Source organism: Felis catus, chromosome B4 (assembly GCF_018350175.1).
Source record: "Felis catus isolate Fca126 chromosome B4, F.catus_Fca126_mat1.0, whole genome shotgun sequence".
Taxonomy (NCBI): domain Eukaryota; kingdom Metazoa; phylum Chordata; class Mammalia; order Carnivora; family Felidae; genus Felis; species Felis catus.
Window position 1 is genome coordinate 74,427,463 of NC_058374.1, and position 224,078 is coordinate 74,651,540.

The 224,078-nt window shown below is 49.4% G+C and overlaps 5 protein-coding genes and 4 long non-coding RNA genes across 19 annotated transcripts; 5 read left to right on the forward strand and 4 right to left on the reverse strand.

Annotated features, from left to right (window-relative positions):
* Nucleotides 1–16,147: 16,147 nt before the first annotated feature.
* On the forward strand, nt 16,148–20,854 carry LOC109501559. The gene is made up of 3 exons (XR_002159695.2): nt 16,148–16,403; nt 16,831–16,980; nt 19,844–20,854. It is a non-coding gene; the product is annotated as an uncharacterized LOC109501559 (long non-coding RNA).
* A 690-nt stretch (nt 20,855–21,544) lies between these two features.
* Nucleotides 21,545–26,751, forward strand: LOC111561357. Its single transcript, XR_002743869.2, has 2 exons — nt 21,545–21,663; nt 26,399–26,751. It is a non-coding gene; the product is annotated as an uncharacterized LOC111561357 (long non-coding RNA).
* A 17,448-nt stretch (nt 26,752–44,199) lies between these two features.
* Nucleotides 44,200–84,917, reverse strand: RPAP3 (RNA polymerase II associated protein 3). 3 transcript variants are annotated; one of them, XM_011283884.4, is made up of 17 exons: nt 84,793–84,917; nt 81,737–81,920; nt 80,566–80,706; nt 76,924–77,046; nt 75,967–76,094; nt 66,547–66,668; nt 65,759–65,829; nt 64,495–64,620; nt 63,437–63,564; nt 59,418–59,539; nt 57,649–57,719; nt 57,430–57,531; nt 50,528–50,748; nt 49,074–49,260; nt 48,147–48,244; nt 47,325–47,425; nt 44,200–44,512 (listed from the first exon to the last, which is right to left on the reverse strand). In XM_011283884.4, exons 2-17 carry the CDS (start codon nt 81,887–81,889, stop codon nt 44,427–44,429), a joined length of 1,980 nt encoding a protein of 659 aa, XP_011282186.1. In that variant the 5' UTR covers nt 81,890–81,920; nt 84,793–84,917; the 3' UTR covers nt 44,200–44,426. The 3 variants fall into 3 exon arrangements, with proteins under 3 accessions (XP_011282186.1, XP_044917612.1, XP_044917610.1); XM_045061677.1 differs by lacking the exon at nt 84,793–84,917 and adding an exon at nt 84,357–84,520; XM_045061675.1 differs by lacking the exon at nt 84,793–84,917 and adding an exon at nt 84,318–84,339.
* LOC123386586 lies at nt 84,717–122,906 on the forward strand. Of its 3 annotated transcripts, XR_006600686.1 has the most exons (4): nt 84,717–85,182; nt 88,476–88,595; nt 96,937–97,004; nt 97,427–97,587. It is a non-coding gene; the product is annotated as an uncharacterized LOC123386586 (long non-coding RNA). The 3 variants fall into 3 exon arrangements; XR_006600685.1 differs by lacking the exons at nt 96,937–97,004; nt 97,427–97,587 and adding an exon at nt 117,070–122,906 and having other exon boundaries at nt 84,731–85,182; XR_006600687.1 differs by lacking the exons at nt 96,937–97,004; nt 97,427–97,587 and adding an exon at nt 117,073–122,906 and having other exon boundaries at nt 84,731–85,182.
* On the reverse strand, nt 93,725–110,489 carry ENDOU (endonuclease, poly(U) specific). Its single transcript, XM_003988593.5, has 10 exons — nt 110,080–110,489; nt 104,996–105,118; nt 102,632–102,700; nt 101,919–102,053; nt 101,273–101,444; nt 100,673–100,872; nt 97,587–97,700; nt 96,879–96,985; nt 96,003–96,145; nt 93,725–94,855 (listed from the first exon to the last, which is right to left on the reverse strand). The coding sequence occupies exons 1-10, from the start codon at nt 110,132–110,134 to the stop codon at nt 94,735–94,737; spliced, it is 1,239 nt and encodes a 412-aa protein (XP_003988642.2). The 5' UTR covers nt 110,135–110,489; the 3' UTR covers nt 93,725–94,734.
* RAPGEF3 (Rap guanine nucleotide exchange factor 3) lies at nt 121,887–143,912 on the reverse strand. Of its 2 annotated transcripts, XM_003988595.6 has the most exons (28): nt 143,539–143,911; nt 142,851–143,063; nt 137,119–137,172; nt 136,928–137,034; nt 136,447–136,568; nt 136,134–136,302; nt 135,494–135,578; nt 135,126–135,186; nt 134,941–135,017; nt 134,604–134,750; nt 133,966–134,078; nt 133,571–133,659; nt 133,188–133,266; nt 132,831–132,981; nt 132,664–132,746; nt 131,804–131,843; nt 129,274–129,355; nt 128,803–128,949; nt 126,786–126,883; nt 126,189–126,314; nt 125,917–126,098; nt 125,612–125,702; nt 125,446–125,496; nt 124,430–124,517; nt 124,007–124,071; nt 123,316–123,370; nt 123,136–123,207; nt 121,887–122,313 (listed from the first exon to the last, which is right to left on the reverse strand). In XM_003988595.6, exons 1-28 carry the CDS (start codon nt 143,542–143,544, stop codon nt 122,195–122,197), a joined length of 2,772 nt encoding a protein of 923 aa, XP_003988644.2. In that variant the 5' UTR covers nt 143,545–143,911; the 3' UTR covers nt 121,887–122,194. The 2 variants fall into 2 exon arrangements, with proteins under 2 accessions (XP_003988644.2, XP_023112756.2); XM_023256988.2 differs by lacking the exons at nt 134,941–135,017; nt 135,126–135,186 and having other exon boundaries at nt 143,539–143,912.
* LOC123386587 lies at nt 142,504–147,902 on the forward strand. The gene is made up of 3 exons (XR_006600688.1): nt 142,504–142,901; nt 147,048–147,774; nt 147,847–147,902. It is a non-coding gene; the product is annotated as an uncharacterized LOC123386587 (long non-coding RNA).
* Nucleotides 147,903–158,058: 10,156 nt separating this feature from the next.
* On the forward strand, nt 158,059–165,698 carry SLC48A1 (solute carrier family 48 member 1). Its single transcript, XM_023256992.2, has 3 exons — nt 158,059–158,279; nt 163,668–163,835; nt 164,461–165,698. Exons 1-3 carry the CDS (start codon nt 158,144–158,146, stop codon nt 164,595–164,597), a joined length of 441 nt encoding a protein of 146 aa, XP_023112760.1. The 5' UTR covers nt 158,059–158,143; the 3' UTR covers nt 164,598–165,698.
* Nucleotides 163,305–203,399, reverse strand: HDAC7 (histone deacetylase 7). 6 transcript variants are annotated; one of them, XM_019834849.2, is made up of 27 exons: nt 203,158–203,399; nt 186,705–186,754; nt 183,028–183,215; nt 182,800–182,863; nt 182,476–182,587; nt 181,723–181,838; nt 181,380–181,505; nt 180,954–181,045; nt 180,641–180,751; nt 180,319–180,499; nt 179,913–180,109; nt 179,493–179,666; nt 178,116–178,335; nt 176,652–176,785; nt 176,327–176,447; nt 176,017–176,066; nt 174,684–174,791; nt 173,610–173,665; nt 173,344–173,431; nt 172,147–172,266; nt 171,833–171,930; nt 170,540–170,658; nt 169,924–170,057; nt 169,529–169,613; nt 168,112–168,250; nt 164,015–167,939; nt 163,305–163,817 (listed from the first exon to the last, which is right to left on the reverse strand). In XM_019834849.2, exons 1-26 carry the CDS (start codon nt 203,388–203,390, stop codon nt 167,894–167,896), a joined length of 3,162 nt encoding a protein of 1,053 aa, XP_019690408.2. In that variant the 5' UTR covers nt 203,391–203,399; the 3' UTR covers nt 163,305–163,817; nt 164,015–167,893. The 6 variants fall into 6 exon arrangements, with proteins under 6 accessions (XP_019690408.2, XP_011282187.2, XP_023112757.2 ...); XM_011283885.3 differs by having other exon boundaries at nt 182,800–182,890; XM_023256989.2 differs by lacking the exon at nt 203,158–203,399 and adding an exon at nt 202,697–202,873 and having other exon boundaries at nt 182,800–182,890.
* Between the last annotated feature and the right edge of the window lie 20,679 nt (nt 203,400–224,078).

The following is a 224,078-nucleotide window of genomic DNA, read 5'->3' on the forward strand; positions in this document are numbered from 1 at the left end:
GGTTACCAGGAACTGGAGGTAAGGGAATAGGAGAGATGCTGTTTAATGGCACAAACTTGCAACTAATAGATAAATAAGCCCTGGAGATTTAATGCACAGTGTGGTAATTATAGACAACAGTACCGCGTTATGAACATCAAACTCACTAAGAGACCAGATCTTAATTTTTCCCACCACAAAAAAAGAAATGATAACTACGTGATATGATAGAAGTGCGAACAGTCACTACAATGGTAAACATGACTTAAATGAGTATCAATAACTTTGAATCCACATGGAACACATTCACCCTGAGCCAAAGCTAGCTATTGTCTTATAGTCGCATGAGGAAAGGTTAGTAAAATCTTGAAGGATGCACAATGGCCATGAATGGACAAGCCAAGGTGAAGCTCATTTGCTCCTCACACAAAATGTTGGCTGGAAACCCAGAACTACGGGATAGAGAGAAGATAGCTGTAACAATGAGGTGAAATGCCTCCAGTCCATTAAATGGTTGTCGTTTAAAAAATGGGGTCCCATGTTCTTTGACTCTAACCAGATAGGACTGTGTCTATTGCTATGAATGTTTGTGCCCCTAAAACTCATATGTTGAATCCTTACCCCCAAAGGGGGTAAGCGTTAGGAGATGGGGTCTTTGGGGTGATTAAGTCATTAACCAACCAGGAGCCCCTCTTTCTTCCCTTTTTTAAAAATTAGCAAAGCAGCCAATATCTACCAAAGAACACAATGTCTTTTTAAGCGTCAGAGTCTGGAGCACCTCAGGGTGGAAGCCATGTGTGATGTGCGTTGAAGCCTCGGTCTAATACAGAATCTGCCATAGAGTACACACTCCATAAATGGCTGTTGAATTATGAATGACATAAGGGCTAATATGTAGAATTTTTTAAGTTTGTTAATTTCAGACACTAACTTCCTTTACTCTTGTATTTAAAAAAGGAAAGTAAACAAAGAATTAGCAGCAGCATTTTTCAGATGTGCAGTTCCTGATGACTGACTCTGACATTTTTCAGTCTGAGCTTCTAATAACCAGCCCTGCCTGGCTTCTACAGAATAATGGCTGTTCTATTCTTAATAATGAGCCTACAGCTCTGCAAAACTCTGAATCACTACAGGAACACAAATTATCTCCAGTAGAATCTTAGAGCCGCACGTTGCATTGTACCCAGCATATACTGGCAGTGATTGTAACGCCTCACTGGAAATATCGAACCAAAGACTGAATGATGATTATAGGTGGGTAGAAGGGACTCTTACAATTATAAGGGGAAGGGAAAGGCAGGCTGTATGGTGTTGTGATCTGCAAACAGCATATGCCATGGTCATGATGTATAATTTTTAAAAATTGGCAATAGAATACAGCAAGGTTTATATCAATAGGACACTGGTTAAATATATTCTGTTCTACCTACTGGAAAACCACACAAGGAAGAAGATAGGGTTGTATATACTGACATGGAAAGAAGCCCATGATCTATTTTCTTGAAATATATTATGAAATCGATCATGATAACTTTTTTAAAAATTTGTTATGAAAAAGCAAATAACAGGGGTGCCTGGGTGGCTCAGTCAGTTAAGCGTCCGACTCTTGATTTTGGCTCAGGGTTTGTGAGATCGAGCCCCTGTGCTGACAGTGCAGAGCCTATTTGGGATTCTCTGTCTCTCCCTACCTCTCTCTCTCTGCCCCTCCTCCATTTGCACGCTCTCTCAAAATAAATAAATGAACATTAAAAAAAGAAAAAAACAACAACAGAAGATTAGGTATATATAAACAATTTAATTTTCACTTAAAAAGTAAATTTTGTGTGTTTTGGGGAACAGAGAAGAGTTTTAAATGTGCATGGAAAAATCTGGATGGCTATAGACCAAGCTATTGGTGATGAGTTCTGGGAAGTGAGACCAGAAGGGACCAGGAAGAGGTGGGCTTTCATTCTTAGATACTTAATACGTATTCAGATTGTTTGAAATTTTTACAACTATGTAGCATTATAAAAATATATATAACCAGTCACCCACGTGTGGGTAACCTACCACTCATGCGTGGCAACTTTCCATTAATCAGTATGTGAAGATCCTGTTTCTTACACAGGCGAGCTCACCACATTTGGAACAGAAACAATAGCCCTGTCAGAGTCAGGAGACCATATCTATTCTGCCTCTGCCCCAACCAGCTGTGTGTCCTTAGACAAGTCACTTCACCTTTTCGACCTCTATCAAGAGGATGGAACCATATTTCTTCACTTCTCCCTAAGCTCAAAATTCTTAAAGAGGAAAGAAACTTTACATAAGGGCCCACTTCAAAACTCGATTCAGTGGCAACCACCTAAATATAGTTTCTTCGCGAATCAAATAGTTCAAAACTTTGAAGAAAAAGGATGTGGTGGCAAGTTAGAAAAAAAAATAATCTGTTGGACTTTTACCCCGAGTGCTGATTCTCCAATAAATAACCATACTCATTTGCCCACAAGACAACTCTTCCCCATTCTCTGATGCTGTGCATGGTTGCCCCAAAGTTACCAAGAGCTGCGAATTGCTTTTTCCCACAGCCTCCTGCTCCATGCATATTTATAACTTCTATCTTCTTTTGGAGAAAAAAAATATATGGAGTTATAAAAGAGTTTGCTATGGGGATATCTAACCAAGCCATTAAGCCAAACAAACTTTACGCTGAAGAGTTACAAAGACAAAATGATTTATTTTGAGCCTAACTAAACATTCGCATATTAGAGTGGATAATATATCAACACCATGAGATTTCATGTAAACCCAAGAAACCAGGAAATTGGTTATATTTCAGCAATGTTTTAATAATAAATACATTTTGGTACAAGCCAGTCTAACAGATTGTGTTTATCAGTCAGACAGAGCGTAACTAATAAATAGGCCTAAATAAATGTCTTTTTAAATGATTTGACAACTGCATGAAGAAATATGGCCTGGAACGTAAATACATTAAATTGTCAACAGTAACGTTAACACAGGATTGCCATGAGTATCCATAAAGATGGTGGGTACAGTTCATCACAGAACGTTTGTGGATATTGGGACAGCTGGGCTGGGCTTGCACACAGCCGTGCCCAGCCAAGACCACCTTGCTTGAGGGAAGCCCAGGTTTTTTTTTTTTGTTTTTTTTTGTTTGTTTGTTTTGTTTTTTAAATTTTTTTTTTTAACGTTTATTTATTTTTGAGACAGAGACAGAGCATGAATGGGGGAGGGACAGAGAGAGAGGGAGACACATCGGAAGCAGGCTCCAGGCTCTGAGCCATCAGCCCAGAGCCCGACGTGGGGCTCGAACTCACAGACTGCGAGATCGTGACCTGGGCTGAAGTCGGACGCTTAACCGACTGAGCCACCCAGGCGCCCCAAGGGGGAAGCCCAGTTTTGATGGCCCCACTAGAAAAGTCTAGTCAGGAGTTGTGTTCCACAATCCCTGGCAGTTCTGAGCTTCGGAGTAAGAGAAGACGGGTTTAACTTTTTTTTTTTTTATGTTTATTTATTTTTGAGAGACAGAGAGAGAAATAGAGCATGAACAGGGGAGGAGCAGAGAGAGGAAGACAGAATCCGAAGCAGGCTCCAGTCTCCCAGCTGTCAGCACAGAGCCCGACATGGGGCTTGAACTCACACACCACGAGATCATGGCCCAAGCCAAAGTCAGATGCTTAACCAACTGAGCCAACCAGGCGCCCCGAGAAGACTGGCTTAAATCCACCTCCACCTCTTAGCCACATAACCTTCCTGAGAGCAGGGATAATTCATACATAAAAACAAAGGAAGGTGGTCACCCACCATGAAAGACTACAGGTCAAATGGCTGATCACTGGTGCCCTGGTGGCTCAATAAATACTACTTTCCTTCCATCCAAGCAAAGATTCTCTTTCTAAAACCACTAGACCCCAGAGTGAACTCAGGACCTACTTTATACTCTTGGTCTGATGATTTTGCTGAGCCCAAACTGACCACTATGTGTCAAGTGAGCTGCGTAAGCCTCCAATCTATTTTCTCACCTGTAAGATTGGAGCAACGTCTCTTGGCCAGCCTGCTGCGTAGGGATGCCATGAAGCCACGAGACCATTCTATTTCTATAAGCAACGAAGTGTTCGTGCAAGTGTAAGCGGTAACATCTTCATCACCATCCCTTTAGATGAAATTGCAGGTACCGCTTAAAACTCTCAAGTGAGAAAGAACGTTATAGAATGTGTAACCTCTCCCCTGGATTTTGCCATTGGAACAGAACACTTCCGGGTAGCCCCTCAACAGCGGGACTTCTGGGGATAATGGCCAGTGACAGAAGTTTAGGCCAGCAGGCAAAGAAGATATTCAGGAGAGATGACGGTCCCCAGAGCACACATCCCGCATTCAAAGGAGCACCGGGAAGAGATATAAAATGTAGGCAATAAACAACTTGAGAATATAGCCCAATGGCAAGGGCCTGGTACAGCAGGCCCTTTAAGACTTTCATCCTCCTTCTGTGAGAAGCCGCACTTCCCAGGGCCAGGAAGCTCACTCTTTGACACCTCAGAGCCTATTGCTGGCATTTTGTTCCAATCTGGCTGTTTTTATTTAATGTCCAGCCCAAGACTGACAACATGATACACTTTTGTTTTTGTTTCCAGAAAGCAAACAAATATAAGGCTTTGCACAAGGGGGGAAAAAAGGAGCCTAATGTGGCTATTATTCCTCATTAAAACTTAAAGTGTCAAGCTCTAAACCCCAAGGAAGTTGCTGAGAGGCACTAGCTGGGAGACATTTATTGACTAGAGAGAGGCAGTGATAGATGGAAAGAGAAAGGTAATAGGATTGTGTCTTCCCCATCTCTCTCCGATGTGTTCCAGGTCTTGCTGTGGGAAGCCTGGCCCCGAGCAGGAGTTCCTGTCGCATACCGCAAGCCGCATCCGTCACCCTGTGGCCCCAGCTGCCGCTTCCACGACCAGGGTTTAGGCTTCATATCAAGAGGGGTGACATGGGGGTCCTCTCCCCACACGGGCAGCTGGGCCCCGGGCTCAAGGCTTTGTGAAATGTTCCTGACTCATCACTCATAAAAACAAAAACCCATTCTCTCATCTAATCCTCACTGCAGCCCAGGGGGAGGTACTCTTCTTATCTTCATTTTATACGTGAGGAAATTAAGGTTTCAAGAGAGTAAGTAATTTGAAAGAGATTAAAACTCTCTTAAATGAGGACTCAGGGTGCAATTGAGATGCCTCCTCTCCGAGAGGGTAGCAGTCGATATGGCAAATGCCACCTTTTAAAAATAAAGGGGCGCCTGGGTGGCTCGGTCGGTTAAGTGTCCGACTTCAGCTCAGGTCATGATCTCGCGGTCCGTGAGTTCGAGCCCCGCGTCGGGCTCTGGGCTGATGGTTCAGAGCCTGGAGCCTGCTTCCGATTCTGTGTCCCTCTCTCCCTGCCCTTCCCCCGTTCATGCTCTCTCTCTCTGTCTCAAAAATAAATAAACGTTAAAAAATTAAAAAAAAAAATACATAGCTTCCTACGTTTTCTAGTGACTCGTGAGTAGCACGGGGAGGGTAGAAACATGGAGAAAAATACATGAGGCAGCAGGTGTGAGGGGGCACAGTGGGCCACAGTAAGCACTAAGTCATGGTAGGTGTCCCCCTTAAAACTCACAGCATCCCAAACTGGTGCAGCCACTCTGGAAAACAGTATGGAGGGTCCTCAAACAAATTAAAAATAGAACTACCCTACAACCTAGCAATTGCACTACTAGGTATTTATCCAAGGGATACAAGTGTGCTGTTTTGGAGGGACGCATGCACCCCCATGTTTATAGCACATTATCAACTATAGCCAAAGTATGGAAAGAGCCCAAATGTCCATCGATGGATGAATGGATAAAGAAGATGTGGTATACACACACACACACACACACACACACACACACACACACACACACAATGAAGTATTACTCAGCAATCAAAAAGAATGAAATCTTGCCATTTGCAACTACGTGGATGGAACCGGAGGGTATTATGCTAAGTGAAATTGGTGAGTCAGAGAAAGCCAAATATCCTATGAATTCACTCATCTAAAAGACTTTAAGACACAGAACAGATGAACACAAGGGAAGGGAAGCAAAAAATAATATAAAAACAGGGAGGGGGACAAAACAGAAGAGACTCTTAAATACGGAGAACAAACAGTATTACCGGAGGGGTTGTGGGAGGGGGATGGGCTAAATGGGTCAATCATTGTTGCACTATATGCCAACTCAGATGTAAATTTTAAAAAATAATAAAATAAGATAAAATAATTAAAAACATAAAAAAAAAAAAAAAAACCTCAGCATCCCTGTGAGAAATCTGCCCCCACTTACCCATTGACGAGACTGAGGCTTCACCATGGATAGATGGGCCCACAGCCATGCTGGTAGGAAATGGAGTTGCTGGAAGGGGAACCCAGCTCCCACCCAGTCTGAAACCCTTCCTCTCCACCTCAGCTGCCCCCCAAATTCTTCCTGGACTCCTGGGGGGTACCCCGAGCTGCACCACGTGCTTATTTTATCCAGTGCACACAACAGCCTGGTGAAGATGGTACGTTATCGTGCATTTAAAATTACCTAGTATGGGGCACCTGGGTGGCTCAGTGGGTTAAGCATCTGACTCTTGATTTTGGTTCCGGTGAGTTCGAACTCCTCGCCCCCCACCCCACACCCCATACTGTCAGCACAGAGCCTGCTTGGGATTCTCTCCCTTGCTCTTTGCCCCTCCCTCACCAAAATAAATAAATAAGCTTTTAAAAAAATGAAAAAATAAAACCTCCTAGTATGAGAGCTTTGAAACTTCCAAATGAAAGGCACATATCTTTCCTTTTCAATCCTCGTGTTGTTACCAAGATTCGGGCATTCCGAGAACAGTCGGGCAGGGAACACATCACCCATCTTTATGATATTTCAGGTCTGAAACTGAAAGACTTAAATTAGAAAAGGAAAAAAAAAACTCAAATAAAATGTGGAGAAGATTAAAGTTCTCTGAATTTTTTTTTTTTTAAAGAGAAAACCTTATTTCTCATTTGATTCAGCCAGCCCAGGTAACGAGCAATGCCTCAGGTCACCTTCTAACATCACTACAACATAATAACACTGCAGACAGTCTCTTGAGACCATAACTTCATTCATTTGAAGCTGGCGCTGAGGTTATTTGAAATAACATTTTAATTTCTTCATCCCACCGTGATAGAATTATGCTTTGCATCTGAAGATCCCTCATGACATTATGTTCTCAGAATTAGCTGTGACTCAGGAGTGAGTCTGCCCCAGAGCTGCTCCATTTACTTGATAAGATAAAGTGAAAATCACCTGTCTAATAATGCATGTCTGAATTTTACTGTTTGCTAAAACTTTGAGATTAACATCTTTTGAACCAAAGGAAAAAATGCAAACCTCACTTTGGAGGAGTAGAGGATATTCAGAAGAATTCTAAGGGCAAGGTTCTGAACTTTGCCTTTAATCCTTATAATCTAACTTGCCTTTAATCCTTATAATCGCCTTCTAAAACCTACCCTTCTGAGAAGGAAGAGGGTTGTGACTTGGGGGTTGGGGGCGTGAAAGAGTCTGGGTGACTGGCAGGGTCCTGCATGGGCAGGGGTGGTACTCTCCAACAAGTCATCAAGCTGCCCGTCTGTTTTCTGTGTTTGTGTTGTATTTAACAACTTTTAAAAGATTGTTTGTTTTAAAGAGTTCCACTATGGAGAAGGCAAGACACTAAGCTCCATGGGTTTAAGATCCCTTGTTTCTGTTTTGCTCACTGCGGAATCTTTAGGACCTATAAAAGTACGTGGCCTTCAGTAGGGACCTGATCAGTATTTGTTGAAGATTACACAAGTGAAAAGGACATTTGTTCATCCATTCCCTCACTGAGATAGCATATTTCATCAAATAAGATGCCAACTAGGGTTTAGCCTCATTCAGTAGGTCTGGATTGGAAACTAGGAATCAGAATTATTTTTAACTTTTTATTATGGATATTTTCAAGCATATAGAAAAATAGAGTATAATGACTCCCATATAGCTATTATTTAGACTCAGAGTTGTTCACATTGTTATATTTGACTCACCAATTTTTACTAAAGGATTTTAAATAAATGATAACATTTTTCTTGTCAAAGTCAACACCATTATATAGCTTTTAAAAACCATGATAATTCTTTGTTATTATCATCTAATATCTAATCCCTATTCAAATTTTATTAATTGCTCCAAAAATGTATGTTACACCCAGCTTAGAACTACAAAGATCCAATCTATGCTATATTCGGTTTTTATATCCCTTACGTCATTTGTAACTGAAAACAATGCTCCCCTTCCCCCTTTCTTCGGCATGACATTAACTTGGTAGAGAGACCAGGCCAGATGTCCCTCAGAATGGCCCACTTTCTGGATCTGTAGTGTCATGTAACTTATTCCTCTCATGCATGCATTCCCTGTAAACTAGAGTTTGGATCCGGAGGCTGGATTACATTCAGGTTAAACATTTTAGGAGAGATATCATTATTTATGCTGTTTGATATTGCAACACATCGTGAGGTATATCATATCTAATTGAACCATTATTGGTAAGCCAGAGATAGCTTCATTCCTCCATTGTGAAGTTCCATTTTCTTTTTAAACCATCAGATCATCTGTAGGGTAATACTTCAGCTGCACTAAAGTATCCAATTCTCCATCAATATATCGCCTAATGACTTGATCACTCACTGATGATTCTTACCCTAATCAATTCCTTCATTAGGGGTTGAAAACATGTGATTTTTTTTCTGTTTCTATCATTCATTCTATATTTATCAGCTGGCTATCTTTATGAGAGAGAGAGAGAGAGAAGAGAAAGAGATTTATTTCATCACCTGCTCCTCCTGGAAACACAAGGTAAATAATTATTTATCTTGAATTATCACTTTTCAGAGTAAGGAGTAGGTAACAAATGGTGTTTTGTTTGTTTCATTCTGTCTTTGATTTTCTCTTTTCTGAGTATCATTTTATAGACTTACAGATTCATATGGTCAGCATGTTTCATTCCATTGTAGTCACTCTTTTTGAAGCTCAAATTATTCCATTTTTGTCCTGTAAGCCCCCTCTTCAAATTGGCTCCTTTTCTAGCAAGCAAGGTATTCCAGGCTCCCTTGCTCACCCAGGCCCAGAATCAACCATTTCTCTAAAGATTCCTGGTTCCTTTCAGTGGGAATGGATAGTTAGAAACCAAAATCTGGGTGTTAGGGGTACCCACTGCCATTGGATCATCAATGCTTTCAGGCCCTTCTATGGATAAAGGCAGGGGGAAATATACATAGGTATATTTTTAAATCATATGTTCATATGGAAATTTCCAATTCAAAGTTAACAATACAGAGCTTTTACTTTAAGCAGATAGGAGATGGAAGATTGGTCACGTACAGGTGGATTGGGCAAATAAATGACTCTATTAAGGAAAATGGCAACCAAAGTTTCTCAGTGTCAGAGAAGGGAGTAACAAACAATAGAAAGGGAGAAAAGTGGAATGAATCCTGTGATATTAACTAGAAACTGGAGCTATCAAGCTGACCTCAGTTTTCAAAATATATTCATAGACATAGAAATAAATATAGATGTAAATTTATACATACAAACATATATATATACACATATACATACATGTATATATATGTATATATATACACATATACATACATGTATATATGTATATATATACATATATATACATATATATATGTACATATACATATATATGTACATATATATATATATGTATATATATATATATATATATTCATTTGTCCACTGATTTGTCCTGAGAGCAGACACCCCAATAATAACAAGTACAGCTAGCACATAAATCTTAGTTTGTAAGTCTCCGTCATTCTCCAGTAAAATGAACCAGGTATCCCTGGAGAAGTGGCTGATTCCAGGGCTGGGCAGGAAAAATCCAACATCAGAATGCCATGTGCCAAAAAGCAAAGAAGTACTCCAAGAATAATGAAACCATCTCAAAAGGACCCAGAAGCCATCTTAAAGAGGCTCCTACTCATCAAATTTGGCACAGTTTGAGCCTCAAAATAATGATAGTAACAAATGATAATCCATGAATAAAATAGGAAACCATGATACAAATTAATTAATCAAAAGTTTGTTGAGGAACAGGATATTTACACACTTTCAAAGTCCCTGCCTACCCACTACACATTAATCACAAAGGGAAAAAGAGTAACTATAGTGGACCCCCTCAATCAAATGATCAAAGTTGACATCATCAGTCATGAGACAGCTCAAATTTATGTAACAAGAACACACATCATTTTTGTGATGAATGCACACCCTTGAACCTAATCATGAGGAAACATCAGACAACCCAAATCAAGGGATATTCTTCGACATAATGAGTATGCAATATTCAAAATCTTCAGAGGGTCTTGAAGTAAAGACTGAGGAACTGTTCCAGACTTTAAGAGACTAACGAACCTGACACTAAACATAGCATGTGATTCTCAGCAGGGATTCTTTGCTCTAAAGGACACTCAGAGACTGAATGGGGTCTAGGGATCCACACGTACATGTTTCTGTTTTAATGTCCTGATTTAATGATTGTACTATATTTCAGGGAAATGCACACTAAATTTTGGAGGGTGAAGGAAGCACTATTTCAGCAATGTACTCTAAATGATTATGAAAAAAAACTTATTTGCACCAGACTTGCAACTTTACTTTAACTTTGAGATTATTTTTGAAATAAAGAAGACTTTTCAAAAGTTTTAGATAGGTTACCATTGTTATTAGTTTCTGATTTAAACTTCCAATGGTTTGTGGAAAGAAAAATTAAGAAAAAAACCACGTAGGGGCGCCTGGGTGGCTCAGTCTGTTAGGCATCCGACTTTGACTCAAGTCATGATCTCGTGGTTTGTGGGTTCGAGCTCCACGTCAGGCTCTGTGCTGACAGCTCGGAGCCTGGAGCCTGCTTCCGATTCTGTGTCTCCCTCTCTCTCTGCCCCTCCCCTGCTCATGCTCTGTCTCAAAAATAAATAAAACATTTTAAAAAAAGAAAAAAATACATAAATTCTTATATCCTCCCTTCTTGAGCAAAAGTAGCATGGCACACAACGGGTCCTCATTCTGCTTTTTGTTTTTGACACTTAAAGTATTCTGGGTGGCACTTCACATCAGTAACATGGAGATCTTCCTCATTCTTTTCATGGCTGCATAGTGATCCACTGAGTAGCCATATTATGACCTATCCTCCAGCCCTCTATTGATGCTCATTTGAGTTATCTCCAATACTTTTAAATTATAGGAAGGAAGGAAGGAAGGAAGGAAGGAAGGAAGGAAGGAAGGTAGGAAGGAAGGAGAAAGAAGAAAGAGAAAGAAAGAAAGAAAGAAAGAAAGAAAGAAAGAAAGAAAGAAGAGAAAGAAAGAAGAAAGAGAAAGAAAGAAAGAAAGAAAGAAAGAAAGAAAGAAAGAAAGAAAGAAAATCATGATGAATACCTTTTGCACATGTGTTATTTTGTACTTATGCAGGCATATGTTTAGGATACATTTTTAGGAGTGAAATTTCTGGACCAAAGAATAAATTCTTCTTTAATTTATTATTCTATAATGTATTGTCATCTTCCTCTGCTAAGTACCAGATTGCATTCCCACCACCAACACATGAAAGGATCTGTTTCCCCCATAAGTCTCACAAGCAAAATGGGTCTTATAGATTTTTACCAATCTGACAAATAATTTGCATTTATTTTATGGTGAGGGTGGTTGAAAGTCTTTTCATATGATTAAATATCACAGAAATTTGGTTAAACTCCACAGGTGAATCTGATGGGTGCCAGGTTTGGAAACCACTTTCTTGTCCTTTTGTGATTTGGGTAGCTAAGAAGAAGCACTGAATTAGTAAATCTGTTCATGTTTATTGACTTTCACTGGAGTTTAGACAGACACGGGAAGATAAGTTTTATCTACTCAAATATCGTAGCCTCTATGAAAACTTCCCCAACTTTACTGAGCTGGTCTTAGCACTGTTTCCCCTGACGTTTTATACACCTCTATTAGCACTTATCTTACCAAATTAAACGTATATGTTTAAATGACTTCCCGCTGGGCTTTTGAGCCTCAGAAGGTAAAACACTATACCTTATTCGTCTTTAGATCCTTAGGATCAAATCTACTTTCTGGCACCTGGTAGACACTCAATAAGTGTGGTTTTGAATAAATAAATAAGCAACCAATAACACTGGTGTTAAATTCATAATCATATCTAGCACATAGTTTCTCAGTAAAAACACACAACAGAAAGGAAATGAGTTTTCTTTCTTGGACACCTTGAACTTTGAAGGACTGTTTATTTCAAGCTTCTGATCTCTGCCTAGCTTTGGTAGGCTTCACTAAGAAAACAAGTCAGTCTCCAAAGTTCCTGCTTCCTTTCCTTTGCCAACACGCAGGTGTAGGAGCCCAACTCCTTTCACAGTGACATCTTCTGGTGCTGCCCAGAGGGAATGCTCCACAACCTGAACCCCTGCCTTAGCAGCAATATCTGTCATATTTCCAGAACATTTGGCATGAGTACAGTTGTCATGGGATGCCCTTCTGATGCCTTTTCTCCCTCTCTCCATGCTCCAAGGAGTTGCACTTCTGGCAACTCATTTCATCTGTGAAACTTCACTACACTAAGGTTAGAGCCCAATCATTTGAATCCAGAAGATGACAAGCATAATGTTCTGCCTTGACTACTGTGGTTCCATTTTTCTACCTAAGGTGGGGGGGGGGGGGAAGTCTTAAACATAAAACAACTGCTACTAATGATATACCTTAGGAGATGGAACTCTCTTTCTAACAGTCTTATTCCTAGTTAACGCTCATATTTATTCTGAGAAATATTTTAAATCTCCTTTAGAAGACAGCCATGTTCCTATTGCAAAGCATTACTGTAACATTGCATGCGAAAAATGCCAGGACCCACGGCCGCACACAACGTTGTAATCAGAGAATAGGCACATTTAATCACCTCATTTGTAAGTTAATTTAAAAACATATGAAGATTGAAGCTCTGGTCTTTAGGAAAGCTGTTCTGTGTAATCATAATTGCATTTGTTACTTCAATACTCTTTTTCTTTCCTAGCCCCCCAATATATCTGTACACTTCTATTAGAATGGCAAATCAGTTCTAAACCACCCATTGATATTTATTTATTTTCTTAATTTTAGTTCAAAACCAAAGATGTTAGCTGGGATTCCGTGTTGGCCATGAAGAATGTTGGACCATATCATTTGAAGGATGAAAGAAAGTGAAATGTGAAGAGGCGAAGAGAAAGGAACACCCCAGGAGGGTGTTTCTGGCTCCAGCCTGGCTCAGAGATGCTGGGGAAGAAGGCTTTCCCTCTGCTGTTCTGTGCTAGTTCCCTGGTCAGGTGACTTTAAAGGCCACCTCCATCCAGGACAGGTGGAAGAAATGGAAATAGTTAAGCCAACTAACTGAAATGTATACATCAAATAACATCAAGTTAATAATGTGTCCCCACAACTATCTAATAAAAGAAAACAGGCAGGGTAGAAATTTTATTTTATTTTTTTTGGCTTTTTTTTTCTGTGATGTTGTATAAATACATTTAAAAAAAAATAAAAGTGTGCACAAACTAGAATGACTGGACCGAACTGTTTTCTGCCTGAGACCTGGGAGGGAGGGGAGAGGAGTCGAGGGGTCGTCCTGGAACCCTCCCTCTCCTTAGTCCCCATGATGTGACAACCTGGTCCTATCCCTGTACCTCTGGCACGGCTTTCATTTCCATCCTCCCCACCTCGGCCTCATCACCTCACACTTACATCATGCCAGCCGCCTCACGATCAGCCTCGCTGCAGCCACACCTGAAGTCCATCCGCAGGCAGGTGGACTCTCCACAATTCAAAGCTGAGCCCAGCTCCTCTTCCTGATGCTCCTTCGTGCATGAAAGGCCCTTTTCTGGCTGGCCTTTCCTATCTCCTCCGGTCTCATCATTTCTCACGTCCTGCACCACCACCTTCAACATGCACCGTTAGCTCTAGTCCTACTTAAGAACGTGCAGTTCTCCCCCAAGTAACATGCTACTTGAGTTTTTGAGTTGTGGACTTTTTGCTGGTTTGCTGATGGCTTGTCTCCCTTCACTAGAGTATAGGGTAATGAGGGGGAAAAACTTATCTATCTTATGTATGCATTCCCAGCATTTGGAAGGATTCCAGGCACCTTAAAGGCACTTTTATAAAGATTTGTTGGCTAGATGAATGAATACCCCAGTGCCTTTGCACATGCTGCATCTACTATTTAAACTGTCCCTTCCCCCCGCCCTTCTGACTTAAATCTTATTTCTCTCTAAAACTTAGCTTAAATATCAATTCTTCTGGAAAGCCATCCATTGCTATAATTTCCCTTCCCTCTCCGACCACACACATGGACAGACACACATACACACACACACACAGTTGGCTTTATTTCTCTTCTGAGCTCCCGTTACACACTCATCCTCAGTGTGTAAGTCCCAAAAACAGTTCACTGTTTGCCAAAGACAAATACTCCCCTTCCCCTTCCATCATGTAGAATTGTTTCCAGAAAGTGGCTGTCCAGCCATGGCATTATGTGAAGGCAATGTGACGAAGCTCTGACAAATGGCCTGTGGTCACCACTTTCAAGCCTAGCCCAAAAATATCTTCCTGTGCAACACTCCAGTTTTCTGTTCCTTCCATCTGTTGACTGGATGCTGAGGACCCAGAAGAGAAACTCCAAGGCCATGGAGACTGTTGGAGCCATATGATGACTGCTTTTCAACCACTTGCATGACTCCATAATACAAGAGGGAAATAAACACCTACCGAGCTGAGTCATGGGCTGGGGGCTGTTTGTTGCAGCAGCTAGCCCATCATAACCTTCCCAGCATGCCAGTACCATAGTGCAGAGTCCTGCCATTGCCCATGTGTCTGTCTCCCTCTCTGTAGTCTGCACACTTTGTGCCACATTACCATGTTACCAGGGTCTAGTGCAGGGTCTGGCACCTGCATGAGGTTAATACTTCTGGCAGCTAGTTCACGATTCTAGAAAAAAAAACAAACTGCGCCAACCCTTGGTTTTCTCCCTAACAAACTTCCCATGAATCCCTCCGCCATTTCCACTATAGAGAATTCCTCATATATATGTTTTGCCTTAAGCAGTACTGGCCCCTCCTCTCTGCTAAGACACCTCACCCATCTAGAAGACCTCTGACCTCTGGGCTTTGTTACCAAAGTGTTCAGCTCTTGCCTCTACCCAAAGAGTTCAGCGAGGAGAATTTCTTTTGAAAAAGCGATCTATGCCTGTGATTAATTCCACCCTTCTGGGAACGTTCATTTGTTTTGTTTTTGTTTTAAATAGAACTTTTTTTCCTTTTAAAAAATGAAATAAAATGTGCCTAATTTCTCTTCTCCTTTCCAATCCAAGCTGATCATTACCGCTTCTGACTTTGGTGAACTCATTCTTGTGAATCCTACATTTAATTGAGGTCCTAAAACACCACGGTGGGAGTTAATTCCATTTCTAAGACGAAACACAAAATCTAAATGGATTCCAGAGTGTGAAACAGACTTTTCTGTTCCAAGTTCATGTATGGACTTACCACATCAAGTAAATCACTTAGAGTAGGTGGGAGCATCATTTCAAATCATCGTTAATAACGACAAAAGGTACCATCTCGAGGCTCTATGCACCAGACACCATAGTAGACGCTTAAAATGCCGTCCTTACCACAACAACAGGAAGGAAGAATTACTCCCTTCTGTAGGGTCACCATAGAATCTACTCAGGACGCTTGAGATGTTGAATGGAGACGCTATGCATAAGTGTGCCAGGACACAAAGCATAAGCCAAGATTGGCCCTGGCAAAGCGGGGCATATGGCACCCTCCTCGTGTTTCAGCTAAAGAAACCCTGACCCGGAGTGCCAAGTGCCTTACCAGGTCCCACAGCTTACGAGGTGACAGGACGCAAAGGCAGGTCTGTGTGACTCCAAAATCCATGCTCTTTCTAGTGCCTTTGTCTTAAGTACCGGGCACAGTGGGAGGAGGTGGGAGGGCAGAGGGTAGAAGCGGAGGGCGTGAGGGTGTGACTGATCTGGTTACATCCACCTGCTTAACCAGGTCAGCCTCACTTCCACAGGCTGCCACCGTCACTGCTTATTCTGCAACTCCCCAAACTCCAGACCACACAGAGCCCATGATGGGACACAGTCAACCTGTGCTCTCTAATGATGGACCTTTCATGTAAGCTTTCTGGGGGGAAAGAAAGAGAAAATAAGAAAAGAGCAAACTGAAAGACGCTTGGGGATAACAAGGGAATCTAAAGAGAGTCACCAGAGAAACCAGACTAATGAACGCAGGAGGCTTCCCAGAGGACCCTGGGTTTTGCTGTCCAGGAACCACAAGTAAGAAAGGGGGGAAATGCATACTTTTAGCAGAAAGCATGATGTATTTTTCAACCTATGAGACGACTTCATAACCCAACCAACGGTTTCAAGGAATTATTCACCACTGCATATGCAGATGAATTTACATAATAAGGCTTCTCCATAGGCAAGTATTTACCATAAGATACGAAAATACATCTGACTTCCACAGGCTATGTTGTCTGAAAGCAGTTGTTTTTTTAAAGAAATGTTTGACTCATGCATTTTCACTAACATGCCTTGATTGCATCTAAAGAAATATGAAATGAAATGACAAGTACTTCAACTGAAAAAAAAAAAAAAAAAAACAAGCAAAAAAGCAGTCACTCCCAAGGGGCATCTTATATGTCAGCTCAGACTATGCAGCTTGTGATTGATGGAAATGTGTTCTTCACCCCATAAACAGATATTCACTTCACTCGACTCCATGGCCCAGCACCTCCATTCCGTGAGAGACATGATTATTTCAGCAATGAAACCTACCAAATGTTAAAAATGACTCACAAGGCAGCGAGCGGCACGGAGATTGGATTGTGAGAGCTTCGGGATGGAAAAGGTCGGTAAAGAAAACACTAGAAAGATTGGGAGAAAGGAGAGCGGCTGCAGAAACCTGCAGGTGGAGTCCGGGTGGGCTCGGGGCTTCGGAAAAGGGACTGGGGAGGAAGTGGTTTTCTGTTTGTCTGCCGGCTGCAGGTTCTGACGGTTAGGCACCTGCTTATCTGTCCCCTTCTCCAGTAAGTCTCTGAGGTCCCTGAAAAGCCAACACTGAGAGTGGAGAGGCAGCTACACAAATACTCCCAGTTTTTAAACAAGCTCAAAACTAAAACCTGATGCTTCTGTTGCCACTACTCCCTAGCTTTTATTTCTCCCTTTTCGTGTGGTTACATCTTCATGTTTTCTTCTTTTGAAAGGTATCCGAGCCTCTCTCGAAACTGCTCTGATGAGCTCTGTTTGATGCATTTCTCTTCTCCCTCTGTGCTCAGGGAGGTAGAGCACCAGGCAAGGCTGGCTCGCCATTCGCTAATGCTGTGACCCAGATTGCGTCTGTTTGGTTTAATAAACAGGGAGAGTTTTAGCCTCGGGGTGGTGATACATCTAAGGCTGCATTGAACCCCCAGTTTGTTTATGAGGGATGTTTTTGCCTGCGGTAAAATGTAGGCATCAGCTTTTGATTTCTTTGGAGTTTATTGAATGGACCAAGATTCAGGAAAATTTTTTAGACTCTTCAAAAATATTCACAAAGGTGTTATCTCTGTCTCTTAACATACTTAGCAAGAGGTGTAAATTGCTTCCCCTTTTAAACTTGCCAATTTCTGTCCCCTTCTGATTACTAACTGGAAGGAAAAGATAGTGCCCAGCAGCACTTAGTGCAGAGAGAGCACTCAGCAAGCCTTCCTGATTTAGCCTGATAATGTTGCAGCATATTCATGCACCTGCAATAGTAACTAAGTATTATTTATTGAGCACTTACAACGTACCACGCTCAGAGCTGAGCACTTCACATTCATTAACTCATTTAAACTTCATAAGTACACTATGAGATAGGTATCACTATCTATGATGGATAGCCAAGAACACACATCTATTAAGTAGAATGAAAACTTGCATCTGCCCTACTCCACACAGACCAGAGTTATTCTAGGAGTGCATAAGACTATAGATTCTAGATCACTTTAACTATTGGAATGATGGGGTTCCAGACATGCTACCCTAAAATGTGGCACCTTGGCATATCCAACATTTTAAGCTGAAGGAGTTTGAGCAGGAAGGCCACCATGATCTTCCTTCCATCCTTCTGGAAACAGGTCATAAAACCCTCTTGTGGGAGGTGCCCTCCCCTGTCACTGGAGGCAAGGAGCACCCTTATCTCTGAAGAAGGGACCTGGAGAGAAATCCTAACAAGCAAGCCTCCCTAGGTTTTCCCAGCTTCCTACACTTACCTCCTACACCTCACTCTAACATAGTCCTCCATGGCTGTTCACTCTTCATCACATCTAATGTAAAAATACTCAGATCTAGCCGATTCTTTGGGCCTTCCTCTCCTTACGAAGTCTCCCATGTCACGTGAGAGTTATCTTCAATAAATTTGTATGATTTTCCCCTTGTCAGTTCAAGTTTTGGACCCAGCCAGGGACCCTAAGAAGGCAGAGAAAAACCTCCCCCCTGCTGCAGGGATCAGCACAGCACCGTGAAGCAAAGCACTCTCTATCTTTCAGACAAAGAAACTGAAGCTCCAAGAGTTTAAATGACTTGCCCTAAGTAAGGGGGCCAGACATAAGGGGAGAAAAACACGGGATACCTAGTTCAATTTATTCCAGGTAATAACAAATAATCTTTTAGTATAAGTATGTCCCCAACATTATTCATTATCTGAAATTCATTTTTAAATATTGTTTTAATGTGTATTTATTTTTGAGAGAGAGACAGAGACAGAGACAGAATGTGAGCAGGGGAAGAGCAGAGAGAGAGGGAGACACAGAATCCAAAGCAGCTCCAGGCTCTGAGCTGAGAGCAGAGCCCGACATGGGGCTCGAACCCACAAGCCATGAGATCATGACCTGAGCCGAAGTCAGACGCTTAACTGACTGAGCCACTCAGGTGCCCCTGAAATTCACATTTAATGGAGTGTCATGTATTTTTGTGGCAAACTTAGCCTACAGATGTGGTACTGATGTGAGGCAGTGTTGGACCGTAAGAACCCCTAAGCCCAGGGCTCTTTCCATCACCCTGAGGAAAAGGGCCTAAAATCCCTACCAGATTTGCAAATCATCCTAGCAAACTGCCTCTATCAGCTACTCAAACAGCCATGTAAACTACTATCTGTCACAATAGCTAAATTGACCTTGTATTAGGTATGAACCTCAACCTATATACCCTGGTGTCAAAAATTATAACTTTATTTTTTATAACTCAACTTAGTTTCTATTTTATTTATTTTTTATTTTGTTTAATGTTTATTTATTTTGGGGAGAGAGAGACAGAGCGTGAGCAGGGGAGGGGCAGAGAGAGTGAGACACAGACTCTGAAGCAGGCCCCAGGCTCTGAGCCGTCAGCACAGAATCTGACCGGGGCTCAAACCCACGAACCATGAGATCCTGACCTGAGCTGAATTCGGACGCTCAACTGGCTAAGCCACCCAGGAGCCCCACTTGATTTCTGTTTTAAATCCTCCTTCTCCTGGGAAAGTGGAAGCACTCCTTCTTGATGCTTTCCCTGGGGTGTGCCGCTGTGAGATAATAGAAAATAGAAAATATTGGCCTCTGCCCCTGTTCTTGGCACCGAGCTCCTAAAACCCTCGTGGATACATGAGTGATAAAAGCACTTTTGTTCTAATCGTTGGTCTTTGACCCCAGTTCCTAACACAGATGTCCTAAATTCCATGAAATTTTCTGAGTAATAGTATCTTTTGTTCTAAACAGGCGACTTTTGGTGGACTCCTCGATGGCTCCTGGATGGGTCCAGTCCCCAGAAAGACCAAGCCATGATGAGAAGCTCGGAATTTTCAGCCCTCTCCCACCACCACCGCCCCCCCCCCATTTTCCAGAAAGGGGAGAGGGGCTGGATACGCAGTTAATAATTGATCGTGCCTACGCCCCAAGGTATGGAGTTAGGAGAGCTTCTAGGTGGGTGAACACATCCACGTCACATACTAGGAGGGTGACACAGCCCAATCCACAGGAACAGAAGTTTCTGCGCTCAGGATTCTCCCAGACCTCACCCTAGGTGCCTCTTCAACTGGCTGTTCATCTGTGTCCTTCAGCACATCCATTATTATATAGTAAACAGGTAAACATAAGTAAGTGTTTTCTGGAGTGCTGTGAGCTGTTCTAGGAAACAATCAAATCCAAGGCGGAGGACGTCATGGGAACCTCTGATGTGTAGCCAAGTCAGACAGAAGATGTGGGTCACCCGGAGACCTACTACGTGCAGTGCCGTCTGAAGTAGGGGCAGTCTCAGGCAACTGAGCCCTCAGCCCGTGAGATAGGGTGCTACCTGGAGGTAGATGGTGTCGGAGAATTGCTTGGTGCAGAAACCTGGCCGCACCTGGTGTCAGAAGTACTGTGAGTGTGACAGTCGCGTGAGAGAGGAGGAGACACGCGGGAGGACAAATGCAGGCTTCCTGCTCGGCCACAGCTCTGGAATCTCACAGTGCCAGGCTGCCGCGGGACAGGGTTTCCTCTGGTGACCAAGTTGTCCGCTCGCAACGGGGTGCTGCCTACAAGACCCTTCGAGTCCCGTGGCCCTGGTGCTGCAGTGACATGGGGCGCAGGCCTTTGGGACCAACTAATTGCCTAAATGTGGAAGAGTCAGAAGTGAATTCCAGGAGAAAAAACACACATATATCCATTAGCATCTTACGATATTCTCCCGCCTTACATTACAACATAATGTCCGAGCTATGCTTTTGCAAATAAACTATTTACACGTTATGAATTCCTCACTCGATACACTGCTGTCTACAACTCTGTCATTAAAATTAATATAATCGGCTTAACACATTGCAGCCAGACCGATTTCCTGAAGGCGGATTCATCAGATTAGTTCAGAGCTCAGATCCCTCCAAAGACTCCCCTTTGTCTCTGGAACGTAGTAGTCCAGGCTCCTGGGTTTGGCTCCAGAGAACGTTCACAACCTATTCCCTTCTGTTTCCATCTCTGGCTTCCACAACCTGACACGGCCAGTCACATCTGATGGGCCTGTGCCCATCAGAGCACCACCCCCTGAAGTGTTGCCCTGCCCCCCTGCTGCCTCTTCACACCTGTCAAGCATAACTCTTGGGTTCATACCCTGAAAGGGCGGACATACGCCGGCCGACTCCATCTTGTTCTGTGTCCTCCACCTTGAGTGACTATGTCCCTGACATGCCCTCTTTCCGGGAAAATGGCAGAAACCTCAGACCACGCCTCCTCCCCTTGAGTAACCTCCCGCTCACCCATTCAAACTTCCTGATCAAAACACACCGGGAGACCTGCGGACCAGGACTCCAACCCTTCCCCAGCCAATCGGCTGAGGCCACGACCCTTCCCCAGCCAATCGGCTGAGGCCACGACCCTTCCCCAGCCAATCAGCTGAGGCCACAGCCATTACCTCACCAACTGCCCCTAGACCCCTATAAAACCTTTGTGCTTTTGAAACTCGCTCTCTGGGGCGCCTGGGTGGCTCAGTCGGTTAAGCGTCCGACTTCAGCTCAGGTCAACTCGCTCTCTCTCCCCGGCATATCACCACTGCGTCAGTGCAGGTAGGAGATTGAGCTCGAGCTAGCTCGAACAAAGGTTCTTTTTGCTTTTGCATCGGACTCGGCTCCCTGGTGGTCTTTGGGGATCACGAATTCTGGGCATAACAACCCCACTACCCACAATGACGCCAGCCTGTGCCGACTCATTGTGGCCCACATCAACCAGCTCTCCCTTCAGCCACCTCACTTGGTGTCCCCTTTAAAACCTCTGAGAAGGTCACCTTGGCGGAAGGGGGCCAAGGATCACATGTGCGGGCACACAGAGTTGTCAACTAACACATCCAAGTTTCCTTGCTTTGCACTGGAACTGCACCACCTCAAGATAGTAAGGTGATGTCATAAATGTGAATGGCTGACCAAGTCCTGGATCAAGAAAAAGTGAGACCATATGTTTTCACTCATATGTGGATCCTGAGAAACTTAACAGAAGACCAGGGGGGAGGGAAAGGGGCGGGGGAAGTTACAGAGAGGGAAGGAGGCAAACCATAAGAGACTCTTAAATACTGAGAACAAACTGAGAGTTGATGGGGGATGGGAGGGAGGGGAAAGTGGGTGATGGGCATGGAGGAGGGCACCTGTTGGGATGACCACTGGGTGTTGTATGGAAACCAATTTGACAATAAATTATATAAAAAATAACAAAAATTAAAAAGACTATCTTTTCTTCATTGCAAAAAACAAAAAAAGAAAAGAAAAAGAAAAAGTGAGAAAGCAAGGTTTGGTAGAAAAGGCTAGGAAAAGAAGAGATTCACTGAGATATAACAGGCACTGGGAAGACCGTCCCACCCGTCCAACACACCCTTCATCTCACAGTTGAGGAAATACCTTCTGCCAGCCCCTGCCCCCCAGAGACAAGGTTCTTCCTGCCCCATGAAAGGTGGAAAACCCACCTGCTGAGCAGCTTACCAAAACTCATGGGCATAATTGGTGACAATCCGGAAACGTACTAAATGTGTGAATGGAGGACCCCAAAACAGACACTCTGGGAAAGGCATTGAGGAAGAGAGAGAGTCTGCCCAACTCTGGAAGGAAGTTTGTCCTTCCAGGCCTTCACTCTTCAGATCTCCCAGCGGAGCACCGTTTATCAGTGACTTCCTCTACAAAGCTGTAAGTGGGTAGTTCTTGAACGAACACTTTTAGTTATTGTTTCCTCCTTTGGATACGTCAAGAACAAAACTGCTTTTTCTAAGCAGAGGTTTCACCTGAAATGCACCATCTTCCCAGGTGGCTGGAGAAAGACCCATCTTTGGACGAGAACCCAAAACTCAGTGGGAAGTCCCTACTGGACAGGCAGCATTAGCATTTTCCCTTGGCCTTGAACTTGAAGAACTGAAAGTGGCAAGGAGGCTAGGTAGTTACATCTGGGAAAGTAGATTGTGGCATCAGAGAAGAAGGCAGGTGCCCTCTGCATGGAGGCAGTCGGCTGCTGGGACTAGGGGACTCCAGAAGGGACAGCAGGCTACCCAGCAGGGACAGCAGGGACTCTAGAGTGCTGCAGGCTACCCAGATGTCACGACCCCCGGATTGTGCAAGCTGAACTTTGCCTCCAATATCTGCTTCATTTGTGTTCTGTGTTTGCTCTTAGAATTTGGTAAAGTCAGGGGCGCCTGGGTGGCTCAGTCCGTTAAGCGGCCGACTTCGGCTCAGGTCATGATCTTGCGGTCCATGAGTTCAAGCCCCGCGTCGGGTTCTGCGCTGACAGCTCAGAGCCTGGAGTCTGTTTCAGATTCTATGTCTCCCTCTCTCTGACCCTCCCCCATTCATGCTCTGTCTCTGTCTCAAAAATAAATAAACGCTAAAAAAAAAAAAAAAAAAAAGAATTTGGTAAAGTCCTCTTGAAAATGTCAGTATGCCCGAGATCTGCTGAGGGGAACCGAAGAAAGAAGTTTCTATCTGTTTGTGGACCTGAATTTTCAAGCGTAATCGCCCAACCCTGGGAGCCAGGCCCGGGGTGGCCGTGGCCATCTAGGACAAGTACTCCAAGGGAAAACCAAGTCACAGGCCTTTGGTCCTGCCACACACCCCCATCTGGCAGGTCCCTTCAGCCCTGTGAGGGAGACCTCCGCACACCTGGCCTACAGGAGCATCGCCCAGCCCCTAGCTCTACCCACAGGGGTTACTGAAAATAGCAACAGAGCTCAGCACTGTTAACAGCTGGCCTTTGGCAAGATTCTCAATCCAGTATGTAAATCTTTCAACACCCATTTCTTCCCCCTTACCCCTACAGATCTCTCGCTTGCTATTTATTACATGTCACTCTTTGTTGAGAGTCTATCTACTCATGCAAAAAAGAAAAAAAAAAAAAAAGAGCCAGACGAGCATGAAAGGCAGAACTTCAGGGCTGTTCGTGGGACTCTGGCTTCAGAGCCTGTTGGGGACAGGGCCTGGAATTACTGGTGGACCAGGGCTTAGTTTCAAGACACCACTGGTGTCACCAGCTGAACAATAAATATCCCCGTGGCAAGAAAATGAGAAACACTAACCCTCAGACATGCAGAGCCTGGGGGAGACCAGACCACAGCAGGAGCCCGAGAGCCTCCTTTTCTGGAGGAGTCTTCACTACTATTCCAAAAATAGGAGCCAGAAGCCAGAGGGCTCCCTAGCGGAGTGGAGATTTAATTTAGATAGCACATGCAGAAGGAAGCATGAAATCGGAATTGACGGTAGATAAAGGGCTAGTATGTTTCTTCCTATACGTGACCCAGACTCTAAATGAGAGAAGGTGATCTCAGCCACATCAGATTTTTAAAGCCACTCACTGGCATCGCTAACCACCGTGAGCTTGCTGCTAGAGGGCTGCTGCCTCCCCTCTAAGAAGGAACAGGATTCCCGAGCTGCGGGGAAGTTAGACAAGAGGCTACTGGGGGCAAGGTAAACCCGAGTAAGGTCGTTCTGTTACCATGATGCCCGTGAGGACCGTCATCACGGATGCTTCTCCTTCCAATTGGTCTGCTGATTTGGGTCAGGGGCATAATCGGCCGGATAGAGCTCCCCTGTCTGAAACGGGTCCCACACTAGACGTCATTGAGGCAGCCTGCCCTCCACCTCCGCCTCAGCCCGCACGTTTTATTACCTTCTCATTAGATTCACTCCCGGTAATAATAAAATACAACACTTGTCGTCACTAAGTTGCAAACCCAATGCCGAGCACTTCAGATGACCCCCAAGATGAGGCGGGAAGAGAGTTCCAGGCAAGGGCCTCAGGCATGTCTGAGCAACAGAAAGGAGGCTCAAGCGGCTGGAGTGAAACGAACAAGGAGATCCTACCCGATGCTGAAGGTGAGAGTTTATCGTCAGTGTAAGGAGCCAACAACATCTCCTTGGCCACGTAGTCTACAGCACTGATGTGTTTCAAGGTACATGTCACTGGAACTGAATAAAATGCTCGCTCCTTGAAGTAGTGAAAAGGGGAACGGGACCTAGCTTCCCGTTCTTAGGAAGACGTCACAACACGGTGTATCCAGAAGTGGACTGATGGCTGACACTGACGCAAGGTGCAGAGTCCTCTACCTCCCAGCCCCGCTGCATGCTGAGAGAGCCCAGCTGGGTGGGGCGGGCTAGACTCCCCAGAGGCACTGCAGCATCACAGCTCACTCGCGTGTATACAAGAAGGGGGAGATGGGCATGCACCCTGGAGGTGTGTGTGTGCGGGCACATGTGTGTGCATGTGTGCGCGCGCATGTGCGTGTGGCGCCCCTACCCACAAGCTGCACAATGGCTTCTTCGTGTGGCGGCGCGGCACAATCTCCTTTAATCTCCGGACGACGAACGTGCGTAACACCCCCAGGAGGCCATTTCCCTGTGGACTAGAGTCCTCGTCTCCAGGTGACAGATCCTGAAGAGTCCTGCTTCATGCTTTCAAGGGATGAGCAAGTTCAAGGGAACTTGGCAGAGAATCACACCGGCCTTCCCAAGGACGAGGGACAACGGGTTTAAGCCCGCCTGTACCTAACACTGTTTGCCTGATTCACACGTTGCCTTCCTTCACACTGTTCTTCTCATCTGTGATATGACATCTGATGGAAAAGGTTTTCTGATTATCTCCAAGCCGCAGATTCACTGTAGGAAGCAAGCACGCGGGCCGCTTTCAAGAGTTATCTGGTACAGTTTTATTTTGCCAAGAATTTTATCGGCTTATCCAGATAACGGCTCTGTCCCTCCAACTTCTCTAGACAGGTGGCACATCAGTGAGGTCAAAGAGACAACTCCTGGACTGGAGAGACAGTGCTATCCTTCCTCAGGGTCAGCCCAAAGTGTGACTGTGAACTGAGTGACCTTTGGCCTCCCGCTCTATGTCTTGGCCATTTTTTTTCCCACCATGCTCACTGTCACCAGCCCCCCCCCCCCCCGCCCCGTGTGACCACACGCTACCTACTATAGAAGGCAGGTGCCGAGTGGCAATCCAGCTTTGGAAACAGACCTGGTTTTGAATTCCAGTTTTGTTACTGTTAGAAGTATGACCTCAGTTGAGCTACTCAACTTCCACGTGCCCCAGTGACCCAATCTGTAAAATTAGAACAGCGTTGAGGAACTTAAAATGCCAAAAGCACCAGAGCACCCAGCTCTGTGTATTTCTGGCATCTATTTGGCATATTCTCCTTCTCGTCTTCCCTCTACAACCAAGTGCCCATTCCCTCGCTTCCCGAAGGACACTGGCTAGCACGGAAGGAAGAGGCTCACGGTTCACTCTCAGGACGATGTTAATGTTCATAACGGTTTTCTGTATTTCTCTTCCCAGTGATATTTGCGTTCCGCCCAGCAAGACTGAATCCGCAGCCAAGAGTTCCTAGTTCGGGGATTTCATGCTATGTGGTCATATCAGCAGAGGGTAAGAAAGCCTTCCCTAACTACGGTCCACCACACCATGCCAAGCCTGTGGAAGAAGCAAGCGAGGGCGTTTGTGAATTTACCATGATCCTATCCCCGCTTCCACGTGGTGCAACGACAGTTCATTCAAACAGAAGAGGCTGATTGAGGGAAAACCACAGACAACTTTGGAAGCAAAATCTTAGACAAAGCAAACGTTCATTGACTCTTGGAGACGGATCAAATATTTATTAACTCAGAAAAGAATTAAAGTCTATTCATGCAGTTCTTGGGCCAGATTCACTTTAATGCTGACTTTAAGAAGCGTTGTGAAAGTCCAGCCTGCTCTCACACAGCTCACTGGCCCCTCTGCTTTCACATCTCCTCTCCTCTTCTGTCTGGAGAGCTCTTATCACCCCTTCTGCACCTGGCAAAATCCTATTCATCTTTGAAGGCCTAGCTCAAATGGCGTGTTCTCTGTCAAGCGTTTCAAAATCTTCATCCAACCGTCCAGCAAAATTAGTCACACAATTTCTTTATCTCTTAGTGTTTTGTTCCTACCTTGAGAATAAGGTTTACCACAGTTTATTCACACATCGCATTGTAGTATTGTTAGTGCTTTCTGCTCTGTCTCCCGCACCAGACTGTGAGAAATTAGAGGGTAAGAGCCCTGCTTTGTTCATGTTTGTGTTCCTGGAGCCACGTATGTGTCTCGCATATAGTGGGCCCTCGGTAAATGACGGTAGAACTGAATTCACTAAGGTTGGGAAAAGTGCTGAGTCTCCTCAAGCCTCAGTTTCCAGCTTTATAAAAGATGACCAAGATATCTACAACAAAAGGCCAGTGGTCAGATTCTATGTGTCCAATATGAAAAATTATCTTATACCCAACATAGACCTCTGTACATAACTAGCTCGCTAGGAGTTGATTGAATTCATCCAATTAGTAAAAATTATTTAGAGACTGTGTCTCCAGTGCATCTCAGAAAACAAGATAGGCAATAACCCTGATCTCATGGAGTTTATATCTCATAGGGAGAAGAGAACTGATGGCTAGTAAACAAATATACCAGAAAACATTAGGGATAGATAGATAGGGAAATTAAATAGGGCGTTGATATAGAAAGTTACTTAGGTAAGAGAGGCGGTAAGGAAAGCTTCTCCCAGAAGATGATGTTTTAGACAGAATCCACATACGCAAAAGAACCCTGTGAAGATCTGGGAAAAGAGCATTCTGGGCTCTGTAATAGCCCTGAGGCAAAGGCCCTGAGGCAAGTCCTAGAGAGAAGTACCGGGCAGGAAAAATGAGGTAAGTAAGATGGGATCATTTTGACTTAAAGGAATAGAAGAGATACAGATAGAGAGGTAGGCAAGGGGTAGATCAGTTGGAGACTTAACAAGGTAGGATAAGGAGTTCGCATGCTATTCAAAATGCAATAAAAAACCATTTAGAGGTACTGAATCAGGGTAGTGACATGAAGTGGTTTATACTTTTTAAAGTTTACTGTAATAATTGTAAGAGAATAGGTTTAGGGGCAAGAATGGAAGCAGGGAAACCAGACTACTACTATCCGTAGTGGTCTAGGAAGGAGATCCTGACTTGACCTTGGCTAATGGAAGTGAACATGGAGAGAAGAGGATCGGAATATGTTTCAGAGATACAGCCAAGAGGACTTACCAATGGAAAATGAGGGAAAGTGAGGAACCAAACATGATTCAGAGATTCTGACTTAAGCTTCTGGAGGAGATTAAGTCTAAAAGTACAAAAAATATTTTAAAACTATTAGTAATAGGTGTACCTTTCCCTAGTTCTCCTGCTAAATACAAATAAAATCCCTGGACATTACTTATAAATCAAATATACGAAGATTGAAAAGTAGAATGAGACAGATCAACTAGGGACTTTGGGACCCAAAGAAAACAGTAGTGAATACCCTGAATTTTCTTTTTGCCTCACACATCCCAAACATGTTGCTGAAAAGATCAGCAATCCAGAAACACCAATGGGCACGGATCAAAATAAGGCCCCCAAAAGTTTGCCAAGGACCAGGAAAGGAGCAGCCGAACAAAGCACTGACTTTTAGATAACAGAGCTCTGCTCCAGACAAACACCACAGAAAAATCTGTGGCTCCACTCTCATCCATACCAGAAAAAGCCAAGTAGGGAGCCTAGGCTCACACCCTCACCAGACTCTAATGAGGAGCTCCAACACCCAAGAGGGCTAGTAGGAGAGAAGGACAAGTAGGGGGCCAGGAATTTTATCCCCACTGGCCAGTAACAAGCATGCCAACCCCTCGTGGTATCAAATGGAGACCACTGGGCAACTGGACTTCAACCCCCACCCAGCAATAAGGAGGTGCCCACTCCCCTTTCCAGATGGGATGGTGTCAGAGGAGGCCTAATGGAGTATCAGGACTTTGACCACCACTCAGCAATCAGGAGACTGCCCCATCACAGTGTCAGTGGAGACCACATGAGGAAATGACACTGCCATATCCACCCATCAGTATGAAGAATCCCCATCCTCATACAGAGGCTGAATGGGGAACCCAGAATTCTACTTCCACCTGATAGTAACAGGGTGGTGGTGCCCCCACCCATATCTCTGCCAGAGAAGTGTCAAATTAAATCAGTTTAAAAAAGAAGGTTTAAGTAAGATCCAGATTCTCATACATGATATGAATATGCCCAGGTTTCAATTAAAAATCACTGGTTAAACATGGGGCGCCTGGGTGGCGCAGTCGGTTAGGCGTCCGACTTCAACCAGGTCACGATTTCGCGGTCCGGGAGTTCGAGCCCCGCGTCAGGCTCTGGGCTGATGGCTCAGAGCCTGGAGCCTGTTTCCGATTCTGTGTCTCCCTCTCTCTCTGCCCCTCCCCCGTTCATGCTCTGTCTCTCTCTGTCCCAAAAATAAATAAACGTTGAAAAAAAAAATTTTTTTTTAAAAATCACTGGTTATACAAAGAAATAGGAAGTGTTCAAACTGAAAAGGACAACAAACTTCAACAAACAATTACAAACATGTTTAAAACAAATAAAAAATGGGAAACAGAAGATGTAAAGAACCAAGTGGAAATTTGAGAACTGAAAAATACAATGACTGGAATAAAAATCTCAGTGGACAGGCTCAACAGCAGGAGGAAACATAGGAGAGAAACAATGAACTGAAAGATAGAACATTAGAAATTACAGAATAAATGAATTAATAGATTAGAAATATTGAAAGCAGCAGAGAATAATGACAACTTAACTATAGGAAAATTACAATGACATTGGATTTCTCATCATGAACCACAGAGACCAAAAAGAACAGGCACAGTACTTTTCAGTGCTGAAAGAAGAGAACTATCAACCAAGAAGCTAATAGGTTCACCAGATTCCAGTGAAGACATCTTTCAAGAATGATGTGGATATCAAAAAATTCTCACATGAAGGAAAACTAAGGTCTTATCAGGAGACCTGTCCAAAAAGATTGATTAAAGAAAATTCTCTAAACAGAAAGAAAACAATAAAAGAAGAAACCCTGGAATATTAAAAACTAAATAAATACAACAGGCTTTCCTACATTATTTTCTTACATTTTTCCTATATAACATTATTTCCTACAATAGGCTTTCTGAATTATATTTGAGGGTTGAAGCAGGAATTATAACATTGTCTGCTATGGTTCTAAATATATGTAGAGAAAATATACAAGACTGTTATGCTATATATAGAGGAGTATGAAGAGACATAAAGACAGGTAAGATTTCTGTACTTCACTCAAATTGGTAACATGACAATACAAGTAGACTACAATAAGTTATGTGTATATATAATGCAGTACCTAAAGCAACCAATAAAATGCTTTATTAAAACATAAACTTTAAAAATGTACAGAAATAATCAAAACGGAATTTTAGAATATGTTCCAATAACACACAAGAAGGCAAGAAAAAGAGAACAGAAATGAAAAACAATAAGAATAAATGGAAAACAAAAAATAAAATGCCAAACTTATATCCTAATGTATCCATAATTACATTAAATATAAATGATCTAAACAGACAAATTTGAAGATAGGGATCAACAGATTAGATTACAAAACATGACCTAACCAAATTCTGATCACAAGAAACTCACTTCATAATGATATAAGAAATTTGAAAGTAAAAGGACAGAAGAAGGTATATCATGTAAACATTAATCAAAAGAAAGCAATCAAAGGAGTGCCTATATTAAGTAAAGAAGACTTCAGAACAAAGAAAACCACTAGAAACAAGGAATGAGATTACTTAATGACAAAAGGATCAATCCACAAAGAAGACATAGCCATCTGAAATGTGTATGTACCAAACAGGACAGCTGCAAAGTATGTGAAGCAAGAACTAATAGAATTGAAATAAGAAATAGACAAATCCACCATTATAGTTGGAGATTTCAACACTCCTCTCTCAACAGTTGTTGAGGACTAGATAAAAAATCAGCAAGATATGGAAGAACTCAACACCGTCTACCAACAGGTTGGGAATTTATAAAATACTCCACCCAACAACAGCAGAATCCATAGCTTTTTCAAGTGCCCACAAATCATATACTATATCCTGGGCCATAAAACAAACCTTAAGAAATTTAACATAATCGAAATTACTTCAAGGATAATAAGAGAATACTATAAACAACTCTATACATACAAATCTGACAACTGACAAGAAATGAATCAAAACACAAACCACCGTTATCATTCAATATGAAATACTTTAGACTTATAGTATTAAGGAAATTTAATTTGTCATTTAAAAATCCCCCAAAACAAATTTCCAGGCCCAGATTGTTTCACTGGAGAATCTGATCTAATGTTTGAGGAAGAATTAGCACCAATTCTACATAATCCCTTCCTAAAAATAGAAGAGGAGAAAACATTTCTCTATTTGTTTTATAAAACTACTATTACCTTAGTTCCAAAACCAGACAAAGACAGTACAAAGACAGAAACCAATAACCCTCATGAATATGAATGTAAAAAAAAAAAATCCTTAACACAATACTAGCAAATGGAATTCAACATGATACAAAAAGAATTCTATACCATGAATGGGCTTTATTCCAGGGATGCAAGACCAGTTCAATATTCAAAAAATAATCAATGTAATCCACTATATAAAAAGGCTAATGTAAAAAAAACTGAACGATCTTATCAATCAATAGAGAAAAAGCATTCAAAAAAATTTAACACCCCTTGTTGATTTTTTAAAAAACTTACAGAAATACAAATAGAAGATAGAGGGGACTTTCCTCAGCTTAATAGAGTATTTACATTAAAAAAAAAACTGCATCTAGCATTATACTTAATGATGAAAGGCTGAATGCTTCCCCTCTAAAATCAGGATCAAGGCAGAATGTTCCCTCTTACCAGTCTTATACAGCATAATGCTGGAAGATCTGGTCTGTCATTAACCAGTGAAATTTTCACAAAAACTTACCCGAAGATGGATCATAGACCTAAATGTACAACACAAAACTTCTAAAACTGAAATGCAAAGAGAAAAAAGAGTGAAAAAGACAAAATAGAATATTTAAGAAACATGGGACAATTACAAAAGGTGTAAAATACACATAACAGGAATACCAGAAAGACAAGAAAGAAGCAGAAGAAATATTTGAAGCAATGGTGACTAAGAATTTCCCAAATTTAATGAAAGACACCTACCCTACCCTTTCCCTGTTTCAGAGTCTCTCAAGCATTCTGGAATGTATTCCGATTAGTTTGCTAGGGCTGCCGTAACAAAGTACCACAGATAACGTGGCTCAAACAACAGAAATTCATTTTCTCACAATTCCGGAGGCTAGAGGTCCAAGGTCAAGGTGTCAGTAGGGTTGGTTTCTTCCGAAGGACTCTCTCCTTGGCTTGTAGAGAGCTGTTTCTTCCATGTGTCTCCACGTGGTTGTCCTCCTTCCCTCTGTGTGCCTTAATCTTTTCTTTATAAGGACAACAATCACACGGGATTAAAATGACCACATTTTAACTTAGTTGCCTCTTTAAAGACCCTATCTCCAAAGACAGTCACATTGGGAGGTACTGGGGGCTAGGACTTCATCATATTCAGCCACAACACCTTCCATATGCTCCTTCATGCAAATTCTTTCTCTAACACCCTCCGCCTTCATCTTTCCAAAATTTGTTGATATCTCATTTCCTAACCCCCAATTGCTTTTCTTTTTGCTGTTTATGATTTATTCATTTGTAATTATTTACTACTATTTTTGTAAGATCTGAGGAGAGAGAGGAAGAAAACTAAATGTGCTTAAGACACCATCTTTATCCAAAAGTCCCGACCCATCCCCTTAATTACCACCTCTGAAAAGTCTTGCTGAGGTCAGGCCACAGCAATCTCTCCTTCCTCTTAACTCCTAATTCATTTAATACATAACTATCTTCTGTTTTACTATTATTAGCCTGTGACTCCACATCTAAGTTTTAAGCCTCTTAGTGCAATGATAGCTTTTGATATTTCTACTCTACCTGCTGAAAATCCGGCACAGGATTAAGCATGGACTATTTGCTTGATAACAAAACAAAACAAAACAAAACAAAACAAAACAAAACAAAACAAAACCCCAAAAACCCACCACATTTATTTTATGAATTTAAAATATAATCCCAGTCCTATAACTCAGACTCAATGTTGTGTTATTGTTTTAATGTAGTGAACCAATGAACACATTACATCGTGGATTTCACAATGCCCCGCCCTATTATCCATTTCAGTTCATGGGGAAAAAGGAGGTAGAAGATTTCACATCCAAGTCGCAACACAAAAAGCACACTGCCATCTCCTGGATCAAAGTTAATAATGCAGTCCTTTAAAAAATGATAATCATACAGCTCCAGCTAAGAAAAGCAGATCTACAAAAAGTAATTATACGTGCAAATGAGACTCTGCTTTCCTTCTAACAAATGTTAAGGACAATGTCATTAACATCAATATTGATCACAATAGTAATGAAAATCTTAATCCTGAATTCAGGTCATTTACAAGCCAGTCAATTTGGCCTATTAACATGAGCTTCCAAGTTCATTTAAGGACCCTCATTCCCCTAGATGCTTTATTCTTTTTCTGAATCTCTACCAGGTCTGGATTCACAGTTCTCTGGCGGTTAATGATGTTGTGCGTTCAGTTAGTGACAGCTTTGTTCTGCTTTGCTCTACCGAAAGCAATGACAAAATCAAGTGTGGCGCTGCAGCCTGACTTAGAAACATTTCAGACGGCAAAGGCTAAAGTTTGACAGACTATACACTCAGTTTGAACATTCTGACTGACTCTGATGACCCAAATCAGGCTTTCTTGGGTGGAAAAGAAGATGAAAAGGATGAGTAAAAAGGGCTAAGTCAAATCCCAGGTACCCAATGTAAGACACAAGGCTAAAATAAATAAATAAATTAATTAATTAATTAAAGCCAACATTTGGGGAATCACAAGCATTCTCTGCGCATTCTGTATTAACTGGACTTTGTTTTTCTCTTGGGAAGTTTTTCCTATTGCTCTGAGAAAGACAAGTTGCGTTTTGGTCAAGCAGATCTAAGGCTAAGTGCCTACCGACTCATCTTTCTGAGAAGTCCTGAAGATGGGAGTAATCCAGGGCCGGGAGCAGAGGCTACAGACTGAGAGGCCGAGCCTTCAAATGTAAAAGCTACCTTCACAAAATAACCCTCTGCACAGACTGTTAGAGGAGGGCACCTGGGTTTTGCTTTATCTGGCTTGGGCCAGCTGGGAGAGGAGAATTCTGGACTTGAGGAGGGGCACCATGCAAGGAAGCAGTGGACTCCAAGAGCGGGGATGCCTGGTTTCAAGTTCTCTTTCTGGCCTGTAATGTTCTGATGGCATCCTCAAATGTTGGATGAAGTCTTGTTAAGCTTCGCCTTCTAGTATCCCCTGTGTTTGGGAGGCTAACAGAGAGGTCTGTGCCCACGCTTTGGGTTGAGCAGGCTTTGGGAGGTGCAGAAGCCAGAAGTCGTCACAGGGTGGCCATGGCCAGAAAGCCTGCCTCAGCTGTCCATAGAAGCTGCTGACAAGGAGCAGTCAGGAGGGATTTGTGCACATGTAAACACTCCAGGGTGGGTGTTTCTGGGACCCAACAGAAGATGATGTCTTCCAGGGACACAAGTAGGAGGCTCAGGCTATGTCTGGGGAAAATCAAAGAAATGGATGACCCACTAGAGCTGGAGCCCTTGAAGTTCTCCTGGTGAGTTACAGAAATCTATTTGAATCTGGATTCTGCCATGTGAGGGCTTCAGATGGCCTTGCTATTTGGTTTGCAATAGGGCTGAAGGTAGGTGGGAGCCACTTACAGCATCCTACTGAAACTTCCCTCCCACCACCTTGCTCTAGTGTTTGCTGGGGTAACAATAACCAGAGTACCTAACACTGAACTGACCCAGGAGAACACTCACCCTGGAGACCCATGGATACTTACATCAAGGCTGTGAGCCTAGGACCTCAGTGTCTCCAGGCCCCACTCAGGCAAAACTTTGAGCCTGTGGGAGGTAGACAGGGTCCATTTGCCTTCCTGTTCTCCTTCTCCAGTTGCCCTAGCTAGGTCACTCCCTACACTTCTGGATTACTTGGAATCTCACCCTGGCTTTGGCCTCCCAAGTCTGCCTTTGGATTCTTTTAGCATCATCCTCTCCAAGGCCTGAGGGTGGTATGGATTTTATGAGAAAAAATCATCTCTGTTAATGGGCGAATTAGCTCTTTCAAATTATAATGCCCGGGCCAAGGTAAAATTGTTTGTCTCCAAGAGGTCTAGAATAGGTTTTCCAGGCACTGCAGCAAGCCAGTGGGGAGATGTACTTGGCAAGGGGCCCTCTGGCACTTCTCGGTGGCCACCTAATCCAGGCCCAGGGCTGAGGACACGATTGAGTCTATAACTGAGCAGAGTTTCTACCACTGTTAGACTCTAGAGATAATACTGCCCTGGGCCTCAAATTACAGGCTTTTAGGGCTAAAATCAGGTCAGTAGCAACTTCAGCTGGAGAAACAGCCTGGCACATCACTTTATTGCTAGGCAATAAATGGATGAGTCCTTCCCTTTGGTCCTTTTGCCATCCTAATAAGCTAATTTCTGCCCAATGAGCAGTAACCAATCACAGAGAATTCAAGGATGTTTAGCACTCACAAAAGGCTTGGTTCAAAGAGTAGAAAAGAGGATTGAACATGGCATAATCTTCAGGATATCGAACCAATGACCACAAAACTAGGACAACATCTTGTTCCCAACTTGGCTTTTTGCGATGACAAATGCACCAGTTTACCGTAATCCTGGATCTGCCTTGACTTCATAGTTATCATAGTTTTTGCTCTGATGTTATGGAACATGCACATTGAAATTATCCCAGTGAGAAATACCCAAATCACCATATTTTATTACTTAAATGGACTCCATAAAACAAAAATCAAAACAATTTCTTGATGATGGAAAATGGGAAGCAAAGAAAGTAGAAGAGAAACAGATGGCCAGTAGCTAAAACAGACCTGAATATCATATGCAGACCCTTAGCCATTTCCCACCGCACATACACACGCACACACACGCTCCTCTCTCCTCTGTCCCAAAGAAGGACAGACCATTTCTACACACTCATTTCTAACTGCATTTTGTGACCTCTTCAAAGTCCAGTCTATTTTTATTTTAGATCCCGGTCCCAGGTACTAAAGTACTGAAGGGAGGAAGAATACCCCCACGCACACCCTCCTAGTCCCTAGAAAGATCTTGTGACGCTGTAGAAAAAGGGATTCTGCTTGCCGTGGAAAGATGGAGCCTCTGATGTAGCCACAGCTGGGCACTGACTTTGATGTGTGCTTCCTGGCTGGACATTTGCCCAGTGACCTCACAGCCTCCCTGTGTGAACACATCCAGGGACGTCAGATGACTTTGGCCAAGACAGAGTGAATCCAATGGCTCATAACGGGGCTCAAACAAACACTAACAATACCCTTTCCTGTGTGCCAGCTCCCGAAGCCAACCACCCTGATGCCCGGCACAGAGGAGGTCTGCAGGACCTGTTAGTCAACAAGATGAACTGAAGAACTCACGCAGGACCAGACTTAACAAACTCTTGGCCACACTCTGTCCCTTCCCCATATCCTCCTCCCAGGTTTCAATACGGAACAACACCATCAAAGGTTAGACCTTCGCGTTTGCTAAAAGTGCGAGGAGATTTCTACAGACGCTGAAGAGCCAACATCTTGCTGAGAAATTAAAATTCACTCTCATTTGGATTCCTATCAGCATGCTGTCTGTCATGCATGCGCTATTTTCTGAAGATGCAGTGGGTGGCAGTGATACCAAAGAAATGCCAGCTGCCAGCCTGTGTCTCCAGTCACCCTACTTCTGTGTTATTGGGGAGAGAGCTTGGCAGTGACTAAAGTGTGGAAGGAAGAGTATGAGTGTCTTAAGTCAGACTAACCTCTGTTCAACTCCCAGCTTCCCAGAACAACTTCTTTCTCAGCCTGTTCCTAGGACGGAGATAGTATGTGCAAAGCCCCGGGTACAGTGCTACCGCACACACAACAGAATGCATATAAATGGCAGGTAACATTATCACTAAGCCTTTTGAATTGTTACGACCAATAAGAGAGTTCCACATGAGAAACAAAATTCCTATTCCCTCTCCGCATTCATTTAAAATTCAAAGAACATTGGGGGAGGGGTGAAGTTCTCTGAAAACAATCCTGCGGAACAGAATTAAAATAAGCCTCATTGATGATGAAAGGTCTTTAATGTTCTGGCAAGTGCTTTGAGCCAATTAAAAGGCTATTCGCCTGGAGGCTTCATCTTATTCCATAGCGCTTCATTCATTCATTCAGTTATTCAGCAAATATTAACTTCATTTTATGTGCCAAGTAAGGTGCTTTGGAAACCATCCCTTGAAAGAAATCACATTGCATGTCTATAATCCCACTGATATGCAGACTAACTCTAGTTCCCACTGAGCCACCACTCAATGGTTTGTGGTGCTATGAGTTGAGTCATAAGACCATTACTGGATTCCATGAGTGGGGACCTGATTGAAGTTTCTAGAACCACCACAGAGTTTTGAGTTATGTCGCAATTCACACGACTTTGGGCAAGCAATTTAACCTAACAGCTGCCCTATATATCTCACTGGATAGTTTCAAGGGTCACAAAGGAGCAACTGAATGCCATGCAGCACCAGAGCACGTATGATACAAACTCTACCTTCAGGGCGCCTGGGTGGCTCAGTTAAGCGTCCGACTTCAGCTCATCATGATCTCACAGGGCATGAGTTCGAGCCCCACTATGTTGACAGCGCAGAGCCTGGAGCCAGCTTTGGATTCTGTGTCTCCCTCTCTCTGCCTCTCCCTTGCTCGCACTCTAACATACATTAAAAAAACAAATAAATAAAATAAATAAATAACCCACTTTCTACTATGGCCCTGATTCTTTGAGACAGAGTTCCAGATGTATTCTGAATGGTACAGCAAATTCCATTCTGGTACCTGATCAATAGAATGACTGAGTCATCTACCCTTGTGTGTTTCCACTACTCTGGCTATAGAATGGCTGCTTTAAAAATTCTCCTTTTGTAAGATCAAATTAATTTACAATCGCTTCCGCCTGGTGTTGGTGGACAGGACTCAGCAACAACTGTCTTGAGCTTTACTCACCTTTCAATCAGTGAAGTGCTAATCGAGTGCCTACTCTGCTCTGCTCTATGCAAGTCAGTCTCCATGCTGAGGGAGGAAGCAAGCTTGTGTGGTGAGAGACTCATTACTAAAAGAGAGGCAGACCAGGTCAGAAAAGCATTTGACAGATTTCAGTAACTTACTAGCAGCTGAGAATCTTCTATTATTGATGACATCTTTACATATTTTTCAATATTTCTTCCTGTCTCTACCCAATCTCTATTAATCTCATTTTATCCTGTTCTTTGGTCCCACATCTCCCAAAGGATGCCCTAGTTTTATGAAACTACTGTGCTCCCGACTCTCAGCCTCAGCGTCATCTTCAATGTGTTCATTGGCTTTGGTGATTTTAAATGTCAGTCGGCAAGGCAAGCAGTAAAGTAGTTTGAAACAGAACCCAGACAGGACTTCCTCATTTATGCTATTCCCTGAAGAGATGATAAACCAAAAGAAGGATCCTAATGAGGCCTAAATTTGTAGTTCCATCCGCGCAGATTGTATGACTGTTTCCTTTGATTTTTTTTCTCTGACCCCTCTGGCTGGTATTTGAAAAGTGTGAAGTTTAAATGCTACAATGTCATCATGTAAAAATACAAGAGCCTCCAGGAGACGCACCAGAGGACAACTCTACTACTCACAGTTCTCCCCAAGGGATCTCCTGAGGGAACAGGACTGGGCTTTGCTGCCCCATTCAGAAACTGTCACAGCGGTTTCCATGCTGCCACTTTGTTGTCCATCCGTAACCCCTGGCAGCTAGGGTCACCTCTCTTCTAGCGAACCAGATCCTCTATGCCCTTCCAGGCCGCTCGGACCTCCTCACGCAGCCTTCCCTGCCTATCCCCGTTATCTCCAGCTCCAGAATCACCAGTCAAGTCCCTCCACTGCTGGGTCTTTCATGACACACAGTCCTGCTTGCTTTGCCGCCATCAACACGGCACCAGTCGCTGTAAAGGCACAGTACTGATTCCATAAATCGACGGTGTCCTACCTCCCACGTTGGACTGGCTGGTTGCAGTCAGACAGATCAACAAAAACTCAAAAGAGTATCTTCTTAGATCTGCTACCCACAGCCCCGTGTCCCGGGACAGGGAGGGCCCAGAGGCACCCAGACCAAGCCCACCCCACCCCCCAACACCACCACCACCCCGCACTGCTACCCGTGGTCCCCTCCAGAGTGCAAGTTCAGTGTGGCACCAGGGAAGGGCTGTGTACACACACAAGCTGTGTTTCTGTTGATGGCAGGGTGTGTGTGTACGTCTTGTCTTTCTGTTATTAGATATGGATATTCTAAGAGAAATATAGATGAACATTTATTGGATAAAATTACCCAGAGGTCTTTTTTACTTAATTTCAAATGCCATTGTAAGCATCAGCCAATGAAGGATTATTTCCAGATACTTGAGGTGCTCCGACTTCAGGAGCAGCTGTTTTCAGAAGAGAGATGTAGAATTCGGCTCCTCTCGAACAGGTTAGAATCAGCAGTGCACATGGCCTGCTACATAAAACAAATGATCCATCTCGTTAGAAAGGCTGCTCTTAGGGCTAATGTAGACGGAGAGTTTCCATCCTCACTTGAGAGGGAAATAACTGAATTTTCAAAGCTTTATAGAATTCAAAACAATCATGTTAAAAAGAATTGCTAATCAAGTCCTATTGTTGCCCCAAATTATTTGACAAAACATAATCAAAGTGATTTTGAAATAACCTGTACCATGTATAGCTTCACTCTTCTCCCTTTCAAGTAACTATTCTGGAAAAAGTTGTGAATAGTGTGATTCTCCAGTGAATTAGAAATTTTGCTTTATTTTTTAATTTTCTTTTTAACATTTATTTTTGAGAGACAGAGCGTGAGCAAGGGAGGGGCAGAGAGAGGGAGATACAGAATCCAAAGCAGGCTCCAGGCTCTGAGCTGTCAGCACAGAGCCCATGCAGGTCTCTAACTCACAAACCATGAGATCATGACCTGAGCCGAAGTCAGATGCTTAACCAACAGCCACCCGGGTGCCCCAAAATTTTGCTTTACTTTTTAATGTGACCTGCTTCATAACTCACTTCAGAAGAAACTGAATCTCTCACACTTTTTCCAAAAGCAGACGCTCCTGAAAGTCTACTTTCCATACCATTTTGGATTTTTAAAAGCATGAAAACAAGATTTAACTACCTCTGTAAAAACGAGCCGTCACAAAATACCTGCCATCCGCGCCACATCAAGTCACAGCCCCAGAAGAAAGGAGACGTAGCACCGTACTGTTAACTGCCAGTTTTTTGGACTCCCTAGCTACACTGAGAGTCACCTGAGGGTAGAAGCTGTGTCTGGTTTTCCCAGTGCTTAGTCCCCTACATTCCTGTGTCCCCCTCTGTGGTCTCTATTTCTGCGAATGAAACCACCACTCTCTGGGGGGAAAACTGGGCATGGTCCTCAGTGCTTCCTTCTGCTTCTCGACCTCTCACCCCAATACTCGTTCCACAACAGGATCAGAAGGCTGCACCGATAGGAAGCATTCAGAGTACGTCCAGGGGTGCCATTCCCTAGGCAGTCGGTGCGAACGGGCGCTCGCTGGAGTGACGCGCTTCATGTGGAGGCCCTGCATCCAGAGCCAGGTCTCATCTATTCTACTTCCTAAATATTTCTCCATTCTTTCCACTTCTCTCTCTCCTTATGGCTAGTACTCACCATAATCTCTTACCTCAATCACCCAAAAAGTCTGCCAACAAGTTGCCCTGACTCCAGAGTTCCCATGCAACTGTGCTTCCCACAGCAGCCAAAGGAAACTTTGTAAGATACAAACCTGACGGCCACTCCTCTACATGAATCCTCCCTAGTTTCCCAGTTCGCTCACGGGAAAGTCCACGTCTCTTATGATCTTGGCCCGGCTTTCTTCTCCCGCTTCATTTCTTACCGCTGTCTAGTTCCCACTCCATGCTCCAAATTGAAGTTTGTCAAACAGGGCTTGTATTTTGCATCCGTTCCTGCTGTTTCCCATGACCCCCTCGTATTACCTGTCATAACAGCTGTCATACTGTTTATTTTATCCCCCACACCCTTTTAAGCTTTGTGAAGGCAAAACCCATTTTTAGTTTGTTCATTTTGTATTTCCAGTGCCTACTAGCGCCTGGCATTAGATGTGTACTCAATAAATACTTGTTGAATGAATGAATGAATGAATGAATGAATGAATCAGTCAAACAATAGTTTAATTAACATTAAATGTTTTAATGTTAAACAGAATTCTGACAAATATCAAACATTAAGAAATTATAAAAAGGTAAACTGAGCTTTGGTACTGTGTTCAGAAATGCTTTCTCTTGACACAAATAATAGATTTGTAGGTTGGAAGTAAAATCTTTCTCAAACGCATTAACATAAATTACTGAAATGGTAGGGACTTGGGTACACTGTACCCATTTGTTGAAATTAATGCAAATAAAAAGACTGGGAGGAAGTCAATAAATGGTAGGCATGGTATTTCTGTCAATAATGCAAGATTATGATTTAAATGTTGTTATCAAGTAAGGAGATATTATTAACAGTGAAGAACTAGATTTTTAGAAAGAAATCACTTGGGAAGTTCTGCTTTTGTGTTTTTATGTCAATTAGTGATATTACTATTATTAACAAAAATAACTAAGCACTATATGACAGGCACTGTATTAAATGCTTATATGTATCAGCACATTTATCTTTCCAAGAATCTTTGAAGGAGGCACTTACTATTTTTCTAATTTTACGTAAGGAGAAACTGAGGCTTAGGAAGGTTGAGCAATGTGTCTGAAGTCACAAGCAATTTAAGTGCAAATAGGATGTACACTCGGAATACAAAATGACTCTCTTTACCACTGTGCTATTTTGCAGTAAGGCAACAATAAGACATTCCCTAAAGACTATACTTTATTCCAACAACTTTCAGGAAATGAGGGTAACTATAATAATAATAACAACAGTAACTTAAAGTGCTTGCTATATATCTGGACTCTGTTCCAAACACAAATGTGTCCACTCCTTTAATCCTCACGGTCACCCAATGAGGTAGAAACTACTAGTATGTCCATTCCACAGCTCAGGAAACCAAAGCAAAGCAAAGTGATTGGTCCAAGGCCCTAAAGCCAGAAGAATGAAGCCAGAATACAAATATGAGAAGTCTGATTCCAAACCTTTGTCTTAACCACTACATGAAATCTTCTCTGGGGGAAAACAAGCTAACATTAAAACTAATACAAACTCTAAAGTAAATTTTGGGATCCATACTTCAGTCAGTCCACAGTCTGTACGGAAGTAATGCAAAATAAATATTCCAGGTTGGACTAGTTCAAATAGCTGTAGGTTACAAATAGAAGACACTATATTCTGAACCTGTTCTGTTATTTTTTAGCTCTGAAATCATGGAACCATTTACCCTGTAAATCTCCTTTTCTTGTGTTAAAAATGGCAATCACCTATCGATAGATGAATGGATAGAGAAGATGTGGTGTATATATAAAATAGAGTATTATTCAGCCATAAAAAAAGAATGAAATCTTGCCATTTGCAACAACATGGATGGAGGTAGGGAGTATAATGCTAAGTGAAGTCAGTCAGAGAAAGGTAAGTACCATATAATCTCACTCATATGTGGAACTTAAACTAAATGAGCAAAGGAAAATGAGAGAGACAAACCAAGAAACAGACTCTTAACTATAGAGAACAAATTGATGATTATCAGAGGAAAAGTGGATGGAGGGATGGGTCAAATAGGGAATGGGGATTAAGGATGACACTTGTGATAAGTACAGGGTGATGTATGGAAGTGCTGAATCACTGTTCTATACCTGAAACTAATAGAACACTATACTATGTTATACAGTATGTTAAACAGTATGTTAACTACACTGGAATTAAAATTAAAAACCTAAAAAAAAGGCAATCACACTACCTGCCCTAACTAGTTTGTAAGCCTTTTCTAAGGATCACTCAAGAAAATAAAGAACATTTTTGCCTTTGGAATGCACTTCTGTACATCAAAATCATTAAAGTCATTCAAAATTCAATACTTGTAGCTTATGTGTAAGCTATACATAAAAGGCTCAATTTCATTGCCTTTCCATAGGCCAAAATAGAATACACTTAGCAATGCGTAACACTAACGAGCTCTATCCTAAGTGTATTGTAAAATACGGAAACTACACAAATTATGATCATTTTAATAATTGCATACCATGAACTGGGAAATTATCTTTGTAAACACAGTACGATTATTACTCAAGCAATTTTAAGCATATGTACGATGTAACAAAATAACCAACAGTATAAAATAAAAGTCCTAAATTTGTCTTACTGATGCTGATAACAGCTACAGAATGGTGACCTAATATTTTAACAACCTGATGGCCTCTAAAATTAACTTAGTTTTAACATTTACAGTATGCCCAAAAATTTGCTAGGGTGCTATTTTAAACATTTACTAAAGTTGATTCCTATGGTAAAACTGAATTAAATTGTGTAAATACCAATTGAGTGCTTTATTATGTGCAAAGGACTGTGCCAGGTAGTATGTAACACAAGGATGAGTAGAATACCAGCCTTGCTTTCAGAAGCTTTACAGACACCACACTTACACGCAAACACACACGCAAGCTCCATGCTAATTACAACTTTAAACATTCTTAGTTTTTAAAATTCTTACCCTTTACTTTAGATAATTGTCTGCCTTCAGAAGACATAAATGTGGATATCAGGAGGAAAAAAACCTGCAGCACGAAAACTGAAGGATGCTGTGACTCTTTGATTAACCTGTTCAAAGAGTCTAGTTCACAGTGTCCTTTCAACATAAATACTAAAATTATACACCCTGCAATTAAATAATTTTATATTACTTAACTAGCATAATGATATTAAAACTATAGAAACTATTTATCTACTTAACCCCTATACCAATATAACTTTATCCATATGCTAACGAAGCAACCTTGTCACATGGCTACAAAAACATGAAAATATAAAAATACTGTTATAATTACGGGGTACTGAAGAATGTAGATTTAAAATTTTAAATGACGTAAAATATTGATCTTCATAAGTATACATTATATTTTTATTTCTGGAAAATGACTTATGAATAGATCACTTGAGGACATTTCTCATTACTTAAGTCACAGTTCACTGTATAATTAACTTACGTCTACAGATAGTCCTTTCCTGTATGATTTCATTTTCTTCAAAAGCAAAATACTTTATTTTCAGTAAAAAAAAATTTACATATGAAAGTCAAAGACAATAATTTCAGTAAACAATGGAAATCAGCCACCATATCTTTTCTTAAGTTCTTCAACAGACTTATCCTTCAATCCTGATTTGTCTATGTGATTGAACAACACACGTGCAACTGAAAAAAAGAGAAAAGAATCATTTTAATCTCCATTTTTTAAAAACTAAGTGAAACAAAAACTAAAGGCAATAACCTGATTTGCCAAGTAAAACTCTTCATATTTTAAAGCAATAATCATTAGGATTATTTATAAATTCTAATTCAGATATTTAAAAAGGTTATCTGAGAAAAAAACACAGGAAACTAATGACATTTCTTACCAGAATATTCTGTAAAAAAATTCCCCTACTTTCTCAATAACATTAAACTTGCAGATTAAACTTAACTGATTCTGTACTACCTTAAACACTTTTGCCTGTGTAACAAGTATACTTTTAGTTTCTTAATATTTCAATTAACTGTTTTTCAAACTGAAACCATTTTATTTTAAAAGAAAATTCTGTATCACTACTGTAAATTAAAACTTCCTAATAACATCACAAAATCATGTTAGTGATACATTTTTATAATATCTAATAAAATATGTAACCCTTAAAAGTTAAAACAGGGCGATTGGGTGGCTCAGTCTGTTAAGCGTCTAACTCTTGATCTCAGCTCAGGCCATGATCTCATGGTTTGTGGGTTCTAGCCCCAAGTCAGGCTCTGTGCTGACACTATGGAGACTGCTTGGGATTCTCTTTCCCTCTCTCTCTCTCTGCCCCTCCCCTGCTTGTGTGCTCTCTCGCTCTCAAAATAAAAAAATAAACTTAAAAAAATAAAGCAGAATTTGCCTATAAATCATATAAAATCACCTTTCATACCACTGAATGGCCCACATTCAACACTGGAAAACTCCGTTATAGTTCATATATTTCTCAACATTAAAACCAGCTACTGGTTGTTAATGATACAACAGATAACAACAGCTAAATATTAATTAAATGCTTAGTTACATGCCAGGAGCCCTTCCAGGTGCTCCCCTGTTTAACTTGGCTGGCAATGGTGACCCAACCAAGACAGTACTGTTGGTAGGCCAGTCTAAGGAACCAACTCCCACTCTTTTTTTTTTTTTTTTAATTTTTTTTTAACGTTTATTTATTTTTGAGACAGAGAGAGACAGAGCATGAACAGGGGAGGGGCAGAGAGAGAGGGAGACAGAATCTGAAACGGGCTCCAGGCTCTGAGCTGTCAGCACAGAGCCCGACGCGGGGCTTGAACTCACGGACCGCGAGATCATGACCTGAGCCGAAGTCGGACGCTTCACCGACTGAGCCACCCAGGCGCCCCCAACTCCCATTCTTTGAATACACTTGAACTTCCCACATGACAGTAGCAAGAAGCTCCTTTATTCAATGCATCTATACTGACAGGCTGTTATGCACTAAGCACGGTTCTACGCCCTGAGGCCTAGAGAACAAGGTACACAAAGATCCTGTTCTCAGGGAGCTTTCATTCTAACAGGGAGAGAAAAATAATAAACAAATACAGGAAATATTTTCAGCTAGGTACATACTATGAAGAAAAGTGAAGCAGGGTTAAGAAGCCAGAGGTGATGAGGGAAGGCAGGGGAGCAGTTATTCTGAGTAGGTCTATTGAGGAAAGGTGCTTCTGAGGTGGCAACTCTCAGGTGAAAACTGAATGAAGTGAAGAAGTAGGCAAGGGGAAGACATTCTAGGCTGAAGCAACGGCCAAACGCAGAGCGCCGAAGGCCAAAATAAGTTTACTAGCTTGATATATCTAAAGATATAAAGTCAGTATAGTGGAGCAGGAAAAAAAGTAGTACCAAAGATTAGAACAGTAATTAAGAGAAGCCAATATTTTTTAGGGAATTTCAGGGGCTATTTTTGACTTAAAACAGAAACGTCTTTTACTTTTTAAACTCTACCCAAAAAGTTCATGTAAAATTACATGTCCACTTCTCTAAGTACAATGTAAAATGTATTTTTCTTAGTGATTCAGACTCAATGTTGCTGCGAGAAACATAAACAAGAAAAGGAGCCCAAAGTACGTTTAGTCCAGGAGGTATATGAAAATGGTACACAGTTTTTGCTATTTTTAAAACTAAACTACCGGTACTCTTGTATTCCAATACCTTTCTCTTTTTCCTAAAACTTAAGTAAAGTCCCAAACTCTAAGTAATTGAAGTTCCCGCACAGTTCGATTTTAGTCAGGTTTCCCTAAGCTGACACCTCATGGTAAAGACCAAGATGTAGAAATAAATAAGGAATACAATTCTGCAGGCTCATCACCTGCCAATTTCCTCCCCATAATCCAGCTGCACTGTACTGTTTTAGTTTCTGAATTCAGTCTGCTCTCTCCTGCCTCAGAACTTCTGCATACGTCACTCCCTGGGTCAAAACTCTACCCCACCCTCTTCATTAATCAACTCCTGTGCTTCTTTGAGGATTCAGCTGAAATCAAACACAAGAAAATTACTCTCATTGTATGAGTCCCACCTCCTTGCACTCATGCCCAGTTACTTGCTCCTGTGGTAGGTACCCTTTACGGGGTCCACGACAGCAGGCTCTCCACCATTATGCTCTGACGCATTTTCAAGAAGAGTCCAGACTATAAAGCCAGACTGCCTAACGTTGAATCCTGGGTCTGACTTCCTACCTAGGTGACTTTGGTCAAGCTCCTTACCTCTCTATGCCTCAGTTTCCACCTTTGTAAAAGGGAACCGATAATCACACCTACAACTCATAATGCTGCTGTCAGGATTAAAAGATTTTATTTCACTTAATTCAATTTAACTTAATTGTGATTAAATTTAAATGTATGTGCCTTATACATAGTAAATATTCAATACATGTTCCCTATTGTTTGTTAAAAACATAAAGGAACATGTCAGAATAAAGAGATCTGGAAAAGCTTTCTTCACAGAACTTACTTTTTTTCTCAGGTTCTGACATAAACATCACTGCCATATCAAACCTTTTTAGTTCAGAAAGTCTCTGTAAGATTTCAAAGATGAGTGATGGCTCTTCTTTCCTGAAATAATCCAAATATAAAACAAATGATTAAAAGTAGCTCATTTAATTCTGTTTTTTTCTAACACAGTATTTCTAATTATATAGAAATAAGACTTCCATTTATCTTTCTCCCTGGATACAGTCTATATTTTAAGTGCCCAAAGGAAGAGATTTATCATCAACTGAAGAAATTACAATATTCCTAAATGTGAAGCTTAGCACAGACTTTATTAACCTGCTATCACATCTGTCACTTCTACACCTTCCTTTCTTTAAAAAAAGTTTTTTTAAGGGGCGCCTGGGTGGCTCAGGCAGTTAAGCGTCCGACTTCGACTCAGGTCATGATCTCACGGTTTGTGAGTTCGAGCCCCAAATCAGGCTCTGTGCTGACAGCTCAGAGCCTGGAGCATGCTTCATGCTTCAGATTCTGTCTCCTCCTCTCTCTGCCCCTCCCGTGCTCATGCTCTGTCTCTCTCTGTCTCTCAAAAACAAATAAACGCTAAAAAAAAAAATTAAAAAAAAAATGTTTAAGTCCTTTTTCCTCCTACCTAGTCATTTCTCTTTTTATTGCTTGCATTTGTCACCTTTTTACAACTTCTGTAATGCTGAAATTTACTAGAAAGCTGATTTAGTTATACAGAAGGTAGTAATAATGAAATCCAAGAGAATGACTTTCCCAAATCACTAGAAACAGCGTAACATTACAATACGCAGGTATAAGGGAAAAAAATTCAACTTACTCAATGTAAAAGTCATGCAGAATTTTAATGATTTGGTTGAATACATCTGGATCTAGATTCTTCTGAAACAACTTAGGATACATGGATGGTTCAATTTTCTTGGAAGAGATATAAAGAGTTAGAAAACTACATTATGGCAACATTCACATATCACAAATTATGTATATAACAATTGCTTAGGTGAATATGGTAAAGAATAACTATTATGCATTAGTCCTTACTGAGTAATAATGAGGTCACAGTGAAATGTAACTGTGATAGAACAAAAGTTAGAGGAACTGTAAGATAATCACTCTGCTCAAGGCAGAGAAAAATCTCATGAACAGAGAGATGGAGATGTACACCCCCTTAGGAGAGACAGGAAACTTGAGAGTGCTCTCAAGGAGCAATAAAAATAACCAGACAGTTTAAAAAATAGAATTACATGAGACAATGCATTTAGAAGTAATTGCGTTCTGGAAAATTGCAAGGGATTATTACTGTAATCACACTTGAGAAAGACAATGCTAAAATCCATTGTTTGGTCAATTTCATAAGATTTGTTCTTTTTCTAGGAGCAAATAAGAGCTCATTTTCAGGAGAATGACTGCCTAAATATTGCAAGCAGTTGCTTGGGGCACATGGAAGGCACTCAATGTATTTTAACTTCTTAAAGAAGTTAAAGAAGAATGAAGAATTAAGTTTAGGTTATGGTTTTTCAAATTAGATTAAGTTATTTTAGACCACAGAATTTAACACAGAACCTATTTCCAAAGGCTTCCTGGTTGCAAATATTTAAAATAGTCTGGCCAGCGTAATATATGCATTCAGCAAGTGCTCTACAACCCTCTTGTATATACAAGAGCAAATACAGTACTCTTATTATATAGTGACAAAAGCAGCTCTGACCTTTCACTTAACTAGAACTGCTAGTTTCCTCTTTCTTACCTTCACATACCGATACAACAGATCTGGGGAATTTTTAAGTTGTCTGAAATCAGATTCAAGCTGAAACGAGTTTGCAGGAACAGGAGGAAGAACAGTAGTGATAAACTGAGCAGGTGCTCTGTCTATCTGTATAGAAGTCTTCTCACTCAAAGACTGACATACATCCTGTTTCAGGTTGACTTGGGGTCTGAAATATTTCAGAGGCATCAAACAATTAGAAAAGAACCACAAATCGTCAAAGCTTATATAAGGAGACATCAACAGAGATTTTTTAATTTCTGACTTTACTAATGTATTATTGTAACTATTTATAGTCTGCACATAGCAAATTCTTTTAGCTGTCAATATCAGTATTTTTGGTAAGACAGATTATACTTTTGCAAATTTTCACATACTGGCTATATAACAACTATTCTCATCTACAGGGCTAATATAACCTGGTCACCTTTTAAAGCACACCATTTCTATATACGACATTACTACATCACATACACTCACAACTCAGCCTTTCCGAAATCTGAATTAGCACGTGTCAAGAAAGATACTCCAAGACACTAAGTGCTTCCTCCTTTAAAAAAAATATCTGCCTACTTTGTGTTTTCCTCAAATCACTTATCACTATCACTTTAAATAAAACCACTGAAATTCAACATTAAAAAAAAACTTTTAATAGGATTGCTGAGTGGCAATACAAGAATGGATGAATAAAGCTTCAACATCCCAAAATAAACCTAATTAATCTATATCTTTTATGTTCTTACCATTAAGCATACATATGACTATTTTAAAATTCCAAGCATAATTTAAGGAGCCCACAAATAATCTTATGTATTAATGACTAGAATAACGATGACTAAATTCTACACTTTTTATGAAGCTTCCTTTTAAAAAATTAAAGATTTTTAGGAGTGCCCAGGTGGCTCAGTCAGTTAAGTGTCCGACTTCGGCTGAGGTCATGATCTCACAGTTCGTGAATTCGAGCCTCACATCGGGCTCTGTGCTGACAGCTCAGAGCCTGGAACCTGCTTCATACTCTGTGTCTCCCTCTCTCTCTGCCCCACCCCCACTTGTGTGCACTCTCAGTCTCTCTCTCTCTCAAAAATAAACATTAAAAATTTTCATAAAAAAGAAACTAAAGATTTTTCTAAATTAAAAAGTGAAATACATACACTGAGGTTCTAGAACAAAAATGCACAGAATCAATTTGCTCAAGATACTTTCTTATTTCTAACTCTCCCGCTATGGTATAGGAATAGTGATCACACCTTAAACGAGCCCTCTCTTACAGTTAAGTACAAATGAAAAAGAAAAACTAGAATGTGAAGTTGGGCAGTTCAAAGAATTTTGGTGATGAGCACAAACCAGAAGTCTCATCAGTAATATCAACTTTCTAGTGAATTATAACCATTCCAGATGAGTATAAAATAAGAGTATAAAATATTTCTTCTACTCACGGCCGGGCTGAAGTATCACTGATTTCTTCTATTTTCAGTACTTTTGCTTTTGGAATATCACTTGTGGGCAAAAGGTCATCTTGGCTTGAGTTTTTCTTACTTGTAGCGCCTGCACTTGCTATCCCATTTGCCAGAGTAATGTTATTAGCAGCAGTATCTGGCACATCAATAGTCTGTATCAAATTACCAGTTTCTTCAATAATAACCTTCTTGAGTGGTTTCTAAAACAATTAAAATCAATTCTTTAAATCAACATATTAGGGTTTTCTATTTTAGGATCATAAATTAAAAGGTTGCAGTGTTCTTACAGCTGATATTGGCTATGTATTTTGAGAATGTACTTGGATTTTAATTTCCCAGACTAACAGTTGTAAGTAAATTCAATTTGATGGTTAGACACACAGGAGTCATACTCTCAGAATATAAAGAATAAAAAGATGCACAGTCCCTACCATATGGAAGCCTAATGGGAGAAAGAAGAGATGCTCCTATACATAATTACAAGACAATGGGATGCATGTTATAAAAGGTGAAGTACAAAATGCTAAGAGAACAAGGGAGGCTTCACAGAAAAAGGACACATGAACGGCAATGTGGAAGGGCACTGCATGGTCAGTGGAAATATGAGAAGTCCAATGGGGCTGGTGCAAGGGGAGGAGTGGTGGTATGGACAAAGCCTGAAAGGCTCCTTAAAGGCAGTTTATAAAGGAATTATGCGTCATGTCAAGGAGTTTGGACTTCATCCTACAGGCAACAAAGCCAAGAAAAATGATAGCCGAACCTACAGTGGGCTAACTGAAGACACGCAGAAAAAGGTCAGGCAGTTAATTAGTATTCTGTATGAAACAGACTAACATTAAAATCGAAGTCGATTTTCTAATATGTAGCAGCTGGATAAAACCAGCGAAGGATTAAAGATCTGCCAAATATATTCACGAAGTTGTCAGACTTGACCATATGGTTTTTAATTTAATAAAATAAATAGGGTTCACTCTTTCAGTCACTGTGTCAAACACGTTCAATTTCTTCTTAAGTTTACATATAATACTCTGTTAGTAATAAAAAATTTTTCTTCAATATAATCTAAGTGTTCATTCCAACTGTATGGCTGAACTTTTTAAATCAAAACGTTGTAGATATAAAAACTTTTGGGGGCGCCCGGGTGGCTCAGTCGGTTGGTTGAGCATCCAAGTTCGGCTCAGGTCATGATCTCATGGTTTGTGAGTTCAAGCCCTGCGTCAGGCTCTGTGCTGACAGCTCAGAGCCTGGAGCCTGCTTTGGATTCGGTGTCTCCCTCTCTCTCTGCCCCTCCCCTGCTCATGCTCTGTCTCTCTGTCAAAAATAAACAAAGATTAAAAAAAAAAAAAACTTTTTTGACACATATACTGAACTCAATGACATACAAACTCAATGTTAAATGCAGACATTCTATTAACACAGCTAAGACTAACAGTTAACAACCAAATGTTACTGGATGAATATAACTTTTAAAAGCCATTAGCAAATTTGTTAACAGAATCACGGTAGCAGTTCTATTTAAAGTGCAATTACGTTAAGCTAAGGCCTTCGCTTTGCTGAGAAAAATCAACAGCAACAGTTTTCTATGAAGATATTAACCAAGAATGGGCATGTGTTAGTGCTGCAAAATAAACTGTCATTTCTGACAGGCAATAATCATTGAACTAAATCAATATAGTCCCATTTAAAGCCAAATCCTTTCACGGACAACAGATGTGTCAACATGATCCCAATTTTAAAATTTCCTAATCGGTGGTCTCTATTAAGTGTAGGCAGCTCCCACTGGGAGCTGCTGAGGGCTACTGATGGTTAGGGGGGCAGGGGGAATGACAGTATGCTGGTTAACAGGAGTCAAACACAAAAGATATCACTACAGAAAGATGTATGAATATATGAAAGCTTCAATTAACTATTTTTTTAAATTCAATTTAGATGCATGACATTTTACTTAGCTCTATATGAATATGGCCATTTCAAGAAAAGGAAGAGAAAACTAATAAACAGAAAGGGAGAAAGAGATGGGAAGTACCAGGTAGAAAGGTGAAGTTTTGCTACAGGAAAACAGAGAAATGAAAATAAAGTATTTCAGCAGAGGCTATGAGATCAGGAAACGCTTCATTGACTACCACCCATTAGGGAGCCCCAGGTCCCAGATAATCTACATCACTGCTCTTCTACATTCTCTCCGGAGATTCGCCAAAAGTGCTCTCAGGCTGTCAGCCCTTGAAACAGAGACTTCCCTGGCCTAGGCTCTCGCTTGACTAAAATCATCCTAGGACTCTCTCCACGTCCTGGGCTTTCCTCTCTTTCCTGACCACTTTTCCCGTGATCGGGTTCCTGAAAAGGAAATTAATATTCATCTCACCTAAAACTGCCTTAGCGTTAATCGGTATTATTTCCTTTGATCTAAACTAACCTGGGAGTTATTCTCAAGGAGAAAAAGTAAGGATCACACAGGGATTTGGTAACTGGCCCAAGACTTCAAAGTTTATGAAGGGGGACTAAAACCAACTCTTAAAAACATTACATCAAACTGCATCTTTGATTTTTTAAATAACACCCACTTTTTTACTATAGAGACCTATTATAAAAATAAACAGCAATTTTCCCTTCCCCACTAGGATACTGATTTTGTTTGGGATCATTTACAGAATGGTTCACCTCAGATGTCTCATTTCATAGAGGTGTTTTGTTTTGTTTTGAGGTCTTCCCACAAAAGATTTAAATACATGTTGCGTTTTCAAACTATTAACATAAACTGATTTTTAAAGTGAGGGAGAAGAGAACCTAACAAATATATAAAAGCTCCTCAGGGCACACTGGCCATGGTACATCACATACACAGATATTTGGTTTACTACATGTCAATGTTTTTATAATTATGGACAACGAAGTCTGACAGAAGTTTTTAAACCTTGTAAATTAATTTCTGTGAAAACATCTTACAAAGATGTAAAAGTTTAAACCACTTTTAATTAAACATCTGATCACCTTTACTGAAAAGAACAGAATAGCAGCACATTAACATAATGTATGAAAATGAATACAATGTATAAAAGCTACTAGGTTTATGCCTGGCATATGAACAAGTACAGTCTCAGAATAAAGTCACAGTAAGAACACTAGGGGGCGCCTGGCTGTCTCAGTCAGTTCGGCATCCAACTCTTGATCTCAGGGTCCTGAGTTCAAGTCCCATGTTGGGTGTGGAATTAAAAACAACACTGGAAAAGCATTAAACTAAGAAATTCTGTTACTAACCTGAAATATGAACTTGACAAACTTTCTTTGCCTTTATTCCTTTGTAAAAGGAAGACAAAGTATCTGTTTTGACTTCCTTACAAAATTATTTCTCTCAAAGTATCTGCCATGCGTAACAGTTACTTCCAGGAGGCAGGGAGAGAATCACGAGCAGTGAGGGGCACACGGGGAGATTTTGGGGGCTCACACCTTTCAAGTTTTGACCTAGCTGATTTCATGGGTGTTCACTTTATAATTATTTTTTAAATCTTAATTTGTCTTGTGTACTCTTCTGTATATGTGAATGTTAGAAATTACCATAGAGTCATATCATATATATATATATATATATATAAAGTTATTAATTTAGGGCAAATATATATATATATATATATAGAATGGATAAATATATATATATATATGTATGTGTGTATATATATATATATATTTGCCCTAAATGAATAACTTTAAAGATCAAGCACAGAACAAATTGCTAAATTCACACCAGCTATTCCTTCTAATATTGCAGGGGGAAAAAACTGGCTTTGTTGGACTTAATGAAAAATACTACAGTATACCAAAAACAATGTGCAATGGTATATTTTTAAGGACGATTTGCATATACTACAGTTTTGCCGTAGGTGATTTTTTTTTTTTTTTTAAGGTGTAGATATAGTACTGAGGGCTTTGCAATGTTAGGGTAATAAACCTGACTGAGGACATTTTAACGATCCTCAGGTTTCTCAGGACATACATGCGATGGGCTGTGTCATTTCCCCACACAGAGCTGGGAGCAGGTGTCTCTCAGAGAGAATGAGGCTGTTTACAGCAAGGTGGACATACCACTTGTGCAAATGTGCATTGTGCAAAGACCATGTGCTGGATTCTTCGAGCCACGAGGCACACCTCTCTCTAACTTTATTTCCAGCTGACTGAGCCCCAGGCTGTCCACAGTTGTTTGATGAGTTATGAAAACACCCGAACCAGGGCCCTGTGGTGTCTTCACTAAGTAAAAGGGACAGGTCTCCCCCTTATCCTTGGGGGTCACCTGAACATGTGAAAAACTCTCTGCTTCTGATCAGGGACCTGAGAGTAGAGAGTTTAAGATGGTGAAGGAATAAATGGGGGTTCGTTTTAATTCTGCACAATCTATGCAAATCACAATAGGCCTCCAGTCCCCCTAGGGCCTTTATCAGATCCAGAAGCTGGTGCTGCTCCCGTGAGGAACAGCAGCTCTGTCTCTACCAAGGGTACAGAGGACAAGGGAAACGCTGCGGTCATTTTCGGTTGTGACTCTTCCGGGAAACCTTCATCTTTTTGGACAGCACCCTCTCCTGGCCTTACCTCTGTTTTGTGTGTTGTGTGGTGTGTCTGCTGTGTTACTTATTTTCAAAGTCCAAACTCTTAGCTCAGGAGCCTCCAGGCTTCTCTGTTTTCAGCTTGTTGTCTTGGTTGTGCCTCCAGAAGCCAAAAGCACTTAAAGGCTGAGGACCTTAGGGCTTTTACCGCACATTTCTGGGAATAACAACGAGGATGGCACCACACTCCATACTGAAGTCTCACGGCCTGGCTGACTCCCAAGAACTCCTCTATGTGGGATCGTTGTTGTTTCCTCCTTTCCTGTCTCCAGTGAGACAATTAACCTGTTCAGAATGTCTGCGGTAATCCTCACAACTGGAAAATGTGAAACCTCATCCCTCCAACTTTACATTGTGTGCTTTGTGCCATTTTGAATGGACTTAGGTAAATCATCACTAACTCATCACTGCTCCTTCTCTGGTGGCAGATGCGCTACACGGAATCCCTCCAGTTGTACCCTGGGTAAAAATATGCTTAATTATCAGAAGTCACGCATTTGTGCTAGAAAACGTCCACTGGAAATGGAAGTTATGAAGAAAGAAAATCAGTTAAAACTGCCAGGGCCAGTTCCCCACAAAGTCCTTCAGTTGCGTTCACATGACCACGTTCTGTTGTGTCCTGAGTCACTGTTAGAATGGATACCACCCCTCGTGATACATCATGGGAGTTTTATACTAGAAGCTGAAACACATCTGTGCTGATCCTATCATTTAGAATTTTTGTCTTTTTCCATAGAATATAATCACTGTGTCTCACAGTGTACTTAAAAATCAGAATTAACAAATTAACATAAACATAGCTGAGCTTAGTTGACATTTATAAGTAACACGCTCCTCTCAGAAAACACGTTCTCAGTTTCCCTGCAAGACTCCAGACATCCCTATCCAACCAGAGGTCTGAGGCCATTGACAGAACTTCCAGAGAAGACTTCTTTGTCTGGGAGGGACACAGAGGGAGGTCAGGGCTGACAGGCAGAACTTTTCCATGGGAGTGGCTATGATTCCACGTGCAGAGTATGGGCTTTTTATTCCCATTCGTTCTCTTCTCAATATACAAATAACAACCTTCTGTGGCCACGGAGAGGGGGGGATGCAAATGCCTGTCTGAAATGCTACTTTATTAGTCTGTAATTACTTGTGTTCATCCTCTAGGATGCGACCCCTTGCTGTTCTACATTCGCAAACATGGGCAGTGACGGGTGGTGACAGTCGTTTAACCTCCTGGCATCTATTCCCCCAAGCTGTAGGTGACACCCAGTGGGAAGGGTAGCGTTTTCTGGCACTGATGCTGCTCTCTTGCAACCTGGTGGTTGGAAAGGTGGCAGGTGCTGACACCTGCTTTTTTGGGTTTCAGCTGCTGTTGGTATTGGTTCTTCTGTCACATCAACATAGCTTTCACTTCTGTTCTGCAGGTCAATATGGATGCAACAGAACTTCCTCCCTTACCAGGACCATCCTGCACGTCCTACTCCATGCCCCCCCCCCATCACCATTCATGCGCTACAAGCCACCTCTACCTCCCACATCTTGGTGGCCCCGGGGAGTGCACCTACCACCTCCACCTGCAGAGGATGTGAACAGTAGGAGTTGACATGCAAAGCACATTCACCTTATTTCTGTTGTGGTTGAACTCAGGTGCTGATTTTAGATCAAACCCCACACAAGATGCAAAGCTCTTATAATAAAATCATAATCTCGAACAAGAATGGTACTAGCAACTGGGGCGCCTGGGTGGCGCAGTCAGTTAAGCGTCCGACTTCAGCCAGGTCACGATCTCGCGGTCCGGGAGTTCGAGCCCCGTATCAGGCTCTGGGCTGATGGCTCAGAGCCTGGAGCCTGTTTCCGATTCTGTGTCTCCCTCTCTCTCTGCCCCTCCCCCGTTCATGCTCTGTCTCTCTCTGTCCCAAAAATAAAAATAAACGTTGAAAAAAAAAATTTTTTTTAAAAAAAAAAGAATGGTACTAGCAACTAAAAATACTTAATTATTATAAAATGTAAAACGACTTCAAATATCTTTAATATCAGAAAACATATGGAAATATTTAAATATATACTGCTAAATTAAGTCACTGAAAAAGTTATACCAGAATTCTAAATAGCTGAATTTTCTCCAGTTTTATTATGTCAATAATCCTAAGAAGTGTTTTTTAAAGATTCTAAAAATGGTCCTAAGAACTTTCAACATTTCTTTTCAGAGTTTATTAATTCAACAGTTTGTTTCCAACCGTTATTAATACAACACTGATACTTAAAATGGAAAAAACCGAAAGAAAAGTGCTTTTCACTTACAGTTGACCCAAGATGAGATGGATTATCAACAGGTTTTATCACATTTTGCCTTTGTGCAGAATCGAGAAAAACATCATCCCAGTGTCCTTTCTCAATTAAGTCCTTGAAAATAAATTTGTAAGCATGACTATCAAAATATCCTCAAGTTATTTATGTTAACAGATAATGTGTTTCTGTTTCAGAAAATAAGACCATATTTTGGTGAAAAGAACACATTACCTTTTTAATTTTGGAAAGTTCAGTTACTGCTTGCTTATTCCCAGGTTCCAGAAGTAAAACAGTTTCAAAATCTAAAGTGAATTTTTAAGAACTACAATAAATTAGTGAAAATACTTTATGGAGTTCAAGACATGATACATTTAGTTAATAACCCATGTATATCTCAAGAAGTTTTACTCAGGATGCTAGAAACAGGGGAGCAACAGTAAGAGCTAAGCATTTACTAAGTGCTATTCTAGTTACTTTATGTGAATTCTCATGTAACCCTCATCACAACGCCACTTTACAGATGATACAAATAAGACCTAGAGGTCATCTAACTCACCAAAGCTCACACACACTATTAAAGAATGACAGGGTCACTCAGGAAATGTAAGATAGAATCTAAGAGACCATATAATGGAATATTGTTCAGCCTTAAACCTTGAAGACATTATGCTAAGTGAAATAAGCCAGACACACTCCCTCTCTCACTGACCCTCCCCCGTTTATGCTGTCTCTCTCTGTCTCAAAAATAAATAAACGTTAAAAAAATAAATAAGCCAGACACAAAATGGCAAATATTGCATGATTCGACTTATATAACGTATGTAGAATGGCCAAATTCATAGATAGAAAGTAGAATGGTGGTTACTAAGGGCTGGAAGGGGGGGAGGGGGGCCAAGAAGTTCTTATTTAATGGGGAGATTTTCAGGATTAGATGATGCAAAAGTTCTCAAGATGTCTGGTAGTGATGCTTTGCACAACAGTGTGAACGTACTTAATGCTACTGAACTGTACACTTAAAAAGGGTTAAGATGGTAAATTTTGTTCACGTTATGTATATTTTACTACCATTTTTTAAATGCATGAGCTACAGCTAAAGTCAGGCTTAGAGAGAAACTGTCATATTTAAATGCACATATGAGAAAAGGTGGCTGAAAATCTAAGTACTTATGTCAAAATATTAGAAAACACGCAAATTAAACCTAAACAAAGCTGAAGAAAGAGCAGAAATAAAATGAAACAGAAAACACACACAATAAAACCAAGTTGGTTCACGGGGCGCCTGGGTGGCGCAGTCGGTTAAGCGCCCGACTTCAGCCAGGTCACAATCTCGCGGTCCGGGAGTTCGAGCCCTGCGTCAGGCTCTGGGCTGATGGCTCAGAGCCTGGAGCCTGTTTCTGATTCGGTGTCTCCCTCTCTCTCTGCCCCTCCCCCGTTCATGCTATGTCTCTCTCTGTCCCAAAAATAAATAAACGTTGAAAAAAAAAATTAAAAACAAAAACAAAAACAAAACCAAGTTGGTTCTTTAAAGAAACAGAATGAATACTTAAAATCTGACAGATCCTGGAAAAATAAAATAATTAGTACCAAGAATAAAAAAGTACCAATTACTAATAAAAAATAATTAGTACCAAGAATAAATTTTAGGGAAAAAAGCTAAAATCACTCCAGATTCCACATTATCCTCTAACCCTGAACAGCTGATCCCCTTCCCTTTTCTTTCTGCCTTTTCCTTTTCACTGATAATTCAAATTATTCATTAATTTCCACTGGCAGTTAGCCAGATTAGACTATACGCTATTAAAGTAAAAGATAATCAGGTCCACTACGGAAGCCATATTCCTCCAAATATGCAAACTATGAATGATCTAAACTGTGAAAGAAAATGTACTTCTCTAACTTCTGTATTCTTGAACCCTGGAAAAGCTACATGAATCTCTGCTTCTGTAACTTGGCAGTCTCATCAGGACAAGTGAGTGACAGTTGTCATAAAACAGTCGTACCTTGTTTGGCATCATTTAACTTTCCCAAAAATGTTCTTGCCGTTCCTCTCCTGGCAAAAGCTTTAGAGTATGAGCCATCTAATAAAATAGCTTGTGTGCAGTCTTTTTCAGCTTCTTCATATCTATTAAACACAACAAAATTACCAACTGGAAAATGCAGCTTACAGAAAAACTTCACATAAACTGGAGTTTCTAATGTAAAAAGCAGGCATATTATTTCAACTAAAAACTCCCAAATCTGTCTTTGAAGGAAGACCATTTCTTTTTTATTCTTCATTCTCACCAAAACTTGGGATCATCTGGTAAGGAAGGAAAAGGTACCAGATTAAAAGAGAGCCAGAAAAAAGTGTGCTGGAAGGATGCAATAGAATGATGGTAAAGCACAAGCAGAGCAGACGAAAGAATCCCACTGCCGGCAGCCTACCTCCCCTCTAACTTTACGCGCAGTACACATTAAGTACTACACTAACAATTAGAACTGGCACTAATTTTCAAATACAACTTCATGAATATTTGCCCACAATAGACACCACCTAAGGAAAACAAGACCATGGGACTTAGGACTCCTTATATCATCTAACGCTTTTCATAAATTCTACTCAACCATGCAACCAGCTATCAATTCAGTCAGACTGGGTAGTGCTCTATAAAAACAAAAAGCTAAGGAGACCTTAAAAAAAACCCCAAAAACTTAAGACCCTCCTATATTTCAAAATGACATTAATGAATTACTGTAAATTTATTTGGCATGATAATGGTATTGTGGTTATGTACAAAAAATCCTTTAGGGATTAGATGTCATAATACCTATGATTTGCTTTACAATAATTCAGAGGGAAAAAAGCTAAATGTAACGAAAAAAAGTACGGCTTGTTAAAACTAGATGATTTGGTACATGAAGTTTATTACATTACTTTCATGAAAGCTGCAAAAATTTCATAATAAAAATATTCTAAAACAGGAGAATCTCCTGTGATTACATTCTCCCCAAGGCCTACATGACTGCTATCCTACCCTTGCAACAAGACCTCCTAAGAACAAAACAAAATTTCTAATGAACTTAAACATCCCTTAATCCTTTAATTCACTTTTCAATGAAAGAAGGAGTATGTCTGTATATGTGCAAACGTGTGTGCCCTATGCCTCTACCAATATATTTTCTACTTTGCTGATTAGGTCCTTCTCCCATTCAAGACATGAGCATGGCCCCCTCACTTTTCAGGGTACAGTACTTTAAAGAGCACAAAGCCAAGGGCTTGTCTGGCTCTCCAGCCTTATCTCTATCACTGGACCCTGCATAACAGTCATAATATGAACCACTTGCCCTTTCAGAAGTTACATGAACTTTTCCACTCTTGTACCTTTATACCTGAACTGGGACACTCAACCTATTTTTCACCTCTCAATCTATTATTCACTCTCACTGATCAAAATAATGTATCTCTAATTGTGTCTATTTTTTTAATTTTTAATATCTATTCATTCTTGAGAGAGAGAGAGAGAGAGAGAGAGAGGGAGGGAGAGCGGGCAAGGGGCAGAGAGAGAGGGACACACAGAATCCGAAGCAGGCTCCAGGCTCCGAGCTGTCAGCACAGAGCCCAACACAGGACTCGAACCCACAAACCACGAGATCATGACCTGAACCAAAGTCAGATGCTTAATCGACTGAGCCACCTAGGCACCCCATGTTTGTCTGTTAGTTTAAGTCAGGATACATATAAACAAAATTTACTTATATGACAGGAGTTCCTAACCTGAGGTCCTTTGAGAGATGTGAAAAGCTGAATGGAAAAAATACTACATACTTATTTTCAGTTACTTACTTTAAATGGGATTTAGCTTTTCTTTCCATTATAACTGCAGACAATAAACCACGGTAGCAAAAGCAGTAGGTGATTTTACACTAATAAGTATCACTGATATTTTCATATCACATTACAACTGTTACAAACATCTCAAAATACTATTTATGCTCACCACTATTTCAGAATTACAGTAGTAATTTAACCTGCTGTTTGTTTGTATGTGATCACAGAATCCCTGTTTATAAATGCTCCTATGACCTAACTGGCCAACTATCAGGCAACTCTGTCCCTAGCAGTCATTCAGATGCCAAAGAGCAAGGTCATGTGTTATCACACTGGGAACACAATCATCTGTGCACCTTTTTGGGTATTTCCTATCCACACTTATCAGTTCATCAATATGTGGAAGAAGATGTCACAGATCACCCGAAACCTAAAGTTTCACATTATGTCTTTAAAAAAAATTTTTTAGCTTTAAATTTACCTGTATTTTTTTTTTAAGTAGGCTCTATGCCCAGCATAGAACCTGAACTCACAGACCTGAGATCAAGACCTGAGCTGAGATCAAGAAGTCAGACGCTTCACCAACTGAGCCACCCCAGCACCCTGAATTCGCCTATGTTTTAAATGTAGTTTCTCATTTTGTTGTGGTATGTATATCACTGTATCACAAATTTTTAAAAACTGCTTCAATAAAATTGATTTCCTTTGTACTCTCAAATGTATAATTATACATGGAAAAATACTATTCTGAAGAAGGTTCCCCATGCAGCCAAAGGGGTCCATGGCACCAAGGTAACTACGAATCCCTATTTTAAGTATTTACATGGTTTTTTCTTAAATTCTGTCACTAGTGTATAAAATATTATTACAACAGATATAAAGAACCATGAGACACAGTTTCTGCCGTCAGATATTATCCTGATTGTCCAACTTGGAACCCCTGAGTACATCCCGAACAGTTGTTTAGTACCATAGGACCAAGTTTTAGCTGTATATATATAATCAATCAGCTTATCTCAATGGCAACAATTCTCTTTTGTGATGTATGGATATGCATATATAAAACACTTCCAGATAAAAATGTGCCCCAAAGGTTCTGAGGTTAAAATAATTTTTAGGGACACCTGGGTGGCTCAAGTCAGTTAAGCGTCCGACTTCGGCTCAGGTCACGATCTCACAGCTTATGAGTTTGAGCCCTACATCGGGCTCTGTTACTGACAGCTCAGAACCTGAAGCCTGTGTCTCCCTCTCTCCCTGCCCCTCCCCACTCAAGCTGTCTCTCTCTCAATAAACATTAAAAAGATTTTTTTTAATAATTTTTAAATCATTAATTCAGAATAACACGCATGAAATAATTAATGTTAAATTGTGTAATGGCAGACTATTAAAAGTGGGAAAATAGGGGCGCCTGGGTGGCTCAGTCCGTTGAGCATCCGACTTTGGCTCAGGTCATGATCTCACAGCTCATGAGTTCGAGCCCCGCGTCAGGCTCTGTGCTGACAGCTCAGAGCCTGAAGCCTGCTTGGGATTCTGTGTCTCCCTCTCTCTCTGCCCCTAACCCACTCGCATTCTGTCTCTGTTTCTCTCAAAAATAAACAAACATTAAAAAAAACAAAAATAGTGGGAAAATAATAACAAGAGCTAATATTTACTGAATACATACTGATATTCAGTCTTTCTCTCTCTCATTTAAATTGAATGCTCATGGGGCGCCTGGGTGGCGCAGTCGGTTAAGCGTCCGACTTCAGCCAGGTCACGATCTCGCGGTCCGTGAGTTCGAGCCCCGCGTCAGGCTCTGGGCTGATGGCTCAGAGCCTGGAGCCTGTTTCCGATTCTGTGTCTCCCTCTCTCTCTGCCCCTCCCCTGTTCATGCTCTGTCTCTCTCTGTCCCAAAAATAAATAAACGTTGAAAAAAAAAATAAAAATTAAAAAAAAAAAATAAAAAATAAAAAAAGTAAAAAAATAAATTGAATGCTCAGCTGCTTCTGATTCTGTGTCTCCCTCTCTCTCTGCCCCTCCCTCACTCATGCTCTCTCTATCTCTCTCTCTCTCTGTGAAAAATAAACATCAAAAAAAATTTTTTTTAATAAAAAATAAATTTAATGCTCAGGAGTAAATAAATTATATTTTATTTAATTGTCTATCTAATAAGCCAATTTATGGTAAATTTCATTTTCACCCTGAAAAGCATTAAGTACATCCAACACTTACTTCTGAATCTTCAGATAGGCCATTGCTCTGTTAGCCGGAAGAAGAGCATTAGTGCCATCTGCTGCTATTCCCCGAGTGTAGCATTCAATTGCCCTTTCGTATTTCCCCTCTTTGAAAAATCCATTCCCCTATCATTTTGGAGAGAAATATAAAGAAGAACGAAAAAAAATGCCAAAAAGTTAGTTGAATTCAAATCTTAAGTAAACACTATGAGAATACTCAACAATATTATACCAGTAATTAAAGAATATTTTAATGTTAAAAATCTAGTCCATGACATATACTTTAGAATGTTAGTTTAGGTGGTTTTTTGTAATGGCATTCTTCTCTCTTCAGAACTAAAAAGAAACATACACTACTATACTACTTTGCAGCATTAACCATTATTCTACTAATTAAATGTTAAAGCTTAAATTTAAAACCATTGTAATATAGGCTCAAATATTATACTCTAGTTATACCAAAGGTTGCACAATAGAATTTCATAACCCAAGTAATTTTTGTGAACGGACAGAGTACCAAAATTGTACAGTTCATTCTTTGGTAACATTAACATGTCTAAACACAGGATAAATTAAACCATATTAGAATGTGCACACCAGATTACCCTGTAACATTCATTTATAGGCTTATCACAATCAATAATCATTCCATAAGTATTTATTAAAATCTTCTGTGGATCCATGAAAAACTACAGATATATTAAATTAAATCTCAACTCACGATTTCTAAACGAATTTATCAGAAACAGTCTAGTGTGAATTAGTGGAAAAATAATTATATATAAGAATGAACTGTAACTTATTTCTATGCTAAATTTACATCTATATGTAAATATGTTAAAATAATCAGAGTAATTTGCTCCCTATGTTTTTTTTTTTTAATTATGTACCAAGTCATCAATTACTCAAGTTTTGAATTATAAGCTCCAGAGGTTTTTAGTGTAATTTGCAACTCCTACTGAAGAATTTAAATATTAGAGAAGACAGAAACAGATGAACAAGAAACAAAGAGCAAATTCAACAAAACATATGTATGTTGAAATCCCTCTGGATTACCAGATCTTTCTGTGAAATGGCCTGCTGCTTATTCTGTTGCTGTTCAATTTGCTTTTTCTCTTCTTCAGTTGTCTTAATCATCGTATCAGCTCCCTTTGGGCATGAATTTTCTTTGGATGCTAAAGCCTAGGAGACACAGTAGTCCACTAAAATAAAACAAGTAATACAAGATGCATACATATTTCACTGTGAAATACTAAATTACTCAAATATATTAGAATTTCTACCACATTTCAAATTAATACTGAAATAATATCTTTTACTCTAATTCAAAATCTAATTCAAATTACAAAACAAAACAAATACATAATAAATTTAATACACATCTTATTCCAATTAAAATCACTAATGGTAGTTGTTCATTTATTTATCCAACAAATATTTACTGAAATTCTACACAGGCCAGGCACCATCCTAGAAACTATTTTCAAAAATAAACGGATAATCAAGACATCACCAAATTTCTCAAACTTCATATTCATAGTCATTACTTGACCTCAGACAAAATACAAAAATATATAACACAGTTCACAATTATAAGACAGTTGATATATTTATCAACAGATTTTATGTGCTATACAAGTAATGGCAATATTTAAAAGCAGATTTTCCCCAATCATTGTCACTTTTTTCTCAAAGTTTCAATGCATGGCACAATAATTATAACTCTGATTCAACAGCAAAGTGAAAGGAATATGTAACTGTACAGTATAATTTGACAAAAAACTTTTTAGTATTTTCTTACTGTTAAAAAATTAGTATTGTTTTTGCTAAGATATAAACTATAAAGACAGAACAACTTAAAACTAACAAAATCGAAGAAATATGCAAAAACTTAGTACAGAAATAAAAGCACAAGCCAAAAAGAAAAATTATGGGGATAAAGAAAAATAATTGTCATCTGGGAAAAAATAAAGCAGCAGGAGTTGAAAAACCTCCAGTGATTTTTTTTGAAGATTTTAAGTAATCTCTACACCAACAGTGAGGCTCAAACTCACAACCCCAAAATCAAGAGTCTTATACTCTATACCAAGTGGGCCAGTCAGGTGTCTCTCAGATGACTTTTTTAAATGATGATTCCTAGGGATCCTGAAATACTATTCTACTTCCTCTAGCTTGCAAATTTGTTTAGTAAAACTGTACAGTACAAAGAATTAAAATTAGAAAAAGTCTATATTAAGTAATCTATGGTACAAAGACTATGCAAAAACCTTTACTTCATCAAATAAACGTTAAGTAATGCACTTAAATAACTATGTTTTACCTGATTAATTTTCCTGAGTTCATTCGTTGCTTCAAAGTTATTTGGTTCTAGTTCTAATACTTTTTCATAATCTAAGTAAATTTGAAGATAAAGAATATGTGAAAGACAAGATATTAAAAAATTCCATTGAACAGTCATTTGCTACATGTGACAAACAGGCATGCATCCTACAGCAAAATTACGAGGAACCAAGAAATACTAACCAACAGGAGGTTACTGGACTATCTCCATTCTCCACCAAGACAAACAAAAGCCTAACAGAATCCCTTGACAAATCACCCTCTTCCACCAGCCCCAGGAAGGACACTTACTATCATTAAGTTGTACATCTTAAAACCAGAAACAGCAGAATCCCATTAGATTATCAACTTTATTCAGATTTTATGATTTATAGTACACAAACTTATTTTATGGAGTAACAAAAGGCTTAGACTTTACAAATGAAGAAAAACATGTCAAGGACTCTATGTGCCGTGCCTCTCTGCCTCACAATATCCAACAAGATGCTTTAATCCCTATCTTACGGCTGAAAACCTGAAAATCATAGGGGACCCACAACCTTCCCCTTGGTCACATAGCTAATACACAGTGGAGTAAGAATTTGAACCAAAGTCTGATTGGTGGCAAATAATGCATTCCTTCCCAAAGTAGCAAAAATTAGATTTCTTCAAATACAGAAAGCTCTCTGAGGGTAGTAACTGTGATTACCTAGTATTCTTTGTATAGCATCTGTTAAATTAAACTATTAAAGAGTGTTTTAGATAATAATAAGATGAAAATATTAATACCTTTTTTGGCATCCTCTAACTTTTGCAAAGCAAATCGAGCAGCACCTCGTCTTGTATAAGCCTTGGTGTAACTTCTATTCAAGGCAATTGCTAAATTACAATCAGACTCAGCAACAGCAAATCTGCAATTTAAAAAAGTTGAAGTTAATAATATTCATTTGTCAAACCAAAACTTCAAAATTTGTTTCTGAAATCCCATCTTCTTTTATTTACTTAAGGCTACTGAAAAGCATTAATTCATGATGGTGAGATGTAAGTAACATTCCCTCTAAAGGAAAAAGAATGCCCACTACCACTGCTTTCTGTCAGTATTATATTAGAGGTCCTGGCTAATGCAGTTTCACAAGAAAGAAATATACAGCTAAAAGACTGGAGAGGAACAAAACTCAGATGATGTGATGGTCTACCTAAAAAACTCAAAACAATCTGGAGACACTGTTAGTAATAATGAAAGTTTGCAAGGTGACTGCTTTACTAAAGATAAGCAACAACAACAAAAAAAACCAGAAATAAATCTAACAAAAGATATGTAAGACCCATATGCAGAACATTTGAAGACTGTCTTCAAAAACATTAAAGACTTAAGTGAAGATGTATCATATTCATGATTTATACTAAGTCACAAAACCATAGCAATATAATTCTCTCCAAACTGATCTATAAATCCAAAGCAATTAGAATCAAAATACCTACAGAATTTTTCAAGGAGTTTAACAAGATGATTCCTGTATTTACACTGATAAGCGAAAGTCCAAGAATACCCAAGACATTCCCAAAAAATAATAAGGTAAGAATACATGTCCTATGCCAAATATGGAGACTTATTATAATGCTATAGCAATTAAAGGTAGTAGGAATGAGTTATACGGATAGGCAACAGATCAACTGGAGAACAGAATGATGAAAAAGAGACCCATGTGGGACACCTAGGTGGCTCAGTGGGTTGAGCTCAGTGGATTTCGGTTCATGGTCTCATGGTTTATGAGACTGAACTCCACATCAGGCTCTGTGCTGACAGTGCGGAGTCTGCTTGGCATTCTCTCTCTCCCTGCCCGTCCCTGGCCCTCTCTCGCTATCAAAATAAGTAAATAAACATAAAAAAAAAAAAAAGAAAGAAAGAAAGAAAAAGAGATCCATGCAAACTAAGCATACGACAAGGTGGCATTGCAGATCCATGGGGAAAGTGTGGATGTTCAATAAATAAGACTGACATGACTGAAATAGTCATATGAAAAGATATGAAATTAGACTTCTACCTTCAGCATACATAAATACTTAAACATGAAAATTAAAACTTAAAAACTCTTAGAAGAAAATATAGAAGACTATTATGAGCTCAGCATGGGAAACTATTGTTGTAACAAATTATATTTTTTAAAGTGCTAACCTCTAAAAAAAAAATCAATAAATTGAAATATATTAAAATCAAGAATTTCTGCTCATTGAGACTTCACAGAGAAAGAAAAAAAGCAAAGCTGCAGATTGGGGGAAAATAATTATTATGAACACTGAAGGATTAGTATCCTGAAAGAATTCTTAAAAATCAATAGAAAAACAGACTTACAGAAAAATGCCCAAAAGACAAAACAGGCATTTCACAGGGAAACAAAGGAATACAGGTGGCAAATAAATATATAAGATGTTCAACCTCATTAGCAGTTGTGGAAATGCAAATTAAGACCAAGGTGAATTACCATTTTGCACCCACTTGACTGAAAACAATTAAGAAGCCGGATTCTACCAGTGTTGGTAAAGACACAGAGCAAGCATCCACACACACTCCTAATGAGAACATAAACTTATACAACTACCTTTGCATTACTTGTACAACTGGTCATCACCATATAAGTAGAACATATATATACATCCTGTGACCCAACCCCAAGAAACCTACAAAACTGTCAACATTATCACTGCTTTAAGGAAGGGAGAAAAGGGTGGTAGGGAGGGAGAGAAGGGAAAGAGGGAGAAGAAAAGGAAAGAGTGAAAGAAAGGAGGCAACCAACAATCCAGCACCAGGAAAATGGATACAGGGAGGAAGCCCTGGTGGTGAAGAAAGATAAGAGAGAGGAGAGCACACCGGGAAACGCACGGGGAGAACACTTCCCCAAAGCCACTGGTTTGGAAAACAAGGGACTAATTTTCTAGTTTCTGCAACCAGCAGGGCTCAAAGCCAGGAGTTTTAGAGGTCATAGGGCAGGGCTGGGATAGAGCCCTGAAGGGCACTGCCCTACTCCTGGAGGGCAGGCAGGCAAACAACCCTGGGGCAGACAGTACAGTGATCTGAGGATCCCCTAAAATTGTTCCCTCTTCTTGGAGCACATCTATGAGAGGTGGCTTTCAAAAAGGGGCCTCTCCGGGGATGAAAGAACCATTTCCATCCCCCCACACCTCTCAGCGTAGGCACAGAGACACTGACTGAGGGCAGCTAACCCAGACACTGGCTATTTAACCTGCTTTGCTCCAAATCCCATGACCCTGAGCTACAGCGATTGCCCTTCTTGGTCAAAACTGCATCCATCCCAGCACAGTGAGACCCTCCTCCAGAAGACCAGCGAGGGTCCCCACCAGACTAGGTCCCTAAAGTCTGGAGTTTTAAAAGTCAGCAGCCTTGGCTACAACAGAGCCCAAAGTGCACTGCACTGTTCCAGGCAGGCAACATGGAAAGAGCATGAAACCAGCAATCTGAAAACCACCTGGGATGCACAAGGGAAAATTATTTGCTCTTCTGGAATGCTTCCCTGAGAGCACAGAGACCCCTCTCCGAGGACAAAGAGGCTGGCTGACACCAGTTCCCTCCCCTACCACCCAGCATAAACCAACTTCAGTAAACAACATGGTGCCAACACTGGCTGCCCTACCTGCTCACACCAAGTCACACCCACCTGTGCTCCACTGGCACTGCTTTTCTCAGGCCAGAGTGCCTAAGTCGCAGAGCAGCGGGCCCCTTCCTCAGAAAGCCAGCAGAAACCTCTGCATGCACCACATCTACTGGCCATAGAGTTCTGCAAAGCTTTGGTTCTAGTGGAAGTAGACTTAGGTCTCATTTAATAAGTGGACCAAAGCACACCTAGTTAAAACTCCCCATACTCTGGCTAATGCAAACACTGCCCACTGCAGGCAAGGAGAGCCTCTGCAGGTGACTGACCTGAAAGACAGAGCAGCCAAAACCCAGCAGCAGAATGCATGCAGCACACACCAGAGACACTTCCCGAAGCTCCAGGCCTTGGACACTTATATGACCTCTTCTTCACAAAGCCATCACTCTCAGGAGCAGGAAACATAACAGGCTTTTCTAACACAGAGAAGAAGACAGAGACTCAGACAAAATGCCAACATGGAGGAATTCATCCCAAAAGAAAGAACAAGAAAAGATCCTGAACAGAGATCTAATGGAAAAAAAGCATAAGTAATATGCCTGATGGAAAATTTAAAGCAACACTTAAAAGGATACTTGGTGGTCTTGAGAAAAGCATGAAAGACATCAGGGACAGCCGTACCACAGAGAAAAAAGAGCTAAAAAACAATCAGAAATGAGAAATGCAAGAACTGAGATTTGAAACAGACTGCATGTAATGACCACAACGATGGAAGCAGTAGAGGAACAAATAAGTGATACAGAAGATAGAATAATGGAAAATAATAAAGCTGAACAAAAGAGAAGAATTATGGATCACGAGAATACTAGGGAACTCAGTGATTCCATCAAATGTAGTAATATTTGTATCATAGGAGTCCCAGAAAGAAAGACAGAAAAGGGTGCAGAAGGTTTATTTGAGGAAATAATAATTGAAAACTTCCCTAATCTGGGAAAGGAAATAAACATCCAAATCCAGGAGGCACAGAGAACTCCAATCAAAATCAACAGAAGCAGGTCAACACCAGACATATTGTAATTAAACTTGCAAAATACTGTGATAAAAAAAAAAAATCCTAAAAGCAGCAAGACAAAAGAAGTCCCTAACTTACAAAGGAAGACCCATAAGGCCAAGCTGCAGATCTCTCCACAAAAACTTGGCAAGCCGAAGGGAGTAGCATGATACATTCAACACACTAAATGGGAAAAATATGCAGCCAAGAATACTCTATCCAGCAAGGCTGTCATTCAGAATAGGAGAGATAAAGAGTTTCCCAGACAAACAAAAACTAAAGGAGTTCGTGACCACTAAACCAGCCCCGCAAGAAATATTAAGGGGGACTCTCTGAGTGGGAAAAGACCAAAAGCAACAAAGACTAGAAATGGATAGAGAAAATCTCAGGAAACAACAATAAAATAACACTAAATTCTTATCTGTCAAGAAATACTCTAAATGTAAGTGGACCAAATGCTCCAATCAAAAGACGGTGTCAGAATGGATTAAAAAAATAAGACCCATGTATATGCTCTCTATAAGAGACTCAGTTGCAGACTGAAAATGAGGGGATGGAAAACCATCTATCATGCAAATGGAAGTCAAAAGAAAGCCAGAGTAGCAATATCAGACAAACTAGATTTTGCTTATTTTTTTTAAGTTTATTTATTCAAAAGAGAAAGTGCACGCATGTGTGCAACCGGGCAAGGGACAGAGACAGAGAGGATTCCCAGGATCCCAAGCAGGCTTTGTGTAGCCAGAACTCACAAACCATGAGATCATAACCTGAGCCCAAATCAAGAATTGGGACACTTAACTGACAGAGCCACACAGGCGCCCCCAGACAAACTAGATTTTAAACCAAAGACAAGAGAGGAAGAAGGGCACCATATCATTAATTAGGGGACTATCCAACAAGATGATCTTAACAATTATAAATATTTATGCCCCCATATGAGAGCACCAGATATGTAAAACAATTAATATCAAACCTAAAGAAACTCACTGATAATAATACAATAACAGTAGGGGACTTTAACACCCCACTTACAGCAATGGAAAGATTAAGCAGAAAACCAGTAAGGAAACAATAGCTTTGAATGACACACTGGACCAGACAGACTTAACAAGTATATTCAGAATATTTCATTGCAAAGCAGAATACACATCGTTTTCAAATGCACATGAGACATTCTCCAGAAGAGATCACATACCAGGTCACAAGTAAGGCCTCAACAAACACAAAAAGAGAGACATCATACCATGCATATTCTCTGACCACAATGCTATGAAACTTGAAGTCGACCACAAAAAAAAATTTGGAAAGACCACAAATACATGGAGTTAAACAACATGCTACTAAAGAATGAATGGGTCAACCAGGAAATCAGAGAAGAAATAAAAGAATACATGGAAACAAATGAAAATGAAAACACAATGGTCCAAAACCTTTGGGATGGAGCAAAAGCAGTCATAAGAGGGAAGTATACAGCAATACAGGCCTATCTCAAGAAACAAGAAAAAACTCAAATAAACAACCGACCTTACACCTAAAGGAACAAGAAAAAGAACAAATGAAGCCCAAAGCCAGCAGAAAAAGGGAAATAATAAAGATTATAGCAGAAATAAAGGATACAGAAACTAAAAAACCACCAGAACAGGTCAATGAAACCAGAAGCTGATTCTGTGAAAAAATTAGTAAAATTGATAAACTCCTAGCCAGACTTATCAAACAGAAAAGAGAAAGAACCAAAATAAATGAAATCACAAATGAGAGAGGAGAAATAACTAATACCACAGAAATGCAAACAATTACAAGAAAAAAACTATGAAAAATTATATGCCAACAAACTGAAAGACTGGAAGAAATCGAAAAATGTCTGGAAACATATAAACTACCAAAACTGAAACAGGAAGAAATAGAAAACTTGAACACACCAATAACCAGCAAAGAATCAGTAATCAAAAATCTCCCATAAACAAAAGTTCAGGGCCAGATCAACTTCCCAGGGGAATTCTACCAAACACTGAAAGAAGAATTAATACCTATTATTCTCAAACTATTGCAAAAAAATAAAAATGGAATGAAAACTTCCAAATTCATTTTATGAGGCCAGCATTCCCAATTCCAAAACCAGACAAAGACTCTGCTAAAAAAGAGAACTAAGCTCCAATATCCCTCATGAACATGGATGCAAAAATTCTCAACAGAATACTAGCAAATCAAATCCAACAATACATTAAAAAAATCATTCACCACGATCGAGTGGGATTTACTCCTGGGCTGCAAAGGTGGTTGCAAATCAATTAACGTGATACACCACATGAATACAAGAAAGCATAAGAACCATATGATCCTTTCAATAAATGCAGAAAAAGCATTTGACAAAGTACGACATCCATCCATGCTAAAAAAATCCTCAAAAAAGCAGGGATAGAGGGAACATATCTCTACATCACAAAGGACATATACAAAAAAACCCACAGCTAATACCATCCTCAATGGGGAAAACTGAGAGCTTGTCCTCTTCCAGTCAGGAACAAGTCAGGGATGTCCACTCTTACCACTGTCATTTAACACAGCACTCGAAGCCCTAGCCTCAGCAATCGGACAACAAAAAGAAATAAAAGTCATCCAAATTGGCAGAGATCAAACTTTCATTATTTGTAGATAACATGATACTCCATACAGAAAACCCAAAAGATTCCACCAAAAAATTGCTAGAACTGATATACAATTCAGTAAGTCGCAGGATACACAATCAACACAGAGAAATCTGTTGCATGTCTATACACCAATAATGAAGCAGCAGAAAAGAGAAATCAAGGAATCCTTTTTACATCTGCACCAAAAATTGTAACATACCTAGAAATAAACCTAACCAAAGATATAAAAGATCTGTACTCTGAAAACTATAAAACATTGGTGAAAGAAATTGAAGACAACAAAAGTGGAAAAACATTCAATGCTCCTGGATTAGAAGAGCAAATACTGTTAAAATGTCTATACTACTCAAAGCAATCTACACATTTAATGCAATCCCTATCAAAATACTACCGGCATTTTTCACAGAGCTAGAACAAACAAGACTAGTATTTATATGGAACCAGAAAAGACCCCAAATAACCAAAGCAATCTTGAAAAAGAAAGCAACACTGAAAGCATCAGAATTCCAGACTTCAAGTTATATTACAAAGCTGTGGTCATCAAGACAGTATGGTACTGGCACAAAAACAGACACATAGATAACCCAGAAATGGACCCACAAATATATGGCCAACTAATCTTTGACAAAGCAGGAAAGAATATCCAATGGAAAAAAGACAGCCTCTTCTGGGCACCTGGGTGGCTCAGTTGGTTAAGCATCTGACTTCGGCTCAAGTCACGATCTTATGTATCGTGGGTTCGAGCCCCAACTGTGCTCCGTGCTGACAGCTCAGAGCCTGGAGTCTGCTTCAGATTCTGTGTCCGCTCTCTCTCCCACACTCATACTCCCAAGCTCATCCTCTGTCTCTCTCCCATGTCTCAAAAATAAATAAACATTAAAAAAAATTTTTTTTTAAGCCTCTTTAACAAATGGTGTTGGGAAAACTGGATAGCAACATGCGGAATGAAACTGGACTACTTTCTTAAACTATACACAAAAATAAATAAATTCAAAATGGATGAAAGACCTAAATGTGAGACAGGAAACCATTAAAATTCTAGAAGAGAACACAGGTAGCAACCTCTCTGACCTAAACCATAGCAACTTCTTACTACACATGTCTCCTGAGGCAAGAGAAGCAAAAGCAAAAATGAACTACTGAGACTTCATCAATATAAAGTTTCTGGGGGCGCCTAGGTAGCTCAGTTAGTTAAGCATCTGGCTATTGATTTTGGCTCAGGTCGTGATCTGGTGGTCATGGGATTGAGCCCTGTGATGAGCTCTGCACTGATAGGGCAGAGTCTGCTTGGGATTCTCTCTCTCCTTCTCTCTCTGCCCCTCCTCCACTTGTGCTCTCTCTCAAAATAAATATATAAACATTTAAAAAAATAGCTTCTTCACAGCAAAGGAAATAATAAAACTAAAAGGCAATCTTCAGAATGGGAGAAGATATCTGTAAATGGCATATCTGATAAAGGTTTAGTTACCAAAATCTATACAGAACTCATCAAACTTAACACCCAAAACAACAAATAATCCAGTGAAGAAGTGGGCACAAGACATGCATAGTGATTTCTCCAAAGACGTACAGACAGCTAACAGACACATGAAAAGATGCTCAACATCACTCATCATCAGGTAAATACAAATCAAAACTGCAATGAGGTATCACCTCACACCTGTCAGAATGGCTACAATTAACAACGCAGGAAACAACAGATGTTGGTAAGGATGTGGAGAACAGGGAACCCTTTTACCCTGTTGATGGGAAGGCAAACTGGTGTACAGCCACTGTGGAAAACAGTATGGAGGTTCTTCAAAAAGTTAAAAAGAGGACTACCCTAAATTCCAGCAATTACACTACTAGAAATTTACCCAAAGCATTAAAAAATACTAAATACATGCACCCTGATGTTTATATCAACATTATCAATAGCCAAATTATGGAAAGAGCCCAAATGTCCATCAACTGATAAATGCATAAAGAAGATACGGTATCTATACACAACGGAATATTACTTAGCCATCAAAAAGAATGAAAGCTTGCCACTTGCGTCAACACAGATGCAGCCAGAGAGTATTATGCTAAATGAAGTCAGTCAGAGAAAGACAAATACCATATAATTTCACTCATATGTGGAATTTAGAAAACAAATCAAATGAACTGGGGTGGGAGGGAGAGAGACAAAGCAAGAAACAGACTCTTAACTTTCGTGAACAAACTGAGGGTTGCTGGACGGGAGGTGGGTTAGGCTGGGGTGGGGGGATAGGTTAAGCAGATGATGGGTATTAAGGAGTGCACTTGTAATGGGCATCAGGTGTTGTATGTAAGTGACAAATCACTACATTCTATACCTGAAACTAACATTACACTGTATGTTAACTGGAATTTCAATAAAAACTTGGAAGAAAAAAAAAAAAAAATGAAGACCCCATCCCCATTTTCAAGGGAAGATGCCAGTTATCTTTTTATGACGTATGGTTCCCAAATACTATTCTGCATGCAAATGCCAAAATTTGGGACAAGTTTTTACCACTTTATGTTGAAAATCTGGAAAAGAAAGGCCATGTGGGAAATTTTTATAAAGCCAAATTGATTTCATTTAAAAGACTGCTCTAAGATTATGTCCTTAATACTGCCAAATGCTCTTTTGTTCAAGAAATTATAATGAAAGCAAATGATTGTAGGTTTGTTTTACTATGCTTAGTAATGAGAATAAAAAGTCAGTAACACTATTTAAAAAAAAAAAAAGAAGAATAAGTATGTGTTTGGAATTTCTCTACGACTTTTCAAGGCTTAGTAACTCATGCCTTTTTATCTCTGAATATTATGTCATTGCCTGGGTGTATGAAAGATTCTTTTCTTCAATCAGTGTTGATACACACATAAAATATTCACACACATTATGGAAATCCCTTACTTTTTCAACCTAAAGTACGCTGACGCTCTGTTTGTTGGCAACACAGGATTATACGGATCAGCATCCATGCCTTTGGTGTAGCATTCAATTGCTTCATCATATTTTCCTTGTTTGAAGTATTTATTGCCCTGAAAAAGCATATGAGTCAGATACATACTGGCACAGAATTCCAGAGACATTTGCTTTCAATATTATGCATAGCTTTCTAACTCATTAGCTCTGTAATCAAGGTTAACAGTAAAGAAAAGAGAATTAAGCAAAACGGTCTTTCAACAAACGCTGATAATTCACTATATAGTCATTGCATGGGCACAATCCAAAAGCCCTGGTAGAAAAATGAGTAACACACCTAGCATTATATACCTTTTACTGACAATAACCCACAGAAATGTAACAAAAGAAAGGCATCAAGATGAAGTTTAATCTGAAAAGAGTTCCATCTTTTTGAAAAGCAAAAGGCTTTTTGAAAAGCCTAGTTTTATAACAAGGCTTTTCCAAAGAGGGATGTTTAACATTCCAAAAAGTAACCAAAGATGGCCTGTGATACGGAGGAGTGGAATTTAATACTCATGTCACGCTGATTTTAAGTTACTTTTGTCTACTACAAAAAATCTTAAAACGACTCTCTGTACAGTCCATGCACTTTACATACAGAATTCCCTTAATATTCATAATAACCCATTGAAATTTACTAATAATATTAATCTGATATTTACAGTTAAGAAAACTGAGTTACAAGCAATTTAAAGAACTTGTCACAGGATCTGAACCCATGTAATCTGGTTTCAGAGCATACATTCCTAATCAACAAGCTCTACTCTCTCTTGATATGGGTACAGCCAATAAAAACTTAAAATTTGAATACCCCCCAAACTATGTTGAAGAAATACTGGGAGCCATGTGATTTTCTACATATCCTGCTTACATGAAGGAAACTAATGCTAACCTAAAGAATACCTTTTCTTTTAGAGTAAGAGCCTTTTGTGAATCTACATGAATCCCATCTTCTTCTGACTCTGATTCTTGAGACACAGAATCATGGGTACTCTCTTCTTTATCAAGCTCATCAAGGATGCTGTCCTGAAATTGTAAGTAGGAAAACTTAGTGTTCATAACTACATGACCATTAAAATAAAGAAGACATAAAAAAAGAAAAAAAAAAAAAAAAGACACTCAATAGAACTTAGGTTGTTATCACCTAAAGACCTAAAGGTCTAAGGTTGCTTTCAACCCAAATAACCCCTCCTGGTTAGGATTATATCCAGAGAAAAATGTACCCTAGAAAACCAAGATCCAAACCACTTAAAGAATCTACCTTTGAACACATAAAGTAAGCTAAGTCAATAGGGTCCACAAAACACCCCTAAGTCACAAACTATTAGTAGTGAGGTATTAGCTTGACATAACCAAAGTTTGCAAATAACCCCAAATTAATATAATAAACAACCAATAGCCAAGAGAGTGTTTTTTACTAAAACGCTTTTTCCTTCCTTAATCTTAAAACATTAAAAACTGCTGGCAGAACACAATTAACTCCTAATCGTCAAAAAAACCTATGAGGTAAGTATAGTTACCCATTTTCCACTGCAAGGAACCAAAACACAGAAGTTTGTTAACTCAAAATCACTCAGCTAATAAGTGGTCAAGTCAGGATTTGAACCCAGGCAAATCTGACTCCTCTGTCCGCGGCTGTTACATTGTTTCTCAGCGAATTCCAAAAATATAGCAGACTATGAAAGAAAATATGTATTATGCTAGTCCTGCAATTCCCAATCTCTTTGGGATCACACTTTCCTTTCATGGTAATAAATCATCTCATGAACCCCATCAATATATTTTAAATATATATGATAAAAGAATGATTTTTACAAAGAGATTTTAAACTAGTAAGCATTAAAGAGTTCGCTAAAGCTCATTTAAATATTTTTTAAAGTTTTTATTTATTTTGGGGAGAGAGAGGCAGAGTGTGAGTGGGGGAGGGCAGAAAGAGAGAGAGGGAGAATCCAAAGCAGGCTCCAGCCTCTGAGCTGTCAGCGCAGAGCCCGACGCAGGGCTCCAACTCATGAATGGTGAGATCATGACCTGAGCCGAAGTCAGATGCTTAACCGACACTAAGCCACCCAAGCACCCCCACTAAAGCTCATTTAAACAAAAACTTCAATTATGTAAACAAAATCGTTTTTGCATTTAACAAACAGCATACTATTTTATGTAAAAAAAAAAAAAAAAGTATTGACAAATTAAAAAATAAAATCTATGCTTAGTTACACTGAATGAACATTAAGAGTTAGACTGAAGCTTAGCTGTGTGTTAGCATGAAGATTCCACAAATACCACCACCCTACCAACATTAACGAGACAAGATTATCCATTCCTGCTATGTTTATATGTGTATAACACCACCAGCAGCAGGACACTAAAGCAGGATGCTCAGATCTGAACTGGAGCGGATGGTAAGTAAACACCTATTATCTTGCATAGATACACTAAAATGACATCAAGCAATGCAGTACATCATGACAGCATTGACCACACAAAGCAGGAGTTCAATCAGTATCTGTTGAATGAACAAACGTTTGTGTAGAAAGCACCTCTCTAGGTAATGATCTGAGATGATGCCTTTCAAGAAAAACCATTATAAGATACCACCTTATGAAAAGGAAAAGGCTACATAATGAGGGGTAAGGTCACGAAAAATGCAAAGTGGACTATATAATACTCAGCAGAGTAAAAGTCATGTTCAGAAAGTATCAGTTCCCACAGTAATAAATCCAAGACCTAAAACCATACTTCTCTTACAGCAGGACAATACTGAAACAGATAGCAAACTATTTAATTAATAGTGCCAGCTCCATCTTGAGTCAATTAGCCTTGGTTTCATTAAGAAAAATACAACTAATTTGGAAAACCACTAAGCAGTATCTTCTAAAACTAAATGTGTATATAAAGTATGACCTGGCAAATTCCCCCCGGGTGCTTATATCCATCAAAAGACACATACCAGAATGTTCATAACAGGTTCATAATAGCAACCCAAATGTATGTCAACAGAAGAATGGATACACAAATTGTGATATACTCTCACAATGGAATTCTGATCAGCAATGAAAAAAACAAATTACTGCTACTGACAATACGGATCAGTGTCAGATAATGCTAGCAACCAAAGCTAAACAAAAAGAGTGTATACTATATGATACATTTATATGAAATTCTATAACCGGCAAAACTCATCTAAAATATTAGAGATCACAACAGCAGCTACCTTTGGGGGGCAATCAACTGAAAAGGGAGGTTTCTGAGATGCTGGAAATGTCTTATATCTTGATGTGGATGGTGGTTTCTCAAGTATATATATGAGCAAAAATTCAGATTTTTGCACTTTACTGTACGTATAACCTCAAACAAAAATGTTAAACAGTAAAGTGCAAATAAAATAACAAACACAAAAATCACAAGAATGGTTATCTATGGAAGTAGAGGGGGAGAAAAGAAGATGGGGTAGGAAAGGAGCACACTGGTAGCTTCAACAGGACTGAAAACTTCTCTGGAAGTTACATGGTGGGCTCACATATTCATTTTATTATTATGCTTTAGACCATATATCTTCACTTACTCTTTTGTATAAATCGACTATTACATTAACGCTTTCAGAAAGACTAAAAAGGAATATATATTTCAGATCAATCAAACCAAATCAACCCTTAAGTTGAGTGAGAGTCTAGAATAAGGCTGACCAACAGATTGCCTTTCACAGGCTGACCTAATGATGGCTGCTTGAAGCACTACGTAGAGGGTTCGGAGGCAGAGTACTGGTGGTAATTTTCCAGTTATACCACGTGTTACGTGTGGGAGATGGGAGGCAAACAGATTTACCCTCATCTAGAAGGGTGAAGCCCATCCTCTGGGGATCAAGATAGGCTTACTTTTATTGTCCCATAGCCACAGCCCCAAGACTAGACACTAAGACATTCCCTTTCAGCCAGTATTAGGTCCTTCAGTCTATAAAAACATATAGCAGAGTCCTTCTTTTCTGGGAGTTATTACTATCTTAGAATTCTGGCTGTCTAGGGGTTAGAGACGGCGGGGAGGAGGGATGTGGGTGCAAGTATTAACGGACAGCACAAGAGAGATCTTTGTGGCGATGCAATATTTTTGAGTTCTAAATGCCATGGTGGTTACCGAAGTGTTCATGGGATAAAATGGCACGGAACTATACATACATTGTAGCATATCGATTTCCTGGTTTTGATACTGCACTGTAGTTAAGGAAGATATAACCACTGGGGTAAACTGGAAGAAGAGTACACTGGACCTCTACATATTATTTTTGCAAAAAGAGAAAAAAGGAAGAAAAAAATAGGAAAAAAAGAAAAGAACACTGGCTGTTTTAGCCACTATACACTGAAAGAGGGCTGCAGGAGAAAAAAATAATGTAGCAAATTGAAGAGCACTATGAATGAATTTGTATCCACATAAAACAATCCAAATGACAAAAACAGGCATAAGAACTTTATTTTTCATTTAACCCATGACTCTTAGCTAACTCTAAGATAATTTTATTCAAATACTAAGAAGCACAAGAGTAGATTAACTTACCACATCAAGTTTTGCCCATGCTTCATAATCATAAGATTTTATCCTGTTTTTTGTGTTTTCATCTTTGGTTTTTTTAGAAGACTCTTTAGGTTTGCCCTTCTTCTTTTTCCTAAAATTCCCATTTCGAATAGGAGGTAAATTCTAGGGACAGGGGAAAAAAACACACACAACGTTTTAAGCCCTGCTCTATTAATTACATTTTTGTGTAACTAGCAATGTTTAAAATTCTCACTAAATTGTACCTTCAAGTAGGAAGTACTTTTTATTTTTTAAGTATGTAAAAATATCAATTTACCATCTTCACTTATAATAATTCATGCCTGAAATGTTAAATTCATTCTCTGACAAATGTTGAACATTGTTTAGTCACAAGTTAGTATCTAGAAAGTTTCATTATACATTTAATTTGCAATCCTAAATGCACACTTCCAAACCTGCCTGCTCTTCAGCCTTACTATAATGAATTAGCAGTAGTACAACAGCAAACTGAACTGCCTCCACATCATTAGTATGAAAAAGCTATCCATATTTAAATGCACACTCTTAAGAAAAACGTTTGGCTGTACCATCTACATTATATGCTAATACTGTATGTTAATATATCATGAAATATATAATTACATATGATCTGTATAACATATATACACACTAAATATTGTATGATGTTACTCATTTACCTTAAGAATTTTCACATGGCCTTCCTTTTAGGAACTATTCGCTAAGTCTTAAAATGTCTTCATGTAGTTAATATAAATAATTACAAAGACTTTAAAAAGCAGAATTTTTCAGAATGCCGACAGGCAGCAAATCACTTCAAATTCAGTATTTTCACAAAACATTTTAAAAGGCTGTGCTTTGGGGCACCTAGGTGGCTCAGTCAGTTCAGTGTCACACTTCATCTCAGGTCATGATCTCATGCTTCATGGGTTCAAGCCTCGTGTCAGGCTCTGTGCTGACAGCTCAGAGCCTGGAGCCTGCTTTGGATTCTGTGTCTCCCGCTCTATCTGTCCCTCCTCTGCTTGTGCTCTGTCTGTCTCTCTCTCTCTCTCTCTCTCTCTCTCTCTCTCTCTCTCAAGAATAAACAAACACTAAAAAAAATTTTTTAATGGTTCTGCTTCACTTTAAATTAGTTATGCTGGATGCTAAACTAGGATTTAATTAAGAAATTTACCTCTTCAGGAACACCATTCTGTCTTCTTAGTTCCATATCCTTCTGCTTAATATCCTTTTCCCAGTTTTCTAAATCTCTCATAAAGTCTTGTAATTCTTCTGCATTTTGTTTCACTTGTAGTTGTAATTCAATTGCTTTATTTGTCGAAGTCATTATGGCCTGCAGAGTTTTGACCAACCAATCTCTAACAAGAATTAAACAAAAATATTTGGTTTATTTTTTTTGAAGCTTAGCTAATTACTTTTTACCACGTCATAAATGGTCAAAAAACATAGAGGAGAGCCTAAAGTGATGCTGAAGAAAGAAAACATCGGTGTATCATTTTTTAGATGAATCAATGTTTGCTGAATGAACAAATGAAAAACAGACAAGTCTGGGAGTCGCTGCAATCAATGTAAATGAAAGGCAATGAGGCAATCACTAAAATTAGCAAGTAGCCCATGGTAGCAGACTGTCTGCCCATCTCTAGCTTATAAATTAATCCTAGGGGCGCCTGGGTGGCTCAGTCGGTTAAGCGGCTGACTTCGGCTCAGGTCACAATCTCGCGGTCCGTGAGTTCCAGCCCCGCGTCATGCTCTGGGCTGACGGCTCAGAGCCTGGAGCCTGTTTCAGATTCTGTGTCTCCCTCTCTCTGACCCTCCCCTGTTCATGCTCTGTCTCTTCCTGCCTCAAAAATAAATAAAACATTAAAAAAAATTTTTAAAAATTAATCCTAATTATCTCCTTTACTCCTTTTCAAAATTTATTGAACTTGTGCTATGTGACAGGCCCTGTAAAAACAAGACAAGGTCTTATGTCTAGTGGAGAAGGAAGCAAAATAATCAAGTACTGAGCAACGAAATATTAGGCTAGGCAGGGTTTCTTAACCTTAGGGCTATCAATATTTTGGGACAGATTATTCTTTGTGGTAGGAGATGTCCTAAGCATTGGAAGATGGTTGGCAACATCTCTGGCCTCTTCCAACTAGGTAGCGGTATTCCCCCTCCCCTCCAGACTGTGACAAAGTGCTCCAGACATTGTTAAATGTCACCTGGGAGGCATAATTAACTCCTGGTTGAGAGCAACTGTGCTAAATAGAGGTACACAGAGATGCTGTGGGACTGACAACAAAGGACAGGCATAAATCAGATGGTGGGTAGGGTGGTGGGTTCAAGGAAAGAGTCCCCAAAGGTGCTGTAACTAGCCAAGCTTCAAATAGGCCAGCCAAGTGATTAACCATGGAGAAGTGGGCAGGCAGACTGAAGGACTAAGAGAATGATGAGAGAGAAGGCCCAGGTGGCTATGGGACAGGTCTTGAAATGCCATGCCATGAGGTCTGAAAGCTATGTGAAAAATATTATAGTGGGAAAATAAAAGATACTTGATGACTGATTCACATAAGGAGTGGGGGAGCAGAGGACTTAACCAGTGTCTTAGATTTCTGGTTTGGGAGCCTGGTTAAATGAGTAGTGCCATTTTGAGTCTGGATCACAATTTTAAAAGGAAAAAAAGGGGGCACCTGGCTGGCTCAGTTGGTGGAGCATGTGACTCTTGATTTTGGGGTTATGAGTTCAAGCCCCACATTGGGTGTAGAGATTACTTAAAATTTTTTTCTTTAGACCTTTAAAAAAAAAGAAAGAAAGAAAAGGAAAAAGCTTCACGATTGGAGGACAAGAGGGAAGGCAAATATCTCAGTTTGAGATATGCTGAACTGGGTGCTTATGGAAAATCAGGATATAACCAGTAGGTACTTATAGGTAGTCACACAGGGCTAGAGATACAAATTTGAGTGTCGCTAGCATAAAGGTGGAAATTGCAATCATGGATTTGGACATGCTTAATCACTGTAACTACAGGTTTAGGTGGGGAAGGACTGGAACCTGGAAAACACTATCATTAGGGGAACAAGCAGAGGAAGAGATGCCAACATACATAGGAAAAACTAGGCAGCAACAACTAGAGAGGTGGTAGGAAAACTTGGGCGAGTAATTTCACCGAATAGAATTCTTAAGAGTTCAAGGTGAGAGAGGTTAGCAGTGCCAAATGACACAAAGATCATCTAAGAGTAATGAAAGTGCATTATATTTGGTCATGTAAAGATTTATTAAGGATTTTATTGAGATTTAAAGAAAAAGTGGAAATAAAATGAGATGCTGAGTAAATGAGATTATATTGGGATTAGCGTGATTCTGTAATAATCTAAGATTGCTCAGGAGTATAGTCTGGCGAAGAGAAACAAGATAAGATCTAGGAAAAAGGGTGAGTGATGGGACAAAGTTCCCAAAAAGGTGGGAGGGAACTAAAGCTTAAGAGGAGTGGGGGAGTAGAAAGGGAGAGAGAGAAATTAGAAAAATTAGTTTTCTAACGGTTGCAAATGCAGATAGGTCTTCTGACCCCTAGCCTGGCCCTAGAACCTAAACTAAGTTTAAGATTCTTTTCAGGCAGTGCCCAGTTTGATCCCATATGTAGATCTCATTTGAAAAAGTAAAATAAAGCGAAACCAGTATAGTGCTTTGCTGGGGGCTCAAAAATAGGAATAAAGCCGCAGCAAGCCACTGTGATGCTGCAAAGCGTCGAAACCCTTTTCCATTTCATTCATCACCTCTGCTGCTCCCGCAGGCGCCATGGCTGCCAACGGTACCTGCGACGAGGCTCGAGTCCGAGCAAGCACCCAGAAACTTCCAGCGCGGGGCGTATCGCTTTCACACTCAATATCCGAGCGAACACTGCACACCGACGCCGACAGGGGGCGTGCCCCACCGCAGTTCTCTCGGGAGAGTGGATCTGCGGTCCGACCACCGCAAACCCGCCCAGTACCCCGGGCAGCCGGGGTGGAGGGACGGTCAGCAGAGCAGGCCGTCCAGACCCGGGCGCGCGGAGCAAGCCCCTGCCGGAACGCTCACCCGGGACGCCGCTACCCTGGACACCGCCGCGCCCTCGCCGCCCACCCTCACGCCCTCACGCCCTCACGCCCTCCGCCTCACCCGGGACCCACGGCCGCGCGCCCCCTTCGAGCCACGCGACCCCAAAAGCCCCGTCGGCTGCCAAAGCCGGCGATAACGACAAGGCCGACTCACCTCACTAGGCCGTTACTGCCCGCAAGGCCGACGTCCCAGGCTCGCAGCAACTCACGCCGAGCCCCGCCTTCCTGAGCTTTCCCACAAGTCCCCGCGCGCCGTCGCCCCGCCCCCTGGCGTCCAGGCGGAGCATGCGCAGAAGGTCAGATACAGTGCGCGGTTCTTCTCAGGGTACAATTAGAGAATTGACAGGTGCGTTAAATCCGAATCAGACGCCTTGCCTGCTTCCACTATAACTAAACTTCACGGGAGATAACCCCCAAACTGCAGAGTCACCCTGACTTGTTCCGATTGCCAAAATAATAACTCCTTGACTATTTCCTTGGACTCCCCTCAAGATGATTTCATCCTGAATATTTGCCCTGCGGGTGTCTATAGGTCACGACCTTTGTAAGTACGATAATCATCTGAGAAAGTTACTGTTTCTCTATCTGAACAAACTGTGTAATCTTGTAACTCTGACAAATGTGCAAGGTTGTTTTGTTTTGCTTCCTGTAAGTACTTGTATTTGACAAACCAATTCTTCGGTCTGCCTCTCTTCACCTTTGCGAGTAAACTCTGCTTTTCTAAGTGTATCTGACTCTGAGTCTTTCTTGGTCGTGTGTCAGTACTAAGGTTTCTCTTTAGAGTGCCCTGGCTTACAAGGAAGAAAGAATGTGAACCTTTTAACATTTCTTGCGTCTGCTTCCTGTATGAGTGAGCTTTCTTTAATTTTTCAGGACAACTCTAAAATTGTAAAACAAAAATGATTTCAAAAGTCCATGAAAACAAACGGAAGCAAAGAAACCTGTCAGTTCGAAACAACTCAGTGATCTCAGACATTAGCCTCAAAATCCAGTTCAGTGGCTCTTAGGCTTGACTGAACTTTGAAATCATCTATGGAGCATTTAAAAAAAAAAAATCTTATTTCTAGATTTTGTCCCCAGAGATTCCGATTTAATTCCCAGTGCAGCCTGGGAATCCTGATTTTTTAAAGCACAGGATACAATTGTTCATTTAAGACTGGGAGCCACTAATCCAGATAATCATCAGTGAAAACCCACCCTGGGGTCCTCTCTTACAAGGGCAGATCATTAGCTCATCTTTCCCACTGTATATTTATATAGTATCTTTGTATTTTCACATCGTAATAGTCAAATCATCGAGTGTACCATCAACATATTTACTAATGAAATGATCCTTTTGGTTTTGTGTTTCCAATTATAATAAATCATTTTAAAACAGATATTGATTTATGGATGTTCTTAACAAAAGCAATCTATTTTTTTAAATGAATTCTACCAGAGTCAATTGAGATGAGAGGGATGGGGGCTGCTGGCTCCTTTAGTAAAACCTCATAGACCCTTGGGTGAATCCTCCCTCCTATTTTTCTTCCTCTCAAGTCACATAATAGACAATTTCTTAGTGAGTACAGAAGCAAAGTGAAAGGAGTTAAATCAAATGGTCTTGATGGCCTTTGTTACCTAATTCTGAGGCTCACATTGTTCTACCAAAAACAGCTATGCCTGTAATGACCGCCTTCTCTCTTGTGAGCCCAGACATGGGCCATTGTAAGTTCTTTTCTAGAGTGCAGACTTCCCCACTTCTGTTGACATGTCTTCGAATAGTTTTCAACAAGGTTGGTAAATTATGCTTTTATGTCTCATTAATTAATTTCTTTTTAGGGAAAACAAACCCCAGTCATCTCAGTTGCACTTATTGTTAATATCTGAATAGTCACTTTCAAAAAGGTGTCTCTATGTGTTCTATATGTTGAATTTCTAATAGTGGAAGTATATATAAATGTTTATTATTGCAAGAGTAAAATGCTGCAATTAATGATTATGAATGGTGTTAATTTTGTCAATGGTGTTAATGTCTAAAAAAATTACTGACATCTTCAAAATAGCTAAATAAGGAAACACTCTGAAAGTTAATACGAATCTTAAGAAAAGGAATACTAGAGGCTCCTGGGTGGCTCAGTTGGTTAAGCGTCCAACTCTTGATTTCAGCTCAGGTCATGATCTCACAGTTCATGAAGTAGAACCCCACATCGGGCTCTGAGCTGACAGTGTGGAGCCTGCTTGAGATTCTCTCCCTTGCTCTGTCCCTTGTGTGCTCTCTCTCTCTCTCTCTAAAAAATATATAAAACAATTTATGTATGGGGTTTAATTGCATGTGAGATAAAGCCCAGTATAAGAGTAGCTTAAACATGAGAGAATATTTCTCTCTCAAATAAAAGAAGACTGAATATGAGCAATCCAGGGTTGGTATTTGTCACAGACTTTGAGTCTGGAGTTCTCTCTTGTCCAGCAAGAGAGTGGATGCAGAATTGAATATGAAAGAGGCTAATGTCTGGGAGGAGACAAGAGCCCCCCACAGAGGTTTCATCTCCATATTTATTGAGCTCTCAAGATCTTACATACATGGTGAATGTGAAGAAAACTATCAGATAGTAATCATTAACTCGTATAAGAAGCAAAGGGCCTGGGGGCAAGTGGAGTTTGTGATCAGGTACATTGGTGTCAGATGGAAAGGAATTTTACTCATGATCCCATTATAGTATCTCACTACCTAGCCTCGGGTGCTTTCGCCCCATTGTGGTGGCTTTCTGCCCTAAGCTTTTTCCTAACCCATTTATGTAAGTAGAACCTATTTCTCCATAGGTATGATAATTTCAGTGTCAGACCCAGGCACCTTCAACCTTATGGCTCCATCATCTTCAGCATATGGCTTCCCTGGTGGCTCAAGATGGATGCTTAAGCTCCAGCCATCGTATCTGCAATCCAGACAGCAGGAAGGGGCAGAGTGGGAATAGTGGCCTTTAAGAACACTCCTTTTCCACGCCACTGGCCAGGACTTAGACACGTGGCCACTCCTGGCTGCAAGAGAAGTTTTTACTCTTGGAAGTTATGTTGCTCATCTAAAAACAATTCAGGAAAAACAAGAGGAGAGCAGATATTGAAGGGAAATTAGTAACCTCTCTCATAGGCCTTCGTAAGTATTCTTTGAAAGAATGACAAACACATAAATGAGTCAATACTGCTAGAAATCCAAGCTCACTCTAGCCAGGGGAAAGGGGTTAAATTTTGTAACCCTGTTTGCTACTTACTGAGAATGTGGCTTAACCTAAGCCTTAGTTGCCTAGGTAAAATTAAAATGGTAAAGATAGAAATAACTAATAGACTGAGCAAAATGTATGTAAAAACCCAACCTAGCACAGTCTGGGACAGCTTGAGATCTTAAATATTAATTCCTGCCCCTCCCTCCTTAGCAAAGCTAAGATCCAGACCCTGGGATATGATCACTCCTACATTTCTGACTCTGTCTCCCACTTGACTGCCTGGAATACCTCTGAAGAGGTCTGTAAGGAGGATGAGTACTAGGCACCAGTAGATGAATGTTAAGGTTAATCACAGGGAACACGAGCTACCTCTCTTCATGAAAAATGAAATCTGTGTAATAAGCGAGACAGGTAAGCATTATCGTAAGTAATAAGCGTATTATACTTTTTACCTCGCAACGTGATGGTAATATTATCCCCATCATACCAGTGAGGAAACTGATCTGAATAATTAAGAAATTTGCCTAGACAGCCAGCAAATGACAGGGTTTGGTGAGGTACCTGGCCATTCTGACTTCAGAGCCAGCACCTATGGCCACCGTGTTCTACTGACTCACTGTCTTGTTCATTTGACTGTTAGCTCCCCTGAGGAAGGACAAGATGAGGCCCTGTTTCATCCATCTGAATTTTAACTTGCCTGAGGTATTCCTTCATATCTGGCATTTTCCTAGCATCTGTGACCTACATCATCTGTTTACAGGTAAGAACTCTCTTTTTATCTCTCTTTATCTCCTCCTCCTCCCTCACTTCGGTCAACTCCCACAACCACAGAAGCTACATCCAGAAGCGTCCTTACGTTCCTTGTGGATGTGGTCAAGGGGGCTGGTTACAAGAGCTAGGGATCACCAGTCACCATTTACCGGACCCCATAATCTATGTGCAATGCTCCTTCCAATCTTTGTTTTTAGACTTTATTTTTTTATAGAAGCTTTAGGGTTCCAATAAGCTGAGAGGAAGGTATCGAAATTTTGCACCTATTAATATGATCATGTGATTTCTCTTTTTTAGACTGTTGATGTGCTAGATTATATTAATTGATTTTTGAATGTTGAACCAGCCTTGCATACCTGGAATAAATTCTACTTGGTCACAAGTATAAATCACAAGATTTATATAATTCTTTTTATACTTTTTTTTGGATTCTATTTACTGATTTTTTTTGAGGATTTTTACATCTATGTTCATGAGATATATTGGTCTGTAGTTTTCTTTTCTTGTAATGTCTTTGTCTGGTTTTAGTATCAGCATAATGCTGACCTCATAGAATTACTTAGGAAGCATTCCCTCTTTTTCTATCCTCTGAAAGAGATTGTAGAAAATTGGTTAAATTTCTTCCTTACCTATTTGACAAAATTCACCAGGAAACCCATCTGGGCCTGGTTCTTTCTCTTTTGGAAGGCTATTAATATTATTACTTCTTTAATAGATATAGGCCTATTCACATCATCTGTTATTTCTTGCATCTTTCAAGGAAGTCATTCATTTCATCTAGGATCGAATTTATGAGCATAGAATTGTTCATAGTATTCCTTTATTATCCTTTTAATTTCCATAGAATCTGTGGTGTTGTTCTTCTTTCATTTTGATATTAATAATTTGTGTCCTCTCCTTTTTTCTTGGTTAGCCCAGCTAGAGGCGTATCAACTTTTTTGATCTTTTCAAAGAACTTTTAGTTTCATTGATTTTCTCTATTGGTTTCCTGTTTTCAATTTAATTGATTTCTGCTCTAATTCTTATTATTTATTTTCTTCTACTTATGTTTTACTTAATTTTCTCTTCTTTTTCTAGTTTCCTAAGGTGGAAACTTAGATGATTTATTTTAGATCTCTCTCCTTTTCTAATATATGCATTAAATGCTATAATTTTTTCCTCTAAGCACTGCATCTCACAAATTCTGGTAAGTTGTATTGTCATTTTCATTTAGTTCAAAATATTTTAAATTTTGTCTTGAGATTTTTTTTCCCTTGACTCGTGTTATTTAGCAGTGTGTTATTTAATGTCCGTGTATTTTAGGGTTTTCCAGTTATCTTTTGTTATCTTTTGAGAGCAGACATTGTAGGATTCTATTCTTCAGAATTTGTTAAAGAGTATTTTGTGGGCCAGAATGTGGTCTATCTTGGTGAATGACCCATATGAATATGAATATTGGATGAAATAGTTTATGGATGTCAATGATATTCAATGTTGATTGATGGACAGTTTAACTGTCCTTAGTGATTTTCTGCCTACCAGGTCTGTCTGCTTCTGAGAACAAGATATTCGCATCTCCAACTATGATACTGGACTCATCTGTTTCTTCTATTTTATCAGATTTTGCCTCTTGGAATTTCATGCTCTGTTGTTATATGCATACACATTAAGAATTGTTACATCTTCCAGGTACCTAGGTGGCTCAGTAGGTTAAGTGCCTTGACTCTTGATTTCAGTTCAGGTCATGATCTCATGGTTTGTGGGTTTGAGCCCCACTGCCCAGGATTCTCTCTCTCTCCCTCTCTCTCTGCCCTTCCCCCACTCGTGCATGCTCTTTCTCTCTCTCTCTCTCTCTCTCTCTTTCTCTCTCTCTCTCTCTTTCTCTCAAAATAAATAAACATTTTAAAAAATACAAAGAATTGTTATATCTCCTTGGAGAGTCAACTCCTTTATCGTTATGTAATGCCCTTTTTTTTCCCCTGATAACTTTCCTTACTTGAAGTCTAGTCTGTCTGAAATTAACATAGTGATGCCTGCTTTCTTTTGATTAGTGCTAGCATGGTATTTTTTTCTCTATCCATTTACTTTCTATCTATGTGTGTCTTTATATTTGAAGTTGGTTTCTTGTAGACAACATATAATTGATTCTTGTGGGGGTTTTTTAACGTTTTATTTATTTTTGAGGGTGGGAGGGGCAGAGAGAAAGGGACAGAGGATCCAAAGAGGGCTCCATGCTGCCAGTGCAGAACCAGATGCAAGGATCAAACTCACTAAGCATGAGATCATGACCTGAGCTGAAGTCAGAAGCTTAACCGACTGAGCCACCCCCCTTTGATCCACTATGACAATCTCTTTTATATGTTGCACTTAGACCACTGACATTCAAAGTGACTATTGATATAGTTGAATTAATATGTACCATATTCAATACTGTTTTCTATTTGTTGTCCTAGGTCTTTGTTCCAATTTTTGTTTCCCATTCTTTTTCTGGCTTTTATACTCTTTTTTAAAAAAAAATTTTTTTACATTTATTTATTTTTGAGAGACAGAGTGCCAGCAGGGGAGAGGCAGAGAGAGAAGGAGACATAGAATCTGAAGCAGGCTCCAGGCTCTGAGCCTGGCTGTTATATTCTTAATTGAGCTTTTCATGTGATTCCATTTTTTTCTCCTTTCTTAGTAGATCCATTATATTTCTTTTTTTTTTTTTTTTTACTTTTTAAAATCATTATCCTAGATTTTGCAATATACATTTACAATATTAATCCATATCCACTTTCAAATAACACTATGCCACATCATGGGCAATTGGAGTACCTTATACTAACAAAATAACTCTAATCCCTTCCTCTCATCCCTTGTACCTGTTAGGAATTTCATTTATATGTAAGGATAAATATATACATATATATCCATAATACATATATGTATACAAGTATACATAAGTATGTGTGTGTATATGTATATATATGCATAATATATGTGATAGAACACATTATTGCTGTCGTTACTTTATATATGTGCAGCCGAAGTGAGCACTTGCTACTGTTATTCTGAACAAATTATTGTCTTTTAGAGAAATTAATAATAAGAGAAATAAAAGTTTTTGCTTTATCTTCACGTTTCACTTCTTCTTTTCCTTCTCTCCAAAGAACTTCTTTTAAAAAAAATTGTTTAATTAAGAAAGTCTTTGGGGCACCTGTCTGGCTCAGTCAGAAGAGCATGTGACTCTGATCTCAGGGTTGTAAGTTCGAGCCCTACATTGGGTACAGATGTTACTTAAAAATAAAGTCTTCAAAAAAAAAAAAAAAAAAAAGACAGTCTTTATCTCTCCTTCCATTTTGAAGAATAAGTTTTCAGGGTCCAGAACTCTAGGCTGGTGGGTTTTTTCCTGTCAACATTTTAAACATTTCACATCATTCTCTTCTGGATTGCATGGTTTCTGAGGGGAAATCAGATGTAATTCTTATCTTTGTTCCTCTGTAGGTAAGATTCCCCCCACCCCCGGCTTCTTTCACAATTTTTCTTTATGTTTGATTTTCTATAATTTGAATATGATATGTCAAAGTAGAGTTGGGTTTTTTTGACATTTATTCTGCTTGGTGTTTTCTGAAATTTCTGGATCTCTGGTGATGTCTGTCATTAATTGGGGGAAACTCTCAGTCATTACTGTTTCAAATATTTCTTTTGTTCCTTTCTCCCTTTCTTCTCCTTCTGGTATTCTCATTATGTGTATGTTACACCTTTTGTAGTTGTCCTACGGGCCTTGGATATTTGTCTTGGATGTTTTTCAGCCTTTGTTCTCTTGCATTTTGGTTTGGGGGATTCTTTTGAGCTATCCTCAAGCTCAGAGATTCTCTCCTCAAATGTGTCCAGTCTGCTAATAAGCCCATCAAAGGTTTTCTTCGTTTCCGTTAAAGTGTTTTCATCTCCAGAATTTCTTTTTGGTTCTTTCTTAGGCTTTCCATTTCTCTGCTTACGTTTTGCCCATCAGTTCTTGCATGCTGTCTACTTTATTTATTATAGCCCTTAACATATTAATCAGTTGCTTTAAATTCCTTATCTGATGATTCCAACATCCCTGCCATGTCTGTTTCTGATGTTTGCCCTATAGCCTCAAATTATGTTACTTTGCCTTTTGGTATGCTTTGCTGATTGCCAGGCTTGGTAAATAGGCCTTTAGTAACGTGGTGGTGAGGTGTGGGGAGAGGGGAAACGTCCTACAATGATTGTGGCTGAGTCTTTTAGTGAGCCTGTGCGTCTGGATTGAGAATTTCACGAGTGTTTCTCAGAAGCTTTTTTTCTCCCCCTTTGTGTGTGAGAGGATGGCTAAAGTGGGTTGATTTGGGTATTTCCCTTCCCCAGATCAGTTAGGCTCTAATAATATTTCAGCAGGTTAGCCTCTGGCTAACAAGTTTCCCCCAAAGGCAGGCTTTGTTAAGGACAGAGTGCTCTAGTTATTTCAAAATGATTCCACCTCTCCTCCCTATGCCAGGAGCCCAAGGGGGTTTCTCTCTGATACACTCTATGGGACCTGGCGGAACTCCAAGAGGTAAATCTCACAATACTGTGGCATCCCCCTGTGACTGGGTTCCTGGAGTTTTTGACTCTCAGAGTAGTCTGTACCGCCTCTCCATCAGGCAATTCATCAGTTGCAGTTCAGAGTTTCCTGTCTTGTCACTGCCTTCTGCAATGGTTTCTGCCTGAGAGTCTCCGCCCCAGTAAGCTGTCTTTCCAAACTTGTTCCAATCTTTATTTGCCTGACTTGCCAATCCTAAGGACATCTGTTTGCCTGTGTCCTCTCCTCTCTTCCAGATCCAAGAAGAGTTGTTGCTATTTCAGTCTGTTCAGCTTTGTATTTGTTGGTAGGATGGAGTAGTAACTTCCAGGCTCCTTATATGTGGAACCAGAAGCCATAAGTACACTCCTTCCACTCTTCCCGTTACAAATCCACCAGGAAGAACTCCCTTCCCCTGTTGGCTAGAGAGACTTGGTGAGTCCTCAAGGACTTCGAGATACCGCATTCCCACACCATCCTGAAGAGACACTGAAGCCAGCAGCATCGCTCCCAGCCCTGCTCCAGGGAAAAGGCAGGGAGGGAGACAGACACTTGGGTGGGGTCACATACAAAGAAGGGACAGATTTCAGGTTTTCTTAATGACTTTAATTGGAGACTCGAACGCTGTAAACCATCATTCAAACCTAGTTCCGTGAGACAGTATCTGGTTCTCCCTGAGGTCAGGGAGAAATGCATAACTGAGGTTGGAAGAGGGAGTCCCATTCTCCCTGGTCTTTAATTCCAGAGTAAAATGATGGCTGCTGGATAAGCCCTTAAAATAACTGTTAATGCCACCAAGCTGTAAATTCCTTTCTTCTGATGCAAAATCTTCTTCCCATTTGGGGGACTCTTTCACAAAATATGTGGGGTCAAAATACACCTCTGCACCTGCACTAAACAAGTAGAATGCTTCTTGATGCAGGCACTGAGCTGGCTGCAAAAACACCCAGGCCCGGAGAAGTTCACTCCCTCCCAGGTTCACTCACAGTGCCAACCCATTATCCTCTCCATCAGGCATCAGCGTTCTCCCAGACCCTGTTCTGAGAGGATATAACCCTAGAAAAGACCAAACGGCCACTGCTTAATTTCCATGACCAGAGTCCTTTGAGGCCCCGACATAGGGCTGAACTTCAGTTTGCAAAGCTGTGTACGATAACAGCCGTTACAGTGACCTTAAATTTTTATCTGCTGTTCTTCTTAAGAACAATTGAAAACACCTTCACGGTAACGATACCGTCAGGTTTGCCCTCTCACCAACCTACCCAAAAAGGAAAGGGGGAAAACTCCTTCCCTTTACATTCAAAGGAAACATGAGGCCTAGAGACATCAAGGACTTGTATCTATCAGGGCAAAGGGCTGTGGAGGGCTCCCATCTTCTCTGTCTGGACTCTATTTCCAAAATGCTATAGCACAAAGATTTGACAGTTTCTCTGCATTTTTCTTACTTGTTTCTTTTCCCTCTTTCCCGTAAGGGCATTTTTAGACTTGGGAATCCCCCCTCCAGTCTTCCCCATCCTCCTCCAGCCCAGAGCAGATAGCACCTGAGTCTTGCAAGAGCTCCCACTGTCCTCATGCCCCTGTCTGGCTCCAAGCTCTATTGGGTGGAAGATACCACATAGGCTGTGGCGATGTATTTCTTGCCATTTCCATAGGTGGACTTGTCCCACGTATAGGTCTGGATGGCCAAGGGGTATCCACCCAGGCTTAACTGGCACCTGTGGGGAAAGACGGCCAAGTCAGAGGGGCCCATCACATCTCTCCGCACCCATCCCCTGCCTAGGAAGATCAAGCCCGACCCATGCAGAAGGGCTCCACCCGGACTTGCACAGCCTTTAAGAGACCTGCCACAGCTTTATTTCAGCCACTACCTCCAGCACAAGCAGCCCTTCAAAATCTGTGCCTTATTTTCTATCTTCTTAAAGAACACTGCTCCTCATCTCCTCCAGAACAGTATTATTCTAAAATCTCAGACTCTAGGGCTGAACCCCCCAGAAATGAAATGTCTCGTTAGGGTTTTAGAAGTAGTAGGACCCAAAGTCCTCAAATGTTGGAATGCATGGGGCCCCGTGGTTTCTAGCTATACTCTCTGGGATGTCAGGTTCCCACTAGGAGCCTTGGGGGCCAAAGAGAGAGACTCGGGGTCCCAGGGCAGCTGCATTTTCTCACTGTTTTATTTTTTTTAATGTTTATTTTTGAGAGAGAGAGAGAGAGAGAGAGAGAGAGAGAGCGAGCAGGGGATGGGGCAGAGAGAGGGAGACAACGAATCCAAAACAGGCTCCAGGCTTCAAGCTGTCAGCACAGAGCCCGACACAGGGCCCTAATCGACAAGCCTTGAGATCCTGACCTGAGCCAAAGTCAGACACTTAACTGACTGAGCCACCCAGGTGCCCCTCACTGTTTTATATAGGAAGGTTCTGCATAAGATTTCACATGGTGGTTCTGCTGCTAAGGTAAAGTTTGGCAACCACTAGTCTTTTTTTTTTTTTAATGTTGATTTATTTATTTTGAGAGAGAGCACGCATGTGCATTAGCAGGTAGGGTCAGAGAGAGAGAGAGAGAGAATCCTAAGCAGGCTGCTCACTGTCGGTGCAGAGCCTAATGTGGGGCTCAATCCCACGAATCGTGAGATCATGACCTGAGCTGAAATCAGAAATCAGACGCTTAACCGACTGAGCCACTCAGGTGTCCCTGGCAACCACCAGTCTTATCTAACAACTCCATTTCACAAGTGAGAAAACCGAGGTCCAGAAGGGTAATTTGTCCGAGCCACGGAGTCACAGAACCCAGCTCTCCCGACGGTCCTGGCTGAGGATGACGTGTGGCCCCAGCCTGCTCCCCGGGCCTGGCCGGCCCAGTACTTACACTTTGCCGGGCCTGGCAATGAAGCACAGGGAGTAGAGCGCCAACTCAAACTCAGGGCTGCTGCCGATGAAGGCTGAGCCCACTTCCTTGTAGTAGCCGTCCCAGTTGAACTGCATGGCTAACACGTCGGGGTAAGAATCCCACTGTGGAGAGTAGCAGAGAGGGCCTGGTGAATACCGCAGAGTGGGGTCTGACAGAGACGTGGCAAACGATAGCAGCCGGCCAAGATTTGGCGATGGCCCGTCTGAGTTTTCTGGGGAGGCTGGCTTCTTCACGTCGACCAAGGAGACAGCCTGGCCCGCTAAGGTGTCGGCACCCTCCGTCTGGAGCTGCCAGTGTGCATCTCCCAGGGAGGCCAGAGCCAACATTCCTGTGACTGACAGCCGGAGCTCTGTTTCTTGTGGCCATTACGTGTGGAGGAGGAGGACAATGTATTGCCCCCAAATTATTTCCTGGCACAGGGCAGCAAAGATTTCTTTTTTATAAAATGTAAGGGGTTGAACTCAGACTAGCCAGGCTGAAACTTCCAGCCAAGGCCACCTTCTAAGGAAATTCAGGCAGGGGGTAATGGTACATCTTTGTCTTCCCCGCCCTGAGAATCCTCCCCTCCCCTCAGCCTCGCATCCAGAGACGGCGCTGTCTGCCTCCTGCCCTCTGCAGTCTGGAGCCTTCAGTGTTTAGAAGGGGATCTCGGGGTCCCAGCTGCCTAAACGTGCTCTCCAGCAGATGAGGAAGTCATATTCACAATCCCCACTAGGTGGCCAATGAGAGTCATGGTGAGAGGCAAGTCTGGCTATTTGGAGTGCAGAGTGAGGGCAGGAAGTCTGACTACTCATAAGGCTTCTTCAGCTCTTGGGGTCATCACTCAGTACTCACGGGGCCGTCATAGATGTGACTGTAATAGTCAACCAGGCCCTCCTTCTCTTGCATGTAGAAGCGGATCCAGTTATGGAAGCCAGTGACTTTGCCTTTTTTGACTTCACCTATAATAAAGAGTTCAAGGTGGGTGATCTGGGCCTTCCCTCCAACCCCTACTCCCATGCCGAGGCTGTCCCCCTTCTTCAGGCTTTGGCTTGTAGCATGCACACCTGCTCAGTCCCTTGCCCTGACTTCCCAGCATCCCACACATCCCTAACTCTCACCTAGGAAAGCCTCCCCCCCAACCCTTTCAGCTCAAGCTCTTGGGAGGGTTCCTCCTCCTGGCTGGCCCTGGTGATCAATCTGGATACCCCTCTCAGCCATTTCCCCAGGAGCAAGCCAAACCTGGTGGGAGCTTCATGGGGTAGGACAGTGGGGAGAAAGCCCATGGCCCTCTTGGAAAGCAGAGGACCACCCAGAGGTAGACGGTCATACCCCCCAAACACATCTCCCTTCCTATGTGTGCCCTTGGGGAGCCCCAGTATCTGGTCTCCTTTCCTCCCCAGATACTCCAGAAGAGACCGTTCTTCAAAAACGGCTCCTCAGACGTGTCCCTCCCCGTTAGCTGGCTTGGCTGCCGATTCATCAGTGCCCAATGCCGTCCTACTCCTGAGGGAAGCTCTCTTCATTCCTCCAACTCTTTCTTTCCAAGCAGAATAATCTCACCTGAGAAGACATGTTCAAAGCCACTTGAGTCTTCCTCTCCATTGCCTCTTGAATAGAGCCCAAACCACATGTTCTTCAAGTCACTGACAAACTCTTGTTCCGAGCTGTAGCGGTCTGCGGAGAGGAACACGGAGGACTTAGGAGAGGAGAAGGTGGGACCAGGTCCTGGGAAGCAGGGAAGGGTCGCCTGCTCCAGCACATCAAGAGACACACGGGTTCAACCATCCAATATGTATTCAGTTGTGTATTCAATAACTATGCACAGTGCTTCTGTTCTGTGCCAAGCCAGATAAAGGCTGAGGATCCAGCAGGGAAAGGCAAGGACAAGATCCTTGCCTTCATGGTTTCCGTTCCAGTGAAGAGACAAATATTAAACAATATGATTGAAAATAAGTGCCATAGGGGCGCCTGGGTGGCTCAGTCGGTTAAGCAGTCGACTTCGGCTCAGGTCATGATCTCGTGGTTTGTGAGTTCGAGCCCCGCGTCGGGCTCTGTGCTGACAGCTCAGAGCCTGGAGCCTGCTTCGGATTCTGTGTCTCCCTCTCTCTCTGACCCTCCCCCGTTCATGCTCTCTCTGTCTCAAAAAAAAATAAACATTTTAAAAAAATTTTTTTAAAAAGTGTCATAAAGAAAATAAAGCAGAGCATCCCATGATGACTCGAGGTGGGGTGGGGGTAGGGGGCTCTTCTAGAAAAGAAGATCAGAAAGGCTTCTCAGAGAAGGTAGCACTAGTCAGAGACCTGAAGGAGTCAGCCATGTGAAACCAGGGGGAAAGATTCTTCCACGTAGAGGGAGCAGCAGGTACAAGGCTCTAAGATGACTTGGGCTTCACGTTCAGAGCGAAGAAAAAGTCAGTGTGGCCAGAGCATAGTGGGCTGCAGGGGAGAGTGGTAGGAGAGGCGGTCTGAGAGGTAGGCAGCGGCCCCCCCCCCACAAGCCATGGCAAGAAAGCTGGGTGTCGGCCAAAAAGTAATCATACAAAAATATTTTAGACGTACCGAGTGCGTTCTATGTGCCTGAAATGTTTTAAGTGCTTTCAGTCCGCACACTGACAGTTCACATAAGGTTGATACTAATTATCCCCAATTTAGAAATGAGGAAATCGAGGCAGATCTAGGCTATGTAACTCACACAAGATCACACAGTTAATGACCGGTAAACATGGCCCGTGAGCCCACGTGATCGTTACCTACGGCAACTGGTCTCTCGACTCTTTTATAGCTTCTGAGAGGACAAAGAGCCACCAAAAGGTTTTAAGCAGGGAAATTATGCGATAGCTTTGTTTTCAAAGGCTCACTCTGGCAGTATATGTAAAAAGCCAGCAGGGACACCAGTTTTGAGGCTAACGCCTTGTCCAGGTCTGAAACCGCGGTGACAGCCATGGAGGAGGGGTGAGAAGCAGGGAGATAGATCCTGAAGGAGGATGTGCTGGACATTACTGACGGGGCAGTTGGAGGTGAGGAGCTGTGAAGCAAAGAGAAGAACTGAGTATAATTCCCGGGGTTTGGGCCTGAGCATTGGGATAAGCTGTGGTGTCACTGATGGGATGGCGCAGCCCGAGGAAGCAGGTCTGGAAGAAGAGGTGGGAAGCGTGAGTTCTCTCCCCACGAAGTTCCGAGTAGATGCCATGAGAGCCACGTGAGACGTCAGAGAGGCAGCGGGGAAAAGTTGGGGCTGGAGCTCTAATTTAGGGAGCCATCAGATATCGACTGCCTGGCACCCAGAATTGTGTGCTGGAGGCTACCAAAGAGGTACCAGACATCTTCCGTCCTTTCAAGGACTTAAAGCACAGCCGGAAAACAAGAAAGAATACACATGAAATAAGACAATGGTTTCACCACCTGAAGGGCTACCACTTACCCGGTGCTCGGCTTTCCCCTCGGTGCTTTACATGCATTAATCTGCCGAGACCCCATTTCACAGATAAGGCTCAAACAGGGAAGATCATTTGCCCGACAAGTGGCACGGTCTCTCCGGCCCAAGGCGATTTGGGGCTACCCCACTCCCCCCCCCCACCGCAAACCCTTGACCTCTGAGGAGATGCTGAAAGCCAGCAGTGAGCTGGGGCAGGTGCAGCTTCAGCAATGTGGGATGTGAGCTAGACCTGGAAGGACGGTCTGGATTTGGACAGGGAGAGAGGTGAGGACAGGATAAGTAGTGGAACAGCCTGGCCCCAGTATCGAATCCCTGGGTCCCAGAGAACTCGCAATGTCCCTCATGGTCTCAGACAGGTCACCTAGCCTGTGTGAACCTCCACTTCTCTCCTCTGACAAGCTGGAGGGCTGCCTTGACCTCCAAGACTCTCTCCTGTGTTTACTGCAGAGGAGCACCAGGGGGCGGTGCCGGCTCGCGCCCTCTTCACAGGGATTACTTGTGTGTCACCGGCTTTACCTAAAAATGCGTGTCACTCACTCTTAAGGGAAGGTGGGCAGATGGAATGCAGAGGCTCTGAGGCAGGGGAAAGACCTGGACAGAGCTGCCCACGAGGCAGAGCCCAGCTGCGTGGAGTTCACGAGAGGCATCTGCACGACCCTAACAAACACAACCCCATGCCAAAAAGTTCTGCGGCTCAAACCTTTTTTTGGTCTGATTCAAATGTGTCCCTGCCTGGAGCCGCTCCAAACAGAACCCCTCCCGGGAGAACATCCCTCTCTGAGCATTTGGTGATTTTCTGTTGCTGTTTCCCCAGAAAAAGGAGGGAGGAGAATCAGGGACCCTACGTGCCCAGAAAGTGGCACGGCCCCTGGGAGCAGCTGCGGTGGGGTGGAGTGGGGTGACTCCCCATCCTGCAGAGACCCTGAGACTGAAGCAGTGAGTGGCGGGGATAAATGAGGCAGCTAAGGGTAGATCAAAAAGAGAGGCAACCTCCAAGCCAGACAGAGGCCTTCTTCAGCCCCCCAGGGCCACGGTCTGTCCTGGGCTCCTCTCTGGCCCCTTCCCTGCCCCTCGCAGGCATCCACTGGCCACTACACGGTCCCCACCTGCTCTTTTTGCCTCCCCACCATGGAGCCCCAGGGCTGGCAGGCTCTCCTGCAGACACCCGCATCCTCAGCACCGCCTCCTGGGGCCTGGGGAGGCTCACTCACTCTGGTGATGGAGGAAGGCATAGAGTTCCTTCATGACTGCCGTCTTCATGACCTCTCTGAGGAAGGCATCCTGCTCAGCCAGCTGTTGGGCACTGAAGTGCTCCCCACGGCCCGTGGCCCGCTGGTAGTTGTTGAGGAGGTTGATGAAGGCGGCGTAGGTCGGCTTGGAAAACAGCCTCTCGTTGACATATGTGAAGAGCCTGGGGAAGGCAGAGGGAGGCCCAGGGAGAGGCCGAACATGGAGCAAACTCCCCCCCCATGGGAGCTGCCAGACAGGCCAGGGCAGGCAGGGGAGGGTTGGGTTGGGGAGCAGAGCCGGGCTCCAGACGCTCTCCAAGGGTGTACGTGAGGTCACTCTTTTCTTCCCCTTCAGCTCTTGGAAGGTCAGTTCTATTATCGGCCCAATCACAGCAACCCTCCCAACGGGACACCCACAGTCCCTCAAGACGACTTTATTTGTCTCTGGAGACTTTTTTTTTTTTCCTCAACCTTTGATCCTTCCCGCCTTGAGGAGAGAAGAACGGGGGCAGGGAAGAAAGCAAAGCCGGGGTGGGAGCGGGTAGGGGGAACTTTGCTGGAAGAGGAGTGACGAGAACTCACGGCTCTGGGCAGCAGTCCACTTGGTCTCCGGTCTCCGAGGGCGAGATGCGGTTTTGGCTGTTAATAATGACATCTTCCTTCTGGGCTTTGTTGGTGTCTGCCCTGTAGATCTTCTCAGAGATGCTCTGCAGTTCCTCCTTGGTTATGGCGTCACTGCTGTAGGAGAAGCCCTCTAGAAGGAATTCGGGAGGGGTATCTCAGCCCAAGGCAGGCCCGGCGGGGGAGGCAGCGATCTGTGTGCCCCCTCTCTTGGGCAACTTCCAGAAGCCGGCGGCCAGGGAGACTGGCCGCATGGGTCACCCTCGTGGTTGGAGGGCAGGGGCCTGGGGCCTAAAGGATACTTAAAATCAGCACGTGGCCTTGCCCACAGAATGTCCACACAGTGTCCACACCGCCCCCTTCTCTGGGGAGGTTCACAAACTTGGGCATGCACCAGAATCCCCTGGAAGGCTTGCTAAAACAGGTCAGGGGGCCCCACCCCCAGAGTTTCTGACAGTGGGTCTGGGGAAAGCCCCAGAGTTTGCATTTCTAATAAATCCTCAGGTGTTCCTGCTGCTGCGGGGTCCAGGGACCACCCCCTGGACAACCACTGCTCTGGAGAGTTCCTCCGTCTCTGGGGCTGTGCTAAAGGGAGCAGGAGACTGACCGTGGCCACACAGGCTCTCGAAATCCTTGCAGCAGTTCCCAAACTCTGGGCAGCGGGCATCACAGTGGCATGGTTGGTGCCTGTCGAAGGCCTCCTGGCAGCGGTCCCGGCAGGAGCTGGGCGCCGAGTACAAGTCTGAGAAAACAGGGGAGGGCGTGTGTGTGTGTGTGTGTGTGTGTGTGTGTGTGTCTGTGTGTGTGTGTGTGTGTGTGTGTGTGTGTCTGTGTGTGTATCTGGGTGTGCGCGCGTGTCCGCGGCGGACCACTAGAGGGCGCCCCTCCATCCGACGGCCAGTTCGCCCACTCCAACCCCCCAGCCTCGCCCTCGCCCTCGTGCACTCCTATTCCAGATCTCCAGGGAAGGAAAACAAACAAGCTAAGTTGGTGCACACCCTTCGCAGTCCGGAAGCCCTTTCAGAGAGGCCGAACTCTACTTTCTGGCCTGTTGTTTTTATAATCTTCCCACTCTAAAAATAAAATCTCTTCCCCCTTCCCTCTGTAGGCCTCAGACTCCCTTCCTGCCTACAGCCCAGGCTGCAGAGGCCAGCCCTCTCACCACCTCCAGGTGCTGGGTTGGGGGGGGGGGTGGGGGGCGGGTGTCCATCTGGCTTAGGCCTGGGCCTGTGGCCACCGGGATGGCTGACCCCTCCTTGTCACCCTTTCATGTCCCCCCTCCTCTGGCCTGAGGGCCCCGCTTTAGGAAGGCCAACTTACGGCTCGCTGGGGCCTCTGTCTCTTCCTCCAGCTCCAGGAATGGCTCTGGCTCATTGGGGTCCTCATCCACTATAGGTCAGAGAAAGAAAGTCACCAACCACCCCCGGGGGGTCCCTTCCCTTTATCTCGGTTCTCAGATCCCCCAACCTCAGGGACAAGCAGTGCAGCGGCAGAGAATACAAAATAGGGGCTGAGGCGCAGGGGGTAAGGCCCACATGAAGAAGGAGACAGGCTGAAAATGGCTGCAGACTGTATAAAAACCGAAAGGAATCTCCGCAGGGGACAACTCTTGCTTGCCACGTTAGCATTCAGGTATTCGGCGGGATCGGCTGAAGCGGGAGATCTATTTGTATTTGCTCATCTGTGTAAAGGGGAGGGGTGGCAGAGGTGGTGCCTTCTGGGCTGAAAACTCTGATTTTCGTATGACTTTTCTTTAGTCTAAGTTGGTAGATGGACAGGCTTGACATTCTCCAAATGGCAAGGCCCTCACTCACTTAGAACATCCCTTACCTATAACAACTCCCCGTCAGAGTCAAGGGTGAACTCCACCCAGGCCCTCCAGGACGGAGAACTGTTTGCTGAGATACCAACTTCCCTTCTTTCTTTACAACACTTGGCAGTGGCCACAGAGACTGTCTGGGGGGAGGGCGTGTGCAGAAACGCACGTTCTTAATGCTGCCCTATTCCCTGGCCTGCAGGCTGTGTGACTGCAGCCCGGCCCTGGGCAGAGCAGGGTGGGCGGAGTGCGGGGTGGGGAGGAGGAGGAAGGCTACTCCTGGGGACTCTGAGCTCCTCTCCCAGGCGCTAATTTGCCCCAAAGAAGCAACACTATTACAAAGTACTTCAGAATCTGTTAGTGAGCTTTCTGGAAAGTGTTGTGTTATTACCATCAGAACCGTGGGGCGGCTGATTGATTCAGCCAACCGATATCTTCTGATCACTTTGCGCCAGGCTGCGTGTTCTAAGTGCTGACAATCCGCAGGGTTCTCAACGCAGCCAATGTTATGCTAAATGGACTTTCAAGGGCTGATTTAGAGTCTGGAGCGTGAGCATCGTCTATATTTTTTTTTCTGTGGGGAAGGGATTCTGCGTTGCAAATCAGAGACTTGGAGATGGACTGGCTCCAAAGCTAAGTATTGTCTCTGCTGTGAAATGCCAGCCCGATGGTCCAAGGTGAACGGGCTCTCCTGTGTCTCCTGAATAGGGCACAAGGTAGGGGAAAAGGGCAGGCTCTGATTCTGGCAGTGAGCTCTGGACCTGGGTTTCCCTACCTGGGCCTGATCAGCAGAACTTCTGCTGGTGGTGTTTTTGTGTAAATTGAACAAGGGTTCCTTCAGGGTGGAGGCAGCTCGGTGAACACATGGCCAGGTCAGCAGATACCAGAATTTACTTCGGGAAAATTAGGAAAAGGTACTCCTTCCTCTCGGCAGACCGAGCTCTTCATCAGGGCACATGGCTCAGCAAGAAGGGTATCGATTCAATTTTGGTCCAGCTTGCCTTCTCAGCCAGGTGGCCTTGTGCAGTGCACAACCTGCACAACCGTATGCGGTGGTCTTGCTGGCCATTACCTACCATTGGCTTCAGTGATCACGTTTACCAAACTGAGAAGCAGGGCACATGGTTTGGCAGTGAACTTAGCAAGGCTTTGTGTCACAAAGCAGAAGACCATTTATCTGGTGCTCTACAACATTGGAGGCACCCAAGCGGGGGAATTATTCAAAATTCTTTTTTCAAACGATTCCTTTAAAACTATGTTGTTAGCATAGCAGAGAAACAATTGGCTTTTGAGGGTGGTGCGTGTCCCGTTCAATCGCTAGGCAAGGAATGACAGATTGGAGATGTTGCAGCCACTGGGTCCACTCATCATAGGACAAATAGAGTGAGTCACAACAGTACTGTGACACGCGCAGTCTTCCCGGTGGCTTGAGCATCGGGAAGTTCGATGCCGTTATTACACTTCTGCGATTTAACGTGTTGAATAACAATTGGTAACGTAATTCACACTATATTAATGTTTGCTGTCATTTTGCTGTTGGGGGAATTACTTAAACTTCCGAGATAGGACTGTTAATCCTGACGGTTCAGACATATACTCCAGGTAAATGCTATCTATTTTCCTTCACGTTGGGGTTTTACAATGGGGACGTCCTAAAATACCTGGGACGAATAGTGGCCAAATCCCTGACCCTTGCTCTGTGCCTCAGTGTCCCCATTCAGGCCCTTTGAGCCCTGTCATCAGTCTTGAACCCCGCGATGAACCGCTGGATGCCCAAGCCAGCGTCCCTTCAGGCAGGCTGGGCATGCGCCTGGACTTGGCCTGGCGTGCTGTGCCTCCCAGAGCCCTCACTCCTCAAGGAGCCTCACCGGTACACAGCTGGTCATAGTCTTCACAGCAGTCCCCGTGCCGGGGACACCGGCGGTCACACTGGCAAGCAGCATCCCGGTTAAATTTCTCATTACAGCGAGACGCACATGACTCCATTTTTCCTGTGGACAGTGAAGGTCACAAACTCAGACCTATTCTCCTCATCCAGGTGCCCCCTGCAGTAGGGGAAGTAGGTTTGCAGACGGGGAAGCAGGGAAGATCATTGCTATCTGCAAGGGAGAGATACACGCGTAGCCTCCCGAGCATGACATAAGCCTCGTCCTCACCGCCTACCACCCACTGTGTATTGCAGGGCTCGTAACACAGATGAGGCTCACAAACTCAAGTGCCTATTGAGACCAGACCGCTAGTAGAAGCAGGTAAAGAAGCAGGGGTGGGGCGGGCGGTAGGAAGAGGTGGGGACCGTGACAAACTTGGCAGGGATGCTCTGCCTGAAATCGGCAGCCACTCTCAGCTCCAGTCACTTGCTGCCATGTCGGGACGCAGGCTCGGTGTTGCCAGAGCCTCTAGTTTTTCAAGAGAAGCCTTCATTTTTAGGTGAAATTTCCCGATTTAAAAAAAAAAAGAAAAGAAAAAAGTCAGGCAGACCAAAGAAAGAGGTCCGTGGGCTGGTCGTGACTCACAGGCCACCCTTCACCCGTCATGCGGACGAAGGCGAGTCACTGCCGCCCCAGGGATCCCACCTGCCCTCTCCCCTCTGCCACCCCCTTCCTCTCATCCTGCCCCTTTTATGTCTTCTGCTGCTTTGTTCTTTGCTCCCCTTCGTCCGGTCTTCCCCACACCCTGTTTCCCCCTGGGTCCCAGCTTTCTGTTTCTGCTAGCCTTTGGAATGCGTTTGAATTAGTTCATGCTGGGGGTGGGGGGGTACGAGGAGGGTACGGGTGAGATCTGGGTTCTGGAATAGGCTCTGTGATGGAACCGCAGGCCACATCGCTAGCTCCGGCCAGATGACTTTTGCAGAAGCAAATTTTCAGTCACGAAGGGCATGAGACAAAAAAGTCTTGAAAGCAATGGCACAAACCCACTACCACTCCTAAAGACGCAAGCCCCACCAGAGTGACAGCTGGCCTTGGGGGCCCCTTCCTTCCACTTTGAGCTTTAAGGGTAATTACAGAGTCTCTGTTTCCACTTGAGGTTCCTGAGGTTTGGATTTAGCGAAGGCTGGGCTTGGGGGCCAGGCTGTGGGCTACAGAGGAGGTCAAGATCAGAGTCAGGGTGACTATTAGCATCGGAATTTGAATGAACTCGGAAACGGAAACCTCACTTGGGCCAGAGTTGGGATTAGGCTAGGTTGAGACGAAGAGCTACCGCCGGGATTTGGGCTGGAGTTACATTTGTTGATAAAAGTAACAATTTTGTCTCCACGTTTGGGTGAGGAATGTGGGGGATGGGTTTAAGACCGCTTCAGAGTCGAAGAATGTGTCAGGATCAGGAGAAGGGAAATTATCCGTTTTGCCTCAGATTTAGATGTGGGGTTTGGGTCCGGTTGTGACTGCACACAGGTACGGTGTCTCAACTTAAGCCTGGAGTGGGTGGGAGGTGGGAGGTGAATATTAGGGATATGGATTCAGTTACTGGTTTGGGGTCCGGGTGGCGGGTTTATCCTGTGCTAATGAGGGGGGAATGGCAGGGAGGTAGAGAAACCCGACCCGGTGCCCAAACGGCAGGGAGCTGGAATTCTGGTTCTTTGACTTTCCAGCGACAAGATCTTGGGCAAGTTATTTGACCATCTGTGCCTCAGTTTCCCTATCTGTGAAGGGGTCATAACGATGGAGACCATCTCATAGAATATTTGTAAGAATGAAATGGGTGGATACCGGTAAAGCACTAGACAGCACATGACACGTAGTGGCCGCGTGTGTTCGATAAATGCACAGTGACAATATTCCATGCCCACCTTCAACGTGGCAAGTGTTCAGACAGGCTGGAGCAGTCTTCCCTGTCAACATAGGTAATCTAGCTGACTCCCTCCCCGCGTTTCAGCTGGGCCATCCCTTGGGCTGGGGTGTCGGTGCATTTATGTTGCTGACGGTGATGTCATTGCTGTGAGCCTGTGTTCTTTACCTCAAAGAGGTGTCAGGTCAAGGTTAACCAGATCCTGAGGCAGCCTCAAGTTGCGCACAGGGCCTCCAATGTGGCCAGGAAGGCAGGCCTTTGATCCGATGGACTGTCCTTAAAAAGAACCAGGCCCGGGGCGCCTGGGTGGCTCAGTCGGTTGAACGGCCAACTTCGGCTCAGGTCATGATCTCACGGTCCGTGAGTTCGAGCCCCACATCGGGCTCTGTGCTGACGGCTCGGAGCCTGGAGCCTCTTTCAGATTCTGTGTCTCCCTCTCTCTCTGACCCTCCCCCGTTCATGCTCTGTCTGTCTCTGTCTCAAAAATAAATAAACGTTAAAAAAAAAATTAAAAAAAAACAACCAGGCCCAAGGCTACTGGTCCCTTGGGGCTCCGGGGAAGTCCTCTTGAATCTAAATGATGCTCCCTTGGAGCCCCAATGCAGAGATCTTAAGGAGAAATTTTTAGGCCAGGAGGAAGGCTTGGTCAGCTGCCCGCTCGGTCAGCCTGGCAGTACACCCAGAATCCAAAGGGAGAAAATCCAGACAAATCAGGGCAACATTTACAATGGGCCAGATCAGCAGAGTCCAAGGAGAGAATTCACTTCTTTCCAGCAGTTGGCACCAGTTGAGAAGGCCCCAAGTGAATGGTCTGTTCTGGGGAGCTCAGAACACCCCCCACTGGCCCTGGCTGCGGGGACTTTTTCATCTCTGTTCAAGAACTTTGTCCCCAGTAAGAACCCCCTTCCAGGGGTTCCCTGTAAACTTGGTCTTCTTCCAGGTGACCTGGGGATTTGAGGGGGGAGGGAGGGAGGTAGGAGGGACTTTTCCTCGTAGGCGCCTTGCTGTGCTGTCCTGGGGACGCTCAGTGGACTAGTCACCCTGACTCCTCACTCCAGCAACCCCGCCCTGTGCCTCCGGGCCACACAAGGCTCTTTGTGTGCCTCCCCCACTGGTCAGGTGCAGTCACTGCTTCAGCAACCATCCGTCCCTTGCCCTTCGGCCTCATCTCTCCGAGCCTCTGCCTTTCTTCGTTTTGGCCTTTTCTATCTCAGGTTTTCCCTCCATCCCCCTCTCCTCCTCTCCCATGAAACGTTAAATTTCTCTGCACTCTTCAAGACTTCAGTATGCCAGAATGCCCCCTCCCTATCCGTGCTGCCCACCAAGAGAGTCTGGTCCCAAGCCTGAATGTCCCTATTATATTAGGCCCTCTGATGATTGGGGCATCCTACATCCATGCCTGTCCAGGAGCCCCAGATGCTGTTTCCCTGGAGACCTAGTCAACCAAGAAGATTCATTTCTAGGACCAGCTTCCTGCCTCAGTTCACTTGAAACAACCAAGGTCCTGAGGCCGGCAGTGACTCCTTCATCTGATTCACATTCTTGAATCTCAGTTCTGAGATGTTGGAACCGGGAGAGACAAGAGCAGAGCCTCTTCCCTCCCACCTTAGGAAAGAAGGCATCGCCCACTGGCCCCTCCTCGCCTCCCCATCCACCCCACGGCCAGATCAGATCACCATCCCAGACTCAGGGGTCCACCTGCACTTCAGAAGCCACTGTTGCCTCTGCCCTCAGGGGTGTCCGCCCGGGGACCGAATGTCTCAAGCCGCTCTCCTCTCCTGAGACTGGGATGTGCCAACCCAGCGGCCACTCCTTCACGCTAAGCTAAAAGGTCTCATGCCCTCCCTTATTGGCTGTCCACCACCCAGGGCCCAGACAGAGCTGACTCCCAGCTGTTCTGCTGTGGGTGCCAGAGTAGAGGCGGTCCGTCCCGGTGCAGGGAGCCTGGGAATAGCTTTCTCCTCCAAACCTTTTCCATTTGGGCATCCCGCTAGGGGTCTCCTTAGACATAACCTGACTGGAAAGGACTCCAAGAGGGAGTTTTGCCCAGGAATATTTATAAGCATAATCATAACCAAAACCCCAGTTCATTGGAGGCACCTGGGTGGCTCAGCCAGTTCAGCCACCGACTTCAGCTCAGGTCATGATCTCACAGTTCGTGAATTCCAGCCCCAGCATCGGGCTCTGTGCTGACAGCTCAGAGCCTGGAGCCTGCTTTGGATTCTGTGTCTCCCTCCCTCTCTCTCTGCCCCTCCCCTGCTCTCTCTTTCTCTCTCTCTAAAATAAATAAACACTAAAAATTTTTTTAAAACCCAGTTCATTGAGATCTCACTCCGCGTAAGGTACTTCTTATACATTATCTTAATCCTTACAACGACCCTATATAGGAACAACCTGGGTTGGGTGGGATGGATATTTCTCCTCTGGCAGGGGAGAATTCCCCACACACCTCTCAGCTCGGCCCCCTCCCTTGGCATTCGTTCCTACTCACCCATTAACCGTCAATTAACACATCGGCATCAGCATTTTGCACAGCTACCAGGCAGGAAGCCGCTGGTCCCACCTTCAGCACCGCTTAGTAACTGCAGGCGGGACCCTTCTCTGTGCTCTGGTCCCTCTGACACTGGGTCAAAGAGCCATTCCTCTGACCACTTGTACAGCTGGGAGAGCACATGGCCCACCTCCTGGTCAGGGGCTTTTCCAGTCGCCCCCCCCGCCCCCCTCCCCCCAGACAACATCACCCAACCCCAGGCAGTGGAGCCAGTGACCAAAGGCAACCAGGCCACTCAAACCCAGCAGGCCCCAGCCCCAGCCCCAGCCTTATACCACATAGTGAGCCCGCAGACAAAACCTTGGTGAGATCACAAGTCAGGTTGGACTAAGAGATGTTTGGAGCTGGTCTTCCAAAGAGTCAAGAAGTGACAAGTCATGAGTGACAAGAGTCAAGTCATGACATTAGTCCATCAGCCCTGCAGCCCCCTTTACACAGTCGCCTTCACCCCAGAGACCACTCCTATACTCCAACAGGGACAGGTCTAAGATGCTCCATGGCTGTAGAACAGAGCTGACCCTCTCTTGTCCCACTACCCTCACTTTCTACCAAGTTCCCCTACCTCTCTGCTTCTCTAGGCAGGACGCTTTTCACCCCCACCAGATAACGACTTACCAGCCCAGGCCAGGCTGCAGAGCATGGCCACTATCAAGGGCACGCGGGCCCTCATGGTGCCCGGTTGGAGGCCAAAAGGGGACTGGCTGTTGGACTTTCACTAGAGTCAAGGTGAACGTCACAGCTCTCAAATGAGCCTTATTTCCCAGGCTGATCCTTTTAAAGGCATCGGAACTTGTGGATCTGGTACCTCCAGATCCTTCCAGGAAGAAAAAAGGGAGGGAGGGACCCTAGATGGACAGGAGGTGGAGAGGGGGTGGGGCCCTGCAGCTGTTTGAAGCCAGAGGGAAGGTGACTAAGCAGGCAGGTAATTCCAGATGTTTAGAACAGGTAATGCTAGCTGTTTGTAGCCAGAAAAATAGGTCATGCAAACAGTCACAGCAAGATGGATCTAGTTTGGCGGGGAGGGGGTGGGGGGCTCCTCTGTCCAAATTGGGAGCACTGATGGGCTTATCTTTGGGTGATGCCCTCCAAACACCGACCCACCTGCAAGCCACAGGCCTGACTTTCCAAGGAGCTACAGCCTCGCTTCATCTTTAAGTTCCTGGGGCTTAATATGCGGAACATAGAAAGGTGGTCATTACAGGTCTGAAAAACAGTAAGTGCTCAGGCAAGCGTGGGGGGCAGCGGAAGGAGAGATATAGGAGGTGTGGGTCGGGAAGAGGGGCTGCCCTTGTTAACATCAAGCCACACAGAGCTCAGTCACCCCAGCAATAGTGTGCAAATGGTCTCTAACTCTTGCTGAGTCAGCAGCTCAGGTTTTACATGTTCCAGGTTCTCACAGCTTCCCGATTTACGGTCATCCAGGCCAGGGATGGGCAAGAGGCCTTAGAGGGAGCCAGAGGGCCCACCCTTCCTCTCCTGGGGGCCCAGCAGCCTGCTCCCTGCATCCCTTACTTACACTCGTCTTCCCAAGGACCCTCCCCAGAGAGATGAGGCTTCTCAGCATCCTTGCTCCCCAAGTCCAAGAGCAGAAGTGCAGGAACTTGGGGCTGCCACATTTTCCCTCCTGTCGAAGGTAAAATCTGCTAAAACGCCCTGTTCCAGAAAGAACACCGCATGGAGATTCTGCCCTCTCAATAGAAGAAAACTCTCGAATGAAAAGGCACAATTGATGAACGATTGAGACTACTCTATAGTGACTTTCTGCCAGGGGTGAAGTAGGAGGGCGTGTCCCCCTCAGCCAGTGTGCTTGAAATGTGAGACACTTCCCCTCTCTGACCTCAGTCTCCCATCTCTGAAATGACAGGGTTGGACCTGACAATCCCTTCCAAGTTCATTTCGGGGCTTCCCGCCCCAGCCCAGGGTTAGGGACGGTCCTCCACCTGCGCCGTGTGGAGAAGAGGCCACAGGTGGGGTCTCCGGGGTGCAGGGGACAGCCTGCGGCAAGCCACCTCGCGAGGGACTCACAGCAGAAGCACAGCTGACGAGTCCGCCTGGCCCTTTCCTGGAGGGGGGAGGCCAGTGGAAGGAGTAGGAGCAGAAAGGCTGCTTGGCCTGCCTGAGTTTCGTCTGCACAAGCCGAGAGCAGGCAGCGACCCCCGCCAGCCAGAACCCGCGGCCTCTGGGGGTGGGCAGCACAGGCCCAGATCTCAGACTCTAGTTAGTTTAGGGAATAAAGGAGACTATCACTGGCTGGGCCAGAAGAATGACGCCTCGGAATTCGGGGTGGACGGTGCCTTCAAGGGCCCGGCCGGGTGAACCCTGGCTAAGGCCAGGCTGTCGAGCCCGGCCGATGTGGCCCTACTGTCCAGCTGACCTGCCTGAGGGACAGAGCTTCTGGGGCAGGAGCGCCTCCCTCCAACAGGGGAAGTGTAGGCCAGGAGCAAGGCTGGGAGCCAGGGACGGTTGAGACTGACCCCATAGAGCCAGAGGGCACATCAGAGGACCCGGCTCTCTCAGACCCAGGTCCCCCAGCAAGAACTACAACGCCAACGTTGAGGACAACTGTTAACACCGATGAAGCATGTGTCACGTGTCACACACGAAGCCCCCTGTGCACCCTCTCCTTTACTCTCCCTGCAACCCCTAACAGTACCGTTGTTATCCTCACTCACCGATGAGGAAACTGAGGCCCAGAATGGTTGGGAGACACAGTCGGGAGCACATCGGTGAGCTATGCAGTGGGGCTTCCCACCAGAGGCCATCCTAAGGGGCACTGACGTCCCGTTGTCTCGCAAAACGCATCAACAACCACTTAATCGCGTCTGGGTTGCTATGCAAGGGGGTCTGCACTCGGACTCAGTGGCAACTAAAGTATGGTGTTGCAAGCCCTTACGCGATCCTGAGAGGCTATCCCGCCTCCACCTGAATGCCTCTGTGCCTCTCGGGGCTGCTCATCCCCACTCCCCGGGTCGGATCCCCAAACCCCAGGACTCTACAACCCAAGACGCGCTGACATGGCCCCAAGTATAGGACAGGAGGAAAAAAGTCCACCCGCCAAGGTATGAACACACATCTGTACGTTCACACGAAGACGCCTCCTAGATAAACTTAGATGCACGTACGTGTGTACGTAGAGACGAACGCATTAAATGGTATTGCAGACAGCAGCTGGTCTAGACAGAAACCTCTGCTGTTCCTCTTTCTGAGTTCTCTCACCGGCTGGGTCTTCACGTGGGCTTTCCACCCTTGATCGAAAGCTCTTGCCGTGGGGCCAGCCAGCAAGGTGGGAGGCCCAGGGGGCTGCATTCTGGTGACAGAGGGCAGGGAGGGGGTGGGGAGAGGTGCGCGGGAGATGGTGCACCCGTGATGAGAGCACCAACGGGGGGGGGGGCCTCCTCTCCATCAGGAAGTGAGGATTGCATGCCGCTGTGGAGGTTTAGAGGGCGAAGCCACCTGGGCAAGGATCAGGAGGCAGGCGGGCTGTCAGCAGTGTAATGAGCATTCCATCAGCAAGTATTTACTGAGCGCTCACCGTGTGCCTGGTGCTATGCCGTTTACTGGATGGGCAGGATTCAGACTGGGCTGGAAAGCTGTTCTTAGAACCTTGGTTTCTAAGTGGGACAGAGGACAGAGATGGCCCAGCGTTAGACTGCTGATTGAAGTAGACCGCACGAGTCTCTGGGCCACCAAGGTGGTTGGGGCGGGGGGGGGGGGGGTCTCAGAACCAACAGGCTATGGGAGGGACTGACCCAGGCCAGCCTACTCACCATCCTTGTCCTCTGTGAAACCGAGGCTGGGTCACTTCAGCACAAGACCAGAACGGGAAGGGCCCTGCAGCTGGCCCAGCGCAGGTGAGACCTAGTCACCTCCCAAGGGGACCCCCGGCACCTAAAGGTGCTAGATCTCCAGCCTCCATGCCACTGTGGCCTGGAAGTACCCAGGGTCGAGACCCAAGACGGTCACCCACATCTGGTCGCTTGTGAACCACCCTCGTCTGTAGTTACACCTTACTGAATGTGTTTTAGAAGGGCTCCGTGTGTGTTTTTCGTTCGCATGGGTTCGTATGTTGTGTGCCACCATTGGATTTCCAGGCATTTCTTTTTAGGTTCGTGGGCAGCCCTGATATTCAGCATCACACTCGCCACCTGCCCCGGATGCATGAGTCAGACACGCCACCCGGGCCATTTGTCAGAGTCCCAGGCTGTGCGTCTGGTTCTGCTGGCCAAACCCCAAGCCTGTAGTGCCCTCCCCGCTACTGTCCATGGCCTACTCACCTCCCGTCCCGGGACAAACCCACCCTTCCACACAGCCTGACTTCAGCCCTCCTGCCAGGGTAACCCCTCCTGCCTGTGAACTCAGCTCTTGATATTTGTCCTGGGCGCGTCTGGCATATCACGACACCTCTGGTGTTATTGCCCATGTGGTGTTGGTTAGCCCCTGCCCTGCCATTTAACTTCATCCATACAGATTTTGTTTCTTCAGCTCACCTCTGAAATTCTTTGTGACAGGGAGTCTGCCTTCTGGATCCCCTCTACCACTTTGTATTGTCATTGAATGTATCTTCAGTAACCATGTTAACATGTGCAAGGGACCAAGAAGGAAGGAAGGAAGGAAGGAAGGAAGGAAGGAAGGAAGGAACCGAGCCTTCCAGCCCCACTTGTTATAAAGGCTTGATGGAAGATAATGAGCAACACAGAGAGCAGACGGATCCCTGTCTGAGGCCTGGAGGCTCCTGAGTATGCACAGGGTGGGCGGCTTATGGGCAGTGGGTAGAAATGGGGTGTAGGCATTCACTGGGTAGTCACGTTTTCGTAGCAAACACACCATTTTTGGCATTATTGCATATTTGTTTGGAACTAATGGAAACTTAGGGGCATCTAACCCCCCAAGCCACCCCTTAGCACCACCGCTGCAGGGATCAGACAGGACCCGGGATTCCAGCAGCTTCCGAACCCACGACGTAACAGATAACTCAACTTAAACTGCTTTTTAGGATCCCGAAGTAACCATCTGCCTACATCTTATGCCGGCTGTGCTGATGTTGGTTTTACACTGCCCAATAGCGTTCATGAAATAAAATTTCTATTTCGTGTCCTCAAACCCCAGGAGTCTGGGGGAGGGTCTGGAGGCACAGACAGGAACAAAGAGAAGCGGATGAGACAGGCAGACAGAGATAAGGAGGTTCAGAGAGACGGCAAGGGAGTGAGCAAGGGCAAGGGCAAGACAGAGGAGCCGGGAGCAGCCAAGCAGGAGCCAGGCGCTGGCACGAGGCCCCTCACTGGCCTCTTGCCCCAGGTGTGTTGGCACAGCTGGCCATTCCGCCCTCACAAAGACGACGTTGGGACTGACGGGAGTGGTTCCTACCCATGGTGTGAAGATCCACAATCTGTCAAAAGTATCATAATTAGTGTCTAAGGTAGTTAGCTAATGGGCACTTCCCCTCTCTCAGCCTTTGTTCATTCACTTGACCTTGCTGAGCAAAGTGGATGAGAGGACAGGGAGCTCCGCTGCCAAAGGGGGAGGGAGACCATGGACAAAGCACACTGCAAGCTGTGATTGGGGGAGCAGAACACAATGCCGAGACCGCTGGTTCAAAAGCCAAGCCGCCTGGGTTCGAATCCCAGCTCTGCCACTCGCCAGCTGTACCAGCCTGGCTGGATTTCCTGACGTCTCTGTGCCTTGGTTTCTCCCCATAACTGTAATATAGAGAAAGTAGGAGTACCTGACAAGGATTCTGCGAAGATTGAATGAGTTAATCCTTGCAAAGCCCTTAGAACGGTGCCTGACACATAGCAAGACCAGGTTAAGTGTGTGTTTAAAAAAAAAAAAAGACACATAGATCAATGGAACAGAACAGAGAGCCCAGAAATAAACCCACACATCTATGGTCAATTAATCTACAACAAAGGAGGCAGGAATAGGCAGCGAGGGAAAGACCATCTCCTCAATAAATGGTGCCGGGAAAACTGGACAGCTACATGCAAAAGAATGAAATAGGACCACTATTTCATATGGGTCTTCCACCATACACAGAAATAAATTCAAAATGGATTAAGGATCTAAATGTGAGAGCTAAAACCATAAAATTCCTAGAAAAACAAAACAAAACATGGGCAGTAATCTCTTTGACATCAGACATGGGAACGTTTTCCCAGATATGTCTCCTGAGGCAAGAAAAACAAAAGCAAAATGCAACTATTAGGACTACACCAAAATAAAAGGCTTTTGCGTGGCAAAGGAAACCACTGGAGATGTTTGTAAATGATATGCCTGATAAAGGGTTAATATCCAAAATATATAAAGAACTTACACAACTCGACATCATAAAAACAACCCAGTTAAAATATGGGCAGAGCTTGAATAGACATCTTTCCAAAGAAGACATAAGAATGGCCAACAGACGCATGAAAAGAGGCTCCACATCACTCATCATCAGGGAAATGCAAATGAAAACCACAATGAGATATCAGCTCACACCAGTCAGAATGGCTAGACTCAAAATGACAAGAAATAACAAGCATTAGTGAAGACTGCGGAGAAAAGGACCCTTCATACACCGTGGGAATACAAACTAGTACAGTCAGTATAGAAAACGGTATGGAGGTTCCTCTAAATTTTAAAAATAGATTTACCAGGTGATCCAGTAATTCCACTACTGGGTATTTACCCAAAGAAAACAGAAACTAACTCAAAAAGGTATAAGGACCCCCATGTTTATTGCAGCATTGTTGACAATAGTCAACATACGGAAGCAACGTAAGTATCCACTGATAGATAGATGGATGAATAAAGAAGTGGGGTGTGTGTGTGTGTGTGTGTGTGTGTGTGTGTATTATATATATCATATATACATAATGGAATGTTATTCAGCCATAAAAAATAGTGAAATCCTGCCATTAGCAACAACATGGATGAATCTAGAATGTGTTATGCTAAGTGAAGTAAGTCAGAGAAAGAAAGACAAATATCATATGATTTCACTCATATGTGGAATTTAAGAAACAAAACAAATGAACAAACCAATGAAAACGAGACAAACAAAAAACGACAGAGAACAAACCGATGGTTACCAGAGGGGAGATGGGTGGGAGGGGATGGGTGAAACAGGCGACAGGAGTTAAGAGTACACTTATCATGATGAGCACTGAGTAATGTACAGAACTGCTGAATCATTCTATTGTACACTTGAAACGAATAGAACACTGTAGATTAATTATACTTCAATTAAAAAATGCAGGGCCACAAAAGATCTAATTTAGATAGGATGGTTAGGGACGCCTCTGTGAAAAAATAACATTTAAGACAGACATAAAGCATGAGAAAGTGCCAGTTCTCCTAACCTAAACTCTCCATCATGTGATTTCTTTTTATAATTCCATGAGCAAATTTGTATTTTAAAAATGTAATGTGCTTTTGAGTATTTTCAAGTTTGGGGGAATGACTTAAATGAATTGCACCGTCGAGCTCACCTGGTTTGATTGCCAAAGGGGATAGCTTATTTTCTGGGCGTGGGGCTTGCAGCCCCATGACATGATCTGGGGGAAGCTAGGAGCATCAGGGGGGAACAAATCCATGGCTCTGTGATCTCTTTGATGATATTCCCAGCAGCTGCCCAGCACAGAAGTCAAGAACGAAGAGGAGAGATCGAGAAGGCCGACCTCCTCCGTGAGCCACCAGAGTCCACGTGGGACCCGCAGACTCCTGTTCTGCATGGGTTGCCCCTGCAGGACCGGCCCCAGCAAAGCCGAGCAGGTGAAACCGGCCACCTGCCTCACCCTGGGGTGCCCTGCGCTACCCAGTGCTCCCCAAGTGATACTCTGGGCCTTGCCCCTCGCCCAGTGTCATGAAAACTCCACTACTGCCTTGCCTCAGAGCTCTTGCTTTCTAGTTCTCCCTTGAAGTGACCATTAGAAGGATTAGAATCCTGACCATTAGACCATTAGAATCTTCCCAAGCTATGTACCTACACAACAGGGGCCTTCTATAGACAACCAGAGCTCAGGCAGGCTGCAGGAGGCAATATTTAGGGGTAGGGGACTCTCTGAAAATCCTTCTAAAAAAATTGCTCGCAGCTGACACTCCGTCCTGGCTGGAGGCCACCACTGGGAAGATGCTTGGAGAGTCGCAGCTTTATGACCAAGAGGGGTCGCTGCCCCCTCATCTCCCGTTGCCTTGCACAGCCTAAGTCAAGACACTGAGAGTGGGAATACAACCCAAACCCTTCTAGTCAATATCCCTGTTTATAAATCGGGAAAGCAAGGGAAAGAGAGGAAGGGACTTGCCCAAGGCCACGTGGCCGCTGAGGCCTAGGCCCCTCTGGCTCCACTCGCTGCCACCCACGGAGGGCTGCCCTGACACCCACCTGTGCCGCCTTGCGCTCTGGTTTACAGGGCACCTTTCTGGAAGGCAGAGTAAGCTAAAAATGCCTTGCTGTCATGACCCCAGCAAAAAGTCACCCTCCCTCCACCCGTCTGATGGCTACAGTCCCCTTGGAGCCAGGAAAGCCTGCATTCTCCTCCATTCAGCAACCCAGCAACTGCTCCGGCTGCCCACACCTCACACCCCAGCCAGACAGCTGAGGCCTTGAGTTCTCCCCAAGGGCTGAGAACATGTCGGGCAGAGTCAGATGAGGCCCTATACATAGGGCTCCTTCACCCAGCGTCCACGCTGGTCAAAGTCTAAACATATGCAAGCAACTAGAATCCCACACCTTCCCTTAAAAAGTGGATCTGAGCTCTGGACGCAGCTTTCCTCTTCTTCTGGGGGTCACTGGGCCCATGTTCCTTCCACCGTGTTCCACCTACCACCAGCAGCATCCCTTCTGGCCCCAGCGGGGCCACCTGCTCCAGGAAGGCCCCAGGCATGACTAACAAGATGCTCTGAAAGCACAGCTGAGTCAGACTCAGCTTCTCAGAGGGATCTGCTCTCATCATCACAGGGAGGGACAACAGCCGCTCATCACCGGGGCCACAAGGCGCCATGTCCAGCTGAGCAACAGGAGGGCGGGGCTCGGGTCTTGAAGAGTCCAGAATCTCAGGGGCAGATACCTGGATTGTCTGGGGCAACTGGACAGGCCTAAGGGGACTGTTAGGTCAGGCCCAGGCCCCCCTCCGCCCACCTCCAGTAGCTGTGTGAGAAGCCTAGCACTTGTGTACGGGGCAGGGCGTGAGGATACATTTGGAAATGCATTTACATTCTGAACTATTGGTCCGTGGGAGGGAAGAAGCAATCAAGAACAACCGTCAGGCCAGAGTTTGCCCCAGCCAGCAGCCACTATACCTGTCTGATGCTCAGGATACTCAGTGGCTCTCACCAGTGGTAAGTGGAGAGAACCCCCAACTCTGCGAGGCAGAGCTGTGCCTAAATGCTTGGGGGTGAGCAGTGAAACCGCACGACCCTAGGCACCCTCCACTCTCTGGACTTGCTCTCTGTGCATCCTGTCCCTTCTGACAGCCTCATTCTGTGTCTGTCTGTCTGTCTGTCTGCCTGGCTGGGTGGTCTGCTCCATGAGGGCCAGGACTGCCTGTCTCATTCACAGAGCCCCTACTATGTAAGATTTCAAACATGAAGTGAGGGAGGAGGGAATGTCCATGCCTGGGCCCGTTCCTGTAAGAGAAGAAAATGTTGGGGTTCAAGGGAGATTGCATCTGGAGTGCCAGGGGCACCAGGAAAGGGCAGGGGTGAGCTAAGGCCCATGGCACGGGCCCAGCTGATAACACACCCAGTCTCCACCAGTCCACCTGCTTATTAGCCAGCTCTGTGACCTTAGGCAGATCATTCTGTGCCTCAATTTGACTGTACAATGGGGGTGGGGTGGGGCAAAAACACCTGCCTTATTATCAGCATAAAAATAAGATAATGGAGGTGAAAGTATGCTGGAGAGGATGAAAACTCTTCAAATCTAAATCAGCATGGGAAATACTACTGAGTAACAGCAATATTGAGATTAATCTTTGCTGCTTGGGAAGCCTAGCGGCCAGAGGCCCAGGGCTCGTAGAGAGAGAGAGGAGGGCTGGCTCCCAGGGAGAAAAGCTGGAGGAGACGGAAGGTCCGACGGTTGGGCTCCCGGCCTGCCCTACCCTTTCACCAGATCCTGCTCGGCCTGCTGGAGAGGCGTGACCCTCCCTGGACGCACCCCACAATTAGCGTCCCGGCCTTCACAAGGAAGCGAGGGGTCAGGGGTGAGGGAGGGGTGAGTACGTGGGTGTACTGGCGAGGAAGAGTGATCTGCTACATTCTGTTCCTCCTCTCGGAGCACGTGTGCACACGCGCGCACATTCCCTCTCTGCTTTACCTCCTTTTGGGTAAGAGAGGGTTTTTTTTAAAAGGCCTTCTCTTATACTTTCTTCTCCCAGCATTCCCACGAGTTTCTCCACCCGCCACAGCTGTCCTGAAGCCGGGACACCACCTGGGAGCCCCCCGAGCACGGCCTGGGCGGCTAGGACACGAGAGGATGCCCCCCAGCACCCCCATGCCTAGGCGGTCAGGGAGACAGAGGTGGTGTGGCCCTAAGAGCAAGAAGCCACCGTGACCTGGAGCCTTTCCCTCCTCCATGGTGACCCAGCCCAGGTACCGGGGTCTCCAGAGCCCCGTCTGTGACTTCCTGCCCGTCCTGGGCACGGTTTTCCTGGCAGAGCCTCTCCCAACAGGCTCGAAAGGCGTGTCCAAGGGACTGAGGCAGCCGGGAGGTGTGGGGTGGTTCAAGGCAGAAGGGACATCGATGTGGCCCCAGAGAAGACAAGTAGGAATGCTGACAAGGACACCAGCCCCGACCACGCTTGGCTTCCACGCTGTCTTTGCAGAGCCGGTCTCGCCCCCGGGTCTGAGAGGATGGTGAAGGGCTGTGGCCGGCAGGCCGGTCTGGCCTTTGACCAAACCCCAGCAGACAATGCGTTCAGGGGGGAAGCGAGCCCCTGGGAGTCCTGACTCACCAAGGCTGGGGCCTCATGTCATGATTGCTCAGCTCTGGCAGCTTCCGTGCCCCGTGGTCCTGCATCTCCACCCACAGGCAAGGGAACGGGCTTGGGCACCCTGCCACCTGCCCTACCCAGGCTCTCCCTGGAGGAGTGGGCTCTACCCAGCTTCACCCTGTTGCTGCCACCCACCCCGTCGGGCCGAGGCCGTCTCCTTGGCCCTTGAGGCAGAGCTATAGTTCGACTTGCTTTTCACTTAGAGCTGGACTGAGACCATCACACCCACCTTACCCATGGAGAAATGGAAGCGGAGAACTGTTCCTTAACTTGCTCACGTTCACTCAGAAACCTGAGGTACGATCCCAGCTGTGCCGCCTCCTGTGAAGGGCTCTAATTCTCTCCGGAAGCAGTTTGTGTGTGTGTCCATGACCACAGGGAGAAGAGAGGTCTGGCAGTGCAGGGGTGAGGGGAGGAGGACTTGAGCGAGTACGGAGCCACACCAGCTGTCTAGTCCACCTCCAGGTATGGGCCCATGGCCTCCAGACGCCCCAGGGCCCGGCTGCTCAATACCTACTCTGGGGTCATCCCCAAGGCCAAGAGATCCTTCTCCAGGCCAGACAGGGCACCTCCCCCCGCTGAGAGGAAGGAGGCCCTGGGGAGAGAGGGGGCTGCTGCAGGGCAGGGGAGGGAAGGACTGAATGCTGACGGAGCTTGCTGGGACCATTCTCATCCCTGAGAAGAGACTGGATTGCCCGGGATCCGGCTGTGGCTCAGAAAGGGATGGGCTCCCCTCCGAAGCCTCGGCCTCAGTGTTCTCTACGCATCACCTGCCGCTTCTCTGAGGCCCCGGTTCATGGTGAGGACCACCCAACAGGCTGAGACGTGCTGCAGGCAGAGAGGGACAGCAAGTGCAGCCAGGAGGCGAGGGTGGAGGAAGTTAGTCACAGCTGGGCTGTGACAGTGCTCGCAGACCACACTGGAGAGCCAAGGGTCGCCCCGGCCGGCCACTGACAGGGGCTCCAGGCTCCAGCAGCCGCTCCGGCCCCTGTGGTCAGGGGGTTAGGTTTGGATGGCGGTCGGCCATCTTGGCGCCCTGCCTGGACCCCAGAGACCAGCGGGACCGTTTGTCAGCCTCTCTGGGTCCACTCTGGAGCGCAGCACCTCCTCCTCAGCTCTTGAGTTTGGGAGGGTGTCGCCTTCACTGCCATGCCCCAACAGGGCTGGCCTGGGAACACAGCATCCCGGTTGATTCATGTTAATGGTAAGGCTCCCCAGGGACCATCACGCCTGCCCCCCTGCCCGTAGGAACAGCCCTGGCCACACCCGACTGTTTATCTCCTGTGCTCTGGGAAGAAAAGCAGGACGGCCCCTCCCCTGCACCCCTCCCCAGGCGGCCACCCTGCCCCTGCCACACACCCGCCCGCCGCACAGATGTGACAGGCTCCCTCTGTCCGCTGCGAAAACAAACCGCCTACAGATGGCCTGACAACAAAGCCACAAGACACAGAATCTGGGAAAAACCTGGTGTGGAGAGCTCTCTATTGAACCCAGAGTCCCAGCACCTGCTCTGCTCTCCCACCCACTCCAGGGCCTCTCTGCCCCCCATTCCTTGGCCTTGGGCCCCGGCTCATTCCATTCCGAGGTCCTCCTTGGCCACCCGTCATCACAGGGGACAGCTGCCTCCACGTTGCCCGCTCCAGGGCCTTGAGTCCACTCTGCGGAGAGCCCTGCCCAGCTGTGGCCAGCCTGTGGGCCTCTTGGCCCCGGGCGTGCCCTGGCTTTCCTGACGGGAAGTGCCCGCTCGGGCCCCAGCCTCCTCACGGCTCCAGCTCCCGGGACAGGCGGGAGAGTTCCCGCTGGTTGTCGATGACCTTCAGCTGCTGGACATAAGCCCAGGTGCTGGCTGGACTCCGGGTGTTCAGCGACTGCTCGGAGCCTGTGGGGGTGGGGGAAGGGGAGGGCGTAGGGGAGAGTGGTCAGGGGGGGTCGCCCATGCCACTTGGGAGTGGGGGTGGGGAGGAGAGTGGGGGGGGCACCCATGCCACTCGGTAGAGCCCATCCCTTCTCCCACAAGGAGCAAACGACCCTTGCTGCCCTCCACCCCCCCACCCGGCCACTTCCTACAGCCAGTCCTGAAGACTGTCCACCCCCCCAGTCTGGAGCAGAAGGGTGGTTAAGAGCTCAGACTCAGAAAAAAACAGGTCCCCAAGATTCCATACAGCATAGTACTCCTTTTACTAAATTCAAAAACAACTGAAACTAAAGCATATTTTGTGCTCATAACATATCTACGAAGCACGTTAAAGAGATATGGACACGTCCACGTGTGTGTATATATGTCTATATATTTATAAATATATCTAAATAAATATATTCTAGCGGCACAGGAAGAGGAAACGGTCTGTAGGGAGGGGAAGCTCTTGTCAATGTGCTCACACTTGGCTGGGGCCCAGCGGTGTTCATCATATTATCACAATATATACATACATAAAATAAAATAAAGGGCCGATGATGACAGTGTTGCATGAACTGTGGCTTATGATTTAATCCCACTTCACGCAGCTGAAGACCAACCAAAAAAAAATCAGGCCTTGCCCAAGTCACTTCAGTGCTCTGGCCTGTTTGTGCATCTGTAAGCTGGGATAACATTCTACCTACATCACAGAGGTGTGGGGGAGAGCTCAGGGCATCACACGTGCAAGTGCCTGTAAACACCAGCCGTGGCTGACCCGTCAGCACCCAGCCCTGCCCCACTTACACGTGGATGTCCTGGCTGCCTGGCTGTCCTCGTGGAGGTGGGAGACGCGGCTTCTGAGCGGTGAGAGGGGCACTGTGTGGGGTGAGGAGGCGGGGGGAGTCAGGGAGACTGGGCCGAGCCAGAGCCTGGAAGGGGACGAGGTGGGGTGGGGGCTCCTAGCAGGGTTATCAGCCCTCTCACCATTGCTGTGGCTTCGGCAGTGATGCAGCATCCTCACGGCTCTGGCCATCATTCTCTGTGAGGACAGAAGACCAGGCCTGAGGGGCAGGACCCTGGCGTGGCCCGTGGGTCAGCTGGTAACCAAGCCCCCTTTGAGCGGGGCGCTCCCGGGGACTAGATGGGGCCATGTCTGCTTTGCCCCGGCCTACCCAACGGCCCCGCGGGAAGCAGGCAGTGCGAGAAAGAACAGAGATCAGGAAGGGCTTAGAGCGGAAGAGGCCTGGAGGGCCTTGGTTGCAGGGTGAGGTGATAAAGGCTGTCCTCTCCACTATGCAAGGGAGTGAAGCAGGGGCTATTTAAAAGAAGTATTCGTATTTGTATTATTTTTTGAAGTTTATTTATTTATTTGGGGAGGGACAGAGAGCACACAAGCCGGGGAGGGACAGAGAGAGAGGGAGAGACTCCCGAGCAGGCTCTGCAGGGTCGGCGAAGAGCCCAACGTGGGGCACAAATTCACGACCCGCAAGATCACGCCCCGAGCCGAAATCAAGAGTCGGACGCTTAACCGACTGAGCCACCCAGGCACCCCCATAGCTGTATTATTAATAATACCTTTAGACTATCTCCTGCCCCACCCCCCACCTCCTTCCACGGCCACAGTCATATCCCCCAGCCCACTCTAGGGGCAGACTCTCACTGTCCTTGAACTCACCATCTTCTCAAAGTTGATGAGATTCTCTACCAACGTGTGGTTTCCCTCATGGATGAAGGTCATGTCTGCCAAGAGATGGGTGTTGCTTAAAGGTCCCCAAAGCTCTTCCCCTTCCTGCAGCCCAGGAAAGGCGAAGGGCCGATAATGAGAGCCTTGGGTCTGTCCCAGCCCCACACTGCCCTCTTCCTCCGGTTCCCCTCTGACCTCCTGGAGCAATTTCCTTGTATCCCTTAGGCCTCTCGTATCAGACACCATCTGATGTCACCAGCACTTGCCTGCATGTCTCGACACTGCTTCTAGCCTGGGAACTCCTCACTCATCTTTGTGCCCCCAACGTGTCAGCACCCCGAGGGTCAGATAGACATACAGACGGGCACAGGACTGGAAGGGCGGAGGCAGAAGGGTAAGCTCTGGTCCTATTACCTTTGAGAAGAAGGGGCATGAAGGGGATGATGGGAGGGGAGAGCTTGGTGAGGGCCAGTCGATAGACTCGGTGGTTCCATGAGGGGTCCTGAGAGGGAAGAAGCCACAGTGAGCGAGGGAGGGCCCCGCTCAGCATGACCCACCACGCACCGCGACACAAGCAAACACGATCCTCTCAGAGCTCCGCTTCCCCTGGGCCCCAGGTCTCACCACAGCGGGCTCTGCAGAGGCGGGAGGAGACCTGAAGCACTCGGCCAGCCAGCGCGCACGCGGCTTCCTGGCTTCTGGCTAGCCCCCCAAGCAAACATCACGGCCATTAGTCTCTCAGGGGCCCTCCAGGTTTCAAAACTCTCTCTCTCTCTCGTTTCTGCCCCTGTCCCTCTCTAGCGAGTAAATTCCTTTGAACCTCTTGAGCCTGCAGAGGGAATTTTGTTCCCAAGAGCTCAGAGCCAGGCTGACAAAAGCACCTTTGTGCCAGTTCTCTCTTGAACACTCTCCAAACCTCTTAGCCCCCCAACAATCCTAGCAGGGAGGAGGAGTGGGAGAGGCAGTCGGCTCCCCTACTCTTCCCTCATCATTTGGCCTAATTTAGCCCACGGGCTCCCCCTTGCATCCCCTGAGGGGCCACTGACAGGCCCCAGTGCACCGTGGGGTCTGGGGCCAGGACTTGCTTCCAGGGTCCTGAGGCAGGTCGGCTGGAGACCGGCGATCCCCTGATGTTCCCCTGGTGCATCAGAGCCCAAGGCCAGACCCCACGTGGGCCCTGTCCTGGTCTTCATACAGGACGTCATAGCCACGGCCAATGCTCCCCACACTGAGGGATATAATGCACTGCGCAGCTCCCTCATAATGCTCACACTCCATCCTTCGGCCAGCAGCCCAGACTCTCAGCCCAGAGAGAGTCAGGCTCTGACCCAGGGCTGGAAACCCTGGAAGTGACCAAAGACACGTAGAAGGGCTGCTGGGAAGCCCAGAATCAGGGTTTCTGGAAGGAGGAGCCAAGGCCTAGCGCTCACCAACAGCCTCTCCAGGGCCGAGTACAGCTTCCGGACTTTGTGGGGCAGCCGCTGCAAAGGACAGGCAGATGGAGCGGTCACTGCTCTGGGACGGGAGCCCCATCCCCAACCGGGACTCCCGGGATGGGCACGCCCCCCCCCCCCAACCTCGCCAGATCATACCTACCTCCCAGGTGTGGGCCAGGCGGCTGATGGCCGAGTTGCTGAGGCCAAACATGACGGCAAAGAAAGAATTGAGATTCTTTTGCTCCTTGAGGCTGTGAGTGGAAGACCCAGAGGCCCTCAGGGGAAGCAGCCACACCCACGGAGTCCCCACACCCAGGCAACAGCCAGCCCGGGGCCAGGACCAGGCTGGGCCAGCACTGCCTCTGTGGAGGCTGGGGCTAGATGGGGTGGGGACCTGGGGCAGGCATGTGAGAGAAGGTGGCCTCAGGGCTCTGCCACACACCCACCGGCCCCACAGGTACTCACTGGGCAGCCAGCTTGATGAACTTCCTGAGCAGCTGGGCCCGCAGGCCTGGTACAGGGCAGAGACACAGCTCTGTGGCCACCCAGTACTGGAGCTCGTTGAAGCGGCGCATGAAACGCTCCAGGTTGGCGGTGGTGACGTCCCGCAGATGCTGGGGGCCCAGCACATAGTGGATCAGCTCCACCTGGATGGGGGACAGCAGGGGAGATCAGCCCACACCGGGCGAGGTGCCCCTGCCATCTGCGCCTCTCCCCTCCCCTCTCTGCTCCCGCACCTGGTGGATACTGTTGAAGAGGTTCCAGTCGTGGTCCGTCAGCTGGCCCGCCAGGTCCTTGGCACTCACCAGGTCCAGCCCCTCAGCAGAGCCCACGGAGGGCCCCAGCTGCTCGGGGAGCGGGGTCTGCAGGTGGAAGAGAGCTCATGAGGGGTGCCTGAGCAACCCAGGGGACAGGCGCAGGGAAGGAGAGAGTTGGGGGCGGAGACTCCGTGCCTGTGGTTGAAGGGGGGTCTGGGCGGGTAGGGCTGCTACCAGGAACGGAAGGGCCTCTGAGGCATAGGGCTTCCCAAAGAGGCATCTAGTCTCCTGCTGGCTCCCCAGTGCGGAGACCCCCTCCTTGTACGGCTCCTGTCTCCTGGGGGAGCCCCCAACAAGGGGGGGTTCTTGTTTCTCCTTGAGAGCTCTCAACCGGCTCTCTCCCTTCCCCAGCAACTGGAACCTTCCCATCTGCTGAGACCCACTCCTTCCTCTTCTCCCTTACGTCCAGCAGCAGCCAGAGCCAGGCCCCCCTCTCCCCTCTCTATGACCCTCCCCTGCACCCACCTCTGCCACCCCTAAAACACAGCTCCTCCCTGGCACCCTGCTTGTTCCTACCAGCTCGCGCACTTCCTGTGGGTTGACAACAAAGAGCCGTTCGTTGAGCCCCAGCGATGTGGCCACACCACGGGCATCTGGCTGCAGGCCAATGGCGTCTGCAAAGAGAGTAGAGAGTGGGCTGGGAGGGGTCGGGGTGCAGAGAGGGAGGCCAGGGAGCCACTGAAGGCAGGGTAGAGGCCCCATTTGGGAGGCTGGGAGGGCCCTTCTGCCAGCAGCCAGGTTGGAGTCCTGGGCAGATGCTCTGAATGCACAGGGGCAGGTGCCCACACACCCGCACTGCCCAGGTCAGCACACCCGAGGAAGATGAGACAGGGCTCTCAGCGAGACAGGCAGAGCTTGGGCAATATTGGAGTCTTCCTGAGCTTCCTCCTTGGTCACATGGAGACAGCAAGACTTACCCTGACTACTCACGAGTCTAATAAACTAATTTATGGAAGTAGTGGCCATAAGTATACGATGCATAGAAAAGCCCTTTGAAAACTGGAAATGCCTGACAGAGGTTTTAGTGTTGATTTTCACCACTTCCTACTGACCGAGACTGTGTTTTTAGTCACGTTCGAGTCCCCAGTCTGTAGGCCAGTAGCCACCAAAGCCAGATATACGAGACCATCCGTGTGTCCAAAACAATATTACCTCAAATTTATTTTTCTCTTCTGTTTTGCATTTTTACGTCGCAGGCAGCTTGATACGACATTAGTATAGGACTATATGCAAATGACTTACAAGCAAATATACACATAGAAGGGGGCTTGTGGTCAAAATATGAGGCACTGACATGGAAGTCCATCTAAACAATCTGAAGGTCAGTGCTCTAAACAGCTTCTGCCTCATAGTAGGGTGTCAATCAAGGCCTTGGACAACTGTAATTCTCCAGGTGGCCACCAGAGGACGGTGCTTCCCAGAACAGAGCACAGGCACCCATGACTTCATCTTGTCTCCCCACTTCCTGAAGGGGGAGAAGGTTTTGCTTTTCTGGCCTCCACTCCTTGCCTTCATTCTTTGGGTACCCCTAATTCCTGTCTACCCTGGGCTCCAGCTGTCAACCCCGGGGCTGTGTCCTTCACGGAGAACTCGCAGTGGTTTCTGATGGCCCAAGTTCCCTGAAAGCAGGTCTAAATAATTCTCATGCTGCCCCGTTCCGAGCACTAACTTTGTGCCTCCTCGTGCTGAATGTTTTATATACGTTATCTTGTCTAATGGCCACAGCAGTCCTGTGAGATAGGTGCAGTTTTAGTGCTCATGTGACAGACGAGGAATCCGATAAGCGCTCTGCTCAGACCAGGATCACACAGCTAGTCAGCAGTGGGTCCTGGGATCCCAGCCCAGGTCCGGGAGTCCTGTTTCTGGTCCTAACCATCAAGCTCCTCCATCTCACCTGCCATGGTGCCTCTATCTCCCAACACCTCGCTGGCCCACTAGCTGACTCTCAAATACGTTTGCCGGCTGACAGAATGAATGAGGACTACCTAGAGTCAAAAGCCAGAGTCTCTCATTTACTATGTGGACTTGGGAAAATTGCCTATAACCCCTTTGAGCTTCAGTTTCCCCGTCTGCAAACAGGATGAAAGTACCTATCTCAATAAGGTCGTTACTCGGATTAAATGGATATATGGGCATGATAATAATAAAACCTATGTACGAACTGCTGTGTCAGACGCCATTCTAAACCTTTAAATAAACGAGCTCGTGCACTGCTCACAGTTCCTCTATGAAGCAGGCACTCTCATCAGCCCCATTTTACAGGCGCTAAAAAGAGCACAGAGAGATTAAATATCCTGCTCAAGGACCTACAGACACGGCGGGGCTCAAATGCAGACAGCAGGCTCCAGAGCTCACGCTCTTAAACACCACACACCGATCACTTTGAGGACACATAACGAACCGCCCTTAAATGCTAACCATCATTAACATCGATGAATATGATAAAAATGATGATCTTAATATGGGGGGGAGTCTAGGCACGGATCCGAGGGGCCTCTCCCTCGGGGCCACCCTGCCCAGAGACACAACTCACCGCCTGCAGAGTTGACCTTCACCAGCTCCTGCCCCTTGGTCCAGCCATCCTCCTGGGCCAACGCTGCCATCACCTCTCTCACTGAGGCTGTCACAGGCAGCTTCAGGGTCAGCACTGAGTGGTCCGGCCGGTAAATGTCATAGGGGACTGGAGAGGAAGACGGGGCTGAGCTGGAGGAAGGGGCTCCTTGGTGCCCCTACCCAGAAGTCAGCGGGCAGCAACGGTAGCAGTGGGGGCGGGGGATCCCCAGGAAGCAGGACAGGTGACAAGGGGAAGCCTGGGGGGATTCGCCGCACGGAGTAGGTAGGGAGGCCCTGAGCTGTGGCGGGACACACGGGGGGCAGACTCTGTCTGGCAGCTGGGAACAGAGACCCCGAGGAGTCCAGCGTGCCCTCCTCGGCCAGGCAAACTAAGGTCAAGGGTGACGACGGCAGGGTGCAGGCTATGCCCTGGCCGGCTGGGACCACCAACCTTTGTCCCCAACTCGAATGGCACAGTTGCTGCTGGGGAGGGGCTGGTCCTGGCCGGGGAGCCAAACAGGCATGTTCCTGGCCTAAGAGGGAGAGAAAGTAAGGCCCGGAGGATACAGAGGAGAGCACGCAGAGCCAGGGAGAGGACTCTATCACGGGAGCATGGGGCCCACGCATGGGGTCTGCTGGCGGCCGGAATCCGAGCCCCAGCGGGCGTCGGGCGCCACGGCTCTGTGAGAAGAGCCAGAGCAGGGCTACAAACAAGCCAGTGCCCAGTACATGTGTGTCACCCCCTTTGCCAAATAGATCCAGGGCTGTTCTAATATGAGCACACCTCAGCTGTTGGCCCTGGTTTTCTCTTCCTCTTCCTCCTTTGGCTCACGTTTGCTAGTTTGCTATTTGCTACACGCCAGGCTGAGCACAGGCTCATTCTAAGTGTCTAACTATTCACAACAGCCCTTTGACGAAAATATCATCATTCTTATTCCCATTTTATAGAGGAGATAAATGAGGCTCAGAGAGGTTAATAACCTGCATGAGGCCACACAGCTGTACGTGGCACAGCTGGAATCCTAACCTGCTCCTCCCTCCCTCCCTCCCTTCTTACCCACCAAGGCTCTACTCCCCCGTGTCACCTGCCCTGTCCAGTCCCACAGCCGCTCCTCACTGGGCCCCAACACTGGGCCGATGGGGCAGCCCTGATGGGCAAACGCCTCCGGAACGCAATTCCTCTGCCCGCCCGACTGTTCTTCCAATGCCTGTACTGACTCTTCCTCCTCCAGCTCTGCAGGCGGCAGATCCTCCAGGTTCAGACCCCGCCCCCCGCCCCTGGCCCGGCTTCCCCACAGCTTGTCATCTTGTTCTGGGGGTTCCTCTGCGCCCTTCCTCCCAGCCCAGGCCAACCTCCTGTTCCACCTGCCCCGTGGCCTCCCTCCTCATGTGTTACAATGGCCCTACTATTCTCTACCCTCGGCCCTCCGTCGCCTCCCGCCCTCCCCCTCCAATCTGCGTGACCTGAGCCAGACTAAGCTTCCTAATATAGCTTCAAGGCCATCATTGTCTGCTGGATAAAGCACAGGCTCCTTAGATGACTTACTCAAAACACACATCTGACCTTGTCAATCCGTGGCTCCAACACCTCCAGTTGCTCACATGGTTTGGAGAACAAGCACCAAACCCCTTACCGAGGCTCACGGGGCCCTGCATGTTGTGGCCCCTGCATGCCTCCCCGGTCTCCTCGCTCCTTCTCACACTCCCTCCTGCAGGGTCCCTAACGGGTGGACTCCCTTCCCCTTGAACCTGACTGCAGTCCTCTACTGCCTTGACCCTCACACCCCGCAGCTCTCGGCTCCTGGGGTCGCTCTCCCTGATCCTGACCCCGAGTTAGCCCTTCCCTTTTCAGAGACTCCCTCCTTTCCTGTCCTGCATCGTGACACTGCTCAGCAGCTCTGTCCCTCACTTGACTATGACCCCACGAGGCCGGGGGCGGCTCTCCCCTACTACCGCATTGTCAGCACCTAGCACAGTGCCCAGCACACGAGGGCGATTCCACACTAGTTCCTGAGCATCAGGCACGAGCCGGGCAGTGTGGGAGCCCTGGGGAAACAGAGGTCCAGGCCCTTCCCTCATTCTAGGGGGACGTGACCGACACTAACAGACAATAAGCAAGTAGGCAAAGAAACAAAACGACTCCACCTGGTCATAATGCTTTGAAGGGAATCATGGAAGACACCTTGGAGGAAGCAGAGAGGGGGCCTGCAGGGAGTGGGGAATGCTCTCGATAGGGAGATGGGAGGGGGGCCTCTCTGAGAACCAACATTTTGGCTGAGATCAGAAAGATAGGAAGGATGTAGGTGGGCAAAGAACCAGAGAAAGAAAGTTCCAGACCCTGAGGGGGGAACAAGCGTTGCCCGTAGAAGAGGAGGAGCTGTGAGAGTCTCCGGCGGGAGGAGCAGGAGTGGGGACAGGCAGCTGGGCACAGAGAGCCTGGTTGTTCTTCCCAGGGCAGCATTCCCCACAACCAGCCCCATCCTACCTTTCCAGTCTTTTTTTTCTACCATGCCTCAAGAAATCTCGGCTCCTGCCCCCTGTTCTCGTTCCCCTTTGCCCCCTGTGGGCCCCCGCCGGGAACGGTATGGGCCATCTCTGGCTCCCAGAGTGCTGGGCACCCGGAACCCTGGGCTTCAGAGGCTGCCTTCAGGCAACCACCCCTCACCTCCCAGGGAACTGCTAACAGGCTCTGCGAACATGGATTCCCTCCCAAATGCAACAGAAGCCCCTTGGGGTGAGGGAGGGGTGGAGAAGTGACCTTGGGCCTCTGTGTCTCCCATCAGGCCAGCTCCCAGTGCCACACATGGCTCGTGCTCTGTGAACACCTGTCCCCGCCCCGGGGGTGTGTCTGTGCATGGGGATCCCTTCCCAGGCAGAGCCCCTGGGGTGGGGGCTGGAGGGGCCGTGTGGTCCCGGAGGCGGGCAGAGAGAAAAAGCCGGGGCCAGACAGAGGTGAGAGCAGCCAGTTCATATGCAGACACCTTCATCTGAGGAGATGCATTCCCACAGCCGTTTTCCATCCTGCGGAGCAAATGAGAAGGGAGGTGAGATGAGACCAGGGGCCCCCGTGGGCAGGGCAGGGGCAGGGAGGGCTGGCTCCGGATCCCGCCCACCCTCCTCAGAGGCTCAGAGTTTTGCACACATGGTAAGCACCAGCTAGAGAGGGGCAAAGCGGGGGCTTGCAACCCAGAGCCTGCACTCTGGGATTTCCCCAGGCCAGCAGGGGAAGGAGAGTTCAAGGAAGTACCCCAGGTGTCAGACTGGGCAGGGGCCACTGCAGGTGAGCTCTCCCTGAACCTCACCTGCCCCCATGGGAATGTCTGGGAGGGCCAAGATAAGCTCTAGGGAATTCACCGGGCGCGGCCAGCAGGAACCAGCCCTGAGGATGCTTGGTAATAAATATGTGCAGAGTGGAGGAAGTGAGGACAGCAGGTGCACTCGGGATATGAGAATGACACGGGAGTGACTGCGTGATGCAGGAGAATGCACGAACATGACGTGAGGTGGACAGCAAGGGGACTGGTAAGAACAGCTAATTGAACGAGCAGGTCTAGACAAATGAGCAACCCCAGCCGACGCTCGTAGAGCACACAGAGCGTGCAAGGCACCGCTCGGTGCTCTTAAGGCGCGGTAACATTTTGTCCGCCTGAGATAGGATCTCTCCTGGTTTTCCAGACTGGAGCCCAAAGCCCTGAGAGGGAGGAACGTGCCCAGGGCGGCACAGCTACAGGCGGTGCAGCTTGGATTTCAAGCCACATGTTTGGCCCCAGGGGTGCTGTTCTCAGTCCCTGATGCACTGCCTGGCATGCATATGGAAAGTTGACTGGGAGCCAGGCGTTACCTGTGGTGTTTCCGCCTCTCCGGCCACTGCTCCCGTAGCAGGATGCAAAGCCGGGCGTCTCTGCTCACCAGGTCTGAGAGTTTCTGGGAGGAGCCAAGATTCATCAACACAGAGGTGGCTGCGTCTACGCTGGCAGCCCAGTCCAGCCCTGCCTCACTCCCAGGTACCTGGAGAAAGCTGGTGGCCACGGGGTCAGCGTAGAGCATGGGACCATACAGGGCCACCCACTGGCTGACCAGCCGCAGGACCTGCTGCCTTTTGTTGCAGACGTAGGTGCTGTGCTCCTGCTCACTGCCTCCTGAGGGCTCCGCGTGGAAGGTGGGCACCGGTCAAGGGGACCACAACAGCCAGCCAGACCACCCACCACACCGCGGGAAAGGAGGGGCAAGGATGCCCGGGGCCCACTGACAAGCTGGCCTTGGCAGGAGGCTGGTACTTCAGAGGGTTTGGCACAGCCATGCTGTGAGGGATGCCTTCCCCCTGCTCCATATGACATCCTAGTCACCCCGGGGCTGGAAGGATATTGGTGCAGGAGGGCAGCACAAAGCTGGGCGCTGGGCATGAAGACGCTGTGGGTCAGGAGGAAGTCACTGAGAAATGTCTCTGTAGGGCAGGGACAAGGGGACAGGAGGAGGCTTCAGAGATTAAGTCTACTGAGCACTGACATAGGCATAGCTGGAGTAGCCCTTCTCCCGGTCCCATAATGGGCAGTGTGCCAGCAACGTCCAGCCGCTGTGACAGCTCTCCCCACCCAAGCCAAGAGCACAGGAACGAGTACTTCTTGCCGACTGACCACATGGACCAGCCCAGCAGCCAGTGAGGTCAGACTCAGGGTGCCTGGCCCTCTCCCAGACTACACTGCCCACCCGCTGAGTCACACAGCAGGCAGGGTGTCTCTTGCCCCTACCTGTTGGGTCATGAGCACTGGAATCAGGCCGCATGGCCTCCAAGAGCAGTTCTAGGATCTTCTCTGGGGTGCCAGACATCACTGTATACCTAGCAGAAACAGCCAGTCCATAGCACACGTGCTACCACTCCCACTCCCGTATCTGGGACAGACATCAATAATCAATCACATCATCTCACTCTTCCCTGTTTGCCAGTTCTGTCCCACCTTGGGGTTGGAGGGAAAGCTGGCTCTGGGGGGGCACATCTTATCCCTGGGTGCCCCTCTTCCCCCCATCCCCAGGAGGCCAGCAGGCGGGGGTCGGACACGGAGGAAGGGAGGAAAGCCTGGGAAACGGAAGGAGAGAAGGTGGGCAAGAGAGAAGGGGTGCAGAAGGAGCATGGCGGGTGTGTTACCGGTTCCTGCCTGGGGTTGGGGGGCGAGAAGGGCCAGCGCCCTGGGAGGCTCTCTCCAGCACCAACACCACTTTGCCATGCTCTTCTAGCCTCATGGTCTTTGCTTCCACATCCTGGACAACAAGCCATACCCAGTGCTCAGCACACATCATGGCTCCTTTCCCCATTTTAGAGCATCTCCCTCCACCTCCATGCCAGACCCACAAGGCTCCCACAAGGGCATTCAGCCCTCCTCCCACCCCATTCCATGCCCATGGCCTTGGATCTGCCCTACCAGTCCTGTCTATCATGCAGCCTGAGCCCCTCTCTACCCATCCCTCACTGGCCTCCCTCTGTGGCTCCCCCTTTCCATTACACTGCCTCCCCTCACACCCTAGTCCCCTACCTCTCTGTGACCCCCTACCCGCACGGTCTCCCGCACTGCGCTGGAGTTCTTGGGTTTCGCTAAACTTCTTCAATGTGCTATGGCCCTCCTCACTTGGCCATACTCCAGCCATCACCTCCAAGTTCCCCCATCTCCTACCTCTCCCCGCTCCTTACAGGCCCTCTCTGTCCACGCCCCTTACCTTACCCCCTACCACTTCTCCAGAGACATGTCCCTGCCATGTCCCCTGCATCCCCACCCCCAGTAATGGCACCTTGATGATACGGTTGAAGTCCTGCTTATCCACACGGAGAAAATGGCAGTTATCTTCTCGCAGGATGATGGTGGCTGCCCGGGGTGCGTCATTCACCAGAGCCAGCTGTCCAAAGTCATCTCCCTCATGCAGTGTGGTCACCAGCCCCTGCAACCAGGTCTCAGTCACAGCCCAGCCAGGCCCCCCAACACTCAGAACAGATGCACGGTGGGAGAACCCCAAGGCAGGAGGAAAGCTGGAGATTGGCAACCTTGGGTCCATTGAAGGTACTTCCTGGGAGGACTTGGACCAGGGAAGCCGGTACAACCCAGGGGCTGGGGAGACAGGAAGAACTCACTTTGCCATGGGTCACCACGTTGACAGATCCCTTCCAGATAATGTACCACGAGGTGCCCTTGTCTCCCTGGCTGAACACTGAGAGAAGCACAGATCAGACACTCCTGTGGGCATCCCCCACTTCTCCATGGCCTCTGCCACGTCCAGGTCCCTGCTGCCCAGCTTCCTATCCCCTGTCTGACTTACACACGGTCCCTGCTCTGCTGTGGGGTTCAAAGAGCAGAACTGCTGCTAATTCCCGCTTCACCTGTGAGGTGGGGAGAGGAGGGTCAGTGGGGTGAGCCCAGGGTACGAGGCGGCGGGGGAGGGGGGGGTTAGGTCCAAAGACACAAGTGCTCGGGGGCAGAGATGTGGCTAGGTCGGATGCCAGGGATTCAGCAGGGTACAGGGCAAGGGGAGGAAATGAGCTAAGAGAGGCAGAAGGATTTCTGGACGAGGATGCTGGGAACAAGAAATTAGATGGACATTTCCCAGCCATTGGCACAAGGCGAGGGACGTCAGGGGCTCACAGGGAGAGGGGGTCCTGGGGAGAGTGTGAGGGCGGGCAGACTGACCGAGTTGGAGAGGTGGGCCACGGCCTTGATATGCAGCAGCTCCTCAAAGATGAGGTCCAGCTCCTCGTCTGTGCGCTGACCTGGGCTGCGGGCACGGAAGGGCCGGGGGGCACACGGTGTACCGTGGGTCTAAGGGCACGGGAGCCGCTACACCCACCACACTCTGGGCCCGAGGCCAGCTGGATTGTTACCCGTAACAGGCCAGCCACCACTGAGTGCACACGGCGTGCCAGACAAGGGCTAGGCGCTTCAAGTGCATTATTTCTGCCCTCATGACAACCCCTGATGTGGGCATCGTTATCCTCCTTTGACAGAAGAGGAAGCTGGCACGGAGAGGCACGGAGAGGCCCAAGGCCACCCAGCTAGTAGCCAGCGGAACTGGAATTTGAACCCAAACCCGCCTGCAGACTCCAAAGCTCCCCCGTCTCAGCCACTGCGGCACCTGAGCGGACAGGTCTTTGGAGGTGCCGTGCCCCCCACCCACAGTTACAGAGGAAGAAACGGGTTCAGAGGTGGGGAAGGAAGACTCCAGATGACCCAGCGAGAAGTAAGGGAAACTCTCAGCGATGAAACTGAGAAACTACAGAGTCTGAGAGCCACGTGAGGCCCAGGATCATGGGGTGCAGGGCACCCGACTCACGGCTTTCGAAGCGCCACAGTGAGCAGGGCATCAGGCCCCCGCTGGGAGAGCAGGGCCATAGCCTCCACCAGTTCCTCCTCCAGCTCATGGACTCCCACGGGCTCTGGCTCTGGCCCGGGGAAACGGTAGAATTGGGTATCTCGGTCCTGGAAGGTCCAGTCGTGTTTCACTGCAGGGCAGAGGCCCAGGTGTGAGAAGAGGAAATCGAGGCCGCGGGGGTACAAAGCCCCCACTGCAATTGCAGGCACCCCCGGATGCCTGCTCCCCAGGACCGGCCGGCCCCCCGGGGGCCCCACCCTGGGCTCGGGCTCACCATGGCAAAGGGCACCTTCATCCAGGAGCACCTGGCAGATTCCAACGGCTTGGTTTCGGGAGTGAACTCCAAGGCTCAGTGACAAGATCCCATCCACCAGCTCCCGGCCAGAGCAGCACTGCCTACAAGAGGTGAGGGGACAAAGAGGAGGGAGAATTAAGTGGCAGGAGGGTGGAGGGCAGAAGGAAGACTTTCCGTCAGAAAGGTGCCTTCCCTCTGTGGTGACAGCACGGAGACTGCTTGGGATTTTCTCTCTCCCTCTCTCTCTGTCCCTCCCCTGCTTATGCGTGCTCGCTCTCTCTCTCTCTCTCTCCCTCCCTCCCTCTCTCTCTCTCAAAATAAATACATCAACCTTAAAAAAATTTAAAAAGAAACAAGTGCCTTCCTAGGCTAGAAGCAGGACTCAGCCCCGATGTCCAAAGTAGAGCAAAAGGGAGAGAAAATGGGGGTGGGCAAGGAGGCGGCTCAGGCCTCCACTCACCGATAGAGCCTAAGGTGGTACTTCCGGTCTCGGATAAGGGTCGGGCAGGTGGCCAGGAGGTGTCGATGCAGCTGCTTCCCAGCCCGGAGCACCCGCTCCGTGGAGGCCTAGGACGGGGGCAGCACAGCGGGTTCAAGCGCTGACCCCCGGCGGTGCTGTCCCCTCCCAGCTCCACCCCTCCCGGCTGGTACCTGCTCCAGGCTCACGCTGAAATCCAGGGACTCCTCACTGTCTGTGAGTGGCGTCTAAGGGCAGGGGCGGGAGGAGGGGGAGGGTCTGCACGTTAGTGCCAGGACTTCAAATCCAGCTCTTAGACCTCGGCCCTCCCCCGTCTCTCTCAGTCCCTGCCCAGTCCCCAGCTCCAAACGCTCAGTCAACAAATACACTAGTTCTCCCCGACCACCCCTGTATGCCAGGCACCCGCCTCCTTCCACCCTATCACCAGAACTTTGCCTTCCTTCTAGAATCACGCACTGCACCCCCGCAGATGAGCTCCCCATTCTGCTTACTCGGGGCCCAGGTGTGCCCAGGCTCCCACACCTGTGCAGGGGAGAGAGCTGAAGAGCATGAGGATGGGAGGTAAGGAAGGCCCATGATAGGCCAGGAAGTGAGTGGCTTGGAAGGGAGGCCTAGAACACTTGCTCCTGGGCCAGAGTCACAAGGCCTGATCCTGAGCCAGGCTTTGTCCCCAGCCACAAGACCCTGAGACGCCTGGATTCAAATCCCTGATCCTCCATTTCCTAGCAGCGTGATCCCGAACATATAGCTAACTTCTCCCTGCCTCAGTTTCCTTGTCCATAAACTCTATAAAACACTCGTAATACCAATACAGAGGCTTTGGGAAGGGCTATGTGAGTGATTCGTACCGAATGTTTAAAGCACTGCCTGGCAAAGAGTTGTATGTACATGTTAGCTATTATTACTCATCTGTGAAGCAGAGGGCAGGCTGCTTGCTGGAAAGCCCCTCATGAGCTTTCTTTTTTTTTTTTAATTTTTTTTTTAACGTTTATTTATTTTTGAGACAGAGAGAGACAGAGCATGAATGGGGGAGGGGCAGAGAGAGAGGGAGACCCAGAATCGGAAGCAGGCTCCAGGCTCTGAGCCATCAGCCCAGAGCCCGACATGGGGCTCGAACTCACGGACCGTGAGATCGTGACCTGAGCTGAAGTCGGACGCTCAACCGACTGAGCCACCCAGGCGCCCCTCATGATCCTTCTTTTGCTGCCACCTGAAAACTGGAATTTGTAGACCTCTCTGGACAAGATGCCCTACCCTCTATGAGCCCTCCCAAAGGCGCAGCACTTTATAGTTTACAAGGTGTGTCTCCCTCCATGATGTCCTGATTCTCTACAGAATAGGACCAGATACAAAGTAGGCAGAACAGGGATTGTCCGTCCTCTTTGACTTAAGAAACAGAAGTCTTGGGGTGAAGAGCCCGTGTAACTCAGTCACACGTACTTGGGACGGCCAGACAGCCGTGCATAAATTCCAGAAGTGCTCACATTCTTGGTCTCACCCCACCCACCGCACCTGCCTGGTTCCTTCCCTTCCCCCTTCTCGCCAGCTCTCTCTCCTGCTTTCCCGTCTACACTCAGCCCCTGAAAAGGACCTGGCTAGGAAGCTGGGGTACAACCAGACTTGGGGCCAGAACCCCCTCTGCTCATCCTGGCATCTTCCCACTGTGTGCCAGGCAGAGGCCTGAGGTCTGGCATGCATAGGCGCCTGGCCCGGGGCTGGGCGGAAGTCGCTAGGTGTCCCAAGGGTATCCCTGCCCGGGTCATGGGGCCCAGCCTGGTGCCAGACACAGAGCCCTGGAGACTTAGCAACAGGAAACGAGGAGGAGGAGGAGGAGGAGGAGGAGGAGGAGGAGGAGCCAGGGAAGGAGGAAGGGCAGGAATGCTACCCAGCCAGCCCCCTGTGTTGGAACAAACAGTGCTGAACACTAATGACTTGTTGTTGTTCATGTCAAAAGGCCCAGGTGGCCCCGGTCCCTGCCCCAACTCTCTGGTGCCCACGACCCAGGCTCCAGCATATGCTCCCTTCCTGGTATTATTCTGACCCTGGAGGGCACATCAGGCGGGGAGGTGCCAGCTCACAACCCAGATCCGAGATCTCCAGGCCTTGTTTAAAGCGTTTCCTGCCCTGCCCCAGGGAATAAGCAGGAGGGTCAGAAGAAGGAGGCTCTGACCCATCAGAGGTGAGGAAGTTTCCTGAAGGCATCCCTCCCAATTTGCCAAGGAAAGCAGGAGCCCAGAAAAGATGAAGTAACTTACCCTGAGTCACACAACTACTCAGAAATTCAAGATCCTACTGAATAACCAACAGTGGCCCCGAAAGTAGGTGTTTGTCTGCTGTTTCACAGCTAGACAGAAGGAGGCTCCGAGGTTACATAACCTGTCCTGAGAGTGGGTAAACAGGGCCACCAGGATTCACACTGTGCCTGTCTGATTCCAAAGCACAGGTCACCATCTCCCAGGCACCTCCAATGCCTCATGTTTGTCCCACTTCATGCTATGGAAGGGTAAATTCTGCCCTCAGGAATGTTCCACGGGCAAGTAAGTCTGGAAGACGCGGCGTTAAACAAAGTTCTGTGGGTTTGTCATAGTCCCTCTGGGACTACGTCCATATGCACTGGGAGCCTCCTAGGCTGGGGGTGGGGGTACTATTCAGGATACGGTCAAGGGCATGGGCTCGCCATCCATGTGTCTCGGCCAAATCTCGGTTCCTAGTTGTGTGACCCAGCTAGTTGTGTGACCCTGGCTGCTCATTGACCTCTCTGCCTCAGTCTCCTCATCTGTAAAATGGGGTTCGTGATAATAGTAGCTATGTCACAGGTAATTATGAGGATCAAATGAGTTAATAACATAAAGCATGCAAAGCGATGCTTGGCTTGTGGTAACCGCTTAGTAAATGTTAAGCAACTCGATTAAACTTCGTTATTTTATGATGGGTGCCTATTACCTGGACACAATGCAAAGAAGTGTTGTACCCTGGCTGACCCTCTCTCTGATGTGATAACCCCGAGCATCAGCTTGGGGTTCTTAGTTGGAAAGAAGTGGCTGGTATGGGTAGGGGGGAAGGCTCTTGACCACTGCCTCCTCTCCCGCCTGGACAGGAAGGACGCAGGGTAGGAGAGGAGGGGGTAGCTAGCTTCCCTGCACCAGCGCCATAGCCTACCCCCCCTCCTTCCCTCCCTGTCACTCAGTGTCAGAGCCACGCTGAAGGGGCAGGCACAGAGCCAGAGAGCCTCGTGGGGACCTGTCAGACCAGTTCCCTTAGGCCATGGCTAGGGTCTCAGGCCAGGGCTGTGTGTGCTGGGACAGGGAGAGGACGCAAGGGGAAGGGTGATGCTTTGGGGTGTCAGTGTTTTCATTTACAGCAAAAGAAAGTGCACCATGAGCTCAGACTCCATGGCCAGGTCACCTGGGACAGAAGCCTAACTTTGTCTCTTAGCCGATGTACAACCCTGGACCTGTCACTTAGCCACTCTGTGCCTCTGTTCTCTCATCTATAAAAGGAGACAACGACACTGGTATCTATAGCTCACACGGCTATTGTCAGCTCACTTGACATGAAAAAGGTAAAGCTCTTATAATGCTGCCTGGGACACAAGTATTATACGACTATTAGCTACTACCGTTGTTTGAACACGCTTGCGTGAAAGCATGTTTTCTGAGTTAGAGAATCTGGCCACCTCTCCCCAAACAATCGCTCAAAGGGAAGCATCCCAGGCTTCTCTGAGATTACGGGACCCCCCCCCAGAGGTCATCCTGATCTTGCCCCTGCCTCCAGATAAACTGATCCCTCTCTGGCTCCTGGGCATTGGACAAGATCTCCCCTCCTTCTCATGCTTCCCAAAGGAGATGTTCTTCCATCCCATCCCCGTGTCACTTTTGCCATCGATGGTAAGTCCGTCCTCTGTCTAACCTCACCCTCCTGTAACCTGCTTTCATTTCTCTTGTCCTGATCTAGTAGCAACAGAAAGTACTCTCTTCAGACCTCAGGAGGTTGATGGGTTTCCCCCTGGTTTTCTAAGAGGCAGGCATGGCCGGAATAACTCCCAGCACTGTTCGCCTAGGCTCCACCCCTTTACAACATCCACCCCCTACCCTCCATGTGCACACTCCCTGACAAGCCCTTCTTCCCTCATGTGAGCCCCTCCTAGGCCAGACGAATCATCTCACAGGTGAGAGGAGCGACTTGACTGGTCCCCAGAACCTCTTAAATGCAGCCGCCGCGGGCTGAAGCCACCCCACTCACCCATTCCCCAGAGACGGTCAGCAGGGCCGGGTGTGGCCCAGGCCCCTAGCCCTAAAGATCTAAGTACCCTTTAATCACCAATTCCCACCTACCCCACCCCCCACCCCCACCCCACACACACCTGGCTAGAGAGGGGCTGTGCTTCTGTGACTTTCACCCTATTTACACTCCAGCAACCCTCACATCGCCCTTCTGGCTTCCCCGTGCACCCCAGCTCTTCGATTCTGGGGGTTGAGGGAGTCAGGAGACAGCCTGGCGGCCTCTTCCACCCCTTCCCAGACTCTGGGTCCCAAGGGATCCTCCAGTGACCTCATTGTCCTGGCACCTGACCTTTCCCCCACTCACCACCTTGCCTCTACAAGCTGGGAAGGGGACAGGAAATGCACAAGTAATTATAGACTGAGAGGGAAGGAGGGAGGGAGGGTTCCAGCCCACGGGCTCCAAGCAATAGCTACTACCAGTGACCTGGCGGGGTGGGGGAGACGGCTTAGCCCGGAAGGGGCCAGCTCCCCTGCTCCCTCCCGAGCCCCATCTCGAGCAGGACCCAGGCCCAAGAGGGCCCTGACCAGGAAGACCCAGGGAGGGGGTGCAGGAGGGGTTGGGGGGGAGAGCTAGGGACACCTAGATTATCCTCCCAGTTCCGACGCTGAGGAAGAGCCCATCACCTCCGCTGAGGAAGAGCCCATCACCTCCGCAGACCTTGTTTTTTCTCACTCAGCCTCCTATTTTGATAAATATAAAGGCCATTGGGCAAGAGGTGGGAGGAAAGACGCAGAAGGTGGTAGTCACTCCACTCAAAGGGACTTGACGACAAGAGACATAAGTGACAAGCTCTCCCAATTCTGTCGTCTGCTCTGGTTTTCCCTCGACCCCTTTGCCCCAGTTCCCTCCTGGTACCGGCGCCCCCTCCCCCAGCCGCCTGCCAATGCTGTCCCCGTGGGCAACAGAACAGACACACAACTGAATCTCCCTGAATCTCAGGTGAAGGGACTCGGTGAAGTCTGGGCGGTTGGAGAGAGTTCCTCCGCTGATTTGGGTCCTGCGACCCGTTATCCTGTCCCCCACCCCGCCCCCACTGCTCCTCCCCTCCTGCCCTCTCCTTCATTCTCGCAGCTCCAGGATGTTCTTCACTGGCAAAGGGAGACTCCAGCTCCAGTCTCCAAACTTCTCAGAGTCCCCCCCCGAGCCCCCCAAAGCCAGATGCCAAGCACTGTTCACGTGACCACCTCACCCCAAGATCAAGCAGAATTGACGCAGTTCTGTTGCTCACTGAGGGAGCACGTTGCCACGGTGATGTACCAAGAGCAGTAAACAAGTTTACCTCGCCTCCCACCTTGACCTGGCCCCCAGCGTCTCACACATGCCTCCCCTCACCACCTGGAGAACACACAACCACCCACCTCAGGGCACACAGAGGTGACACAAATGACAAATCCCTCTCCCCTTCCCCCAGGCCACAGCGGGAAGACGCGAGTACCAACGCACATGGACGTACACGGTGCAGCTGTGTGAGCCACCCACGCGCACAGCGGCCAAGCTGCTTGACCCACTGTCCAGCCCAGCAGGAGCCCCCACACCCCCAGAAGCATGCTCTTTCTCCCAGTCCAGGCCCTCCTGCAGTCCTTGGTGCCTGGCCCTGGCCCGACAGACGATGGGCACTTACCCAGCGGAGCCCCTGGATGCAGCTGGGGCGCTGGTGCTCAAGCAGCAGCTGGTAAGAACAGCTCCGGGGCCGGTGCATCCTCTTCAGCACCATGTTGAGCAGGGTCCCCTCCGGCACCACGTCCGGGAGGCCTCCCACCTGCGATGCTCCGAGAGCTGGGCTGTCCTCCACAGCCAGGCCCACCTGCCAGCGGCTCTCACCTGGCCAGCCCACCTGTGACGCAGGGAGGAAGGCAGAGAGCCATGGGGCCGGGGCTGGGACTGGGGCAGCTGGACCAGGGCACAACTGCCCCAGGCAGAACCACTTCCTCTGAGTCCTCTGGACTGGTCAGGCGGAGGTGCTGCAACCCTGCCAGGAGCCGGGGGAGGGACAGGAAGACCTTCACTGGGGCCTGCCGGTCTGGCGCACTTAGGGGTCTCCAGCTGGCGGACCGGAGATCGGGCCTTTCTTCCCGGTCTTCTTTGGACTTCTGCCCCACCCCACTGCCCATGTCCCTGGAGGGATCTCCACCACCTCCCAGTATGAGGCTACCGACTCACTGGATCCCCCAGAAATGCAGCTGCAGCTCAACCCTTCTTCGCCCCTTCTCCTTCACCCCTGACCAGCCCTCTCTTTCCCACCCAAACACCCCACCCACCATGTCAGCTTCCTCTCCTGCTCCTCCCCACCCTGACCCCACTTTACCCACCTTCATGGTCCTTCTCAAGCTTGCACAGCCCTGCAGGCTCTAGCAAAAGGTTGGGGAGGGGGAGACCCTCATCGAGACCCCTACTCCTCCTGGAGGGGTGTGGGCTGTAAGCCCCAGGCGAAGCGGAACAGGGCTAATTCCTAGCTGGACTGGCTGCCAGGGCGACCGGCTGGGTGTAGAGGCTCCTTTTGGGTGGGTTGAGGGCAGGGGGCGTAGGGGGGAGTCCCCCCCCCCCAGCCGCAAGGAGCCCCAAGCCTCCACCTCCGTCCCAGACGAATGAGCCAGCTGGCACCGGGCGCCGAAGCGAGGCTGCAGCTGGCACTGGTCCGGGCGGGAGCTGTCACACCCCCTACGCTGCCCGCCCCCTTCCCCTCCCCGGGACAGGCTGGGAGGGCAGGGAGGAGGCGCCCGGCCTTACTGTGGGGGAGGGCACAGGGAAGGGGGCGGGCTGGGCCGGGGGTGGAGTCTGGACTCCGGGGTTGTAGGGCGGGCACCAGTCGGAGGCCTGAGAAACCCCAGGGGGGCAGGAGCGGCCCAGGGTTGTGTGTCGCGGCGGCCGCGGCCGGAGTGTCGGGGTAGGGGTGCCGAGTGGCCGCGCAGGCCGCCACGTGGCCGGGAGGAGAAATGCAAACACGGAAACCAGGGGAAGGGGGAGGGGGGGTGAGTCATTGCGGCCCCACCCGGGAGGGAAATCCGGGCTGGGGCCGCTTCCCGGCCGGGGGCGTCCTGCCTCCTGTTTCGGTTCAGGGTCTCGAACAGTCCGGGGGAGGGATTGGGCTGCTTTCCCGTGGGGAATCCCCCTCCCCACCCTACCCCCGCCCGACACACACACACACACACACCCCACACGGGCGCGGGTGGGGAAACTGAGGCCAGAGGAAAGGACTGCTTTCCAGGATGGGTGGGGTCGGAGTTGTGGCTGAGCTTCGGAAGAGAGAGGGTTTTAGAGAACCACGCCCCCACCTCGTGCTCCCAGACTGCTGCCTGCGGGGGGGGGGGGGGCGGGGGGGGATTGGGGGGTTGTGGGGAGGGGGTCAGGAAGCAGAGCCTCGGGATTCCAAGGTCCGCAGCAGCTCTGTACCAAGGCCCGTCGCCTTCTGGGCTTCACTTTCCACCCCCGCGCAGATGGCCCAGAGCCGCCCTCTTCTCCCCACTCCAGCTTCTGAGAGGCGGAGAGACAGTGGCTCCTGGACTGCGACTCCCTCAGCACCCAGTAATTGGTGAGGACGTTGATGAGGGGTTTGAAAGGAGTTACACGCCCCGCTCCCAGCTTTCTAGGACTCACTTTTTTTGTCCCAGCTTTCTAGGACTCACTTTTTTTTGGTCCCAGTCCTTGTCCCTTTCTCTTTGCTGCTGAGCCTGCCTGAATTGGGGAAGACACTTGTCTAACAAACCATCCTGCCTGCTTTGGGACGCTGAGCCCCTACCTCCCACCGATGATTATTTTCTTGGAGATGGATTTTAATTGTGATTAAAATCTCAGTTTTAATGTGTATTTAAAAATCCTCCCTTCCCCCAAATTCAGATTCAGTTCTGTTGGCACGAAATGGAAAATCTGTACTTTGAGCAAATGCCCCAAGGTTATCTGCTAGGTTCACATCTTTTTAAGTCTATTTATTTATTCGGGGGCGGGGTGTCGGGCAGAGAAAGAGAGAGAATCTCAAGCAGGTTCTTCGCGGTCAGTGCAGAGCCCCATGCAAGGGTGCAACCTCACCAACCCTGAGAGCATGACTTGAGCTGAAATCAAAAGTCAGTTCCTTGGGGCGCCTGGATGGTTCAGTTGTCTGACTCTTGATTTGGACTCAGGTCTTGTCTCAATGGTTGGTAAAAGGGAACCCCCCAGCAGGGCTCCGCACTGACAGTATGGAGCATGCTTGGGATTGGGATTCTCTCTCACCCTCTGCCCCTCCCTCCAACTCTACATAAATAAGCATTAAAAAAAAAAAAAAAAAAAAAAAGAATGTGATGCTTAACTGAGCCACCCAGGTATCCCTGCTGGGTTCACCTTTTGAGAAATGGTGGTGGAGTTTTAAATGCCCCTTTCAGGAAGGAGGGAAGCCCCAGGCACAAACCCACCCACCCCGGTTCTGGGAACTTGGAAGAGGGGAGAACAGCTTAGTTGTTGCGAGGAAAGGCTAACAGGCTGGGGCAGAGGGGTGCATGCAGAAGAGAACTGAGGGGGGCTTGGGGGGCAGTTAAAGTTAGGGTGCTGGGGCTAGTGACTTGATCTAGAAGGTCTGACAGAGGAGTTTCAAGGGACCGGCAGTGGGGTCAGAAAGGGATCCCCCATTTCTTCTGTATACTTGCCCTTGCTTGGGCAGGTGGAAAAAGAACTGGGAAATGGAGCGGGACATCTGCGTACCTGCAGGCCGCAATAGATTGTAAGTGCCTGGCACTGTTCCAGGGGCTTCATGTATTTAATCTCTGCCAGTACCCTAGAAAGTAGCGCTAGCGTTATTCCCACTTTATATGCGCGGGGCAGCTGAGGCTCAGGTATTAAGTGACTTGCCAAGGTCACACAGCTAGCAAATGATGAACTGGGGCTTGAACCCAGGTTGCCAGGCTCCACTAACCCGCCCCCCTCGTGCTGTATTGCACTGTGCATGCATTGTATTCATTCTCCTAAAAGAGGGAGCTATGGACAGGGAAATGGAGCATGTGTGTAGAAGGGGGGGGGTTGCAAGTCTCCAAAAAAAGTCATTCAAATGAGTGAAAATGAAGTGTCTCAAACCTACCCCCTCCCCCAATCCATGTTCTCTCTCAACACTACTCTCTCCTTACCTTTCTCTTTTTTACATCTCTTCCCCATTTCCCCCTCTCCTGGGAGACTGAGAACATGGCTGGGGTGATTGCCTGTTGACTGGTGGCCAGGGCGGGCACAGGAACCCGACCTTCCATTTGTCTCATTCTTATTGCTGGCTGGCAAAGCCCCCTGCCTTCCACCAAGGCAGGTGATGGGGCCGGGTTTTTCCTTCTCAGGATTCCCGGGTGAGGGCTGGGTGAGGGCTGGCTAGTAAAATGACCACTCAGCAGATATTTAAATAAGGCTGAGGCCTGCAGGGGACAGGGGACTAGGGGAATGTGTCCGAGTAAGACATCCCAAGACAGATAGTGAACATCTTGGGCACAGTCATGCCAGGCCCTGGTACAACGTTCACCCTCCCCTGACGTCATGAGACACCTCCTCCACACCTGGAAGAGTGTTAGGACAGACAAATAATAACAATTGCTAACATGCATCCGTCCCTCTTCCTAATACTTTATATACACTTACTTTCTTAAGCCTGACAACAATCCTGTGAGATAGGTATGATTGTTATCCCATTTGACGGATGAGGAAGCTGGTCTATCCAGACAATGAGCTCTCTGCCAGGACAGAACCTCTCCTAACCCTGCCCTGTTCCCTTCAGGGGAGTGCAGAGGCTCCCAGGCAATAATCAGGGAGAGCAAATGGGTAAGGAGAGCTTCCGGGCCCCTGGCTTTGACTTGGCTGCATTCCTCCCACCCAGGCCTCTTTGCTGAGCTGTCCTCTTGAACCCACCGCTTCCCGGATCTTCCCTCGTGCCTCTAGGTAGGCGTGTCTGAACTCCCCCCTCCTGCCCTGCGTCTCCCAGCTGCCTGCTCCAGGAGCCCCACGACCGCCTGAGCCAGGAACTGGATTCCTCTGTCTCTCCTTGTCCCACATCAAATCAGCCAGCAGGTCTGGTTGATTCGACCAACGCATAATCTGTTACATTCATCCCTTATGCCCCAGCCCTGCCGCCACTGCAGTGGGACGGTGGTGGCTTCTCCCGGCAACTTACCATGTGCCGGGTGCTACGTCACTTTGCAGACTTTACCTTTTAAGCCTCAGAACACCCTCTGCTCGCAAGGGCAGAGGCACAGAGAGGAGAAGGAGGAGGAGAGGAGAAGTAACCTGCCCACAGCCCCACGATGGAGTCTGGTAGAGCCAGACTCGGGCAGCGGGATTGCAGAGCTCACGCTCCACACCATCTTGTACCGCCTCCCATCGCTACTCTCAGCCTCGCCTTCCTCACTCTTTCCCGTGCGAGGCTGCAGGAATCCTCAGTTCACTCCACGGCGACATTTACCGTGAGTGCCAGAGATACAGCTCAAAACTGGAAATCTGCAACTGGGCGGACCAGGGGCTGCAGGACCACAGGGCCAAGCAGAATTTTCTTTATCTCCTTCACACACCGATCTGGTCAGGCCTCCCTGCCCAGCACCATGCCTGACGTAAGGATCAGTGGTGGGGGGGCACCCGGGTGGCTCAGTAGGTGAAACATCTGCTTCTTAATTTTGGCTCAGGTCGTGATCTCACGGTTCACGGGATCGAGTCCCGCATCGGCTCGGGCTCTGTGCTGACAGTGCGGAGCCTGCTTGCGATTCTTTCTCTCTGCCCCTTCCCTGCTCACGGCCTCTCTCTCTCTCTCAAAATAAATAAATAATCTTTAAAAAAGAAAGATTAGGGGTGGCAATGAAATGAATAGGAACTGTGGGAGACCAGCAGGTGCCCACCAAGGGCCTGCACCCCAGGCCAGGGGAGGGAGAGGAGCTACTTTTCCAGCCCCAGGTGGTCCAGCTTCCAGGGCAATTTGTTCCATCTCCCTCCTGCTTCGCTGTCACTGATCCTTTTCTGCTGTCCTGGACTGCAAACTTTGCTGGCAGGCTCACCTGTGTCATTTGAGGTCAGTTGGTGGGATGGACAGTGGGAAGTAGAGGAAGATTTAACTAACAGGCCTCGGGTGGGACTGCAGACAAGGGGAGACCAGACGATGGAAGAGCTGGGCCGGGGTACCGGGGCCTGCTTCCACTTCCCTCAGCATCCCTGGGATTCTACCTTGGCTGTGGTTGATCCACACAAGCGGGAGGAATGAGAGCCCAGTACCCTCACGGAGGCTCTACCTCCTGGAATCTGGAAGATTAAAGTCCTTCAGTACTTGCCCAGGCACCTTCCCCTGAGGGCGGTTCCAGTTCAGCTCCCCCATCCTTTCCTGCCCATTCCTGGGGGTGGGGGACAGAGGCAGGGAGGCGGAATGCTAATGGGCACGGAGCCAAACCTTCCCAGGACTAGCAGGTCACAGCCAGCCGATCATGGGCCACTTTGACAGGGGTGGAGTGGGAGGAAAAGAGCATTGGGCTCCTGCCTTCTCCAGGTGGGGGAGGTAGGCAAACTGGAGGGAGGGCTGGATAGGGCTGGGGATCCGTGGGGAGCTGACAGAGACAAGAACAGGGACCCCCACACTTTCCTGGCTGGTGCTCAAACCAGTCAAGTGTGACAGGGGCAAGGGAACAATCACAGAAAACAGGCCCGTGATGGTGCCTGTGGTGGCCGGAGGGTAAGGAGAGGCTGGGAGAGCAGGAGGGAAGGCAGGGACAGGTCTAGAGCTGTGTGGGAGGGAACAGGCCTGCCCAGCAGGCAAATGTGCTGTTCTGTGAATGTGCATAAATTAGTAGCCGCTTTCTCCCTGCCAGCTTCTGCTTCTCAAGGGGTGTGTGTGTGTGTGTGTGTATGTGTGCGCGCGCGCGCGCGCGCCTGTGTTCCGAATACCCAGAAGACACTGCATCTGACCTTGAGTGATCAGTGTTCAGAAGCGGCAGCTCCATTCCAGCTGTAGCCACTGTCCCTCAGGCTCAGAGTGCCTCTCCTTCTCCTTCACTCCTGCAGCTCTGTCCCAACTTCCAGCCCACATCTGCCTTTGCCCACATCTGCCTTTCCCTGAGGCTGACGATCTGCACTGCCCCCTCCCCCTTGCCTCTTCCCAACACTGGAGCCCTGCACAGCTCCGGTCTTCCACCCCATCCTAGGCCCGTGGCCTTCGTTCAGGACTCAGAGGCTGTACCCACTTGGCCCTCGTGTTTTTAGTGTTCTAGCAGGAGCAGGTGCAGGAGCCCAAAGGAGGGCTCCTAGGAGGGCCCTGGTCCCTGCTTGTGAAATGCCCAGTTCTCTCTGGATCTAGAGCACTGGCCAAGGATGGGCAGGGATGTGGGTAATCAGGCACGCAGGCCATGGAGAGAAGCCCCTTCCTGGCATCGGAGCAGACCCCAATCCTGTCCCCAAATCCCAGTCAAGAGTGGCTGGTGCCTGAGAAGAAGCTGAAAAGTCCAAAAACTATCTGACGTCAGAAGCACTGCCCGTTTCTTTCCTCCAGAGAGGACACAGTAACAGCCCAGAGGAAGTTACAAAGATGGGGTCCAGAGAGGGAAACAAGAGAGAGGAGATCTGCAGGTGTGACTGAGAGAGAGAGACAGGTTGCTCCATCTACCCCTGGTGTCCGTCTTGGCCTGCAGGACAGAGAGGCAGCACCGGCTGCTCAGACCTCCCACCCCTGGGCCTCAGGAAGTCCTTCCTGCCCTTGGCCTTGGCGCCGCCCCCTCATCAAGAGGCTTTACCTCCAGAGAAATGGGGAGTCAGCGTACTCGACTTAAACACGATGCAGGGGCAGGCACAGAGCCCCCCTCGGCATTTCTCTTCTCATTCCACAGAGGCCTCTTGAGGCCTGAATCCTGATTTAATCCTCCCTGATGCCTTCGGTTCTCCCCCGGCCCCTGCTCCTCAGGCCTTAGCTGAAGGCAGGTGCCTTCCGGGGCCCTGGGAACCAGCTGCCCCCACGGCCGGCAGGGCCACACACTGGATGCTCCCCACAGCCTAAATTCAATCACTTCCCAGTTATTATTAGTGACCCCTCCTTCAAGAGAATGTGAGCTCCCAAACGACAGGAACTGGCTCTACATTGTTCAGGCCAGCACACCCTTTGTAGTCAGGGCCTTGAACACAGAAGGTCCTCAGAAGAGGTTTCTTGAGTTCAGCAGGTAAATGAATCCCCCACTGCCCCCAACCCCCATCTCCCGCGTGGGTCCTCTTTACCTGCCTTGTGGCTCCCCCCACATCTGTCTTCTTCCTGGTACCTTTCCATCCAGCTCTTGACCAATCTCCATTCCTGGCCCTGCCTTGCCACAGGCCATCTCTAGTCCATCCCCTCCCTCTTCCAGGAAGCACCCTCAAATGTGGCCACTCTTGAGGCCACTATTCTTGGGCTCCGTGCCCTGGACCAAGTGCAGGTGACAGCCTTATTTCTAGTCCCTTTACTTCACCCAGTGCCCTTGCAGCTGGAATGGAGTGGGACCCACAGGTATTGATTAAGCTTCTGTGGTGACTTTCTCAGTCAATCAACCCAATCACCAAACTCCAATCAAAAGGACAAGCTGTATACAACTCTGTGCCAGGCTTTGTCCTGTGGGGAAAGGTCAGCACGCTCCTCTCCTGCCCTCAGCCCTACTGTTCCCTCACTCCCCACAGCTCTGGGAGTAAGTCTATATGGAGGTGGAGTTCAGGCACGCCCTCCCTCCCTCACCCCTCCCTCCCTCCTCACACAATAGCAACCCCACAGGGAAAGGGAAAGAGAGTTGGAGCAGGTACCTGTGACCGGGGACTCAGATCCAAAGATGGAGGTCATCAGAACACACTAGAAGAAACTAGCAGACCTGGGCCCCAGGATGCCCTCCCAAGCAGTACTGCGGGTGCAAACACACTCCCCCTCTCCCCACCCCTCTGCCTCTGGCTTAGCCTCTGATGCTAATTTAGCACTTGAGCTCAGACACCTGCTGCTTGTGCTGAGCATCTTCTCACTCAGCATCCTGCCCACTGTGTGGACTTCTAGGCTGTCCGTGGGCAGGCAGAGGAAGTGGGGTCTCCGCAAAAAGTCAAACTCTGATTAGTTTCATTCTCACTCTAAGAAGCAAAGACACCCACTTCCAGGGGCAGAAGTCAGCCCCAGCCCCAGGGAGGAGTACAAGCGGTGAGATTTGCAAGGTGACCCCTGGTGAGCCCACAACTCAGAATGTCTTCCTGCAGTCTGGACAGCTGGGATGCTCATGATGGGGCCAGACAGTGAGCCCCATTCGGTAGGTCACCTGCTCCTCCTCTCTAGAACAGTCTTTTCCACTCTGGTCGATGAGCCTGGCCTCAGGAGAAAGACAAAGCTACAGGAGGTGGGAATGGAGTGTGGTGGGGATCTAATTCAGGGTTCTCAGCCTTGAACTCCACAAAAGCTGGGGGTGGGCAAGAGGGCCATGCGATGTCTGGGGAGAATCTTGTGGAACTCACTACCTAAATTCAGGCACAGGAGATTTTTAGCTCAACCTTGTAACTCTGGGTCTCAGGACACAAGGTTGGAGGAGACTGCCCCCTAGAGCTAGGATCGAAGAATTCTTGGGATCAAGAGTCAGATGCTCTACCAACTGAACCAGCCCAGGAGCCATTAGGATCGAAGAATTCTTAATGGACAGCCGGCCGTTCTTATATTCATTGCACAAATCTTTATTGAGTTCCTCCCCATGCACCCGGCGTTAGACTAGGTACTGGGAATACAGAAGTAATGAAGGCAGGCAATAGCGTGCCGATCGCCGTTTGCCCTACACTAAGGGATTTCCTGGGATGTGGAACTTTTAGTGGTAAAACCAGGACAGTCCTGGGCCAGAGGACTGGCCCAAACCAAGAGCAGGTGGTCCCTAACAAATAAAGCCCCCGCCCTCCTGGAGGTTATATTCCGGTGGCTCCAGAAGTGGGGGTCAAAGGGAAAACACACACAATTTCACATAGTGATAGATGCCATAAAAGACATAAAATCAGGTGGCGGATTGTACTTGAGACAGGGGGGACTGCATTGTCTCTTTGCGGAAGTAGAGTCTGAGCTGACGAACGATGGTGAGACATCAATCTTATGGGCGCTCGGAGAAGAGATATCCAAAAACCCCACGGCAGGAACAAGCTTGGCACATGCGAGAAACCGAAAGAAGGCCTGTGTGCCGGGATTGGAATGAGCAGTCGGATTAGTGGGGGCTGGCAAGGCCCTGACCTGTTTACCCCAAGAGAGATGGGAAGCCGACAGAAGGATTAAGCAGGGGAGTACCACGTTCCAGTTGTTAGTTTTAAAAGATCATTTGGGGCGCCTGGGTGGCGCAGTCGGTTAAGCGTCCGACTTAAACCAGGTCACGATCTCGCGGTCCGTGAGTTCGAGCCCCGCGTCGGGCTCTGGGCTGATGGCTCAGAGCCTGGAGCCTGTTTCGGATTCTGTGTCTCCCTCTCTCTCTGCCCCTCCCCCGTTCATGCTCTGTCTCTCTCTGTCCCAAAAATAAATAAACGTTGAAAAAAAAAATTTTAAAAGATCATACCAGCTGCTGGCTGGAGAATGGACTGGAGGGAAAGGACGGGCACAGGAAGACCGGTTAGGAGGCCGTTACAAGTGAGCAGGTGGCGACGATGGCAGCTGGACTAGGGTGGTGACAGGGAGAAGGAGAAGAAGGACAGGGCAGACCCGACTGTCCTTGCTAATGAATTGGATGTGGGGGTGAAGGAAAGAGAGGACTCAGAAATGATGCTGGGGTTTGGGGCTGGAGCCATAGTAAACAGGGACAGGCCCCAGAGGGCAGGAGAGGTCCCTCTGTCCGGGAGAGGGAGGAGGGAGCCCTGACAAGTCCAATAAACTCGGTCAACTGGAATACAGCTCGGTGGTGTTATCCTTGACGTGGGACAGTGTGGGGGAGATATATGTCTGGAATGTGTCTGCTTTGGGGGAGTGAGGAAGAAATGTCTTAGGAGGCAAGATGCCTGCAGGTGGGATTTAGAGTCTGTCTTAGTATTGGTGGGACCCAATTTAAAAGCGACTCCTGAGAGACTGATAGTCCAGACAGGTTATGCAAATGGGATATGTTTACATGACCTGAAATGAGATGAGTGTACTAGCTTAGCAAGGTGAGCTGTAACAAACAACCTGCACATCTCCGTGGTTTAGCACAACAAAGGTGTAGTTTTCACTCCCATTACAGTTGCAAGAGGACAGAATGAGTGGTTTTGTTTCATTCATTCATTCATTCACTCAGGGATCCCAGGCTCTTGCCATCATGTGGTGCTGCCATCTTCAACATGCGGCCCCTCAAACCATCAAAGAACGGAAATAGGGAACTGAGGGCCCATGGAAGATTTTCACGGGTCCAGCCTGGAAACGGCACACATTGCTTCCGCTTTGATTCCGTTGTTCAGAACTCAATCCCATGGCATCAGTTTAACGGCCAGGACACTGGGAAGTGTTCCAAGTTCAAATTTGATGGGTAATGTGCCAGAAGAAGAGCCCTTAATGGTGAGCATTAGTGAGCAGGGAGAGTGGCTATCTGTCTTGTTGGGGGAGCGGGCAGTGCCGTCTGTCTCGGGTTGGGATGGGCGTGTGCTCTCTGAAAGTACCTTCCTTGGAGAAGAAGCTGACGTAGGAAGACGTGTAGGTGCGGGGCACGCTCGCGTACTTTGCAGAACAGAACAGAACAGAATCCCTCCATGCGTTCCCATTCTCATGGCCTTTCTCCAGGTGAGATCTTAATGATGCCACCCCTGACCACCGAAATAGCCTCATGAATGCTTTCTCTGCTACGATTTTCTTCTCCCGTCAAATCTAACCTGGATATCACAGTCTAAATAACCTTCCTAAGGCCTGGCTTGTGTCATGCTACGTCTGTTCAATGATGACAATAACAACAATTTTTTTTTAATTTTTTTTTAAAATGTTTTATTTATTTTTGTGACACGGAGAGACAGAGCATGAACAGGGGAGGGTCAGAGAGAGGGAGACACAGAATCCGAAACAGGCTCCAGGCTCTGAGCTGTCAGCACAAGCCTGACGCAGGGCTCGAACTCACGGACCGAGAGATCACGACCCGAGCCGAAGTCGGCCGCTTAACCGACAGAGCCACCCAGGCGCCCCAATAACAACAATTTTAAGAGCGGCGACGATAACTCGTTGAGCTGCCGTGTGGAGTACTTTAACTGTGGTGTCTCAACGTATCTCAGTTGTTATAGCAAGCCTATGAAGTATCATCGTCATTCCCACTATACAGATGGAGGTCCTGAGAAGTCCCTGTGCCGTCTAACACGGTAGGCACTAGCCATGCGTGGCTATTTAAATTAAAATGGAAAACAATGAAAAATCCATCACGCTAGCCGCGTATCAAATACTCAGTAGCCGCGTATGTGTAGTAGCAAATATTTGGGAGAGTGTAGACATAGAGCCTGTTCTTGGCAAAAAGTTCAGTTGAGTTATGGGAACCTGCCTAGGGTCACGCAGTGAGTGGTGACCCCATCTGAGTGTAAGATCTTCCGACGGTACCACATCACCTCTACAATCAAGAAGTTTCAGCCTGCTCTTAACCATTTTGTACGACCTGGGCCAGCTATGGTTAGATCATTATTTCTCCTTCATTTCTTGTACAGTCTCATACTGCAGCATGACACGTTTGCTCACTGCTCTGCAATACTCCCACCGCGTCTACTCATAACATTTGTGGTCTCCTCCTTTCTGTCTGCCCCGCTAATTAATTCCTATACGACCTTTAAGGTTCAAATAGCTTCAATAGCCGTGGCATCAGTTCCTTCTTTTTAATTTAATTTAATTTATTTATTTTGAGAGAGAGAGCACGCACAGGAGAGGGGCAGAGAGAGGGAGAATCCCAAGCAGCGTGGGGCCCTACACGGGGCTCCAACCCATGAACCGCGAAATCATGAGCTCAGCCGAAATCAGGAGTCGGATGCTTAAACGACTGAGCCACCCAGGCGCCCCAAGTCAGTTACTTCTTTTTCATTCTCACTGCCTCTCACCTTTCAGACTCCCTTCATCTCTTGCCCTGGCAGCCATACCGCTACTGTTAATCATACTTGCTGACATTTAATTGAGCATCTACTAAGTGACAGGCACTCTTCTAAGCACCGGCCCCTCATCACAAAACTCAAAGTAGATATCACAGCTGTCCCCACTTTACGGATGAGGTCATTAAGGCACAGGACAGGTGAAGGACTTGTCCAGATGAGCTCTCTACTCCTAGTCTTTTCACAGGCATTTCATCCTCATGCTAGTTTCTGGGCACATTTCTAGAACACAGAATTCTTACCTCCTCCCCCGAGGAGGAGGACAGCCTCCCGAGCAGAGCGCAAAGGTCCTTTATGTTCAGAACCTTTCTGACTTCAAAACCCACCACTCCATCCACTGACCACAAACTATTTCTAGTTTCCTGAATCTGAATCTGCCATGTCATTTCTCCCCTCTGGGCTACAGACATGCTGTTCCCTCTGCCTGGAGTGTTATCCCGGTAAGCCAGCTCTGAAGCCACCTATGGCAGCGCACCCTGGACCACGGGGCTTGCTCCCTCCTCTGACTCCATCATTGGCTCCCCAAGAAGGGTTGGGTGCTGAGCTTACCACATGAAAATTACTTCTCATTAAAAAATATGCCTTCCAATGGGGCGCCTGGGTGGCTCAGTCGGTTAAGCGTCCGACTTCAGCTCAGGTCACGATCTCACGGTCCGTGAGTTCGAGCCCCACGTCGGGCTCTGGGCTGACGGCTCAGAACCTAGAGCCTGCTTCTGATTCTGTGTCTCCCTCTCTCTCTGCCCCTCCCCCGTTCATGCTCTGTCTCTCTGTCTCAAAAATAAATAAACGTTAAAAAAATTAAAATAAAAATATGCCTTCCAAGCCATGGATGGACGGTCTTTTTTTTTTTTTTTTTTTAAGAAGCTCCCCAGACTATTCTGAAGTGAGGCAAATGTGGTTTACATGGTTTATATCACTTCTTGGGCAATTAATCATGCCCTGCCTGGACTCCTTGTGATGATCACTTTTATCATTATTTATTTATTTATTTATTTATTAACTTTTTAATTTATTTTTGAGACAGAGAGAGACAGAGCATGAACGGGGGAGGGGCAGAGAGAGAGAGGGAGACACAGAATCGGAAGCAGGCTCCAGGCTCCGAGCCATCAGTCCAGAGCCCCACGCGGGGCTCAAACCCACGGACCTCGAGATCGTGACCTGAGCTGAAGTCGGACGCTTAACCGACTGAGCCACCCAGGCGCCCCTCATTATTTATTTTTTAAGTCGTTGCTGTTGTTTGTTTTGGAGAGAGAGAGAGGTTGAACGTTTGCGCGGGGAGGGAGGGGCAGAGGGAGAGAGAGAAGGAGAATCCCAAGCAGGCTCCACGCTTAGCGAGGAGCCCCACGTGGGGTTCCATGTGACGACCTGATCCTGACCTGAGCCGAAATCAAGAGTCTGACGCTTAACCGGCTGAGCCACCCAGGCGCCCCTCACATTTACCATTACTTAATGCTTCCCTCATCCACCGCATTCATCTATGTTCAACAATGTTCACTAAGGGGCTACTATGTGCCAGGCACTCTTGGAGGTGTTCATGGGAGGGGAAGTGAGAAGGTTCCTGGCTCACGGAGTTTACCTTCTGGAAGGGTGTGGTGGGCAGAATAATTGCCTCCCTGACATGTCCATGTCCCAGTCTCCAGAATCTGTGAATATGTTACTTCACATGGCAAAAGAGATTTTGCTGGTGTGATTAAATTAAAGGATCCTGAGATGGAAAAACCAGCTTGGATTACCCAGGTTCTTAATCACAAGTGTCCTTGCAAGGGAAGAGGGAGGCAGCAGAGTCGGCAAGAGAGAAGACGTGACAGCACAGGCAGAGGTCAGGGTAACGTGATTGTTAGCTTTGAAGATAAAGGAAGAGAACCCTGAGTCAAGGAATGTGGGTGGTTCTAGAAGCTGGAAAAGGCAAGGAAACAGATTCTCCCCTGCCATCTCCTTGATGTTAGCCCAGTGAGATCCATTTTTAGACTCCTGACCCACAGAACGATGCGATAATAAATGTTTGTTGCTTGAGGCCATTACACTGGTGGTGATTTGTTAGAGCAGCAAAAGGAAACTAATGGAGATACAGGCGACTTGTTTTGCGCAGGTATGTGATGGCCCTCCCCACCTAGATCGTATGTGCTTGAGGGCTCTGGGTTCTGTTTGATGTTCCCTCCCAGCTCCCAGTAGGAAGTTGGGGTCACAGTGGTAGTTCAATATACTCCTGCTATAGATTCTGAGAGTGGGGATGACGTTTGGTAGGGATTTGGGGTGGGGGGGGGATGAGGCTCGTGGAGATGAAAGGAAGGGGAAGCTGTCAGGGTGAGCGAGGTGTTTGAGGTTACAAGGTGATGATCACAGCGCTGGCGTTCTCATACTTCCCGGTGAAGTATCCCCCGAGGTGCGCGTAAAAAAGTCCGGGGGAGGGAATCTGGTGGATCGGGGCAGGGTGGAAGGAATCCTATCCACTGTGCACGTTCCTATTTCCCAATTTTTATATCTTAATTTTTAAGGAGAAATTGACAGGGAATTTTAAGCGAGACTTTTATACTGAGATAAACATGTTCAAGCAGTCACCGCCGCCGGCTTGTGTACACGTGTTTCCGGGCCCCGCCCAGGCCCAAATATCGAGTCCGCGGACGAGCCCCGGCACCCGCCTCGTTACCAGGCGCCCCCCAAGCCAGCCCGGAGGCCCAACGGCCTCGCTTGGCGGAGCTCCGGCCCCGCGCGGTGAGGTTCCGGGCGCGGGCGGCCTCCGGCCGGGGAGGGCGCTGTGCCGGCGGCGCGGGGGGCGGGCCGGGGGCGGAGCGCGGGGCGGCCGGCGGCTCCCGGCTCCCGGCTCCCGGCTCGCGCGGCTCGCCGCCCCGGCCCCGGCCCTGCACCTGTGACTGTCGCGGCGCTCGCCCTCCCCGCCCGGCGCCCGCGGCCCCCATGGCCCCGTCCCGCCTGCAGCTCGGCCTCCGCGCCGCCTACTCCGGCCTCAGCTCCGCGGCCGGCTTCTCCATCTTCCTCGTCTGGACCGTGGTGTACAGACAGCCGGGGACCGCGGCCATGGGGGGGCTCGCAGGTACCCCGGGGCGCGCGGCGGCGGCGGCGGGGGGGAGGGGGGCTCCGGGTCCCGGCTGCGGGCGCGCGGTTGCGGGAGGCGCTGTCAGCTGCTCCCGGAGGCTCCCCGCGGGCCGCGCTGCCCCGGGGACCGGGGCGGGGGCGGGGAGCTGTTTACCCAAAACCGTCCGTGGGCAGCGCAGGCCCCGCGCGGGCCCGGGCGCCGGCGGGAGCCGATGCCCGCCCGAGCCCGCCCCGGCCCGCCTCGGCCCGCCTCCGCCGTTTGCACGAACCTGCCGCGCCGCCGGCGGGGCTGCCGGGTGACAGCGTCCTCCCCGCGCGCCGGCTTCCCCCGCCACCCTCCAGGCGGCCCCCCAGCCACACACACACGCCTGTGCCGGGGGATCTCCGCTCCTCAAGCGCCCCTTGCCAGGCGGCCGGGTGAGGCAGAGGAGGAGTAAGTGGAAAGGAGGGCTGGGGGTTCCTGGGGAAGCCCCTCTCCTCCAGCCAGTGCGGACCCCACCCCCAAATAGAGTCCTCAGCGGAGACCGGGGTGGGGGGGGGGGACCGCGCTAGGGATCTGATGGAAACTGGACATTTTCTTCCCAGCACGTCGGCGTGTCTTTGCCGCCCCTGGGCTGTGGCTCCTCTGGCAAGGTCTGCTGAACCCCGCGCTGGCTGCCTTTTCTGTGCTTTAAAGAGGAGAGGGGAGGCGAGCGCTAGAGTGAGAACGTCAGGGTGCTGGTGGAGGCAGGGTCCTCACCAATGCGCTGTCTTCGCTGTGCACCTTTGGGCACGCAACTAACCTCTCTGTGTCGTGCAGTTGGCGTGAAGACAAAACATGTTATTTCTACTTGCCAGCATTGCCTTCTAATACTTTCTGTGTGTCAGGCACTGTGTAGAGCAACCTGTTTCTATCATCTTATTTAATCTTTACATTAATCCTATGTAGGCATTATCATTGTGCCCATTTTACAGATAAGGCTTAAACTGAAGCTTAAATAAATAGCTGGCCCAGGGTTACACAGCTACATGAAATAATATGTGTGGGAAAAGAACTTTGGGAAAGAATGCATATAAGGATATTACTTTTACATGTGGTGACCTGATTCCGTTCTTAAAATCCTCTGCCCCAAAGAGTCCTAAATGTACTAACTGAAAGTAACTGTATTTACTCCTTGCCACCAAGCTTACTGAGTGCCATCCCTGGTAGACAAGGAAGGGGAGGTGGGATTTCTGCCTTAAAAGAGGAGCATACATAATAACCACAGCCTAAGCAATGCCAAACGGAGCCCTTTGGGGGGCACCAAGGCAGGGCACAGGGTACCCTGGCTGGGATGCTCTCATGCCTACCTAGATGCCCCCCCCACCTGTGGGTTTCTGTCCTCCCTGGAGGCAGCCAGCCCATCATTGCTCAGTTATCTACAGACCCCTGGCTCCCCCTCTGCGCCCCCTGTCCCCCAGCTACTTTGTTCCCGAAGGTTCTCTTCTTGAAGTTTTGTGTTGTTCCTGTTGGCCCTGCTGCTTTCTTTCCCGTTGGGAAGGGGTGTCTTCAGGCCAGGCCCTGTGGCTGCACTGAGACCTGAGATGAAGGGGCTGCTTGGGGCTGAGGAGGAAGGGGGTCAGAGCTAGTGTGTTAGAGTCTGGCCCGGGGGGGGGGGGGGGGGGGGGTGAGCCCCGCCTAGCCATGCGACCTTGGGCGCATTGATGCCTCCTGGGCCTCAGCTTCCCCCCGTGGGAGGATGTATCAGTGAAAGAGGTGATCTTGGAGGCCCCCCTCCAGGTCGGAAATGCTAGTGTAGGGCTCTCTTTCTCTCTCTCTCTGCAGTGTTCATTTCGCAGCTGCCTCTTGGAAGGCTGTGGAAAAGGTCCTGTGGCTTGGGCTCCAGGGAGTGTGGGGTTTCCCTCTGACCCAAATTCTGCCCTCTCTCCCTCTGGGAAGGCTTCCCTTGGCCTCTGAGGCAGGCCGGCTGTGGTGTGGCCTGCCGGGAGAGGTGCTAGGCCAGCCAGCAGCTGGAGCAGGGTGCCGGCGCCTCCCCGACAGTCTGGCCTTCCAGACGAGCAGGAGGTGGCAACAGAAGAGCCAGGCTGCCTGGTGGTGGTGCAGCGGGTGGGGGGAGGGGTCGCCAGGTCATGGCCCCCCTCCCCTGCCCTCTCCACCCTGAGTGGGTTCTGAGAGAGTCTGCAGCCAGTCAGCCTCCTTCCTCTTTTGGGGGTGAAGCATCAGCAGATTTACTGACTTGTGAGCACCCCACTTCTGACTTGGCATTTTCCAGCGCAGAAACTGCTGAGTCACCAGAGGGCAGCCCCAGCACACTCCTTCTCCCCTGCATGGGTGGAGACCCACCCTCGTCCACCTTGATGGGTGTCTGGGAAGAAGCGGCTTGGAGGAAAGGCATTTGCGGAGGAAATGGTTTTGCTGTGGGAATCCTGGGGAAACACACAGACTCTTGTCCCAGGTCTGGTAGACCGAGGAAAGATAAAAAGAACAGAAAAGTTGCTCAAGGAATCTAAATGGCCCACATGAGCTGAGAGGGAGAGGAGCACTGGGGCCCGGGGCCTCGCTTTCCCCTAGGGCAGGGGTGGAAGGCAGGGGTGCAAGAACAGAGCGGAGCCTTGGCCTGCGCTCCCAGTTGCCTGAATTTCTCTGTGGGCTCCCTTGGCCTCCTCCTGGCTCCTCACCAATCCAGCCACTGGTGATACTCTCACTGACCACCTCTGCTCCTTCCTTGCCTTTATCCTGTTAGCCGTGAGCCCCAAGTGGAGCAGGGGCTCCACTCATTGAAGCAGGTGGGGTGAGGAGTGAGGGGTGAGGGCATGCAGGCCGGGGCAACTGTCCATTCTGCCCTGAATTGGACCGACCAGGCTTCCTGGAATCCAGAGCGTCCTGGGGAAGAGAGCAGACCTGGGGGACAATTGCTTCCTGCCTGAGGTGTGGGAGGGGACCAGTGGAGGCTCCTGATCACCTTGGGAGGGGCCCCTGTTCCAAGGGCAGTGGTGGGAGCCTGCTTCCAGAAGTGGCTTGTGTTTGTCTGGAGGCAAGGCCTGTGTACAGGGGAAGTGAGAAGTGGGTATTGTGCCTGCTTATTAACAAAGAACGAGTACGTGGAACACCCAAAATGACCATCTTCCTTTTCCTAGCACTTTCTGGTACATGGGGGAGGGGGAGTTCTGGGGGCCCTGCTGCAGCACGGCCAGTGGACTAAGAGATGGCATTTCCACAGTCCCCTATTTCAGCATTTCCTAACCCAGAAATTGCTGAGTCACAGAGGAATAACTCTGACCTCCTTATTCTTCTCCTGAGCCGGCTCCAGAATCCTTGAGCGCTAACAGATCTTAGAGCTTCTCTACTCAGGCCCCTCCATGGAGGACTGAGGAAGAGGGTAAGCAGAGCGGCCCCATGCAGAAGCCCATTAGACTGTTCCTTGGATGCGCTCCATGACCATATGCCTTCTTCCTAGGGCCCTTTAGAACCCAGTGGCATCCCCAGATGAACTTACGATGCCTGTGAGAGGTCTGGGAGATGCTTCTGGGAAGGGTGGCCAGATGCCCTGCTCCAGATCGTATAAGATGTAAGCCGAAGCCATGAGCCACCTCTGGCCTGCTCCAGCTTGCTGTCTAGGCGGGGATGGATAGACGCTTGTTCCCGCTCGCCCTGATCTCAGGGCTGGAGGCGCCCACGGTCCAGGCGCCAGACCCCTGCAGAAGGTTGGGGTGGGGAGGAGCGGAGCTGGGAGAGTGCAGGTCAGACAGGGTGGGAGGGGAGGCTGGGGGCGGGGCTGGCAGGGCTGAGCCCTCTCTAGGCTGGAAGCCTGGGGTCGCCGAGTTTCCACGCTGGCAGGACCTCTGGGTTCACCCATTTCTAGAGGTGGAAACACAAGGCTCTTGAGAGGTCATGAGCAGCACAGCGGTGCCAGGCCCCAGGCTTCCTGGCTTCCAGTCTCGTGGTTTGCTGTCCCTTGCCAGGCTGCCTGAATTGTGACAGCTTCTGAGCTGATAACCAGAGCATAGTTCTGTGATGATGCTCCCCCCTGCCAGCCTCTTTTTCCCTCCTCACTTAAAAATATATATATGAAAAATCTTGGGCATGTAAAAAAGGATAGATGATTTAATGAACTCCCTTCTACTTAGCACCCGGCCTAAGAAAATACCACCGATTCAGTTGAAGCACTCTCCCACCCCCAATCTGTCAACTTCCCTTCCTTCTCTCCCTTGCCCAAGATAACCACTTTCCCCAACCAGATGCCCACCCTTCCTATGCACATATGCTATTCTGCATGTAGTGTGTGTGACTGTCTTTTTGAAAGGTCTCCTGACTCCTAGGACCCAGCAGCCCGTGTAGCCCACACCCAGGTAGAGAGCTTACAGCTGGCTTTGCCGCGTTCCTCATTCCTTCCTTGCTGGGACCCCGTGGCCCTGCTCCAGACCCTTGTCAATAGCATTGGTATTTGTTCCGCTCATGGGGCTGCACCGGCAGGCACGGCCCGGCACAGAGGGCACTCATTGTAGTGGCTGAGTGGCAGCTGGCATCTTAGTTTGCCCCGAGGGCAGGCCCAGGAAAGGCTGGGGTGTCTGGCCTGCCCTCTCAGCAAACTAGAGGGAGTGAGGTCGGGTCTAGCCAAGAGCAAGAAGGCCACTTGGGTGCTGGGTGGCATTGGGGGGGTCTCCCTGCCGGGCTTCCTCACTCTGCAAGACCAGTCCAGGGAGTTGCGAAAGGGCCAAGAGGTCAGCCACAGGCCTCGAGGTGTCTGGGTTTTGGCCTCTGAGGGCCAGGTAGAGCAGGAGCATCAGGGTGAGAGGGCCACTTCCCCCCTCAGTGGCCCTCAGGGTAGGGAGTCACAGGTCCTCAGAAAACAGGCTGGACTGCATTGATTCCCAAACCTGCTGATGTCAGGACCTCTTCACGCCCTTGAAAAGTAGGGAAGCCCCGAGGAAATTTTGTGTATGTGGGTTCTGTCTATCCATACGCACCATACTAGAAATTAAGACCCAGAACATTTTCAAGCACTTTGAAGCAATATTAAAAATAACTTTGCGTTGCCACAAATAACATTTTTGTGTAAGAAATATTCATGTTTTTCAAAACAAAAAAATTAGGGAGAAGAATGGCATGGTTCCCTATTTTTGCACATCACTTCAACATCTGGCTTAACAGAAGGCACCTAGATTCTCTTAATCTGCTTTTGCATTCAAGTCCTGGCCAGGGGCCTTGGAGCCTCCAGAACACTCCACTCCGCAGTCACGAGACAGTGAAAGGCCAACATTATCTTAGTAGTATTATGTAAACAGCTCTGGCCTCTGGGACAGAAAGGGCCCTGGGGTCCCCGGGGTCCCCGGGGCTGAAGGCCTGGGGGGGGGGGCGCGGGGAACGGTGGTTCGCTCCCTGGGCTGACGAGTCTGTCCCCCGCAGGTGTGCTGGCGCTGTGGGTGCTGGTGACGCACGTGATGTACATGCAGGATTACTGGAGGACCTGGCTCAAAGGGCTGCGTGGCTTCTTCTTCGTGGGCGTCCTCTTCTCGGCAGTCTCCATCGCCACCCTCTGCACCTTCCTGGTGCTGGCTGTCACCCGACACCAGAGTGAGGGCGGGTCAGGGAGGGAAGGGCATGGGAGGGCCACTGGGAGGGGGGTGGGGGCTTAGGAGCGACCCGGGATTCTGGTCCTGGTTCCAAAGCTTGTGTCCGAGGGACTCGGGCAGATCACTTAACCTCCCGGTGCCTGGGTTTTCTCAGTGTTAAGGAGGGGAATGAGTACCCACCGCTAGGGGTGGCAGGGTTCAGTGAACTGCGTGCGAAGCGTTGAGCGGGGGTGTGCGCGCTGGAGGTCCGCAGTGACGGTTGTTATTAGCAGAACGGGTCAGTCCTTCCGCCCAGCTCTGGGGTGGGAGCGCCCCCTGGTGGCGGCGGCCAGCAAGCAGACAAAGGCCCTTCCTGCCCCTAAGGAGTCTAATGCTCAAGCAGGTTGGAAGCCGTGCAGGGTAAATGCAGGAAGGCCCAGTACAGGACACAGACCTGTGTTTGGCCAGTCCTGACCTTCCCTCATCCCCACTGCCTCCTGCCTGCAAACCCTGAATACTTTAAAACAGGTATCGCACTCCATCTCTACTGGAGTTTGTGGGGAGGGGTGGCCCCGGGCTGGCGGCATGGTGGCTGGGGTCCAGGGCAAGGCCCTCTCAAGTCGCGGTTGGGTTCCTGTCCCCTGCAGGCCTCACAGACCCCAACAGCTACTACCTCTCCTGCGTCTGGAGCTTCATCTCCTTCAAGTGGGCCTTCCTGCTCAGCCTTTATGCCCACCGCTACCGGGCTGACTTCGCCGACATCAGCATCCTCAGCGACTTCTGACCCGAGGGGTGAGGTTTCTGGACCCCGAAGGTCCTCAGGACCTGGACTCAGCCTCTGAGACACCAGACAGGCCTGCCACACCCCCCTGGAAACCCTAGATCTGTGGCAGAAGATACACAGCAAGAGGACTGCGGTCTCCCCGGAAGATGTCCTGCTCCCGTTGTGGGGGAGATCCGGGTGCAGCGGAAAGGGGTCCTTCCTGCCAAGTTGCTCCTCCTCAGCCTGGCTGGAGGGCAGCTTTAGACCTTTCCAAATGGATCTATTTTCTTAGCGCTCAGTGAGGAATCTTCGCAAGGAGGGCCAGGGCAATGAGTCAAGGGGTAGGGCAGTGAGCCGTGACCTATGCCTGGGGGCACTCTCCCTCAGGCCAGGCTGGGAACCTGGGAGGTCAGGCCAAGTAAGGGATCTCTAGTAGAGGCCTCTCAGGCCCCAGCCCCAACACCCCATCCTGTTGTCCTTGAGAGTCAGGTAGCTTAACTCCTCAATCCCAGGGATGGCAATACTTGACTCTCTTTTCCCAAGGCCTGGGGACCTGAGAGTTTAGTGTCCCTCATCACCCCAGAGCCGGTCTCCCATGAGTGTGCTAGAACCAGTCATCTTCGCCATACCCAAGCCCTCTCTTTTACACATACCACCCTCCCCAAGCAGGACTCCCTGAATGAGGCCAGACGAAGTGTCTGGGAAAGGTGCCCTGCCCCCAGAAGGGCTTTGGGGAAGGGGGCAGCATGGTGCGGGCTGGAAGGAACCCCTCAGCTCCGTGGCCGGGCACCTCCAGCCCTACATTTCCATCCCTTCTCACATACATTATCCCTAGCTACGAGACACCCCACCGACCCTGCCCCCGCCCACTGCCCTTCACCTAGAGCTTTTGTCTTTTTTAATCTCCTTTCTGAAGGACATCTGCTTTTCTGCCTATACACTGGCACAAGGGCTCACCTAACTCGGGAGGGAAGGAGCTATTGTTACATAGATCTTTTTTATGTTAGGCTGCCATGTTGCACGGTCTACCCTCTCCCCACCTGATGTGTCCTGCCCTTCAGCTCTTTGCCTTATCTGTGTCACTGTCACTTTAGCAGAAATACAGCAGCCATTTGTATCAGATAGCCTCTGGTGGTTCCTTGTGGGGTGGGAATCTTGCGGGGAGCGGGGGAGGTGCCGTGGGAGCGGTAGGCAGGAAGGGCGCTGGTGGAGGGTCTCTAGTTAAACGGTCTCCTTAGCTCAAGTTGTGCCCTGGAGGGTAGAGGGGAGATCTGTGTCTCAGGGGCTGGAGGCCCTCTCCCTCTGGCCCCTCTTGGCATGGGGGAGCCCAGCGGCTTGGCTCTCAACCCATCCCAGCCGGGGCGAGGATGCCCAGAGGCACGGCTTCGGCACCACCAGCGGGAGGTAGTGCCTTGTCCCCCCAGAGGCCAGGACAGACAGGAAGGGGGTGAACCTGCTTCCCTTCATATTCTCCCAGGCTGAGGGCTCGGGGCCAGGTCTGAGGTGATGCGGCTGCTACTCCTGCCGCCTGGAGGAACCTGGCTGGCTCAGAACTATATAAAGATGGGCGTCGGCAGCCTGGCACCTTTCCCTCTGGTGACTGGATGAGCTTGTCCCAGCCTGTTGCCTCACGCATGGTCTCTTCCAAGCTCGGTATATGTTAAGAAGGGATGGTACATCCGAGCAGGAAGGGACCATAAACAGCGTCTATTTCTGGAGCCTTTAACTGATAACCAGAGGCCCCAGGAGGTGACATGACTTACCTGAGCCCCCAGCTGGGACTTGAACCCAGGTAGGTCTGATTCGCCACTCTCTGCGGACGTGTTAGTGAGCTGGGTCTGTGTATCTGTACCTCACACTCTCGGTGGGCCTTGTGTGTACGGACCCAGACCAAAGCCGCTGCCTCTTTATTACCCCACCATGGGCAGGTGGGGGCCGCTAGGGTGCGTTCAGCATGGATTTTTCCTGCAAGGGAGCTGTCACAGAGGGGCAAGGAGCTGGAGGCGTGCCGGCCCGCAGCCTGACCCTGGTCCCTCTGCCACACCAAATGAGACGCACACTGTGCCGTGCAGCCATACTATGCTCGCTGTGCCCCCCTCACCCCCAGGAGGCCCTTCCACAGGCACCTTTAAAGCAAATAAAACATTTATTCAGATTTTTTTTCCATTTTTTTCTTTTCTTTTTTTTTCTTTTTTACAAAAACATGCATACATACACAGGGGGTGGTGGTTCTCGGGAAGACACACACATACGCGCGCGTGCACACACGCGCACACACACACGCACACACACACACATACTCTCACTCTCTCTAGCACACAAATACTTTCCTTCTTGGCCCCAGGCCTGGACCCCAGAAGCCTTGAAGACTTGGCCAGGGCAGCCTCCCCTCCCCCATGTCTTGCATCCACTCTCCCACCCCCTTTCCCCTCAGCCGAGCTGGTCCTATGGAGGGCAGGAGTCAGAGCTGGGTGAGGGAGACCCCAGAAAGAGAGAAGTCTCATGGAGGAGGGCAGTGACCAAGGGGTCCCTGGTGGTCATGCTGTGCTACTGAGGGGAGATGAAGAGTTTGGCACCATTGGCTCAGGAAGCACAGAACTCCAAGAGCACCTGTCTGCTCCACCAGGGCACTGAGATGGCGGACGTAGGGTGGCCTCTGGCAGGGGCAGGGACCAGATGGGAGGCCTGCCAAGGACTGCTCGCTCTCTTGGAAGGAGCTTTGTCTCCCTGCCCAGTGGCGGGGGGAGGGGGGAGGAAGCTTCCAGAGTCATCTGAAGAAGCAGGCAAGAGGGATTCCCCCTGCACTCAGGTATAGGGGACCCCCTGGCTCCTCCTACCCATCCCCTTCTCCCCCCCCCTCTGGCCCAGCCCTCAGAGCCTCAGAAGGGCCACCCTGGTTGAGGCCAAGTTCACATTTCTGTGTGGAGCCTGGGGCTGTGTGCAAAGCCCAGGGTCTACAGAGCCAAGAATAGTGGTTATCAGTGAGCCTGACTGAGCCAGTCCTCCTCTGTGCAGTCCTGAGGAAGGGGGGCCCAGCCAGGGGCCTGCACCCCAAAGGGGTAGACTCTGTTCTTGAGAGAGCCCTACCAAGGGCTGGCCGACTGCCCAGCCTGCCTCTTCTCGGGGTCCTCTCTGGTCCCTATCCTAGACCCAGGGCCCTTCTCAGGCTCCTTGGGGTGACTGTCAAGGGGCCGTTCTCTGGCCCCAACTACCTGCCCAAAGGCTCTCTGAAGACTCCGGGAATGGGTACTATGGCCAGAGGTTAGAAGAGAACCAGGTCCGAAGGGCAGGGTGGGCAGGCAGATCCGTTCTAAGCCTTAGAGATTCATAGGTTCTTCCTCCTCCACCAGCTGTTGTGAGGGCCTGGGGGAGAGACAAGGATTGAGATGCCGGAGGGCCAAGGGCTGCAGGAAGGGCCTCAGCCTAGCCTCCCAGGAAGCCTGAGAAGGCTGGGGCGGCTGTGCCAGGATCGGGGATCCTCAAGTTGGAGGAGTCCGAGGGGTGGAGAGCCTGTCGGCCAGGGGTCGGGCATTACCGCTCTTCAGCCAGGATGCCCACGGAGAGGGATGCCAGTGCGGTCACTGCCTCCACTTCTTCTGTGTCGGCCCCTGGCACCCTGGGCACCCAGGAGTCTGGACAGGAGGCCAGGCGCTGCATGCAGCCCCAGTATTTACCTGGGACAAGAAGCGGAGTCGGAAAGGGCTGGGGAAGCGAGCCCCTCCACCCTGCCACACCATGCATTCTAGACTGATATCGAGGCTGGACCCCTCAGGCCAAGGGCCCGACAGCAGCGGGCGTGTCCTCAGGTTCGGGTCAACGCTCTCACCTGCCTCTGCCTTCAACAGAACACGTTCCCCTACTCGGCCCCCCCCCCCCCCGCAGCCCTGACAGGGTGAGCAGAGAAGATTCATCGTGGCTATGAGGGGGCTCCAGCAGGTGCCCAAGCCATTCTCCCACCTCTTTGGGTGAAAGACCACCTGTGACCCATTCCCATAGGTATAGGGTTCCTAAGAGCACCAGGAGGGCTCAGTTTCTCCTAGATGGGGTCTGCATCAGAGTCATCTCACAGATCTCGAGCTCCAGCCTCCTGGAACACAGGATCTCACTCATGTGCTGTCCCCAGCAATGCTCAGCCCAGCACATAGGACAGGACAGCGTGGTAGGTGGGAAGGACAGAGCACAGAGAGCTGACCACCACCACGGCTGCTCTGTGTGGCTGTCGGCAAGTCACTTACCCACCCTGGGCTTCCACTGCCCCCGCTAGGCCATGGACATGACCATCCTGCCGACTGTTGTAAGAAATGATGTCTACGGGACATGCCCAGCCCAGGGCTTGGCCCAGTGTGTGAAGTACCCATGCAAAGTACCAGTGGCATCTTCACTGTTATGTATACTCACCCTACTGGCCCTGGATGTGGGAAAATCTATTTCATTCACTTTTGTATCCCTAGCATTGAACATGGGTCTTTATATAAAGTGCTCCATAGATGCTAAGTTGAAGGTGAAAATTTTAAATGCTTTCCAAATGTGAGGTTATTCCAAAACCAGCCCCCAGAGCAGGCAGCGCTCCCAAGACCCTGTGGCCAGGATTGAGGGTCAAGGCAGGAAGCAGCGATTTTGTCAAAAGGCCTAACCGTTGCTACTGGCCCGGCCTTGGCCTAGGGCTGTGGCTGGAGATTGGAGGACAGTCCTGCCTGGAGGAGGCAGGGGTTCCCTGACTCATGGTAGTCCTCACTGGATCCATCTGGAGGGCTCCAAGAGTATCCATTCATGGGGAGGGAGGCAGTCCCACCATTACTATTGGGGTGATTTGTAGGAAGCTCATTCCAACACTGCAGCAGAGACCCTCACCTGGCTGGTACTGGAAGCCAGGGGGCCCAGGTTACTGAGGGCAACTGACCCCTGAGCTTCTCCCAAGTCTGAGGGCAGGAGCATCCTCTCTCTATACTCACTGTGCACCTGGATCACGGCTTCCAAAGAGCGGATGGCGTTGAGGTTGGGCTTCTGCTTCCAGCCTTCTTCTGAGAGAGGATCCACCTACAGAAGAAAACAGTACATCAGCCACCAGTCTCTCAGGGAGCCACAGGCCCAGCTCTCCTACCCCAAGGGCCCTGGCTTTCCAGGCACAAATATTCATGTGCTCCTGACTCTGCCTACCGTTGGAAACACTGGTCCTAGACTTGACCTGGGGAAGGGGCACCCACTCTGTCCCCCTCATTCCAGGCCTGCCACCCCCACCCTATCTGCAAGCCCTCCAGGAAGCACTCCATCTGCCTGCCCTTTGGGGCAGTCCTGGGGAGCCGGGCTCCCTGCCCTATAGATGCGCAGACGGGAGCAGACAACTCACCTTGTTTCCCAGAAGAGCAGCCACACAGGCCTCAGAAGCGTCACAGATGGCTGTGAGGTCATGGCCGCCTTCCAAGGCCAGCACCACTGCACCTCCCGCCAAGCTCATCAGCTGCTGGGTCATGTACCCAAAACCTAAAAGATTGGGTGGGGAGGAAGAGGAGAGGTGCGGCTGGAGGGGAGGCAGACTCTCTCTACCTCTGTGATTGCCCTGCTTGCTTCCTTTTTTATAAATGATCACCAGATGCATACACCTCTACTTCAAGGGCTTTCCCACGGACTCCCATGCAAAACCTACCCGTAAGCTTCAGTCACGGCTTGCAGAGCCTAAGGGACTGGACTTGCATAAGGGCCACAGCTAGTAAGTGGCAAGGCCAGGACTGGAACCCGGGGCATCGACTCCGGCCTATCTTATCCACTAAGCTTCACCATCTTCTCTGTCCCCCAGGCCCTGGGGCCCAGCAGGCTGAGCGGGCTTCCTCTGTTCTGAGAGTACTGCTCCTTCCCATCTCCCTCTCCCCCCCACAAAAAACTTGCCAACCCAGCCTGGGCAGTGCCTCCGCTCCCAGCCTGGCCCCATTCCCTGCCCCTCCCCCTGGGCTGCGGGCCCTCCTTACATTTAGCGGAAACATGGTAGCCACCCAGCGGGGCTGGGTGACCCTCGGCAGCATCAAACCCAGCTGACACCAGAACCAGGTCCGGAGAGAACTCTCGGGCAATGGGCATCACAACCATCCTGTGAAGGGTGCCAGATGTGGGGGCTCATCACTCTGTGCAGGGCTGCCAGGGGCACAGGCCCTCTCCCACCAGTTTTAACTGTGTGCATCCTGTTCTTAGGACTCCTAGAGGCCCAATAACGGCAGGATAAATGGATCCCTGTGACCGCCTTGACCTGGCTGGCCACCCATGTCCCTGCACAGCCTAAGGACTCAGCCACCTAGAGCTCTTGACTGGCAAGAGGCAGAAGGAGTCAAGGATGGGACAGAAAGGGAAGGAAAGAGGAGTGAGTGTGTGTATGTCTGCGGGGTGTGGTGGGTGGGGCCATGGTGGGGGCAGGTCCCTAAGCCTCTGGGACTAGAAACCTAGAGCTTGGCTACCACCCACTTTGGCCTGAGTTGACCACACTTGACCACTTGTCACTTGAGAGCTGACTCTCTTGACGTCCTGGGCCACCCAGATCCACTCTCTCATCCTCTCCCCCTGCCGGTCCCCCACAGCTGCCTCCCTCCACCCTTACCCAACTCTGAGGTCCATTTGGATGTCTTTCAAGGCCCTGGGCTCAGGGCACACAGATACCAGGAACCCCAGTCCAGCTCTCATGGAGAGTATTTCCAGAAAAGTATTTGAAACCTACTTCCAGGGTTCCCTTTTCTCAAATGCAGAATGGGGACCCCGGAGTGAACCACATAAGGGTTCCTAAACAGAGCCCAAAGCCTCTCTTCTCAACTGCCTTTTCTAAAGCAACTTCCCCAATATGGACATCATCTGCTTTGTCTCTTTCTCCACAGTATAAATTACTTCTCTCCTGTGCAAAGCCCACCTCCTCCAGGTAGCTTTCTTTGACTGGATGTGGCAGCTGTGCTCCCTCCACCCTGCCTGTTTCTCAGCATTCAGTTCAACCTCGGCTCTTGGTAACATGTGACTTTATATAGCACCCTTGGCTTTTTCATTCTGAGTTTCCTGTCTTCCCATGGGGGCTGGAGGCTCCTAGAGGCCGGCGTAAACACTGCCTTTCCTTTCATTTGTCTCAGTCTGGAAGGCCCACCCTGGGACTGGTTTAAAATGTCCAGCAATTGGATGAGGATGGGCTGCCAAGCCAACAGATCACCTCCAGCCTGGTACTGCTGGGAAAGGGGCAGGAAAGGGTGGCCTTGCTGGGCATAACTCCCCTGTTCCCCCAGAGCACTCACCTGAAGGCAGCCAGGTACTCAGGATCCCCCATAGGGGGGTCTAGACCTCCTGCCCAGGCCACGTTGACATTGAAGCCCTCACCGCTGCCAGCTCCCACCTGGAAAACAGGAAGCAAGAGAGACAGGAGGGGAGCAGAGTCCCAGGAGAGAAATCCCAGGGTGCCAGTGCTACAAGACCAGTTCACTTCCAGGTGGAGAAACGGAGGATCAGAGAGGCTAAGCAACCTGCCCAGGATCGCACAGCTAGTTGTGACAGAGGCACGGTCAGGGCCATGAAGGAGAGTCAACGGGGCCAGAAGGGGGCATGCGGTTACCTCATCCACGGCCCCACTGCCGGGGAAGAAGTTGCCATCATCATGGCGATGCAGGGAGATGTAGAGCACACTGGGGTCCTGGTAGAAGGTTTGCTGGGTGCCATTGCCATGGTGAACATCCTGTGCAGGGAGATGGACAATGGATTAGGGAAGGCCTGAAAGCACACAGGTGGAAGACCAGGGGAGGTTAGAAGGGATCTCAGAGTCCGTCTTCTGAGGGTCAGGACCCTAGACTGGCAGGGAGGAGCCTGGGGTTCCTGGAGCTACACTGTTAAGTGGTCCTAAGCAGTCCACTGGCTCTCTCTGTGCCTCAGCCTCTGCATGTGTGCACAGGTGTGAGACCATGAAAGGGGAGGAGACGTGCCAAGGACCAGCCAGCCAGGAAGAGCGACAAATGTGTGGCAGAAGTGGGAGGAATCCAGGATTACGCGTGTCTGGAACCTCCACTGCCGTGTCTGATCCAAGGTCATGGAGTGATGAGAACCCAAGCTGAGTTACAGAGGAGCTGTACATGGACCCCAGCGCCGCCCCTCCCAGGGAGAGCCGTGGCCTGACGCTTGGTAACTCAGAGGACCGTGCGCGGGCACAAGTGTGGAAAGTTCCTCCACTGTCACCTTCTGTAGAGGAAAGTCCCATGCACGGGTGTTCGGGCAGAGGGGTTTAGCACGGATGCATGTACTCCAGGGCTCAACAGCCTGAGTTCAAATCCCAGTCTCAGAACTTACTACATGTGTGGCTATGTGCAAGTTACTTAACCTCTCTGGGCTCACGCTCCTCATCTGAAACTGGGCTACAGCTGGGATCAAACAAACATATCACAGGTAAAACTGTAGCGTCTAGATGTGATCAGGAGCATGTTGATGTTACCGGTTATTGTTACTGCCATTATTACCACTGTACCGGAAATGCAGAAACCATCAGATCTGCAGAAAGAAGCCAGTAGAGGCCAAAGAGCACTCAAATGTCTCTTGCCACGGTGGGAGGTTGTCACAGCTGAGGGCCTTCCCCCCACACCATCGCCCCTGGGCCTCCCACCCCCTGATGTGGTGTCATCTTCACCCACATTTTACACAGAAGGAAAGTGAGGCTCAGGAGGCTGATGCGGAACAAGGACAGGAAGCCATATCCTCTGCTGCCAGGCTCAGGGCTCTTTCCACAGGGCTCACGGATCTGAAGGGGCTAGGAACAGGGACCTACCCAGTCCATGATGAGGATCTTGCCAGCCTTGCCCTGTTGTTGAAGCTGCCGGCAGGCAATGGCCACAGAGTTGAAGAAGCAGAAGCCCCTGGGAGGAGGAGAGAGAGGCGTTGCCAGCCTATTTCCCCCGTGTATCTCCACCTCTCCAGCCTCCTTCCTCTGCCTGCCCCTGGCCTGGCCTAGCCCTAGAAGGCTCAGGGGACAGAGGGGGAATGCCCCCCCCCCCCCACCTCATCGCCCCCAGCAAGGCCTCCCCCCGGCCTTACATGGCTGTGGAATGGTCCGCATGGTGTCCTGGGGGCCGAACCACAGCAAAACCATTCTGGAAACAGAAAGAATGCTCATCAACCAAAGGGTCAGCACCCGGAGCCACATCTCCGTGAAGCTGCCCCCAACCCGAGGCTCATCCCTTGAGTAGGGGTCACAGGACAACAGCTGTCCGCAAATCTGACCACAGCCAGGCTGGATCTGAGATGCCCCGATGCTGGGCCTCTGAGCCAGGCATCCTCTGCTTTTAGGCTGGACGTGAAAACAAACCGCGCCCCCCCCCCCCCCCACCAACCTTGGTGTATTCGAGCTGTTATCACTTTATAACAACAGTTACTATTTGTTGGGCAAAATCTACTGCCTGGCACCGTGCCAAGCACTCTACAAACACCAGGTTTCATCCCAACATCTCTATGAGTGTAAATGTTATCTAATCCTTACAACATCTCCACGAGATCAACATGATTATCTCCAGTTCACAGAGGAGGACAAATCTGAAGCTCGGGCAGGTTAAATAACTTGTGTGAAGCTGCCTGCTTGTGGAGGGCAAGACCAAAATTTACAACCCAGGGCTGAGCCTTTAACTGCAACGCTCCTCCAAGGAGAAGAAATGAACACGAGGCCACGTTGGGCTCTGAGCTCATAGACAGGGGGGCGCGTGGGCCTCAGCACAGGCCCCCGTGAGGTGCCCAGCCCAGAGCAAACAAGCACAGGCACCAACCGGCCTATAAAAAAACCCTCGGTATTGCCAAGAACCAATTTGCCAATGGACAAAGGTCCAGACGTGCTCTGCAACTCGCCAGGGGTCACCCCGTGGGTCTGTGTGTTGAATGATCCTGAACGATTATAATCCCGTGTCTCTTCGAGACAGAGGTCCAGGGTCACAGTGGCTTGACTCCCCACCAAACAACATGACCCTAAGGTTCAAATCTCAGCTTAGTCCCCCAAGCACTCAATTTCCCTTCCAAAACCCTGTGGGGACGTCCCAGAGGAACAAGAGGTCTGGGCTCCCGGGTCTGGCTGTCCCTGCAGCGTCCCCTGTGGCTCACCCACCTTCAGCTCAAACCTCCTACCTTTAGCTCACGGGAAGCGACTTTGAAGGCAAGGTCAGTGACGCTGCCGGCTGCCCAGCGGGCCGCATTGGAAGAGTGCAGCTCATTCCAGATGGTATCGGTATCCACCTGTGGGGGCCAGAGCCAGGGCCTGCGTCACCAGAGGCCCCCCACAGGAGCCGGGGCCCACTTGGGTGGTGCCCACCCCACGGCCAGGACCCCAGGGGCAGGGAGCTGGGCAGACAGCGCTGCCTCCCCAGTGCCCCACCACCCAAAGGCAAGGCCTCCTGTGTCCCCCAATCCCAGCATGACTTCTCCTTCCCAGCTTCAGTCCATATCACCAGCCCGTATCTGGCCAGCACTCTGCCGGCAGCATCGCGCCTGCCTCCCCAGTCAGAGGAGGGGGCATGGCGTTACCTGGGCGGGACTTGGGGTTTGGACCGGGAGGGGGTTTTAAGCCCCAGCTGACTCTGCTCAGGCCCTGCGGGACGGTCGGAGCTCGAGGGGCCGTCTGCACCACTGTCTTCCACTCAGGGCCCCTAGCCCAGGCTGGGAGGCCCCCCAAACCCAGTCCCTGGGCCTCAAGGCTAGGGAGGGGCCGGGGGGCATGATGGGGAGATGGGGAGGGCGAGGCGGACCAAGAGAGGCGAGGAAGGCAGAGAGAGTCGCAAGAGGCTGGAGAAAGAGAGAGAGAGAGACAGACAGAGAGGGAGAGGAGGGAGGAGAAAACAGAAGCAACAACAGTTGGAAAAATCAGAAAGTGGCAAGAAATGGGAAGTTGTGAATAGGGCGCTGACTGGCTCCCAAACAGCCCCCCAGCTATGGCTCCCACTTCCCTCCAGAACTAGGCCTCCATCCCGTGCCTGCACACTCCTGGCTGGGACACCACCAGAGGAGGCAGAGCGCCCCTGAAGCTGGGCGAGCAGGGAGGAGGGGAAGGTGGGCAGTGGGAGAGAATTGCCTGGGTCGCCAAGGACACCGGAGGCACCCCCACAGCCCCAGGCCGTGGAGCCTGACCTCCCGGAGGCCAGCGTGGAAGGGACAATCCCGACCACCACCAAGGTCTTACGAAGGGAGGCGATCCCCTGCTCTTTGAACCTCACTCGACATTTACCACACACCGTCTCAGTGCAAGGCACAGGGCTCCCCACTCAGGAGACACTGATAGGTGGAGGACACACCTGTCCACAAGGAGCTTCTAGCCAGCAGAGGAGCATTATGGGAGAGCCCCTGGCCCAACGGGTCTGGTAGAACCACATGAACAAGCAGGTAGGGGCTGGGCCTGGGAGAACAGAAGGGAGGAGCTCCGAGAGCCCGTGGCAACGGCCGCTCAAGACCCCCCGGGCACACTTACCCCTACCCCACCACAGGGCAGCATCACAAACATCCGCTGTGCCAGGAGCCCTGTGGGGAGAGGCCCAGTGTGTGTGAGCTGAATCCTCTCGGCTCTGGCCCGGCTGGGAGCACAGAGAGCCCACAGAGGGCTGGGGCCAGGTACGCGGGGCAAGAGGGCAGTGGGCAGCGGAGGGACTAGGGCAGCCTGGGGATGCCCAGGATGCTGGGGGCACAGGCCGGGCAGGGGTGGGGCAAGAGAGCACAGGGGATGAGTGGGCCGGGTGAGCCAGTGGAGGCCCCGGGGACCCCAGGCACCACGAGGCCCCTACCTGCCAGCTTCCCGTTGTCCAGTTTGAGGCGGCTGAGCGGGTTGGTGCCATAGAGGAGCACGTGCCGCTCGGAGTGCACTGACTGCAGCTCCTCCAGGGAGGCCTTCCGGCCCCGGAGACACTGGGGAAGGGCCCGCAGAGCTCCTAAGGCCCTGCTCACCCCCTCCCTGCCATCACCGCCACCCACTTGGCCCCTCATCTCCCACTGGCTCCAGGGCCCCCCTTCCCTTCCCTTCCCTTCCCTTCCCTTCCCTTCCCTTCCCTTCCCTTCCCTTCCAGCACTCCCACCTCCTCCGGTTCCGCAGCCCCCTCCCTGCCTGCTCACCTCACACTGGCTCCGGAGCCCCCGCTCCTGCAGCCGGGACCAGATGCTCTGGATACGGCCCGCGTGCTCCGGGTGCCTGCTGTTGTCCCCGCAGGAGCACTGGTGTTTCAGCATCACCGAGTCGTACACCAGCCCTGCCAAGAACAGGGCTCAGGGCCCAGACCCAAGGGAGTCCCCACCCCCGCCCCTGGCTGCACGCACACGCGCACACACACGGAGCCAACCTGACATGCCCCCCGCCCCCCGTCACGCAATCCCACATACCCCATCCTGCCCCTCGGCCCCTCACACCCAGACACACCCCCACCCCGGTCACTAACCCAGGCAGCCTCAGGCACCCCGCGCACACACGACACAGCCCCAGCTAATGCTGCTGCCACACAGCCGATGCCTTCCTGCCACACTGTCCCTGCTCCCCTGGCCCAGTGCATCCACCATGACCTCAGGAGCTCAGAGCCTAACAAAAGGAGGCCTAATGTCAGGGTCTCACGCTGGATGCCATGACCCAAATAGGCGGCCACGGGGGAACGAGAGGAGAAAAACATTCCTCAGAAACCCCCAGACTGAGAGGGGGGAAGCCTACAGTGACACTGAGCCACGTGACAAGACAGATGCAGTTTTGGGGAAGTGACTGCTTCGGCCTGAACAGCGGGGACGCCTAGAGGGCCCTGAACACGGTGGGTGTCCAGCACGCCTCAGGACAGCAGGATCTGCGAAACTTTCACACCACTTCGCCCAGGGATGCCACTCCTTAAGAGTGGGAAACAACACCAGGGGTGAATGAAGGTTTATGCACAAGGATGTTCCCGTGAGGGAAAACGAGTAGCCCAACCCGGAAGAAATCTTGAAAAAAATAAAGATAGAATACTGTGACGAAATAGTCCAAAAATCTCACTTTTACGGGTGAGTTGCATCACAGCGTGTTCGTAACACATTCACAGAACAAGGCGGGGCACAGCACGCAGCCCGTGTGTAGACGGAGTTTGTACACAGCTGGCTTAAGATGGGGCTGAACAACAGCAGCCTTCAGGAGAGGCTGCTTTGGGGTGGTGGGATACTGGCTGGTGATTTTTATTTCATTCTTAGGTTTTTACGTGGTTTATAAAATTTCTAAAAAGCTTTTAAGCTCTTTTTACAAGCAGAGCAACCGTAACAAATATCGCTTTTGAAAGATCTGAGCTGGGTGCCAGGAGGCCCGGATTCCTGGCCTGGCTTGACCGTCAGCTTGCTATTTGGCAACCTTGTCACCTTAGGTCCCCGGCGCCCAGGTCTCCTCATCTGTAAGATGAGAACCACCACCCTCTCTACCTGCTTCATGGGACGCCACGTGGACCTCACAAGACCCAGAAAGCGCTCTGTGGCCTCAAAAAATGTCCTGAGCGACATCACGACACAGACGGACTCGTGCCTGAGCCCGTGTGCCCCCAGCCCCTTTTCCCACCCCCACTCTAATCCAGGCCTCACCTGTGGTGAACGGCAGGGTCCTGGCAGAGGTCTCTGAGCTGGGCAGGACACGGGCCTGGCTGGCAGGCTCTGGGGTTGGCAGTGAGGCAGGCGCAGCTGGGGATGACTGAGCCCTGGACAGGGGCCGGTGACTGCCCTGGGCCAGGGAAAGCAGCACAGAGTCCCCAGTTCCTCCCCGTGGGAGCCGCCCAGCCAGTCGCTGCTGCTCCCAGAGGAACACCTGAGGGACACAGGGGGCCTCAGATTCCAGGTCTCAGGATTCTGCTCCATATGCTTCTGCCCAAGGTCTCAGAAACCTCCAGGCAGGACCCCTTCGGGAGAGATTCCAGGATGCCTCCAGCCTTGCCTCCTGGCTGGGCTCTGGCCTTTGACTGCTGAACCCCCTGCCCCCGCCGATGCCCCCAAAGGTCCGCAGCCCAGAACGACCACGCTATTCCACCAGAACGCCTTGGAGCCTTGGGACTCCAAAGCCAGAACCCCGGTAAGGGGCCTCGGGCCAACTTCCCAAGGACACAGGGGCCTGTGTGAGCCATTGCACATGTGTGGACTATTACCATGTGCCATGGGCCGACTTGTGTCCCCCCACTTCCTGTTTACAAAGTCCTAACCCCTGGCCCAGTACCTCAGAATATGACCTGATTTGGGGATGGGGTCTTTACAGAGGTAATCAAGTTAAAATGAGCTCATCAGGGTGAGCCTTAATCTAATATGACTTCCGTCCTTATAAAAAGGGGAAATGTGTACACAGACAGGCATAGAGGGAGGACGACTTGAAGACTCAGAGAGAAGGTGGCCATCTGCAGGTGGGGAGAGAGGCCTGGAGCAGCCCCTTTCCTCACGGCCCTTGAAGGAACCAACCCTGAGGGCACCTCGATCTTGGACTTCCGGCCCCCAGATCTGTGAGACAATAAATGACTACCATTTAAAGCACCCTGTTTGTGCTACTTGTCACAGCAGCACTAGCAAACGCATACGCTGTGAGCACGCCCTGGCTGAACCGCTTGAGCCCGGCTCCGCCCCATTTCCCGCCCCAGCCGCCTTCCTGGACACGGTACAACGGATCACAGGGGAGACGTCCTAGGGCAGGAATGCGCTTGGCTCCACGAGAGCCCAGCCTCACTGCTGCACAAGGACACAGCTGCACCCTGAGGGGGCCAGGCTGCCGGGGCGTGGGCATATGAGGACGCATGCACGCGCACGCTTGTGCCCGGATGCGTGTAGGGGTGTGCGTGCCTGCACCTTGGTGCGGATCCGATACGGTAACCGTGGGTCCCGGAGTTGTCTCCCACACTGGTAACCTGGCTCCCTCCCCTCCGTCTGTGCCAGACCCCAGAGTCTCCCGACTGCACCTTCCCAGGGAAGCGGGCGCTGCCATACCTGCTGGTGCTGCTGGAGAGGAATAGGGCCTCTGGCTTCGTGCTGCCCATGGCTTGACTCCCTGTGCTCCAGGCCGTCATCCCCCACCGGCCCCACTCCCCCACCATCTGTCTCCAGGTCCTCAGCTGAGGGGATCTGCCGCAGTCGGGGCTTCTCACTTGGCTTGGCTGGCCTCTGGGGAGGGGAGATGCCCACTGAGAAGCCATGCTGGGATTCAAGGTGTGCAGTGGGCCACGGTAGGCCGGGCTGGGTGGCTGCTCCTCTTGTTGGGGCTTTAGCAGCCAGGCAGCTCTTGGCCCTCAGGAGCCATATCCTCTCTCTGGCCCACCAGATCCTCACCCTTCCTAAGCCTCCCTTCTTTCAGCCCCCAGGGTCCAGTTAAGCAACCCCTCATCACCTCCCCTACCCAGTTCCCCTCACCTTGATCAGCTGGACGTGAGGTTTGAGCCGGTCCAGGCGGGGCTGCAGGGGGCCCAGCGGTGGGGGGGCGGTGGCGCTTGGGGGCAGGGGCTCTGAGCGGGTCCGGCTTAGTGGCCGGTGGAGGCCTGACCCAGAGAGCCGCTCGGTGGTCAGTAAGGACTGGGCAAAGTGGAAGGGCAGGGGCCCAAGCCCGGGCACTGGAAAGAATGGGGTGGGGGTGGGGCATAAGGAGGGAACCAAAGGGAGGAACGGAAGGAAGCAAAGGGTGGTAGGTGGCAGGGACTCAGCAGGGAGACACGCAGGATGGGGGACTGCAGAGGGGCAGGAAGGAAGGGACCCTTCCCGGGCTTGGCCCTTAGCAAGATGCAGGGACCAGACCCTCCCCTGGAGAAGCCTGGGAACTCACCAGTCAGCAGGGGCGCGTGAGAGACTGAGGGATCGAGGAGGAGAATGGGCTGTAGTCGAGAGGACAAGGGGCCCCCAGACTCAGACTCCAGGCTGTGGGGCAGGAAGAGGGGAGCATGGGGGCTCCCCAGGACCGGCCCCCGAGGGCCCAGTGTCGGATGGGTCCTGCGGTCAGCATCAGCCTGGAGAGAAGAAGGGAGAAGTCACAGGGGGTAAAGATCCCTCCCAGAGAGAGCGGTGAAAGTGCCAGGGCGAGGTGGTAGGAGAAGGGAGCGAACAGAAGCTGGGGGCTTGCAGTGGGGGAGGGCGCCTCAGCCACTCACCCTGGCAGGGGCGGGGAGCCCCAGCGTGATTGCGGGCAGCAAGGACACTGTCGGCAAGGCGAACGGGGCCAGAGAGGTCTCCTGCAGCCGCAGCCGCTGGCCCAAGAGCGCCTGCCATGGGGAGCAGGGCAGGGGGTCACCGGTCCCAGACCTCTACCTCTGGGCACGCCTTCCCCAGAACCCCCAGGAGGCTCGGGTCCAGGCTGCCCAGACCCTGTGGCCCCAGCTTGGTCAGGGCTGCTCGCTGAGAAGAAGGCTGAGCCTCAGAACGGCCCCCCTGCCCCCTGGAGAGCCCAGCCTGGCAAGGCCTTACCTCCGAGCCCAGGACGGGGTTGGGGCCTTGCTCGCTGTCATTGGGGGAGCTGCACCCTGATGCTGGTGTGCTGCTGCTACTGGGGGAGGAGTCTGGGGCGGGGAGGGAAGCACAGTCAGAGGCCAAGCGTGGCCAGAGCAGGGCCAGTCCCCCTTCCCCAATGGGCGGCCTCTGTTTCCTGCTTTCTTCCCAGAAGGGCAGGAAGAGGGCCAGCCACCGGTCTCCAGTGCCTCTGGACACTTTTTTGAAGGTGACCCTTCTTCTGGGCAGACGTCAGCTTAGCCAACAGTATGGGGGCTGGCAACTCACCCCCCTAGCAAGTGTGTGGGACACATCTTGTATGACCATGCACACTAGCCCTGTCTGGGTGGGACCTGACCCAAAGGGATAACACCAGCCACCTCTGCTCACCCTGCTGGCTCTTACCACCGAGGGTCTCTGCAGGCCGCCGCCGGAGACTGGGCGGGGCGCTCTCCTTTCTGAGCAGTGGATTCTTCCTCCTCTCCAGGGACTTCTTGGGCTTGTAGCGCAGCTTCAGGTTGGGCTCAGAGACTGTGGGAGCACAGCGTTACTTGGCCCCACACCTCCCTCCTCCCAGTCACCTCTGAGTTAAGGTGAGAGAAGGCAGTGCCGGGGAGAAAGCAAGCCACTGGGGGCTGACCTTCTGCTCCCCAGCCACACCCTCCCACCCCTCCACACTCCCAACCCATGTCCAAAGCCCTGACCCCTTAACTCCCCTAGAGGGTCTCCCCCTGCCTGTCCCACTCGCCTGTCTTTCGGAGAGGGAAGTGTTCTGGGGGGTCACTGGGCAGGCTGGGAACCGGAGGCAGAAAGCTGCTAAGCATAGAGCGAGCAGCTCCTTCCGTCTCCAAGGGCTCGAGAGTTCTGTGGAGTGAAGGCACAGGTTGCTTCAGAGGGGTGGAGAGGCCCAGAGACTGGCAGCCAAAGGCTCTGCAAGGGCTCTTCCTGAGCAGGGGCCCCCGGGACCTGCTAGGGGAGGCAGCAGCAGCTGACAGGGCCAGGCACTGACAGGGCCAGGACAAGAACAGGGGCCATCTCCAGGTGGCAGCATTGGGCCACCCTTCCTATAGGCAGCCTCCAACGCAGGCCTCAGATCTAGGCCTAGGAGCCAGGGTCCCAGGGCTTGCTTGGGTCCCAGTCACACTGGGAACTCTTTGTCCCAGCAGGAGGAACCTGCTCCAGGAATCAGGATTTTTTTTGGTGCTTAGGGAAAGTCATAAAAAGAAAAGGGACTCGTGTACGGAAGAAGAAAGCCAGCGTGGTATGTCGGGGTCTCCGTGAGGGAGTACGAAGGGCTTCGGGTGGGGTGGGGAGAGATAATTCAAGGAGAAAAGGGGGCAGGTGTCGGGTGGGGGAGGGGTTTGGGGACAGCATTATAATTAGAGGCGAGGGGTAAGGGTCAGGTGATGGGCAGCTGGGAGGCAGAGGGGGAGAGTACGAGCGAGCGTGCACAGGCTGACCCCTAGGGAAGAGGAGGTGAGGACGCGAGGGAGCGAGTTACCTGTAGGGAATGCTGGGGCTATTGGGATGGACTGTTCTCTCTAGGGCTGCCTGCTGCTTCTTTAGAATCACCTCCGCCAGCTTCTGCTTGACCACACTGCTAGCTACGGCACCTATGGGGGTGGGAAGTCACGAATGGGTTGGGGGTGGATGGACGGTGGCCTCCCTGCCGCATCCTCCGCCCATTGCCCCCGTCCCCTCCCGTAATACGAAGCGGCCAGGGGCCCTGGCCTGCTCAGGCGGAGAGCCAAGCCCGTGGCCCCACCCCTTCGCGAGGCCCCGCCCACACTCTGCAAAACCAAGCCAGCCCGCGTGCGGTCCTTACTTCGCTTGCTCTTGTCCTTATTGAGAAGCTGTCGCAGCTCTTGCTCCTGCTGCCCCACCTGCAACTGGGGCACCGGCGTGTCCATTGGGAGCTGTGGGCAGGGCCGGCCGCCCAGGAAGGGGCAAGGAGTTGAAGACTGAGCCGAGGGTCTGGGGGAGGCGGGAGGGAGGGAGGGGGGCTGGGGGCGGAGCTCGAGGCCACCGCGTGTGCGGGGAGCTCTGACTTTACCCTCATGGGTTCCGCTGAGCGCTGAGGCAGGCCTGCTGCGAACAGCAGGTGGTGGTGCAGGTGCTGGGGGTGCTGCAGGGCCAGCAGCGCCGGCTCTGGCGGGGGCTCCACCGGGGGCCGCTGGCCCACCCGCAGGTCCATGGGCTGGGGCTGAGGGCCTGGCGTGTCCGCTGGGGGCCTGAGGCGGCCTGGGGGCACACAGAGAGGGCAGGGTCGGCAGGGAAGTTTGAGGGAGAAGGTCAGGACCTAAGCAGCCTCCTCCAGGCTCACTTGACAAGGGCAAGCCACCCTCAGGTGCCTTTTCCTCACTTCAGTCCTCACCGCGGTCCCATGAGAAAGGAGGTCATGTAACCATACAAGGTTAGGCTATCGAGGTAGCGCTCCAATCGAGCCTTCTGACTCCAAGCACGGCGCTTTTCCACTAAATATGTTGCCTCTCCAGAGCAGGGGCTGGGTGCTGGGAGGATTCAGTGACGGGCTGCAAGCCCTATGGGGGAACATTCTGGGCCCTGCCATCTCCTTCTCTTCTTCCCGGATGGAATGAAGATTTGGCCGGACTGCCCCCTAATGAACTGCACTCAAAACAGCTAGCCCGCGGGCAAACGGTCCCCTTTGTTCAGCCACCAGCCCTAGAGGGCCTCATGGGCTCTTTCAGCAGCCACCCTCTGGTACTCTATCCCGGGCCACAGGATAAAGAGGCAGTGCCCTGAACCTGCGGCTAGCCTTGCCCCGCCATCCTGAGCCTGCACGGCCCTATTCGCAGGGCAGCTTCCTCAGCTCCCGGGGCCCATCTGCAGAGGCCTGCCTCCAGGCACCCTCAGGCCAGCTCTGGGCCTGGCACGTAAGAACCGCAGGCTCAGCCGCCTCTTCTCAAGCGCCCTCTGCACCGAGGCCAGAAGTACCTTCCCAAGGCTGTGGGTGCAGGACCTATTTATAACTAGCCACCAGACCAGGTTGTGTGCCCACACAGCCAGCCGGACCAGGCTGGACGGGGCAGCTGTGGACGCTCAGAGGTGGAGTGTCTGCAGGGTGATTATCCTGGAGAAAGGGAAGCAGGCAGGGGTGAGAGCAGGTGCCCTAGGACAGAGCGCACAAGGGGGGGAACCTTTCTGGAGAAGCCTCCTTCCGCTCATCCAATGCTAGGCATCCCTCATCAGGGGATGACTTTCCCTCATGGCCCAAGGCTGAGGGGGACTGGAAGGCACTGGGACAAAGCACCAGCTGGGGAGTCAGGGAACACAGTCTCCAGGCCCAAATCAGCCATTACTACTCATTACCTTAAACCTATGGCGCATGTGTACGCATGTCTGCAAAACACTTTCACCCTGAAATCCCCTATAGGCCCTGGGAGGTAGTTATTACTATTTCATTATCCCAAGTGTGGAAACTGAGGCTCGGGTGAAAGGACCTCTCCAAAGCCACCCAGGAAACAGAGATAGCGAGCATGGCTTCTGGTCCCACCCAGGCCACTGCTCCAGCTCTTTTTTCCCATGGACTTTCAGGAAGTCACCAGCCCTCATGGAAGTTTCTCAGTGGACGAAGGAAGAGGGGCTCGCGGTAGGTTGCTAAGGGGCACCTGCTCTAACATGCCCTGACCGGGGGAGATGGAGACAAGCAGAGAGGTGCCCACCGCGACTCTCTGGATATTAAGAGACCAGAGGGGATGGCTGTGCACCCAGATGTGCCCTGCAGCAGGCAATGCATGGCTTCCATGTCCCCACCCCTTGTTCATGCATCCACCCAGGGAACCCAGATTCTCAGTCTGGTGGAGTCTAAGCCTCTGATGCTAACACCCTCCTGCCACGAAGGGTCTCAGTCCTCCCCCATCTGGTGTCCTGGCTTCCTGGGCTGACTCCCCTGATGATGCAAGAGGGACCTCAGGGAACCTGAGGCAGGCCACAGGACGCGGTGCTGGCTGCTTCAGCCTCACACAGACCGCGAGGGCCCATCCCTTACGCTGAGCAGATTGACTCTGAGCTGCGAATGTGGGAGGGGCTCTGCCGGCAACCCTGAGAACACCTGTGAAGGTCACTTAGCACGTGGGGGTCTCCACAGTCTGGTGCTAAGCTGGCTTCTCGTGGTCTCCTACGTCCCAACACAAGCCTTCGTCTCAGCCATCAGCTCCTGTCCTGCTACAAGCCCACGTACCTTTTGCCCTCTGAGCTTTTGCTCCCCACGACCCCCTGGTGGTACCGTCCTCACCCCTCACATTCTACTTTTCCAAATCCTACCCTTTCTTCCAAGTCCGGCTGGAATCCTCCCTCTTCCCGGGACTCAGCCCAGTGCCCCGTGTCCCTCCCTCCTCTGGACTCCAATCACGTTGGAAGTTCTGTGGCCTATAAGCACAGCGTGGGCAGGTACCGTCTGAGGTAAGCTCCAAGGGCAGGAACTTGGTTTTGTTTCCTTCTCACTATCCCAGCACCTAGAACGGTACTCAGCACAGGACAGGAACCCAATAAATACTGGCTGAATCGATGAATAAATCTCTGTGTCCGTCCCCCTAAAACACCTAGGAAGTTACCCTGGCACAGAGATGGGGCTCATCAATGTTTCTGTTTCTTTTTCCGATTTCTGTGTTTTTTTTAAAGAAATTACCTGTCTACGGGTGCCGGGGTGGCTGCCGGTTGACTGTCCGACTTTGGCTCAGGTCACGATCTTGCCATTTGTGAGTCTGAGCCCTATGTCGGGCTCTGTGCTGACAGCTCAGAGCCTGGAGCCTGCTTCGGATTCCGTGTCTCCCTCCCTCTCTCTGCTCCTCCCCTACTTGCACTCTGCCTCTCTCTCTCTCCCTCTCTCAAAACTAAATAAACATTAAAAAAAAATTCCATATTTCCGTATCTAGGAGGACTAAGTGACAACAGGTGGTGAATCTGTTTCTTGAATGAAGGGATGAACTCAATCAGTCGTCCCTTGTGTGGCACCGGTCACATACTACATTCTCCTATCACTTCCCTTTTTTATTGGCGTGTCCACTCTCCCCAACCTGCCTGTAATCTTTCGGACAACCAGGACTGAGGCGCAGAGGATCCCCGGACTCCATTTGTCCCCACCATCTGTAACCATTAGGCGTCAGGCACCCAGTAGGCCCTCTGTGGACGCTGGCTGAGACTAAGGGGAAGACAGCTCTCAGCCCCTCCAGCCCCAGCCCCACGGGCGTGCCTAGACGGGAGCTCAGCGGAAGTCCCGGCACAGGGGACAGGGAGCGGCAGAGGCAAGGAGAGGTGAGAGAGCCAAGGAGAGGGGACCCTCCCCTCCTGCCTGAGCAGCAGGAGGCACCTTTCCATTTTGCGGGGCCCGTGTGAGGACCGAAGCCAACAAACAAGAACGCGGCGCCTCGCCCGGAGCCTCATGTGAGGCAGGGGTCTGAGTATAAACAGTAGCTTCCTACTTGCCTTCCTGTTTCACTGCAGCCAGCAAGGACAAGAAGAGCATCGTGCCTTTCCTTTTCCTGTTTTGCTTCCTAGCAATGGGACCAGCCTAGGTCCGAGGCTGCCTCTCTTATCCCACTCCTCACCCCACCCCTACGCCAACTTCACCCCCAGCCTCAGAACCCCAACCTCCCAACCCGCTGGCCCATCAGCCAGCTACCCTGCTTCCCTCCCCTTCAGCTCCTCGCCCTTCTTGTGTCCCTTCCATCCTCACTCCCCACCACGGGCTCCCTCGGGCCTGACTCTTACCTGTGCCAGGGGACTGGGGCAGTGGGCACCCGGGCTCACCTGGGTCCCATCTGTAGAGAGAAGAGAGAGGGCATGAAGGGGCTGCAGGGGAGGGGTGGGGAAGGGATGAGCGGGCCAGGCCATGCAGGCTCCCTGCCACTACAGGAGGTCCCACTCCAGCTTGGGCGCTCCCAAACTGGCACCTGCACCAGGAACTAACCAAAAAGCAAGGACCCCATCCCATTCCTTTCCTCGACTCCCCTGTGCAGAATGAGAGCACTCGCCAGCCCTCCCTTCCTCATTCAACTCACCCAGTGACTCAAACATCTCAGCCTGCTGGAGCCCGGTCCACAGCAGGCCCAAGGAGGCCCGAGTTCCCCCAACAGTGCCCTCAGCCCTCCTGGATGTGCTCAGACACCATCCTCCTAGGGCCCAGGCTCCCACAACCCTGAGGGAAAGAGGACTGGAAGGGGAGGTGGCCAGAGGTGGGAGGGCACGGCTGCTGAGGCTGGCAGGTGGGAGATGGGGAGAAGCTGGCCCAGAGAAGGGTAGCTGGGAGCTGCTCAGAGGCCTCCCAGGTGGGAGCAGGTGGGAGCAGTGGAAATGGGGAGGCTTCCACAGTCGGGGAGGGACGGGGTCATGGCCTGAAGATCAAGTCAGAAATGGTGGGAGCTGTGAACTGGTGCGTCTGGAACGCATAGGCCCTGTCCTGTGTCTTGCAGCCTCTGTTCCCCCAGAGAAAAGAAGCTCTCAGTTTTTTCTTTTTGGACTTCTGAAACAGAAGTCTTTTCTTTTGGGAATAGTCACCTCTCCCAGGCTCATAAGCCCAGCCCAGAGCCCCCCTGTCCCATTCAGAACCCATGAAGCTCCGTGGCAGGAGGCCCTGAGGAGCCCAGAGGCCCACTGGGGTAGGCAAAGACAGAGTTCAGATCCGAGGTCCCCTGTCCAAGACGGACACCTTTCCTTTCTGCTATCCCAGCTCAGGGCCCAGAGGACAGGAGTCTAGGAGACCGGAAGGCCACACCTGACGGACACACAGAAGACCTCCTCAGGCCAGATGCAGGGCAGAAGGGATATTTTCTGAATAGCAACTGGTGGGTGCTGCTCTTTTGGGTCTGTGTTTAAGGGGCAGTCATAGTTCCTCTTCCAGAGGCTGAAAAAAGGAGAACTCCCTGTAGGCAGGCACCGCTGGGGGAAGGGAGAACTCTAGGCACAGGGAGCCTCCCATCGCTGCCCTCAAACCCTAGTGTCCCATGCCCCAGGTGGTAGGGAATGGCCAGTCCACCTACCCAAAGTCTGCATAGCACAAGTCGATGGGCCTCCTCACAAAATTCACCCTGACCTCCCTCCTGCTCCCTTCCCAGAGCACCCACTCTGTGTCCACTACCTCAACTGAGTCTACGAATCACGGTCTCCACGCTGCCATTTGGAAGCCACGCCAGTCTGCACCTAACACCTTGCTGGGCGCATGACAGGCTCTGGTAGGAATGAGTGACTCAACAGCAATGGCTTCCCCGGCCCCCTGCCTAGGACGCGGCCTGGGTATTTCTCAAGGTTTGTGAGCCCCAAGGAACACTGGTGTGGGAGGAAGCAGCCCATCCCCAGAACATGGTAACCCCCACCCTAGGCTCTCTTAGGACCTCTTCTTTTCTTCTGCAGGACCTGATTCCCCAAGAGAGGTTTCTAAACTGGGCTCGTGGGTGTGTTCCCACAGGCTGTGCCTGGCTTAGAGTCCCGTGCCTCCAGCCCTTCCCAGTGGGAATTCTCTCCTACCTCCTCTCAGTCCCTGCCTGAGGGCTGGTCAGTGGCAATCACGCTTGGGAGCAGGGCCAAGCCTTGCTCCCCTGGTAACCGTGGATTCGGGACACCATGCACTCTCTGGATAGGAGAAAAACTAATGGGCCTGAACCCTGTAGTGTTTGTTACCGGGCCCAAAAGGGATGTTTTGTGATGATGATCTATGACATAAACTCTGTTCAGAAAAGCTGGGAGCATGCACGCATGTGTGTGCGTGTGTTGCCAACAGCGGCTGCTTCCAAAAGCAATTCCTGGAAAAAGTGCCGCTTCTCCCCCAACTCCCTGTTTCTGTGCTGACGGCCGATGAGTGCAGAAGAGCCCAAAGCAACAGAGATAAGACCTGTGGAGCAGCTCTCCGGTGTCCCAGAGACAGGAATGGCATCTAAGAGCAGCCAGCAAACGGCTGAATTAAAAACCAAAAGGTGTACATCCTATGGCCCAGGCTTGGCAATGATTTGGGGGATGCTTTTTCTCCTTGTCCCCTCTCAGGGTGCTGTTACCACCAATCTGGGGCCAGACAAATGAAATCAGGACTGAATGGACCCAAGGGACTGAGAACACTGCCTAGGCCTGGACCCTGTTCCACACAGCTCCCAGTCAGGGTGGAAAGCTCTGATTTTTGGAATCCTGGCTGCCCTCCCCCCCCCCCCCATTTCTCCCTTCTTTGGAAGCAGCTGCCATCAGACTGAAGAGGCAGGTTACTTGGCAAAGAGCACCCGAGCCTACCTTCCCAAACCAGATCACCTGACCAAAGGGGCCCCCAAATCCTGGTCTATCCCGGTGCTCTGCAGCCCCCAGAGCAGACACAGGGCCACTCTTCTGTCCCCTGAGCACCTGTGCCAGCTGGTCTCCCACTCCTATCTGGTTGGCCTGGGCCTCACCTGCCCCACAGATGTGACCGTGCCCCAGGGCATGCACAAGGTGGCTGGAAACCTGAGCCCTGCCTGCTTACCCGCTCTCCCAGGTGTTTTAGGCCCTTTGTCAGGAAGAGGGCTTCCCGAGCACTGCCACCCAGAAGCCCCCTGCCAACGCCTCTGATGTCTTTTGTGAGGCCGTCCCCACCTTCCAGATCTCCCGACTAGCTGACAGATCTCCCGACTAGCTGAATAGGAGTCGACTAGCTGAATAGGAGTCGCAGGAAGGCCTGGGCCCCAGGAGGCAAGAGGAAAGCAGGAAGCGGCAGGCGGCCAGGTCCTGGGTTCAGGGCTGGCTCCCTCCACACCCCACATTACTGTTCTGGTTCTGTTTCCCTGACACAAGCTGGACAAAGCTAGACTCTGCATGGGGGCTGGCAGAGAAGATGAAAGCTGGGGGTGAAACGGCTTCAGGAAGATCCAAGAATAAATAAACATGAGAAAGAACATCATGGTTGCCAGGCCCTTCTGACACAGAGTGAGGGCTGAGCACGAAGGAGAAGCGCCTCTCGAAGGCATTCAGGTCACAGAACCTGAGAACATTAGGAGCCGATGGGGCTTCGGAGATTATGCAGGCCAACCCTCTCACTTCACAGAGTTGGCAAGAGAGAGGGGAAGGGGCTAGGTCACGGTCACCCAGAAGGTGAGCGGTACAGCCAGGCCAGACCAGGGCAGGGGAAACGCAAGAAGTCAATCCCAAATGCAGGCATGAAGTACTTTCATGTGAGTCACTGCTCCAGGGGTTGAAGAGATGGAAACATGAATGAAACCTGGTTCTCACTTTCAAGGAGTTTAAAATGCAGCCCACAGTTTTTTAAAAATTAAAAAGTAGACTACTTGCCGATACTAAAAATGTTCAGCGTCTCCAAAGGTAAGAGACAAGAACATTCTCAGTCATCCAACTCCCCAGAACTCCCTTAAAGTCAACCCTTTTGAACAGTTTCTCTCTCCCCCACCTTCCAGAAATTCTTTTGTTCGTTATTAATTCTATTGCTCATTATATCTTGGCATGAAGCTGCTTACTGCTCAGATTTATCCAGAACCCAGGGGGCTGCACGCTGGCTAGAAACTCCTGCCACATAAAGTGAGGAACGTGAGGGTCCACAGCACAGAGGACATTGGCTTTGAGGTCAGATGGACGTGGGTGCAAAGTCTGGTCCCTCAGTGACGTGCAGGGAGAGCCAGGGACACAAGGTAAGCTGTCAAGCCTTGGCCGCCCCATCGGTAACGGTAATAAGAATATCTACTTGGGGGGGGGCGGCACCTGGGTGGCTCAGTCCATTAAGCGTCCTTCAGGGCAGGTCATGATCTTGCAGTTCAAGAGCTCAGAGTCCTGAGTCCCATATCAGGCTCTGCTGTCTGCCTGGAGCCTGCTTCAGATCCTCTGTCCCTCTCTTTCTGCCCCTCCCCTGTTTGCGCTCTCTCTCTCTCTCTCTCTCTCTCTCTCTCTCTCTCTCTCAAAAATAAATAAACATTAAAAAAAAAAAAAGAATACCGCATCTACTTGGAAGTGGCCATCTGAGATTAGCAACACTTTGTGTGAAGCACCTAGCATGTGGTTAGGGGTCATGATTAATACCATTTGTCCCTGAACTTGCCTGCTGCCTCCCTCCCAGCATAAGCATTTCAGCATCTGGTCCCAGTGGCACCCTCTGCTCTTAGTTCTACCACAGTCCATTTTCTCCCCGTTGCATTCCTTGCCCCATCTCCTATACCCTGCCTCCCCCGACCACACTCCCCTCCTTTTCTCTTCCATCTGAACTTTTGTAAACACACGCTTCACCGTGTGACAGTTGTTCTAAGCCTTACATTTGTTAATTCATCTAAGGCTCACGACAAGACAAAACAAAAGGTATGAGGTGGTTACTGTTTTTATCCCCATTACACAGGGCAGTAGACTGAGGCCCAGCAGTATTAAAGAACTCGTCTGAAGTCACATCACATGGAAGTGGCGCCACTGGGACTTGAGCCAGGCAATTGGGCTCCAGAATCCGTGTTGTCAACCAATACCCTCCAGGGCTCTCCCCAACACTTCCGCTCCCGCAGGCCGCAGGCCTGGCAGGTAGGGAGCAAATGCGGGACTTACTGGGCCCAGGCAAAGACAGAAGAATCACACAGCGCCACAGAGACCAGTACCCGCGGCACACCCCAGCCCTGTGGGAGGTTAGGGAGCAAAAGCAGCCTGTTTCCTCTCTGGGGCCCCCGCGAAGACAATCCTGAAGAACCACTTATAGACGGCAACCGCTGACTTCAAAGATTCCAAGCACTGATTTCGGACTGCATGTGGGAACGAGGAGGGGTGACAGACTGGGGTCTTAGAAGAGCATCGGCTTCATCTTCCCTGCTCTCCACTGCCGGCTACACCCTTTCTCTAGGAGCTCCCAACTCCCTCTGAGGCTCTCATGAGCATCCCAGAGCAAGCTCTACTGGGCAGGCAGAGGGGCTGGAGGGGAGGGGGGGCGGGCGGGCTCACAGGTGAGTGGCCTGGGCCGCGGCCTGCCCAGATAGAGGCCCCCTGTCAGCCCCCCCGGCAAGGGGATCGAGGCCCTGTGGCTCGGCAGCTGTGGGCCACGCAGGAGGCTGGATGTGAGGCCACAGGCCGGTCCTCCACCCCCGCGGTGAGCGTGCCCCTTTCCCCTCGCCTGGGGCCCTGGGGCAGCTATTTTTAGCTCTTGACACCTGGGTATTTTGCAGCCGCAGGATGTCCGGTTTGGAGTCTCTTTCTGGGAATCCCACATGCGGCTGTTGTAAACAGCCCCACGCAGCGGTGGCCCGAGCTGGGAGCCGGTACCCCCCCCTTCTGCTGTTTGAGATGAATCAAACAGGAAGCAGACGTAACCATGGCAGCGGCAGCTCGAGCTCCCTGGGGGTGGGAAAGCGTCCTTCCTGGCTCCTTGCCCCCCCGGCCCAGGTCCTCTATTCCACCCTGTGGCCTCTCCTCCTAGCTGGAGACCCACTGGACGCTGAGGCAGGGGGAGCTGAGCCATCCAAGTTGTGTGCAGCTGTCCCGAGATGGGCACTCTCTGGGGAGCCTCGCCGTCCTCTGGCAAAGAGAACCAGGGGCCCCTCCCAGCCCTGCCCACCTCTGGGAGCCTCCCAGACCACCACTCAGTCTCCCCTGCCTGTCCTGGGTAAAGGTGCAAAGGTGGGGGCGGAGCTATTCGCTCAGAGTGGCTGGATTCTGAGGGCCTGCATTCACTTCCGGTCACCCGTAGGCTTCTCCTTACAGCCAGGCCTGCCCCCAGCACCTAGGGAATTCCTGAGCTGACAGGCTCCCGGAGTCTCAGCCCCCTGGTCAGACTGCCTTAGGGTTTCTCAGGTCCTGAAAGCCCTCAAAGACCAAGTTCCCACTTACCCTCACTCCCCTGCTCCAGCAGCTCCAATCCCTGAGATACGAGGTTCACCATGGTATCTAACCACCATCTTTCCTATCGTAAGCAAAACATCCTGAGCAGTCAAGATGGGGGCCCCATCTGTAATGTGGGGAGAGGAGTGGAGGTTCTGTCAGTTTCTGCCTTTGTCTGTCCCCTCCCCCAGCCCCTGCCGCCCCACTTAGACCAGCTGCTCCCTCTTAGCAGCCAGCCCCAGACAGTCTTTCTCAAGGGCCAGCGCTTGCCCCAACAGGAAGCACGGTCACCGCCCTGGGGCTGCCTCTCGGAGCCGCTCCTTCTCCCTCCGTGGTCTCATATGCGTTCCCTTGCCCTCCTTGTTGTTCCCGCCGTCTCTGGGCCTTCCTTGGCCAGATCCGGCCTCGTGTGTCCCCCACTCCTGCTTGCCCCCCCGCTTCTGCCTCTGCCCAACTGCACATGAGCCAGGAGATGCGTCTCCCTTGGCTCCGCCCACCTATGCCACCCAGGAGGCCACTCAGCCCACTCCAGAGACTGCCAGGGGGAAGTTGAAGTTATAAGATTAATAAGATTAAGATCACTACTTATTTTCTAATTATAATTATTAACGAGTAAGGCCAGTGATGACCCACAACCGTGTACCAAATGCCTACTGTGTGCTTGTCACCATGCTAAGCACCTTACTCGTACTATCTCATTTGGTCCTCACAAAAACCCTGTATGGTAGGTACCCTTAGCAACCTCCTTTCACAAAGGAAGAAACTGAGGCGTGGTGTTTTTAAGAAACTTGCAGAGGCCACACAGCTCGCGTAAGTGGGTTTCTGGGGCTCTAGGGCCTAAGCTTGTAACCATTACACCGGCACACAGGTCCACCACGTCCCCAGGTGGTGAGGGGCGGCCACCGAGGGGCCACAGGACACAGTGGGTCGCAGCATCTGAAGGCCTGGGCGTGACTCCCAGGGGCGGCGTGTTCCCACAGCGTGCTAGTATTCCACCCAGAAAACATCAACGGCAACAAAAATAAAAACAGAGATAATCATCTCTGCCTGTGCCCTTCACATGCCTTTTGTTTCCAGGAGGCACTCCCAACCGTATCTTCAGTTCCTTTTTCATCTTGTGTTTTCCCTGTTTTTTTTTTTTTTTTGAAATGTACACGTTACTATTTTATTGTTTCCTGTAAGCAGCCTCCAGCAGGATACAGCCAAACAAGCAAACCTCCCAGGGCTGCCATGCAGGGTCAAACGCTGTGTGAAGGCGCTCTGGAAGCCGTCGAGGGCTGTATAAAAGGCAGGTTGCATAGCCAGAGCAAGTCACCCGTGGAGTGGCTACGTGGGAGTGAATTCCCTTGGGAGGAAAAGCTCTCTCTTTTTTCTCTCTCTCCCTCTCTCCCTCAGGCCTCATACACAGGCAGGACGGTGGGCAGGGAGCAGACACGGAGGCACCCACCAGTGCTGGAACAGAGCACCCACCTTCAGGGCAGACTCCTGGGGACTAGGAACAGGGCGGAAGGCCATCGGTACCATTGGACCTGGGGCAGGGGAAAGCAGGGGCCACTGTGGAGCCCCTGGCCTGCTCCATGGCCTGGGGGCATCACGGATAGGAGTCCATGAATAGTGATAAGCTATGAATGCTGGTACTCATAGGGATCCCACGTTAATATTAATGACAGTTGAGTACCCAGAGATCTCCATCCCAGTGGTGCCCGGGAATCCCCCTGGTTTTGCCTGTTATTTTGGGAAGATGGCACAGGTCTATCGGGCCACGATTCTCCCAATGACATGATTCCCTTCTGCGGCCAGGGCTGCCCTTGGGATTTGGTCGGCGGGGGTTTTTCCAGATCACAAATCCAGCCAGGGTGCTTTACACAGCCTTCAGGGAACTCCATAGCCAGATGCATGGTCCTGAGTACTGATTTGGACAGACCAGCTGTGAAGGACAATTTCTGGCCAACCGGGAATTTGGTGCGATGAAAATTCACTGTAGTGGGAGGTGGAGATCACAGACTGGAAAACCGGCGTATGCCGCATAATCTCATTTTCATAGAAAATATGACAGATAAAGGCACATCAGGAAACAGGGAGGTGTGAAGAGGTATTGTGGCAGTGGTCTCTGACTGCTGGGACTGGGATGTTTTTCATTTTAAAAATTGTTGCTTGTCTGTGTTGTTTGACCACCTGCGATGCACAAGAACTGCCTCTATAATAAAAAAAACCGAATGTATATGTACAGGTACACACCCAAGTATACAGATGTCACAGCCAATGGGGAGCAAAGTCAAGGTTCAACTTCTGCTTCCCATGAGAACCAGGACAGCAGGCTTTCATGGACTCGACGCAGTGTATTCTCGGACCCTATGATCGCTGAGGTTCTGCATTATTTACAGCTTAGCATCCCCTGCCTCTCCTGAATCACACAGAAGGCCCAGCACAGGGCTGGGCACCAAGTCAGGACTTACTTAATGAATGCCTGTAGGCTGAATAATGATCATTTCCTGAAAGAAATGCCTCCTGCCTCTTCCAGGGCCACAGTGCTGGGAATACTCACTGCTGACATCACTGACCTTCCCATCCCTCCCCTGCCTCATGTTCGTCTTAAGAGCTGCCAGGGAGGGGCTAAAATAAAGGTCACTCCAGCAGACGCGGCCAAGGTATTCCACATCAGGGCCATCAGGGCGGTCCCATCCCAGACCCTTCCCAGAGCCAGCTGGCGACGAGACCCTTGGGTCCTCTGGCACCCTGCCTCACTGGGGGAGCCTCGGGGCAGTGGAGTGAAAGAGAGAAGAAGGGGTCCACCCTGTGACTTCTGGCTACAGACTCCTGCTACCCAGGCCCTTATGGGTGGAGGAATCTGGAAGAGTGAATTTGGCCTGGTTTTTTCTGTGAACTGGGGCTGGGCCCAGTTTCTGTTCTTCATGTCTTTAACATTCCCTATCCCTGACCTTCAAAAATATGAACAATAACATTAATAATAATGATGAAGATTCTGTGTGCACTGGCTTCATACCAGGCATGGCACTAACATTATTTATCTTAATCTTCGTAACAACTCCATGAGGTCGAAACCATTACTAACCTTCACATTACAGAGATGGAGAAACTGAGGCACAGAGAGCCAAGTGCCTGCCCAAGGTTACACTTAGCTGTTTGCAGGAAAAATAGGGACTCTGCCAAGGTCATCCCATTGCTCCCTCGGCGCCCTTACTGGAAGGCTCTTCTGCCGGGCTTTGCAATGGGGACAGGAGGGTCCCAGGTGAGAATTCACATCTGTGGGGGGCTTTAGAATCCACCAAGTGTTTACATGTGCATCTGAGAAAATTCCCACTTGAAAGACTAGGAAGTGAAGGCTTAGGGGCCTTCACAGCCTTGCACAAGGTTCCACAGCATCTGGAATCAAACCCAGGTCTTTGGCCTCAGAATGGTACACTTCTTGCCCCTAGATCAGACAATCCCGCTCTCCAGACGGCCCGGCCGGTCTGGAAGAGAGAAGCACGTCCCTCGCACCATGGAGATGCAGCCTGCACTCAGCCCCTCGTCCGGTGGGGGTGGGGGAGGGGGGTGCTGTGCCAGCACCTCATCAGCGTCTCCACCGTGACTCACTCCTGGGACCCAGGGGAAACACAGCCCTGTGCGGCGGGCAAACACTGCCTGCCTCCTGCCCCGCCTCCAGCTCCCCGCCTCCACATTTGCTAACCGAAACCCGGCTGCTGCTATTTTTAACCCTCCAGCTCCCCCCCCTGCCTGGGGCTCCCCCCTTCACCCCACCCCCACCCCCTGCCCCAACCGGGTGCCACCAGCCTGTCATTCTGAGAGCAGTTCTATAACCTGAACGCCCCGACGGGTGCAGCGGATGCCCGGCAGGTTTGTGGGGCAAGCAAAACAAGACGGTTACAGCCCAGTTGCCGAATTCCCCCACCCCGGACTCTTTCCGAACCTGTGGCTCCCAGCCTGCCCCGCCTCTCCCGGCCTTCCTGGGAGCTGGGGGCGGCAGGAATGGGACTTCCTGGGCTGGGACTGACAGCAGGAGCCAGAGCTGGGCTCCTGGGAATGGGCTCTGAAGTGAGCTGAGCTGTACTCCTGAGGGGGGAGAGGGTAGCCCTGGTTCTTCCCAGGGCAGAGGCTCTTCCTGAAGGCCCAACATCTCTGACCACCAGGGTTTCTAATCCCTGCAGGCTGGGGGCGGGGAGGGGGGGAGGAGAAGGAAGTGGGGAGGTGGCAGGGTGGGAATGGCGCGCCTCTCGCCCTGGGCCCTCCTTACTAAAAGTCCCCTCCCCATCCTGCTGTGGGGGGTATGGAGGGGCCTGGGTTAAGCCTGAGAGGGAAGGCCTGGGAGGCTCAAGGCGTCCACGGGGTCTGTGCACTGAGCAGCCTGAAGGAGGCCCAGAGTAGAATGCCAACGGAGGCGGCAGGGGGAAGGGGCGGGAGGGGGCTCTGCTCTTACTTGGGGGCTCCTCTAACACTAGGTCTCTAAGGAAAGGGCTGTACCTCCCTGCAGCCTCAGCTCCTAGGTCCACCAGGGAACACCCCCACTTTCTCCCTTCCCCCACAGAACAGTGTGGAGGTGAGAGGGTCTGAGGCTCCTGGATGTGAAAGTTAGCCTCCTGGGAGGGGGGTGGGGTAGGACCTGCAGGGGGACTAGCTGGTGTCTGCCCCCTGGGCTGAGAGTCTCATCCAGCTTAGGGAGCAGATGCCAAGGGCCCAGGAGAGGCTCTGGGGCACCTGGCCAAAGGACTCGTTCACGCCTTCTCTCCTGTCTGCACCCCTGATTGTCCAGCCTCAGCCCTCTCTCTTGCCCTGTCCTCTCTGATGCCTGCACCCCAGAGCTTCTCTCTGGTCTATCCTCCCTTCCAGGGCCTGGTCCTCTCTAAGTCTTGACCTTCTCCCTCCACAGTGACTCCTAAGCCAGGCAAATAAATCCCAGCGGCTACCGAGGCAGCCAGGCTAGACCCAGAGAGGAGGGACTTGGCACGGGAGTTCCCAGGTGGGGAGATGGGGAGGAAGAGGACGAGGCCAGAGGAAGGCAGGCTGGTGTCAGGAATGGGGTGGTGCTTGAGAGCTCCTGGGGAGACGGTGCCGCCTTCCCAACACCCAACACTTACAGAGGGCCCTGGCCTCTGCCCCACGGAGGGAAAAGGCTGTTCCTCAGAGCAGCGGAGCAGCCTCGATCTCGGCCCTGTCCAGCTTCCCCTCCTCCTCTCCCCCTCGGCCAACCTCTGGGGGCTGCTTGGGGAGCAGAGACCCTGCTGCCCTCTATGCCGGGGAAACAGGCTTCAGCCCTGAGCCAACGCTCAGTCCAGGTCCCCCACCTGGATCCAGGCAGTTCCCCAGCATTGCTCAGAAGCTCTGAGGGCCCTCTTCTAGTCTGGGGAGGTGAGAGAAGACATTGATATGTCACCTTCTCAGGCCTCTCCCGGCCACCCTGTCTAAGGGCGTCCCACCTTGTTTTTGTCTATTGCTGCACCCAGTTCATTTCCTTCTTAGGGCTTATCACAGTGTATAACTAGATATATACACTCATTTCTTTACTTGCTTACTTGTTACTGTCTGTCTCCTCCACTAAAGTGGAAGTTCCCTGAGGTCAGACGCTCAGGCCTATGTGTTTACTGCATCTCAGTGCCCAGTACCTGGCACCCAGCAAGGCGAGTAAGCCTCCCGATGAATGGATGAATAGCTGAATGACTGGCTCAGTAAATAGGGCCTCCTGGCTGCCAACATCACCTTTATGGTAGATGCTCAACAGTTCCAGGATTTCGTCAGGGAGGAGAAAGCAGGATGTAACAGAAAGAGAAAGGTCAGGAAGCCTAGGACCGGGGCGGGGGGGGGTGCGTCAAAGCCCAGTTAGCGTCCACATCAGCCCCATCTGGCCCACTGCATCATGCCAAGCGTGGATGTGCGCACACATGCACAGAGAGGATGCAGGGATAAGTCCTGGACTGGTCTCGAAAGGCTTGAGTTTTGTCCTAGATCTTCCTCTTCATAGCCCCGTGTCCTTGGACAAACCACATACCTTTCCGGGTCCCAGCTTCCTCAAAAGAAAAAATGGGAAGGTTAGCCCTGATCAGTGGTCCTCAAACACAGCTTTGCAGTAGAATCACCTGAAGCAATGCTAAAATCCAGATTCCTAGGCCCCAACCCTGCAGATTCTGGGCTGGTCTAGAATGGGGCCTCAGGAACTTTTTTTAACATCCTCCCTGGTGACTGAAGCAAATGGTTCAGGATCTTGCATTTGAGGACCACGGATGAGATCGTGCTTTTCAGCAAACATCTGGACTTCTACTAAAAAGCTGCGCTTACACCGGTATACATTCCCCCAAAACATGTCCATATTCCCACACAGAGCCACAAATTGCAAAGGTGCACAACTATACAGATGACATATGTCTGTACCACGTACGTGTGCGTACTCCCAAAACACCCAACAGAGCCACCACGTGGATCCCAAACTGCCACGGAACCACCATATGTACATACCCAGCCCAGGGACACACGAACAGACCCCCACCACACACCCGGCGTGTGCACACACACCCGTCACATGTTGACCCACGCTACACAGACACTATCCTGAACTTATTTTCCCCTCTGGGAACCGGTCCAGGACCAAAGGAGCTATGCTCTGCCGATGAAAACATCCCTCCCGCCTCTGCCGCCCCCACCCTCACCCCTTGCTCCAGGCAGCAGGCTGTTCACCTTCCCCTTGTAGAGGGAGGGCTGCTGGAAGAGGACAGTGGAGAGATGGAATCAGGGGAGGTTCTGAGCCCTCCCCCAAGTCCAGCAGCCCCTCCTCGTCCCTGCCCTCCCCCGAAAGAGATGCAAAAGGACCTACACCCAGCTACCACCCCTATCGGTGCTCACTCAGCCTACTCACCTAGATTCCCAGGTCCCGGTTCTTGGAAGCCAAAAGGGCTAGGGAGGTGGCCCGATCTGGGGACTCCTCCTAACACTTAGGCTTCTAAGGAAAGGGCTGTCTGGGGGCACCTTCCTGCAGTCTGAAGGCCTGGGTCCCCCGGGAAGGTTACCACAGAAACAGGGGGGAAATATCACAGGGAAACACAATACCCGGCAGGGTCACCTGCTGACCAGGCTTCCTGCTGTGTTGCCCACCACTATCACCCCCCCACACACAACACACACACACCATCTCATTGCCCTCATGGCCTCCTTCTCTGGCCTCAGCTTGGGCCTCCTCACCAATGCTCTCCTTCCTGCCTCCCCTGGGTTAGGGGAAGCAGCCTTATACAGAAAGTCTGTCCCTCTGTGGTTCTAAACAACACCAGGGATGGCCCACAGCTGAGCCCCCTACTCCTAACCCTACCAACGCCCCCACCACAGGAAATCAAAGCTTCCTGCCCCAGAGGAAGTGCCCCATCTAGTGAACAAATCCAACATACACAAATGCACAGTCCTGGACAGATGCCCTCCTCCCAGCTCTCAGGCCTTACTCTGGCCGTGCTTCTAGCAATAGCTCATATGTCAATATAGGCCCCAGTCTCAAGTATGACTAAGAACACGCCAGGGCCAACGTGTGAGAGGTGGGCATGGGCAGGACCTAAGCCAGGCCAGGGGTGGGGAAGGCCAGGAGAATGGGCACCAGCAGAGTTAGGTAAGGTCTAGTTCCAGCCCCACTCAGTCTACCATTCCCTGGCTGGGTGACCCTGAGCCTCACCTTCGCTGATCTTCTCCCGGGCCCCTGCCAACTTCAGAATTACCCAGCTCTTAATGAGAGGCCAGGAGGAAGAAGACAAAGAGGAGGTTGGGGATTACACCAGCTTCTGCCTTCCTGGTCCCTGACACGCGTGCCTACAGCTATACGAGGGTCCCTACTCCCCACCCCCATCACATAGGAGTTTCCCATTCCCAAGGGTTTTCAGTGAGGATGGGGGAAGAGGATGGAGAAAGGCCAAGTCCCAACTCTCACTCCCAGAAGCCACCAGGGATGAAAGCTGGGGTCTACTCGGCTGCCTGAAGAAAGTTGGGGGTGGCAAAATGGCCCCCACACTGGATGCCAATCCACTTCCTTAGGGTCAGCCTCTCCTGCTCTGTGCTCTGGGAAGCGCACCTGAATTTTGTCTTCATTTTACTAACGGGGAAACTAAGCTTCAGTGTCAAAGCAGAGCGATCAGTTTAGATTCTTGGGAAGGTCAATGCAAGACCTGAATGCAATCTTGCCAGACTCGGGATCCCAGCCGAAGACCAAGTGGCCAGAGAGACACGGGCCCAGAGACTGAAGCTAAGAACACAGAGGCCTCAGAAGAACACTGCCCCAAGGCCATTCTAGATGTAACACCAAGAGGCCACACGGAGCCTGTCTCTCCCGGGGCCGTGAGGAACATCAGAGGACTAAAGGCAAGGGAGGAGCCGCAGCGGGTCCAGACCTGGTTTCAGTCCAGGTTCACTGGGTACAACACAGCAGGACTGCTTCGTGCCTCAGTTTCCCTCAGAAGTGACTCCAGAGAAGAAGAAAATTACTTATTTACTGAGGTGGGTGGAGAGAACAGAGCAGACAGTAAGGAGGATGAGATGATAAGCAATGAGGAGCTAGGAGTGGCTTGCAGAAGCCAGAGAAGGGGCTCAGCAAGTACAAGGGGGTCGGTGCAAGGAGAGAAGTGTGTGGCGGCCAAAGCACTTTAGGGACCTGGCCTATGGGGTCCTCAGTGGGGAGATATGGCCTGCCAAAGTACCCCATTAGTGGGGAGGGAACTGAGTCACAGTCCCCTTTCTTTCAGCCCAGTGGCTGGGCAATGGTCTTGAGGAAGGTCCCCGTGGGTCCTGGTGCAAGTTCTGGGAACAGGCTGATGAGTCCAGATGTCGAGTCCCCAGCAGGGCCACTGAGGGCCAATGCCTCATTCTCAACCTAAAAACTGGCAGGCGGAGCTGGGCCTCAAGCAGATGTTGAATGTGGGTGTGGGATGGGATGGGCAGCAGCAAGACAGCCAGTGTCCAGATGCAGCGGGAGGCCTCCGTGTACGCAGGACAGCCAGCAGAGACGAGGGAATGGCCGGGGAGTTGGTGGGAGGGGCAGCAGTGGCTGGGGAGGTCAGATCCAAACGGGCAGCCAGAGAGAAGGAAATGGGGCTGGGGGAACTGGGTGGCCTGTAGGCTCCAGAGGGCTCTCTCCTAGCCACGGGGCCTAGAAATTCTGGGAGTCAGAGCCCAGCCCAGCTGCCAGATTTGCCCCCTGCTCACACTCCCTAGCACCAACAGACCCCAGGCCTGGGGGGGGGGGGGCGCGCGCACATCCTGTCCCCCACCCCTCAGTACACAGTCTGCGGTCCCCACCTTCCCGCACCGCTGCCCGCACCTCAGCAGCTCACTTGGGCACAGGTGTCTCTTCGCCCTGATGGGTGAGCAAGGGTGGGGGGCGGTGCTCAGCGAAACCTCACAGTCTCGGACCCTCCCTCCCGGGGATCACTCCCCCCCCCCCCCGCCATAATCCGCCGCGGAGGGGTCGGAGTACGGCCCTCCCCGGACCCGCGGAATGGGGGCGCTGATGTCCAGCGCCCCTAGTCCGGCCCCAACTCAGCGGGTCCTGCCCTTTGCCCTCCCGCTTCCAAACCTTCCGCCCCGGAGCACCGCCCCCTCCCGGGGCCGCGGCGGCCGTCCCTCCCTCCCGGTCCACCGGTCGGTCCTCCCCGGGCTTGGGGGTGATGGGACGCCGGGCCTGCGCGCCAGCGGCCCGGGGCCTCCAACTCCCTCCCTCGGGCCTGTCGCTGCCCCGGGGCGGGCGGATGTGGGCGCCCCGCGGGAGGCCCGAGCCCTCCGGGCCCGGAACCGGCCCCGGCCGGGGGCCTGCCAGAGCCCCGCGGAGCCGGGCGGGGCGGGCGCGGTCGGGGGGCGCACTCCAGGCCGGGCCCGCGGGCCGCGCGGAGCCGGAGCCGAGCCCGAGCCCGGGCGGGCGGCGCTGGGTGCCGCGCGCAGGGCGGGGCGGGCGGGGCGGGGGGCGGCAGCCCAGTACTCACCAGCGCCGGGGCTGTGCATCCAGGGGCCGGGGCCCTCAGAGCCGGGGGCTCATGGCGGGGCGGGGGGCTGGGGCGCCGGCCTCACATCCCCCCAGTCGCCGGCGGCTGCAGAGCGACTGAGAGACTGCGAGAGGAAGGGAGGGGGCCGGGAGGGGGAGGGCCCTGGCAGCCCGGCCGGCCGGGTAGGATGACAATGGAAGGAAATGCTTTATCTGAGTCTGAGAGCGGGCCAAGGGGGAGGGGAGGGAGGGGGCAGGCGCTCGCGGCCCGGGGACACACCACCCCGGCAGACACTGCCCGGCGCGGCGCACGGGCGGCGGGCGGACACACCGCGCGGCCCGGGAGGCAGCGCCGAACCCGGAACGCGGGACGCGGCCCCGACCCGCGCGCGGCCGCCGCGCTGCAGCCCAGCCCCAGGCGCGGCGCGCCGACCCGCGCACAATTCCCGGAAACCCAGATACCTGAGCGCACGCAGCCTTGCATACACAGCGTACACGAGCGCACAGCCCTGTTTACACAGGGCAGAATCATTCGCACAGACACACTTCTGGGAGGGACCCCCGCGCTCGCAAGTGCGTGCACGTTCAGCCCACCAGCAAACAGCCGCACACAGAGACAGTGGGACGCTCGTGGACTCCCAAGTCCCGGGCAAGGAATCCCAGACGGACACCACCCCCCCACCCCCGTCCCCCATACCCCTCCCCAACACGACTTGCCTGAGGAAAGTTCCAGGATCTGATTTGAATCACTGCCCAGCCCTCCCCCTCGCGCCCCCCCGCCCCCCACGCCTGCTGAGGGGAACAGAAGGGTCCAGCCTGTTCCTATTAAAAGAAAAAGGGGTTGGGGGTGGTGCTGATTTTGAAAGTTTTCTTTTTTTAAAGAAATTTCTCAAGGGATTTCCTTCCCTCCTCTCCTCTTCCTCTCTTCCTCCCATTCCTCTCCCCCCACAACCCTCCCCCCTTCTTTCCCCCTCCCGGTCCCTATGAGTCAAACTTCAGCAATGTGCCCAGTGTCTCCCAGTGCATTACAGCGGATCACAGAAATGTTCCAGTCTGTGAGTCGGAATGCAGCCGCCTCCAGCCCTCCCTCAGCTAATAAACTCAGCTCGGGGGAGCTTTGCGCAGCAAGTCTCTGCGCCCCCCCTTCCCCCCCCCTCAACTCTTAACAGGACCAGAAGGTCAGACTCGGGGGTCAGGGGCTGAGGACCTCTCCATTGTGCTTCCTGGCCTAGCCTATCCGCCCTGTGGCCTCTGGCAATCTGCTGGGTGGGAGACCGAGCCAATGGCTCTGGGACAGGGAGAGAGAGGTCCACCACCCACAACACTAGACTCTCCTGTAGTGTGAGGCTTCACCTCTGGAAGGCAGGATGCAGCTTCCCTCTGACTTCCTACCCATCCTACCTCCCTCTATCCTAGGAACCCCAAGAGTCTCGTGACTCTACAGAAGGAGAAACGTCTGTAGAAGAGGCGGCACCATGACACATAGGAAGCAAGAGTCCCCGGTGGCCTAGGAGGGCCTGGCCATGGCCCGGTCCAACTTCTGACCACAGACCCCTGTTTGCGTGAGCCCAGCCCCAGCCTCAGCACTTGTTGCTACCTGGAGTTTTTAGCAGCTGCCTTCCGGCTTCGGTTGCTTTCCTTGTCTCACGGCTCACTCGGCAGCAGATCCAACCTCTCGGCTCATGTTAACTTACCCTCACGTACTCCTTGCCTGGCATCCAAGCCCTCCTACAGCATGGCAACACACTGTGCACATTCTCTCTCTGTCTCTCTCCCCCTGCCTCCCTCTCTTCACTTCTGTAAAGAAGTAAAATGAACTTTTTAAAAGTTCGTTTATTTTGAGAGAGAGCACGCGCCTGTGTGTGCACGCGAGGTGGGGTGGAGGGGACAGAGGAAGAGGGAGAAAGAGAATTCCAAGTAGGACCCTGGCTGTCAGCGCAGAGCCCAACTTGAACTCACGGACCGTGAGATAATGACCTGAGCCGGAATCGAGCAAGGGTCAGGTGCTTAAGCGACTGAGCCACCCAGGTGCCCCATCCCTTTCTTCATTTTTTTTCTCACTATTTTGCCCAGTGCCTCCTGGTACTTAGTAGTCAGTAATGGTAGTTGTTATTTCTCTTATTATTTCAGCTAAACTGGGCTGCTGCCTGCTCCCCATCATGCCCTCGTAGCTTCCTACTCCCTTACTTTGGCCCATCATGTTTCCTCTAAAAGTGATGCTCTCCCAGTCCCTTGCTGCTCCTGTTGAAATCTTTCCCATCCTCAAGGTCTATACCACCATCTCGAGAAGGCTTTCCTGGATTCATGTAGCCAGAGGAATTCTTCTCCTCCTTTAAAGGACCCCACCCCCACACCACCAACAGTCTTGCTCTGTACACTGACCTTCATCCACGTGTCTCAACTCTCTTCCTTCCCAAGAATGTTCAAGAGTGGACATTCCCTGAGCCCAGCTACTGCCTTTAGTCATGGGTGCATTTCTTTTAGTGTCTTGCTAAGTGCCTTGCTCGGAATTCAAGCTCCCTATGAGTTATTTGTTGAATTGAGACAGATGTTCATGACCTTCAAGGACCATCCCCCTAGCCGGACACCTTTTTTTCCCATGACTGCCATGCTGACTCTGCAAGACACACGTTCTACCTCAGGTGCATTCTTCTCAGCTTTCACCTCCAAACCAGATGACTCTCCTTCCAGATCTCTCCTCTGTGCCCACGGCTTCCAGAAAAATTGCTCGGTTACTTCAGACTCCCAGCCTCCCCCCCCCCCCACCTCACCAACTCTCTCTTTTAGCCCCACCATGCCCCCCACCTTAATGCCCCTGCCAGGACTCCCGTAGTTATTTCTGGACTGAAATCGGGCCCTTGTTTGCTCATTTCTACCATGTGCATCATTCGTGTATTTGTTCGTGAGCCTCCTTTTTCTTTTTGACCTAATCACTGAGTTCTCAGTTAGTTGAGCAAAAAGGGTATCTCCCCCTGCCTCTGTCTATCCCCCAAGTGTCCAGCACCTTCCTACATACACCAGGACTCTCTGTCCCCAAGGTAGGGCCAGGAAGACAGCATGTGAGACCTGCCTCAGGGAAGCCGGACTGTGTCCCTCCTTCACTGGCCAGCTTACTTCTCACTCCATCGCCACCCTCCCACCCAAGGCAGGATCTTAAGCCAGTTTCTAAGTCACATGCCCCTTGCTAGCATATGTTAGGGGGCCTCCAGGGGTCCTGAGAGACACGAGGCAGAAAAGCGTAAGTTACCACTCTCTCTCTACCGTGGTTGCCATGGGAAGTTTCTCTGCTACGCTCTTGAGTCAGGCCTCTCCCAGGCTGCTCAGCCAAACACCTAGCAGAAGAGATTAGCCCCATAGGACCTGCCTCAGTTCCCTTGAGTCTTCCCAGAGTCTCTGGCCAGTACAAAGCCCGAGGACACACCCCTTCTGCTTCTCTTCGGGCTTCTGGGCCTACTTGACCTTCTCTTTCTCCTCTCCTTCCCTTACTTGGCTACCTTTAACTGACTATATTCCATGTAGCAGCCCTATGCTACCCTCTTTGGCAAACATTAGATCATTTATCCTTAATAATCCTTGTTGTGCTCATGATTAAAGTATGGCCCACAAAGGTTAAGAAACCTGACCAAAGTTACCCAACTGGTAAGCGATGGGGCCATTCATTCATTCAACAAATATCATTGGGTGCCCCCGTTGTGCCAGGATTCAAAGCTCCAAACAGTCATCTGGTCTAAACCTCAGGGCTCTGAGACCACTCCTGTCCTAGCCTTCTAGATGCGGTGGCCAAAGCCACGATCCCTCCCTAACCCACACTTCCCACACACTCCCCACAAAGCCAATCAGAAAGTGCTCATTCCCCAAGGCCTCGGTGAAATCTCAGAGGACGGCCATTTCATTGGACTGGGTTGGGCCTTGCATTCCAGTTTCCGAACCTGGGATCAAATGCCAATTCACGGGGTTCGGGATTTGCAGATTGATGGGGGAGGTAGGTCTCCAACTCCAAAGAAAGGGTTTCAGGGGACCAGATATAACAAGTGGAAGGCAAGAAGGCAGGAAGGACGGAGGGAAGATAATTAGGATTTATTGAGCGTCTCCTTTAGCAGAGCGTGCTATTCAAGGCCCTTTCACTCATATCTCATTATTGCCCACATTGTTGGACTGAGCAAACTTAAGCTCAGAAAGACAAAATGATTTGCCTAAGTCCACAAAGCCAGTAAGTGACTTAATCCTGAATGTCTGATTCAGAGCCTATGCAGTCTCTGTGGCAGGTCAGAACAATGGAGGAGCTACTGCCAGATCTCCTGCCCCAGTGTAAACCTGGTTACCTGAGGACTCAGCTGACCTACGGGGGACATTCTAGATGCTAAACGTACCTCCTCCTGGCCCCAGCCAAGCGGTCCCATGCCTGGTTCCCACTGTCTCTGTTGGCATCGCACAGGCAGGATTAGAGGGGCTACGTAAGTATTCGAGGTAGGATTGGGGGTATGTGGGGCTTTAGGGTGCAGCCAGCCAGACCCCCACGTGGGATTTCTGGATGCGAGAGAAGAGGTGATACATCCTCCTGGGCCAGAATGAGGTGGATAGATAAGTCAAGAGAGGCTGGGGCATGGTTACAAGCCCAGATGGCTCAGATGATGCTGGGGACTAAGGCAGGTGGAGAGAACTAAGCAAGTCCCTTACCGTGGCCCCTGCCTCCCTCCAGTGTCAACAAAGGTGATGTGGTTTCCCCTGTGGTCTGTTGCCCTAGACACCTGCAGTTCTTAGTATACGTATATGTGTCTATGTGCCAACAGCGACATGGGGGGACATAAGGAGAAAGCGGTGGGACAGGATGGGGCGGGGCAGGAAGCCAAAGACAGGGTCTCCTTAACGCCAAGATAAAGAAAGCGGAATGAATGCAGAAGATGGCAGAGGTCCCCCCCTTGACTACTCTGGGTCCCCAACCGGGAATATCAGGAGAATCAGGGCTCTGGGCTGGAAGTCAGGGGACTTGAGTTCTAGACCCCGTTCTGCCATTCACTTCCTGGGTCACACCTTGCTAAGTGTCAGATTTCTGCTGGGTAAAATAGCAGTATCTTCGCAGGGCTGATTCTGAGAGCAAGTGAAGTACTTATTCAAACATTTGTACCACTGTGAGTGTTAGAATTATTGTCCTGATAGCATAAGAAATATTACAGTTGCCCCTGGGTACGCAACACACACACACACACACACACACCACAGTGGAGATAAAGAACGTTAAAGGCAAAAACAAAAACTCAGCCTCTGCCCTCATATTGATCACAATGTGTCGAGGAAACAAAACAAACCTAAAATCCTTGAAAGCTTCTGGTGAAGCCAACTATTTTTAAAATCTCACTGTCTGTGTGATCTTGGCCAAGTCACAACCTCTCTGGGCTTCAGTTTTCTCATCTATCCAATGAGGGGAGCCGGTTTAGGTCACATCTATTTTATTTTTCTGAGTCGAAAGCAGTTTTCTAATCCTGTTACTCCAAGCGTCAGTGAGTACGCAGCAAAGAGGAAAGACCTGAGCAGATCACGGCCCGAATGAAGTAGGGAATTTTGAGCTGGGTTTTGGAGGAGCCCAGAGATGTGAATCAGTGTGGGGTTAGGGGGGTGACATTCCAGGTAGGGTGAATGGCGTGCGCAGGGCGCAGGGCGAGGCGAGGAAGCAGGGGGGTGGCAAACAGATTAGCGAGGCTCAGGAATGAGGTTGGTAAGGACTGAAGGAATCTGGAGAGGAAGTCAGGACCTGAGGAGGAGAAGGGGCAGTCACCGGGCTGAGGCAGCTGAGATGAGAAAGTGGGGGAGGAATAGGGGTGGGAAGACACTCTCTCAGCCCCAGAGGTGGGTGCCAAAGCCCATCCAGCCAAACTCCACCCAGGAGAGAAGGAAAGCAAGGTTCCCTTGCCAAGAGGCCCCACCCACCCTTCCCTCCTCTCCCAGCCCCACTCCCAACCTTGAGGTAAGCCAGGGCCCCCTGAAGCCAGAACCTCCATTAGTGATGGGAACAAGCAGATGGGGGCACTGCCTCGTCCCCCCCCCCCCCCATGGCAATAATACCAGCAACAAAATAGCAATTATAGTAATGAGGATCCTGATGAGACCCACTCCCCACCACCTGCCCTCTGACAAACCCCTCAAACCTCTTGGTATGACTCTTCCGTTGACTAGGATCTTTGCTCCTTATAAGATTTATAAGATTATCTGGTCCATAGGATGCCCCCCAAAGCTGACATTATAACAAAATCTGTGAAAAACAGATCTCTGGGCCCCCTCACGGACTCAATCAGACTCTTCGGGGCGGGGGGTGCTCAGTAATCTATGGCTCCCCAAGCAGTTCTAAGATACGGTCAGGTTTAGGGTGCTCTATCGAATCCACACCACTCCTTTTACAGATAAGGGAACTGAGGACCCAAGGGGGAAATAATTTGCCAGAGATGACACGGTTAATCAGTGACGGGAACAGGCAGAGAATTCAGGTGTCCCAGCTTCTAGATCAGTGCTTCTTCTAACAGCCCACATTGCCCAGGCCCGGAGATGCCTGTGCCAACAGAGATTATGGTCAGGGAGGCAGCCACTGGGCCATACTCTAATCATGAGCAAGAAGAAATTCGTCTGAGTTGCATAATGCCTTTCTGCAGCCAGCTCACAATTACTCGCTCCAGTGGGCCCCCGCAGGGATGCTGTGGTCCACCCACTGGTGAGCTTGGGGCTTTGGCCTTGCCACATGCCCCCAGCCGGACCTTCTGTAGCCCCAGTGGCTGTGCTGGCTGGAGGGCAGGGTCGACTTTTACAAGTCTTAATGGTTCTTTTTTGGAAGCACTTATCGCTGGCACCGGAATCTCTAGGAAGACCTTAAGGACGTCCTGGCCTAGGGACATATACCAATCTTCCCTAGAGGCGTCTTTCAGGATTTAGACTGCGTCCCTGTGGGCCAGGGGTGTAGAGGCAGAAAAGGAGCGAGGAGCTGGGATGAGGCTAGCTAGTCAGGATGTGAATGGAGTGTCCTTGCTAGGACCTTGAAGTACCCCACTGACATATGACCACCACTACCCTCTTTTTCACCCAGCATAATTTCATATATATTGAGCATCTTCTCTGTGCCAGGTTATTGGGCACAGAGGCCAAAGGAGCCACAATCACCATCACTGAGGAATTCTGCGTCTCCTGGAGAGCAGAATATGGCTGGCGAAAAGGGTCTCTGACACCCATGTGTCAGCAGAATATGGCTGGCTGACCATCAAGGGTCTCTGACACCCATGTGGTCAAGGACGTGCTGGGGTCTGAGTCCCAGAAGTTCCATGTTAGAAGGGTGCTGATGGACCACGGGGTCCCGGTGGGCTAGGGCAGTGGCCTTGTTCTGACCTGCTGCCCTCTGTGCCTAAAGCAGTGATTCTAGAAGTCTCTGTCTCCCTCACATCCCTCACTCTAGCTCTTCCAGAGTGGCTAGGGGTGGGAGGGCACAGGAGGCAGAGAAGACGCCCCTCTCCACTTGGGCAGATCCTGAGGCTGGGCTCCACACTCCTCTACACTGAACTTTCAAGGAAACATTTAAAAACCTGTAAAGGAACAGCTAAAGAGAGGGCATGTTGTGTTGTGGTTCAAAAAGCAAGAGTTTGGGGTCAGGCTGCTTGGGCGGGAGTTCGTTGCTGGCCCACTGCACGACCTTAGAGATGTTATTTGACCCCTGGGATGCTTATGTCCTCATCCTCAGACGGGGGTCCAAAGTGCCTGCCCCATTAGGGTTGCCATGAGGACCGACTGGATGGCCGGTGAAGCGCTTCATTAAGAGTCTGCCCACATTGGGCTCTGTTCCGGGTAGAGCTCAACGCGGACCTTAGTAATAAAGGACAGGGTCCTGTCCCTCCGGCCCTCTCAGTCACAGTTTTCCCCTACAAACTCAGTCTTAAAATAAATACTGCCCTAATTTATGCAAAGAAATCCAGATAGTCTAGCCCAAGCTGACCCTTCTGGAATGTACGGAGTAGCTTGGCAGGGCTGTGGGAATGGGGAGAATATGTGGAACCTTTCCTGACCCTCCCGAGATACAGGTGTTGGCTCCGAGGCGGCTCACTTGGGGGAAGTCTGGACTGTGCTGCAGAGAATGCCCGAACGCACTGCAGAAAGGGCCTTGCCGCCTCTCTCGAATCCTGGCACTGTGCATCTGGAGCAATCCGCACATCTGGCTGCATCCCTGGGGCAATGTTCACAGCTGCTGACATTTGAGGGAGGAGAGATGCAGCTCCTCAGCCAGGGCCTAGGGGGCTATAAATAACTAGCTAAGAAGACCAGGGGGATGAGGTTGACCTTGGGGGGGGGGTGCGGGAGCGGCTGGCGACTTCCCCCACCCCTTTGGGTCCAGAGCCAGGCTTTTAGCAAAACAGGAAGAGGCAGCAGCAGCTGCTGGGAAAGTAGGAGTGGCTTCCCTTCCCCCACTTGCCTGGGGCCTTCGGATCCCAGCCAGGACCTGGGAGAGGTGGAGCCATCCAGGAGGGGGGAGGGAAGGGCATACCCACGCAGACTGAGGCCCCGCTCCCAGTGCCCTCCTATGGCTCAGCTGGGGCACAGGCAAGGGAGACTGAGACAGACAAGAGCAGCCCAGGGGGCAATGTCCACCACCCCGGCCCCCTCCTGTTCCCTTTCTGTTCCCCTATCAGTGGGACAACAGGAAGGACAGGCATTAGAAACTGAGCTTAAAATATGTATGCGGGGCGGGCAGTGTATCTAGAGGCCCAGTGTTATGTCAAGCCCACCTTCCTCTCTCATCCCTTCCCAGACCACATTTGGGCTGAGCCTAAGCCCAAGTGGGTGGGAAAGAAGACTCTAAACTGGAGGAAGGATGCCTCTGGGCTGCTAGAGGGGTCCGGGGCCTGGCCCCAGTGGAATGATGGAGAACTTCTCCATGAACTGTTGGGATGAGGTGATCCAAAGTGCTGGGGTGGCTCTGGGTGACTGTTTTCCTGGAGTGACGGGGCATCCAAAAGGGTGTACTCTAGAGAGCCAAGGCCTAGGTCAGAGGGCCTCATGAAGTCCAGGATTAAAGAAGTTATCCCAGGGGCGCCTGGGTGGCGCAGTCGGTTAAGCGTCCGACTTCAGCCAGGTCACGATCTCACGGTCCGTGAGTTCGAGCCCCGCGTCAGGCTCTGGGCTGATGGCTCAGAGCCTGGAGCCTGTTTCCGTTTCTGTGTCTCCCTCTCTCTCTGCCCCTCGCCCGTTCATGCTCTGTCTCTCTCTGTCCCCAAAATAAATAAACGTTGAAAAAAAAAAAAAATTTAAAGAAGTTATCCCAGAAATGTTGCTTTGCTTTGCCTTGCCTGAGGGAGACTGGCCACTGAGAGTCTGTCCTTGGGTGCCTGACCGGTTGATGACATCTGTTTGGAACTTTGGCTGGCCCACATCTCCAGTGGGGTCCGTGTCAGAATCTGTCATGACCTACCATTGCCTCTCAGCCTGGAGCCCCTTGCTTTTCCTGCTGGAACAGTCTAGACCAGCATGATCCGATAGACACAGAATGTGAGCCACGTGTGTAACTTTAAATTTTCTAACCACCACCACCACCAAGTAAAAATAAATAGATGACGTCAATTTTAATACTATATTTATTTAACCTTATATATGTGAAATATTATCATTTCAGCATGTAATTGAAACAAGAAATTGTTAATGAGCTATTTTGCATCCTTTCTGCATACTAAGTCTTTGGAATCCAATGTGTATTTTACACGTGCAAGTAGTACATTTCAGTTCTGACGGGCCACGTTTCAAGTGCTCCATGGCCCATGTGGCTGGCAGCGGCTGCTATAGTGCACAGAAGAGGTCTAGATGGCTGGTAGCTGAGTTTCTTCTTCAGCCCTTCTAGTCCCTTGCTGGGGAAGGGGCCCCAGAAGTGGAGGAGGGGGCCAGTGAGGTCCATGTGAAGGGTTAATTTGTCCTATGAGGGAGGCCCCCCACTTTGATTTTCAAGCATCCACCGCTAGACCTGGAACCCAGTCCTAACATTTAGGCAAGCAGGGAAACTGAGTCACAGAGGAGCCTCTTTCTAGACAGCCAATCTTCTCCTCCTCTTCCTAGACCTCTTGCTCTAAGCCGCAGGTTGGTAGAAACCTATTTCCTCTCCAGGTGTGCTAGCCTCCTACCCTCCTCTTTCCCCTTCCAAACACAACCCCAAACCCAAAGCAATCCAGTCGGCAAAGTTAGGGAACATGGAAGGAGACGTGAATCTGGAGGAAATACAGAGTCAAGCTGTGGATGTGTGGTGTGTAGAGGCCGGTGGGACGCTCAGGGGATGTTGGATGGACAGTTGTTGTCTGAGGGGGGAGGCCAAAATAAAGATCTGGGATCACCAGTGAGAGCTGGAGTTGTAGGTAGGAATGGATGAGATCATAAGAGCAGGGAAAAGAGGGGGGTAAGGGGACGGGAACCGGAAAGATGGCTAAATACAGAAACTTGAGAGAACAAAGGTTTTGGGTGGGCAGGGGGGTGGCAGCCAGGGGAGGAGGCTGAGAGGGAGCAGTCAGAGATTTAAATGAAGCAAGAGGAAGTGCCATGTCAGAATCCAGAGTGGAAGAGAAGGTTGAGGAGAGATCAGCACTCAGTTGCAACTGATGATGCTTTAAAGCTGTTCTTACACAAAGAGCTCACACAAATTGCTAATGAACACTAAAACAGTGGTAGACTCAAGTTCAAAGCAAAGCAAAGGCTCTTCAGGGAAAGAGGAAATACAGCTAGTAGGCGAGGTAGGGGAATGTTCAGCTTAATTGTCATCAAAGTAATGCCAATTAAAATAAGATGAAGGCTGGGGCGCCTGGGTGGCTCAGTCGGTTGAGCATCTGACTCTTGGTTTCAGCTCAGGTTTTGATCCCATGGTCATGGGATTGAGCCCCCACATCGGGCTCTGTGCTGAGCGTGAAGCCTGCTTAAGATCCTCTCTCTCTGCCCTCCTCCCCCCCACTCTCACTCTCTCTCTCTCTTTATTTTTTAACTTTTAATGTTTATTTATTTTTGAGAGAGAGAGACAGAGAATTAGTGTAAGCAGGGGAGGGGCAGAGAGAGAGGAAGACACAGAATCCAAAGCAGGCTCCAGGCTCCGAGCTGTCCGCAAAGAGCCCGACGCGGGGCTCGAACTCACGGACCGTGAGATCACGACCTGAGCTGAAGTCAGACGCTTCACCGACTGAGCCACCCAGGCGCCCCCCTCTCTCTCTCTCTCTTTAAAACAAACAAAAAAAATAAAATAAGACGAAGGTAGACACTGTTTTCAAACATTAGTGAGAGTGTGGTGACATTGACATGTTTTGAAATCATGACTTTCACCCTTTTGAAATCAATTTGGCAATATATAGTAAGAGCTATACACCTTTGCTCAATTATGCCGCCCAATGTACCCTCAACTAGATTTCCACAGCCAGAATTCAGGAGGGGGCATGGAATAATGATGCTCACCACCGCACTCTGTAGAAGATGGAAACTTCAAAACAACTTGAACACCTACAACTGGAAAGTTGTGAGGCAAATTATATTTCCACTTAATAGAAAATTATGAAGCTGTTAAAAAGATGTTTATGAACGCAATAGAGCAGCACAGGAGAATAGCGATTTGTTTATGCACTGTGGTGGCAACTGTATTAAAAAAAAAAAAAAAAACCCCACCAGGGACATAAAGACAAAGATCAAAAGGAAATACCCAGCAGGAGCTGATTATGTAGGGGAGTGAGTACACATGTTTTTCCGGTCATTTACTGATCGTCAACACGGTGGGGACGGAGAGTGGGGATGAAGGGTTGATCCTGAGCCTGGACTGGGCGACCAGGAGGGCCGTGGCAAGGAGGTCACGGATCCGTTCAGGCAGCGGGGTTATTTATGGCGCTCTGTGCACGTGCCAGGTGCTGTCCACTATGTTCGCACAGCGCTCTTCCCATGGGCGAAGCTCGGATCCCCTGTCTGGGTTCCAAGCTCCCGGAGCTTCACTGGCCCCTGGGCTGCTGAAGGGGCCTCGTCCTGGGCGTGGAGGGGCAGACCCCGGAGGACAGGACCCAGAGAAGTCCAGAGAGGGCCCTGGGGAAAGGGAGCAGAGTGTGGGGGTAGCGGTGGCCCCGGGGAGGTTAGGGGAGGGTTGGGGGATCACCAAGTTGCTTAGGGGATGGGAGGACCGCTCTGCTCTGGGGGAGGAGTTGGTGGGCTGTGGTTGCCACCTACCCGCTTCATGTCTCCTCGAAGGTGACAGGAGATGGGAGTGGGCCACCACCTCCACAGCCCCCACAGGAACTCTACCTGGGCCCCACCTACAGGCACCATCCGGCCCGGGCAGCCCGCTGTTCCTCCCCCTCGGCTCTCTTAATACATCGGCACACTGGGGCCTTGAAATAACACATCTTTATTTATGCCCTCATTTCCACATAATTTGCCTATGATTCACTTGTTGTCGAGAGGCATTAAAACCTCCGTCCCCAGCTCCCAGGCACCTACCAGTCCCTGCCCCACTGCCCCTGTGCCCCACTGCTCCCTCCCACTATGACTTACCTGCTCTCCCCGAGCCCCCACCCCAGCTGCTCCCTACTTGGCCTTTGTTGGGGGGTGGGGTATGTGGCAGGCAGGGGCTGGGGCTGAGAATGGCCCAGATGGAACCTGCCCCCGTCCCCAGCCCAGAACCTGGCCCGAGGGAAGCCCTGCTGGGAAGACCCTGTGGTGTTAGGACGAGAGGTGACCTCTCACAAACAGGAAGGCCTGGAAAAGGGAAGAAGTTTCTCTGGTTTAAAAGCTGTAGAACCCCCAGCCCCAGAGGCAGCCCCTTTCTGCGACCCCCCACTCCACCCCCTCACTTCCTCAGGCTGGATTTTCCTCATACCTCAAGGCTGAGTCCCTGCCCCCCACTCTGTTTCCTTCAGGGCACAGGGGTATAGAGTTTCCACCATGTGTGTATGTGTGTGTGTGTGTGTGTGTGTGATTGAGAGAGAGAGAGAGAGAGAGAGAGAGAGAGAGAGGAGGGAGAGAGGGAGAGAGAGAATGCGGAGAGTGTATTAGGGGATAGAAAGAGTTGTCTTCTCACACCCTCATTACCCAGTAGGGCCATAAGGCTTTGTTGCCCCCACCCCCAGAATCTAGGTGAGTCAGGAGCTACGATGTGGGGGAGGCAGGGGAGGAAGAGGTGGAGAAAGAGAGCAAGGGGCAAGGAGGGGGCTACTGGAAGCCGAGTAGGGGTGAGGGGAGCTGCTGTGGTTGGGTTATCTGATGTGAGGAGCCAGGTGTGCTCTGGGGGTGGGGGAAGAGCAACCGAGAGAGGCAGAAACTGCCAACGCAGCCCGGAGACACAGAGAGGCAGGGACAAGAAAGACAGAGCAGCCCTGAATCAAGAGGAGAACCCGAGGGAGACTTTAGATCTCTCCCCATGGGGGGGGGCGGGGGCAGTCCCTGGGACATCTGCCCCCCCCCCGCTCCCTAGCTCCCAGAGAACATGCAGCCTCCTCTCAACACCCCGTGATAGAGGTGGGGGTTGCCAGGGAGTGTGTGGAGTGGGGACAAGTGTCCAGCCCTTATCCCGGAATCAGAGCAGTTGGAGACAGTTGAGGGTCTATAATCTCGGTTGGGGGTTGATGGGTGGAGGAGGCTTTGCAGGAGGAGATAATGGGGTGGAGCAGAGCCCTGGTCTGGAACAGGGTGCCCTCGAGCCAGGCATGGTCAACCGGCTCTCCCGCATCAGCTCCTCCTGCCTTGGGGGAGGGGGGGGGCGCTCCACTCAAGCAAAAGCTGCCCTGCCAGCAGGTGCTAGAGCCGGGGGGGGGGGGGGAGCAGGACCGGGAGCACCGCTGGAGTGCCAGCCCGGTCCTTGGCAGGCCCACCTGTGAGTTCCAACTTCGGCCTCCTCCAGCCACGACCTGGTCATGGATGCGTGGTGAGGGGAGGGTGCTCCTTCCAAGGAAGAGGATAGCGCCAGGCACTATTCTAAATGCTATGTATTCATTCACTCAGGCTTCATAGCACCTACGCGGTTAGTATCACTATTATCTTTGCTTACAGATAGAGGATGCTCTGCTTCACTAGCTTGGCTGCTTCCCTGCAGCCAGGAAGGCAGGAGAGAGGGCGGGAGAGCCCCTGAGCTCCCTGTGTCTATGCTGCCCCCTTAGCCTAATACTGTGCTGGTTTGGGGTAGGAGGACCTGGGTATGCATTTGCTCAAAGAATGAACCAACAGGCGAGCACGGGTCCCCTCCAAAGGCCACAGGTATCCTGCCTTTCCTCCCGTCCACTCCCCTGCCACCTGGAGGCCTGCCTGTACACAGGGCAGAAGGCAGGGAGCCCCTGGGGTGGGTCCTATCAGAGAGGAAGTGGGGCTGGCTTCTCTCCTATCCCCTTTATCACTTCTCCCCATCCCCACTCTACCCACGGCTGGCTGTTCCACATTCCCCTCCCTGCAGCCCTCGTCCCAGGGCTCCATGGTGGGAGAGGGGAAGAAATTTAAATCCGAGGGACTGGGGGTGGGGCTGGGGGTAGCTGGAGGAAACTGAGGCGACACTCTCGGAAGGGGTTTCCCTGGCACTCTGAACCTGGTGCTCACGGTCCTCCGCACCCAGGCCGGGCTGACCTGGGCTGCCAAACCTTTCCTGATGGGCCGCTTGAGCTGCCCGGCCCATCCTGCCCGTCGAATGGACGAAGGGAGCCGGGCACAGACACAGAAGGGCAGCCCTCTCCTGACCCTCCTGCTGCCGCAGATGTCCACAGGCATGGGCAGGATTTTCAATGAGGTGGGGTTGGAGCAGAGTGGCCCGGGCCTTTCTAGGTGTCCTGTAGGATTCTGTGTGCGGGTGAAAAGGGCAGTGGGGTGGCCTCATGAAGCCAAATGAGGAATGTGGGACGGGGCTACTCGTGACTTCTCCACTCTCCACTGAGGTGTGGGTGCCGAAGGAGAATTCTGCCCACCGCCTCCAGCCTCCCTCTCCTCAGATGCAGCACCTGGGAGACGAGGCCTTTCTGCCTTGAGCCCAGCTCAGACGGAATGTGCAGAACAAACCAGCTGGGAATTTGATATGTGATCCATCTCTGCATTCTTGATATCAGATATCCCGGGATCTCCGATCCAGGGCTCAGATCAGGTATGTTCAGGCTTGGGTGATAACGTTGGGTCCCAAAGAGGGGTGGACTGCGGAAGCACTGACGAGTTCCCCCAATTCCTGCGGGCGCCTGAGCCTTTCCAACCACTCCCGTCTCCCGAGACACAATCTCTCGTTGTCTGCCCCCTCCCCTCGCTCCCGGGGAGCAGCTGAACCGAAGCGATCCTGGTCAGCGAGCTAACGTCCACCGCAGCGGGGCGTAGTCTTCGGCTCTGCCTTGGTCAATTCGGCACCTGGTCCGCTGACCTAAGTTTTGGAAGCTGTAAGGCCAGGGGAGATGGTCGGAATATTGAATGACAAAATGAGGATTCAAAGGACTTGAGCAGGCTAAGATGTGGGATAAATCAAGTCAGATACCTATGGATAGAGGCAAGTACGAAGTTCTGCATTTTGGTTCAAAACCAAACTGTCCACACACAGAATGAGGGGGACGTGGCAGAGGCTTTAGGGAGAGGTGGTTAGTGAGCGTATGGGTTCTGAAGCCACAGGGACTTAACTTCTCAGTTTCCAAAGTTCAAGGGAAGGTGTTTAAATTTGCATAAGTCCGTTTGCATTTCATTTTCCAGCAGGGACCCGAGCAGAATTTTTTTCACTTGACGTCTGTTGTGAAGATCAGATCTTTTAGATGCTAACAGAAGGTGGGCAGCACCTTGCCTCGGATGCATTCATTCATGTGTCCATTTATTTGGCTGCATTTTTGGAATCGCTCCCTTATTCCAGCCTGGCAGGGAGCCCCAAAGGCAAAACAGAAATTTCAAACCCACTACAAGAAACACTTCATTCTACAAAGCGGGGGTGGGAGGAGGTGCACCCTTCTACCCTCTGGGAAAAGAGGGTAAAACAGCATGGTGAAGTTCCAGGAAGAACGTGTGAAAGACGTGAAGCCTGAGCTGGCAACGGAAGAAGTGGTAGGAATTTGCTCAGATGAGAAAACTGGGGGGATAAAGAATGAGAGGAGGGCGTGGAGGGCATAGAAGAATGTACAGTGAGGGTCTCAAAGCATAGTCTGGGGATCCCTGTGTGCCGCTGAGCCCCATTTAGGGGCTTTGCGAGGTCAAAACTGCTTTCATAATAATACTAAGGCATCGTCTGCCTTGTTACTCTCATTCTTTCACTGGGTACACAGGAATTTTCTAGAGGTTCCATGATGTGTGATATCCTAACAGATGGAATGCAGAACCAGGTATGAGAATCTAGCTGCCTCCTATTGAGCCAGACATTAAAGAGATTTGCAAACCTGTAAAACAATACCTTCTCGCCACTAAATTTGTTTTCCTTTGGAAAAAGTTTATTATTTCATTTCATTTCATTTCATTTCATTTCATTTCATTTCATTTCATTTCATTTCATTATTTCATTTCATTTTTTAAGTAGGCTTCACGCCCAGCGCGGAGCCCGACGCGGAGCTTGAACTCACGACCCTGAGATCAAGACCTGAGCTGAGATGAAGAGTCGGACACTTTTTAAAAAAAAATTTTTTTTTTTAACGTTTGTTTATTTTTGAGACAGAGACAGAGCATGAATGGGGGAGGGTCAGAGAGAGAGGGAGACACAGAATCTGAAACAGGCTCCAGGCTCTGAGCGGTCAGCATAGAGCCTGACGCGGGGCTCAAACTCACGGACCGCGAGATCGTGACCTGAGCCGAAGTTGGACGCTCAACTGACTGAGCCACCCAGGCGCCCCAAGAGTCGGACACTTAACTAGCCGAGCCACCCAGGCATCCATGGAAAAAGTTTATTTTTAATTAAAAAATGTACTATTTATGTTAACTTACATTCATTATTGTTATTTAACATTTTTAAAAATTTAATACATAGTTTAAAATTTTCTCAGTTTAAATTTCCAACATGGCAAATATTGATAGGTATAACCCACATAAACAGAAGTTCCCTGGGGGTCTTCTTTTTTTTTTTTAATATTTATTAATTTTGGGAGAGCACAAGCCGGGAAGGGGCAGAGAGAGGGGGACATAGGATTCAAAGCAGGTTCTGTGCTGTGCTGAGAGGCTGACAGCAGCGAACCTTATGTGGGGCTCAAACTCATGAACCAAAAGATCGTGTCCTGAGCCGAAGTCAGACACTCAACCGATTGAGCCACCCAGGGGTCCCAGGGTCCTTATTTTTAATAGGGTAAGGGAGTCCTAAGACCAAGACGCTGAGAGCCACTGGCGGGGAGGCAGATCACCGAGGCACATGGTCAGAGAGCAGCAAGTGGTTGGACCCAGTAGAAGCTTGAGTTTCAACATCTGGCTGGTGACACATGGGAGGCAGACAGGCTGGATCACTGTGGGCTTTGGACCTTGCCAAAGGAGCAAGTGTCTAGCGGATACTGGTAAAGAAAGACCATAACGGAAAGAAGCTGGGGACAGTATAACTAGAGTTCCATGAGTTTCAGATTTACGTGCCTATCTTCCCGTCTCTTCCCCACACTTTTCTATCCAACACGACTGTGTAGGTAGAGGCTAGCTTTGGCTTATTAAGTTGCACACCCGCCCTCTGGTGGCCAGATGGCAGTGATGCCTTCCCCTGGCTCTAACAGCTATTTGAGGAGCAGGTGCCCACAAGTCCAGAGGCTGAGATATGGAGGAGGGGTCAGAGAGTCCCTCTGGATGAGTGGCCAGAGGGTGGGAGCAATGTCGGCTCCTAATGAAAACTTATCTGACCATCCCTCCGCTCTGCAAAGTAGTAATGATGCTGCCCGGCATTTCTGAGTCACGGCTGCATCCCGGTAGCGTGATAAGCTTTTTACCCAGATCATATCGCAACAACAAACCTAGAAGTAGACACCGTTTCGTGGCCCTTCTATAGAGGAAGATTCTGAAGCTCAAAACCATTAAGGAACTTGCCCAAGTTCCCACAGGTAGCAGGTGGCAGAGCCGGGACAGGGACCCAGCAGTTCATGACATCGAATGTTCTGCTTGACATCTCCTTGGTGGCTTCTGCTTGTGCCGCTGGGGGATGGTCTGTTTGTAGGTCTGTCTTCTCTGATTGGACTGTACCTCTCGTGGGGGCAGAGACTGTCATTCGTCTCTGTATCCCCAGCATTGAATTGAGCTCAGTGCTTGTGCTTGAAAGCACTAAAGGGGACTGCACAACCAGGCTGGATCTCAGAGGGAACCTGGAGCCAGCATCGAGCGTGTCCAGAGGACATAAGAGCTCAACCTTGGGGGGGCTCTTGGCTAAGGTGTGTCAGATTCTCCCCTGGCTGTGACTCCAAAGGCAATCTGGGAAGCCAGACAGCAGGTCCCTGGTCCGTCCTGCTTAGTTCCTGGCATGAGGAGATGTAAACAGCACCAGGTGCCTCCAGCAGCAGGGAGCCAGAGCCTTGCTGGATCTCAGCCACCTTCACAGAGATAAAGGCCAGAGCAGGAGATAGAGGGAGGAGCAGTGGGGGGGGGGAGGAGAAGCCAAGCAAGTGGCTCAAACCTGTCCCTGTAGGGCAGTAGCACCACCTAGTGGTGAAGATCAAGATGATTTGGGAGAAAGCACTAGATTGTTTCTAGCTGGGGAGAGGCTGGGGAACACCCTCCTCCCGGAGGGACCTCGGGGACTATCAGAGAGTCAAAAGGCAGGGCCTTTAAGCCTTCTGCCACCCTCCCCCACCACCCCGAGGCAGAGCAGCCCGCTCTGAAAGGCCCTGCCTGGTTGTACAGAATGTGAAGAACCCCCCACCCCCACCCCGTCCTACCTGCCCTTGGCTGAAAAGAGCCACCTAGCTCAACTCAAGGTCCTGTTAAGGTCACGCTCCCTTCCTGGAGACCGCCTGCATCCAATGACTACCTAATAATGCAAGAATAGGAGAGCCGGCTTCCTCACCCCAACTTGGGGCAACGTGAAGGGTCGTCCCAGTTTCAGAACTCCCCATAAGGGTCAGTTGAGGCCGTGACTGAGACCGCGCGGCAGCCGGACTTCTCCTTCTCCCCGATCCTATGGGCTTCCCTGCCGCCAAAGCCGGCGACCCCGAGGCCGCTCTTCAGGAAAGTCCCTGTACTTCGCGCCGCATTGCAGGGTCCGCTTCCCCCGGAACCTGACCAGTCGCACTCTCACATATCCTGTAAGACGCGTCTGAATATGGAGATTCAAAGCAGTTGTCTGGAGCAGTGACCCCCACTGGCCACTGCTCCACATTCCCCCCCTCCCGGGTTCCTGGTCACTTGGAGCACAGGCTCCTCCGGGAGCCTCCCAGGCTCCTTGCCTGTACCCGGCACCAATCCCCGAGAGGGCATCGGCAGAATGAGGCATCCCGTTGGCCACGCTGGGAGGTGGGCCCCAAGCTGCAGAGAAACTCCAAGGCACCCTGGCACATGAAGCAGGAGCCACCGACTGGTGGGTTCTGTCTGCCAGTCTAGACGGGCCCCGTTTGCTTGCACCCCCCGGGGCCGAAGGAATCCATATTTCCCGGCACACCGCCGGCCTATTTATGCCACGTAAAGCTCCGAGCTCTCGACCCCGTGGCCTGTGAGCGTTTTCCCTTTGTGTCTTTTTTTTTTTTTTAATTTTTTTTCAACGTTTATTTATTTTTGGGACAGAGAGAGACAGAGCATGAACGGGGGAGGGGCAGAGAGAGAGGGAGACACAGAATCGAAAGCAGGCTCCAGGCTCTGAGCCATCAGCCCAGAGCCTGACGCGGGGCTCGAACTCACGGACCGCGAGATCGTGACCTGGCTGAAGTCGGACGCTTAACCGACTGCGCCACCCAGGCGCCCCCCTTTGTGTCTTTTTTAAGGAGCAGACCTGTTCACAGCGGTCCGGTTACAGCCTTGCTCGAGGTCAAGGGAAGCTTCTGTATAAAGCTGTAATTTAGAAGCCTATCCCCCACGGCTGGTACAAGACGGGAATGCCCTGTGCAGACGAGCACTTGCCCAATGGGTTTTTGTACCACGAGGGAAGCGTCCTGAATCTGCACTGTCCGTTCCCGCAGCCCTGGGGCTATGGAGCGCTGGAAAGGCGGCCAGTGCAACGGAAGAGCTAAACGTCTGCTTTTATTTTACTTTTTCATGAATCGGAATTTAAACAGTCACCTCTGGTGACGCTACTGAAGAGCACAGGTATAGAACCAAAGCTTGCACTGTGAGAACTTAAAATCGCTCTATCGTAACCGTAAGGTCTGAGGGAGGCACAGACCCCCGAAGCAGGCTCCAGGCTCCGAGCTGTCAGCATGGAGCCCGACGTGGGGCTCGATCCCACAAACTGGGAGATCATGACCTGAGCTGAAGTCAGACGCGTAACGGACTGAGCCACCCAGGCGCCCCTTCTCTTCACACCTCTCCAGCCAGAGGACGCCCTTGTATGTAGCTGGCGATTTCCTTCTCTAAGCCCGTTCGTCTTTCATGACAAAACAGCCTTCAAGCTCAATCCCTAATTCTTCTCCTACTATCCATCTCATGGCGACACACTTTAGCCTTCCACTTGACGTCTTGTCAGATACTGCTGAAAAATTAAAGTAAATCACATCTACAGGTCCCCAGACTAGCAGACTTATCCTGAAATAAACACACGGATTGAGCACAATTTCCCCACTCACGGATCACAGCGCGGTGTCTTTGGTCGGTTATTTTTGCGTGCTGTGTTTGGGGGGTGCTGCCTGTATCATAAACCTCACTTCCTCGGGGAGTGGAGCGGGGTGCGTGGGCTCCTCCGGGTCTCCTGGGAGTCCTGTGTAGGCACAGGACTCATTTGCAATTCCCCAAGTCACCGGCACCGCATGTCGAACGCGAGGCACATTTTTGTCGACAGTGGTTTTCGCTCTTGAGGCTCTCAGGTTAGTGCCACACTTGTTGGGACCCAACGCACGTGACCACGCGCTCTCTGCGAGCGGAGCGCTGTTTGACCCACCGCCGCCCATTTCCCCTTGTCAGGACCTACTTGGGGAGTGGGAACCTCCCTTGCATCCTCTCTAGTAGACAGCTGGCAAGACTGTCTGTCCTTTGTCGGGCTCCTCGACTCAGTGGGAAGCAGAATAGGGCAGCAGTTAGTTAATGGCTTCTGGAGCCAGCTGCCAAGGGTTCAGATCCCATCTCTGTCACTTGCCATCAGTGTGGATTCGGGCAGTTACCCCCTCTGTCAGATGGGGCTCACAGTAACCCACCTCCTCCAGGGTCTGTGGAAGGATAAAGCAAGTTGGTTTGCGTAAGGCATTTATTTACAGTGGTTCTTGCCGTAAAGTAAGTGGTATGTGAAGTATAAGCCAATTGCGTTCCCCTAAGCAAAGCGCTCTTCATTGGTTTATTTGACAAATTTCTGGCAAATTGTTACTGTCTTGGAAATCGCTCAAGAGACA

Excerpts from the sequence above, each read along its gene's own strand:
- SLC48A1 (XM_023256992.2), top strand. The coding sequence starts at position 158,144 with ATGGCCCCGTCCCGCCTGCAGCTCGGCCTCCGCGCCGCCTACTCCGGC. Across the intron at positions 158,280-163,667 it reads GGCCATGGGGGGGCTCGCAG|GTGTGCTGGCGCTGTGGGTG; the intron begins GTACCCCGGGGC and ends TGTCCCCCGCAG. Across the intron at positions 163,836-164,460 it reads GGCTGTCACCCGACACCAGA|GCCTCACAGACCCCAACAGC; the intron begins GTGAGGGCGGGT and ends TGTCCCCTGCAG.
- RPAP3 (XM_011283884.4), bottom strand. The coding sequence starts at position 81,889 with ATGACTTCGACAAATAAAGCAATTGAATTACAACTACAAGTGAAACAA. Across the intron at positions 50,749-57,429 it reads CATCTCATCTTGGGTCAACT|AAACCACTCAAGAAGGTTAT; the intron begins GTAAGTGAAAAG and ends TAATTGTTTTAG. Across the intron at positions 49,261-50,527 it reads AGTGATACTTCAGCCCGGCC|ACCCCAAGTCAACCTGAAAC; the intron begins GTGAGTAGAAGA and ends GAAATATTTCAG.
- RAPGEF3 (XM_003988595.6), bottom strand. Across the intron at positions 134,751-134,940 it reads ACGTGGTGACCCATGGCAAA|GGGCTGGTGACCACACTGCA; the intron begins GTGAGTTCTTCC and ends ACCTGGTTGCAG. Across the intron at positions 124,518-125,445 it reads CGGCCCTGGAGAGGCTGTTG|GACCCCTCATGGAACCACCG; the intron begins GTGAGCGCTAGG and ends CTTCCCTCTCAG.
- HDAC7 (XM_011283885.3), bottom strand. The coding sequence starts at position 203,390 with ATGGGGGACGGGGGTGGGGGGGTGGTGTCCGTCTGGGATTCCTTGCCC. Across the intron at positions 180,752-180,953 it reads ACCCCGTCCTGGGCTCGGAG|GCGCTCTTGGGCCAGCGGCT; the intron begins GTAAGGCCTTGC and ends TCCCCATGGCAG. Across the intron at positions 180,110-180,318 it reads TCACGCGCCCCTGCTGACTG|TGCCCGGGCTTGGGCCCCTG; the intron begins GTGAGTTCCCAG and ends CATTCTTTCCAG.
- ENDOU (XM_003988593.5), bottom strand. The coding sequence starts at position 110,134 with ATGAGGGCCCGCGTGCCCTTGATAGTGGCCATGCTCTGCAGCCTGGCC. Across the intron at positions 102,701-104,995 it reads CTATGACCAGCTGTGTACCG|TGGATGAGGACCCCAATGAG; the intron begins GTGAGGCTCCTT and ends TCTGACCTATAG. Across the intron at positions 102,054-102,631 it reads GACAGAGGCCCCAGCGAGCC|ACTTGTACTCGGCGCCCAGC; the intron begins GTAAGTTGGCCT and ends CTGTTTTCTCAG.